Source organism: Silene latifolia, chromosome 9 (genome assembly GCF_048544455.1).
Source record: "Silene latifolia isolate original U9 population chromosome 9, ASM4854445v1, whole genome shotgun sequence".
Lineage (NCBI taxonomy): Eukaryota > Viridiplantae > Streptophyta > Magnoliopsida > Caryophyllales > Caryophyllaceae > Silene > Silene latifolia.
In genome coordinates this window covers 195,361,707-195,650,064 of record NC_133534.1, presented here as the reverse complement: position 1 = coordinate 195,650,064, position 288,358 = coordinate 195,361,707, and the positions used below count along the sequence as shown (strand labels likewise).

At 38.9% G+C, this 288,358-nt stretch overlaps 2 long non-coding RNA genes across 2 annotated transcripts; both read right to left on the bottom strand.

Annotated features, from left to right (window-relative positions):
• Positions 1 to 38,999: 38,999 nt before the first annotated feature.
• On the bottom strand, positions 39,000 to 39,631 carry LOC141598435 (uncharacterized). The gene is made up of 3 exons (XR_012523508.1): positions 39,549 to 39,631; positions 39,160 to 39,452; positions 39,000 to 39,066 (listed from the first exon to the last, which is right to left on the bottom strand). It is a non-coding gene; the product is annotated as an uncharacterized LOC141598435 (long non-coding RNA).
• A 76,614-nt stretch (positions 39,632 to 116,245) lies between these two features.
• LOC141598434 (uncharacterized) lies at positions 116,246 to 116,886 on the bottom strand. Its single transcript, XR_012523507.1, has 2 exons — positions 116,826 to 116,886; positions 116,246 to 116,412 (listed from the first exon to the last, which is right to left on the bottom strand). It is a non-coding gene; the product is annotated as an uncharacterized LOC141598434 (long non-coding RNA).
• Between the last annotated feature and the right edge of the window lie 171,472 nt (positions 116,887 to 288,358).

The window sequence follows — 288,358 nt, the reverse complement described above, 5'->3', positions numbered from 1 at the left end:
GGCTGCTTGGCGGGATATTCACAGGGCTTCGATTAGGTCGAACCTGTGTCTGATCCGTACCATGTTGGATCGGTACTAGGATACGACGTCGTCGGTCCACATGGAGTTCGGGGAGGTTGACGTGACTTTAGATGATTTTTCCATGATATCGGGCCTCTCCTGTGGCCAGACGTCTGTTGAGTTCTCGGAGAAAACAACGAGAGTGTCTTCCCCCGCGGTTTATCGTTTGATTGGCAGTGTTTTGCCCAAGCCTTCCGACATCACTCGATACTTGATTGCGAGCTCGTATGTGAGGGACCACTTCAGAGGGAGAGTGGTGAGTTACTTTCCACCGCCGTTGGCGAGTCTGGAGGCGGAGGCTAGAGCTGACGCGCAGGAGGCGCGGTTGAGGTTGTGGTACTTCTTGGGTGCCACGTACTTTGGTGACAAGGGTGAGCGCCTGTCGACTAAGGTACTTCCTCTTCTTGCTGACCTCGACACTCTGGGTCAGTTTAACCGGGTTACGCTGGCCCTGGCGAGGTTCACCCGGTACTTGCATGCTACGGTGCGCGCGGAGGCAGTGGGGGATGGTAATGCCCCTGCTTTGGTTGGTCCCGGCCTCATCTTGGAGGTACGAGCGTTTTTGTAGTTTTTTGTCGAGTTTGATTTTGATTTTGATTTTGATTTTTGCAATTTTTGAAAAATTGGCTGATTTGTGTGTGTTGTGCTTGGTTACAGGCTTGGTTGTATGCTTACTTCATCCCTCTGCGTCCGGGGACCACTGGTGGTGTCCCTTCGACTTACCCAGCTGTGAGGGGCTGGACGGTGGCTCGGAAGAAGTCGACCAAGTCGACTTACGAGGACTGCAAGCATCGCGTGAATGCCCTTTGAGTTGCTGACGTAAGTTATGGTCTCTTACCCCCCTTTGTTTTGTAGAGACAGATAGAGATAGGATGACTAGGTAACTTAGAAAGCCCCTAGTTAGCTGATTGGCTTTTCCTTGCGTGTAGTTTGTTGGGTGGCCTTGGAAGCACTACACAGAGGTGTCGGCCGCCATCAGGGAGCGTTTGCGGCCTCGCAGCTCCCAGTGTTTGTACCTTGAGACGACGATCGAGCCGGTTTGGTACCTGGGCGAGCGCTTAGCTCATCAGTGCTTCACTGAGACTTTCGTGGTACTGCTCAACCCGCCTAGGGTGTTGTTCCAGGAGTCGACCCCCGACGAGGTTGAGGAGCACCTTCACAGTCAGGGTGGTGAGGAGCTTTTGCTGCGGGGGGCCGACTACGAAACCTTCCGGTGTCGAGGCTTGCCTGGTACCCGATCGAGGTATGTTTTATCTGTTTTTTTTTGTTTTCATTGCCTCTTTTTGATAGGAGGGTTTGTTACCTTCGATGTGGGCCCAAATTGTAGGGGGTCAATGCGTTGATGAGGACCCTACCCCCAGTTTTCCCGGCAGAAACCACCTTTCAGGGGCCAGGGGGCGAGGAGTTGCAGTTGCACCTGGCAGAGCCTGCGGTCGTTGAGGTGACCGATGCTGGCATGGAGTGGAGGTTGACCGTTCTGAGGGTGAGTTCCTGGTTTGAAAACTCTTCCTCATTTATGTTTTGCCTTGCATTGTATTGAAGGACCTTCTTGTTTGTAGGTGTCGACCGCTAGTCATCAGGCTTTGTGGCGGATGGCTAACCGGTGGTGGGCACTTGCTGGTGACATGGCTGCGAGGGAGGCTCGGCTTGCTCAGGTAGTTTTTGTATTGTTGTTTTTGTGTATTTTTGTGTTGCATTTCACATTTTTAGATCACAATGATCTGTATTGTGTTTTGCAGGGTGCTGCGGATCCGGCGGAGCTTGCTCGGGTCCGTGCTGAGTTGGATGCAGCTAGGTCGACGATCGAGGCCCAGGGGTTGGGGATCACCAGTCGAGACCAGAAGTTTAGGCATCGTGAGGACGGGTTGCGGAGCCGAGATGCAGAGATTGCCTCTCTCAGGGCTCAGTTAGTTCCGGCGGAGCAGCTTCGCGTCACGATGGAGTATGAGACGTTGGAGAGTTCCCCGGAGAGGGAGCCTATGCAGATGGTGGTGTCTGCTTTGCCCGCGATTCTTGGTGAGACCGAGACTGGTCCGATGGGAAGCGGTGAGTAGTTGTAGTTGTTGGTCCGTGTCTTGGACTCTTCTTCGTACATATTTACATTTTGCGTGAGGCGGTTTGTATATATGTGTTTTTGGATTGTGGTTTATTTGTGATTTTTGGCTTTTTTGTGTTGTGTTTCGGAGAAGCGCTGTTGGTTGTTAGTTCCCTTCTTGCTTTGCACTAGTTCCTGTATTATTAGTGTAGAAAGCAGGCAACAGGTAGCACGTATGCAGAAACGTAAACAGGTAAAACGGCGTTTGATTGAAAACGAAATTAACCACGATGACTCGAAGTTAAAATTGAAATTTGAAATGATATTTTGATAATTCAGCGACAAGTCGTCACGCTTGGGCTCCTCAAAAGGAATGATTTGAAAATTGAACAATTAACTCGTGTCTTGAACTAAATTGTATCGAAATTGTTGAAATTAATTTGTGACTCGAAAAATTCAAACTCGAACCGTCAGGGGTGAATTTAAATTAAATTTTTGCGAGTACATTTGGTTTTTGATTTTTGTCAGATCAAGACTCGAATTTGTGAGAGCTTGAAATTTTGAAGAAAACTGACGTCGTGTTATCAATTTTCGATTTTTGTGGAAAAAAGCGAAAAAAATTACGATATTTCGACTGACATGGAGACGATCCGTCGCGGATCGGGGCGACTAGCCCTTCCCCCTTTTTTAAAAAAGGAGAAAAACCCGTATGTTTAAAGCTGCGTCATAGAAACCGTGTCGGATTTCGTAAAACGCGAAAACAAGGAAATGTGAGTATGAGAAAACACAAAACATCTTGGATAGGCCCGACGAGGCGCAAGCCCTACGGAGGGAGGTTTGAGGTGTCAGGAAGAAATACAATGTGAAAGGGACAATTCAAGGTGGGGATCCTGAGAATAGCCCCAAAGAGGCGCTGATTGTTTTGTATAAATAGGGATGTTTGTGCTTCATTGTTTCATCATCCGAAACACGAAAAACATCTCTACAAAAATCTTTCTTCTTCTTCCACAAAATTATTCATGGATGCTTTTGAAAATGTGTGGCGTCAATGGTGTCGGGATTTGTCGCCTCTCGAGAAGTATCAAATCGTTTGTATGGGAGTTGATCAATTGTTGGTGCTTCGTCAAGTCAAGGTTCAATCCTCATTTCTTGAAGCATGTTCTCGGTTTTGGGATTCAAAACATCATGTTTTTGTTTTCCCGAAAGGCGAAATTTGTCCCCTTGCCGAAGAAGTAGGAACCATTGGTGGATGGCCGGGTTGTGTTCTGGTGCTTCCTCCGACTCGGTTGTGTTATAAGGAGAAATTCCGTTCGATGTTTGGCTTGTCAACAAGTCAAGTCAACTTTCTCCTTGCTCCTCATGGTGTGGATATGTTGGCTCTTATCAACATTTTCTCAAACCGGTTGGATGCCTATGTCTCGGAGGTGGCTAGGAGAAGGGCTCTTACCTTTTTCCTTGTCCATGCATACCTCTTTGTTGATGCTTTGAATAAGGAGGTGCCAAAATGCTATGGTAGCATGACCCTTGTGCACGTACTCGAGCAAATGGAGCATGGTAGAGATCCATCATGGTTGGTGCTTGACGAGATCATCCAAGCCTTGGAAAAGAAGGGCTCTTGTGGAGAAGCTCCCTCATTCGGATCTCCAAGGATCCTCCAAGTGTGTCTATTAGAGAGGCTAAGGTATGTAGAGCCTCCGGTTGATTCTTCTTCTTATTCCTGCCGTCACCTTACTATGAGGAGGAATTTGTACTCGGATAGCTTCGCATCCACCGAGGCTTATTGGGCCGCAAGATTGGCTGAGGAGGGTGGTCCTCACGTCCATTCGGTGGTGCCATGGTGGAACTTGAGGTCCTTCACGGGGTTGCCCGCTTCGGGTGTTAGTCCTCATACTTTGATGGTGGTGGGCTTGAAGGTTTCTTCCTTTATCTATCCCAAAAGGCTCATGAGGCAAATGGGGAGTTAACAAAAGGTGCCTGCTCAAGATACCCTTTTCCAAGAGAATATTTTTCGAAACTCCGAGCTTGTGGAGGTTTTCGAAAGATGGTGGGCCACTCGGCCGCTCTGGGAGGTACCAAACCCCGTCGCCACGACATGGGTGACTCCCGCCTATGTCAAGTGGTCCTGAGCTGAAACCTTGGAGGAAAGGTCCAAATCTCGTAAGGACGAGGTTGTTGACTTGAAGTATCGAGAGGTTGCCAAGGCCAACCGTGCCTTCTTTGAGGAATATGTTGATGGAGCTAGCCCGGATGAGATGAGGCCACCAAAGAGGAGAAGCTCGGGTCCTAAAGATGTAGAGGGCCGTGTATGGGCTCGTTTTCGACCGAGCATGGGGTCTTGCAAGAGACCGGAAGCCGTCGTCGTTCTAGATCCGTTGAGGATCCGTTCCGAAGGGGAAGTCCATGCTAGGCGGGCCAACAAGAAAAACAAGGGGAAGATGTACCCCGAGGGAAAAGACAAGGGTAGAATGGAAGAATGAAGACCTCCATTACCCACTTTATTATTATGTTGTTTTAGTGTTGTGAGTTTTTATTATGTTGTACTAGCTATGTTTTGTGTGTTTTGTGCTAATTTTATTATGTAAGGTATCTTAGTTGACACCTTAGCTTTGACAAGTTGTAGACTTGCCGAGCTTTATTTGTTGTTGAATTTGTATTCCTTCTCATTATTAATTAAATAAGAGGATTGCTCGTGTCAAAATTGTGAACGTTTGTTTCTTCCATCCATTTTGTAAAGGCAATTCGGCTTGAATTATCCTAAACATTTGCACTTGGGAAATGGGATTCTTGTGGGAAGGGAGAAAGGCTTCTTTCTTTGCATTTTTGTGGGAAAGGGAATGTTTTTCCCTTTCTCTTTTTTTGAGCTGATGTGGGTGATGTTTTTTGTATGTGAGTAAACATAAGGGAATGTTTTTTTTTTTTTTTTTGGGGATGTTTTTTTTTTCGATTATGGGGATGGTTGTATCCTTCTTGTGTAAGAAAGGACTGCCTACGTATCCACCTAAAAAGGTGAAATCTAACCATGATCCTAGTTCGAAATGTTTTGTAAATGTTGATTGGGTTTTGTGGTTGTATCCCTCTCGTATAAGAAGTACTGCCTACGTATCAACATGAGGAGGTGAAATCAAACCATGATCGTAGTTGGGGGGGGGGGGGGGGTTGTTTTGATGCAAATGGATGTTGCCTTTGATAGATCAAAGGGCATTCGAGACGGGCAAGGTGCCGCAACTTAGATTCGATAAAACATGCAATTTCAAATCAGAACGCGTTGAGGAACTTGACTGGAAAGGGTTAAGGTAGTCGCTAGCTGTAAAACTAGGGTGAGGTTGCTGGTTTTTAAGGTTCAAGGGTAGTATTTCTTTAGTAGGTCTAGGTTGGTTGGGTTTGTAAAATCCTCCCCGTCTAGGTCACTTAGTCTCACTGTGCCCCCCGAAAGTATTTTCTTGACCAGGTATTGCCCGGCCCAGTTAGGTTTGAATTTCCCCCTCAGATTGACTGGCAACGGTGCTTGAACCGACTTGAGGACCAAGTCGCCTTCCTTGATGTTCCTGGGTTTAACCTTCTTGTTGAATGCCCGTTTTATACGCCGTTGGTATAGCTGGACGTTGTGTAGGGCGCTGAGTCGCTGCTCGTCTAGAAGGGTGAGCTGTTCAAACCTTCGACGAGCCCATTCCGCCTCAGGAACTTGACTCTCCAGTAGGATGCGTAGAGTTGGGACCTCTAACTCTACCGGCAGAACCGCCTCCATACCGTATGCTAGGTAGAAGGGGGTAGCGCCTGTCAGTGTTCGGATGGAGGTTCGGTATCCCCATAATGCGAATGGGTGTAAACTCTGTCAATCGCGGTAGTTGTCTTGCATCTTCTTCATAATGGTGACAAGAGTTTTGTTTGCTGTCTCCACCGCTCCGTTGGTTTGGGGACGGTAGGGGGATGATCGATGTCGTTTGATCTTGTATTTGTCCAACAAGTCTTGTGTTTCCGCCCGGAAGTGAGAGCCTTGATCGCTGATGATTTCATGGGGTAACCCATATCGACAGATGATGTTGTCCTGGATGAACTTGGTCACTTGTTTGGCGGTCAAGATTGCATAGGACTGTGCTTCCACCCATTTGGTGAAATAGTCAATGGTGACGAGGACGAAGCAATGCCCTTTAGTGCCTATCGGGTTGACTTTCCCGATGATGTCGATGCCCCAGGTCGAGAAAGGCCAGGGTGATGTCATGGTGTATAAAAGGGATGGTGGTATGTGTTGTATGTTGGCGAAGATTTGGCAATTGTGGCAATGTTTGACGTAGTTACGGCAATCGGCTTCCATGGTGGTCCAGTAGTAGCCTAACCGTATGATTTTTCGGGTAAGCATCATCGCGCTCATGTGAGGGCCACATTCTCCGTCGTGAACATCTCCCATGACCTTCTTGGCTTTGTGATGGTCAATGCAAAGGAGGAGAATCCCTTGGGGTGTTCTTTTGTATAATTGGTCTTGGTTTATCATGAATTGTGATGTAAGTAAACAGATGGCTCTTTGTCCTCTTGGATCAGAGTTAGGAGGGAATTCGTTTTTGGTTTTGTAGTTGAGGATGGCTTGGTACCAAGGTTCATCATGGTTTTCCTCGTCGCTGTTGATGGCACAGATGTGAGCTGGCTCGCTCCTTCTCTCGACACATAGGGACATTGATGTGATGTCGTCAGGTATGTTGACGAGCGCGACAAGTTTTGCTAGGGCATCAGTAAATTGATTTTCTTCTCGCGGCAAGTGGAAGTAATCGACCTGTTCGAAGAACTCGGCCTCTTGATTGATTTTCGCCCGGTAGGGAGCTAAGCTGTCACTTCGGATTTTCCATGATCCGGACACCTGATTGATGATGAGTGAGGAATCGCCGTTGAACCTCAGTCTCTTGATGCCAAGTGTGATGGCTGCTTGTAGGCCGAGGAGGCATGCTTCATATTCGGCGGCATTGTTGGTGACGACGAAGTCTAGTTTGACCGAGATCGGAACATGTTCTCCCTTTAGTAATATTAGAAGGATTCCTACCCCGAAGCCTCTAAAATTAGATGCACCATCGAAGTATAGGCCCCATGCGTCGGGGTCGGCACAAAGGATGTCTTCGACAGGAAGGGACCATGTGTCGGTCGTTGGATCTTCATTGACGGGATTTTCTGCCAGGAAATCGGCGACTGCCCTTCCTTTGATAACCTTGAGGGGTATAAACTTGAGGTCAAACTCTGATAGCATGAGTGTCCATCTAAACAGTCTTCCGTTTAGTACGGGTTTCTCGAAGATGTATTTGACCGGGTCCATCTTGGAATAGAGGTGGACCGTGTAGCTGAGCATGTAGTGCCGCAACTTCTTTGTTGACCATACTAGGGCAAGTCATGTCTTTTCCAGTTGGGTGTACCTTGTCTCATACTCAATGAACTTTTTGCTGATGTAGTAGATGGCTCGTTCTTCGCCGTTGACTGTTTGTGCTAGCATAGCTCCCATGGCTGTGTCGGTGACAGCCAGGTATAAATATAAGGGAATCCCTTGTTGAGGTGGCATGAGAACATGAGGTTTGGATAGGATTTCCTTTATCCTGTAGAAGGCCTTTTGACAACAGTCGTCCCAATCGGTGTGATCGAAGGCGCGGAGGTTCTTGAAGATTGGTTCACAAATCATGGTGAGCTTGGTTATGAGGCGGCTGATGTACTGAACCTGACCGAGATATCCACGAATCTCCTTCTCATTCTTAGGCCGGGGCATTTCTTGAAGGGCTTTGATTTTGGTTGGATCAATCTCAATGCCCCTTTTGCTGATGACATGTCCCAAGAGCTTTCCGGAGGTGACTCCGAATGCAAATTTCTGAGGATTTAATCTCATGTTATATTTCCGCAGACGAGCGAAGAATTTCCGGAGGGCGTTGATGTGGCCGTCTCGTACTTTTGATTTGACGATCATATCATCGACATATACCTCTACCTCCTTGTGCATCATATCATGTAGGAGAGTGGTAGCGGTTCTTTGATAGGTTGCTCCGGCATTGATGAGACCGAAGGGCATGATCGTGTAGTAGTATGTACCCCACTGTGTAGTGAATGCAGTCTTGTACATGTCTTCCTCTGCCATTTTGATATGGTTGTACCCAGCATACCCGTCTATGAATGATAGGAGAGCATGCTCGGCGGTATTGTCCACCAGGATATCAACATGCCGCAAAGGGAAGTCATCCTTTAGACTTGCATCGTTAGATCCCTGAAGTCGACGCAAACTCGAATCCTTCCATCTTTCTTAGGTACAGGCACGATGTTGGCTACCCAGTCCGAGTACTTGGACACTTTGATGAACCCGGCCTTGAACTGTTTATCCACTTCTTTCTTGATTTCCAAAGCCCATTCAAGGCGCATTCGGTGCAGTTTTTGTTTTACGGGTTTAGCTATGGGCTTAATGGGTATCCTGTGCTCTGCCATTTCCCTGTCGATCCCGGGCATATCTTTGTAGGACTAGGCGAATGTGTCCTTGTATTCGTGTAAGAGGTCAATAAACTGTTGTCTTTCCGAGGGGTCAAGGGTTGTCCCTATCCTAAGTTCTTGAGGTTTGTTGTCGGTTCCTACGTTAATAGGTTCGGTCTTCTCAATGATAGGGGTTCTGGTTTCCCGTTTGTCAAGTTCTTTGGCTAGGTGAGGTGGGTAGTCACTCAAGTCAAATTCCTCATAGTCATTCAGAATTGCATTGCAGTTAAATTGAGACGAGTCATAAGCAAACTTAGGGTTCATTAAGTTGACTCGAGTGAAAAGCTCGGAGAGGACAGACATCTCATGGTCGGTCGGGCGACACGACGAGGAGATGGCCCCTGGAACAGGATCCAGGTTGTCACCTTCCGTGGGAGGGGGGATAACCCTAGTTGACTCAGCCTCTGAGGCAGCCACAAGTTTGTGATAAAACAGTGGGAAGGGGACCTTGACTGGGACATCAGGAGTGCTAGGAGCTAAGGCAGACTCTGACTCAGACTCAGACTCAGACTCAGATTCTTCTTCACTTCCCTCTTTGAACATAGGGCCTTCTCCAGTTGTAATCTCGAGAATGCGGCCTTGGCAATCGGTCCACTTGACAGTTTTCCTCCAGCCTTGGGTAGCTTTCTCTGGGTCAGTATCAGAGATTAGGGCGGTGGGGTCAAACTGGTTGTCCTTCAGAGCAATGTTGATGATGTCCTCATAGACGAGATGCTTGATGTTATCCTCTCCGAAAAGGAGAGTGACAGCTTGTCCGTCGAGGCATGGGGACGACTTGGGCTCGGCTGATGCAACTTGGTTGTTGTCGGGGATGAAGTAGCAGTCTTGGAAGACTTCTACACCCGGGTACCTGACCTTGGCCATAGAGTCATAGATCGGCTCAGGAAAGCCGTGGTAGAGCTCAGACTCTCCCTTGGGGACAAAGTATCCATTGAGGGTCAAATAATAGGGACGGAGGATAACTCCGTGCTTCTTGCTCTTCCGAATTAAGAGGTTCATCTCCTGGATATCTTCATCAGTAGGTTCATAGCCCAGCCCGAAGGGAATGTTGGGGACCTTAGCCTGTTTCAAGGGAGCTAAGGTGCTCTTCAACGGATTGAGAGGTAGACCCGGGAAATAACCCCGGCGCATCAGAATGCAGTTGAGCGTGAGGTTGGCAAATGGGTCACAATCAAAGGGTGTTGATTCATCAGTTAGGGCATTCACAGCTTGGAAACCCCACATCTCATTGTCGTCCTCCTCAATGGCTTGGGAGGCGATTCCCTTTCTCATGATGGTCTTGATCGGGGAAGCGGGAATTGTGATCGTCTTCCCGTTCAAGGGGGCCCTGATTTTCTGATGAAGGGTTGTGGTAACCGCTTTGACGGCGTGGAGCCAAGGACGTCCCAGAAGCATGTTGAAGGAGGCGTCGATGTCGACTACCTGAAAACTGGTTTGCCTTTCCAGTGGTCCGGTTGCAACGGTTAGAGTGATAAGCCCTGCGACCTTACGCCGAGTGCCGTCATAAGCGCGTACTCCTTGATTGGGACCAAATCAGCTTCTTTAATTCCCAGTTTATGAGCTGTTTTGAGGGGAATGGCATTAACCGCGGGTCCGTCATCCACAAGAACCATATGCACATTCTTTTTTAGGCACTGCACGGTAATGTATAGGGCCAGGTTATGGTTGGCTCCGAAGGGAGGGATATCCTCATCAGAGAAGATGACCGGGTTTTTCAGGTCGGGGATATCCCTTGTCATTAATACCACCACTTCTTCAGGAGAGGAGGTGGAGGGAACAGTCAGTTTTCCCAAGGCTTGTAGTAGAGCTTGCCAATGCTCGAAGGATGTAGCAATCAATGCCAAATTGAAATTTTGGCTTTTTCTTTCTACAGTTGTTTGAGGATTAAATTCTCGGGAGCCTTTGGTTGAGTGTCCATGTTGGGGACAACCTGGTCATTCGTTGTTGGAACGATTGTCAAATTGTTCGGGTTTTGATAGGGGCGTCCGGGCCGGGTAAGATGACCGATCTCCTTTGCCTGTTTCTCTTTTCCTGGGACTATATAGACGTCCTCAGCATCATCTCTCCAGATACCATTGACTTCGGGATCTCGAGGGTACCTTGGAGGGGTATTCCTCGGTAGGCAGTTTTTGTGAGGAAAATTTTTGTGAGGGTAATTTTTGTGAGGTTGATTATTGTGGGGGTGATTATTGTGGGGTGTGTGCCAGAATGGCCATGGGAGCAATCCTTCCTGGTGAGGGTAGTTTTGGGCGTTTGGGGTGTTGGGAAATGTGTCCTCGACAATAGTGCGATCACATGATTTAATATCATAAATAAATCTCATATAAAGAATACGTGAGGGATGATTTATTATATAATCAACTGATCGTCATTAATCGGTAATGATTGGCTGACTAGAGTTTGACATTACTGTCGTGTGACGGCGGTGGTCAGTTGATCCCTTAAGGTCATACCTAAAGGACAGTTCCCTTAATGGATAAATTGGTTTATTGTATGCTGATACAAGGTAATCAATTCCTTAAAAATGAACAATTTACTTGTGAGAGAGAATATTGATATCTTATTGTAATGGGATTAAATAAGATTTATTTTAGTAATAAAAATGCTTTGTTACTAAAATTGATTATTGCTTGAGAAACAATAGAGATAAGAATGAATGGTTAATTATAATTACAAGATGTTGTGAATTATAATTATATGACCCATTTTATTTATATGATCAAGTATCATTAGTCAATTTGTTGTATGTAATTTAATTAATTTGTAAAATGATATTTATGTGATAAATATGCATTAAAATTAACTAATAACATGTAACATACTACATGTGACATATTGTGTGACAATTGACAAAATAAAATGGTAGTCCATTTTATAGTATATGGACCGAAATGGAGGGAGTGTAAGTGGGTGTGATTATTTTATTATATGTGATAAAATATAAACAATTGCACCTAACCAAATATAGCTTACACTACCTACATTTTGATAAGTGAAAAAGCATAATGTAGATTCCATTTTGGCTATTTCTTTTGGCCTCCCACCGGTTGCATGCTTAAGATGTGAGAACTTTTTGTTCTCCTTTCACTTGTTCATTCATTCACTAATTATCTACATGCAAAACTCTCATCCTTCTCTCTAGTTTTCTCTAACAAGTTTTATGAGATTCACAAGCATTTGTTCATCCATTCTAATATCACAATAACATTACTAGTGTAGTAATAATAATAATATTAGAATCATTTTAAGGGTACTAGTATAATAATCTAGTTAATTAGTATACTAGTTTAAGGGTAAGTCTTGGGTGCAATCTAATGAGGATTTTTATACTTGGGATCTTGGAGGATCATCCATCACATTAAGCTCAAGAACAAGTGAAGGAAGGTGACCTTACTTGTGCCCTATATTTCGAACCATATAGCAATGTAAGGGACATTGTTTTTCTTATAAATCTTTCATTTTGTTATGCATGCACTAGATCTAAAGAACATATAATTAACAAGTTAATTTGTTCACTATTAGAGGAGTCTAATAATAGGTATATGAACCTAACAAGTGGTATCAGAGCATAAGGATGTTGCATGCATAATCGGTTATTGTTTTTCCGAGTTAAAAGGTTAACATATAAAACCAAAAATTTGTGATTTATAAGTATAAGCAACGAAATCATCATGCATGTTATATATTATGGTCCTAAAATATTTTTAGGTCATTTTTATGATTTATGGAAATTTATTGCTCATTTTAATGATTTTTAGTGATTTTATTACATTTTTATGATTAAAATGAACTTTTATTCACTAAAATTGGTTAAACTTACTTTCTGACCTTGAAAATTTTATATGACCTCACATGCATATTTTGCAAATTGTGTGTAAAATCTCGTATAAATTGGATTATTATTGCATGATTTATGATTTTTATGAGATAAAAATGGATTAAAAGAGGCAAAATGGTTAAAAATAGTTAAATTTCGAATTGAGCCATGAAACTTTAATATGTTGTCAAATGCATAATTTAAAAAGTCTATGTAAATTTGGAGATTAAAAGATCTCTTTTAGCATGATTTATAGATTTTTAGAGTAAAAATGGCATAAATAGTGACTATTTTAGCATAATTAGCTAAAACGATTTGCATAGCTTGAGAAAATTATTTTAGGTTGTATTAATATCCCATTTATCATATCTAAGGTTGTAAAAATTATTGGAGTAATTTTTGGATACTTTAAATATTTTATGAGATAAAACCGATAAAATGCAACTATATTTTCTCAAAATTAATTCAAAAATTTTAATCATGATTTTTGACATTATGAGTGTCATGGAATTATTCCAGGATGTTCAAAAGTTTAAAACTCAAATTTTAAAAATTTTATAATTTAATTTGGATTTATTTCATACATATTATGATTTTGAGGTCAAAAAATGAGCATAAAATTAAATCAAGTTGAATTATTGTCAAAAATTTAGTGATGACTAATTTATGAGTCCTAAAAAGTGTTAGGATAATTAACTTGAGCTTAGATGTGATTTAAGTGTTAATTAGTGATTTTAAAAGGTTATTATCACGCATTTCCATAAAACCGGGTTATATGTACGACATAAGTTAAATAGGGCGATTTGGCACATCATTTGGCATGATAGGTACATATTATAATGCTGCATATTTCAATTGTTGAATGTCTTTTATTTATATAATTTTGAATTATGTAATTTTATCTTAGTATGACCTTAGTTTTAATCGATATTACCCGTAATGAAAGGGAATATTGATTCGGTTGTAATTTAATGTGATCTCGTATCACTTTTATTTTTATTTTATTAGTTTTTACATTTTACAAATGTATAATAGGAATAGCTTTGTTTTTTTATTATTATTTGTAATTATGGAGCATCTTCAAAGACGGTGCTATTCGGAAAGGTGATCCGACAAAGACAGTGTCTTGGGAGGCAAGCCACTTGAAGATTCAAGGGACCAAAGGAGTTGGTTTCCGAATATGTAATAGATTATTTGATTTTTTATTTTTTAGGAAGGCCATACTAGGAATTTTTTTATTTATTGCTTAGCATTTCTTTTAATATGTTGCATGCATTGCCAAATCGCCACAACAACACATGCATTTCATATCGAGTCATCGACCGTGGCAATTATAATTATCGTAGGTCACCGCTTTAGTTCACTTAAAACGTGATAGATAATAAATTGACAATACCTCTCACATACAATAATTGAGATATAGCCTTACCAAGTAGTAGAAACCATGAATCCCAATTTCATAAGGGAGTTAATCCGGCTTCACCGTAATACAAACCTTGTTACGTTGGGTAAGTGGGTAATAAAATGTTATTACATCGAAATTTGGATTGAGCTCAACGGAAGTATTCGTGACCGTAGTTGATGCGTGTCATTTATATGATGTTTTACATCTCTTTTTACACGCATTTCAGAGCTCATTTGTTTAGTTTATGCTACATTTCTCCCTATTTCCGTCTACTTCCGTATTTTGTACTTTATTGCAGAAATGTGAAGAATCCGACGGGAAATCAAGCCAAATCTGTCCCCGGGTAATCTGCATTGCAAATGACGTAAAGGAATTACTTAAGGAACGAGCTTGGTGCGCAATCCAAGGCCCAAAAGACAAGTCCACGTATTTTAAGAAGTCAATTAGCAGCTCAATCCGTCGATCGACTACCACCTTCAGTCGATCGACCAACGCTCGGTTCCGCCATTATTCTTTGAGGAGTAGTCGATCGACCAGCATTATCAGTCGATCGACCAGATTTCTATTCCAGACGGGAATTAAAAGATTGAGAAACTTGAAGCCCGTGAAGTTTAGGTTTAGGAAATAAGATGTTGCGTTGATTGCTATATAACGTAACATCAAACCATCAGTTTATCAATCGAAGTTTAGGAGAATTTACTTAAGTTTTATCATCAGTAACTTTCAGTTTGAGTTTGCGAATTAGGGTTGGGAATATTGTGTGCATCGGAATTTTATTCTTATTCTTAATCGTTCCGCTGAGTCTCGGTATTACTCTGCCCTATTTCTATTTCAATTTACTTTCAGTTCATCTTTATTGCTTTCGTAGAGATAGATTTGCTAGTTAGTTTCCCTAAAGCCGCAATTATCATCTTATGCAATTTCCTTATATCGTTAATTCAAGCATGAATCCGTTAGTTAATCTTATTGTTAAAGTTATTGTTTTTACCCTTGCCATGAGTAGCTAAGTAGCTAGTGCTAGGATGTAGGCGATTTATGGCTAGGCGGCATTAGATTGAACACGGACTGAACCCGCGTGTCAGTCGATCGACTGACATTGTTGGTCGATCGACTGACCTTGTAAGGTTATCCTTCGTTTTAATTGTTTTTAAACTTGTATTTAACAAATCGAATGCATGCGACCAGTTAGATACCTATTTTGTGACCGACCCATTAGATCGAAAGATAGGGAAGGTTATTTGACCGTCAATTAATTCGACTAAACTGTGCTAAGATCGAAAGATAGGTATAGTTTAGACCATTAGTCACTTTTCAGGACGAAAGTTAGTATTAGTGACATTAGGGACCTATAGCTAGATCGAGAGATGCTATTTGTTAGGAGTGGACCGAGAGGAGCTCTTATTTCCCGCCTTACCTGTGTTTGATTCAGACCGACTTAGTTTGCTGCCGCCGAAGCTATGATGACCCGACCATCCTAGTACCCTTCTTTTATCTGTTTAAATCGTATTTTTAGTTTATTTTCTTTTTATTGTCATTAGCTATAGACCAATTCAAATCAACCCCCATAATAGTTACCTCAGACTGAACATAAATCAACTAAAGTTTACAACTGCCTCCTTGTGGTTCGACCCTGTTACCACTAGCCTAGGTTAGTCTTAATAGGAGATTATAAATTTATCTTTGGTACTCACAACGACGGGTATCAGTAGTCGCATGTGTTCCGGGCTAATGATGAAAATTAGAGTAATTTTTATCGACCGAGAGTTCTAAAAGTAGAATCGATTAAAGAGTTAATCCACCGAGTTATATTAATAAGGGATGATTCGGCTCACCGTACCCATATTATTATGAATTTGGATCTCGGAATCATTTATGTTAGTTGGGTGGAGGTCACTACATAGATGCTTAAATACTTGTATTACAATATACGAGTACTATAAAACGATAGATGTTTAATTAATTCCTTCATTTCCTATTTTGTAGTCAAGTTTGTTTATCAACCGCAATGGCAACTCCAATCACGTCCGTATCCACTAGTTCCACCACGCTTACCAATGTGTCATGGCTCCTATCCTTCATGGATCGATGTAAGTTAGAAAAGAATGGGTCCAATTTTGCCGATTGGGACGCGCAACTTCGCTTGGCCGCGGAGGGTGACGACAAGCTTCGTTACGTTACCGAGGCATCTCCCACCGAACCTAATGCTAGGTCCACCGTCGCCGCTAGGTTAGCCTATGAGGTTTACCAAAAGGAGTCGGCCGCGATCAAAAATGTGTTTATCTTTGCTATGGAGGCCGAACTCCAACGAAGTGCTATAAAGATTAGCACCGCTCATGAGATCTACATGAAGCTTGTGAACATGTTTTCACGAGCTCCCAGGGTCATACAATATAAGGCGGCCTCCGCATTCTTTGATCTTAACATCAAGGAGGGCCAAAAAGTGAGCCCTCATGTGCTCAAGTTGATGGAGCATATTGAGATCTTGAAAATGCATAAGGTGGAAATTCCCGATGAACTCGTAATTTATCGAATTCTTCATTCCCTCAACAAAATCAAAGCATATGTTCAATTCCGGGTGAATTTTAATATGCAAGATAAGAAAGTTTCCCTTGATGAGTTGCACAAAATGCTTGTGCAAGCCGAAAGGGACATGGGGCTAAGTGTTAGCACCACCAAAGATGTGCTCAATGTCAATCATAAGAGCAAGGGAACCTTCAAGAAAGGCGGAAAAAAGGAAAAGAAGCGAACTCCCAACAGGAACAAAGCTAAGACTTATGAAGCAAGCTCCTCCAAGCCCAAGTACAGTGCCCCCACCGGGGACAAGTGCCACTATTGTTGTGGTGTTGGGCATTGGAAGAGAAACTGTTCCAAATACCTTGGCGACATTAAAGCTGAAAGGTTATTCCAGTAGGTATATAACTATCCCTATCTTTTATGTTTCAATCTCAACTTTGGTATGTTGATACAAGTTGTGATGATTACCCTTTTTATTGTAAATAGGGCCTCCTAGCAAGGACAAAGTGTAATACCCCGTATTTTGATAATATTTTGTGTGAATAATTTATGTAATTCAAATAGTTAATTAATGGCATTTCTAATAATAGTTGCAGATAAGACGTTAATTAAATCATAAAATGAGTAAGCAAGTCGGTAATTGGGCTTAGCTAATAATAGGACCTTGGGCCGTGTGCTATAATTGTAGGGATAGATTTTAATGGCTTAGTACGAGTAGTAGTCGGGAATTATTTCGGGATTTAATAATAATATTAATAAGGAGAATAATAAAATAAGTAAAGGTAATATTAATTATAATATTGATAATCCTAGTAATATTAGTAATAAATTAGTAAAGGGAGTATATGGTTATCCTAGTTATGAAAAGACTAAAATATAATATGTAATAGTAATAATAGTTGTAGTAGTTGAAATAATAATAATATAATAATAATAATAATAATAATAATAATAATAATAATAATAATAATAAAGAGAGAAACTTTCCTAAAATAATACTACCTTATTACTATATATATCATGGTAGCATATTCATAAATCACTTATTCACTTTTACAACATCACATAAAAGTTAGGGAGGGATAGCGAGAATAAGAAGGAAGATAAAAAAGGAAAAGGGAATTTGGTAGTAATCAATTTGGAGATTTTAGCATCTGCTTCCATTGGATTGAATCTTTTATTTTGTAAGTTCATCTATAATCTTTCAAAGTTTTAATTTTTAATCCTTATAAGCATGTTTTAAATTTTAGTTCATCACCTAATCATGTCTAGATTAAATATAATCATCTATAGTTAAGTTTGTGACAATTTTGTTAAAGAATAACGTTACGGCAATTCTGTAAATTTGTAAGTTGTCTTAAACGAAGTATCAGATCATCTTAAATTCGTTGTCTTCGAAAACGTAAAGAATAGACTTAGGTTATTTTCAAGCCTAGTTGATGCCTGTAAAATCTCGTAGTAAATGAACGTGTATATTTTCCATAATAAATTCTTTATGAACATGTCGACTGAGAATCCGCGAATGAACTATAAGTCTAAAGTTTATTTTGTAAACCTAATTTATAAATTGAAATTGAGTTAGGTATTTTTCATACATTAAAATTGGAGAGTCTAGATGATTTTAGGCTTTTGTTTCACGTGAAAAGAATTTGGTAAACATATTTTAGAAGTTAATACTTTTTATGCGACGAAATTCGTCAGTATTTATGATTCCTTCAAGAAAACCCTGATAAGTCCAGAATTTGAAGAATGTATATTTCACAAGAACTGTAGATATGTGTCTTAGGGTTCCAACCCCATTGGTCTTGCATCGTTTGTATTTTTAGTGAATTAATTATGAATTTTATAGCGAGACTGAACTGTGTTGTAAAACGGTAGAATTAGAGATTTAACATTGAAGATTTCAAAAGGATTAGGATGTGATTGACTTAGGATAAGTGCATGATTAGTTGGTTGGTTATGTTGTAATTGTACATAATTATGTTATGTAGGTTATGGATTTGTAAAGGATCGATTTGATTGTTTGTGTGACTTGAAGATTTGCTATCAGGTAGGAAACTACTTAATCTTGTCTTATTTCTGTTATTATTAAAGATGGATTAAATGTATAAGGCGGTGGATAGGTGAATGTTGTGTTTAACTATTACATCGATCTTTTATTATCTTTCTGGATTTTCTGCCTTATGTCATTATTATTGATTGTTGTTGGAGTTTGGAGATGAGTTTTGTGTGTATCCAGACTGTGTGTCTGAGGCGGGACTGTGTGTCCTGGAGTATGACTGTGTGTCTAGAAGAGGAGTATGACTGTGTGTCTAGAAGTGGGTGTGTGCGGTGGTGGGAAGTGGAGTATGACTGTGTGTCTAGAAGTGACTCTGTGCGGTGGTGTGGAGTGAACGAGAATGTGGTGTTAGAGTTTATTTGTGTATCAATGATATTGCAGGTTGCTTTATTCTCATTCATTGTTTAGTTTCCTACTCAACCATTGGTTGACGTGTTCTCTTCTGTGTTAAAATAAAATTGATGCCTACTTTAATTGATGGCGTCCTGTGGTGAACCATTTAATATTTCCGGTTAAATGGGGAGTAGATTTAAATAGCAGGTTTTGAGTTAGCTGGATATGGGGAGCTTGGGCGTGTGAGCTTTCGGACCTGCAGGAGTCTAGATCACAAATGTAGTTATATCACTCATTTAATTTCCGCTGCGAGTTGTATTTATTTTTATATTAAGTTTTAGTTGGTTAATTTGTAATAAACATGTAATCATTAAAGTTTTTAATTTAAAGTACTTTGGTGAGTTGGTCTTTGTTATTCACTACCTCGGGAAACCGAGATGGTAACAGTCCTATTTATTTGGGAATGTCTAGCTAAAGGCTCCTAACTAAATGGGAGTGTTACACAAAGGCAAGGAGAAGCAAGCCTAGAGGATCATGTGGGAAGCTAGAGTAGCCGACCGTGGTGATGGATCAATGGAAGCTTGGCTTTAATTTGCTTTGTCTTTAATTTTATGATGTATTTGAAGTTTTTAGACTATTTTGATTTCCTTGTGTGACTTGGAAATTGGTTTGTAATCCTTTAAAAAATTGTTGTGCTTTGGATATTTGTGGTTTGGTTTTCAACCCAAATCACTTGTTTTATTACTTGTTTTATTACTTGTTCTAAAATCATCATCATATACTACTTGCATAGTGAAACATTAGATTAACAACTTAAATTGATCAAATAGACGATTATGATGATTGAATCATTATATGTCCATAAGCCATGAATTTGATTCTCCTTATGTCATTATTACTAAAAGTAACAACTTACTTATGTAAGGTCAACTATAAAGTTGTAATAAGCTTTTGAACTCATCAAGTAGGGAATTTACGATACCATATGGACACATTATTCTAAACGGATGGTCAACCAGGAGATACCTAGAATAGAGAGTCTATTAAACAGATGACATGGATAAGACTCGTATATTATCAAGCTGCCATGTTAGGATGCCCTTTTGAAAGCTAATACATAGTCTAGGTAAACTCCTAAATACTCCGTTAAATATATATGTTTGTGACTCACAAAACTATCTCTCAAGAAGATAGATGTATTTCTGAGAGATAGAGTGGTAGTAGATTGAATCGTCACAAACATCTCTTATAGTTGAAATGTTACTTTGTGAAAGTAATGGAATTATAGAGTGGGAGTGTAGTTGAACTATAGTCTATGAAGATAGAATGGGAGCATAGTTAAGTGGGAGTTTATCGCACATGTCTTATTGTTTAAAAATATTACTTTGTGAAAGTGATAGTATCATGACCTTGTTACATACGAGCCGAAGCATTACAATCCGAAAATTGTTACTCAAGAGTAGATTTACTTTAAGGCGAGGGTCTCCTCAAAAGTAAATAGAGCTTTAAAGTACGTAAATGCATAAGATTTACATAAAGATGTTGATCAAGATAAATTGTGTTAGGAATTGCCGCATTTCATTCTAATGAAAAATGGCAAATTAAATTCGCTTTTCTAAAATGGTAATTTAGAGAAGGAAGTGTTTGAAACACAAAACCTTAGATAAAGATTTAAGTGTCCTAACATCTTATGCGTAGATTTCTTAAGTGAACCTAGGATGGTCTTAAGCAAGGATTAAAGGATTAGACTTTTCATGTGATAATAGTGAATGGTTTCATTCACATGATTGAAGAATCATGATTATACATGAAGTTAAGTGGGAGCTAGAATCATTTTCTCCATGTCTTATATGTTGATCACATATTACTTATTAAGAATAATGTACCAATGCTCTCTTCTGGCAAGAGTGATTGGAAGACTTGGAAAGGGATGCAAAGTCTTCTAGATTTTTAAATCTATGTAAGAGAATATTGGCGTAGAGTTGAGAGTCTTATGACGATAAGATCTTTCATATCTGTTGTACATCAACAAGGTCAAATAGGTTATTCATGTTTATAGAAGTGGCAATACTATGATGGAGTCATAGTCATTCACTAAACCTATTAAGTTGTTGATCACATAAAATCGATTGCTAATGTTTCCGCCATTAGAACGATCATGTATGCCAACACACGCACGTGCTGTGATGAACCATATGCTAGAAGCATGATAAGTCAATAACAAGTTAATTCATAAGATGGTCTTGTGAAAGTCTTAAAAAACAATTGAAGACTTGTTCATATGTTTGGATAACAACCTAAGTTAAGTGCTGTAGGGTTGCACAAACTTTAGTTTCCAAAAGGGATTTGTTGAAATCCTAAGCTGCTTTATTGACTAAGGAGTAAGAAACTAAGAAAAGTATTTTAGTTTCGTGCATTGCAAATACTACAAAAGGAATCTAAGTAAATAGTGATAAAATAGTTAATGAAGGGATTAAGGGTGAATTCCTCTACAAATGATTTTGTCACAAGTTATGCGATAACAGTGGGAGCATCTTTCAAGTTAAAGAGCCCAAGTCTAGTAAGTAGTCTAGACATATACCTGGATAAATTCATCTCATTAGAGATGACATTGAATGGAAGGAAATAGCAATTAATAATGTTAGAATATATGGATATCGGGTATATCCACTTTCCAAGCTTTTATTGCATCTAAACTAGTGTTAATAATACACTAAAGATTATAAGATATGAAGTAGTGATAGTGTATTGACTATTCATATGCGATAATCACATTTATCGTTTGAGTATTATTAAACTCACCCGCTACCTTGTCGTATCCGAATGGATTGTAGAGACAAATTGAACCCCATTAAAGTGAACTGGATTGACATGGTATTCGCTCCTAGTTACTTATATGAGGTGACGTCTCGAAGTGACTAGAGTGTGATGCGATTGATGGCAAGTTCAAGTGCCATAGAGTCATATGGGATGACTAGTCGATCACATAGGCAGACTGTATGGGACACTCTGTCAGGCAGTGACCGCTTATAGAGTTCTGGTAATTCATAAAGCCTGGTAGTGGCAAGAGCTACTATAGTATTCTTATGAGTCAATTCTTTTGACTAGAGACTATTCACCCAAGTTGGCACAACTTCTGATTAGCTTTGATTTATACTCTACGATTTCGTAAATGAGGTCAAACTGGGTATATTTTGGGTTATGATGGACTGCGGCTGAACGAAGGGAATAGGGCGATAGAAATTGTCCACCCCTTGTCAGGGTTGTTTGAAATCTCAAGGCCACTCGAGGAGTAGTTAACAGGAAATGCGTGGCCACGCTCGGAAGGTATCTATGATAGATAATTACGGTCAGACAGTTAATCTCCAAATCGAGAAAACCACTTAAGATATGATCAAATGTAAGTACGACCTGCAAGACACCTTGCATTGAGTGGGAGATTATAATAGGACAAGAGAATTAATGACGCACATTTGTCTCGGACAAGTGGGAGATTGTTGGGAAATGTGTCCTCGACAATAGTGCTATCACATGATTTAATATCATAATTAAATCTCATATAAAGAATACGTGAGGGATGATTTATTATATAATCAACTGATCGTCATTAATCGGTAATGATTGGCTGACTAGAGTTTGACATTACTGTCGTGTGATGGTGGTGGTCAGTTGATCCCTTAAGGTCACACCTAAAGGAAAATTCCCTTAATGGATAAATTGGTTAATTGTATGATGATACAAGGTAATCAATTACTTAAAAGTGAACAATTTACTTATGAGAGAGAATATTGATATCTTATTGTAATGGGATTAAACAAGATTTATTTTAGTAATAAAAATGCTTTGTTACTAAAATTGATTATTGTTTAAGAAACAATAGAGATAAGAATGAATGGTTAATTATAATTACAAGATGTTGTGAATTATAATTATATGACCCATTTTATTTATATGATCAAGTATCATTAGTCAATTTGTTGTATGTAATTTAATTAATTTGTAAAATGATATTTATGTGATAAATATGCATTAAAATTAATTAATAACATGTAACATACTACATGTGACATATTGTGTGACAATTGACAAATTGACAAAATAAAATGGTAGTCCATTTTATAGTATATGGACCGAAATGGTGGGAGTGTAAGTGGGTGTGATTATTTTATTATATGTGATAAAATATAAACAATTGCACCTAGCCTAATATAACTTACACTACCTACATTTTGATAAGTGAAAAAGCATAAAGTAGATTCCATTTTGGCTCTTTCTTTTGGCCTCCCACCGGTTGCATGCTTAAGATGTGAGAACTTTTTGTTCTCATTTGACTTGTTCATTCATTCACTAATTATCTACATGCAAAACTCTCATCCTTCTCTCTAGTTTTCTCTAACAAGTTTTATGAGATTCACAAGCATTTGTTCATCCATTCTAATATCACAATAACATTACTAGTGTAGTAATAATAATAATATTAGAATGATTTTAAGGGTACTAGTATAATAATCTAGTTAATTAGTATACTAGTTTATGGGTAAGTCTTGGGTGCAAGCTAAGGAGGATTTCTATACTTGGGATCTTGGAGGATCATCTATCACATTAAGCTCAAGAACAAGTGAAGGAAGGTGACCTTACTTGTGCCCTATATTTCGAACCATATAGCAATGTAAGGGACATTGTTTTTTTTATAAATCTTTCATTTTGTTATGCATGCACTAGATCTGAAGAACATATAATTAACAAGTTAATTTGTTCACTATTAGAGGAGTCTAATAATAGGTATATGAACCTAACATGGGGGACCCTCCCTCGGGCGCGGTGTTGGAGGATTGAAAATCAATCGTCGGTAGGCATCGTCAAGTCGAGCAATTCTTTCGGAGAGACTGGCTATAGCCTCCTCAACTTGTTGGAACATGGCAAGCATGGTGGCGGCACGGAACACAAACACCCCGTTCGAGGCATCCTTCTCCAGGGCATTCACCTCGTCATCGATTGGTAAGATGAGGTGTGAGCAGTCCAAGGTCGGCTCATCATCGAAGATAGCATGGATTCCCAGAGGGTTTGTTTTGTTGTTTCGTTTAGTCGGTGGTGGCAAAGGCAATTCCCCTTTCTCGATCATGTCCTGAATGACGTGTTTGAGCTTGAAACAGGTTTCCGTGTCATGACCTTTCCCTTGGTGGTATTAGCAGTAGGCATTAGGGTTCCAGAAGCGGGATTTCTTAACATCAGACGGATCCGGGGTGGGTCCGATTGGTTGTAATTTCCCTTGGTCCATCAGCCTTTTCAGGGCGCTTGCATAAGTTGACCCAATATTGGTGAACACTCCTTGAGGGCGCTCAGCTCTTTTTGTGGTTGGCTCGAGGAGGTTGACCTCATCAATTTTGTTTGTCTGACCGTAAGGTCGAGATCCGGTTGACGTGGATCCCTGGTAGCCTCTACCGGGTGTTTTGGCCAGGACACCCTTTCGGAGGTCGTCTTCAATGCGTGTTCCGAGGATTTGTAGATCCTGGAATGTCTTGATGTTTTGGTATCTCAATAAGTTGGCATATACCGGGTGGAGATTGTTAACAAAAGTTTCCACCAAATTTGACTCACTCGGCTTGCTGACCAACTGAGTGCTTACTCTCCTCCAACGGGTAAAGAATTCGGCGAATCCCTCCTTATCATTTTGAGTTAGGACCTCGAGAGTATGGGTATTGGCTTGGATTTCGACATTGTCGGCATATTGCTTAGAAAATTCAACTACAACCTCATCCCAGGTGGTGAGATTCTTCGGGTCAAGGGAGTAGTACCATTGGCGAGGGATCGGTTCCAAGGATGATAGAAAGATCCGGGTGAAGAGTTTCTGTTTGACCCCTTTTATGGCCATGTAGTCCTTGAAGGTTCGGATGTGGTTGAGTGGGTCCTCCACTCCTTTGAATTTGGGCACATAAGTCAAGGTAAAGTTGTCGGGTAGTTTATCCCCAACGGGTTCGAATCTCCGATTGTTCTCAAGGTGGATGTTGTTACCCCGGGCTAGGAGTTGTTCTTCCGGGAGCTTGAGCCTTTTCTCAGTTTCAGTCAAGGGCGGAGGGTTGTGTTCTTCAGTCTCCTTGTTTTCCAAGGTGTTGATACGGGTCTCAACACGGTCCAGGGTGACCGTAAGAGCAGTGAGTAGGCTGGCTAGCTGAGCAGTTGTGACATCTCTGTTGTCATTGCTGTTGGACGAAGTTGAAGACGGGGCCATGGTTCTGAGGCAGAAAAACGGCTCACATTACAACTCAATCCGACACGGTTCGAAGACTGAACGCAGAAAACACAAAAGACAGAACAAAGATCAGACTCAACAAGACGAGGGTGGCCGTGTGAGGTTCCTTGGTGCTGACTCGATTTATAACGTGACGGTGTTGACCGGACTTTGAATCGCATCCAACATAATGGCGTGACGCCATTGGACGCGTCTCATGGTGAGACAACTCATAAGTAAAGACCCATAAGTACGTTTATGGACTGAAGTTTTCGAAAATAGAGATTTTCATAAAGATTCGTTTATCGCTTTATGGACGGCTTCTGAAGATAGGGATCTCCGCAAGTTGGTCAGTTGAAAGGGTTGTCTTGAGTTTGTTTGCAGTAGACGGTTTGAGTTTGAGTCGACTCGGAAAACAATGTACTGTTTCCTAAGACAGTTTTTGAAATTCAAAACTGTATGTTTTGAAATTCGAGTTTTGAAATGTTTGAAAAGGTATCGGGGACGGTGCATGGTCCTCGGGATCTCGAAAGTGTCTCGAGAAAAGGGTGTGTACTTTTCTCGGTTTTTGAAAGAGCGATTGTCGGCGTGAGGCTGATTAAATCCGTGTCTTGATGCGGCGATTATTACGGCGTAAAAAGGTGTTTTGAAATGTTTGTAGAAAACCGGGTTTGAAAGTCATCACTACGACGGCCTAGAAAGGCGTGTTGAGATGGTTCTAAAAAATCGGGTTTGAAAATCATCATTACGACGGCCTAGAAAGGCGTGTTTAAATGGTTATAATAACTGGGTTTGAAAATTGTCATTACGACGGCCTAGAAAAGCGTGTTGAAATGGTTGTAAAAAACCAAGTTTGAAAATTGTCATTACGACAGCCTAGAAAGGCGTGTTGAAATGGTTGTAGAAAACCGAGTTTGAAAATCATCATTACGACGGCCTAGAAAGGCGTGTTGAAAAGCAACGGTCGACAAAAGACTGAGTTTTAAAATGGCCATTATAACTGCGCAAAAGGGTTTTTTTGAAAGTTTGAAAATGACACGGAAGGACTTATGATCACATAACACATAAGCACTCACAGTTTCATTATATTATGCATAATGCTGACACGGGTTTTGGCTTAAAATGGTGGGTTATACACCAAGCAATCAAACCCCGATTTGCGAGAGGGATACCAATCCAAAAAAAATGTGTAAGGAGGATGCCCTAGCCTCGTGCTCGAAGGTGATGAAAGCTCTTTGACGAAACAGAAATGTGTAACGTCAATGGTATGCTTGACTCAATCGGGATTTGAAACGCGGGGATGAGAAAACTCACACCGACGAGACGAGCCAATTGGTCGAAAAAGATTAGGTTATAGGCCCGGACAAGGAACCCGACCGTGACCGTAATATCAATTAATGGATTTCAACCAAGATCTCGTTCGAGTCTCACCATCTTAGGATCACAAAGACACAAGTGTCCTAGTCATCCCAGCGGAGTCGCCAATTTGTGGACATGGCCCACCTACACCCCAGCCGATATGTGGACATACAACGGTCTTTTGAAAGCCACGCTCGGCGGCGTAAGGAATGCTTTCGACCGGATTGCTTTAGATCGGTCGGTTTCGTCTCCGTAAGGGTCTCGAAACGATTAGAGATGTTCAGAGTCGCCACCAAGCATTTGTGGGTTGCTTGGAACCCATTCGAATCCACTTTATACCTCGGTTAAACGAAGCAAAAAGCAGGGTTTGACATAGGTACTAAAGATAAGGAATCGTCCCTCTTTAGCATCCTATCTCTAGAATGACTCTCGTACGCTCTGGATAAGGTCGTCCACTATCCAAAGTTTCTGAGTAAGAGCTGAAGGTACGTATTGGGAAGCCCTTTAATCAGACACCCAATCCCGCCCGCGGTAGCGGCCTCTACTGATCGATATTGATTGGTTGAATGCAAAAATTGATAAAACGGTTTAAATGCATGAATACGCATCCACTAGTTTAAACCTAACATGTGAGCTTTCTACGTCAGTTGATTTAATCCAAGTATCAAGTATAAGATGTCAAGTTGGATTTATGGTTGATTTGCATACAAGACGGAAATTATACATCCATTTACCGAGTTAGGTTTATGGTGCGTAACGTTGTCCATTTATCTTAGTAAGGCATTTTGCAAATATGGTTTTTGAATGAGGAAATTAGTCATTTGATCCGTCCTATATTCGGGTTAACTGAAGTCGGGATCATCCTAGATAGGTGCTGGAATGGGAACACACCCTGCATCAGGCTGCCAGAAGAGGCGCGAGCCTATTGGCGATGCAAGAGGGTTGCCCCTGGTTTGAAAATAGAAAAAGGAGTGGCCTGTTTAGGCACGGGTCAATCAACGTTGGAAGACGTGTTCTGACCATTGGAAAAGTTTGTAAATCGTGTTGAAAAATTGGTATTTGAACCCGTTTTGGTTTGAAAAGGCCGTTTAGGCCGCTTTTGTGTTGATGTGAAGAACGAGACTTCAATACTCGTCATTGTTTTGACAATATTCGATGTCGGGTTCGATTTTGTAAGCTTGACGTGAATAGTTTTGAAAAATAATTATGAACTAATTGTTTTAAGTTCATTTGAATATAATTAGTCAATGTTCATCATCGTACTCGGGTTAAAATCCGACATGGTATATGGAACCAAGGATGACTTTGTATTGGTGACTAATACATTTGTTTTAAAAATGTAAAAAAATGATGAAGGGCTTTAAAATACCCTTATTAAATGTAAATAAATGAAATAAGAGGTTTTAAATATCTTTTATGATGTAATTAACCAAATATTATCATCGAAAAAACGGATTAAACCGTCATGGTATTAGGAACTAAGGGTGAAAAATGTTTTATGGTTAAAAATTGTAAAAAATGGTTTAAAAATACTTGAAATGGTAAAAACCGATTACAAATATTAAAAGAAAAATAAAGGAGATGAAGAGACCAAACACGGTTTGGACTTAAGGCTGGGTAAGGTCCTTTAGGCGCGAGCCTATCTGCTACGTAAGTAGCTTCTGCCTCAACCAAAAGTCCGGTTTTGGCTCATTCTTCCCATGTTTTGGACCATGTTATACATGATTTAGCATGTTATAGTCATGAAACATATGAAAACATAATAAGAGAAGATTTTTACACCCTCATACTTACATGCTTCGCTTATGGCGAGAAATCGACGTAAGTGTATCAACTCGTTTGGTCGGAAAACTCGGTTTAAAACCGTTTTGGTAAGTAAAAGAGTGTTTTATTAAGTTTAGTGATGGTGTAGTGGTCGAGATGGTCGGTCAAGTGATGTAATACACGATGACGGCACCAAACAAAGTGTAAGGCTTGTGTTTACGATCGGTAAGTCGTAAACACGTGTCGGATTGTGACTTAGGAAGTCGAGTCTAGAATTTTAAGGGAGAAAAGAGGGGGCGGAGCTCGCGTAACTCGCAAATGGTGGCATTTGAGGGGTATTTATAGGAGAATGAGTGGTTGTGTGAGTTTTGAGCGACGTGGCCACCTGGGCTGCTCAAAGAGGGGCGAGCCATGTCGCACGTCTTCGAGGTGTCTTGTCACTATCACACGAATGCAATCATGATTTGTTTTATCCTAGGATTTGGATGAACATGTTTGGTACTTGACTATGTAAGATTCCGGGAAATATTAACATAGAAGCATTTGAATGGTTTGTTTTTTGTATTTGACTCGGTTTGACTCGTTGTTGGAGTCGGGATTTGAATTTTGAGTCGGTTTTTGGTCCGGTGTCAGTTTTGACTCTAGTTAGTGTCATTGCGACCCCGTCGTCATGCATTAAACACTCCAGGTACTTTTGAAAAGTTTTGAACAGTTTTATTTTTAAAATCGGTTTAAGTTTTCCGACGTAAAGTTGTACACAAACCGTCGATCTAACGCTGCGATTCGTAAGCATGTTGTAGTCCGATAATCATCGGGTGTTTGTTGGAGTCTCAGCAGATACTGGGTATCTACACTTATATATACTTATCAAGCTTCCCAAATATATGTTCTCACAAAGTTTTCCTAAAATGCAACTACATGCCATGATGCAACTAACATATATACAATCTAATGCAAATGGTTCTATCAACTAGTATGCCATATGAACTAAATGCAACTCCTAACAACACATTGGTTTGTACCGCATCAACCAAAATAAAGCCACATTGTTATTAACATATAAAAGAAGGAAGGAGATTCGGAAAGATCATACCATGCGGTCTTATATTTCCTTCATACCTCGAATGTGGAGTAGTGGATCCAATGTGATAAGAGTGACAAACAAACACAAATATATACAATATATACAACTCTACACTACAAAGGAATGAACATGTTTTTGGATTTTTAAGAAAGTTTTAAATTTTTATGAATTTTTCAAGATTTTTTAAATTTTTATCATTTTTTGAATGCAAGGTTAAGTTAGAATTTCCCATACCCACACTAGTATGGGCATTGTCCTCAATGGCCAATAAGATAGAAAATTATGCAATGCAATCTATATGAATATGCATGATTTCTAAACTAGTATGCAAACTATATGACATATATAACAAGTGATGCAATCTAATCTATCCTATATGATGCATGCTTTCGATTGGTCGGAGAGATAATTTTAATTAACTCGCATCCCTTGTGAGTGAACTTCCCCAAACCGAACAAGGCACTATTTTTAGTGAAAAAAGAGGGGGAGTTCATGCACAAGGCAAGAATGCAATGCATGAATTCTAATTGTCATTTTGGATTTTGAAAATGGGAACAAAATATGAGACACCTCAATGGAACCGAGGTGGGAGTCTTTTGAATGGTGCTAGGACACAAAATTATCAAGAGCCAAAAATGACTCTACAAATGATCAAGATAAAGACTAAAAACATGATATAAAGACAAACCTAAATGAGGTGTAGTAAACTCATAATGGAATAGGTTGAATTCAAGTAATCAACCCCGCACTTGTGGTATCCTCCAATTAGCCTTGTCAACCCTGAATTGTCGCTCATTGCGACATCATCATCACCGGCCTCATCACCGTCATCATCATCATCGGAATTATCATCACCATCAACCCCCATTGGACCGGAGGATTCACCAACTTCTTCGTCATCGGAACTTGAACCTTGCTCTTCTTCTTGGCATGAACCAATACCTTCCCCGTCTTCATCAACAATAACCTCCTTTCCATTAGCCACCTGACTATCCTTTTCGGCATCTTGAGAAGTACTAGGGAAGAACACTTCCTTATCCGCCCAACTAGGCAAAGGACATGAAGTTTCAAGAAGTCCTTGCCTAGCTAGATGTAGAAGTGGCGGAAATTGGGCTTGATAATCATTCACCCGGTCATCATAAGCTTCTCTATACATTTGTTGCATTAATTTGGTCATCATTGCCTACCACATCATTTAATCCACTTGGTTTAAACTCTTGGTAGGCAAAAGGATAGGGTGGAGTCACAATGGTAGAGGAGGAGGGCTTTGCAATTGGATCCCTTTGTTGCTTGATTATTGCCTCAGCTTCTTTGGAGATGGGAATGAGGTAGTTTGGTCTACGGGCGGAGATACGGCAAATCTTGGTGGGCAAGACAATGGACTTGGCTTCCTTGATGAGACATTCATATTTGTGGTCAAGATTGTCATTTTTGACCCAATGAAACTTGTTGATCAAAGTACTCATATCAAGAAGGTAGCTTCCCTTAACCGGTTTGTAGGTGTTATCCTTGTTGAACTCTGGGTTAAAGTGTTTAGCTAACCTTGTTACCAAGCCCCCGTTTACAATAAAGGCCGCTCCCTCTTTCCCATTATCAATCTTTAGCCACCGGTCAATCAATAATTGAAGAATGTTGTATTTTCGGGTGGACTTTCCATTAATATTCAATAACGACTCGAGGTAGACAAAGTCGAGTTCGGTGAAGTGGTTGGTGCCTTTCCTAGCAATTAAAGCATTGGCCACAAATTTGTGCCAAGTTCTTATGCCCCGATGGTGAACATATAAAGCATGACACTCCCGGAGGAATCAAATTTACGACCGGTTATAGCCTTCCATAGGGGTTCGGTATCATACTTCAAAGGATTTTTTTTCAAAAAGATCATATTGCACAAGACCAAACACTTTACCAAACTCACTCTTAGACATTCTTCTACTCTTGTTCTCAAGTCGGAACTCAACATAACTTCGAGTCTCTATCTTCTATGCACTCAAGGACCTTATGAACTCCATGGTCAATGAGGGGTAAGTCAATTCATCCATATCAAAGAGGGTTGTCAACACCATGGAAGTAACACCCCCATACACCAAGTGCCTTACCAGGACCACTTAAGGTATAGAAGTGCTACCATCTCGGTTAACCGAGGCAATGATAATCAAATAGACAATAACGAAACGTACTTAAATAATAATGTTTAAAGCGATACAACCAAAATCAAAAACTGATAAAAGAAATACAAAGGTTCCCAAACTGTCAAACGACTAAACAAAAATAAGAGAATGTTCGACACAACGGAAGACTTCTAAAACAACATCGTGATGACTCAACCCAGCTATCCCATGAGCATCGACTCATACCTGCTCAATAACTGCTCACCATCCTCGAATGGATCACCACAATTTTTAAAACATTTAAACGGGGTCAGTACTTATTACATAAAACAAACAGCTGCAAATAAACAATACTCTAAATAACTCAAGCAGCACAACGCAATCACCACAACTCCATCTCATCTCCACACACCTGCCTACACTGAACTGTGTAGTCCTGCCAGAGTACCCATCGCAACAAGTACTCCACACTGCCAGTGGGAGACCGCAGCCGTTCCCACCTAAGCCCCGCTCATCTCATCTGAGTGATAAACCCATGTTCATTAATGTGCACATCCCTTCTGTGGCGGGTTCCATAGAAGGCGAATCAAGGGAGTAAAGCCACTCCCGCAAGTGACTCCACTCAGCCAGCGACGCACCCCGAAGATCACAGACAGATATTAAACAATCACCTTACACAATCAACAATTACCAAAAACCAATTCCAATACGATGATTAATCAATCAACAGCAACAATCACCAACCACACTATGTAACTAATACTGAGTAGGGAAACCCTACCTGGAATAGCAATCACCACAGACGAACTAGCAGCTAATCAAAATCTCTCCTCTACGAATCCTCCTCCTATAACATACACACATACAATTACCACCAATACTACACAAAACACCCCAAACCCCCAACATTACCCAATTAGGGCTTTAATGAAACTCAACCAAACTCTATAAAAATTATATGAGGAACTTACCCTTGACACGATGATCACAAGGGCGTAAAGAACAAGATGATCCGACAAACCTAGCCTTGGGATTTTCCAATAACGCGAGAAATGCGAACAACGTAACTTCTAATCTCTTTGAAAGGTTTAAGAATGTTGAAAAAGTGTTTAAGAAATAATGACGAAAGCTTTTATATTAATCTCGCGTTATTAAGAAAACCCGTCCAAACAAACCCGTAAAACACACTTACTCGATCGAGTAAGTGACTTACTCGATCGAGTGCCCCTTACTCGATCGAGTCCCCAACTTACTCGATCGAGTACCCTACAGGCAGACTACTATTTTGCGTAAAACGCTACTTACTCAACAGAGTAAGTCCCACTCGATAGAGTACCCATAGACATAGAAAACCGTAGTATTACAGTCTTCCCTCCTTAAAAAGAAATTCGTCCCCGAAGTTCAACCCATAGACGACAACAAAACACACTATCACCACCCCGATACAATAACATAACCACAACTCAAAACAAAACTCAAAACACACCTCCCAAAACAACACTCAAACTTACTCAAGACAATAACTAACTGTGCTAAAACAAACATAAAACATATAAAAACTCTATCCGACCATCTCCTACCCCCCTAAAAGAAACATGGTTACGTCCTCGTAACCACACATACCTGATCGAAAAGAGACGGATACCGCTTCCTCATGGCCTCCTCCGCCTCCCAAGTAGCCTCCTCAACCTCATGGTTAGGCCAAAGAACCTTAAGCACCACTGTTTCCCCATGTCTAGACGATCAAGAATCTGTTTCGGCACCTCAAGATAAGACAAGGACTCATCCAACTCGATGTTCTCTACATCTAACACATGTGAAGGATCACTCACATACTTCCGCAGCTGAGACACATGAAACACATTATGCACTCTATCCAAAGCAGCTGGTAAAGCTAACCGGTAAGCAACCTCACCCACACGATCCAAAATCTCATAAGGGCCGATAAACTTCTGGCTCAACTTTCCTTTCTTACCAAATCTCATGACCCCACGCATAGGAGACACTTTCAACAGAACCTTGTCCCCTACCTGAAACTCTATGTCACGATGATGTAAATCTGCATAACTCCTTTGTCGATCCTGAGCCGCGTTCATCTTTTGTCTAATCAGCTTAACCTGTTCAACCATCTCCTGTACCATCTGTGGTCCGAAAACAACGGCCTCAGCTCTATCATCCCAGCAAATCGGACTACTACATCTCCTTCCATCCAAAGCCTCAAACGGTGCCATACCAATACTCGTGTGATAGTTGTTGTTATAAGAAAACTTAATCAGGTCCAACCTCTCCTCCCAACTACCACCGAAATCCATAACACAAGCTCGCAACATATCCTCTAAAGTCTTGATGGTCCTCTCTGTCTGGCCATCTGTCGCAGGATAAAATGCAGTACTCATCGTCAAAGTAGTTCCCACCAACTCCTGCAACTCTTTTCAAAATCGTGATATGAACCTCGCATCTCTATTTGACACTATATCCTTAGGCACCCCATGCAAACGAATTACATGCTTCCTATAAGCCAAAGCTAACTGTATCTTGGTCCAAGTATCTTTCATCGGCACAAAGTGAGCTGACTTGGTCACCCGATCCACTATAACCCATATCATGTTGTTACCCTGTTGACTCCGCGGTAAACCCACTATAAAATCCATAGAAATGGACTCCCACTTCCACTCAGGTACCACAAGGGACTGAATCTTACCTTATGGTCGTCGCTGCTCCCCTTTAACTCTCTGACATGTCAAACAACGAGCCACAAACTCAGCTGTTTCCTTCTTCATCCCAGGCCACCAGAAAGTCTTCTTCAAATCTATATATAACTTGTCACCGCCTGGATGTACCAAATATGGTGGGCAATGAGCCTCTGTCATGATCATCTTCCTCAATTCCTCATCATTAGGAACACACCATCTCCCATCAGATCTCACACTGCCATCTGTATGAATAGAGAATCTAGACACCGTCCCTTTCTTTACTCCAGCTCTCTACTCATTAATTTTAGGATCCAAATCCTATTTCCTGCGAATATCATCATAAAAATATGGCTCCACTGTCAAGTCCCCTCTAGCATCCCCTTTCTGTATCATATGTATCTCCATATTCCCCACCTCATCTCTCAACCTCATCAAAGACATAGCTGTGCAAAGAGAATGCACACTCTTCCTGCTCAACGCATCTGCAACCACATTAGCCTTCCCTTAATGGTATATAATATCCATGTCATAATCCCCAATCAGCTCCATCCACCTCCTCTGCCTCATGTTCAACTCCTTTTGAGTGAAGATGTACTTGAGACTCTTCTGATCTGAAAACACCTTAAAAGTCGCCCCATAAAGATAGTGCCTCCAAATCTTGAGAGCAAACACAACAGCATCCAACTCAAAATCATGTGTCGGATAGTTCTCCTCATAAGGCTTTAATTGCCTAGAAGCATAGGCAATCACTTTCCCGTTCTGCATCAACACACATCCCAACCCATTCTTTGAGGCATCTATATATACCTCAAAGTTCTCACTCCCTTCAGGTAATGCTAAGATTGGCGCTGTGGTCAAACGCTCCTTTAATGTTTGGAACGCCGTCTCACAACTTTCATCCCAACGAAACCTGTTCTCTTTCCTCATCAAAGCTTATGTCATAGGTCTGGCTATCTTGCAAAAGTCTTTCACGAACCGTCGATAGTACGCTGCCAAACCCAAGAAACTCCTGATCTCTGCCACATTCTTTTGTGCTTCCCACCGAGTAACTGCCTCTATCTTTGCAGGATCCATAGCCGCACCCTTCTTTGAAATCACATGCCCCAAAAAAGCAACTTCCTCTAACCAGAACTCACACTTAGACAGTTTCGCATACAGCTGATTTTCTCGCAAAGTCTGCAACAATATCCTCAAATGCTCCTCATGCTCCTCCTTAGTCTTAGAGTAGACTAAGATATCATCGATAAAGACCACTAAAAATGTAACACCCCCATACCCCAAGTGCCTTACCAGGACCACTCAGGTATGAAGATATTACCATCTCGGTTACCCGAGGCAATGATAATCAAATAAACAATAAAGAAACAACGTTTAAATAGAAATACTTAGTGAAGGGTTACAATTCAAGAAACCAAAACCAAAAGTATAATACATGATCTCAAACTAACTGTTTACTGTTCTAACTGAAATGTAAAGAAACTACTAAGCTACAGCGGAAGACTTCTATCATATCGTGGCAATCCCAGCTATCCCAGTACCCATCTCATACCTGCTCAATATCTGCTCACCATCCCCGAATAGATCACCGCAGGTTTACAAAACAACAACCGGGGTCGGTACTAATCACACAACTCAATATATATCAACAATAAGATAAACAGACACTTAACTCACACACACACAACCACACCAATTCCAACAATCTCAATCACCGATCGTCCACTGGACCACCCCCGCCAGATGGGGGACCGCTGCCGTACCCACCAAATCCCCGCTCCTCATAATGAGCGATAACCCTGTCCATTAATGTGCACATCCCTTCTGTGGAGGGTTCCACAGAAGGAGAAACTAGGGCGTGAAGCCACTCCCGCAAGTGACCCCACTCAGCCGAGGGCACGCCTCGAGAAACATAGACAACCAATCACAATCACAATCACAGACGTCACAATACAATTACTATAGCAAACAATCAATCTTAACACATCAACAATCATCCCATTATGGGACTAATACTGAGTAGGAAATCCTACCTGGAAAGCACACTATCAGACGGTCTCTACAGCTGTATCAAAATGCTTCCTCTACGAAACCTCCTCCTTTCATACAACATACAAATGCTACCAAATCACATACTACTCAAAAACCCCCAAACCCCTATATTAGGGTTTAACCAAAACAAAGGAAAGACAACAAAAAGGGTACATAGATCTTACCCTCGACGCAAGGATCTCAACGGTATAACCAACGATGAAAACCGACCTTCCAAACTCCGGGATTTGCTAACGATGCAATTAGGATTAAGAACGTACTTGCTTTCTCTCTTTAACAGTAAATTAGGTTTTGCAAAAGTGTTTAGAATAATGACGACGAAGGTTATATATCTTAATCGCATAATTAACAAAACTCGAGAAAAACTCCCCGTAAACCGGCTACTCGATCGAGTACCCAAGGTACTCGATCGAGTACCCCCTTACTCGATCGAGTATCCTAGTTACTCGATCGAGTACCCAACAGGTCAGAAACTATTCTAAAACGCAACTCACCCTTACTCGAAAGAGTAAGGCCTACTCGATAGAGTACCCGAAGACTCATAAATACGGAGTATTACAGTCTTCCCTCCTTAAAAAGAACTTCATCCCCGAAGTTCAAACCACTACTAAACAAAGGTACTCCCCCAACGCTTCCGACTCACTACCAAAACAAAACTCAACATAAAACATGTTACTAACCCAACTCATCCCGACAAACATACCGACACAACATACAAAAAGGGTATAAAACGGTTAAAAACTCTTTGCGATCATCTCCTACCCCCTTAAAAGAAACAAGGTTATGTCCTCGTAACCACACATACCTGATCAAACAGAAAAGGGTATCGCTCTTTCATAGCTTCCTCTGGCTCCCATGTAGCTTCCTCAGTCTCGTGGTTAGACCAAAGGATCTTAAGCAAAACTGTCTCACCACTCCTAGTCTTCCTAACCTTTCGGTCAAGAATCTGCTTAGGCACCTCAAGATATGATAAGGACTCATCGAGCTCTAAGTTCTCTGCCTCTAACACATGTGACGGGTCACTCACATACTTCCGCAGCTGCGATACATGAAACACATTATGCACTCTCTCTAACGCAGCTGGTAAAGCCAGACGATACGCAACTTCCCCAACTCGCTCTAAGATCTCATAAGGCCCTATAAACTTCTGACTTAGCTTGCCTTTCTTCCCAAATCTCATAATCCCATGCATAGGAGACACTTTCAAAAGAACCTTGTCCGCAACCTGAAACTCTATATCTCAGCGGTGTAGATCTGCATAGCTCACTACTACAGATACAGCCTTTAACAACGGGTAAAAACCGTTGTAAAATAAAAAAGCGGACGTTGTTAAAGCGGCCGTTGTAGAAGGTATTTACAACGGTTTGCTTATTTAGTGAAACCGTTGTCTAAAGTATTCACCACGGTTAAAAGCCGTTGTTGTTGGGTGTTCTCCGTTGTGGAAAGTGTTTTAAAATTTTGGAGGGAATAAAATAACAACGGTTGTCGTATGTATAACCGTTGTTGTAACTTTCCCTCCAAAATTATGAAGTCTTTTGACAACGGGTTTATGTTACATACTCGTTGTTGAAATTATTAGTAACAACGGTTCTTTGTTTAATACCCGTTGTTGTAATTTTACCTCCAAAATTGTGAATACTTTTAACAACGGTTCTTTGATTAAAACCTGTTGTTGAATATTATGCGCGGGTATTTGTAAATGTCATTCACAACGGTGTTAGTTTTATTAACCGTTGTGAAAGGTATTCACAACGGTTTTTTTTAGTAACCGTTTTTATTACGTACACCTAATGTTCTGAAAAATTAAATTTGTTTCATGCCATTCAAAACCTGCATATATCAAAAGACCATATATACAAAGACCAAAGATAAATCATAGTGGGTTCATCGAACTCAATAGATTCAATTCAACCACATACAACAGCAGCATCATATATATATATATATATATATATAATTACAAGGAGTTGAATTTACATGAACTAATTAATCATTCCCTAACTTCAACAAAAAAATTTCTATCTATATATATTCTAAGACGTAGTTGCCCCACATGTCTCTTACCTCGTCTATATCTATACTTGAGTATTGCTCAATCTGTTGTGACTGGTTGATTACATACTCATGAAAAAACAAAGAGAATACATTATGGTATATATAGCAACAAGCAAGACAACATTAGCAACATCATGGTATATATAACAAAGAATTGCAAGACAACATTAGCTCTAATTTAAAAAAAGTAATAAACACATGTTTAAATTATTACTAACCCTTTCTGGAATAACGAGATATCTTCGCCTAATAATCTCCAACATGAACCAACAAGCGTAGTATCCACATTGTATGCTATCCGGCTGGCGAGGGCCTATTATTACATAAAAAAAACAGACGAGAGAAGGCTCACATCTGAATCTTGAACTTTAGGTATTGTATTAGTATTAAACACAGATTTTGCACTTAATGTTATTGTATTTGAGCACGTACCCCGTTATCGAAAAAAAATCGGGGCCAACATCGAATCGTTCGTGGGTTGATCCTCCTCGTTTGCTCTTTTCTTCTTAAAGGCCCTTTTTTTAAAAAATAAAAAAGGAGGCAGAAACTAATTTTTTTAGGGGCAAAAAATATGAACGAGCTTTTTTCTATAAATAAAAATTGAAAATGTTATTATAAATAAATCAGTATTATAAACTTACATTTTAATCAAGTGCTTAAAAGTCTCGCTTGGTTGATTATGTAAAGAGTCCAACCGAAAACTTTTTCTTTGTTTCGGCATGATGGTCGCTAGCACCCAATGAGTCCTACATCAAGAGACATCATCATTATTAACAAGTACATATATTAGTTATGAAAATGCAATTGTAGGGGAAACGTAATATTAATTTGTTTATTACCCTTTTTCATTATAAACGCCAAAAATCAGCTTCTTGGTTGTCGCCAATTGCTGAGCAATATAATCTACCCGTTGTTCGAACGAGAAATCCGCAATAAATAAAGATAAAACATAGGGGCACAAGAATCCGTATTGATCAGATGGAATATTCTTCTCGGGGATCACTCTGGTTTGCAATATCCTACATTATTACGGTATTAATTCCGGTATTTAAAACACTATCTACCTAGTAGTCAAAATATTAGACTATGAAATTATTTATTAAGAAACTTACTTCATCCAAACAAATATGTGTTGGACATCAATCTGGTCTAGTCCAGCCCATACGGCTAGCAGATCCCATGATATGCATGCTTGGCGCTCAGCCCCTAGAATATCCTCCTCGAGCGGAATAATTATCAGTTGCTCGGAGGCTATGCGATGGCCAGCCTCCTCATACAGTCTCATCATCGTCCCCGTTCTTACTTTTTGCATGTAATCCTTCCCTTTATATTTTGTGGAGTTTATACTCCTAACTTTCACGGCCGGGAAAGAATGAGTCTTTGATGTGGTGCTACTACCACCAGCCTACACATGTAGTATAGATAATTAAAATAATAAAAAATCCAAAGGTAACATATCCTAGTTGGAGTAATAAAAATAAAAGCGTACTTAATTAAATACCTCGTCAACCTGCTCTTTCAATGATGAGGTAGTAGTAGCAGGTAAGACTGGGGACTTAGGCTTATCAGTCTTTTTTGTCCCCTACACAAAATTACCATGCTTTTTATAAATACAGATAAAATATAAATAAAGGGGCGAAGTTAATTTTTAAAAAAATGGAGAAGTTAATTAAATACATACCTCATCAAGTTGTTGTGAAGTCGAGGTTGTTGGCATGTCTGTGGACTTAGGCTTATCCGCCAAAGCCGCCTTTTTTGTTCCCTACAAAAAAAAAATAACATATAAATTTAACATATAAAAACATTCAACAATTAAAAATGTAACACATATATATATATATATATATATATATATATAAAGGTATTTCTTCTAACCCCAACTGCTTTCCGCTTTTGCTCAAAGGAGGCGGCGGAGATATCTTCGCCAAGTAGATGTGAGTATCGGCCATTGGATGAAACTTCCAAGCGCATCTCCCGTAATGGTAATGTCGTCACGAATCGGGACAGTAATGGAAATTTTTCATGGCCTGGATTGACCGTAGTTATCTCTACTATTCTATGATTCGGCAAAAGTTTTTCGCCATGAACTACGATTTCATTCTTTGCTGCAGATTTGTTTTCTACGAGACCCGGCCAACACGCACGGGTGGCTTTTCGATTCTATTAGGGTCGGCAAGAATAATCGGCCTCTTGTTTACGGCCTGAAGAATATACACATACATACATTATTATTATATCTTTGCAAAAACGCTTCAAATTCAAAAGATTTTGCAACAACGCTTTCGTCTCAGGGCCGATTTTTGCACAAACTTCAGCATTCATATAAATTTAACTAATTAAACACTTCATGCATACCTTACGAAAACAGGAACCGACTTGAAGGGGATGTATGTTGTTTTCCATCACCGTCTTCTCATCAAGTTGCATCTCCTTTTCAGACCCATTATTTACCTAATAAAATTAACCAATTCAATGGCACCATGTCGAAGTTGGCGGTGAACACACCCCCGATCTTACCCAAAAAAAAAACAAAAAAGAAAAATAAGGAAGTATATTAGGTACCTGATCGGCTTTAGTTGTTACAACTTCAGAAGCATTATTAGGTACCCGATCTTTCTGAATCTCGTTGACCGATACTTCCTTCTCATGTATTGCCAAGGTAGTAGCGGCCTCTTCACCAATCTGTTGTACCTTATTATTATTACCCCCTTTAGAAATGACATCCTCCATCATCTTCACTTCTTCTTCTAAAGCTTACCTCCAAAGATTCAGCTTTAGTACTACGGATGCCATTAATCAAGTCGCTTGCCAAGAATGTAATGTGTCAGCAATTTTTATCCCAACAATAACATGTGAATTGAACTTAAATGAAAATAATAGAATAAATGTTACCATGTCGGCGTTCTCGGACTTAGTCTTCCTTTTCTTCTTTATCTCGGCGCTTTTTCCCATAATATTTCGTTACTCCAACCTGTAACGGACGCCCCTCAAACGACCTGGATGTTCGGGTCGGCCGATCGCTCTAGCAAGAACGTCATTACGACCATTGGGAGTGAATTTCCCTTCTTCTACCTCTTTCAATACGTTATCCTATAATATATTAAATAAACTTCAAATTATATTTGTGACTAAAATAATAAAGTTAGTAATGAACTCGTCTTAATAAAATAATGCTTACTATGTTGGCCAAAACTTCCACATCGTATTTGTCATGCGACGACCGGGATCCTTTAGGCGTGTGCCCATGTTTATAAGTTACATGCCGATCCACCTCTTTCACTCCCTTTGCCACCTACACATTAACATGGTAACATTTATACACGTAAATGTGTATCAATGCAAGTCCAAGTGTGATTAAAAAAATAAAGTCTCACAGGGCAATAATGCATGCTACTTACGAGGTCCTCTTCTATCTTTCTCAGAATCCGCCTCGAGAACCATAGAATTTCCCCTTCTTGCATGAAATGTTAGCACGATTTCTTTTGCTAACGGCCTTCAAATAATTATATAAAAGCGCAAGTAGATGAGATAATAAAAACATTATATAAAGGACTCATTAATTAAAAAAATGATAGGTAAATCGTTAAAAGGCGAGGATATTTAACCTGAAACTTCTCAGTAGTTCTCATCTTTTTGAAAAGATCCCATTCTTCCTGCTTGATGGTGGGACACTTGTTTTCCGGTGGGCTCTTACGCATCTCCCCGTTGCCTTGTCCACATACAACCAATCCCTAGCAACGCCACACTTCCACCGCCTATGGACCTCAAACGCCTTATGCATTAAATACTCATCATGACTTTCATCGGGTATAATAAAGCCTTCCTTTATACGAGCCAAGTATAACTCCGCCAATTTTGGATTCAAACTTTTAACATCCTCTAAATGGATAGGCACAAACTGTCTTGTGCAAGCACCAATCCAACCGGAGAAAAGACCCGCATTTGGACCAAAAGAGGGAAACCCTTCTCACTCCATGTTATTTCGAACACTGCTTTTTTAGCGGCTATAGCTGCAAGGACTTTCTTGCACTTCGTAGCACCCCTCTCACCAGGCTTATTATCACCAGGCTCATTATTCTTTTGACTTCTTTTACGTTTTTCACCCATGATAATCCTAAAAACCAAATATGAATGATATAGCTGGATATGAACAACTTAACAACGTACATGCAGAGTATTATCTAAAACCCTAAACCCTAATAGGAATGAAAACTTAAAACAACAGATTGAGCTTCTAAAATCCTAAACCCCGATAAGAGGAGTAAAGTAGATGATGCGGGATGATAAAGATAACAAAGAAGACGAAAAACAAACAAATGCATGAAAAAAGAAACAAGATGATCGTCTTAAAACCCTAATGACGAAACACAAAATTAAAGTGAACATACCTGTTGATGATGATGATAAAGAGAACGAGCGGGATGATAAGGGAAGGCAACGGAATCAAGGGCGTCGGAATCGGGCGGCGGCGGCGACGAGAATGTAAAAAGCGAGGAAGAGAGAAGGATTAACACAGGATACCAACGGTTGGAGTAATAATGTTGTGTGTGTTAGTTTGTGTATGGCATCTTTGGATGGGTTTCTATATTAGTTTTTTATTAAGACAAACTATTAACAACGGGTGCTCAAAGAAGAACCGTTGTTATATGTTAATAACAACGGGTCAATAAAAGTCAACCGTTGTCAAAAGTTTATTACAACGGGTAACATATACCCGTTGTAATATATTTTCACCAAATTTGCGCCAAAATGAAATATGTCAAAAAAATAATTGACAACGGGTAGAGGTACTACACCCGTTGTTAAAAGTATTAACAACGGGTAATTTAAATATAACCGTTGTTATTGTTGAACCTCTTTTTTTTAAAAATTATCAGTAATTCCATTACAGGTCCAAACTGTAACAATACATTATTCAAAGAATTTCAACACCAAAGATCCACATCTAATAATAAGATCAAGAAAATAAGACAAGTTACACCAAAGATGCATGCATATATCGTATGTGTCCGATGAACTATCTCGGGATCGGGGACGTTTCTTGGATGTCATAGTTTCTTCGTTAACCCAAATACCTTCACCATGGTCATCACGCATATAGATGCTTTCAGTGTCCTCATGATCGGTGTCAACATCGTCGAAATAAGATACGGTGATAGACGATCCATTCCCTCAAAAACGACATCCTGATCATCATCATCATCATTATCGGATGGACTACTCCTTCTTTTTCTTATAGACAGTACAACAGACCACTTCTTATCCATAGGATCGGTGACATAGAACACTTGTTTAGCTTGGGATGCCATTATGAAAGGATCATCCTTATTATTGCCAACCTTACCCAGATTGGCCAACGTAAATCCCATCTTATCCTTTCGGACACAATGGATGTTGTTATCAACCCAATTACATCGAAACAAAGGCATTGTGAAATCAATGTAATCTAGTACCAATATTTCTTGAATAACACCATAATAAAGGCATTTTCCCCAAATAGGCTTTTTATCTTTTGAAGTAGCAAAGTGCATTGCCTCAAATTCAGAACTCACACCACTATTTTGCATTGTGCTCACCTCATCTTGCTCGCGGGTGTAAAAAGTATATCCATTAATGGCAAATCTGTTGTAAAAGGTGACCCTGGCATTTGGACCTAAACCAAGACGTAGTAACCTAGGAGAGATGTCATCACCAGTTTGATCGATAATCGTAAGACAATATTCCTAAACCACTCCGGAAACGTCTTCGTATGCTCGTTCGCAATCCACTTCTCGGTCTTGTTTTGGTGATCGTATTTGAGCTCATCTTTGTGTTGTTGAATATAAGGTTGCACCTCATCTTCGTTGTTTAGCACATACATGTGTGCTAAATGCAACATTTCACGTGTCACAATTTTTTCAACCCGGCCCCTAATACCTTTTCCGGTCATCCAGTCACTATGACGATTCTTAGGAACGCCAATCAACTCCTTCGGGGAGAGATGAGCGTAACAATATGAAAGAGCTTCGTCTAAAATAGCGCGTTCAGCAATACAACCTTCTGGACGATACCGATTAGATGTATAGTCCTTGTAGACTTTCATCAATCTTTCGAAAGGATACTGGTATCTCAAGTACACGGGCCCAAGGTACAAAATCTCCCTAACCAAGTGAATGGTCGGATGAATCATGATAGTGAAGAAAGAGGGTGGAAAATACATTTCCAACTGACAAAGAGAGGTTACAACGAGGTCCTGCAATGAATCCGCGTCATCGGGATCGATGACTTTCTCGCATATGGACTGGAAGAAGAGACAGAATCTAGTTATAGCATATCTTACCTTTTCAGGTAAAATGGAACGAATAGCCACCAGTAGTAATTGTTGCATCAAAGTGTGACAATCATGTGACTTTAACCCGGTGAGTTTTAGGTCTTGCATCGACACTAGGCTTTTGATGTTCGACGAATAACCATGTGGCACTTTAATTCCATTCAAGCATGCACAGAACTCTTTTCTCTCATTCCGTGAAAGGGTAAAAGCTGTTGGCGGTAAAAATGTACGATTACCTCTCTTCTGTGGTGCCAACTCTAGCCTAATACCCATCATTTTCATATCTTCCCTAGCTGCTGGGCGTTATCCTTTGTTTTACCAGGAACATTCGAAGGGTATTGATAATATTATCACAGGACATTTTTCTCAATGTGCATGAAATCGAGGCAATGCGACCTCCAGTCGGCCAATATGGAAGTTTATCAAAAAATATGGATCTTTTCTTATACCCACGAGTAGACAATTTAGAGCCGCTCTTCTTCCCATAATCTATCTCAATATGCTTTACTTTCCGATAAACTTCATGCCCACTCAAAATTCTAGGAGGTTGACGAAGTTCTTGTCTTCCATTGAATGCTTTCTGCATCTTGCGATAACAATGGTCATGAGACAAGAACCTCCTATTTCCCATATACACATACTTACGAGAAGACTTCAAGTATTCGGACTCGATATCCTCCCCACACAATGGACAAGCCTCTTTCCCATGAACTGTGTGCCCGAAAGGTCGCCATAAGCCGGATAGTCGGTTATTGTACACAATAACATCGCTCTCAAATTGAAAGTTTCGTTCTTATATGCATCAAATACTTCTATCCCACTATCCCACAACAATCGCAAATCATCTAGAAGAGGTTCCAAATATACATCTATATCATTTCCGGGTTGTTTAGGGCCGGAAATTAACAACGACAACATCAAATACTTTCTTTTCATGCACACATATGGAGGTAAGTTATAAATAGCCAACACTACTGGCCAAGTACTATGTTGGCTACTCATGTTTCCGTGTGGGTTCATTCCATCGGTGGACAGCGCTAGACGTAAGTTTCTAGGTTCATTGCCGAACTCGGGATACTTAGCGTCGAACGATTTCCATTGCTTACCATCTGCCAGGTGTCTTAGCTTTCCATCATTTATTCTTCCTGTTTCATGCCAAGTTAACATTTTTGCATCATCGGGATTCGCATAAATCCTTATGACTCTTGGTATCAATGGAAAATACCACAACACCTTAGCCGGGATCCCTTCCTTATCCTTATAACGCCACTCCAAACATTTAGGGCAATTGGTTAAGTTTTGATATAATTTCCGATACAATATGCAATCATTTGGACATGCATGTATTTTCTCATATTTCATACCCACTCCTCTTATTAGTTTTTTCGCCTCATATGTCTTAACAGGTAGAACATTACCATCCGGAAGCAACTCCTTTATCAAGGCTAAAAAACTAGTGAAACACGTGTCACTCACCCCATTTGCCCCCTTGATATTATACAACTTCACCACAGCAGACATTTTTGTGAACTTACAACCAGGATAAAGAGGTGCTTCAGACTCACACAACTTCTCATACATGTTGTTAATAAGGTCATCCCAATTACTAGTGTCATCACCTACATCTTCAAAAGCAATGGAATCATCATCATTCTCTTCATTATCTATAGACCCAACATTCAACTTCTCTACTTCCAACTCTTCCAACTCAAAAACTCGGCAAACTCAGGATCATCAGTTAGCCTTTCGTGTACCTCAACATCATCTTCTTCAGAGTTATTCTCTTCCTCTAATGATTCCCCATGAAAAATCCAAAGTGTATAGGATCGACTAAATCTCCACTTTTCTAGGTGTATTTTAACGTCCGGAAAAGCCATATAGCTAATATTACCGCATCTTTCACAAGGACATGCAATACTAGAAGAACCTTTCAAATTGTTCTAAACGAATTCATAAAATTCAGCTAAACCATCCTTGTAGGTGCGGTCACTCATATTTGCATCAATCATCCAAGTTCGAGTCATTATTCTACATTCGTAATAATAGGCAACTAATTCAGAAAATACAATAATAGGCAAACAAATAAACGAAATAAGCGTTGCTAAGAAACATTTATATACCTGATTGATAAACACGCGCGATGAGGGAGAGAAGACGTGACAACAGTGACGGAGATGAAGACAGAGAGACGATCAGGGAGGAATGGAGGATGATATAGTAGCAGTATTAGCTTGTGTTTGTGTTTGTAGCGTATAGCAGAATAAAGCAATATGTTGTTCTTAAGATTTTCATAATATTAATAACAACGGTTATTGAGACTACAACCGTTGTTAAAACGTATTAAAAACGGGTTCTAATATAACCGTTGTGATTACTTTTCACTAATTTGGCGCCAAACCATTAACAACGGTTAAAATTTAACCGTTGTTATTAGTTTTTTTATTAACAACGGTTGTTTAAGTATGACCCGTTGTTAAAAGAAATAACAACGGTTAACAACGCATAACCGTTGTCATTAAGTTTGGTAAAATTCGCGGAAAAAATTCTACAACGTGTTTTGATGATTTTCGTGAATAAGCGTTGTTAAAGGGCCGTTGTGGTTGCCTGTTTTTGTAGTAGTGGCTCTTTTGCCTATCCTGAGCTGCTCTCATCTGTTCCCTGATTATCTTAATATGTTCAACCATCTCATGTACCATCTCTGGTCCTAAAACCACTGCCTCAGCACTATCGTCCCAACAAATTGGACTCCTACATCTTCTCCCATACAAAGCCTCAAACGGTGCCATACCAATACTAGTGTGATAGCTGTTATTGTATGAAAATTCTATCAAGTACAACCTCTGTTCCCAGCTACCACCAAAATCCATCACACAAGCTCGCAACATATCCTCAAGAGTCTTGATTGTTCTCTCAGTCTGTCCGTCTGTCGCAGGATGAAATGTTGTACTCATCTTCAAAGTTGTTCCCAACGATTCCTGCAACTCTTTCCAAAACCTTGATATAAATCTCGCATCTCTGTCAGACACTATGTCCTTAGGGACTCCATGTAACTTAAGCACGTTCTTTCGATAGGCCATAGCCAATTGTGCTTTAGTCCATATATCTTTCATTGGAATAAAGTGAGCTGACTTGGTCAGTCGATCCACTATTACCCAAATCATGTTGTTACCTTGTTGACTCTTTGGCAAACCCACGATAAAATCCATGAACATGGATTCCCACTTCCACTCAGGCACCGTTAAAGACTGAATCTTACCTTGTGGTCGTCGCTGTTCCCCTTTAACTCTCTGGCATGTCAAACAACGGGACACAAACTCAGCTGTCTCTTTCTTCATCCCAGGCCACCAAAACGTGTTCTTTAAATCCTTGTACAATTTGTCTCCACCTGGATGAACTGAATAAGGTGTGCAATGTGCCTCTGTCATGATAGTCTTTTTCAACTCCTCATCGTTAGGAACACACCACCTACCATCAAACCTCAAACTACCATCTGTATGAATAGAGAATCGAGACACTGTCCCTTTTTCTACTCCAGCTCTCCACTCAATCATCTTAGGATCCAACGCCTGCTTACCTCGAATGTCATCATAAAACTCAAGCTGCACTGTCATATCGCCCATGGCATCTCCTTTCTGCATCATATGTATCCCAAACCTCGCTACCTCATCTCTCAGTCTCATCAAAGATATAGCTGTACACAGAGAATGTACACTCTTCCTACTCAAAGCATCAGCAACAACATTGGCCTTCCTTTTATGGTAGATAATTTCCATGTCATAATCGCCAATCAGCTCCATTCACCTCCTCTGTCTCATGTTCAACTCCTTTTGAGTGAAAATATACTTGAGACTCTTGTGATCAGAAAATACATTAAAGATTGCTCCATAAAGGTAATGTCTCCAAATCTTGAGAGCAAACACCACTGCACCCAACTCCAGATCATGAGTAGGGTAGTTCTCCTCATAAGGCTTCAATTGCCTAGAAGCATAGGCAATCACTTTACCGTTCTGCATCAACACACATCCCAACCCATTCTTTGAGGCATCTGTATAAACCTCAAAGTTCTCGATTCCTTCAGGCAATGCTAAGACAGGAGCTGTGGTCAAACGCTCCTTTAATGCTTGGAACGCCGTCTCACAACTCTCATCCCAACGAAACCTGTTCTCTTTGCTCATCAACGCTGTCATGGGTTTAGCTATCTTGGAGAAATCTTTCACGAACCGTCTGTAGTATCCAGCTAAACCCAAGAAACTTCTGATCTCAGCAACATTCTTTGGTGCTTCCCACTTTGTCACTGCTTCTATCTTTGCCGGATCCACAGCTACTCCATCTTTAGAGATCACATGCCCCAGAAAAACAACTTTCTCTAACCAGAACTCACACTTGGATAGCTTAGCATACAACTCATGCTCCCTCAAAGTTTGCAACACGATCCTCAGATGCTCCTCATGCTCCTCTTAAGTCTTAGAGTAGACTAGGATGTCATCGATAAACACCACTACAAACTTGTCCAAAAACTGTCTAAATATCCTATTCATCAAATCCATAAACACTGCCGGTGCATTAGACAACCCAAACGGCATCACCACGTACTCATAATGACCATACCTCGACGTGAAAGCTGTCTTTGGTATGTCCACCTCTCTAATCTTCACCTGATGGTACCCCGACCTCAAATCAATCTTAGAAAAGACTGATGCACCACTCAACTGATCAAACAAGTCATCTATCCTTGGCAAAGGATACTTATTCTTCACCGTCACTCGGTTCAACTCTCTATAGTCTATACACAACCTCAGACTCCCATCTTTCTTCTTCACAAAAAGAACTGGTGCTCCCTACGGCGATACACTAGGTCTAATGTACCCCTTCTCTATCAAATCATCCAACTGCTTCCTAAGCTCCTCCATCTCCTTAGGACCCATACGGTACGGTGCCTTAGAGATTGGCCCCATCCCTGGTTTCAACTCTACTGTGAAATCTATCTCTTTTCCCGGCGGCAACCCCGGAATCTCCTCTGGAAACACATCCTCAAACTCTCCCACCACTGGTATCTGATCAACTGTCGGACCCTCTATCCGGTCATCTCTCACATGGCACAATATCAATTAAGGACATCCCTTTCTCAGATATGACTTCAAAGTAACAGCTGCAATCAACTTAACTTTGGGTTTGACTAGAAACCCACGATAAGACACACTAACGCCCTTAGGACCTCTTAAAGACACTTTCTTTTGATGACAAATATCTTAGCTTTATACTTTGCCAGCCAATCCATCCCAACTATCATCTCAAAACCGTCAAAAGGAAACTCTAGCAAGTCTACAGGGAAATCAACTTGCCCAACTATCATAGGTACATCCCTATATAACCTCCCACAAGATACAGACTCACCCGAAGGTATAAAAACTTTCTCACTGACAGACTCATACACCCTTAAACCCAACCGTTTAACATGACTCGAAGATACAAACGACTGAGAAGCCCTTGAATCAAACAAAACAAAGGTATGAATACCATTAACAAGAAAAGTACCGATGATAACGTGTGCATCCTCCTCAGCTGCTTTCTTCTCCATCATGAATAACTTTCCACTCGGTCTTCCGTCCACCTCCCCGGACAAGATCTTGGGCGATGTGGTCGGCTTAGCACCCGACCCTTGATTGTTGTTGTTGTTCGTTGGTGGTTTCGGATAAGAATTACCGCCGTTGCGGTTGCCTCCACTCTGTAACTCGACTTCCCGGTTTGGCCATGACCCAGCCGGTCTATTGCTCGCATAGCTCTGTGCAGGTCTCTGGAAGGTTCCTGGTGCACTTGTGCACTCATGTCTCTTGTAGCCTACACCACCGCAGCTATAGCAGGTCACTCCCCAACTACCACTAACACTTCCACGACCACGCCCATAGGAAGCCCCAAAGATCAACCCCCGACCCGGAAGAAAACCCCTTAGACCGATTGTGGTTGCCTTTCTTGTGATTAGATTGGCCACCACCCTCGCTCTCAGACTTCATTTTCTCACCACCTGACCTCTCCTGAGCCATCTCCACGAACCTCTCAGCTCTTCCAGCCCTCTCATAAGCTTCCTTAACATCAGTAAGGACTCCCACGGGTAACTTATCCATAATCTTAGGGGTCAACCCCCTCTCAAACCTCAACGCCAAATTCTCCTCACTCAAACCCATATCCTCAGCATACCTAGACTTGTCATTGAACCGCCCGTAGTACTCGGCCACGACATCTCGGCGGTCATCTTAAAACTCAAAACTCTTCCCTCAACTTACTCCTCACATGCTCCGGTACAAACTCTTTTCTCATAGCTCTACGAAACTCTTCCCAAGGTATAGCAGGTAAACCTTGGTTCACATACAACTCCTTAGCACTCACTTTCACCGTATCCCACCACTTACCAGCTGCCTCCCTCAAATAGAATGCAGCCTGTTCCACTCTTATCTCATCAGGACTGTGAACCAAATCTAATATGTTCTCCATCTCTCTAAGCCAGCTATCAAGAAGGTTAGGCTCCCCAACCCCCTTGTACTCTTTCGGGTTAAACTTCGCTATATAGAGGCTGATTTTAGAGTGAGCAACCTCTTTCTCCTTATCCTTATCCTTATCTTTCCCCACAGTCTTTAAAGCCTCAGTAAGAGCATCCTGATGCTCCAACATCTTAACGATGTCATCTATGTTCATAAGCTCAGCTCTTACATACAAAGCAGTCTTCTTGGGCGGCATCTTGAAACTATATGAGAAAAGGGTGGATATAAACATACGCGCTAAAACCTCAAAACACAAAAACAAGCTGCCCAGGCCCTACTCGATCGAGTTCCAAAACACACTCGATCGAGTAACAGGCTACTCGATCGAGTGCCCTAACATCAGACCCCAAACAGACCTTCTGATCTCTGACATATTCGACCGAGTAGCTAGATCGAGTGACCCCCTACTCGATCGAGTGCCCGAGGTACTCGATCGAGTGCCCAAAAACACGATTCTGGACTCAAAATCGTCAAAAACCCACCCAATCAAGTTAGTCCCACTCGATCGAGTCATGCTAACTCAGAAACGCTACCCGCATGCTATATCATATTCTAAGATGCTAAAAACTTTATAAAACCAACATTATATCATAACTAAGCATATAATGCTACGCATCTTTTCATACGATCTACGAAATCATTATATCATGTTATTAAATGCCACATTGTAAACACCCAACATGTTTTCATTCCAACATCAATTCTACATATACCATCAACCTTTCTTTCACATTCTCAACTTCCTACCGCAAACACCCAACGGTTACACACACTTCATCACATACACACACAAGCTAACCAAACAACGCATACGACCTTGACATACACCTCCCATGTGACCGGTTCAAAATTGTAGGGCGAGTTCGCGACATCAGGACGTCTCCCAAGCCTTTGCATTAGCTCCTACAACCTTTACCCCGGGTTCATTTTAATTGACTCCCTATGTTCATTAGGTTCATTGGTTACAGGTTTCAGAATCGTCGCTCTGATACCATTTGTAACACCTCCATACCCCAAGTGCCTTACCAGGACCACTCAGGTATGAAGATATTACCATCTCGGTTACCCGAGGCAATGATAATCAAATAAACAATAAAGAAACAACGTTTAAATAGAAATACTTAGTGAAGGGTTACAATTCTCGAAACCAAAACCAAAAGTATAATACATGTTCTCAAACTGACTTCTTTACTGTTCTAACTGAAATGTAAAGAAACTACTAAGCTACAAATGAAGACTTCTATCATCATATCGTGGCAATCCCAAACTTATCCCAAGTACTCATCTCATACCTGCTCAATATCTCACTCACCATCACCGAATGGATCACCGCAAGTTTACAAAACAACAACCGGGGTCAATACTAATCACACAACTCAATATATATCAACAATAAGATAAACAGACACTTAACTCATCACACACACAACCACACCAATTCCAACAATCTCAATCACCGATCCGTCCACTGGACTGTCCCCGCCATGGGGGACCGCAGCCGTACCCACCAAATCCCCGCTCCTCATAATGAGCGATAACCCCGTCCATTAATGTGCACATCCCTTCGTGGCGGGTTCCACGAAAGAAGAAACTAGGGCGTGAAACCACTCCCGCAAGTGACCCCACTCAGCCGAGGGCACGCCTCGAGAAACATAGACAACCAATCACAATCACAATCACAGCCGTCACAATACAATTACTATAGCAAACAATCAATCTCAACACATCAACAATCATCCCATTATGGGACTAATACTGAGTAGGAAATCCTACATGGAAAGCACAGTATCAGACGGTCTCTACAGCTGTATCAAAAAGCTTCCTCTACGAAACCTCCTCCTATCATACAACATACAAATGCTACCAAATCACATACTACTCAAAAACCCCCAAATCCCTATATTAGGGTTTAACCAAAACAAAGGAAAGACAACAAAAAGGGTACATAGATCTTACCCTCGACGCAAGGATCTCAACGGTATAACCAACGATGAAAACCGACCTTCCAAACTCCGGGATTTGCTAACGATGCGATTAGGATTAAGAACGTACTTGCTTTCTCTCTTTAACAGTAAATTAGGTTTTTCAAAAGTGTTTAGAATAATGACGACGAAGGTTATATATCTTAATCGCATAATTAACAAAACCCTAGAAAAACTCCCCGTAAACCGGCTACTCGATCGAGTACCCAAGGTACTCGATCGAGTACCCCCTTACTCGATCGAGTATCCTAGTTACTCGATCGAGTACCCAACAGGTCAGAAACTATTCTAAAACGTAACTCACCCTTACTCGACAGCGTAAGGCCTACTCGATAGAGTACCCGAAGACTCATAAATACGAAGTATTACAAAAAACCTATCCAAAAACTGACTGAAGACCCGATTCATCAAATTTATAAACACTGCAGGTGCATTAGACAACCCAAACGGCATCACAACATACTCATAGTGACCATACCTCGATATAAAAGTTGTCTTCGGTATGTCCTCATCTCGAATCTTCACCTGATGATAACCCGACCTCAAATTGATCTTAGAAAAGACCGCTGCACCGTTTAATTGATCAAACAAATCATCTATCCTCGGTAAAGGATACTTGTTCTTCACTGTAATTCTGTTCAGCTCTATAATCGATGCATAACCTCAAACTCCCATCTTTCTTTTTCACAAACAAGACTGGTGCTCCTCACGGTGATACTCTAGGTCTAATGTATCCCTTTTCAATCAAATAATCTAGCTGTTTCTTCAGCTCCTCCAACTCCTTAGGACCCATACGGTACGGTGCCTTAGAGATTGGCCCCGTCCCCAATTTTAGCTCAACACTGAAATCTATCTCCGTCTTCCGTGGCAAACCAGGTATCTCATCTGGAAAAACATCTGAGAACTCTCCCACCACTGGTATCTACTCAACTGTCAGACTCTCCATACTATGGTCTCTCACATGGCATAAGATCAACGAACATCCCTTCCTCAGATAAGACTTCAAGGTCACTGCTGTAATCAAATTGACTTTGGGTTTGACAACAAACCCCACGATAAGACACACTAATCCCCTTAGGACCTCTCAAAGAAACCCTCTTTTGATGACAGTCTATCTTAGCCTTATACATACCCAGCCAGTCTATACCCACTATCATCTCAAAACCATCTAAGGGTAACTCTAACAAGTCCACTGGTAGGTCAACCTGCCCAACTATCATAGACACACCTCTATACAACCTCCCACAAGATACAGACTCACCCGACGGTATAAAAAATTCCTCTTTTATAGACTCATACTCACTCAAACCCAAAAGCTTAGCATAACTCGATGATACAAACGACTGTGACGCTCCCGAATCAAACAAAACAAAGGTAAAGACTTCATTAACAAGAAAAGTACCCATGATCACATAAGCATCATCCTCAGCTGCTTTCTTCTCCATCATGAACAGCTTACCACTGGTCTTCTGTCCATCTCCCTGGACAGTACTAGCTGAAGTAGACGGCTTAACAGCCGATCCCTGATTGTTGTTGTTCGTCGCCGATCACTGATATGAATTACCGCCATTGCGGTTAGCCCCACCACTATTGTTACTCTGACCGTCCCGATTATTCCACGACCCAGCCGACCTGTTACTAGCATAACTCTGAGATAGACCCAGAGAGAAACTCCCCCGTGATGGTCTCTGGAAACCCCCGTTCACAGCACTGGTACACTCATGCCTCTTGTGGCCCACACCGCCATAGCTAAAGCAAGATAAACCCCAACTGCTGCTACCACCACCACGGCCACGCCCGTAAGAAGCTCCACCGCTAAACCCCGACCCCGAAGAGTAAGCTCTCACCTGGTTATGGCCGCCCCTCTTGTAACTAGACTAGCCAGCACCCTTACTCTCAGCCTTCCTCTTCTCATAAGCTCTCTCTCTCTGTTATCCTTAGTTATCTCCAGCAACCTCTCAGCTCTCCTGGCACGCTCATACACCTCCTTAACATCTGTAAGGACCCCCTACCGACAACTTCTCCATGATCTTGGGTGTCAACCCTTTCTCAAATCTCAATGCCAAGTTCTCTTGGCTCAGCCCCATATCCTCTGCGTACCTAGATTTCTCGTTGAACTTATGATAGTACTCACCAACTGTCATATCAGAAGTTCTCTTGAAATCATCAAACTCCTTTCTCAGCTTGCTACGCACGTGCTCCGGCACAAACTCTCGCCTCATAGCCCTCTTAAACTCATCCCATGGTATAGTAGTTAACCCTTGTTTCACATATAAGTCCAGAGCACTCATCCTAACTTTATCCCATCACTCTCCAGCTGCTTCCGTCAAGTAGAACGCAGCATGTTCCACTCGAAGTTCCTCTGGGCAATGAACCAAATTGAGTATGTTCTCCATCTCTCTATGCCAATTATCCAGCAGAATTAGCGCACCCGTGCCCATATACTCTTTTGAATTAAACCTCGCTATATGTATACTTATCTTGGCATGACTTGCTCCCGCCTCTTTATCCTTCCAGAATTTCTTTAAAGCCTCTGTCAAAGCATCTTGGTGCTCCAGCATCATAACAATCTCATCCACACTCATGTTTTCAGCCCTGACATACAACGCGGTTCTCTTTGGCGGCATCTTGAAACTATATAAGAAAAGCTAAACATGAACACACATCCTATATCTCAAAACACGAAAACAACCTGTACAACATCTACTCGATCGAGTTCTAAAACCTACTCGATGGAGTTGAGGCCACTCGATCGAGTTACCCACTTACTCGATCGAGTGCCTCGGATCCAGAACCTGATCAGAAAGCAACCAAAAACAAACTCGATCGAGCCACCTACTTACTCGATCGAGTGCTCAAACAGGCTCGATCGAGTGCCCAAAAACAGGCTACTGCCCAGAAATAAAAAACATCCCACTCGATCGAGTTACACCCACTTGATCGAGTCTCTCACCTACTCGATTGAGTGCCCCCCACTCGATCGAGTCATGCTGACTCGTACACTACCCGCATGTTCAAATCAACGCTTCCAGCCATCTATACTCTTATGCAAAACGACAAACATATATGATATCTATATATATACTGTTAGGTTCATATACCTCTTATAAGACATTTCTAATTGTGAACTAATTAACATTTTAATGTGAGTTCATTAAGATATAGTGCATGCATAACTAAATAAGATATAAGGAGAGAATAATATTCATTACTTTGAATATGGCCCGAAATAAGGGCACAAATAAGGTCACCTTCCTTATTTGTTCTTGAGCTTAAATGTAATGGATGATCCTCCAAAATCCCAAATATAGAGATTCTCCTCTTGTTGCACCCAAAACAAAACCCTTAAACTAATATATTAACTAACTAGATTAATATACTAGTGACCCTTAAAATGATTCTAATAATATCTTTATTACTACACTAGTAATCTTATATGTTGAAATTAGAATTTTAGATGAACAATTTTTAAAGTTTCTAAAACTAATTTTAGAGAGATGTAAGTGAGAAGGTAGAAAAATGAATATGTTCAAGAATGAAAAATATAGAGAACAATTCTCTATTAGAGAAGGAGGGGGAGCCGGTTGAGAAGGAGGTGGAAGGCCAATGCATGGCCTTCACTCTTTTTACTTTTTCTCTTATCCAAAAACTAGGTGTGTAAGACTATAATATAGAGTGATTATTATGTTTGCCATACAATATAAACAAACACAAATAAACCCAGTTCCTCTACAAAAACCGGTGCTCCTCTATAAAATGGACTTCCATTTTATTTTGTCAATTTGTCATTTGTCACACAATATGTCACATGTAGTATGTGACATGTTATTAATTAATTTAATGCATATTTATCAAATAAACATCATTATATATATGTATATAAATTAATCAAATTACATATAACAAATTGTCTAGTAATTCACAATTACATGTTATAAAATGGGACATGTTAATATAATTCACAACATTTTGTAATTATATTTAACCATTCATTCTTATCTTAATTTTTTCATAAACAATAATCAATTTTAGTAATGAAATATTTTAATTACTAAAATAAATCTTATTTAATCAATTTACAATAAGATATAAATATTCTCACTAACAAAACAATTGTTCAAATTTAAGGAATTGATCAACTTGTATCGATATACAATTAATCAACTTATCTATTAAGGGAGTTGTCCTATTAGTGTGACCTTAAGGGATCAGCTGACCACCACCGTCAAACGACAGTAATGTCAAACTCTAGTTAGCCAATCATTACTGATTAATATTGATCAGTTGACTTATAATTGAATCATCCCTTACGTATTCTTAATTTGAGTTTTAATCATGTGATCGTACTATTGTTGAGGACACATACTCCAACAATCTCCCACTTGTCCGAGACAAGTGTGCGTCACCAATTCTCTTGCCCTATTACAATCTCCCACTCAATGCAAGGTGTATTGCAGGTCGTACTTGGATTTGATCATATATTGAGTGGTTTCCTCGATCTGGAAAGTAACCGTCTGACCGGAATTATCTACCGTAGATAACTTCTGAGCGTTGCCACGCATTTTCAGTTCACTACTCCTCGAGTGGCCCTGAGATTTCAAACAACCCTGACAAGGATGTGGACAATTTCTATCGCACTATTCCCTTCGTATAGCCACAGTTCATCATAACCCAAAATATACTCATTTGACTTCAGTTACGACAGTCGTAGAGTATAAATCAAAGCCATTCAGAAATTTGTGCCAACTTGGGCGAATAGACTCTAATCAAAAGAATTGACTCATAAGAATACTATAGTAGCTCTTGCCACGACTAGCCTTTATGAATTTCAAGAACTCTATAAGCGGTCACTGCCCGATAGAGTGTCTCATACAGTCTGTCTATGTGATCGACTAGTCATCCCATATGATCCTATGGCACTTGAACTTGCCATCAATCGAATCACACTCTAGTTAGTTCGAGACGTCACCTCCTATACACTAAAAGAGGCCGTCAGAAAACACGGGTTACTATGTCAAACCAGTTCACTTCAATGGGATTCAATATTGTCTCAACAACCCATTTGTATATAACATAGTCATGGATGAGTTTAAAGAAACTCGAACGATAAATGCGATTATCATATATGAATAATCAATACCTTATTACTACTTCATATCTTATAATCTATAATGTACATTTTACACTAGTTAAATTGCAATAAAAGCTTGGTAGTGGATATAGTATGTATCCATACATTCCAACTTTATGAATTGCTATTTCCTTCTATTCAATGTTATTTTCTAATGACATGAATTTATCTAAGTAGATGTCCAGTCTTCTTACTAGACTTAGGCTCTTATACTTTCAATATGCTCCCACTGTTATCGTATAACTTGTGATAAAGTCTATGGTAGAGGGATCTACTCTTAGTCCCTTTGTTGACCATCTTATCATAAGGTACTTAGATTCTGTTTGTAGAACTTGCAATGGTTGAAACTAAAACATTTCTCTAGTCTCTTACTCTTAAGTCAATAAAATCAGCCTAGGATTTCGATAAATCCTTATAGGTTTGGAAACTAGAGTTTGTGTAACCCTTCAATACACAACTTAGTATATCATCCAAACATAAGAACGAATTCTCAATTCTCCTCAAGAATCTTAAAGGATGTTCTTTATGGCTTTCAAAAGACCTTTATTCGCTTGTTATTGACTTATTGTGCTCCAAGCATATGATTCATCGCGGCGTGTGCATTTAATGGCATACATGATCATTCTAATGGCGGAAACATTAGCAATCGATTTTATGTGATCAACAACTTATTTAGTTCTAGTGAATGACTATGACTCTATCATAGTAATTCCACTTTTATCAATATGAATAACCTACTCAACCTTGTTGATGTTTAAGATATGAAAGATCTCATCATCATAAGGCTCTCGACTCTATGCCAATATTCTCTCAAATTTAACACACAGATACGAAAATCTAGAATACATTACACCTTTTCCTAGTCTCCCAATTACTATTTCACAGAGGAGAGCATTGGTACATTATTCTCAATGAGTAATATGTTATCAACATATAAGACATAGGAAAAATAATTCTGGCTCCCACTTATCTTCATGTATAAACATGATTCTTAAACAATGTGAATAAAACCATTCTCAATTATCACATGAACGAAAAGTATGATTATAATAATCTTTTGATGCTTGCTTAAGACCATTCTAGGATCGCTTAAGTATACTTTGGATAATATGTTAGGATTCTTAGATCTTTATCTAAGGTTTTGTGTTCCGTACACATTCTTCTCTAAATTCCCATTTTAAAAAAGCGAATTTTTAATATCATTTGCCATTCATCATCAAAATGAAACGTGGCAATTCCTAACATGATTTATCTTGATTAACATCTTCATGTCAATCTATGCTTTTAGGTACTCTAAAGCTCTATTTACTTTAAGGAGACCATCGCCTTAAAGTAAAGCTACTCTTGAGATTGTAATGCTATGACTATTATGCAACAAAGTCGATTTGGGACTACTCGCAATTGATCATTCAATAGGTCATAATTCCATTACTTTCGAAAAGTAATATATTAACAATAAGACATGTGTACTTTAATCCCACTCTATCTCAATAGATTATAGTTCCATTACTTTGGAAAAGTAACACATTAACTATCAGACATGTTTGTGACGATCTACACCGACTCTATATCTTAGAAATACTTCTATCTTCTTAAGAGATAGCTTTTGTGAGCTACAAACATATATGGTGAATTAATACAACATGCATCTAGACTGACGTGTTAGCACATAAATAGACCAGCTCTATTATGGCAGCTAGATTCATGTAAAAAGCGAGTTTGATCCATGTCATTTGTTAAATAGACTTGCTATTTTAGGTATCTCCAGGTTGAATTTTCAGTTTTAAGATAATGTGTCCGTTTTGGATTGCAAATCCCCAAAAGTGAGTTCGACAACTCAACCCAACTCATATTATTTTGATCTTATAGGTAGTGACACAAGGTCATAATCCATAAGTGAGAATCAAATTCATTACTTAGATATTCGCCACCACAATTGGATTATAATGCTTTAATTTTCTTGTTCAATTGGTTCTCTACTTTCTTTTGAAATTCTTTGAATTTTTGAAAAGCTTCACTTTTATGTTTGATTAAGTAAACATAACCATATCTACTTAAGTCATCAATAAAAGTGACGAAGTAGTCATAATTTCCCCTTACGGTGATGCTCATTGGACCACATATATCGGTATACATTGGTCCTAATAAATCACTTGCTTGTGTCCCTTTACCACTAAAGGGAACACAAATTATTTTGCGAAGGAAACAAGATTCGCATATTCCATATGATTGAAAATGAAATGGTCCAATAAATCCAGTCGACAATGGCCTTTTAATGCGTTTCTCATTTATGTGACTTAATCAAAAAAGCCAAATGTATGAATCATTTGGGTCACTTATTATGAGTCTTTTGGATTATAGCTTATAGATATCGTTAGTTGAGTTGGAAGTGTCTAAAACATAAATACCATTTATAGAAGTGTCTTGGCTCACGGCCAAGTCATTTTCAACAAAATACAACGATTGTTTTTTATGGAAAAAGAAAAATCCTTCCATGTCTAACATAGAAATGGAAATAATGTTTTTAAGATAAAGAGGGTACATAATAACAATTATGTAAATGCAACTTAAAATCACTTAGCTAAGGCAATCATATAGATTCCCTTTGAAATGGCAGCTACTCTAGATCCATTTGCTAATCGGAGATCCACGTCACCCTTGCTAAGTGCTTCCACATTACTTAACCCCGACTCGAGTGACAAGTCCAGCTTTGATATCTGCCAAATACTTGGGGCAATTTCGCTTCCAATGGCCCATGACATTACAATAATGACATTCATCGTAGGATTGGGCACCCTTCTTGGTTTTGGTTGTGGTAGTCTCACTGACCACTTCCAATCCATAATCGGGTTTGGGTTTCTTACCCTTATTTGCCTTTCCTTTAATAATACCATTACTCCTTTCAGTTGCAAGGACATTCTTGCTGGAACTCCCACTCAATATAATATTTCTCCTTGCTTCTACAAACAAGGATGACATGGAATTTGTGAGATTCTCCTCATAAGATGCTCTTACCAAAGAGGTGGGCATGAATATGGGAGTCGAAGGTGTGGAAGTGGTAAGGTAGCAAAGATTTCCATCCGCACCGATGCCAAAGCGTAGTCCTCTAGTCGTATCATTGTCATACAAGGAGCATTTTTCATTGAATGATTGGAGCATGAATTAATGGTGATCGGTGTAAGAGTATTAGATGAATCCATTGCGGACAAATAACTACAAAAACGAAGATAAAGCAAAACATTAACATTTATCGTTATAATACTTGAAAATACAAGTATAGCATTTATATAGTTACCTCTACCCAACTATAATAAATGATTCCGAGATCCATCTTTATATAAATGTACGGGGAAACCGATATATCCCATACTTATACAAATTTGGTGAATTAACTCTTTAATTGATTGTACTTTAGAACTCTCGGTCGATGTTTTTCATAAAACCCATCTCTAGCCCCGGAACATAAGACTAGTCATAATATCCCGTTGAGACCAACCAAATTTCGCGTGTAATAACGTTTTATTACTCCACTTACCCAATGATAGATGAAGGCACCTCGGGAAAACCGAACCTACCCCAAATGTAACGGGGAGTCATGGGTCCTACTATTTGGTAAGGCTAATCTCAATTATAAAATTAGTGAGAGGTCATGTCAATTTATTGTCTATCAATTTTAAGTGAGCTAAAAGGTCGAATTATCGATAATTTTAATTGACATGGTCGAAAACTCGATATGATATGCATATGTTGTTATGGCGCTTTGGCAATGCATGCAACATATTAAATGAAATGCAAAGCAAATAATAAATTCCTAGTATGGTCATCCTAAAATAGAAAATCAAATAAGCTATTACAAATTCAGAAACCAACTCCTTTGGTCCCTTGAATCTTCAAGTGGCACGCCTCCCTAGAACATCGTCTTTATCGGAAGGCCTTTCCGAATGGCACCGTCTTGAAGGAACTCCGGGGTTACAAATAATAATAAAAATACAAAGCTATTCCTATTATACATTTGTAATATGAAAAACTAGTAAAAATAAAAGTGATACGAGATCACACTAAATTACAACCGAATCAATATCCCCTTACATTACGGGTAATATCGATTAAAACTAAGGCCATACTAAGATAAAATTACATAATTCAAAATTACATAAATAAAATATAACATTCAACAATGAAATATGCAGCATTATAATATGTGTCTATCATGCCAAAAGTGTGCCAAATCGCCCTATTTAACTTATATCGAATATATAACCCGGTTTTATGGAAATGCACGATTGTAACTTATTAAAATCGCTAAATAATACTAAAATCTAAATTTAGTCCAAGTTAATTATCCTAACACTCTTAGGACTCAAAACTTAGTCAATACTCAATTTTTGACAATAATTCAACTTGATATAATTTCATGCTCATTTTGACCCTAAAATCATAACTATTATGTAATAAATCCAATTTTAAATTACAATAAATTCAAAATTTGAATTTTAAATTTTTGAATATTCTGGAATATATCCATGACACTCATAATGTCAAAAATCTTGGTTAAATTTTTTGAATTTATTTCGAGAAAATGTAGTTGCGATTTATCGGTTTTATCAAATAAAACATCTAAAGTATACAAAAATTAATCTAATCAATTTTACAACTTTAAATCTGATAAGTGGGATATTAATTCAACCTAAAAAAAATTTCTTATGCCATGTAATTTGTTTTAGCTATTTATGCTAAATTAGTCACTATTTATGTTATTTTTACTCTAAAAATTCATAAATCATGCAAAACGAATTACGTTCATCTCATATTTTACACACCGTGAGTAAAATATGCATGTGACAACATATTAAAATTTCATGGCCTGTTTCGAAGTTTAACTATATTTAACCATTTTACCTCCATTTAATTCCTTTTTATTTCATAAAAACCATAAATCATGCAAAATAAATCAAATTTATACGAAATTTTGCTTACAATAATTAAAACATACATGTGAGGTCATATAAATATTTCAAGGTCAGAGACTATATTTAACTATTTTTAGTATTTTAAATACCATTTTAGTCATTAAAATTTAATAAAATAACTAAAAATCATTATAATGAACAATAAAATACCATAAATCATCAAAATGACCTAAATACATTTTAGGACCAGAATATACAACGTGCATTATGATTTCGTTGCTTTATCTCATAAATCACAAATTTTTAGTTTTAATTAAGTTACTAATAACTCGAAAAAACTATAAATCGATTATGCATGCAACATCCTATACTCTGATACCAATTGTTAGGTTCATATACCTCTTATAAGACCTTTCTCACTGTGAACTAATTAATATTTTAATGTGAGTTCATTAAGATCTAGTCCATGCATAACTAAATAATATATAAGGAGAAAACAATATTCCATACTTTGAATATGGTCCGAAATAAGGGCACAAATAAGGTCACCTTCCTTATTTGTTCTTGAGCTTAAATGTAATGGATGATCCTCCAAAATCCCAAATATAGAGATTCTCCTCTTGTTGCACCCAAAACAAAACCCTTAAACTAATATATTAACTAACTAGATTAATATATTAATGACCCTTAAAATGATTCTAATAATATATTTTTTACTACACTAGTAATCTTATATGTTGAAATTAGAATTTTAGATGAACAATTTTTAAAGTTTCTAAAACTAATTTTAGAGATATTTAAGTGAGAAGGTAGAAAAATGAATATGTTCAAGAATGAAAAATATAGAGAACAATTCTCTATTAGAGAAGGAGGGGGGCCGGTTGAGAAGGAGGTGGAAGGCCAATGCATGGCCTTCACTCTTTTTACTTTTTCTCTTATAAAAAAACTAGGTGTGTAAGACTATAATATAGAGTGATTATTATGTTTGCCATACAATATAAACAAACACAAATAAACCCATTTCCTCTAGAAAAACCGGTGCTCCTCTATAAAATGAACTTCCATTTTATTTTGTCAATTTGTCATTTGTCACACCATATGTCACATGTAGTATGTGACATGTTATTGATTAATTTAATGCATATTTATCAAATAAACATCATTATATATATATTAATCAAATTACATATAACAAATAATTCACAATTACATGTCATAAAATGGGACATGTTAATATAATTCACAACATTTTGTAATTATATTTAACCATTCATTCTTATCTCAATTGTTTCATAAACATAATCAATTTTAGTAATGAAATCTTTTAATTACTAAAATAAATCTTATTTAATCAAATTACAATAAGATATAAATATTCTCACTAACAAAACAATTGTTCAATTTTAAGGAATTGATCAAGTTGTATCGATATGCAATTAATCAACTTATCTATTAAGGGAATTGTCCTATAGGTGTGACCTTAAGGGATCAACTGAACACCACCGTCAAACGACAGTAATGTCAAACCTTAGTTAGCCAATCATTACTGATTAATGTTGATTAGTTGACTTATAATTGAATCATCCCTTACGTATTCTTAATTTGAGAATTAAACATGTGATCGCACTATTGTCGAGGACACAAACTCCAACATATACAAGCAACGATAACTTCCCTTCCATGTTTCTAATAAGCCACGTTATAAATCAGCCATCATGCAATTCATGTATTCAATCAACGACATGTATACTCATATCATCATCATCTTTCACCACACATCTCATATCCTCCACATGCATGCATCCACCAATTCAAACGACATATTACTATATAGATACACAACACACAAGATAAACACATAGCGATCCTGATACACACCCCATAGTGACCGGTTCAAAGTTGTAGGGTGAGATCGTGACTTTAGGACGTTTCCCATGTCTTTGCATTAGCTCTTAGCAACTCCTACCCGGGTTCATTTTAGTTTGACTCCCTATGTTCATTAGGTTCATTAGCTATAGGTTTCAAGATCGTCGCTCTGATACCACTTTGTAACACCACCATACACCAAGTGCCTTACCAGGACCACTTAAGGTATAGAAGTGCTACCATCTCGGTTACCCAAGGCAATGATAATCAAATAGACAATAACAAAACGTACTTTAATAATAATGTTTAAAGCGATACAACCAAAATCCAAAACTTATAAAAGAAATACAAAGGTTACTGTCAAACGACTAAACAAAAATAAGAGAATGTTCGACACAACGGAAGACTTCTAAAACAGCATCGTGATGACTCAACCCAGCTATCCCATGCGCATCGACTCATACCTGCTCAATAACTTCTCACCATCCCCGAATGGATCACCACAGTTTTTAAAACATTTAAACGGGGTCAGTACTGATTATATAAAACAAACAGCTTCAAATAAACAATACTACAAACAACTCAATCAGCACAACTCCATCCTCATCTCCACACACCTGAACACACACTGAAGTGTGTAGTCCTGCCAGAGTACCCATCACAACAAGTACTCCACACCGCCAGTGGGGGACCGTAGTCGTTCCCACCTAAGCCCCGCTCATCTCATCCGAGCGATAAACCCATGTTCATTAATGTGCACATCCCTTCTGTGGCGGGTTCCACAGAAGGCGAATCAAGGGCGTGAAGCCACTCCCGCAAGTGACTCCAGTTAGCCAGGGACGCACCCCAAAGATTACAGACAGATATACAACAATCACCTTACACAATCAACAATTACCAAAAACCAATTCCAATACGATAATTAATCAATCAACAACAACAATCACCAACCACACTATGTAACCAATACTGAGTAGGGAAAACCCTACCTGGAATAGCAATCACCACAGACAAACTAGCAGCTAATCAGAATCTCTCCTCTACGAATCCTCCTCCTATAACATACACACATACAATTACCACCAATACTACACAAAACACCCAAAACCCCCAACATTACCCAATTAGGATTTTAATGAAACTCAACCAAACGCTATAAAAATTATACGAGGAACTTACCCTTGACACGATGATCACAACGGCGTAAAGAACGAGATGATCCGACAAACCTAGCCTTGGGATTTGCCAATAACGCGAGAGATGCGAACAACGTAACTTCTAATTTCTTTGAAAGGTTTCAGAATGCTGAAAAAGTGTTTAAGAAATAATGACGAAAGCTTTTATATTAATCTCGCGTTATTAACAAAACCCGTCCAAACAAACCCGTAAAACACACTTACTCGATCGAGTAAGTGACTTACTCGATCGAGTGCCCTATACTCGTTCGAGTCCCCAACTTACTCGATAGAGTACCCTACAGGTAGACTACTATTTTGCGTAAAAACCTACTTACTCGACAGAGTAAGTCCCACTCGATAGAGTACCCATAGACATAGAAAATCGTAGTATTACAATGGACTCGAAAAATGCTTTAGTTTGCTCAAGGACACCCAATTTTTGCAAAGTATCATGGCAAATAAACTTGGTAGTTACACCTTTCTTCTTGGCAAGGAAAGGAATGTAATCCTATGTTTGTCGGATAAGAAAGTTACCTCCTGAAAGTTTGGAAATGGTTCTACAACCGGAGTAGATGTGGTAGCTTCCTCAATGGGATTGACGGTTTCTTGGACTTCCTCTCTTGGTTAAATACTACCAAAGCCTTAGATGCTAGATGAGCTTATTGCCTCTTTGACAAATTTGGAGTTTTGGGTGCCTTAATTCCGCCTTTAGTCCTTGTCATTGTATGCTCCTTATCAAATTGGTATCAACAAACCGAGATGTTTCTTGAATGCTCCTTGCTTCTTCAAACTTCAATCAATTTGGGATTTTCGAAATTTTGCCTCAAACCCTAGAAAATTGATGTTTAAAGGGTCTTTTGTTGATGAAGGAGTGATTTAATATTGTTTTTAGCAAGTTTTGTTTTGATTGTGGTGAATTTCGTTGAGAAATTGGTGTTTTTGGATGAGGGGATTGAAGGTTGAAGTGAGGCAAAATGTATGTGTTTGTGTTTTGAAAGATGAAAATGAATTGGGAAGAAGGAGGAGTCCTGTGTTTTGCTTATATATCAGGTATGGGATGCTCGGATCAGAGTCGGGACACGCGGATCTTCTTATAGGGTTTTCAGAAATAGCAAAGCAGTTCTGGGATGCGCGGATTGAGCTCAGCTCGAGCGGATTTCTGCTGAGACGCTCGGATTAAGTCTGGGACGTGAAGATTTTTCTTCAGCAAAATTTCATAAGTTTGAAGCTTCCCAGGACCCGCGGCTCGATAGTAGGACGAGCGTCCTGATGTTTGAGGACGAGCGTCCTAAGCTTGTCTCGTGCAGATTTTCTTACAGGACTTTCTCCCATTATTTGAAGCTTCCCAGCTCCCACGTCCCGATAGTAGGACGCGCGAATTGAGACTGGAGACGCTCGGATTGCTCTCAACTCCCACGAGCTCAGGTCTTCTCGTGGGGATTCCTCTTCCCGTGTCATTCCTTCTTCCTTTTCTTGTTAAATGTTGTGGGTTGCACTACAAAGGCTTGGTTAGCCTAGGCATTTACCATCCCCACACTTGATCAAACACTACACATTAAAACACGTTAAAATACCTCCCTCACTTGGTCTCATGTCAAAAATCTTGTAATAAAGCACAAAAATGCAAATCCAAAAATGACAAAGATGCAATAAAGGAAATAAAATGCTAGTTAGGGGGTTAGAATATTTACAAATGATGGTTTAGGGAGGACTCCGCCAAACTCTCCTTCTTGTGAGAGGTATCAAGGGGGCAAAGCCAAGGTGTTGTTGATGTTGCTCAACGCCTTGTAGAAGTAGTCGAAGGCTTGCTCATTTTCATGATAAAGATCTTGCATAGATCTTTATGCATCGTTTTCTTCATTGTTGTAGTCCGAGTCAAAGTGATGACAAGGATCAATAAAGCCTTGGTCCAAGGTCATAGCATTTCCAATATAAGGATTGACCAATCCTTCAAATTCATCGTCCCATAGACCATAAACTTCGCTTGCTTGTTCCCCAATGATGTCATGAGTTGACAAGAGCAACTCTCCTTTCTTATTATCATGGCCAATGAGGCCTTCTTCTTCATTACTTGTCATGATGGGTGAGCTATTCAAGCTCTCATTATTGTTGAAAATTCCATGCTCTCTAAATAGAGCTACTTGAAGATCATCCACTTTCTCCTTCCATATGGGTGATGCTTATTTACCATGGCTTGATCTTTGCTTAGAGATTATAACTTCTTCCTATCACTTTCTCGGCTATAGTGATCAACCATGAAGCATGGCTCATGTAATTTGGGAGCTCTCATTGTTTTTTCAAGATTGAAAGTAATTGTCTCATCCCCTACTTCAAGTGTGAACTCTTCATGTTTCACATCGATTACCGCTCCGGCGGTATGCAAGAAAGGTCTTCCTAAGATGATAGGAATGTTGGAATCCTCCTCCATGTTTACAATGACAAAGTCTACCTGGATGAAGAATTTGCAAATTCTTATGGGCACATCCTCCCATACCCCTAAAGGTATATTTGTTGATCGATCCGCCATTTGAAGAGTAATGTTGGTGCATTTGAGCTCTCCTATTCCTAGCCTCTTACATACCGAGTATGGCATGACGCTTACACTTGCTCCAAGATCACATAATGCTTTATTGATTATAGTGTCACCAATGGTACATGGAATAGAAAAACTTCCCGGATCTTTGAGCTTTGGAGGGGAACTCCCTTGAAGAATAGCACTACTCACTTTGGTAAAGGCAATAGTCTCCAACTTTCGGATGGATTTATTCTTGGTAAGAATATCCTTCATGTACTTTGCATAAGCTGGAACATGATTGATCGACTCCGTGAATGGGATTGAGACTTCTATGTTCTTCACAATTTCCAAGAACTTTCCAAGTTGCTCATCAAGCTTAGGCTTAACTTGACGACTTGGGAATGGAAATCTAATCACAATAGGCTCCTTATCATCATTCTTAGCCTTTCCTTCATTCTTCTTCTTTGAAAGTTCGTTGGTAGTGGGTTCTTCTTCCTTAGAGTTCTCCATAACTCCTTGCTTGCTACTAGCATCCAAAATATCTTCATCAATTGGCCTCTTCGGCCCCTCATATCTTGTACCGCTCCTCAAATGGATGGCACTAACCGTCTCATGTCTTGTGGGCGGGTTACCTTGAGGAGGTAATTGCCTCTTTTGTCTTTGGGAGCTAGAAGATACTGTTAGAAATCTATATCTCATTACTTAACATATTCATATATGTGATGATTTAATTTAGTCATAAAATTAAACATTGATCTTATGCATGCAAACAATAATAAAAAGGAAGAAATTATCAATCCTTACATTGATATTTCGGATTTTTGGGCACAAGTGAGTTCTCCTACTCACTTGTTCTTGAGCTCTCCAAATGTTGGATGAACAAGGATTCAAGTGTAGAATCCCTCCCAAGGATTAATACCCAAAGTAATCTCTTAATAAAATTAATATTATTATTACTAGAACAATATTAATTTAAATAAAATTGACCAAAATATTATTTTTGTTCTCTTAATTTTCGGCTAAGAGAAGGGAGAAAAAGGAAGAATTTTATCTCTCTAAAACTCTTATTTTTTAGATGTGTGAATGAATGAATGAATACCCTAATATTTTTGGTAGTGTATAAGGTAAAAATTAAAGAGAAAAACCTATAGTTTTCTCTTCAAAAAACTGGGTAGGAGGGGGAGTTCTTAGGGCTAATGCATGAGCAAGGTGCTCCTCACAAGAGGCACTAGGTTTGCATGGCTACGTTTAGGCAAATATGATTATGTTTACCACTTAGTTAATAACATAATAATTTCCTAAAACACCCCACTAATTCGGTCCATTTAGAGATAAAATGGATTCCATTTTATCTTTGTCAATTTGTCAATTTGTCACATGTCACAAGTCATGTAAAATTGTTATGTATTTTTAACATATTAAAAATCAACGCATTAATAAAAGTACGTCATATACAAAATTGACTTAGTAATTCATAATTACTTGTACCAAAATATTTTACCAATTATAAATCACAACATCTTGTATTTATAATAAATTATTCATTCAAATGCAATTGTTTCCTTAAACAATAATTTCATCTAAGTAATAAAACAATTCAATCACTTAGACCGTATCTTATTTAATCAAATTATAATGAGATACGTAAATATTACTTCCAAAATCGTCCGTCAATTTTAAGTAATTTAATCAACCCGTATCGTCATACGATCAATTAAATAATCAATTAAGAGTGTTACCCTTTAGGTATGACCTAAGGGGATCAACTGATCACCACCGTTGCACGACAAATGTCAAACTCTAGTCAGCCAATCATTACCGATATGTGTGGACCAGTTTAAAGTAAAATATTACATCCCAATTGTATTCTTTAGAATGAGACTTAAACATGTGATCATCATGATCAACAGTTGTGATCGCATCATTGTCGGAGGACACATATTCCAACAATCTCCCACTTGTCCTTGACAAGTGTGCGTCACCAATTCTCTTGTCCTATTACTCTCTCCCACTCAATGCATGGTGTCTTTCAGGTCGTACTTGCAAGTGATCATATCGAGAGTGGTTTCCTCGATCGGGAGAATAACTGATTGACCGGATTTATCTACCATAGATATCTTCCGAGCGTGGCCACGCATTTCCAGTTCATTACTCCTCGAGTGGCCCTGAGATATTGTTATAACCCTGACTAGGGGTGGACAATTCCTATCGCACTCATTCCCTTCGACTAGCCACAACCATCATAACACAAAATATGCCCATTTGACCCCATTTACAAAGGTCGTAGTAACACAAATCAAAGTTAATTTGAAACAGTGCCATCTTAGGCGAATAGTCTTTAGTCAAAAGAATCGACTCATTAGAATACTATAGTAGCTCTCACCACGACCAGGCTATATAAATTTGCCAGAACTCTATAAGCGGTCATAAGGCCCGCCAAAGTGTTCCAAATAGTCTGCCTATGTGATCGACTAGTCATTCTCATATGACTCCATGGCACTTGAACTTGCCATCAATCGCATCACATTCTAGTCACTTCGAGACGTCACCCCATGTAAGTAACTATGGGCGAATACAATGCTAATCCGTGTTCACTTTAACGGGGCTCAATTGTCTCTACAACCCATTTGGATGTAGCAAAGTATAAGGTGATTTAATAATAACTCAAACGACAAATGTCGACATCACATTTGGGTAGTCAATACCGTATTACAACCTTGTGATGCATATCGTAAGTGTATTAACACTAGTCGATTGCAATAGAAGTTTTAACATACCATTTGTCCATGTGTTCCAACTTCATTTATCGCATTCTCCTTTACATTCATGTTATCTCTCATAGAATGAACCTTACCAAGTACACATACAGGTTCCCAACCTCGGTTTGGGTTCTTTATCTTGAAAGAACTTCCTGGTTGTTTATCACACAACCAATGAATTTTTGTGGTGGATGATTTGACTTGCACTGTTCAAGTACTCCACCCACTCATAATGCACTAGGTATATGTTTTGTAGAGTCTTGTAACAATTGTCAAGATGATTAGCCTAGCACTTCTCACAAGTCCTAGCATATTAGAAAATATTAGTTTTGAGTAACTTCTTACTACAACTAAGTATCTTTCCAAACTTCTCATTTCTCCTTTTAGCTTGAAAAGCTCAGGATTTTCATAAATCCTTACGTGTGTTCAAACTTTAATATGTGCAACCTCTTGACACACAACAGAGTGTTCTATCCAACACTGAAATCGCTCATCGGTTCTCCTCGAGAATTCATGACGATTCTTCTATGGCTCGCCAATGAATCATCGTGCTCTTATGCATATGATTCATTATTGGACATGTGCATGATTATTCTAATGGCGGAAACATTAGTAACTTTTTAATCATGTCATCAACCATTCTTAGGTTCAATGAATGACCATGACTGCTTATGGTAATTCCATTTTCATCGATATGAATAACCTACGTTTCTGGTTAATTTGATGTGTATATCTCAATACCTATCCAACATCTCATGATGTGATTGGATTCATCATAGTCCATTCTCATCCAGAATTGAAAAGTAAAATACTTCTTTGTGAAAGAAGGTATTAGCTCGTCATTCTCAATGAGTAATGAGTTATAAACTTTTACAATATGATTGCTCCCACTAAATTCCATGTCTTCACATGATAATTTCCAACTCCCACTTAATTCTACATGTTTCGCAATTGACTAATCAATCGAAACATTTCAAGAATTGAAATATATTTTGCTTTGCCAAGTTATTAAGATAAAACCATATATGTTCCCATCATATCATTTCAAAATACCTATTTTGAAGAGGTTTCATCTTAACCTTATGGAAAGAGATTTTATTCTCTAACTCATTCATTTTATAATGATGCGTAGCAATGTCATTATTTCAAAATACCCTTCTCGGAAGGAGGTTTAACCATTTCATTTTCATAAGGAGATTAAGTAATGACATTAGCAAGGTTAATACTTAACTTCGCTATTGAGGATATCGGCATATCATCCTTTGCAACTTTTAGTCATAAATCTCATTTATTTTCGAGGATGCAACTTTGATTCATTTAGGCTCTTAAGTAAACATCAATATTTAAACTATTGGTCAAATGTTGTTCATAAACTAGTCAAAACTCTTGTTAAGACTTTACATTAGTCATTCTTATTCCAAAATTTCTTTTGGTCTCCTCGTGTAGTTATCTTGAGAACATATTCTTTTGATTACTTCACTTGGTCTCTTTTGACATGTAGATTTCATCTATTCAAGACCATAGATCTCATCTATTCGAGTACACTATATAAATAGGTATACCTTTATTCAAATCATTCTCCCTTGCGTAGATCTCATTTACACAAGTACACAAATTTTTCTTGGTGTTCTTTGTGTCTTCATTTTTCTCCCACTCTATCTTTAGAATAAATACACTAGAGATTCAAAGATAGTTTATGAGACACAAATAATGATTTTGAAGTATAAGGAGGACTATCTCATAGGTTGACTAATTGTTTTAAATTTGATAAGTAGTGTACTTGGTGATTGACATTCCTTTAAGAGAGTTCATCAACTCAATATCACTTTATACCTGATCATACACAAGCCTTAAGCTTGTGGACATATAATGAATCCTATCATTATAGTTGTCTATTAGATCACTTTAAGTGAATGATCATATGTTTCTATGAGCAAGCGGATAAAGACGAATTTTAGAACAAGGATAAAATACGATAAAACGGGTGACTTGGGTTGCAAACCAAGCCACCATTATCCAAAATACAACCATTATCCAAAATACACTTCCATGTCGAACACGGAAATCAAAAGGTCTAAAATCCGAAACATAAATTAAAATAAGACAATAAAAAGCCAAGCTTCATGGAAGCTACTCCTAGCTTCTTGATGGTTTCTCAAGCTTGCTTTTCTTTTCCCTTGTCCTTGCTTGGTGGAGGCCCTATTTACAATAAAAGGGGATACGTTATCACAACTTTGTATCACAATACCATAGTTGAATTTGAAACATAAAAGAAAGGATAGTCATTTACCTACTGGAGTGATCTTTCCAACTTTAATGTCACCAAGATATTTGGAACAATTTCTTTTCCAATGTCCAACACCATTACAATAATGGCATTTATCAAGAGGACTCTTCTTGATTTTGGAAGTGCTAGCTTCATAAGTCGTAGCTTTGGTGAAAGTGGGAGCTTACTTCTTACCCTTCTTCCCATTCTTCTTGAACTTCCCCTTACTTTCGGTGCTTATGTTAAGCACATCCTTAGGTGGGTTAACATTTAACCCCATGTCTCTTTTGGCTTGCACAAGTAACTTGTGCAACTCTTCAAGAGACACGTCCTTGTCTTGCATGTTAAAATTCACCCGGAATTGAACATACGCTTTGACTTTGGATAAGGAGTGTAGAATCCTATCTACAATGAGTTCTTTGGGGATTTCAACCTTTTGAATCTTCAAAGTCTCGACTAGCTCCATTAATTTGAGCACGTGAGGGCTAACCTTTTGGCCCTCTTTGAAGTCGAGATCAAAGAATGCCACGGCCGCCTCATATTGGACGATCCGCGGAGTTTGTGAAAACATTGTCACGAGCTTGGAATAGATTTCATTAGCGGTGCCCATCTTAAAGGCTCTCCTTTGGGGATCCGCCTCCATCGCAAAGATCAACACATTTTTCATTGCGGCGGACTCCTTGTGGTAAGCCTCATATGCTTCCCTAGTAGCGGCGGTCGACCTAGTATTAGGTTCGGGTGGAGAGGCCTCGGTGAGGTAACGAAGCTTGTCGTCACCTTGGGCGGCTAATTTGAGTTGGGCATCCCAATCGGAGAAATTGAACCCATTCTTTTCAAGTTTACAACGATCCATGAAGGATCGGAGCCATGAAGTATTAGTGAGAGGTGTGGCGTTGGTGTTTGGAGTGGCCATTTGTTATGAGAAATAAAAGCGGTCTACAAAGCAAAATAGAAGGAATAAAACATATGTCGTTTTTATAATAATAAAACTCGTAAAAGTTAATTTAAACAAGTTTTATGGCATTTATCTAGTGACCTCTACCCAACTTGATAAATGATTCCAAGACCCAAATTCATATTAATTTAGGCATCGGTAATGCCAAAAAACAACCCTTATCAATATAACTCGGTGGATTAACCTTTTAATCGATTCTACTTTTAGAACTCTTGGTCGATAAATTTACATTAAAATTTATCTTTAGCCCGAAACACATCCGGCAACCGTCGAGAATACTTTCGTTGAGTTCAACCCAAATTTCGAATAAATGTGTCCATGATCCAAATTTACATCAACTTGGGCATCGGTAAAGCCGAAAACAATCCTCATCTTTATAAACTCGGTGGGTAGACATTTATCACCCACTTCCCCTACGTAACAAGGTTTGTACCCCGGTAAAGCCGAGTGCACTCCCTCACGAAATAGGTTTTCATGGTTTCTACTTTTTGGTAAGGCCATGTCTCCATTGATTATTTTAGCGAGAGGTCATGTCAATTTATTATCTATCACGTTTTAAGTGAACTAAAGCGGTGAACTACGATAATTATAATTGACACGGTCGATAAACTCGATTAAAAAGACAATGCATGTTTTAGTTATGGCGATTTAGCGATGCATGCAACATATAAATAAAATGCAAAGCATAAAATAAATCCTAGTATGGCCTTCCTAAAATAGAAAATCTAATTAACTATTACATATTCGGAAACCAACTTCATTGGTCCCTTGAAATTCGGTTTTGGCACGCATCTTGAGGTAATACCGTCTTTATGTATCGCCTTCTTGAGTGACACCGTCTTCAAGGAACTCCGGAATAAATAAATTACATAACAAATTACATAATTTCCTACTATACATTTGTAATAAAAATTAAATAAATCTTTTAAATTACAAAACGGTGATACGAGATCACAATAAATTACAACCGAATCGATATTCTCATAGATTTCGGGTAATACCAATTAAAAACTAAGGCCATACTAAGTAAAAATTACATAATTCAAAAATTACATAAAATAAAATTATGACAAACATAAATAAAATGCAACATTATAATATGTATGAGCATGCCCAATTTTATGCTAAATCGCCTTTCAGGAGCCAATATCATATATTAATCGGTTTTTACGGATTTGCGTGATTCAACCTTTTAAAAATCACAATAAATTACATAAAATCATATTTATGCACAAGTTAATTACCCTAACCAACTTAGGACTCAAAATTAGTCTACACTAACCATTTGACTATAATTAACTTATATTTCTTAAAAATTTTCATTAAAGGACTCAAAATTACAATAAAATGCCATAAACTCCAAATAAATCATAAAAATTTCAAATAAATTTGAAATTTGAAATTTAAACTCATGAACATTCTGGAAAAATACCATGACACTCATAATATTCAAAAACATAGGTTAACATTTTGAAAAATTATCGGAAAAACTATGTTGCGGTTTATCGGATTTATCAATTATAATCATAAAAACATGAGAAAAATTATATTCATCAACTTTTCAATTTTAGATCTGAAAAAGATAATAAAATGCAACATGTGACGTTTTTCCTTAGTCATGAAGTATGTTTTAGCAATTATTCACTAATTAAGTCACTATTTATGTTATTTTTCATCAAAAATTCATAAATCATGCATAAAGACTTCATTATAGCCTATTATTTTACAAACATCTTGTAAAAGTGCATGTGACAACATACTAAATTTATATGACCAGATTCGAAATATTTCTCATATTAACCTATTTTTCATTTAAATTCGATTTTTTTCATGAAAAATCCATATTTCGAGCATAAAAACTCCAAAATTTCTGAAAATTTATAGGTAATCTAAAAAGAATATATGTGAAAACATATCCAAAAACCACTGGAAAATTCCAAGTTTAGCTAATTTTAGTCTGAAAATGACATTTTTTATCATAAAATCACCTTTTTAATGCCATTATTATATAAAATGAACAATAAAAATCCATAAATTAACCAAAATATCCTAAATACATTTTAGGATCAGAAACTTTAACATACATAATTCATTTCGTGATATATCATAATAACACAAATTTACAAGTTTTATATGTTAATCGTATAACTCGGAAAAACTATAACCGATTTGCATGCAAACAACCTAAGGCTCTGATACCACTTGTTAGAAATCTATATCTCATTACTTAACATATCCATATATGTGATGATTTAATTTAGTCATAAAATTAAACATTGATCTTATGCATGCAAACAATAATAAAAAGGAAGAAATCATCAATCCTTACATTGATATTTCGGATTTTTGGGCACAAGTGAGTTCTCCTACTCACTTGTTCTTGAGCTCTCCAAATTTTGGATGAACAAGGATTCAAGTGTAGAATCCCTCCCAAGGATTAATACCCATGGTAATCTCTTAATAAAATTAATATTATTATTACTAGAACAATATTAATTTAAATAAAATTGACCAAAATATTATTTTTGTTCTCTTAATTTTCGGCTAAGAGAAAGGAGAAAAGGAAGAATTTTATCTCTCTAAAACTCTTATTTTTTAGATGTGTGAATGAATGAATGAATACCCTAATATTTTTGGTAGTGTATAAGGTAAAAATTAAAGAGAAAAACCTATAGTTTTCTCTTCAAAAAACTGGGTAGGAGGGGGAGTTCTTAGGGCTAATGCATGAGCAAGGTGCTCCTCACAAGAGGCACTAGGTTTGCATGGCTAGGTTTAGGCAAATATGATTATGTTTACCACTTAGTTAATAACATAATAATTTCCTAAAACACCCCACTAATTCGGTCCATTTAGAGATAAAATGGATTCCATTTTATCTTTGTCAATTTGTCAATTTGTCACATGTCACAAGTCATGTAAAATTGTTATGTATTTTTAACATATTAAAAATTAACGCATTAATAAAAGTACGTCATATACAAAATTGACTTAGTAATTCATAATTACTTGTACCAAAATATTTTACCAATTATAAATCACAACATCTTGTATTTATAATAAATTATTCATTCAAATGCAATTGTTTCCTTAAACAATAATTTCATCTAAGTAATAAAACAATTCGATCACTTAGACCGTATCTTATTTAATCAAATTATAATGAGATACGTAAATATTACTTCCAAAATCGTCCGTCAATTTTAAGTAATTTAATCAACCCGTATCGTCATACGATCAATTAAATAATCAATTAAGAGTGTTACCCTTTAGGTATGACCTAAGGGGATCAACTGATCACCACCGTCGCACGACAGTAATGTCACACTCTAGTCAGCCAATCATTACCGATATGTGTGGACCAGTTGACAGTAAAATATTACTTCCCAATTGTATTCTTTAGAATGAGACTTAAACATGTGATCATCATGATCAACAGTTGTGATCGCATCATTGTCGGAGGACACATATTCCAACAGATACTAATTGGGTCATTTGAGTCTCTAACATTTTGGTGTGGTCAAGTATGTTGTTGATCGTGATTTCTTTAGCTTGGCTATCTTTTTGCATTTGGGTGAAGAATTCTTGTTGGTTCTTTTGCATTTGGAGGACCGCTTTTTGAACATCAAAGCTTTAGTCATTGGATTGGTTATAGGAAGGTTGATTTTGATATCCTTGGCTTTGGTTGAAAAAGGGTCTTTGAGCTTGCTTTCTCATTGGATGTGGAGTGTATGTTGGTCGAGGATTTTGAACATTTTGGCTTTTGCATGAGAGATTTGGATGGAATTTGGTATTCTCGTTACAGTAGTTGGAATAAGGGGTACCACTCTTGTATGCTTGGAAAGCATTTACTTGTTCATTTGTTCCCCTACATTCGTTTTGATCATGTCCCAAGGTTCCACAACTTTCACATACTCCATTTGGGGTTGAGGATGATGCCACCATAGTATTAACATGTTGTTTGCGTGATTTGGAAGCTTCATCAAGCTTAGCCATGGCCTTCTCAAACTTCAAGTTGATGGTGTTGATATGAGCACTTAGTTTAGCACCCAATTGAGTGATGGAATCTACCTCATGCTTTCCTCCTCTAGTGGCCTTTCGAAGCCTACTATATTGGGAATTATGAACCGCCATCTCTTCGATTTTGGCCCATGTTTAGTTGTCATCAACTTCGGTAAACCTCCCATTGGATCCCATATTAAGCACATTGCGTGAGTTTTTATATAAGCCGTTCCAAAATTGTTGCACAAGGAACCACTCACTAAGTCTGTGGTGTGGGCAAGAACGACAAGTGTCCTTAAATCTCTCCCATGATTCATATAATGATTCCTCATCCCTTTGCTTGAACCTGGTGATTTGGGCTCTCTACATATTTGTCTTCTCTGGAGGATAAAATTTCTTGTAGAAGGCAAGTGCTAACTTTTTCCATGAATGAATACCAAGGGTAGCCTTGTCTAGGCTTTTCAACCATTGCTTTACGGTACCGATCAAGAAAAAAGGAAACAATACCCATCGGATTTGGTCTTGGGTAACTCCGGTTTGAGAAATTGTATTACAATAATCGGAAAAAGTCCCCATATGTTAATGAGGATATTCACTAGGCATCCCTCCAAATTGACTTCTCTCAACTAATTGTATAAATGTGGATTTTGCAATGAAATTACTGGTCAAATGTTGTAGTGTAGGAGTACCATTTGATAGGTTCTCCTCGGTTGGCACGGAAAGTGATGAAAATTAAGGAATTGTAGGTTGATTTTGTGGTTGGTTTGGAATTGAGTTATCCTCTCCTTCTCTTGCAAAATGATTGATAAACTTAATGTTATTTGGTTGAATGTCCACAATTTGTCCAATACCTACGACCCTTGAAGTACCTCTAGCAACTCTTCTATTGTTGGTTAAGGTCCTTTCAATCTCGAAATCAATAGGTAATAAATTACCTTGTGATCTCCTAGTCATGCAAAATATCAAACAACTAGAAAACAATTAGAACAACCTTGAGGAGATTGACTTCCCCAAGGTAAAGAAAGACACAACTAAAGACAATTAATGAAAATCAAATCAATTGAACATCGTCCCTGGCAACGACGCCATTTTTGGTGTTGATATTTATCATGTTATGCTCGTCGTCAAAGCTATCAACCAAAACAATATTTATATCTCTACAAACTACTCTTTAGTGGAGTGGTAAGTAAAGGTCGGATCCCAAGGGACGAGTCTTAATTTAGGATTTCAATTGCAAGTAGTTTATGTCTTAGGGTGTCACAAATTTGGGTTGAGATGAAATGTAATCTAAACTAATGAACAAGGTGAATGTAAATTAATGAAAACAAATTAAAGCAATAAAAGGGGTTTGTAAACAATTGATTAAAGGCACTAGGGTGTCATGGGTTCATAAGGGAATCATGGAAATAGATCATACAAACATGTTCTCAAATAGATACAAGCAACTTATTGTTGTGATGGAATCGAGTTAGTGTATATCTTACAATTCCTAGGAAGATTTAGCTCCCGGAGCCGAGTCGATCAAGACTTTACAACACCTACAAGTCGACTTAGTCTCTTCCTATTCAACTCTATGCATGGTCTAACAAGGCTCGAGTTGGTTTATATCTTACAAGCTTCATTGAAAATATAAGAGATGGGTAAAAAATGCAAGGTTTCATAGTTTAGCATTTCATCAAACATAACATGTGCATAGGTTGAAATCACAACAAGCAAGCAACTAATTATGAAAGCATATTAAATTAAGCATAGACCAATTCCCATGATTACTTCCCCAAATTCCCCATTAACCCTAGCTAAAGGACTACTCACTCATGATCAAGTTTAACATGTTAATAAGGTTGTCAATCATACTAACAAAGCAAAACATGATGAACAATTGATGTGATTAACAATAATTAAGCAAAAGTAAAAAGGGATTATACCTACTTGAGATGATCCAAATAATAAAGCAAAGAATAATAGAAGTAAACTTGATGATTGATGGAAGGTTGTCAATCCTCCAATAAACCCCAAATAGTCTTCTAATTACCCGACTAAAATTAAGAACAATTGAGAGATTAAGGAAAGATTAAGATGTGATTAATATTGAAATGTATATTACAACTTTGATTAAGACTAAATTAAGAGATTGATTGTGATAAGATGATAATCTAGCTAGTACAATATGGTATTTATACTAAAATTAAGTACAAGGATTAGGGTTACTAAAGGCTTAAATGATGATTAAGACGCTAAGAGAAGCTTGATAATTTGAAACTCTTGAGGGACATGCGCGGATTGAGTAGCAACTCCTCAGGGACACGCGCGGATTCGCATGAAGCATGCCTGGTCCTGTGAGATGATCCGCCCGGGCTGGCTATCGGGACCCTCGGATCCTGGCTCTGGGACACTCGTCCTGAGATCAGGACGCTCGGATCCTGGGACAGGGTTCTTCTCTTGTTCTTGGCTCCCTAACAATCCGTGGGGACTATCCTAGGGATGCACGAATCTTTCATCATTGCCCATTTCAATTGATTTATTTGTTTAGGCTTCTAGTGTTGGTCTCCTCTTCGATGCTTGGTCATTAGATGCGATCCATTTAGCTCCATTTTGCTCCATAAATGCAAGGCTAGAAATCCTCTCCTACCAAGGACACAAAACCTCAAAGAATATGCAAAATGGGGAACTGAAGATTAGAAATGACCGTAATATATGCTAGAAAGCATGGGAACGAGGTTAATTCGGGGACTAAATGTGCTCAAATATGAGTCACATCATTTTTATTGGTTATTCCGACCATAGTAAGGCCTATAAAGTTTACAATAAACGAACCATGTTAATTGAACAAAGTGTCCATATCATATTTGATGAATTTAGCATTCTTGGACAGGTACAAAATGAGGGTGAAGATGATGAATTTGAGATAGGTCTCGTAAGAAAAGACTTTGTGTTTGAGGATGAGGACGCCCCAAACAATGACGTTATGCAACAGTCACAAAGACTGTTACCTTCTGATGGAAGCAATAACTCGAGGGAACAGACAGCGACACCTTTGCCCCTGATTCCACCCCCCTTTCAGCAACGGTTCCAATGACTGTTGATACGTGAATTTTATATAGTCTTTTTAAGCCTATTTATGCACGTATTTTTATGCTATCCTCGTAGTTTTATGCTACGAAATGCCCCGAATATTCTACTTTGGTTTGTTATGGTTTATTTGCAGGAATGGACCTGAAAGTGGTGGAATCAAGCCTTTTATCGTCCATTTTGAATGCGTTTGGAAGATGAGTGGATTTGGAGCGGGAATCATGTTGTTATGGGATGCGTGAAGTCATTTTGGAAGCTAAATCACCAAGTCAAGGCTGCAACTAATGACATAATGAGCTGGTTGAGTCAAAGTTGCTCGATCGAAGGCTTTATTAGTCGATCGAGCACTTTTGGAGGATGAATATACTCGATCGAGTACTTTATGCATTCGATCGAGATGAGCTTTTTAATGGTTCTTCGATCGAGTGGTTTATCTACTCGATCGACTGGTTTTTGCTTGTTTTTGTTCGATCGAGTATTTCTAAACAGTTCGATCGAGTAATTATCTAATGGGCTCGGGCTTCTTTAGTTTAATTTCATTTTCTAGGTTAAATAATTGTCTTTCCTATAAACAGGAAAGACGACATGAGATTTAATTATCACTTTATAATATACTTTTCCTTTGTCTACTGTTGAACGTGGCTTTCTCTCTCTTTTCCGGATCTTATTTAGTAATTCTATCTCTTCTCTCTTTAATTTTCAATGTTCTTTATTTCTCTATCTTTTGTTTTTGTTATGTTTATTCATAGCTACATTCTCTTATGTTAGGATTAGGGGAACCATGGTAGTAGACTAACGATGTTACAGATAGACTAGACGATTTATTTGTGAGAATCTGTCACCATAGCAATATAACTGTAATATGTTTAGTTGAATGCATGCTTCTAAATAACTTTAATTTGGTTAACTTTGTTCATGGATCCAAAGATTGGAATGAACAGACCGGCTATGAACAGTAGACTACCTAATGAGGGCGAAAGTTAAGTTAGTAATAGTTTAGGGTGGATAGCGGACCGGAAGGACCTTTCCCTTGCCCTTCTCACAGTAGACTGTCTAGGCTATTTATAACTGGGTTAGTAAACTGCCATGGTGAAACGAAATCCTGACATACCTCTCTTTATCTGATCTCATCTTAGCTTTTGTTGCTTTATTTCTCTTACCCTATAATCTTTAGTAGTTTTAGAAATCAAATTCAAAACCCTCAATTGTGACCATAGACAGACTAGAATTAACAAGTAGATAATGACCGCCTCCCTGTGGAGATCGACCCTACTTACCGCTGACTTCTGTTAGTAGTACTTAGGTATCTATTCCTTGAGGCAGTTCTTATCTTTTTCCTTGATTGTTGTTTTGATAGGCCCTACAGGTCCTACCTAGACAGTTCTAGATAAAAGATCGGCAAAAGGAAGGCTTGAGTACCTTTGTCCTCCACCTATGTTCCACTCTATGGCGTAGCAGGTGGTTTACTGTAAGAGATGTGGTGCCGCTGGGCACAATGCCACTGTTTGTTTGACAGGGAACGATGAAGTTTGCCCGTTTAAGCAGCGTAGACAAGCAAGTCAACCTTTTGCAATTGTACCGCCACATCTGCTTTATCAACGGGGCTATCAAAAGCCTCCATTCATTTGGCCACCGCAACAACAAGCTCCTCCTCCTGATAGACAGAAAGAAGAGATTGCGAACTGAAATCTTTGATCAAGACACTTGTAATTAAAATGCAAAAGTATGATAGATATACGTACGCTCAAATCGATGAGCTTGAGTCTCAAATTTCTCAGTTAGCCGCTGAGACGACCTTTAGGCACGTAGAGAGTGGTCTTACCCATGAAGGACCCGAGTTGCCTATCGACGCTGATGATTTGTATGACTCGGAATGCGATTATCTATCTGAAAGTGAAGCAAGCTACGAAGATTTTTGCATTGCACTAGAACAATCACTCGATTGAGCTAGTAATAGTGTTCGATCGAGTGAAATATCTGAGGAAGTGTTCGATCGAACAGGAAATTTCACTCGATCGAACAGCAACTATACGGAAGATCTCGATCGAGCATGTTCTTGTGTTCGATCGAGTAAAAATCAAGAGGAAAGCTCTCGATCGGGTTCTGTCTTTACTCGATCGACTACTTTGGCCATAGAGAGCATTGATTTGTCACTTGGGTCCGTTTTGGATAGCGATTTTGATGAAGACAATGGTTACGGTTAATCTACCCTTTTCAAAGCCGAGTTGGATGCTTTAGAGGCTGCGATTTACGGGATAGTACCCACAAAGGAAGGGAATGAGAAGACAGTTGAGTCAGTGATTGTTCCTAGCATGGAAGAGGTAATATATTCTTTTATCATTGATTCCGACATTGAGAGCGACCAACCTGAGGTAGTTAACGATAATTTCATTATTGTTAGTATTAATAGTACGCTATCTTATTTGACTCATGTTTTTTCTTTTGATGCTCTACCCCCTCCCAGATGGACAAATAATCTAACAAATTTTCACCATACTTGTCATCAGAAATTCGTTAAACTGAAACGATGCCTTAGCTTATTTTTAAATGCTCCCAAGCTCTCAAATTTTCCACTGACGGATAATTTGAGCTTTTATATTCCGCCCGTAGCTGAAGGGCAGGATTACTTTGTGAATAAATTTGGGAGCTGTCATAGGAAATTCGTTAAGCTCAAATGGTTACATGTTTTAATTTCCTATTTTATTTTTATATTATAGTGCTACTTACATTTATGTGTAGCACATACATAATTATTTGATCGATTGCTACGCGCCTTGAGTTGTTTTGACTGGGCTCAATTGGATTTGCTACTGAAAGAAAAGAAGCTCGAGCTGGGACCTGTCTGAAACTAGCGCTACCCGGGAGGCAACCCGGAGTTTTTTTTATTTTTACTTGTCTTTTCAAACATTTTAGCTTTGTGTGTAATAATTGGTTTTTTTTAAACCATAAAATGGAACAGTTAAGCTAGTTAAGCTTGTTTTGTTAGTTTCGCGGACTGTTTATTGCATCTTACAGGAATCTATTATGGATGGCTCGATCGAGTACTTTATATACTCGATCGAACCCTTTTGTTGATGATTTCACTCGATCAAGCAAAGCTTCTTGTCGATCGAGTGCCTACCAAAGAGGATCTTTCGGTCGAGAGCCCTACTTCCTTTTCCTCGATCGACAGCTTATGCAATCTAATGTACTCGATCGAGTACCATTGCGTGAATTTGGCTGATTTACTTCCTGTGACGCTGCTACGGAGCTGTTAGCGAACTCACATGTTCATGGTCAGTTTGGGGAGGTCCCTCCTTTACGTTGTCCTGTGAGTTTTCCGCATCTTCAATCTCTCTCCTTTTTAGTTTGCATTTCCTTTCCTTAATTTTGAGTACAATGAGGGCATTGTTCGGTTTGGTTTGGGGAGGTTATGCATCCATATCTGTGTCTGCATTTATGTTTTTATTGCATTACTGTTATCACCTTTAATTTACGTATGCATTGTTGTTTATTTTAAAAAAAAAAATCAAAATCTCATAAAAAATAAAAATTCCATAAAATTTCAAAAATTCCACGTTTCTTTTTAGCATATAACTTGTCATTTTTACTTGAGCCTTGCATCTAATTGACAGTTATTAGTTTAGTCATGCGCATATCTACGAGTTAATGTCAAAATATAGCTGACTGGGTAGACTTGACCTGATAAATTGGCAACATACTTTACAATTTCTGAGTTTTAGAGCCATATAACTGGTGACATTCATGACCAGTTCATTAGGAATTGAGAGTAGTACTCCTTGCATAACATGTTTATCACTTTTGCACATTTATGAAATTCAATTGCTTGTCAATTGCATACATTCGGGTTTGTGGTCGGTGTCACATGCAGGGAGGTGCTTGCAAATTTTCCCTTTTTTTCATTTTCACCAATTTAGCTCCACTTTAGCCAAATATAGCCTTTTGACCCATTAGCTACACCCAAAATTTAGGCTGCCTTGTCAAGCTAGTTTAGTGTGACTTTTGTGGTATATTCGTCCTTGTTGCGAGTTTGGCCTGTTTTCATCTGTTTGGAGTTGGTCGAAACGAAAAAGAATGAGGAAAAGAAAAGAAATAAAAAAAAATGATGCAAAAAGAAAATGAAAAGGAGACGTGGAAAAATAAAAGAAAACGAAAAAAAAGAAAAAATGATGAAAAAACGGGAAACAGAAGAAGGAAGAAAGAAACAAAAAGATAAAGTTGAGTTGTTTGAAAAATAAAGAGACCGACTGTGTTTATTTCTACCTCGTGACGGTCTCACTCCTCTGTTTTATTCATATCTTTTTGAGGAGATAGTGTATTGGGTGGTGAGATATGTGCCAAAGAAGGGCACTTGAGCTTTACTCTCTAGTCAGTTAAGATTCAGATGATTTTTTATGGTCCTGTTTAGGAGCTATCTTGACGCTTTACCTTCACATTCCCATAATTTGTTTTGCCTTTCTTACGTGAACCTCACTTTCCCATATTATTCGTAATCCCTCGGCTGTGACGGACATTGTTGGTTGGAGTGTGTGCATAGTACTTGAATCGTCAATCATTTTTGTTGTATGCATGTTATGTAGGTTGCAGTATAGGTGAGTGACTGTATTCTCTTTCTCTCTTACACTCATATTCATCCTTATCTTCATGAGAGAAGAGTGACCCGTGAGAGTCCGATTTTGACGGTCTTGCAAGGTCGATAGGTCAGCTTTATTATAAACATCTTACAACTCGTTTGCATTTATCTGTTTTACTATAAGTGTTAGTTCGCTTGCATTAAATCGGTTTAAGTGGGCAATTTTAGCTAGATCTGAGTTTTTAATTCCGTTCCATTAGTTTGAATTTAGTTTACTCGAGGACGAGTAAAGGTTCGGTTTGGGGAGATTTGATACGTGCATTTCATATAGTCTTTTTAAGCCTCTTTATGCACGTATTTTTATGCTATCCTCGTAGTTTTATGCTACAAAATGCCCCGAATATTCTACTTTGGTTTGTTTTGGTTTATTTGCAGGAATGAACCTGAAAGTGGTGGAATCAAGGCTTTTATCGTCCATTTTGCATGCGTTTGGAAGATGAGTGGATTTGGAGCGGGAATCCTGTTGTTATGGGATGCGTGAAGTCATTTCGGAAGCTAAATCACCAAGTCAAGGCTGAAACTAACGACATAATGAGCTGGTTGAGTCAAAGTTGCTCGATCGAAGGCTTTATTAATCGATCGAGCACTTTTGGAGGATGAGAAGACTCGATCGATTACTTTATGTGTTCGATCGAGATGCGCTTTTTAATGGTTCCTCGATCGAGTGGTTTATCTACTCGATCGAGTGGTTTATCTACTCGATCGACTGGTTTTTGCTTGTTTTTGTTCGATCGAGTAATTATCTAATGGGCTCGGGCTTCTTTAGTTTAATTTCGTTTTCTAGGTTAAATAATTGTCTTTCCTATAAATAGGAAAGACGACTTGAGATTTAATTATCACTTCATAATATACTTTTCCTTTGTCTACTGCTGAAAGTGGTTTTCTCTCTCTTTTCCGGATCTTATTTAGTAATTCTCTCTCTTCTCTCTTTAATTTGCAATGTTCTTTATTTCTCCATCTTTTGTTTTTGTTATGTTTATTCATAGCTAAATTCGCTTATGTTAGGATTAGGGGAACCATGGTAGTAGAATAACGATGTTACAGATAGACTAGACAATTTATTTGTGAGAATCTGTCACCATAGCAATTTAACTGTAATAGGTTTAGTTGAATGCATGCTTCTAAATAACTTTAATTTGGTTAACTTTGTTCCTGGATTGAAAGATTGGAATGAACAAACCTGCTATGAACAGTAGACTACCTAATGAGGGCGAAAGTTAAGTTAGTCGTAGTTTAGGGTGGATAGCGGACCGGAAGGACCTTTCCCTTGCCCTTCTCACAGTAGACTGTCTAGGCTATTTATAAGTGGGTTAGTAAACTGCCATGGTGAACCGAAATCTTGACATACCTCTCTTTATCTGATCTCATCTTAGCTTTTCTTGCTTTATTTCCTATTACCCTATAATCTTTAGTAGTTTTAGAAATCAAATTCAAAACCCCTAAATGTGACCGTAGACAGACTAGAATTGACAAGTAGATAGTGACCGCCTCCCTGTGGAGATCGACCCTACTTACCGCTGACTTCTGTTAGTAGTACTTAGGTATTTATTTTTGGTACTGAAACAACGGTATCAACTGTTGCATCCACTTCCAGAACAGTAACGGTCCCAAACACTGTTACCTCAGAAGAATCCTCAAACACTAATCTAGAGCCATCCTCTAATCAACAGACAACAGTCACGGAGACTGTTACCTCTGAAGGGGAACAAAAGACCTTTCTTCCTAGAAAATGGAGCCATCCTCTAATCTAACAAGTGACTTGAACTCCGGAGTTAAAACAAGGGCCTCTCTCAACAATTTTGCATCTATTAATGAGTTTTGTGCCTATAGCGCATTTCTCTCTCAAATTGAGCCGGCCAACATAACAATTGCATTAACTGATGCCGATTGGATGCTAGCTATGCAGGATGAGCTCAATCAATTCAAGAGAAATAAGGTATGGTACCTTGTCCCTAGACCATCTAATCGTACCGTCATTGGTACTAGATGGGTCTTTCGCAATAAGCTTGATGATTCCGGTGAAATCGTAAGGAATAAAGCTAGACTAGTGGTGCAAGGTTACAACCAACAGGAGGGACTTGATTACGATGAAACCCATGCACCGGTAGCTAGGCTTGAGGCCATACGATTATTGATAGCTTTTGCGGCTCACAAAGGAATTAAGATTTTCCAAATGGATGTCAAAACCGCTTTCTTAAATGGATATTTGGTAGAGGATGTCTTTGTAGAGCAACCTCCGGGCTTTTTAGACAATGATTTTCCTAAACATGTTTTCCAATTAGACAAAGCTCTTTATGGTTTAAAACAAGCACGTAGGTGTTGGTATGATAGATTGTCTAAATTTCTCATTGAAAATGGTTTTAGAAGAGCTTTCATAGATAAAACATTGTTTTTGAAGCAACAGTCCAGTGGACTGTTGGTTGTCCAAGTATATGTTGACGACATTATATTTGGAGAAAAAAATGAGATACTTTATACTTATTTTTCGGAACTAATGAAATCGGAATTCGAAACGAGTATGATGGGTGAGCTAGGATTTTTAATTGGGCTCCAAATCAAGCAATCCAAAGATGGAATCATGATCCATCAACAAAAGTACATTAAAGCGATGCTTAAGATATTTGGGATGACTAATTGCAACCCTCCCTCCACACCTATGGTATCCAAGTCCAAATTGGACAAATATGAGAAAGGTAAGAGCATTAGTGAAAAGGTGTATCGAGGTATGATTGGATCGCTTCTCTATTTGACCTCAAGTCGTCCCGACATTCGTTTTAATGTTTGTTTGTGTGCTAGATTCCAATCAGCTCCGAAAGAATCTCACTTTAAAGCAGTTAAACGTATTCTTTGATATTTGATTGGAACACAAGATCTTTATTTATGGTACCCCTTACATTGTCCTCTTGAACTTATAGGATATTCCGACGCGGACTTTGCGGGTTGTAGTGTTCACCGAAAGAGTAAATCCGGGATTGCAACGTTCTTGGGTCAGTGCTTAGTCTCATGGGGCTCTAAGAAACAAAACACGATTGCTCTTTCAACGGCCTAAAGTGAATACTTTAGTGCCGCTCATTGTTGCTCACAACTTCTTTGGGTAAAACAACAACTTCTCGATTTTGGTATTATTTATGACTCCGTTCCCATTTTATGTGATAATACGAGTGCGATAAATATATCAAAAAATCATATTCAACATTCTAAGACCAAACATATTGAAATTCGCCACCATTTTATTCGTGATCACGTAGAAAAAGGACATGTTGAACTTATTTTTTGCAAAACCGAAGATCAAATTGCCGACATATTTACTAAACCACTTGCAAGAGAATAATTTGAAAAACTTAGGTTACAAATTGGCTTAATTAATTGCATGTAATTTTTATATGAATTAAACTAATCCCTCACATGATTGACTAAAACGGATTTGCTATCCTTTATTCTAGTTTATTCATTCCGTGTTATGTCCTTAATCGATAAATCGTCTTTGCCTTAATGATCACTCAACCGGACGTCTATACTTACATTTAATGGTCACCCACCATATTGATTAAAGCTACCAACCGACTAAATTCAATCAACCTAACCCACTCACTTAAGCCAACTACCTTACATTATTCCAACCACTACCCTACAAACCCTCAAAATTATTCCACTCAAATCCTAAACAATACCCAACAACCGTCTCTTTCACGGCCCATCACCTTCCCCCTTTTCATCTACCTAACCCTTGTTTTACCATTGTCAAACGTCACTCAACACAAAACTTCCGTCCACATCACCAACCATGTCCCAACACTCATCTTCCCAGGATACCCTATCTGACCCCACATCCAAACCAAAAGGATTTTATGCTTTCCCTATCAACCCCTTGCCAGAAATCGTCCATGAACCACAACCTTTACAAATCATTCCAAACACGAATCCAACCTCCTCCTTGACAAGGAAACAGACCAGATCTGGGTCAAAGAAACCCTCCTCCGCCTCTAGTGCCTCGTCAGAACCCATCCACATTGATGATGATGAGGCCACCCAAGATACGGGAGGATCTAAAGTTTCTCGAAAATCGCCTCTCAAAAAGGGAAAGACCACATCCAAGTTACCCGACATTGTTGAAGAGGAGGATGTGTTTGATGGAAATGAGAAAGAGGAGGATGATGGTGTTGAAAAATCCAAAGGAGACGGCTAAAATCCGTCTCATGCATCTGAAAAATCAATCTCTGGTGACCGTTCTCCTCAAAAAGAAATCGAAAATATCAACAAAGACAAAGAGGAGGAAACGGTCGAAAAACCCCACTTCTGGCCCCACAACTGCCCTCTTGCCACCAACGTCACCCACACCACCGCCACCACCACCCACCCACATATTCCACTGTCGCCACACCACCGTCCACTTCTCCCTTTCTTCTCCTTTCTTCTTTCTTCTCCTAGATCCGCGACACCGTCCGGGAACCCCTACCACGGCCAACCTACTACCACCACGACAAAAACTATGAAACTCACCACCACAAATAAAAGAGATTTGAAATAATTAAAAAAGAAACCAAAAAAAAAATCGAAATTGTTGTATTTTTTTTGCGGTATTGCTGCCGATTGTCGGGGAAGGAGAACACGGGATCCGGTGTTGCTGAGGTTTTTTGGGAGGTCGTCGAGTTCGGGGTTGTTGCATGTGGTTGTCAAGGTCATTGATAGTGTGGTTTGGTGAGGCGGGCTTAGTGAGGCGATCTGGAAAAAAAAAACGAGATCTGAAAAATCTCACTATAAAAAAAACGAGCATGGTGGTGGCCGGAGGTTCGTCGGCGTCAAATTGGTCAGAAGAAGGCGGTGGTTTTTATGTGGTAGTTGTTGGTCATTTGCGTGGTGGCGGTGAGGTGTCGTGGTGTTTCGTTTTTTTTTCAGATCTTGTTTTCGAATTTTTTTTTCTTTGTAAAATTCTTTTTAAAATGATGATGAGGATGAATGCTAGTATTGAACTTAATGCATGACACATCCGATTATTTATTTTATTTTAAAAGGTGGCTTTTTTTTGCTATTTTCTCTTTTTTTTGTTATTTACTTGTTTTTTGTTAAATTTTCAGATCCCTGTCTTTTTTGTTAAATTCCTTTTAAAATGATGATCAGAATGAATGTTGTGTGGTGTTGTCGACTAAAGTTATACTCTTTACTACTAAAGTTATACTATTTACGACTAAAGTTACACTATTTACGACTAAAGTTATACTTTTTACAACTAAAGTTATACTATTTATGACGAAAGTTACACCCTTAAAAAAAGTTTTTTTGATTTTTCAGATTTGTTTTTTAGTTAAATTTTTTAATCTCGTATAGTTTAGATTCGTTATCTAGAGATCAAGTTGGTTTTATTGGTTAAAAACACACTTTAATCTCCTATTGTTTTTTCATATTTACTAAAGTTATACCCTACAAATATTAAAGTTATACTATTTAGCACAAAAGTTATTTCATTATGAGCTAAAGTTATACTCATAATATATAAAAGTTACAGATCTATTTTATACTACTCAATTTGTTATACTATAAAAGTTATACTATCATTTTGAATTTTTCAGATCTACTTTTGAAATTTTAGTAACAAATTTTTTTTTCATTGTTATTTTTTTTTGGTGAATCATGACATTTTAAGATCTTTTTCTTATTTTCTTTTCATATCTTAGTTTATTTATATATATATATATATATAATTTGTTGATTTAATCTTAAAATTTATTAAATATGAAGTACTAAAAAAATGTCTATTATGCACAACTTTAGTGGCATTATTTGCAACTTCAATGCCCATTATGCGCAACTTCAGTGACATTATGTGCAACTTAAATGGCAATATGTGCAACTTCAATCTCGTCTTATTATTGTGTTGCTTTCAAATATGAATTTAAATCTGAACTTCAGTGACACAATTTTGTACTAAAGTTACACAATTTTGGACTAAAGTTATACAATTTTGGACTAAAGTTATACAATTTTGGACAAAGGTTATACAAAATTGACTAAAAATACAATAGGACTAAATTATATAAACTTGACTTAAAATTAAATAAATTCCATTAATTTATCAAAAAAGAATTAAAGTTGCATAAATTTGGCAAAAGTTATACTTGTAAAACACAAAAGTTATACTCTAAAAATATTGAAATGTCGTAAACTTGTCGTAAAAATACAAAAAGTCAAAAAAATATCCATCAAAATCCCTTTTTAGTATAAAGTTACACTATTTTGGATTAAAGTTATACTTGTAAAACAGTGAAGTTATACTCAAAAAAATACTGAAATATCGTAAATTTGTCTTAAAATTACAAAAAATAAAAAATATTCGTCAAAATCACATTTTAGTATAAAGTTATACTATTTTGGATTAAAGTTATACTCATATAACACAGAAATTATACTCAAAAAAATACTGAAATGTCGTAAATTTGTCTTAAAATTACAAAAAGTAAAAAATAGTCGTCAAAATCACATTTTAGTATAAAGTTATACTATTTTGGATTAAAGTTATACTCGTATAACACAGAAGTTATACTCAAAAAAATACTGAAATGTCGTAAATTTGTCTTAAAATTACACAAAGTAAAAAATATTCATCAAAATCACATTTTAGTATAAAGTTATACTATTTTGGATTAAAGTTATACTCAAAAAAATACTGAAATGTCGTAAATTTGTCTTAAAATTAGAAAAAGTAAAAATTATTCGTCAAAATCACATTTTAGTATAAAATTATACTATTTTGGATTAAAGTTATACACGTATAACACAGAAGTTATACTTGTAAAAGTGTCATAAACTTTGTAAAAGTTAAAAATATCAGAAGAACAAAGATTAGTTTTAAGTGAGTGGGATAATAGATTAGTGCATGTTTAATTAAGTCTAGAGAGAGAAAATGCAATTAATTAGTGTTAAGTGTGGTTTTTGTGTTTCAATCTCAACCCTGCATCTCCACGATCCAATGGCATAGATAAGGACTTATGGACTCAATTCTTTAGGTGGACTTACTAGAACTGCTCTCTCTCTCTCTCTCTCTCTCTCTCTCTCTCTCTATATATATATATATATATATATATATATATATATATATATATATATATATATATATATATATTTAGTTGTGTGAGTTTCGTTGAGGTCGAGTTTAGAACCCGAGTCAATGCAAGTTTATTATTTAATTATGCGATGATTGACTAATAAAATTCTACTCCCTCCTATTCTAAATAACTATCCCTATTTCCTTTTTCGTCTATTCACAATATTCTCCCTATTTCCTTATTTGGCAAACTTTTATACTTATTTTAATCACCCCACTCCACAACAATACCCCACAATACTCATACTTTATCTTATTTTAATCACATTACCCCACAACAATACTTATTTTAATCCCCTTACGCCACAACAATACTTATTTTAATCACACAATACCTTCCCTCTCTCCAATCTACTACCTAACTACAATACTTTACCATATAATACTCCCCTCCCTTAATTCCCGTGCCCTCCATGAAAGGGGAGGGTTATTAAGAATAGGACGGAGTATATCTTGTTGTAATGTGATTAAATAAGATTTAATTCAATAATTAAGAGTTAATTTATTAAATTAGTCGAGGTATTGTATTTTTCCGAGGTAGAGGTAATTGGTTATTATATTTACAAAGAAATTGTAAACTAATTTAATTGGGCATTGTAGAACCCATCATATGTTGATATAATGGTAAAATATCACTTAATAAATAAGTGTACATTGCTTATTAATTTGTATCATATAATTGTTGTATGATCATATTAATACTTAATTATACAAGATAATTAAGCATACAATTTAAAGGCATTTGTGAGACAAATACGAAAAATCGAAACGGACCTATTTTTCTTGTAGTAGCCGGTTTTATATGGACTAGGGACAATGATGATTGTTCTTCTCTATATACACACTCTACTATGTGACAATGACATGTCCTACAACCTTTAATCAAATTGCTTTCCACTACACTCTACCTAATATACATAAGATTAAAATAAAAAGCAAAAGATACCCATTGTGGGTGGGTGGAGCCGGTTTTGGCACTACAAAAATAAGACATTAGTTGTCTTATTTTGCGACTTGCTTTTGATTCTTATTTTTCCTCCATCTTCTCTATAAAACTCACATGGAAACTAATATTTATCGTATATTACTAGAGCAGTAATATTATTAATATTAGTAAGGTCAAGATCTCTTCTAGTTATCTAGTTAATAAAAGTTGAGTATTTGGGTGAAGTCTTGGGTGTAACTAAGAGGAGTGTCTCTATGCTTGAGACTTGAAGATCTTGGAGGATCATCCCAAATTAATTAAGCTCAAGAATAATTGAAGGTATGAGACCTTATTTGTGCCCAAAATTCAAACCATTTACATTGTAAGGAAACTCGATTTTCTTCCTTATTTCATTATTTTGTTATGCATGCACTAGATCCACATAAATATAAATTATGGGTAATTTATAAAATGGATTAGATGAGTCTAATAGGGGTATATGAACCCAACAATTGGCATCAAGAGCTTTGGTGTTGCATGCATAATCGGTTTGGTTTTTCCGAGTTAAATATAACTTAATTAAAAGTAGATATTTTGTGATTTATAAGGATAAAGCCACGAAAATTTTGCATGTTATACATTTCGGTTCTAAAATAGTTTAGGTCATATTGATGACTTATGGATGATTATTGCTTATTTTAATGTTTTTTAGTGAAATAATTACATTTTATTGAGTAAGATGAACTTTTATTTACTAAAAATAGTTAAACTTCACTAATGGACGTGATTTTTTAGTATGACCTCACATGCATATTTTGCATATTGTATGTAAAATTTTGGATCATTGTGATTAGTTTTGCATGTTTTATAAATTTTATGTGATAAAAATGGTATAAATGGAGGTTAAATGACTAAAAATAGTTATACTTTGAAATAGGCCATGAAATTTTGATATGATGTCACATGCATATTTTATAGATCGTATGTAAAATTTAAGATAAATGTGATTTATTATGCACGATTTATAATTTTAATGGTTAAAATGATATAAATAGTGATTATTTTTAGCAAAAATAGCTAAAATGAATTTTATGGCATGAATTTTTTTCCTAATGTTTTATATATGATATGAACATCATATCTAAAGTTGCATGATTAATTTTGATTTATTTGGTATGTTTATTGATTTTTATGTGATAAAATCGATAAAAGGGCAACTTTATTAGCCATAAAAATTAATTCAAAATTTTTGGTTTAAATTTTGCCATTTCCAGTTTCTGGAAATTTTTAAGAATGTTCAAAATTTTGCTTTTGATTTTTTCATAATTTTTATGTTTAATTTGGAATTAAATGGTAAAAGTTATGATTTATACGATTTATTAATGAAGTAAATTATAATTATTTTGTGGACAAATTTTATTGAATATTTGGAATCTTGATGAAAATCCAGTATTTGCAAAAATGTTATTTCGAAATTTTTCAATTTTATGATTTATTGGGAATTATTTTATAATTGTTATGATTAAGAGAAGTTTAATAAGCAATAATAGAAAACCAAGTTGAATTATTGTCAAAAATTGAGTGAAGACTAATTTTTGAGTCCTAAGAAGGTTAGGATAATTAACTTGGGCTTAAATTTGATTTAAGTATTGATTGGTTATTTTAATAAGTTATTATCCTGCGTTTCCATTAAACCGGATTATATACGATATAAGGTTTATGTAGGGCAATTTGGCACATTAATTTGGCATGTTAATCACATATAATAATGCTGCATTTTTATTGATGAACGTCATAATTTATTTACGTAATTTTGAATTATGTAATTTATCTTAGTATGGTCTTAGTTTTAATCGATATTACCCGTAATGTAAGGGGATATTGATTCGGTTGTAATTTAATGTGATCTCGTATCACTTTTATTTTACTAGTTTTTTTATATTACAAATGTATAATAGGAATAGCTAGGTATTTTATTATTATTTGTAATTCCGGAGTTCCTTCAAGACGGTGCCAATCGGAAAGGCGTTCCAATAAAGACGAAGTCCTTGGGAAGCGTGCCGTTTGAAGTTCAAGGGACCAATGGAGTTCGTTTCCGAATTTGTAATAGATTATTTGATTTTCTATTTTAGGAAGGTCATACTAGGAAATTTATTTATTGCTTATGCATTTTCATTATATGTTGCATGCATTACCAAATCGCCATAAACAACACATGCATATCATATCGAGTATTCGACCGTGTCAATTATAATTATCGTTAGTTCAACAATTTAGTTCACTTAAATTTGATAGATAATAAATTGACTCGACGTCACACAATTTAAAAGATTGAGACTTAGCCTTACCGAATAGTAGGAACTCATGAATCCCAATTTCATATAGGTACAATACGGTACTGAAACATTATACTGGGGTGCTTTCAATTGACGTTGGGTAAGTGGGGTAATAAATAGTTATTACACTTCGAAAATTTGGTTGATCTCAACGAAAGTATTTGCGACCGTAGCCGCAATAGGTTCGGGCTAAAGATGAACTTAACGTAAATTCATCGACCGAGAATTCTAATTGTAGAATCGGTTAAGAGGGTTAATCCACCAAGTTATATTAGTAAAGGTGTAGAGGGCCCGTTGGCTCACATCCAAGTTAATATGAATTTTGGATCTCGGAATCATTTATATAATTGGGTGGAGGTCATTATATAAATGCTAAAACATGCTAAAATGTTTTAAATATAACGATGAATGTTTACTTTTCCCACTATTTCGTTGTTTTAATGTTGTTCTATTTCATTACTCCTACTCATATGCGATATCATTCTATTGTAACACGAGTCTCCGCTAAACCATTATTGCTAACGATAAGGAATCTCTTTTTAAAAAAGAACCGTATCATAGGTTGTGGACTAGCTCCATAGGAATCGTTCTATTCCATAGAACGCAGTAGGAATTGTCCTATGCAAATACAATATTAACATCTTAAATTACTTTGATGTGGGTGATGTCGTCGGGTCTCCCAATCAAACACATTTATAATTCTTAACAAACAACTAGTTAGTGGTAAGTCGAGGTCGATCCATGGGACGGTGTGCTTTGGGTTCTAACTCTATCTATCTCAATTTATGCTGTGTCACAATTTGTTTGGGTTTGTAGTTGTGTCCTAGACTAATGCAAGCAATAAAGTAAAGCAAACAATGAACTAAGAGATGTAAACAAATGACTTAAAAGCACTAGGATGTCATGGGGTCATAGGGGATTCATGGTATTGATCATACAAACATGTTTACCAAGTTGTAAGCAATTAATGTTGTGGAGGAACCGAGTTAGTTTATATCTTACGGTTCATAGGAAGAGTTGGGTCCCGGAGCCGAATCGATTAGATTGTACAACACCTACAAGTCGACTTACTTTCCTTCTATTCAACTTCTATGCATGGTCTAACAAGACTCGAGTTGGTTTATATCTTACAAGTCAAGTTGAGTGATACTGTCGTTTCGTACCAAAAATAAAATACCTAAGTACAACTAACAGAAGTCAGCGGTAAGTAGGGTCGATCTCCACATGGAGGCGGTGTACTATCTACTTGTCTATTTATCTGTCTAATGTCACAATGCTGGGGGTTTTGATTGATTTAACTAAACTAGAGATTAAGGCAAGGGAAATGAATAAGAGAATTAACAGTAAGAGAAGGAAGTATGCTAAGAGTCGGTCCACCGTGGCAGCTATCAGATCTTATACTATCGGGAATACTAATGCGATTAGACTATTGATAAGAAGAGCTATGGTCATCACCTTTCGGTCCTTAAACCGCCCTAGAGCGTAAACAGCTTAACTTTCGCCCTCACTGCAATACCCTATTGTAATTAAGCAAGCCTTCCCTTCCAATCTTTCGATCTAGGTCGGGGTTAACTAAATTTATGGTCTCCTGCATGCATTCATTCGACCGGATAACAATTAAATTGCCTAATACAATTCCTATCGCAAGACTAATCTATATAAGTCAGTTAAAACATTGCTACCACGGCTTCCCTAATCCTAACATACTACGGGGAATTAGCTACTCATAATAAAATAAGCAATGACAATAATTAAAAAAGAAATAAGCATTAAAAGAGAATAAGGGAAGAAATTACTGAATTAAGTGATCCGGAAAAGAAAGAGCAAAGTAACAGTGTAAAAGTGACAGAGTATTAAGAGTAATTAGAGAGGAGAAGCCCCCAAATTATGTCGACCTCCTATCCTATTTATAAGAAAAATAGGATTATTAACCTAATTGCGGAAAATAAAGCTTAAAAGCCCAGCCCGTCAAGGATTGTTGCTCGATCGAGCACTTAAGGCTCTCGATCGATTGACATTCCTTAGCATTCCTCTCGATCGAATAGAAATAGTTCTCGATCGAGCACTTCTCAGCGCGTAATTCCTGCTTCGCGCACTGAACTTCAAACGGCTGCCATTCCTTCGTTACTTGGACAAATAGGGCGTGGTTGGTGGCGTTGGAAAGCTAAGAGGATAAGCTTTCACCTCCAACTAGAATAACCTTAATAGCTGTTGTAGAACTCTAGATATGGCTCTTACAAGCAGGAACTAGCAAATTGAAGCACTCTCTTGGCTCGCCTAACTTCCTTACTCCATTGCGCATCTCAAAATAGCTTCATTCCCGCTCCAAATTCACTCTTCCTCCAAATTCATGCTAAAAAGATGGTAAAAGGCTTGATTTCACTACTTTTGGGTTCATTCCTGCAAATAAGACAAAACAAACCAAAGTAGCATATTCGGGGCATTTCGTAGCATAAAACCACGATAAAAGCATAGAAATACGTGCATAAAGTAGGCTAATAAGACTATATAAAATGCACGTATCAAATCTCCCCAAACCAAACCTTTACTCGCCCCCGAGTAAACTAAAATGCAACTAAAGGAACGGAAAAACATAACTCAGAGCTAGCTACAAATGCCCACTTAAGCCAATTTAATGCAAGCAAACTAACGCCTATAGCAACTAGTCAAATGCAAACGAGTTATAAGATGTTTATAATAAAGCTGAACCGTCGACCTTGCAAGACCTTTAATGATGGACTCTCACGGGTCACTCTTTTCTCATGAAGCAAAGGGTAAGCATATGAATGTAAGGGAGAAAAGAAGTATAGTCGCTCACCTAGACTACGACCCACATAAACATGCATGCAACTAATATGATAGACAATTCTAGCTACCGTACATACATTCCAACCAAACAAGGTCCTGTCACAGCCGAGGGCTTACAAAAATAAGGTAAAGTGAGGCAATGGGTAGGAAAAGGCAAAACATTTATGGGAATGTGGAGGTATAGGTGATCAAGCTAGTACCTAAACAGAACCATATGAGACATATCCATTTCCAACTCAATTATGAAATAAGCACATGCCCTTCATTTGGCATAAAATCTCACCAAACCCAGCTGAACATACTCCTCAAATAATGTAAGATAGATCATAGGAGCAGAAACCGTCAACCAAACAACATTTTTTTCGGAATTTTTTTTTTTCTTTCTTTATTTTTTTCGGTTTCTTCTTCTTTTTCTTCGAATTTTCTTTTTTTTTTTCAACTTCTTTTTTTTTCTTTTTCACTTTTATCTTCTTTTTTCACGTCTTTTTTCATCATCCTCCTTTTATTCATAAATTACCAACTCCGAATCAATAGCATACGCGCCAACATTTGATACTATAGACAATATACCGCAGAACGATCTAAACTAGCTTGACAAGGCAGGCTAAATTTGGAATGTAGCTAAAGGTCAACAGGCAAATTTGGCTAATGTGGAGTTTATGGGTAAAAATGAAAGAAAAGGGAAATGTAAGCACCTCCCTGCATGTGACACCAACCACTAACCCGAATGTATGACGGCAAAAAGCAATTGAATTTCATATACGTGCAAATTGATGATACATGTTATGCAAGGAGTAACTACTCACAATCCTACATGAAACTGGTCATAAATGACACCAGTTTATACGGCTCTAAATCTTAGAATTTATAAGTAGGTTGCCAAAATTTCAGGTCAAGTCTATATGTTCAGCCAAATTTAACATTAACTCGTAGATATGCAAAAGACAAAGCTAACAGATAACAGTTAAATGCAAGGCTTAAGCAAAAAGGCAGTTGCAGTGCAATTTCATCATGGAAATCTACCGTTCCGACTCAACCTATATGCAAAAATAAACGTGAAATTTTTTAAATTTTAACAATTTTTTCAATTTTTATGGAATTTTAAATTTGTATGAAATAAATAACAATGTAAACAGAAAATTAAACGTGATAACAGAAATGCAAATAAAAACAATATGCAGACACAGATATGGATGCATAACCTCCCCAAACCAAACCGTACAATGCCCCCATTGTACCAAAACATGGAAAGGAAATGCAAACTGAAAGGAGAAAGAGAGTAAATACGGAAAACTCACAAGATACGCGAAATAAGGGACCTCCCCAAACCGACCATGAAATGGGAGGTTGCTAAGGGCCCGGAAAACCGTCTCAGGAAGCTAATCCAAGTCAATAGCACTCGATAGCAGTCGTATAGTGGCTGATCGAGTAACATGGGCGCTCAAAACTGCTCGATCGAGAAGAAAGTAAGTCGATCGAGTGGTTTCTCATCTTGCAGGTGGTCGATCGAGTAGGTATTTCACTCGATCGAGTGAATCCATCAGCTAAAGTGCTCGATCGAGTAGAAAAACTACTCGATCGAGTAATTTCCAGCGTGTTCCTGCAAAATGCAAATGAAAACAGCCCACAAACTAACAAGACAAGCGTACTGAGATAGTCTATGGTATAAAACCATTTATTACAACTGAAATTGAATAAAAGCAAAATAAAATCACCGGGTTGCCTCCCGGGTAGCGCTAGCTTCAGTCAGGTCCCAGCTCGACCTTCTTTTCTTTGAGCCTCTATAATCAGCTACAATCAAAACAGCTCAAAGCGCGCAGCATGAGATCATACATCTGCGCATGTGCTACACAAAAGAGTAAGTAGCACCAAAGTGGAATAAAGAAGTAGGAAATAAAAGTATGTAAACATTTAAGTCTAACAAATTTCTTATGACCGCTCCTAAATTTATCCACAAAATATAGGAGCGCGGGAGCAATTGTCAATATATTATGGTCCAAATTCAGATTAGCAGTTTTGACATGACAAATACGGTGAAAGGCAGTTAAATTATACGTCCACATGGGAGGGGGTATAGCATTATAAGAATTAGCACGAGGCAAACGAGGCAATATACTTTTAAAACAAACAATAATAAAATTATCGTTTACTACCTCAGGTTGGTTGCTCTCAACGAAGGAATCACTGACAAAGGAATGTAATACCTCATCCGTGCTAGGAGCAAATACCGACTCAGCTACTTCTTTATCAACCTCCTCGATGGATTTCATCCCGTAACTCTCAGCCTCAAGTGCATCTAACTCGGCTTTGAATAAGGGGGACTCACCGTATCCGTTATTATCATCAAAATTATCGTCTAAAACGACCCCAAGTAACGCATCAATGCTCCCAATGGCCAAGTCAGCCGATCGAGTAGGATAGTCACTCGATCGACCAACTTCCTCCTGAATTCCACTCGATCGAGCAGCAATTTCTCTCGATCGAGCTGTTTCTCCTGGAAAATCACTCGATCGACTAGTATTAGTCACTCGATCGAGTGATTCCTCCCGTCTGGGCTGAAATCTTCGCGTGGGACAGTGAAATATGATAGGAACTCGTCATCCGAGTCATAGAGGTCATCCTCGGATTGGGCAACACGGTTTTCTCGGGGAGAAACCGCTCTCAAAGAAGGTATACCTCTTCTTCTTGCATCTCAGCTGCTAACTGAGCTACTACAGACTCGAGCTCACGGAATCGAGCGTCCATATTTTTGCTTCTCTCTTGCATTTGTGATACAAGCGTCACCACTGAATATGTCCACTCCGCGATCTCTTCTAGCTCCATCTCAGCTGCTATCTGAGCAACTACAGACTCGAGCTCAAGGAATTGAGCGTGGAATTGTCTATTAAAATCTTGCTGAGCTTGCACTTGAGATGCAAGTGTCTCCAAATAAGATTTCAGCTCCGCAATTTCTTCTTCTTGTATATCTGGAGGGTCTTGTTGCGGTGGCCATTGATAGGGTGGATGTGGCGGCACAACTACAATGCATTGTGCTCAAGCAGACCACATCCCCACAGCAGATCATCACCTACATTCCCATATAATGGGACATCGGTGATGGGTCAAAGGTACTCAAGCCTTCCCTTTGATTGTCTTTCACCTAGAACTGTCTAGGTAGTACCCGTAAGGCCTATCAAAACAAAGACTCAAGGAAAAAGATCGGACGGCCTCAAGGGAAAAATCCCCTGAGGCTAAAAACAGATAAAATTTAAACAAATAAATAAATAGATTACCTCCCCGGCAACGGCGCCAAAATTTGATACTGTCGTTTCGTACCAAAAATAAATACCTAAGTACAACTAACAGAAGTCAGCGGTAAGTAGGGTCGATCTCCACAGGGAGGCGGTATACTATCTATTTGTCTATTTATCTGTCTAATGTCACAATGCAGGGGGTTTGATTGAATTAACTAACTAAGACTAAGGCGTGAGGGAAAAGAATTAACAGTAAGAGAAGGAAGTATGCTAAGAGTCGGTCCACCGTGGCAGCTATCAGATCTTATACTATCGGGAATACTAAGGCGATTAGACTATTGATAAGAAGAGCTATGGTCGTCACCTTTCGGTCCTTAAACCGCCCTAGAGCGTAAAACGACTTAACTTTCGCCCTCACTGCAATACCCTATTGTAATTAAGCAAGCCTTCCCTTCCAATCTTTCGATCTAGGTCGGGGTTAACTAAATTTATGGTCTCCTGCATGCATTCATTCGACCGGATAACAATTAAATTGCCTAATACAATTCCTATCGCAAGACTAATCTATATAAGTCAGTTAAAACATTGCTACCACGGCTTCCCTAATCCTAACATACTACGGGGAATTAGCTACTCATAATAAAATAAGCAATGACAATAATTAAAGAAGAAATAAGCATTAAAAGAGAATAAGGGAAGAAATTACTGAATTAAGTGATCCGGAAAAGAAAGAGCAAAGTAACAGTGTAAAAGTGACAGAGTATTAAGAGTAATTAGAGTGGAGAAGCCCCCTCATTATGTCGACCTCCTATCCTATTTATAAGAAAAATAGGATTATTAACCTAATTGCGGAAAGTAAAGCTTAAAAGCCCAGCCCGTCAAGGATTGTTGCTCGATCGAGCACTTAAGGCTCTCGATCGAGTGATATTCCTTAGCATTCCTCTCGATCGAAGACTTCTTTCGCTTTAATCACTCGATCGAGAAGAAGTAGCTCTCGATCGAGCAAATGGGCTCTCGATCGAATAAAAATAGTTCTCGATCGAGCACTTCTCAGCGCGTAATTCCTGCTTCGCGCACTGAACTTCAAACGGCTGCCATTCCTTCGTTACTTGGACAAATAGGGCGTGGTTGATTGAGTTGGAAAGCTAAGAGGATAAGATTTCACCTCCAACTGGAATCACCTTAATAGCTATTGTAGAACTCGAGATATGTCTCTTACAAGCAGGAACTAGCAAATTGAAGCACTCTCTTGGCTCGCCTAACTTCCTTACTCCAATGCACATCTCAAAATAGCACTTTCCAAGCTCCGACTCAACTCATCTCCTAAATGCATGCGTAGGGACATGTTTTAGGCTTGATTCCGCATTTCTAAGCTCATTCCTGCAATTAATACAAGAACTTCCAAAGTATGCAATTCGGGGCATATTCGTAGCAAATAACTACTAAAAAGCATAGAAATACGTGCATAAAGTAGGCTAATAAGACTATATAAAATGCACGTATCAAATCTCCCCAAACCAAACCTTTACTCGTCCCCGAGTAAACTAAAATGCAACTAAAGGAACGGAAAAAGATAACTCAGAGCTAGCTACAAATGCCCACTTAAGCCAATTTAATGCAAGCAAACTAACACTTATAGCTAAACAGTCAAATGCAAACGAGTTATAGGATGTTTATAATAAAGCTGAACCGTCGACCTTGCAAGACCTTTAAAATCGGACTCTCACGGGTCACTCTTCTCTCATGAAGCAAAGGGTGAACAAATATATGTAAGAGAGAAAGAAAAAATAGCCGCTCACCTAAACTACGACCCACATAAACATGCATGCAACTAGTATGATAGACAATTCTAGCTACCAAACATACATTCCAACCAAACAAGGTCCTGTCACAGCCGAGGGCTTACAAAAATATGGTAAAGTGAGGCAATGGGTAAGAAAAGGCAAAACATTTATGGGAATGTGGAGGTATAGGTGATCAAGCTAGTACCTAAACAGAACCATATGACAACATCCATTTCAAACTCAATTATTGATTAAGCACAATGCCCTTCATTTGGCATAAAATCTCACCAAACCAAACTAGAAACACTCCTCAAATGATATAAGATAGAACATAGGAGCAGAAACCGTCAACCATTTTTTTCTCATTTTTCTTTTCTTTTTCTATTTTTTCTTCGGTTTCTTCTTCTTTTCTTTATTTATTTTCAACTTATTTTTTTCTTCGTTTTCTTTTTTTTTCTATTTCTTTTTCACGTTTTTTTTCTCATCAACCTCCTTTTCTTCATAAATTACCAACTCCAAATCAATATGATATGAGCCAAACTTGATACAATAGACAATATACCGCAAAACAATCTAAACTAGCTTGACAAGGCAGGCTAAATTTGGATGTAGCTAAGGGTCAACAGGCAAATTTGGCTAATGTGGAGTTTAATGGGTAAAAATGAAAGAAAGGGAAAATGTAAGCACCTCCCTGCATGTGACACCAACCACTAACCCGAATGTATGACGGCAAAAAGCAATTGAATTTCATATATGTGCAAATTGATGAACATGTTATGCAAGGAGTATACTACTCACAATCCTACATGAAACTGGTCATAAATGACACCAGTTTATAAGGCTCTAAATCTTAGAAATTATAGGATTCATAGGCTTAGCATTTTATCAAACATAACATGTGCATAAAGTTGTCATTACAACAAGCAAGCAATTTAATTATGAAAACATATTAGATTAAGCATTAACCATTCCCCATGTTGGTTTCTCCTAATTACCCACTAATCCTAGTTAAGAAACTACTCACTCATTATCAAGTTTAACATGCTAACAAGGTTGTCAATCATATTAACAAGGTAAAACATGATGAACAAGTAAGAAAGATTAACAATAATTAAAACAAGGATTAAGATAATTATACCTATGGAGATTCCAAAATAATAATGCAAATAATTATAGAAGGAACTTGATTAATTGATGAAGGGTTGTCAATCCTCCAATAATAACCCAATAATCTTCAATTACCCAAAATTAACAAACTTGAACAATAATTAAGGAGAGATTAATGTGAATTTTGTGGAAAGATTAAAGAGTAATCTATTCTGATCTATTCCTAATCTAATCTAAGAGGAATTTCTAATGTGGAGGCTCTATACTCTAAAAACTTCATCCCTTGATTATTTACAAGTGGGATATATATAGTAGAGCTTCATTAGGTTAACTAAGGCTAAATTAGTAATTACATTTTTGAGTTTTAAGCAGGGAAATGCTAGTCTTTTTAGAGAGATGAGCATCTCGGCTGAAGACGCCGCAATCCGTCCGTCCAGGAGGGGAATCCGCTCGGATTCTTACAGGGGTGGACATGCGTCTTTCTACAAATCCGCTTGGATTGTAGCAAAGGAATCCGAGCGTCTTTGAGACTTGGATGCTCGGATTGTCATCTTGGACGGCCGTCTTGTTCCTTTGGACGCTCGGATTCTGCGTCAGAATCCTTTTCTTTACTTTCTTCTTATTCTTGTAGGATTAGTCTTTAGTTCTCGCCTCCTCTTCATACTAGTCCATCAAATATCGTCAATAAGCTTCCAAATATGCACAAAAGACGGGAAATTCCGCCTAATTATCTTCTTTCCTACAAAACATATGAAATGCACTAGGAAAGCAAAATAGAAAGCATTTGACGGATAGAATGGCTATGGAATGTTATAATAGTGTGCAAAATAGGCTCAATTAAGGGACTAAATGTGCGCAAATAATGTTCACATCATCCTTACATACCCATGTATATGAAATCTCTTATGAAGAAGAATAAATAGTAGTAATTAGTCAAAATATATTTTGATAATTCTTCTATGCATCCATGGGTCAAAGTCTTATTGCTCAACCTAAACACTTGTCATCAAGCACATAAGTTGTTAAGAATATAACAATGTTAAATTGGTAAATTGATTTGTTAGAAATTTTGATTAACCAAATACCACAATAGAGTTGACCCTTGTGAAGGATTAACTAGGAATTTAAATGAAGATAAGTCTTCATCACGTAGAAATTCTTGAAGTCAGTGGGAGTAACAAGAAGTAAAGTACCTATCTTAATTGTTAAGGATAGAACTAGTCTCAAAAGAGAAAGTATTAGACACTAAAATAGAGACAAACTCCAAATAAGTAAAGATCTAGGAAGTTGGGCGTGTGACTCCAACATATTCCTTCCTGAATATCTATGACATTGACATTGCATTCTTGCCAATTACCATATCATGAGTATCTGATACAAATTTGTGGATTTCGTCATGATATTTGGCATTGTCGTGTGACGACTAGCAAGAATAAATTCAGAAATTTACATGAATGGAACTAGGGTAGTTGTCATTTTATCTATGTACATATAAGTGTTATAGTGTACTCATTTTAGTTTTGTATTTTGAAATGTACCTCAATAATTGTTATGATGCACACTAACTCTAAATAAGAATATAATTCAAGTTTTTGTAGAAAACGCAAAAGGGTTTCTCTATTATGCAATTAAAACAAGCGTTGTGCCATAACATACCACGATTAAGTTTATGGTGAGACCATACAAATCAAGGTAATTATATTCAAAATAGAAATAAAATGTCATATATACAAGACTCAAGTTGGTGACCCCAATCCTTTCTCAGTTCTCGATTGAAAATCAAATTTAGAAACTACTTTTGACTAGTCTCCCAAACCATTTGATTAGGAATCTTCTGGTGTATGCGAATCTACACTTTGATGTGCATGGTCGATTACAATTTCAATCAGAAAAGGTTATTACTTCTTCATCTCTTTTACCAACGAACTATGTAGATACTAGGTATCCACTTAATGAGGTAAGAAGAGAAATTTTTTGAATAAGTTCAATGAATGTTTAAAAGGTATCAAAACCTAAAGATTATAAAACCTAAGTATTAGTACTTTGTTAAAATGGGAAACTATAAAGTGATGACTTTTATCTGCACCAAAAAGAGTGTGATATGGTATCACAAGTTCACTTTCATTACGATATGATTGAATCTTTACATTATAGTTGGAGGTAATTTCTGTTATAAAATTTGTCTGGCATTTAAATTTTCCACTAAAATAAAACATGATTAAAGCAATCATCTACTTTTCATATGAGATATGGTTAGGCATAGTACCTAAATTATAGCTCGTTTCGATAGTAAACATGCGCTCTCTCTTCCTATATGATCACGAGAACAAAGGGTTTGTGGCTCGTGATGCTGTCTATTAAAGAAATGAGGAGTATTTCTTAAAGACAAAGTGGGAGAAAATGTTCAAGAGCCACAAACTGAGAATAAGACGTAGGAAGATGTTCCTTCTTGGTCAAAATCAGTAATTATTTCTTCGAAATCTAAAGTGGATAGGAGTCATGTTATTTTTGAAAGTAACAAGCCTGTAACTTATTAAGATGCTTTATCTAGTTTCAACTCCGCAAAAGTCCAAAATGAGCATAAACATGAAAATGTTTATTTAGCCTGGTTGGTTGGTGGCAAAGGGTTTTGCACGCAACAACAACGCTTCATTATAATTCGGATTTTATAGTTGGATATAAAAATCATCTTGTATGAGTTTTTAAAATCGCAACTATCCTAAGGAAGGAAGAAGTCTTAGGTAGAAGTAAAGGAGTTGAATTGTATGTTTTGATCATGTGATAAACTTTACTCGAATTGTCGAGTAGTTCTGCTTATACATGGAGTTTAGAGGGAGTAATATAGTGTTACTAGTCCTATGTGTAAGGGACATATTGATCATTTTGAATGATGGATGACTTAGGAGAAGAATAATACATCTCTAAGGTATCCAAACCTATAAAGATAGTTCTAAGAGGATAATAGCGTTTAATGAATATTCTTATAAGAAAATTGAAAAGTTCAAAAGTATTGAACATGTAGAAATTGAATCCATTTGCTTCTGCTGCGAGATTAATTCATTACGCTAAGATGTATCACCATTATTAAATTTCGTATACTGGGAGTATGACAAAAAGTTACAAATCGAATATTTGAGAGAAGTCTCTATATAGCCACATAGTTCATTAGTTAGTACTCAGGAAGTGCTAAAGATATGAAGCTAAGCATTTAGAATTGAGATGGATTTATGTGCAAGGAGTTACACAAAAACCATATTCTAAACACATAAGGATGGTTAGAGAACCATCTTGGCTATATTATTTAAGGAAGATATCTGCTAGAAACATCCTAGGCAGTTGAACAATGAGATATACTGTAACACCCCCATTTATTTAAGGGCCTGAACTAGGACTCCTCAGATAAAGAAGGGCGTTACCATCTCGGAAATCCGAGGCAGTAGATAACAAAGGGTAAGATAACAGTACTTTAAATTAAAAAGGTTATAATGTTTACAACGGAAATAACACATGTCTTAAATAAAAATAAAGTCTGACAACTAAACAAAATAAAGGTGAGCTAGCTCTAAGTCGTGTGATCCATGCTCTCTCCCCGCCACTCCCAATGTCTCAACAACCTCACAATCTGCTCCCATAAAAGGATCATCACAGGCATACACGAATACACAGGGTCAACCGCAAGGTTGAGTAGGTAATACGATATAATAAAGAATGCAATGCTATGCTCCTCCAATCAACTCCATCACACACATCCCCGGCACGCCCAGCCATACCGATCCCCAGACTATATATATCGACCGTAGTCGATCCGCCCGCTCGCAGCGGAGGACACCAGGGCAAGTCCTGCGCAGAACCCGCCCGGGCCTTAATCACAACAATCTCATCTCCTCCAACTCCAACTCCAATGCAAATGCAATGTATGAAATATATGAAACAAAAATGCTCAACAGGATAAATAAGATAGTCAGGTATATCATATAATTCCAAACATGTCAACTCTTTATAATCATAAAATTCAATCGTGTATTCCCTACCTCAAATAGCGGTGATAAGCTAACTGCAGATTCGTAAGTACTCCACCCGAAACTCGCCACCTAAACATATATATATATAACATAATTAATTCTCTTACTAATCCCGTTCCCATAATCAAAAGTTACTATAAGTAGAAACTTTCCCAATTTAGAAATTACTAAAAATATAAGTTACCCAAAATAGAAAGTTTCCTAAAATAACAAAGTTACTAAAAATAGTAACCTTCCCGAAATAGAATCCCGACTCAAAACTTAAATACATTATTCCGTCACCGCCACTTAATATTAACTCACTAATTAAACTAATACTGTAAATAATGGAAATATACATATTCCCGACTCATTAAAATAAAAATCGCAACAAAAGACCCAAAATACAAGAATCCAACCCGACTTCCAAACACCCCCTTTTTCAACCCGCCTCAACTCTCCCGTCAGCCACCAATCCTCACCGCCGACCACCAGGCCTGACACCAGGTCTGGCCTGGTCACCTCCCACCACCACCAACGTGGTCGACCCACGCCGGCGGTCCGAGCCACCACCACCAATACCCCCTGTTCACACCCAGCCGCCACCAAAACGCCATGAACAGCCCCCTTTTTAACCCGACAGCCACCACGACACTCCCCTGCCACCTTACCAACCACCACCATTGCCACCACCGTCGCACGGCGACTCTGACACACATGGCACCACCGATTCGACCTCCCCCGAGTCCACGGTGGTGCCACCCCTTTTCCTATGTCTGAAATGCTACCAAAAACACCCCACCGACCCCGACACCTAAACACCACCACTGCAACCACCACCAGCAACGACCACCACTCTAACCACCACCACCCGACTCGACTCCACACCAACAACACATCCCACCACCCCACGACCACCACAACAGTCCCTAAAAGACGCATAACTCAAAACAAAACAGTGTGACAGAAATGAAAACAGGGAACCTTACCTGTGACGGCCGTCGACCTGAGCTTTTCCGACCAGTACAACCACCCTCGACCCCTAGCAACGACTCCCCTGGACTCCTGGCAGTCCCTACTCCCTCCACACTCACCGGCGTGCTCTCTTTGGCCGTGTAAAAGGCTTGATCGTGAAAGGAAGAAGGGGTTGATGTTTGTGATGTCAAAATGACGGTAGGGAGGGGACTAGGGTTTTAAAGGTGTATTAGGGTTTGATTTTAGGGTTTGGTGAGGTAAAATGGTAGGTGGGTAAATGGGTAAAAGGTGGGTAAATGGGCTATGACCCCTCGACCCAAAAATGCCACTCAATTATAAACCCGACTCATCTCGCGATATAAATTAAACAATTATTTTTACGCTTTTACCATTACCTTTACGCTACCATTAAACAATAAAACTCGCCCAAACGATAATAAAATACGGGGTATTACAGTCTTCCCCCCTTACAAAGAACTTCGTCCCGAAGTTCGCCCCCATACCAAACATGTCATACGAAAATATAAAAGACATCTCGTATAACTAACACGGTCAAACACACTACTAGACTACATAAACACGAAATGTTACATTCTACCCTCCTAAAAAGAAAGTTACGTCCCGTAACTTACCTCAAGTGAACAGATGTGGATAGCTCTCTCTCATCGCGGCCTCGGTTTCCCAGGTAGCCTCCTCCGCTTTATGATTAGACCACAACACTTTCACTAAAGCAGTCTCTCCGTGCCTGGTCTTTCTAACCTTCCTGTCCAAGATCTCCTTAGGCGTCTCGATGTAAGTCAACTGCTCGTCCACCTCGACCACATCATCGCTCAAAATGTGCGAAGGGTCACTCATATATCTCCGCAACTGAGAAACATGGAAGACATTATGTACCCTGGCTAAAGCTGGTGGTAAAGCTAGCCGATATGCCACTTCCCCAACTCTATCCAAGATCTCGTATGGCCCAATAAACTTCTGACTCAACTTTCCCCGCTTCCCGAACCTCATCACTCCCTTCATCGGAGATACTCTAAGAAGTACTTTCTCCCCCACCTGGAAAGAAATGTCGCTTCTCCTAGCGTCAGCATAGCTCTTCTGCCGGTCCTGGGCAGCCCTCATCTTCTGTCGAATGATCTGCACCTGTTCAACCATCTCCTGAATCATCTCTGGTCCCAAAACTACCGCATCAGCTCGATCATCCCAACACACAGGACTCCTACACTTCCTGCCATACAGAGCCTCAAATGGAGCCATCCCAATACTAGCGTGGTAACTGTTGTTGTATGAAAACTCAATCAACCCCAGTCTATCCTCCCAAGACCCGCCGAACTCCAAAACACAAGCCCTCAACATGTCCTCGAGTGTCTGAATAGTCCTTTCTGTCTGACCATCTGTAGCTGGATGAAAAGCGGTGCTCATCTTTAACTGAGTACCCATTAGTGATCGTAACTCCTGCGCAATTTGGATAGAAACCCGGAGTCTCTATCGGAAATGATGTCCTTGGGTACACCATGCAGCTTCACCACATACTGTACATAAGCCTTGGCCAACTCAGCTTTACTCCAAGTATCCTTCATGGGGATAAAGTGAGCCGACTTGGTTAGCCTATCCACGATCACCCAAATCATATTGTTACCTTTCTGAGTTCGAGGCAACCCAACAATGAAATCCATGGAAATGCTTTCCCACTTCCACTCTGGCACATCTAGTGGTTGAACCTTCCCTTGCGGTCTCTTATGTTCACCCTTCACTCTCTGGCATGTCAAGCATCGAGCTACGAACTCAAAGAACTTCCCTCTTCATATTCGGCCACCAAAAGGTCTTCTTGAGGTCCTTGTATAACTTATCTCCCCAGGATGAACCGAGTATGGCGTGGCATGTGCCTCGCAATAATCTTCCTCTTCACCTCATCATTATCCGGAACACACCACCGTCCCCCAAACCTCGGACTACCATCGCATGGATAACAAACCTGGAATCAACCCCGCTTCCGCCTGTTCTACCGTGTCGCGCCACTTCGAATTCTAGCATCGGCTTTCTGTAACTCTCTGATCTCCTCATATAACTCCGGCTCAACGGTCAGGTCCCCAAGAATCTCTCCTCTCCGGATCATGTGAATTCCCATCTCCCGCAGCTCATTATGCAACCTCACCCTAGATCCGCACCGCTCAAAGCATGGATGGATTTCACGCTTAACGCATCCGCTATGACATTCGCTTTCCCTTCATGATAAAGTATCTCCATGTCATAGTCACCAATCAATTCGATCCATCTCCTCTGTCTCATGTTCAACTCCTTTTGTGTGTAAATATACTTTAAGCTCTTGTGATCGGAAAACACCTTGAAGGTAGCCCCATAAAGATAATGTCGCCATAGTTTGAGCGCAAACACCACTGCCCCCAACTCCAGATCATGAGTAGGGTAATTCTCCTCATAGGTCTTCAATTGTCGAGAAGCGTAAGCGATTACTTTCCCGTTTTGCATCAATACGCACCCCAGACCCTTCTTGGAAGCATCAGTATAAACCTCGAAATTATCATTCCCATCTGGTAGAGCAAGTATAGGAGCTGTAGTGAGACGTTCTTTGAGGGTTAGAAACGCCTCCTCACAACTCTCATCCCAAACAAACCTGTTCTCCTTCCGCATTAATGACGTCAATGGCTTTGCGATCTTTGAGAAGTCCTTGACAAATCTTCGATAATAACCTGCTAGCCCCAAGAAGCTTCGGATCTCACCCACATTCTTAGGACTCTGCCATCTCGTCACTGCCTCGATTTTACTAGGATCAACCGACACCCCTTCCTTGGAAATCACGTGTCCCGAGAAAAGCAACTTTCTTCAACCAACTCGCACTTGCTCGCCTTGGCATATAACTGGTTCTCCTCCAAAGTTTTCAAGACTAACCTTAGATGTTCCTCATGTTCTTCCTCATTCTTGGAGTACACCAGGATATCATCGATGAACACTACCACGAACTTGTCCGGATAAGGACCGAACACTTGATTCATCAAGTCCAACAACATCTGCGCGCATTAGTTAACCCAAATGGCATGACCACGAAGTCATAGTGCCCATACCTTGTTCTGAAAGCGGTCTTAGGTATATCCTCGTTCTTAATTCTCAACTCGGTGATAACTCGACCTCGAGATCGATCTTAGAGAAAACTCCGGCTCCACTCAATTGATCAAACAAATCATCGATCCTTGGCAAAGGATAACGGTTCTTGATGGTCACATTGTTCAACTCACGGTAATCCACGCAAAGTCTTAAGCTTCCATCTTTCTTCTTGACAAACAACACTGGTGCTCCCCAAGGTGAAACACTAGGCCGTATGTAACCTTTCTCTGCTAGCTCATCCAACTGCTTCTTTAGTTCCTCCATCTCCTTTGGTCCCATACGGTAAGGTGGTTTAGAAATCGGCCCTGTTCCCGCTTGGATCAATGGAAAAGTCCACCTCTCTCTTCGGTGGTAACCCTGGAATATCCTCCGGAAATACACTCTCGAACTCCCTCACCACTGGAATCTCAGACAACTCAGGGGTCTCCGCCCCATTATCCCACATCTGACACAAGATTAACTGATCCCCTTTCCTCAGACTCGACTTTAGGGTATTAACAGATATGAATTTGACTCTTGGCTTGACCACATACCCCTTATAAGACACCCTAGTTCCCTTAGGTCCCCTCAAAGAGATTTTCTTCTGATAGCAGTCGATAAAAGCCTTGTACTTCCCTAACCAGTCCATCCCCAGAATCACCTCAAAACCTCCCAAGGGAAACTCTATAAGGTCACCGTGAAACACAACCTCTCCGATCTGGATTGGTACCCCAGTGTAGACTCTATCACAAGACACCGACTCCCCCGAAGGTACCACTACCGAATCAACAATTCTATCATATGACTTAAGATTTAAGACTCGGCATGTTCCGCAGATATAAAAGAATGTGTAGCTCCTAATCAAACAACACAAAGGTGGGTTTAGAGTTAACAGAAAAGTACCGGTCCACAACATGTGCATCCTCCTTTGCTGCTTCCTTCCCCATGGCAAAGAGCTTGCCACTGGACTTAGCTCCAGATTGACTCGATGAAGCGGTATTGGGTTGCTTGTTCCCCTCATTCTGGTTCCTCTTGAAATTACCACCCCCGCTGGACTGGTTTTGCTGGCTACGGTTCTGGTAGTTGTTGTAGCTTCCTTGATAACTGTTACTTGCCCCAGATCGGGCACCTCCTCCATAGCCGAGTGTTAGGAGTACGGTAGGCTGCCGTATCCCGATCCCACCGTCCGAGACCCATCGAACCCGGATGTAGGTGTCCGGAAGCCCCCAGTTGGTTTCCTCGAACTTCGGCACTCAAACTTCCCGTGTCCCGCCTTCCCACACCCAAAACAAGTGATCCCGGACGCATTACCTCCAAGACTAGCACCTCTCTGAAACCGCCTCCGCTTTGGTTCCTCATCCCCCCCAGAGCACTATTGGTGGAGTATCCACCGAACTTGCCCGAATTTGGCTTCTTGGCCCCGTATTATCACCGACGTTTCGACTTCCTCTTCTCAGCTTTTCCTTTCTTATCCTCTTTGATCTGCTCGGAGAGCCTTTCAGCAGCACCAGCTCTCAGATAGATGTCCTGAACGGTGGTAGGTGGAGCTGCCGTGAGTCTCTTTTTGATATCCACCGTCAAACCCCTTTCAAACCTCATAGCCAGCATGGTCTCGTTCTTTGCAAATTCATCGATGTATGATGCCAACAGTCGGAACTTCCTATGGTATGTTTCCACTGTCATGTCCTCTGCCATCTTAAACGTATCAAACTCCTCCCTCAGCTTAGCTTTCCTGAACTCTGGCATGAACTGATCCGTTAATATCACTTGAAATTCTAACCAAGACACGTATCCTTCCTCAATGTCCCTAGCAACATGTCGAATCTCCGCCTTGTTCCTATTCCACCACTCCCCAGCTGTAGACCTGAGGTAGTGTGCAGCTTGGTCTACTTGCAGCTCTTCAGGACAAGCTATCAGCTCGAATAGGTTGGTGAACTCCCGACACCAATCTCCCAGCAAGTGAGGTTCCCCCTCTCCGGTGAAGATGGTAGGGTTATGCCTCGCCACTATTGTACTCATCTTAGCAGGGTCCATTCTTTTGGCCTTTAGGGCCTCATTCTCAGCCAGTAGCCGGTCTAACTCTTCCTGGGTGATGTTTACAGCCGTGTTCCTTCTTGGAGGCATGACTACAAGAGAATTTTAGGAATTAGCTGCAACACAAAACACTTTGGCAATTCTAGCCAATTCTTTTACTCTTATCTTACTTGTCTATCTAGCATGGCTTAGGGATCACATAACCGCATATCACTAGACATAGCCTTCTGACACAACTTTATAGATGTATAAGTATAAATCAACCTTAAAACATGCAAAGGATTATGCCACAACCTCCTACCAACTCCTTATGCAACAATTATCATATCAATCAGTTAATACTTAGGCAATAATATATGGAGTTATGCTCAATATCATGCAACTTCTCTACCCTTCCTCTCATATGCACTCAGGGTTCCCGGGTCAAACTGAGAGGGCCAATGGTTCGGTGTGAGGGGGCCCCTAACTCATCCCTTACCTTTAGTGTGCTCCTAACAGTTTTGTCCCGGGGTTCATTTTATTTAGACTCTTCCTATATTCATTGGATTCATTGGTTTAGGCCTGAAGATCGTTCGCTCTGATACCACTTTGTAACACCCCCATTTATTTAAGGGCCTGAACTAGGACTCCTCAGATAAAGAAGGGCGTTACCATCTCGGAAATCCGAGGCAGTAGATAACAAAGGGAAAGATAACAGTACTTTAAATTAAAAAGGTTATAATGTTTACAACGGAAATAACACATGTCTTAAATAAAAATAAAGTCTGACAACTAAACAAAATAAAGGTGAGCTAGCTCTAAGTCAGGTGATCCATGCTCTCTCCCTGCCAGCTCCCAATGTCTCAACAACCTGTCAATCTGCTCCCCATAAAAGGATCATCACAGGCATACACGAATACACAGGGTCAACCGCGAGGTTTAGTAGGTAATACGATATAATAAAGAATGCAATGCTATGCTCCTCCAATCAACTCCATCACACACATCCCCGGCACGCCCAGCCATACCGATCCCCGGTAGACTATATATATCGACCGTAGTCGATCTGCCCGCCGCATGCGGAGGACACCAGGGCAAGTCTGCGAGAACCCGCCTGGGCCTTAATCACAACAATCTCATCTCCTCCAACTCCAACTCCAATGCAAATGCAATGTATGAAATATATGAAACAAAAATGCTCAACAGGATAAATAAGATAGTCAGGTATGTCATATAATTCCAAACATGTCAACTCTTTATAATCATAAAATTCAATCAGTGTATTCCCCTACCTCAAATAGCGGTGATAAGCTAACTGCAGTTCAGAAGTACTCCACCCGAAACTCGCCACCTAAACATATATATATATAACATAATTAATTCTCTTACTAATCCCGTTCCCATAATCAAAAGTTACTATAAGTAGAAACTTTCCCAATTTAGAAATTACTAAAAATATAAGTTACCCAAAATAGAAAGTTTCCTAAAATAACAGGTTACTAAAAATAGTAACCTTCCCGAAATAGAATCCCGACTCAAAACTTAAATACATTATTCCGTCACCGCCACTTAATGTTAACTCACTAATTAAACTAATACTGTAAATAATGGAAATATACATATTCCCGACTCATTAAAATAAAAATCGCAACAAAAGACCCAAAATACAAGAATCCAACCCGACTTCCAAACACCCCCTTTTTCAACCCGCCTCAACTCTCCCGTCAGCCACCAATCCTCACCGCCGACCACCAGGCCTGACACCAGGTCTGGCCTGGTCACCTCCAACCACCACCAACATGGTCGACCCACGCCGGCGGTCCGAGCCACCACCACCAATACCCCCTGTTCACACCCAGCCGCCACCAAAACGCCATGAACAGCCCCCTTTTTAACCCGACAGCCACCACGACACTCCCCTGCCACCTTACCAACCACCACCATTGCCACCACCGTCGCACGGCGACTCTGACACACGTGGCACCACCGATTCGACCTCCCCCGAGTCCACGGTGGTGCCACCCCTTTTCCTATGTCTGAAATGCTACCAAAAATACCCCACCGACCCCGACACCTAAACACCACCACTGCAACCACCACCAGCAACGACCACCACTCTAACCACCACCACCCGACTCGACTCCACACCAACAACACATCCCACCACCCCACGACCACCACAACAGTCCTAAAAGACGCATAACTCAAAACAAAACAAAGTGTGACGAGAAATGAAAACAGGGAACCTTACCCGTGACGGCCGTCGACCCGAGCTTTTCCGACCAAGACAACCACCCTCGACCCCTAGCAACGACTCCCCGGACTCTGGCAGTCCCTACTCCCTCCACACTCACCGGCGTGCTCTCTTTGGCCGTGTAAAAGGCTTGATCGTGAAAGGAAGAAGGGGTTGATGTTTGTGATGTCAAAATGACGGTAGGGAGGGGACTAGGGTTTTAAAGGTGTATTAGGGTTTGATTTTAGGGTTTGGTGAGGTAAAATGGTAGGTGGGTAAATGGGTAAAAGGTGGGTAAATGGGCTATGACCCCTCGACCTAAAAATGCCACTCAATTATAAACCCGACTCATCTCGCGATATAAATTAAACAATTATTTTTACGCTTTTACCATTACCTTTACGCTACCATTAAATAATAAAACTCGCCCAAACGATAATAAAATACGGGGTATTACAGTCTTCCCCCCTTACAAAGAACTTCGTCCCGAAGTTCGCCCCCATACCAAACATGTCATACGAAAATATAAAAGACATCTCGTATAACTAACACGGTCAAACACACTACTAGACTACATAAACACGAAATGTTACATATACACAACGAAAATTGAGTACACTTGCAATAATGACATATGCAAGAAGGAAGGGATCATATAAGGATTCGGTTTTGAATTGGAGGAACAATGGTAGTTCGTTCCAATAACCGCAAGTCCTATCCCTACACACAGTGAGGACAGTGGGAGTTATTTAAGGCAAGAGAGCCTATATCTAGATTGGACCTAGACACGTACTTCAAAGTTTTTTATAATAAAGATTATACATAACAATGGGAAATAGTATATTGTAAGGTTAGGAAGAGTGCAAGGTGTTGCTGAGACTTACTAACCAAAGGCCTTTTTACAGGCTTAACATGATAAGTCATGTCCTTTCAATTGAGTTGAAATGTGCAATTATATACAAAATGGAATATGGATTATAGATTATGTAATAATTGATATTGTATCAATTTTACATATGTGATAATGCATTCATCGTTTGAGTTTTATTAAAAACTCTTTTATTGCTTTGTTATATCCAAATAGGTTGTATGGACAACGTTAAACCCTATTAAAGTAAATTGGATTAACATAGCATTGGCCCCTAATTGCTTATATGGGGTGATGTCTCGAAGTAACTAGAGTGTGATGCGATTGATGGCAAGTTCAAGTGTCATAGAGTCATATGTGATAACTAGTCGATCACATAGGCAGACTGTATGGGACACTCTGTCGGGCAGTGACCGTTTATAGAGTTCTGGTAATTTTTATAAAGCCTGGTCATGGCGAGAGCTACTATAGTATTCTTATGAGTCAATTCTTTGACTAGAGACTGTTCGCCTAAGTTGACACAGTTTCTGAATGACTTTTGATTTATACTCTATGATTTTCATAACTGAGGTCAAATGGGCATCTTTTGGGTCATGATGAGCTGTGGCTATATGAAGGGAATAGTGCGATAGGAATTGTCCATCCCCTTGTCAGGGTTATCTAAAATCTCAGGGCCACTCGAGGAGTAGTGAACTGAAAATGCGTGGCCATGCTCGGAAGGTATCTACGGGAAATGATTTCGGTCAGACAGTTACTCTCCAGATCGAGGAAACCACTCAAGATATGATCAAATGCAAGTACGACCTGCAAGACACCTTGCATTGAGTGGGAGATGATGTAATAGGACAAGAAAATTGGTGACGCACACTTGTCTCGGACAAGTGGGGGTTTGTTGGAGTATGTGTCCTAAACAATAGTGCGATCACATATTAAATCTCATAACAAAAATACAAAAGGGATGATTCAATTATATAGTCAACTGATCAACATTAATCGGTAACGATTAGCTGACTAGAGTTTGACGTTACTGTCGTTTGACGGTGGTGATCAGTTGATCCCTTGAGGTCACACCTAAAGGATGGAACCCAAATATTTCTACTCAAATGTATTTGATACGAGTTGATCAGTACCTGATATTTATATATGTATATTTAATATATATATATATATATATATATATATATATATATATATATATATATATATATATATATATACTCGGGATCCTATGAGAACCATTAAAATAATGAGAACCATGAGAACCACTCATAGCCTTTAGATCTAACTAAAATTTGACGATTGAGATTGTTGGTAATAATAAGTCCGGAAAATTCCAAACTCACTCACATTCACAATTCCTTTTTCTCTCTCTTCGACCGTCTTCTCCAATCATTCTCCGATCACCCTCTCCTTTCAACTCTTCTCAAACTGCTTCTCAAATTAGGGTTGAATTCATCGATCATCACCGTTTTCGCTCCTCCACCGCACATTTCTTCGGATTCAGGTAATGGCGATTATACTCCATATTTTCCCTAATTTGTTCATTCATGTAATTTTTCCTGAGATTCATCAATTTTTGTCCTGCAATTAAACCTAATTTTCATAAATTTTCTAATTCATTGTTCTTATGTGGCAAATTCTTATATTTGTAGTCTTATTGTTTAACCTATGTAGAATTTTAGTTTCAGTACAGTTAAGCAATAATCGAATTCTAATTTGTCATCTCGTTGTTACTTTTCATTTTCAATATACAAAAATGCTTCATTTTGCTTCGTCAATCATACAAATTATCAATCATACAGCTTGTCATGAGGTTTCGATTATTTCTGAATTTTTCTTTATGAAATTTCCAGGTAGCCACACAAAAAAGTGAATCTAGCAGAAATCACCTAGCAATACCCACCCCTTCTGGTATAGAACTTCTCATCACATTACGAATTCTTTCGATTATCTGTTTTATACATTTTTGTTTACAATTACTTAGTTGTATTGTTGCTGATGAGTTGTATGCTCGGTTTTACAAGCAAATCAGTTTTTTATTGGTGATTAGGAAATCAGTTTTACAATGATTTATAGTTCATTCCCTTGGAGATTCATTTCCAAGCTTCATTTCTTAAGAGTCTACTAATGAGCAATGTATGAGTTTTCCAATTTCTTGCAGTTGATTTCATAGTTTCTTCGGTAAATGTTGTTATGTGGTGTTTAATTTATGTAGCTGACTGATAGAGTTATGTGATCGGCTTATAAGTCTAGAGGCATTTCATTTCCAAAAATAATGCTTTTTCGTTGTGGTTTTCCAAAATGTGATTTGCTTGTGATTTCCCCTTAAATTATTGACTAAAAATATCTGCTTTAGATCAGGCAAGTCATAATTTGAGCCAATAAAAAACACTAGTTGTCTAAAGAAGCATAGGTATACTAGTATGTGCTCATTTTTGGCTGGTTATTCTAATAATCTAATTGCTCTTGTAGTTGCTCGAGAAGCTAGTACTCAGGAATAGAGCCATTAATAATTTCAGTTAAAGTTGTTAGTCTTGAGTGTATAATGATCATAGAATATTTCATTCGTTAAGTTGTTCGCCTCTTGAGTCAGGATAAAGTATCTCGTTGGTGAGCTGCTAGCTTGGTAGTTAAGTAGTTATCATTTTGCCTTGTTCGTGCTTCTTGCAGTCAGGTATCCATTATCTCTACGCGACCTTGAAAACGTGCACATTTAATGTATTTATCGTCTTTTTTATGTAACTACAAGTCATTTTAGTCTATCTACTACATATCCTTACTAATATGTGGGAAACATTCAGTGTACTTATGTCACTTTCCCCCATCATTTGTCCCAATAATAATGGTTAGGGTTTGGGGTGCAATAGACTTATCAATGCATGAAGTAGCCTTGTAGATGCATGAAAAAGCAATATATGTGCATCAAACAATGGTGTACATGCATGAAATAAGTGTGTTATATGGCCATGAAATAAGATTGTATGTGCATTAAATAAAGTTATATGTGCATTAAATAAGGTTATATGTGTATTAGAAAGTTCTCCAATTGAATTCCTGTTGGTTATGGACTTACCGTGGAGCCGCCTAATCCAAGCCTAAACTCTTTCCCGTCCTAAATAAGATTGTATGTGCATTAAATAAGGTTATGTGCATTAAATAAGGTTATATGTGAATGAAATAAAATTATATGTGCATGAAATAAGGTTCTATGTGCATAAAATAAGTTTCTATGTGCACTAAAAAGTTCTTCAATTGAATGATTTTTGTTTGAATTTCAATTGTTTTGGGGGATTGTTGAAATTATATGTGCATGAAATAAGGCTCTATGTGCATGAAATAAGGTTATGTGTGAATCAAATAATTCTTCGGGAGGCTATTAGCTCAATGGTAGAGCAATGTACAAATTTTGCACAAAGGTATGGGTTCGAGTCCCATATAGCCTATTAAAATCGCAAATCCAATTATAAGAATGTGTCATGATGCAAGCAATACTGTACAATTATTTAGGAGCCATAATCATATTCGGGTAATGGCGCGCAGACCATGAACGGGCTCAAGCGAGGAGCAAATTTTGCCCAAAGGTATGGATATCTAGAAGATGTTGTACTGGCAACAAAAACTGAATCAAGAGAACAGCTCAAGGAGTTCAAAGCGCAATACTCATACAAACATAACTATTCTATTGTGAAACTCTGCTTTCCATTACAGTAAGAATCTCTATCTACAGTAGTTTATTGTTATGTCAGTTTATGAGTTGTAACTCTGTCACGGGGAGAGCGAGAGATAGTAATCATGAGTAAGTGCATTAAAGTAATTAGGCTACATATCCTAGTTTATTAGTTTTTGTAGGCAACTTGCATTTGGACTTCTTAAACCTTAGTTAGAAATTAGAAGGGCAAATAGAAAATTTTCTCGACTACAAAAATAAAATAAAAGAAAGAATGGTATTTCATAGCCAATATGGGAGTCGAACCCATATTTTGTGAATTGCACAATGCTCTGCCATTTGCGCTAATTGGCTTTCAAAATAAGTAAAACGTAAATATTCATATGTTACGACAATGATGTCATGATGATATTAGAAACTGATAAGTTCCCTCACCTCTCTATGGAGAGGAACAATGTGAGAGAGCTAGTGTTGCTTTTTCTCAATGAACCTAAGTAGGTCTTATAAAGGCTTTGGAGTATAAATAAAAGGCATAATCAACCTGTACTTAAACAACTGGACTTTATATTTCTAAATCTCACCTTCAATTACCCCCCGTCTGCACTAGTGCGGAAGATATGGTGCTTTAAATTAGTATATCGGTGTTAGGATGTCAACGCAAATACAGTAAGATCCATGACAAGAAAAGTCATTTTTGCATACTTCACGTGATAGAAAATGAGCCTATGCAACAAAATTCTAATTGGATTCAAGATGAATCCACCGGCTTTTCTACCCGGACATAAAAGTATCTATCACAAACTAGAACAAGATTAATTCTAAACATAGGAGATTCAAGCTTGAAATTCAGTCTTATCTAAAAAACGCTTAAAAACTGTATTCATCTCTCGTCTCCTCGCTACCTAAGCTTCTTGGCTTCTTCATCAGCCTAGTTTCTTCTTTATACTTGAATGATTTTATTACCAAAGAAATAGACTATGTCAAGGTAAACGGAAAAAGGAAGTTTTGTATTCTATGTCATTATGTACTCACTCCGTGGGAGCTAATAATATGACTACCGCAGTACTGAACACTCGAACCACAAGCCAACCATAATGCCAGGTATATACACCAATTGAGGCCCTAAGGATAAATACACTGAATATACACAATTCAATGCCTTTGATAAGCATTTTAACAGATAAGCAAACCAGTTTAAGGACATTATAACAGTTAAATCGAATGCAATATTGTGGAAAAGGTATGACAGGGAACATGATGAAGGTATAGCCCTTACATGGATAATCCGCGATTGAAAATCTCATTAGCTGTTTTAGTCTTGTGTTTAGTTTCCAAATGCAAAGCATATGATATATAATATGTGGAATGAGACTGCCTTATCTTGTTGGCATCCAAAAATCTTTATATTAGTTCAGCATCGGCACAGCTTTAGGCCTGAAATAAAGTTACCATTGAAGATCAGTCCAACAAATTAGCACGGCCACAACTCCAAATAGTATGAGCAACCAAGCATAAACAAACTTACATATGCGAGCCAGACTTTAAGGTGCCGGAGATCTTCCTTATAGCGATCTTCATGCCAAAATGTACGAACGCATTGTTCATAAATAAGTATCAGGCCATGTACTCTGTTCCTCGCTGCTCTTCTCCGTTTCATGCAAAACCAGGCCATGGGCCACCACCACGTGCACCACCAGGCCACTGCCACAACCAGGTCAGGCCACCGTGCTCCACCATAGACCATTGGCACGAGCCCATCAATAAACGAGCTTGAAAACTCCGTCTAAACTTCAGCACAAAGACTGTCGCATTTAGCATGCTACTCGACTGTGGCAGGCTGCTTATGGCTACGCTTCATTGTTGCGCTTGTTCATCACGCAACACCATCACCACCCTGATCCTTTGTTTGGGGTAGCAGCAACCAGGCCGTGCCTATTTTGGGCTAGCTTTCGTCATCACTCGAGCTTGAAAATAATTCTCACAATAGCATGTAAAGCCGTCTTATAATAGCATAGAACATAGCTTGGGTCCGTCATCAAGTAAGCATTGTAACTCACCTTAAAGTTCAGCATATAACCCATCTTCATTTCAGCATAGAGAGCGGCTTCAAGTAGTATATAAATAGTTGAACTTTCAGCATTGAGCTCAACTTGAAATGAACTAAAAATCCGTCTGAAAGTGGCTTGCAATTTGGGCATTATTCTGTCTTTATAAAAGCATGGTTACTTGTCTTAATTCCAGCAATAAAATAGCCCCCATGGGTAATGGTCGCGCAAAAAATGGTAGAACTACATCGATTACGAATTTACTCACTAAGCACAATAAGAGTTTTTGGGAGACTCTGTCACTCCATATCAGATGAGTAGGCATACCGTTAAGCAAGTACATTATAAACACTCTTAATCAAATTTATTACTATAATACTATTGACACGCCTAAAATGTCGCACTAAAAGACGGCCAAATTAACAATTTATATACCACTAAACACACTAATTAGCACTAATTATAAACTAGTAAAATAGCAAGCAAGGGATCGAACCCAAGAGAAGATGGGTTTTGCAATAGTGAAATTAAAAGGGTAATTAGAATAATTAAGACAAAGTAACAACAACTATATAAAAAGGGGGGGGGGTGGGTTGAGTTTCAATTGTGACAAAAGCAAGGAAATTCAAACAAGAGTACAAAGCAAGCAATCAATCAAGAGTTTAAAAGATGGAAATTAATCAATTTGAGAAAGACTTAACCCGACCCAAAGTTTGGCACTTTAGTTGACAAAACCCTTCAATCAATCCTTCAATTATATATTATCACCCTATTGTGAAGATAAATCTTCTAAATCTCCTTAATAATGGCCAAATGACAAGGAAATCACACTTAATCAAATAACCCAACTTATCAATTCTACCAAGTAGAAATCACATACATTGGACAAATTAACAAGAAGATATGAGCACAAGAGATTCAATAGGGGTAATTAGACACAATGAAATCACAATTAATGCCTAATTACAAGTTAATCCTTTACTTTCTAATTAAGCCAAGAAGAAATCACATTCATTAGCATAATAACAAGGTGTTGCAAAGATGAGATTACAAGGAAATCACACTTAATAATCTCAACAACAATAAATTAAGGAACTTGATTAATTAAGCAACAAGGAAATCACACTTAATTACTCAATATAAACAAGGATTCCAAAATTCAAACAATAAACACAAAAGGATTAACAATGATAATTAAAATTAAAGAAGGATTAAAGGATCTTACAACCAAAGTTTAAGCCTTGAGTCGGATTAAGATAGGAGATTAGTTCTCCATAATTAGATCTAATACCCAATTCAAAAGATGAAAATATTCCCAAATTACAACCTTGATTAATTAAAGTGAACAAAAGATGCTTAACCTAATTGCAAACTTCCTCTTTATAACACCCAAAACCTAGTAATCAATGGGCTTAATAAAGGGGAAGGCCCGTAATACAAAACGGGAACAAAGCCATCAAACCCAGATTTTTCGCACCGTGCGAGTTCTAGGTCTGGAAAACTCGCACGGTGCGAGTTTGCTCCTGGAGTCCGCCTTTCTTTCGTGATTCCTTTGATCCTTTGGAAGGCTTTCTTGGTGCATTTCTTCAAGCTTGTTCTTGGCTCTTCCTTGGACATTTCTCTTGATTTTTCGGCTTCCTAATCTTCACTTGAACTTAGGCTAAATGGTGAAACATATGGAATTGGCTAAATAACGTCAAAAACGTCACAAACCGCTACCAAATGCTACCAAATGAGCTCAAAATGATGCCAAAATGTAGTAGAAATAGGAGCTCATCAAACACCCCACACTTAGCCCTTTGATCGTCCCGATCAAACTAGAATAAAACTAATCACCACCTAGGCCAAGAAGTATGGGCGCTCCTAATTTACCACTCTTCATCTCACTTCTTCCTTCTTATGCCATCCCTCTTCTAAGCACATGGTCACTCTTCTTCATAGCTTCAACAAGTGAGTAAGTGACCCAAAATCCACCAATATGAACCTCTCTTCTCTCACGCCCCCTCCTTATGTCATCCCTCAACTAAGATGGTCCTAAGTCCACCAATTCATCCATACATCCTTCCCAAAACTCAACACTTCCTCCTTATTACTCCCCCTTATCACTCCACTTGGTAATACAAGGCTACCATGGTCACTAAAGCCTCTCCTTTCAACCAATTTGGCAACCTCAAACACCTCCATTCTTGAACAATTCACACAACTCAACAACTCATCAATCAAAACACAACTTTCCAACAAAGTATAATACAAGTCAACACAATCCCATGCTTCAAGTATGCCAAGCACTAGTAACAAAGTAAACTTCCAAATCCCCCTCCTAGTCTTGGCATGTCACTATCCTACCCTTCCGGCCTTCTTTGACACCTCCACTTATGTCACCAACACCATGTAGGAAGTAGTAAAAATATGTAACAAGACTTGAGAGTTTCAATCATTTTTCATTTTGCCTAAATCTCTCATTTTGCCTAAGCCGCCCGCCCTTGCGGATTTTTGGTTTAGCATTTTCCTCACTTCTACTCTCGTGGCTCGCACTCATTTTTTCATTTTTCCCGGAGCGCCCTTTCGGGTTTTCACTCCGACCTCGGCCACTTTCCCATTTTTGCCTAGGATGCCCTTTCGGGTTTTCATCCTAGCCGGGTTTTTCTTTTTCTTTTCTTTTTCTCTTTTTTTTTCTCGTTTTTTTTTTTTTTTTTTTTTTTTGAAATGAAGTACAAAGCATTGAAATGAATATATAACAATATATACATGATACCAACTCATGCCCACCCCACACTTAAATCTTCACTTTGTCCCCAAAGTGTGAGGTGAACACCCTAAACTCACTCAAGAGTGTGAGCTTGAGGCACCCCCAAAGTACGGAGGTCCTCCTCTTCTTCTTGCTTCTCTTCTTCTTCTCATCCTAGCCCTTTCGGCTCTTGTTTCCTTAACCTTAGCCTCATTGTACCCTTCGTATTGGGTGGGGAATTGTTGCATGAATTGAGCATTCATCGCGGCCACCATATCAAAAGTTGCGTTTGAAATATAACGCATCTCTTCCAAGTCTTCTTGATAATGGTGGTAGCGGTTTTCGGTGATTCCCCACCGAGCATTCTCCGTAAGTTGCATTTGGGAGAGGGTAGATTCAATGTTTGAGACACCGTTGGTAATGTTGGTTTGCCATGTGTTGAAGGCCGGGTAGTCGAATTGAGGACCCGAAAAAGGATATTGTGGTTGTTGTTGTGGCATATGGGGAGGAGTGAAATGTGGCTCATCAAAGGGGGCATTAGGCATGGGTTCATCAAATGGTGCATCATTATGAGGTATGTCACCAAAAGTCAAAGCCCCCCCACTTGCGGTTGCTCTCCTCCCTCATCCTCTTCCGGCTCAACTACTTGGGCTCTATCAACCCAAAGGTACACAAAATCATCATCGGGGGGCATGTAGAAATCCTTTGCACTCCCCCAACCCAAGGGTGAGTCGGAGGGACGGGGTAAATACATATAATGCTTGGAGTTTTGCCCACCCATGCACCAAATGACCAAGGGGGCGGTCTTGTCAACCACCTCAAGCATTTTTGAGTGCTTCAAGTAATGGAGGTCTATGCGACCATTACCTTCAAGTTCGAAAGCATTCGGTGGAAATGGTACACCCGTCTTTTGCACAATTAATTCGATCATGCCCCCAATAAAAATGGTTCCTTTGGGGTTCTTTTGTAATTCAAGGCACCTACTCACAAATAAGTCCACCCAATCCGGCACTCCCCTCCCTTCCGGGGTCATTGACCAAAGACATTGAATTTGTTGGTATTGCATTTTGGTTGGTTCGGTCATGACCAAGAAATTTGTATTTATATGACGGCTTAGGAGGCGTAAGACCGGGTTGGGGATGGTGGTATTCTTTGAGTTCCCGTGACGTACATCACCCGTAATATCGTTCCAAAAAGCACTCATCAAAGGTTTATCAAGTTTTTCTTTGACGGGGGCTTTGGTGATATGGAGAGCTTCTCGAACCTCATCATAAGTCATGGTATGGACAAGGCGACAAGCCCGGAATTTGATCCCCGGGACCTTGTCCCTACCCACTTTCACTTTTTCCAACGACGAAAGAAATTCAAGAGTAACACCCCACCGGGTGTATGCGGCCATGTGAGTGTAGGCCTCAAGGCCAACCTTTTCCAATAACATTCGGGTCAAGTCAAGCATTCCCAATTTAGAGAGAATGTTTTGGTCCAAGAATTTGGTTTGCACAATAGTTGACACCGAAGCAAATTTCCTCCAATTTGAGAGGGTCGTGTCTCGGAGGCCCTCCTTACCCGAATACTCCTTTTCAACATACTCCGCGGCTCCCTTGGATCCTTTTGAGGAGGAAGCCGCAGTTTCTTTGCCCTTTCCCATTGTAGAACACTTAGAATTTCAGAAAAACATAAATTTTGAAGAAAGTTTTGGGTGAGGCAAATGATCAAACACCTAATATGCACTACAAAATTTGTTGTGCTAATTAGCTATTTGCTAGAGTAGAAACACCTCACTAGTTAAAGGGTTGTTTAGGAGCGATTTCAACACAATAAAACAACTAAATGTCGAATTTGAGGCACTCAAATTCGAAATCTAGCAAGAAATGAATGACAAGGAGAAGAATAAGGTGTTATACCTCCCTTTGATCCTTGTTTGTGTCGTTTGGTGAAGAATGCTACCCAAAACTGCTCAAATTCGTCCCTTTAATCCAACTTGCAACCCAAAATCTTCAATTTCTTCAATCACTTGCAAGCCCTAGCTCGAAATGTTAATGGTTGCCCGGATTTTCTGCAATTCACCTTACCCAAATTGATGTTGGGAGATAAAAGTTGATTAAACTTGAAGGTGAATGCTTGATTTGGTTGATTTGAGAAGGATTTTGATGGGTGGTTTTAGGGGTTTAGGGTTAGTGAGGAAGAAAGAGGTAGAATTAGGAGAATTAGGGAAGAATAATTGAGTGAGTCGTGTGAAATATTGAGCTGAAATAGAAATCTTCAAAAACTCGCACTGTGCAAGTTATGCTCCCAGGAAATTCGCACCGTGCGGTTTCTCTGCTGGAAGTGAGATTTTTGTTGATTAATGCTCCACTTTAGCCAATTCTTTTACCCATCATTCTTCCTTCTTTTCTTCACATATGCCCTTGAGTTGATATCCTAACACTAAAACACACATTAAAACATCCTAACATGCTAAAAACATTAATGAAATTGCAAATGATTTAATTTATTATGCAAGGAGTAAAGGATGTAAGGAATTTAAACATGCAAAATGCAATATAAACAATGCAATGCGGAATTTAAATATGCAAGGGAAAGAAATATGTACAAACTTTTGCCGTTTATTTAACGTCGATGGCTCGACAAAGTTTCACTTTCATCAATTTGAGTAGATTGGATCAACAAGATGAAGTGTTTCCACTTCACCCACTTCAATTCCTTCATGATAATGCTTAAGCCTTTGCCCATTCACTTTCAAGACTTTCCCGGTCTTCAAACACTTGATCTCTATTGCTCCATGTTGAAAAACTTTCACCACTTCATACGGTCCCATCCATCGAGACCTCAATTTCCCAGAGAAAAGTCTAAGCCTATTTTGAAAAAGTAAGACTTTCTCTCCCACTTGGAACACTCTTCTTGAAATCATATTATTATGCCATGCTCTTGTTCTTGCCTTGTAAATGGAAGCATTCTCATAAGCATCATTCCGGATTTCTTCCAACTCTTGTAGTTGAAGTTTCCTATGAAGACCCGCTTCATCCAATTGCAAGTTAAACGACTTGACCGCCCAATAGGCTCGATGCTCAACCTCCATGGGTAGATGACATGATTTCCCAAAAAGTAAGCGATAAGGTGACATCCCGATTGGAGTTTTGTAAGCCGTGCGATAGGCCCACAAGGCATCATCTAACCTCAAGCTCCAATCCTTGCGGTCGGGATTCACCGTCTTCTCAAGGATAGCCTTAATCTCCCTATTAGAAACCTCGGCTTGACCGTTGGTTTGAGGGTGATAGGCGGTTGAGACTTTATGAAGTACCCCATACTTTTTGAGAAGAGCTCCAATGGCTTTGTTGCAAAAGTGAGTGCCCCGGTCGCTTATCAAAGCTTTTGGAAAACCAAATCGAGAAAAGATGTTGGTTTTGATGAATTCTCCAACCACCTTTGCATCATCGGTCTTGGTGGCCTTAGCCTCCACCCACTTGGAGACATAGTCCACCGCCAAAAGTATATAAACATTCCCACAAGAGGCGGGAAATGGTCCCATGAAGTCAATACCCCACACATCAAATATTTCGCAATAGATCATGGGTGTTTGGGGCATTTCTCCTCTTTTTGAAATATTACCAACTCTTTGACATCTATCGCATGTCTTCACCATGGCATGAACATCACGGAAGAGTGTGGGCCAAAAGAAACCGCTTTCCAACACCTTTCTAGCCGTTTTCTTGGCTCCAAAATGACCCCCACAAGCATACTCGTGGCTAAACCGAAGAATTGACATGATTTCGGTGTCTGGCACACACCTTCTTATCACTTGATCGGCACAAAATTTCCACAAATACGGATCATCCCACACATAGTACTTGGAATCACTCTTGATTTTGTCTCTTTGATGTCGAGTCAAACCCGGTGGAAATTTGCCAAAGACCAAGTAATTCACGATATGTGCATACCAAGGTTCGGTAGACATCAAGGCAAGAAGGGCTTCATCCGGGAAGGTCTCCTTTATTGAACTTTGTGGTACCAAGGAGTCTTCTTGGATGATTCTACTAAGATGATCCGCCACCGTGTTGGTGGAGCCTTTCTTGTCCTTGAGTTGAACGTCAAACTCACTCAAGAGTAGTACCCATCTCATCAAACGGGGCTTGGATTCTTTCTTAGAGACAAGGTGCCTCAAAGCGGCATGATCCGTGAAGATGATGACCTTGGCTCCAAGAATACAAGATCGGAATTTCTCTAAGGCAAACACCACCGCAAGAAATTCTTTCTCGGTAGTTTTATAGTTCCTTTGAGCTTCATTCATCATTGTCGATGCATATTGAATAACATGAGGTGCTCTTCCCACCCTTTGGCCAAGTACCGCGCCAAGGGCATAATTGCTTGCATCCGACATTATCTCAAAAGGTTCATTCCAATTGGGAGGTTGAATTATAGGTGCCGAAATAAGCTTCTCCTTGAGCATATCAAAAGCTCCCTTGCATTCTTCACTCATGACAAATTCACAATCCTTTTGAAGTAGCTTGCATAGAGGAGCGGCAATCTTGGAGAAATCCTTAATGAAACGCCGGTAGAACCCGGCATGACCTAGGAAAGACCTCACTTCATGCACATTAGTAGGATAAGGCAAGGTGCGAATGGTATCGACCTTTGCCTTATCAACCTCAATTCCCCTAGAGGAAACAACATGTCCCAAGACTATTCCTTCATCAACCATGAAATGACATTTCTCATGGTTGAGAACGAGGTTGGTATCAATACATCTCTTCAAGACCCAAGTAAGATGACTCAAACAATCCTCAAAAGATTGACCATGGAGGGTGAAATCGTCCATGAATACCTCAATAAAGTCCTCAACATGATCCGAAAAGATACTCATCATACACCTTTGGAACGTCCCCGGAGCATTGCAAAGACCGAAGGGCATCTTTCTATAGGCAAACGTTCCAAAGGGGCATGTGAAAGTTGTTTTTGTTTGGTCCTTGGGTGCGATTGGGATTTAAAAATACCCCGAGTAGCCATCCAAAAAGCAATAAAAAGCCTTTCCCGCTAACCTCTCCAACATTTGATCCATGAAGGGAAGCGGGAAATGATCTTTTCGGGTCACGGCATTGAGCCTACGGTAGTCGATACATACCCTCCACCCATTTTGAACTCGGTTGGGGGTCCAAACACCTTCATGATTCTCGACTACCGTTAGCCCGGATTTCTTTGGGACAACTTGGGTTGGACTAACCCATTGACTATCGGAGATAGGATAGATCATACCTACATGAAGGAGTTTGAGTACCTCTTTCTTCACAACATCCATCATTGGAGGATTCAAACGCCTTTGTGGTTGTCGGACGGGCTTTGCTTCATCTTCAAGAGGAATTCGGTGCATGCATAAGGTGGGACTAATGCCTTTGATGTCGGCCATTGTCCACCCAATTGCTTCCTTGTGTTGCTTAAGAACCCGGATGAGAGCCTCTTCTTGCTCCTTAGTAAGCTTGCTTGAAATAACACCGGTAAAGTTTCTTCATTTCCTAGAAATGCATACTTCAAGTGGCTTGGTAAGGGCTTCAATTCAACAGTAGGAGGCTTGACAATAGAGGGAACAGGTTTCTCCTTTGGTAGCTCTTCTAACAATTTGGAAGAAAGGAAGAAAACTTGCTGGACAGGGGCAAACTCGCACCGTGCGAGTTTCCCATCCCCAGAACTCGCACGGTGCGAGTTCTCTGCTGCCTTCCGGATTTCTTCCTTTTCTTCCCATTCTTCCATTGGGGGATTTTCCTCTAGGTCCTTGATTGTTTCCTGCAAATCACAAGACAAAGCATACCCCGTATTCTCTCCAACCAATCCATTAGTCAAAACAACATTTAATGGATCAACTTTGTACAATTCATAAACGGTTTGCACATTTGGCTCAAAAATTTCAAGAAAACACAAAGATGAAGTCTCGGATGGGTATTTCATAGCCTCATGTATGCTATACTCAATCTTTTCCCCCTCAAATTCCATTGTGAAAAAGTAAGACTTTCTTTCCCACTTGCAACACTCTTCTTGAAATCATATTATCATGCCATGCTCTTGTTCTTGCCTTGTAAATGGAAGCATTCTCATAAGCATCATTCCGGATTTCTTCCAACTCTTGTAGTTGAAGTTTCCTATGAAGACCCGCTTCATCGAATTGCAAGTTAAACGACTTGACCGCCCAATAGGCTCGATGCTCAACCTCCACGGGTAGATGACATGATTTCCCAAAAAGTAAGCGGTAAGGTGACATCCCGATTAGAGTTTTGTAAGCCGTGCGATAGGCCCACAAGGCATCATCTAACCTCAAGCTCCAATCCTTGCGGTCGGGATTCACCGTCTTCTCAAGGATAGCCTTAATCTCCCTATTAGAAACCTCGGCTTGACCGTTGGTTTGAGAGTGATAGGCGGTTGAGACTTTATGAAGTACCCCATACTTTTTTATAAGAGCTCCAATGGCTTTGTTGCAAAAGTGAGTGCCCCGGTCGCTTATCAAAGCTTTTGGAAAACCAAATCGAGAAAAGATGTTGGTTTTGATGAATTCTCCAACCACCTTTGCATCATCGGTCTTGGTGGCCTTAGCCTCCACCCACTTGGAAACATAGTCCACCACCAAAAGTATATAAACATTCCCACAAGAGGCGGGAAATGGTCCCATGAAGTCAATACCCCACACATCAAATATTTCGCAATAGATCATGGGTGTTTGGGGCATTTCTCCTCTTTTTGAAATATTACCAACTCTTTGACATCTATCGCATGTCTTCACCATGGCATGAGCATCACGGAAGAGTGTGGGCCAAAAGAAACCGCTTTCCAACACCTTTCTAGCCGTTTTCTTGGCTCCAAAATGACCCCCACAAGCATACTCGTGGCTAAACCGAAGAATTGACATGATTTCGGTGTCCGGCACACACCTTCTTATCACTTGATCGGCACAAAATTTCCACAAATACGGATCATCCCACACATAGTACTTGGAATCACTCTTGATTTTGTCTCTTTGATGTCGAGTCAAACCCGGTGGAAATTTGCCCAAGACCAAGTAATTCACGATATGTGCATACCAAGATTCGGTAGACATCAAGGCAAGAAGGGCTTCATCCGGGAAGGTCTCCTTTATTGAACTTTGTGGTACCAAGGAGTCTTCTTGGATGATTCTACTAAGATGATCCGCCACCGTGTTGGTAGAGGCTTTCTTGTCCTTGAGTTGAACGTCAAACTCACTCAAGAGTAGTACCCATCTCATCAAACGGGGCTTGGATTCTTTCTTAGAGACAAGGTGCCTCAAAGCGGCATGATCCGTGAAGATGATGACCTTAGCTCCAAGAATATAAGATCGGAATTTCTCTAAGGCAAACACCACCGCAAGAAATTCTTTCTCGGTAGTTGTATAGTTCCTTTAAGCTTCATTCATCATTGTCGATGCATATTGAATAACATGTGGTGCTCTTCCCACCCTTTGGCCAAGTACCGCGCCAAGGGCATAATTGCTTGCATCCGACATTATCTCAAACGGTTCATTCCAATTGGGAGGTTGAATTATAGGTGCCGAAATAAGCTTCTCCTTGAGCATATCAAAAGCTCCCTTGCATTCTTCACTCATGACAAATTCACAATCCTTTTGAAATAGCTTGCATAGAGGAGCGGCAATCTTGGAGAAATCCTTAATGAAACGCCGGTAGAACCCGGCATGACCTAGGAAAGACCTCACTTCACGCACATTAGTAGGATAAGGCAAGGTGCGAATGGTATCGACCTTTGCCTTATCAACCTCAATTCCCCTAGAGGAAACAATATGTCCCAAGACTATTCCTTCATCAACCATGAAATGACATTTCTCATGGTTGAGAACGAGGTTGATATCAATACATCTCTTCAAGACCCAAGTAAGATGACTCAAACAATCCTCAAAAGATTGACCATGGATGGTGAAATCGTCCATGAATACCTCAATAAAGTCCTCAACATGATCCGAAAAGATACTCATCATACACCTTTGGAACGTCCCCGGAGCATTGCAAAGACCGAAGGGCATCTTTCTATAGGCAAACGTTCCAAAGGGGCATGTGAAGGTTGTTTTTGTTTGGTCCTCGGGTGCGATTGGGATTTGAAAATACCCCGAGTAGCCATCCAAAAAGAAATAAAAAGCCTTTCCCGCTAACCTCTCCAACATTTGATCCATGAAGGGAAGCGGGAAGTGATCTTTTCGGGTCACGGCATTGAGCCTACGGTAGTCGATACATACCCTCCACCCATTTTGAACTCGGGTAGGGGTCAAAACACCTTCATGATTCTCGACTACCGTTAGCCCGGATTTCTTTGGGACAACTTGGGTTGGACTAACCCATTGACTATCGGAGATAGGATAGATCATACCTACATGAAGGAGTTTGAGTACCTCTTTCTTCACAACATCCATCATTGGAGGATTCAAACGCCTTTGTGGTTGTCGGACGGGCTTTGCTTCATCTTCAAGAAGAATTCGGTGCATGCATAAGGTGGGACTAATGCCTTTGATGTTGGCCATTGTCCACCCAATTGCTTCCTTGTGTTGCTTAAGAACCCGGATGAGAGCCTCTTCTTGCTCCTTAGTAAGCTTGCTTGAAATAATCACCGGTAAAGTTTCTTCATTTCCTAGAAATGCATACTTCAAGTGGCTTGGTAAGGGCTTCAATTCAACAGTAGGAGGCTTGACAATAGAGGGAACAGGTTTCTCCTATGGTAGCTCTTCTAACAATTTGGAAGAAAGGAAGAAAAGTTGCTGGACAGGGGCAAACTCGCACCGTGCGAGTTTCCCATCCCCAGAACTCGCACGGTGCGAGTTCTCTGCTGCCTTCTGGATTTCTTCCTTTTCTTCCCATTCTTCCATTGGGGGATTTTCCTCTACGTCCTTGATTGTTTCCTGCAAATCACAAGACAAAGCATACCCCGTATCCTCTCCAACCAATCCATTAGTCAAAACAACATTTAATGGATCAACTTTGCACAATTCATACACGGTTTGCACAATTGGCTCAAAAATTTCAAGAAAACACAAAGATGAAGTCTCGGATGGGTATTTCATAGCCTCATGTATGCTATACTCAATCTTTTCCCCCTCAAATTCCATTGTGAGGCGTCCACTAGATACATCAATCTTGGTGTTAGAAGTTCTCATGAAAGGCCTTCCCAACAAAATGGGAGTGGAGCCTTTCTCGGGTTCCATTTCAATCACATAGAAGTCGGCGGGGAAAAGCATTCCCCCCACCTTCACCAAGACATCCTTCTCAACCCCTTTAGGATAGATATTGGACCTATCGGCCAAAGAAATGACCGTACGAGTCGGTTTCAAAGGTCCTAACTTACGTGACTCATAAAGGTAATTGGGCAAGACATTGATGGATGCACCTAAATCAAGCATAGCATGTTGACAATCCAAATCACCAATTTTACAAGGGATGGTGAACATGCCCGGGTCACTACATTTTTGTGGAAACCGTTTTTGAAACATTGCCGACACATGTTCACTAGCCCTTACCTTTTTCATGCTCTTTGCCTTGTTGGTGGCATTTTCCGCCAAGGCCGGAAAGGAGATACACAAGGGCACATGTGTGAGATCCGGGGCGGTATGTTCCTTAATAGTTCTACCACGTCGTGGGTTCTCTCTTTCACCATGCCCAAGTGGTTGTTCTTCCTCACGATCACCCATGATGATTTGAATGGGTATGGGTTGTTCAAAAGGGATGTTGTTATCTTCTCTTTGGTCTTGTTGAAAACCGGGATCAATTTCTTCAATAACCGGGTTGTCTCTTCTAATACCTCCTCCTATCCAAGCAAGTGATCTTTGAATCTCCGGATCGAAAGGAAAAAGTGGTTCTCTTGAATTCCTAGTATTGACCATAAACAATTCTACACAAGTGCACACAATCAAAAGGTTCACACAAGTAAAGAACAAGACACTATCAACAAGAAACAAAGACTAACTAACACAACTATCCTAAAAACACAAATAACAAACACTAGCAAAACCGTTACCTTCCCCGGCAACGGCGCTAAAATTTGACACGCCTAAAATGTCGCACTAAAAGACGGCCAAATTAACAATTTATATACCACTAAACACACTAATTAGCACTAATTATAAACTAGTAAAATAGCAAGCAATGGATCGAACCCAAGAGAAGATGGGTTTTGCAATAGTGAAATTAAAAGGGTAATTAGAATAATTAAGACAAAGTAACAACAATTATATAAAAAGGGGGGGGGGGGTTGGGTTGAGTTTCAATTGTGACAAAAGCAAGGAAATTCAAACAAGAGTGCAAAGCAAGCAATCAATCAAGAGTTTAAAAGATGGAAATTAATCAATTTGAGAAAGACTTAACCCGACCCAAAGTTTGGCACTTTAGTTGACAAAACCCTTCAATCAATCCTTCAATTATATATTATCACCCTATTGTGAAGATAAATCTTCTAAATCTCCTTAATAATGGCCAAATGACAAGGAAATCACACTTAATCAAATAACCCAACTTATCAATTCTACCAAGTAGAAATCACATACATTGGACAAATTAACAAGAAGATATGAGCACAAGAGATTCAATAGGGGTAATTAGACACAATGAAATCACAATTAATGCCTAATTATAAGTTAATCCTTTACTTTCTAATTAAGCCAAGAAGAAATCACATTCATTAGCATAATAACAAGGTGTTGCAAAGATGAAATTACATGGAAATCACACTTAATAATCTCAACAACAATAAATTAAGGAACTTGATTAATTAAGCAACAAGAAAATCACACTTAATTACTCAATATAAACAAGGATTCCAAAATTCAAACAATAAATACAAAAGGATTAACAATGATAATTAAAATTAAAGAAGGATTAAAGGATCTTACAACCAAAGTTTAAGCCTTGAGTCGGATTAAGATAGGAGATTAGTTCTCCATAATTAGATCTAATACCCAATTCAAAAGATGAAAATATTCCCAAATTACAACCTTGATTAATTAAAGTGAACAAAAGATGCTTAACCTAATTGCAAACTTCCTCTTTATAACACCCAAAACCTAGTAATCAATGGGCTTAATAAAGGGGAAGGCCCGTAATACAAAACGGGAACAAAGCCATCAAACCCATATTTTTCGCACCGTGCGAGTTCTAGGTCTGGAAAGCTCGCACGGTGCGAGTTTGCTCCTGGAGTCCGCCTTTCTTTCGTGATTCCTTTGATCCTTTGGAAGGCTTTCTTGGTGCATTTCTTCAAGCTTGTTCTTGGCTCTTCCTTGGACATTTCTCTTGATTTTTCGGCTTCCTAATCTTCACTTGAACTTAGGCTAAATGGTGAAACATATGGAATTGGCTAAATAACGTCAAAAACGTCACAAACCGCTACCAAATGCTACCAAATGAGCTCAAAATGATGCCAAAATGTAGTAGAAATAGGAGCTCATCAAACACCTCACACTTAGCCCTTTGATCGTCCCGAGCAAACTAGAATAAAACTAATCACCACCTAGGCCATGAAGTATGGGCGCTCGTAATTTACCACTCTTCATCTCACTTCTTCCTTCTTATGTCATCCCTCTTCTAAGCACATGGTCACTCTTCTTCATAGCTTCAACAAGTGAGTAAGTGACCCAAAATCCACCAATATGAACCTCTCTTCTCTCACGCCCCCTCCTTATGTCATCCCTCAACTAAGATGGTCCTAAGTCCACCAATTCATCCATACATCCTTCCCAAAACTCAACACTTCCTCCTTATTACTCGCCCTTATCACTCCACTTGGTAATACAAGGCTACCATGGTCACTAAAGCCTCTCCTTTCAACCAATTTGGCAACCTCAAACACCTCCATTCTTCAACAATTCACAACAACTCAACAACTCATCAATCAAAACACAACTTTCCAACAAAGTATAATACAAGTCAACACAATCCCATGCTTCAAGTATGCCAAGCACTAGTAACAAAGTAAGCTTCCAAATCCCCCTCCTAGTCTTGGCATGTCACTATCCTACCCTTCCGGCCTTCTTTGACACCTCCACTTATGTCACCTACACCATGTAGGAAGTAGTAAAAATATGTGACAAGACTTGAGAGTTTCAATCATTTTTCATTTTGCCTAAATCTCTCATTTTGCCTAAACCGCCCGCCCTTGCGGATTTTCGGTTTAGCATTTTCCTCACTTCTACTCTCGTGGCTCGCACTCATTTTTTCATTTTGCCCGGAGCGCCCTTTCGGGTTTTCACTCCGACCTCGGCCACTTTCCCATTTTTGCCTAGGATGCCCTTTCGGGTTTTCATCCTAGCCGGGTTTTTCTTTTTCTTTTCTTTTTCTCTTTTTTTTTTCTTTTTTTTTTTTTTTTTTTTGAAATGAAGTACAAAGCATGGAAATGAATATATAACAATATATACATGATACCAACTCATGCCCACCCCACACTTAAATCTTCACTTTGTCCCCAAAGTGTGAGGTGAACACCCTAAACTCACTCAAGAGTATGAGCATGAGGCACCCCCAAAGTCCGGAGGTCCTCCTCTTCTTCTTGCTTCTCTTCTTCTTCTCATCCTAGCCCTTTCGGCTCTTGTTTCCTCAACCTTAGCCTCATTGTACCCTTCGTATTGGGTGGGGAATTGTTGCATGAATTGAGCATTCATCGCGGCCACCATATCAAAAGTTGCGTTTGAAGTATAACGCATCTCTTCCAAGTCTTCTTGATAATGGTGGTAGCGGTTTTCGGTGATTCCCCACCGAGCATTCTCCGTTAGTTGCATTTGGGAGAGGGTAGATTCAATGTTTGAGACACGGTTGGTAATGTTGGTTTGCCATGTGTTGAAGGCCGGGTAGTCGAATTGAGGACCCGAAAAAGGATATTGTGGTTGTTGTTGTGGCATATGAGGAGGAGTGAAATGTGGCTCATCAAAGGGGGCATTAGGCATGGGTTCATCAAATGGTGCATCATTATGAGGTATGTCACCAAAAGTCAAAGCCCCCCCACTTGCGGTTGCTCTCCTCCCTCATCCTCTTCCGGCTCAACTACTTGGGCTCTATCAACCCAAAGGTACACAAAATCATCATCGGGGGGCATGTAGAAATCCTTTGCACTCCCCCAACCCAAGGGTGAGTCGGAGGGACGGGGTAAATACATATAATGCTTGGAGTTTTGCCCACCGATGCACCAAATGACCAAGGGGGCGGTCTTGTCAACCACCTCAAGCATTTTTGAGTGCTTCAAGTAATGGAGGTCTATGCGACCATTACCTTCAAGTTCGAAAGCATTCGGTGGAAATGGTACACCCGTCTTTTGCACAATTAATTCGATCATGCCCCCAATAAAAATGGTTCCTTTGGGGTTCTTTTGTAATTAAAGGCACCCACTCACAAATAAGTCCACCCAATCCGGCACTCCCCTCCCTTCCGGGGTCATTGACCAAAGACATTGAATTTGTTGGTATTGCATTTTGGTTGGTTCGGTCATGACCAAGAAATTTGTATTTATATGACGGCTTAGGAGGCGTAATACCGGGTTGGGGATGGTGGTATTCTTTGAGTTCCCGTGATGTACATCACCCGTAATATCGTTCCAAAAAGCACTCATCAAAGGTTTATCAAGTTTTTCTTTGACGGGGGCTTTGGTGATATGGAGAGCTTCTCGAACCTCATCATAAGTCATGGTATGGACAAGGCGACAAGCCCGGAATTTGATCCCCAGGACCTTGTCCCTACCCACTTTCACTTTTTCCAACGACGAAAGAAATTCAAGAGTAACACCCCTCCGGGTGTATGCGGCCATGTGAGTGTAGGCCTCAAGGCCAACCTTTTCCAATAACATTCGGGTCAAGTCAAGCATTCCCAATTTAGAGAGAATGTTTTGGTCCAAGAATTTGGTTTGCACAATAGTTGACACCGAAGCAAATTTCCTCCAATTTGAGAGGGCCGTGTCTCGGAGACCCTCCTTACCCGAATACTCCTTTTCAACATGCTCCGCGGCTCCCTTGGATCCTTTTGAGGAGGAAGCCGCAGTTTCTTTGCCCTTTCCCATTGTAGAACACTTAGAATTTCAGAAAAACATAAATTTTGAAGAAAGTTTTGGGTGAGGCAAATGATCAAACACCTAATATGCACTACAAAATTTGTTGTTCTAATTAGCTATTTGCTAGAGTAGAAACACCTCACTAGTTAAAGGGTTGTTTAGGAGTGATTTCAACACAATAAAACAACTAAATGTCGAATTTGAGGCACTCAAATTCGAAATCTAGCAAGAAATGAATGACAAGGAGAAGAATAAGGTGTTATACCTCCCTTTGATCCTTGTTTGTTTCGTTTGGTGAAGAATGCTACCCAAAACTGCTCAAATTCGTCCCTTTAATCCAACTTGCAACCCAAAATCTTCAATTTCTTCAATCACTTGCAAGCCCTAGCTCGAAATGTTGATGGTTGCCCGGATTTTCTGCAATTCACCTTACCCAAATTGATGTTGGGAGATAAAAGTTGATTAAACTTGAAGGTGAATGCTTGATTTGGTTGATTTGAGAAGGATTTTGATGGGTGGTTTTAGGGGTTTAGGGTTAGTGAGGAAGAAAGAGGTAGAATTAGGAGAATTGGGGAAGAACAATTGAGTGAGTCGTGTGAAATATTGAGCTGAAATAGAAATCTTCAAAAACTCGCACGGTGCGAGTTATGCTCCCAGGAAATTCGCACCGTGCGGTTTCTCTGCTGGAAGTGAGATTTTTGTTGATTAATGCTCCACTTTAGCCAATTCTTTTACCCATCATTCTTCCTTCTTTTCTTCACATATGCCCTTGAGTTGATATCCTAACACTAAAACACTCATTAAAACATCCTAACATGCTAAAAACATTAATGAAATTGCAAATGATTTAATTTATTATGCAAGGAGTAAAGGATGTAAGGAATTTAAACATGCAAAATGCAATATAAACAATGCAATGCGGAATTTAAATATGCAAGGGAAAGAAATATGTACAAACTTTTGCCATTTATTTAACGTCGATGGCTCGACAAAGTTTCACTTTCATCAATTTGAGTAGATTGGATCAACAAGATGGAGTGTTTCCACTTCACCCACTTCAATTCCTTCATGATAATGCTTAAGCCTTTGCCCATTCACTTTCAAGACTTTCCCGGTCTTCAAACACTTGATCTCTATTGCTCCATGTTGAAAAACTTTCACCACTTCATACGGTCCCATCCATCGAGACCTCAATTTCCCGGAGAAAAGTCTAAGCCTATTTTGAAAAAGTAAGACTTTCTCTCCCACTTGGAACACTCTTCTTGAAATCATATTAGTATACCATGCTCTTGTTCTTGCCTTGTAAATGGAAGCATTCTCATAAGCATCATTCCGGATTTCTTCCAACTCTTGTAGTTGAAGTTTCCTATGAAGACCCGCTTCATCCAATTGCAAGTTAAACGACTTGACCGCCCAATAGGCTCGATGCTCAACCTCCACGGGTAGATGCCATGATTTCCCAAAAATTAAGCGGTAAGGTGACATCCCGATTGGAGTTTTGTAAGCCGTGCGATAGGCCCACAAGGCATCATCTAACCTCAAGCTCCAATCCTTGCGGTCGGGATTCACCGTCTTCTCAAGGATAGCCTTAATCTCCCTATTAGAAACCTCGGCTTGACCGTTGGTTTGAGGGTGATAGGCGGTTGAGACTTTATGAAGTACCCCATACTTTTTTAGAAGAGCTCCAATGGCTTTGTTGCAAAAGTGAGTGCCCCGGTTGCTTATCAAAGCTTTTGGAAAACCAAATCGAGAAAAGATGTTGGTTTTGATGAATTCTCCAACCACCTTTGCATCATCGGTCTTGGTGGCCTTAGCCTCCACCCACTTGGAGACATAGTCCACCGCCAAAAGTATATAAACATTCCCACAAGAGGCGGGAAATGGTCCCATGAAGTCAATACCCCACACATCAAATATTTCGCAATAGATCATGGGTGTTTGGGGCATTTCTCCTCTTTTTGAAATATTACCAACTCTTTGACATCTATCGCATGTCTTCACCATGGCATGAGCATCACGGAAGAGTGTGGGCCAAAAGAAACCGCTTTCCAACACCTTTCTAGCCGTTTTCTTGGCTCCAAAATGACCCCCACAAGCATACTCGTGGCTAAACCGAAGAATCGACATGATTTCGGTGTCCGGCACACACCTTCTTATCACTTGATCGGCACAATATTTCCACAAATACGGATCATCCCACACATAGTACTTGGAATCACTCTTGATTTTGTCTCTTTGATGTCGAGTCAAACCCGGTGGAAATTTGCCCAAGACCAAGTAATTCACGATATGTGCATACTAAGGTTCGGTAGACATCAAGGCAAGAAGGGCTTCATCCGGGAAGGTCTCCTTTATTGAACTTTGTGGTACCAAGGAGTCTTCTTGGATGATTCTACTAAGATGATCCGCCACCGTGTTAGTGGAGCCTTTCTTGTCCTTGATTTGAACGTCAAACTCACTCAAGAGTAGTACCCATCTCATCAAACGGGGCTTGGATTCTTTCTTAGAGAAAAGGTGCCTCAAAGCGGCATGATCCGTGAAGATGATGACCTTGGCTCCAAGAATATAAGATCCGAATTTCTCTAAGGCAAACACCACCGCAAGAAATTATTTCTCGGTAGTTGTATAGTTCCTTTGAGCTTCATTCATCATTGTCGATGCATATTGAATAACATGAGGTGCTCTTCCCACCCTTTGGCCAAGTACCGCGCCAAGGGCATAATTGCTTGCATCCGACATTATCTCAAACGGTTCATTCCAATTGGGAGGTTGAATTATAGGTGCCGAAATAAGCTTCTCCTTGAGCATATCAAAAGCTCCCTTGCATTCTTCACTCATGACAAATTCACAATCCTTTTGAAGTAGCTTGCATAGAGGAGCGGCAATCTTGGAGAAATCCTTAATGAAACGCCGGTAGAACCCGGCATGACCTAGGAAAGACCTCACTTCACGCACATTAGTAGGACAAGGCAAGGTGCGAATGGTATCGACCTTTGCCTTATCAACCTCAATTCCCCTAGAGGAAACAACATGTCCCAAGACTATTCCTTCATCAACCATGAAATGACATTTCTCATGGTTGAGAACGAGGTTGGTATCAATACATCTCTTCAAGACCCAAGTAAGATGACTCAAACAATCCTCAAAAGATTGACCATGGACGGTGAAATCGTCCATGAATACCTCAATAAAGTCCTCAACATGATCCGAAAAGATACTCATCATACACCTTTGGAACGTCCCCGGAGCATTGCAAAGACCGAAGGGCATCTTTCTATAGGCAAACGTTCCAAAGGGGCATGTGAAGGTTGTTTTTGTTTGGTCCTCGGGTGCGATTGGGATTTGAAAATACCTCGAGTAGCCATCCAAAAAGCAATAAAAAGCCTTTCCCGCTAACCTCTCCAACATTTGATCCATGAAGGGAAGCGGGAAATGATCTTTTCGGGTCACGGCATTGAGCCTACGGTAGTCGATACATACCCTCCACCCATTTTGAACTCGGGTGGGGGTCAAAACACCTTCATGATTCTCGACTACCGTTAACCCGGATTTCTTTGGGACAACTTGGGTTGGACTAACCCATTGACTATCGGAGATAGGATAGATCATACCTACATGAAGGAGTTTGAGTACCTCTTTCTTCAAAACATCCATCATTGGAGGATTCAAACGCCTTTTGGTTGTCGGACGGGCTTTGCTTCATCTTCAAGAGGAATTTGGTGCATGCATAAGGTGGGACTAATGCCTTTGATGTCGGCCATTATCCACCCAATTGCTTCCTTGTGTTGCTTAAGAACCCGGATGAGAGCCTCTTCTTGCTCCTTAGTAAGCTTGCTTGAAATAATCACCGGTAAAGTTTCTTCATTTCCTAGAAATGCATAGTTCAAGTGGCTTGGTAAGGGCTTCAATTCAACAGTAGGAGGCTTGACAATAGAGGGAACAGGTTTCTCCTTTGGTAGCTCTTCTAACAATTTGGAAGAAAGGAAGAAAACTTGCTGGACAGGGGCAAACTCGCACCGTGCGAGTTTCCCATCCCCAGAACTCGCACGGTGCGAGTTCTCTGCTGCCTTCCGGATTTCTTCCTTTTCTTCCCATTCTTCCATTGGGGGATTTTCCTCTAGGTCCTTGATTGTTTCCTGCAAATCACAAGACAAAGCATACCCCGTATCCTCTCCAACCAATCCATTAGTCAAAACAACATTTAATGGATCAACTTTGCACAATTCATAAACGGTTTGCACATTTGGCTCAAAAATTTCAAGAAAACACAAAGATGATGTCTCGGATAGGTATTTCATAGCCTCATGTATGCTATACTCAATCTTTTCCCCCTCAAATTCCATTGTGAAAAAGTAAGACTTTCTCTCCCACTTGGAACACTCTTCTTGAAATCATATTATCATGCCATGCTCTTGTTCTTGCCTTGTAAATGGAAGCATTCTCATAAGCATCATTTCGGATTTCTTCCAACTCTTGTAGTTGAAGTTTCCTATGAAGACCCGCCTCATCCAATTGTAAGTTAAACGACTTGACCGCCCAATAGGCTCGATGCTCAACCTCCACGGATAGATGACATGATTTCCCAAAAAGTAAGCGGTAAGGTGACATCCCGATTGGAGTTTTGTAAGCCGTGCGATAGGCCCACAAGGCATCATCTAACCTCAAGCTCCAATCCTTGCGGTCGGGATTCACCGTCTTCTCAAGGATAGCCTTAATCTCCCTATTAGAAACCTCGGCTTGACCGTTGGTTTGAGGGTGATAGGCGGTTGAGACTTTATGAAGTACCCCATACTTTTTTAGAAGAGCTCCAATGGCTTTGTTGCAAAAGTGAGTGCCCCGGTCGCTTATCAAAGCTTTTGGAAAACCAAATCGAGAAAAGATGTTGGTTTTGATGAATTCTCCAACCACCTTTGCATCATCGGTCTTGGTGGCCTTAGCCTCCACCCACTTGGAGACATAGTCCACCGCCAAAAGTATATAAACATTCCCACAAGAGGCGGGAAATGGTCCCATGAAGTCAATACCCCACACATCAAATATTTCGCAATAGATCATGGGTGTTTGGGGCATTTCTCCTCTTTTTGAAATATTACCAACTCTTTGACATCTATAGCATGTCTTCACCATGGCATGAGCATCACGGAAGAGTGTGGGCCAAAAGAAACCGCTTTCCAACACCTTTCTAGCCGTTTTCTTGGCTCCAAAATGACCCCCACAAGCATACTCGTGGCTAAACCGAAGAATTGACATGATTTCGGTGTCCGGCACACACCTTCTTATCACTTGATCGGCACAAAATTTCCACAAATACGGATCATCCCACACATAGTACTTGGAATCACTCTTGATTTTGTCTCTTTGATGTCGAGTCAAACCCGGTGGAAATTTGCCCAAGACCAAGTAATTCACGATATGTGCATACCAAGGTTCGGTAGACATCAAGGCAAGAAGGGCTTCATCCGGGAAGGTCTCCTTTATTGAACTTTGTGGTACCAAGGAGTCTTCTTGGATGATTCTACTAAGATGATCCGCCACCGTGTTGGTAGAGGCTTTCTTGTCCTTGAGTTGAACGTCAAACTCACTCAAGAGTAGTACCCATCTCATCAAACGGGGCTTCGATTCTTTCTTAGAGACAAGGTGCCTCAAAGCGGCATGATCCGTGAAGATGATGACCTTAGCTCCAAGAATATAAGATCGGAATTTCTCTAAGGTAAACACCACCGCAAGAAATTCTTTCTCGGTAGTTGTATAGTTCCTTTAAGCTTCATTCATCATTGTCGATGCATATTGAATAACATGAGGTGCTCTTCCTACCCTTTGGCCAAGTACCGCGCCAAGGGCATAATTGCTTGCATCCGACATTATCTCAAACGGTTCATTCCAATTGGGAGGTTGAATTATAGGTGCCGAAATAAGCTTCTCCTTGAGCATATCAAAAGCTCCCTTGCATTCTTCACTCATGACAAATTCACAATCCTTTTGAAGTAGCTTGCATAGAGGAGCGGCAATCTTGGAGAAATCCTTAATGAAACGCCGGTAGAACCCGGCATGACCTAGGAAAGACCTCACTTCACGCACATTAGTAGGATAAGGCAAGGTGCGAATGGTATCGACCTTTGCCTTATCAACCTCAATTACCCTAGAGGAAACAACATGTCCCAAGACTATTCCTTCATCAACCATGAAATGACATTTCTCATGGTTGAGAACGAGGTTGGTATCAATACATCTCTTCAAGACATAAGTAAGATGACTCAAACAATCCTCAAAAGATTGACCATGGATGGTGAAATCGTCCCTGAATACCTCAATAAAGTCCTCAACATGATTGATACGTGCCTAATGTATAGTCTTTTTGGCCTATTTCAGCACGTATTTCTATGCATTTATATACTGTTTTTATAGTATTTTGCCCCGAATTGGCTACTTTGGTGTATTTTGTCCTTTTTGTAGGGATAATCGCGGAAGTAGCGGAACCATGCTCCATTTCGTCCTTTTTGCATGCATTTAGAGGAGACGGGATTGTCCCGGAGTGAGATGTTGCACTTAGAAGTGTCGTTGCACGCATTACGAGGCATTTGGGTGAAGACGTGAGCTGAATTGAAGACCCAAGTGGTCTATCGAGCTGATTGGTGGTCTATCGAGCAGTTTATAGGACCATCGAGTGGTCCCTAAGCTCCCCAAGGCTCGATCGAGCTATTCCTTACTCGATCGAGTAAGCTGCATTTGACCAAGTCCTCGATCGAGAACCCTGCTGGTCGATCGAGGAGTTTCTGCTAAGATCTTGGTCGATCGAGTGGTTTAACCCACTCGATCGAGAGGCTTCCGACTGTGGGCTTAATCAGTCTATGTTTTATTTCCGCATAAACACTTAGGGGTTTTGGCTATTTAACCTATGTTTTACTAGGTTATTAGGATTCTTTTTGGACTATCTTTTTTACTATCATTCACATTAGAACTCCTGCTACTTTCCTACGTTACTTTTTCTTCTTCTACTGTTTCTTGCATTTTGGGATTATTTCACTCGGACTCGGTTGTTCTTTACGCCGGAATCGCTTAGATTGTAATCTTCTCTCTTCCCTTAATAATAATTAACCTTCTTGTTGCTTTTAATTCTTGTTTTATGTTATCGTTCCTTTTTGCCCTAATTTCTATTAGCGAATTTTATTATTATTTCATTATGTCATCTGCTGGAAATTTATATGCTGTTAGATTAATTATGAGTATGAGTAGCTAAACCCCTTCATGTTGGGATTAGGGGATCTGCGGTAGAATAATGACAACGTAGTGAATGAATTAGACGAATTGATTAAAGAGACCCTGTCACTATAGCAATATAACTGTAATTCTCGACCTAGTTGAGTGCACGCTTCTATGTCACCCATTAATCTGGTTACAATTAATCCTGGATCGAAAGATTGGACTAAATAGGCCTGCTATAAACAGTAGACTACCCTAATGAGGACGAAAGTTAAGTTAATGGTATTTTAGGGTGGGAAGTGGACCGAAAGGACCTTCTAATATCCGTCTCGCATTAGTTCGTCTGAGTCATTTACTGCTAAGTTGTTGAGCTACCGTAGTGAACCGAATTCCCGACATGTCTCCCTCTTATTGATAGTTTTAATTCACCTTCTGCTTTACTGCTCTTGCTTTTTTTTCTTTCTTTCAACTCCGTAGTTAGAACCAAAAATTTAATCAACCCCAATTGTTACCATAGGATTAGAAATAGATAGCTGTAGTTGCATTACCTCCCTGAGGATTCGATACTCGACTGCCTCTACTACATTTTTAGTTGAGACCGTTAGGTTTTATTTTTGACAGGTACGCGACAGACGTGTCAATGATCCGAAAAGATACTCATCATACACCTTTGGAACGTCCCCGGAGCATTGCAAAAACCGAAGGGCGTCTTTCTATAGGCAAACGTTCCAAAGGGGCATGTGAAGGTTGTTTTTGTTTGGTCCTCGGGTGCGATTGGGATTTGAAAATACCCCGAGTAGCCATCCAAAAAGCAATAAAAAGCCTTTCCCGCTAACCTCTCCAACATTTGATCCATGAAGGGAAGCGGGAAATGATCTTTTCGGGTCACGGCATTGAGCGTACGGTAGTCGATACATACCCTCCACCCATTTTGAACTCGGGTAGGGGTCAAAACACCTTCATGATTCTCGACTACCGTTAGCCCGGATTTCTTTGGGACAACTTGGGTTGGACTAACCCATTGACTATCGGAGATAGGATAGATCATACCTACATGAAGGAGTTTGAGTACCTCTTTCTTCACAACATCCATCATTGGAGGATTCAAACGCCTTTGTGGTTGTCGGACGGGCTTTGCTTCATCTTCAAAAAGAATTCGGTGCATGCATAAGGTGGGACTAATGCCTTTGATGTTGGCCATTGTCCACCCAATTGCTTCCTTGTGTTGCTTAAGAACCCGGATGAGAGCCTCTTCTTGCTCCTTAGTAAGCTTGCTTGAAATAATCACCGGTAAAGTTTCTTCATTTCCTAGAAATGCATACTTCAAGTGGCTTGGTAAGGGCTTCAATTCAACAGTAGGAGGCTTGACATTAGAGGGAACAGGTTTCTCCTTTGGTAGCTCTTCTAACAATTTGGAAGAAAGGAAGAAAAGTTGCTGGACAGGGGCAAACTCGCACCGTGCGAGTTTCCCATCCCCAGAACTCGCACGGTGCGAGTTCTCTGCTGCCTTCTGGATTTCTTTCTTTTCTTCCCATTCTTCCATTGGGGGATTTTCCTCTAGGTCCTTGATTGTTTCCTGCAAATCACAAGACAAAGCATACCCCGTATCCTCTCCAACCAATCCATTAGTCAAAACAACATTTAATGGATCAACTTTGCACAATTCATACACGGTTTGCACAATTGGCTCAAAAATTTCAAGAAAACACAAAGATGAAGTCTCGGATGGGTATTTCATAGCCTCATGTATGCTATACTCAATCTTTTCCCCCTCAAATTCCATTGTGAGGCGTCCACTAGATACATCAATCTTGGTGTTAGAAGTTCTCATGAAAGGCCTTCCTTACAAAATGGGAGTGGAGCCTTTCTCGGGTTCCATTTCAATCACATAGAAGTCGGCGGGGAAAAGCATTCCCCCCACCTTCACCAAGACATCCTCCATAACCCCTTTAGGATAGATATTGGACCTATCGGCCAAAGAAATGACCGTACTAGTCGGTTTCAAAGGTCTTAACTTAAGTGACTCATAAAGGTAATTGGGCAAGACATTGATGGATGCATCTAAATCAAGCATAGCATGTTGACAATCCAAATCCCCAATTTTACAAGGGATGGTGAACATGCCCGGGTCACTACATTTTTGTGGCAACCGTTTTTGAAACATTGCCGACACATGTTCACTAGCCCTTACCTTTTTCATGCTCTTTGCCTTGTTGGTCCTCTTAGTAGTGCACAACTCTTTCAAAAATTTTGCATGCTTGGGTACACTACTAAGAAGATCAAGGAGAGGAATGTTTACCTCCACTTTACGAAAGATATCATAAAGGCTTGAAGTCTTCTTGTCAACTATCCTTGTATCATTCAAAGCACTTGGAAATGGAGCTTGTGGCTCATATTCCGGAAGCGGTTCATTCACCCTCACTTGTTGAGGTGTAGATGCTTCCCCTTGTTCCACTACCACTTCAATTTCATCTTCAATCACATCCTCCACTTCGTGAACAATAGGAAGTGGTCTTGTCTTCTTAGGAGCTTTGGGTGCCTCTTCCAACTCTCTACCATTTCTCAAAGAGACCGCTTTTTCTTGTTCCTTGTTGGGTGGAGGAATGGTGTGTGGAGACTCCCTCCTTGGTTGGGTTGAGAATTGAGTGTAGTGAGGATTTGACCAACTTGGGTCTCAAGGTTAACAAACCTAGAGTCGGTGAGTCGGTTTTGTTGGTACACGGCGGTTTGAAATTCCTTGGTTTGTTCTTGCATTGCCATTTGATTCATGGTAAGAGTTTTCATCATTTCTTCCAAGGAATTTTGTGATTGGTTTTGGTTTTTATTTGGCTTTTGAAATGAAAAGTTTGAAGCCCCTTTTTGATTTTGATTTTGGTTATGATTTTGGTTTTGGTTTTGGTTTCCACCCCACCCCATATTTGGATGAGATTTCCAACCTTCATTGTAAGTGTTAGAATAGGGGTCAAACTTCCTAAAGCCAATAGCCTTCACCGCTTCAATTGCCTCCTCCGTTTGCAAAGATGGACACCCATCGGTGGGATGAGTTGGGTCATTACAAAGACCACAAAATTTCACATGAGAAGAACTCCCACCTCCTTTTGTAAGTTCCTTGACCAAATTGGTAAGAAAATCAACTTTCTCCTCCATATGGTTGGATCTTTGCTTTGAAGAGAATGTTCCACTTGACTTCTTAATTCTCCTCCCAAAATTCCTAGAGCTTCCTACCAACCTTTCAATCAAATCATTTCCTTCTTGGACCGACATGTATTCAATTCCACCTTGGGTGGCGGCTTTAATCATCCTAGCATCATCCTCAAGTAAACCACCACAAAAGTTCAAGAGAAGGTCGTGGTCGGTATACCCATGGTATGGGCAACTAGCAAGAAGTTGTTTAAAACTCTCCCAATACTCATACAAGTTCTCCCCATCCATTTGTTCAACATTACTTATTTCTTTCTTCATAAGATGAAAGACTAGCGGGAAAATACTTTTCTAAGAAAGCCCTCTTCATTTGATTCCAAGTGGTGATGCTCCCGGTAGAGAGATAATAAAGCCAATCATTGGCCGCGTCCTTGAGTGAGAAAGGAAAGGCCGTTAGTTGAAGTTGCTCATCGGTAACCCCATTTGGTTTCATGCTTGAGCAAACAACATGAAATTTGTTGAGATGCTTGTTGGGATCTTCCGTGCTAAGTCCATGAAATTGGGGCAATTGGTGAATGAGCCCGGACTTAAACTCAAAGATGGCATTTTCCGCCAAGGCCGGAAAGGAGATACACAAGGTCACATGTGTGAGATCCGGGGCGGTAAGTTCCTTAATAGTTCTACCACGTCGTGGGTTCTCTCTTTCACCATGCCCAAGTGGTTGTTCTTCCTCACGATCACCCATGATGATTTGAATGGGTATGGGTTGTTCAAAAGGGATGTTGTTATCTTCTCTTTGGTCTTGTTGAAAACCGGGATCAATTTCTTCAATAACCGGGTTGTCTCTTCTAATACCTCCTCCTATCCAAGTAAGTGATCTTTGAATCTCCGGATCGAAAGGAAAAAGTGGTTCTCTTGAATTCCTAGTATTGACCATAAACAATTCTACACAAGTGCACACAATCAAAAGGTTCACACAAGTAAAGAACAAGACACTATCAACAAGAAACAAAGACTAACTAACACAACTATCCTAAAAACACAAATAACAAACACTAGCAAAACCGTTACCTTCCCCGGCAACGGCGCTAAAATTTGACACGCCTAAAATGTCGCACTAAAAGACGGCCAAATTAACAATTTATATACCACTAAACACACTAATTAGCACTAATTATAAACTAGTAAAATAGCAAGCAAGGGATCGAACCCAAGAGAAGATGGGTTTTGCAATAGTGAAATTAAAAGGGTAATTAGAATAATTAAGACAAAGTAACAACAATTATATAAAAAAAAAAGGGGGGGGGGGGGGGGTTGGGTTGAGTTTCAATTGTGACCAAAGCAAGGAAATTCAAACAAAAGTGCAAAGCAAGCAATCAATCAAGAGTTTAAAAGATGAAAATTAATCAATTTGAGAAAGACTTAACCCGACCCAAAGTTTGGCACTTTAGTTGACAAAACCCTTCAATCAATCCTTCAATTATATATTATCACCCTATTATGAAGATAAATCTTCTAAATCTCCTTAATAATGGTCAAATGACAAGGAAATCACACTTAATCAAATAACCCAACTTATCAATTCTACCAAGTAGCAATCACATACATTGGACAAATTAACAAGAAGATATGAGCACAAGAGATTCAATAGGGGTAATTAGACACAATGAAATCACAATTAATGCCTAATTACAAGTTAATCATTTACTTGCTAATTAAGCGAAGAAGAAATCACATTCATTAGCATAATAACAAGGTGTTGCAAAGATGAGATTACAAGGAAATCACAGTTAATAATCTCAACAACAATAAATTAAGGAACTTGATTAATTAAGCAACAAGGAAATCACGCTTAATTACTCAATATAAACAAGGATTCCAAAATTCAAACAATAAACACAAAAGGATTAACAATGATAATTAAAATTAAAGAAGGATTAAAGGATCTTACAACCAAAGTTTAAGCCTTGAGTCGGATTAAGATAGGAGATTAGTTCTCCATAATTAGATCTAATACCCAATTCAAAAGATGAAAATATTCCCAAATTACAACCTTGATTAATTATAAAGTGAACAAAAGATGCTTAACCTAATTGCAAACTTCCTCTTTATAACACCCAAAACCTAGTAATCAATGGGCTTAATAAAGGGGAAGGCCCGTAATACAAAACGGGAACAAAGCCATCAAACCTGCATTTTTCGCACCGTGCGAGTTAAGTTCTGGAAAACTCGCACGGTGCGAGTTTGCTCCTGGAGTCCGCCTTTCTTTCGTGATTCCTTTGATCCTTTGGAAGGCTTTCTTGGTGCATTTCTTCAAGCTTGTTCTTGGCTCTTCCTTGGACATTTCTCTTGATCTTTCGGCTTCCTAATCTTCACTTGAACTTAGGCTAAATGGTGAAACATATGGAATTGGCTAAATAACGTCAAAAACGTCACAAACCGCTACCAAATGCTACCAAATGAGCTCAAAATGATGCCAAAATGTAGTAGAAATAGGAGCTCGTCAACTATGCATATATAAATAAGCCTAGGTGCATAAAAATATTCAGTAGATGCATGAAAATAACCACTACATACACAAAAATAACAGATAAAATTCACCGTGAATAAAGCTTCAAGTCAAATATGCAACGTAGAAGCTTGATAATATTAAGGAAAACTAAACAAACTTGCTAAGAATCTAGGTCAAAATCATATTAAGACAGAATTAGAATTAATAACTACAAACAACAATTAACTACAAACAACAATGGAACAAGGCCTAATTTTCAGAATTTATTGTCTATAAACCCTAATTAACTACATATCAAGCAAGATAATTTAATATTGCATCAATTTAGGTTAAAAACAAAATCAATTAAAGAAATTTGGCATCAACTAATTGTTCTACTACAATGATACGAAGATGATATCTTTTAGCTTTTAGGTTACAAATAAAATGAATAGATCTGAACATGAACTTTACCTTTATTAACGATGGTGAAGGAGGGAAATTACGACGATCGGCGATGGAAAAGCTAAAGACGCGTAGTGACCGAGGAAAATGAAAAAGCCAGAGAGACAGATGAGAAAAGTGTGGTGATTTTTAATGACATAGATGATATAAAATTGTCGAAGAAAGCTGATTATGCAAACACGGGATTGATATCAGTTATTGGATCGTGTCTAAGCTAATCTAGTGGTCCTTATATGATAAGAGGTTCTCATGGTTCTCAATATATCATAGGTTCTCACTGGATCCCGACCTATATATATATATATATATATATATATATATATATATATATATATATATATATATATATATATATATATATATATATATATATATATATATATATATATATATATATATATATATATATATATATATATATATATATATATATATATATATATTTATATATATATATGTATATATATATATATGTATATGTATATGTATATATGTATATATATGTATATGTATATATATGTATATGTATGTATATGTATATATATGTATATGTATATATATTTAGTTGTGTGAGTTTCGTTGAGGTCGAGTTTAGAACCCGAGTCAATGCAAGTTTATTATTTAATAATGCGATGATTGACTAATAAAATTCTATATCTTATTGTAATGTGATTAAATAAGATTTAATTTAATAATTAATCGTTAATTTATTAAATTAGTCGAGGTATTGTACTTTTCAGAGGTAGAGGTAATTGGTTATTATATTTACAAAGAAATTGTAAATTAATTTAATTGGGCATTGTAGAACCCATTATATGTTGATATAATGGTAAAATATCACTTACTAAATAAGTGTACATTGCTTATTAATTTGTATCATATAATTGTTGTATAATCATATTAATACTTAATTATACAAGATAATTAAGCATACGATGTGACAATGACGGACCTATTTTGCATGTAGTAGCCGGTTTTATATGGACTAGGGACAATGATGATTGTTCTTCTCTATATACACACTCTACTATGTGACAATGACATGTCCTACAACCTTTAATCATATTTCTTTCCACTACACTCTACCTAATATATATAAGATTAAAATAAAAATCAAAAGATACCCATTGTGGGTGGGTGGAGCCGGTTTTGGCACTACAAAAGTAAGACATTAGTTGTCTTATTTTGTGACTTGCTTTTGCTCCTCATTTTTCCTCCATCTTCTCTCTAAAACTCACATTCAAACTAATATTTACCATATATTACTAGAGTAGTAACATTATTAATATTAGTAAGGTCAAGATCTCTTCTTGTTATCTAGTTAATAATAAGTTGAGTATTTGGGTGAAGTCTTGGGTGCAACTAAGAGGAGTGTCTCTATGCTTGAGACTTGAATATATTGGAGGATCATCCCAAATTAATTGAGCTCAAGAACAAGTGAAGGTAGGAGACCTTACTTGTGCCCAAAATTCGAACCATTTACAATGTAAGGAAACTCGATTTTCTTCCTTATTTCATTATTTTGTTATGCATGCACTAGATCCACATAAATATAAATTATGGGTAATTTATAAAATGGATTAGATGGGTCTAATTGGGGTATATGAACCCAACAATAGCAAGATTTCTATTGCCAGACATGGAATAGATAAATAAAGAACACAGAGTTTCAGGTCCTCTACATTTTGGAAGAAAAACGCCGACTAAGTGCACTCACATTGACTTAGCATGCATTGTTTGTTGTTCAATTTAAAATGTCTCAAATCAATTCTCGTTGTCAGAGGAAATGGGTAAAGGAAGAGATAGAATAGAATATGTGGATTGAAAATTGTACTTTTATTGCAATGATTAATGTGTTTATTTAACATAGATTCGAGAAGACATGACTCGTGGGACAGCCCCCAGGTTACCACTAGAAATGGAAATGGACACAAAGAAAGACACTAGAGTAATTGTGGGAAAGAAAGCCTAAGACTCGGACGCAGTCTTTGACTCGATCTTAGATCCAGACTCGTTGAACATTTACTTTTCCGGCAATTGGCTTTGGCATCTAGCTTTGAGCATTCATCCTTTTGAGTACCTCGTTCTCATTGTTTTGGATGATGGTTGGAGAACAGTCAAGAAAGGTTTCCTGACTAGTGGTATATCCATGGGGATTGCCTAGACTGCCTTGTGCGTTAAAAGTTGAGAGGGACAATTTCCCACTTTCAATCATATCTTGGATCATATGCTTCAAAAAAAAGCATTCTTCTGTATCATGTCCCCTACCACGATGATGTTGGCAATATGTACTACTTTTCCATCTAGGCAGTATATTTTCAGGGTCTGGAGTCGAACCGAGCATATGTAATTTGCCTTGTGATACTAGCATTTGTAACGTTGTTGCATAAGTAATGCCAAGGTTAGCAAATGCTCTGGGAGCCCGTTCCGGTCTTCTGGGTGGAGCTTCCACGAGTTTAGCCCTATCATACTTAATGTAAGTTTGAGCAAAGGTCGATACATGATACTCGCCGCTCTCGATATTATCCTAGATGACATTTTTTAGTTTGTAGTAACTCTCGGTATCATGCCCCCTTCCTCTATGGTATTGACAATACGAATTACCATCCGAAAATTAAGATTTCTTTTCTGGGTCTGGGGTTGGACCGATAGGTTGGAGAAGACCTAGGAAAGATAATTTGTTCAAGGCTAGGGCATAAGGTACGCCTATATTTGTGAATGACCTTGGAGAGTTGTTATGTTTCTTTAAAGAAGGCTCCATGAGGTTGCCTTTGTTGATTTTGATTCCTGGATGAGTGATGGCGTGCATTTTATATAGACTTATTATACCATATTTGCACGCATCTCTATGCATATTTAGTAGTGTTTAGCTACAAATGTCCCCCGAATTGTCTACTTTGGTTTCTCTTGTCTTATTTGCAGGAATGAACCAAAGAGAAGCGGAATAAAGCTTAATACATATCCTTACACATGCATTTAGGATATGACTTAAGTCGGAGCATGGAGCCTACGATTTTGAGATGCGCATAGAAGTAAGGAAGCTAGGCGAGCAAAGGAAGAGCTTCAAATTACCAGTGCCTACTTTGAAGGGCCATATCTCGAGTTCTACAACTGATTTTCAAGTTATTCTAACTGAATATGAAATGTCCTCTTATCTTTCCAACGCCACCGGAAACGCTCTGTTTTCCCAAGTAACGAAGAAATGGCGACCATTTGAAATTGAGTGCGCGAAGCAGGAATTGTGCGCTGGAAACCACTCGATCGAGTACTATATTGTTCGATCGAGTCCTTTTTCCCCTCGATCGAATGGTGCCTTTTTGATAGTGTTCAAACGAGTACCTAATGTCCTCAATCGAGAGGTTTTTTCTACGAGTTACTCGATCGAGGAGTTCTAAAGTCCTCGTTCGAGTACTTTTCTATGGACGTGGGATTTTTATCTTAATATCGAGTCTTAGGTTTAATAAATATCTTTCCTATAGGAAAGACGTCATTAGGTTTAGTATCTCCCTTTTCTCTCTCTTTTCTCTCTGATGTGACCAATATTTGAGCATATTTAGTCCCCGAATTAGCCTCGTTCCTATGCTTTTTAGTGCATAATTGGGTCATTTACTATCTTTAGTCCTTTGTTTTGCATATTCTTTGAGGTTTTTTTTCCTTGGTAGGAGAGGAGAGCAAACCTTGCATTTTCATGGCAAAATGGAGCTAAATTGTTCGAATCTAATGACCAAGCATCAAAGTGAAGACAAGACTAGAAGGCCTATGTAAATAATGTAGTATATTGGCAATGATGAAGAAGATCCTTGCATCTCCGACAAGATCCTTCAGGATTGTTGGAAGAAGAAAAGAAGAAAAGAGGAAGAAGCTTGCTGGACTACAATCCGCCCATCGCAGCCTCAGGACGCTCGTCCAAGACCTCTACAATCCGAGCGTCCCACCACCCTGTCCGCTCGTCCTGCACCACCACAATCCGCTCGTCCCGACCCCTTGGCCGCTCGGATTCCTGCCCAGTACAGCACGTCTCTTCCTTGTTCCACTCGGGATGCGCATATTTCTGAAAGATTAGCAAAAAGGAGACTAGCATCTTCCTTCGAGAGGACCATTTCCTCAACTTTTCTTAAGGGTCTTAATTGTCATTTAAGCCCTTAGTAACCCTAATTTATGTACCTAATCCTCACTATAAATACCCCATTGTACTAATTAGATTATCATCAATCCTTAATATTATTTATGTTCTTCCTAATCTCATTTTAATCTTGTAATAAACTTTTAATTAAGCATTAATACAAATCTCATTTCCTTAATTTCTCTATTGTTCATCATTTATTTTGGGTAATTGAAGATTATTTGGGTATTATTGGGAGATTGACAACCTTCCATCAATCATCAAGTACTTCTATTATTCTTTGCTTATTATTTTGGAATCATCATTAGGTATAATTCTCTAAACCCTTGTTTTAATTATTGTTAATTATTTTCATTCATTCATCATGTTTTGCTTTGTTAATATGTTTGGCAACCTTGTTAGCATGTTAAACTTGATAATGAGTGAGTAGTTTCCTTAGCTAGGGTTAATGGTGAATTAGGGGAAACCAACATGGGGGATGATTCATGCTTAATCTAATATGTTCACATAATTTATTTGCTTGCTTGTTGTGATCTCAACTTATGCACATGTTATGTTTGATGAAATTGTTAGAATTCATTAATCTCATAAGTATACATATTCATATATGTATTAATTTATTTAGTCATAAAATAAATACAAGATCTTATTCATGCAAAACATATAAATAAGTGTAGAGGAAAACCGGTTCCTTACATTAAATATTTCGGTTTATGGGCACAAGTAAGGTCTCCTACCTTCACTTGTTCTTGAGCTATGATGAGTAATAGGATGATCCTCCAAAGACTTCAAGTATAGAAGCCACTCCTCTTGATTCCACCCAAGATTATCCCTTATCTCTACTAAATAATATATGCTAGATATTTGTTTAGTAGTTTACCTTAAAATTTATTACTAATACTCATATATTACACTAATAATATTTGTAATATTTTATGAACAATTTGAATCAAAAATCTCATGTTTTGATGAAGAAAAAGATGAATATGTGAGAGAATAAAACTTTGCATGTCTTTTGAATGGACAAGCATAAAAGAGAATGAGTAGAGGAAAAATAAATCCTCTAAAAAATAGAGGAGGGTCACGGTTATGGGAGGTAGAGGACCAATATATGGTCCTTCCCTTTTTACTTTTGTTCTTATCTAAACCTTAAGCATGTAAGGCTAGGAAAGTAGTGTCATGATGGTGTTATTTTAGCTTATTAAAATAAACTACCACCATCCACTAAACCCTCTTTATTTCGGTCCATATTCATAAAATGGACTACAATTTTATTTTGTCAATTTGTCATTTGTCACACAATATGTCACATGTAGGATGTTACATGTTATTAATTAATTTTAATGCATATTTATCACATAAATATCATTTTATAAATTAATTAAATTTTATTCAACAAATTGACTAGTGATACTTGATCACATAAATAAAATTGGTCATTTAATTATAATTCACAACATCTTGTAATTATAATTAACCATTCATTCTTATCTTTATCGTTTCTCAAACAATAAGCAATTTTAGTAATAAAGCATTTTTATTACTAAAATAAATCTTATTTAATCCCATTACAATAAGATATCAATATTCTCTCTCACTAATTGAATTGTTCAATTTTAAGGAATTGATCAACTTGTATCGTCATACAATTAATCAACTTTACAGATAAGGGCATCATCCTTTAGGTGTGACCTTAAGGGATCAACTGACCACCACCGTCATACGACAGTAACGTCAAACTCTAGCAAGCCAATCGTTACCGATTAATGTTGATCAGTTGACTATATAATGAATCATCCCTTATGTATTCTTAAAAATGAGATTTAAACATGTGATCATCATGATCGACAATTGTGATCGCATTATTGTCGGGGACACTCCAACAATCTCCCACTTGTCTTCGACAAGTGTGCGTCACCAATTCTCTTGTCCTATTACTATCTCTCACTCAATGCAAGGTGTCTTTCAGGTCGTACTTGCAAGTGATCATATCGAGAGTGGTTTCCTCGATCTGAAAAATAACTGATTTGACCGGAATTATCTACCATAGATACCTTCCGAGCGTGACCACGCATTTCCAGTTCATTACTCCTCGAGTGGCCCTGAGATATTATTTTAACCCTGACAAGGGGGTGGACAATTCCTATCGCACTATTCCCTTCGACTAGCCGCATCCATCATAACCCAAAATATGCCCATTTGACTCCATTTACGAAGGTCGTAGTAACATAAATCAAAGTTAATCTGAAACTGTGCCACCTTAGGCGAACAGTCTTTAGTCAAAGAATTGACTCGTTAGAATACTATAGTAGCTCTCGCCACGACCAGGTTATATAAATTTGCCAGAACTCTATAAGCGGTCAGTGGGCCCGACAAAGTGTTCCTAACAGTCTGCCTATGTGATCGACTAGTCTTCTCATATGACTCTATGGCACTTGAACTTGCCATCAATCGCAACACACTCTAGTCACTTCGAGACGTCACCTCATACAAATGACTATGGGCAATACCATGTTAATCCGAGTTAACTTTAGCGGGGTTCAATATTGTCTCTACAACCCGTTTGGATGTAACAAAGTATAAGAGGAGTTTTTTTAGATTTAAAAACTCGAACGACAAATGTGATTATCTCATATGAATAGTCAATACCTGATTACTACTTCATATTTTTATAATCAATTTTCATCTTATATGTAGTTGTTCATCTCAATGTAATTGAAATGACATATGACATGACTCATCATGTTAAGCCTATGAGAAGGCTTTGGTTAGTAGGTTTTATCAACTTCTTGTACCTTACTCAACCTTACTACATACTCGTTTTCCTTTGTAATTGTTAGGCCCAAATAAGCCTGGTCTGACTGTAAATTAGCCTGGTCCTATTAGGCTGAATGAGGCAACCGAGGACCGGACAAATCTAACTACTATTTGGCAGACGAAGGGAACCACAAGATAAGCAAGCTACTAAATCCTAGAAGAAAAGCCTGATGGTAAGTGCAGAATAGCCTGGCAGGATACTTAAGTAGGCTGGATCAAGTTGAAGAGCAACAAGACGATTATATAAAGATAAATGCTCACATCCTATTCTCAAGGAAGACCAAGTCTAACTACAAGACTACCTCATTCCCATGAATCTAGACGTGTAAAAGGAGAAAAGCCAAAGATTAGTTAGGGAAGAACGAGTCAACCAGATTAATAGGAAATGTGCCCTATTAATCAGGCCAAAAAGTCCGACAATTAAGAAGAACGTTGAGATTACAACGTTAACATCTGAGGATCTATAAATAGCATGATCGAACAATTGTAAAGGACACATGATTATTCATGAATATTTTATAATTTATCTCTCACTATTTCCTGAATATTCAGTTATATACACAAATTTGTACTCTGCTTATCAAAGTAATACAAACAATATTCTTTATACTCAATTCTTCCTTGTTACTTACTTATATTATTATTCTAAACTTATTGAACTAGATACCCTAATTACTCAATAATCAGGCCGGATCCTTTCAGTGAGAATCCTGCTAAAACAAATGGCGCCCACCGTGGGGCATCTAGTTCATTAATCAAAAAATTCCTTTTGCCATTCTTCATTTAATATTCACATAAAAAAATGGTAGAACTCACCCAAGAACAACAATTGGCGGCTGCCTTGGCTAAGATCAAAGAGTTGGAGACAATTCAAGAAAAGGCAGCCCAAGCAGAAGTGAAATCGAGATCAAGGAATCGAGTCTAACTCGAAAAAGAAATTGGAAAATCAAAGGCTTGGCTCCAAGACCGATTCGAACCAGAACCCCATTCTCATCCATTATCAAAAATATTGACTTTTCCAATTTTGGAACTCCGAGAAGGATACCTCATCCGCACCCAAATCATTCCCAATGATGAAACAAACAAAATCAAGCAAAATAATGATGGCTATGCTTCAGGAAATTCAAAAACTCCACAACAAAATAGAAAATATACCGGAGTGCCGGACCACCTGTGGTCAAGTAGAAGTTGATGACCTCGCCGATTCACCATTTGTAGATGAAATTGCAAAAATTGATCTCCCCAAGAAATTTACCGTCCCATCCATGAGAACTTATGATGGGACCTCTGATTCACAAAATCACGTTGCCATATTCAAACAGAAGATGTTAGCTTCCTCAATACCCGGTGAACTCGGGCGGAGTCCGCATATGTAAAGGCTTTGGTACAACCCGACCGAGCAAAGATTACAATGGTTCATCAATCTCCCAAATGGAAGTATCAAGAATTTTGCGGAATTGGTCAATACCTTCAATCAACAATTCGCAAGCAAGCGGAGACATGGCCAAGAGACCCAAGAACTGCTTCGGGGGTAAAGCAACTTCCTGAAGAATCTCTCAAATAATTCCTGGCAAGATTTGTCAAAGAGAAGGTAGCCATTCCCGGTGCGATGAAGAGACAATGGTAGAAGCCTTCGAGCAAGGAATCCTGCTGACAGTGACATCTATGCGGACTTAGCCAAAAGCACTCGCCCAACCTTTGCCACTGTTCAATCCATCGCCTTAGAACATGTCAGATTGGAGGAAGATCTCAACTTCGGAACAAACTCGTCCGGAGGAAAGCAAGGCTATGGACACACTAACAGGAAAAGCTCCTACCAGAAAGGAGGCAACCCCAGATCAGCACCCTATTCCAGGCCTGAACGATTTGAAGTCAACATGGCACAAGAACACAAAGGTAACCTTTCTAGCCTACCAACTATTCCTGAATATAACTTTTGTATAAATACTGCAGGATTAATCAAACGTCTGGAAAGCTTGGGAGATACGGTCAGATGACCCAAAAAATCCGACAACCCCAGGAAAGATCCAACGAGATGGTGTGACTTCCACCAGGACATCGGGCACACCACAGAAGAATGCATCCAACTCAGGAAACAAGTGGCATACCTCCTAAAGAAAGGTTATCTGAAAGGCTTAATTCAGCAGCCAAAGAATAAAGATGAAGGGCAAAATAAGAGAGATTCAGGTAACGGCAGAGATCCTCCTCCTCCTCCCCCCATCTATGAAGTCAAGTTCATAAATGGAGGATCAGAAATTTGCGGCCTAACCAGCTCGGCTGCCAAAAGAATTAGGGTAGAATCATTCTCTCCCTTTCTTTCTTATACTGACCGAATTATGGAGTCAATTAGGAAAGAATAATATCTTTCCTAATCTCGTCCCAACTGACCGAAATAAGGAGTATATTCTCCTTATTTTTGGTCTTTCCAAAAATATATAAAATGTGTTGAATTGTCATCTAGTGAGGATTGAACCCATGACCTCTTGGTATGTGTACCCTCACTATTACCACTATGACACACTCATCTTGTTGATATTAAATATAACTTATTATATTTAATTACGAATTAACAGATTAATTCGTCCAAGCTAACATTACATATATTTAATTAAATATAACTTATTATATTTAATTTACGAATTGACAGTTAATTCGTCTCAACTAATATTATTTAATTTTCATTAAATAATTATCTCATCAACACATTGACTAACTTTTTAGTCATTTTGGGCATCAATATGATTATATTTCTATAACCACATTTCTCAAACACATCCTATAGGTGTGACCTTTAGGGACCAGTTGATCACCGCCATCTGTATGATAATAACGTCAAACATTCTAGCAAGCCAACCGTTATTAGGTAAACGTTAATCAACTGATTAAATATACGAAGTATACCCTTGTGAACCTGTAAGAGATTTACAAATGTTATCACACTAATTTGTGAAGGACTCAAGCTCCAACAAACTCCCACTTGTCCTCACAAGTGTATGTGCGATAACCGATTCTCATATCCTAAAATTTCTCCCACTCAATGTAAAACAATTTGCAAATCCGTATTCACAAAGGTCGTATTTTACAAGTGATCAATATCAAGAGTGGTTTCCCCGACTAGAGAGTAACTTAACTGATAAACGAATCAACATTCGAGCATGGCCATGCATTTCAGATACAACTCCTCGAGTGGCCCTGAGAAATAACTATACCTGATAAGGGTTAGATATTTTCCTCAACTCGAATCCTGCAGATGTAAGCACAGTATGAAATGACCCAGAAAAAATCTACTTAGCCTCCAGTTATGGCAGACCGTGAGAAAGAAACCAAAGTCACCCAAAAACTGCCTTAATCTCAAGAGACAGTCGATAGTCAAAAGAATCGACTCTAGGAACACAATGGATGTCCTATACACGACCTGGCACCGAATGTTTTTAAAAATTTAGGACTCCATTACGTTGTCACAAAAAGTTGTCCTACGAGGTATCGTTATAATCTCGCATCTGTAATCGATCAGTCAACCGTTTGACTTATGGCTCGTTGAACCCACCATCAATCGAATGCATAATATAATAGCCGGAGTTATCAGCTCACATTGGCGATTACGGACCAAAACAAATATAATGTAATTCAGTTCACTTTGTGGCGTTCAATGTTGTCAGTACAATCCATATGAAAAACAAAATATTATAATAAAACGATGAAGTTATAAATAGTATATGAAAAAGATAATGTATCAAATCCATAATCAAGTACTACAACTCAGGAACGCGTTTAATTCCCATGGAATTAACGTGCCCTACATGTTTATCATAATTCAACGGTTTAGTGAGAGGATCAGCGATGTTATCATCCGTCGCAATCTTGTCTATCACTATCTGCTCTTGCTCCACGTAATCACGGATCAGGTGAGCTTTCCGATGTACATGTCTAGATTTGTTGCTAGACTTTGGCTCCTTAGCCTGGAAGATGGCACCTCTATTGTCACAATAGATGGTGATCGGGTCATTCAAACTAGGAACTACTGTAAGTCCTTGTAAGAATTGACGCATCCATATCGCTTCCTTTGCTTTGCCTCCGAAGCGGCATAGTACTGATTCGATGAGTAGAATCTGCTACAACACTCTGTTTGGAACTCTTCCACCGACCGCAAAGACCATTAAGAGTGAAGACGAACCCGGACTGAGATTTTGAGTCATCTCGATCCGTTTGGAAGCTAGCATCTGCACAGAACCGATTGCGCATAGCTTAGTATCGCCTCCATAAGTCAATACCCAATCCTTAGTCCTCCGTAGGTACTTGAGGATGTTTTTAACAGCTATCCAATGTGTTTCACCTGGAGTCTTTTGGTACCGACTCGTCATACTCAATGCATATGCCACGTCTGGACGTGTGCATATCATGGCATACATGATCGATCCTATTGCGGATGCATAAGGAACACGACTCATGCGCTCAATCCCTTCAGGGCGTCGTGGGTGATCGAGACTTGCTCAACCGCATCCCGTCGTCATTGGAAGGTTTCCCTTCTTGGAGTTGGTCATTTTGAACTTCTCAAGAATCTTATCCAAATAAGAATCTTGACTAAGTGATAACGTCCGTCGTGATCTATCTCGGTAGATACGGAATCCCAAAATGCGCTGTGCCTTACCCAGATCTTTCATCTGGAAATGGTTCTTCAACCATTCTTTAACCGAAGATAGGAGAGGAATGTCATTCCCAATCAAGAGTATGTCATCGACATACAATATCAAGAAAACAATCTTGCTCCCACTCGACTTGATATATAAGCATGGTTCCTCGACCGATCGAGTGAAACCATACTCTTTTATCACCTGGTCGAAACGATGATTCCAACTCCGAGAAGCTTGCTTAAGTCCATAAATAGAACGCTTAAGCTTGCATACTTTCTTAGGATGTTTAGGATCTATGAAACCTTCGGGTTGCACCATGTACAACTCTTCCTCCAAATAACCGTTTAAGAAGGCGGTTTTCACATCCATTTGCCAAATTTCATAATCATGAAATGCGGATATCGCTAAGATTATCCAAATGGAATGTAGTATGACTACAGGTGCAAAAATCTCATCATAATGCAATCCGTGCACTTGAGTGAAACCTTTTGCCACAAGTCGTGCCTTATAGATATCTGGTTGCGCGTCTACAGAACGCTTTATTTTGTAAAGCCATTTGCACTGTAGAGGTTTTACCTTATTAGGTAAATCAACTAGATCCCATACGTTATTCTCATACAAGGAGTCTATCTCGGATTGCATGGCTTCAAGCCATAGCTTTGAGTCGGAACAGGCCATAGCACCTTTATAGGTTGCGGGTTCATTACTTTCCAGAAGTAAAACGTCATTCTCCTCGACCATACCAATGTATCTGTCCGGAGGATGAGAGTCTCTACCCGACCTCCTAGGTTCCTCAGGAATATTAACCGTATCATCAGTTGAAGGTACAGCTTCCTCCATCTGTTCCTCGGTTGTTGGTTCTGGAATCTCCGACAACTCGAAGGTTCTATTACTCGACTTGTTCTCGAGAAATTCTTTCTCTAAGAACGTCGCACTAGCCGCAACAAAAACTCGATGTTCGGTAGGCGAATAGAAGTAATGACCAAATGTTCCTTTTGGATAACCTATAAAGTATGTCTTGACCGATCGCGGACCGAGCTTATCCTCGTGTCTCCACTTGATATAAGCCTCGTAGCACCAAACCCGAATAAAGGACAAGTTGGGGACCGTTCCCCTCCACATTTCATATGGAGTCTTGTCGACAGCTTTAGACGGACTTCGGTTAAGTATAAGAGCGGCTGACAAAAGAGCATAATCCCATAATGAATCAGGCACTACCGTGTGACTCATCATGGAACGAACCATGTCAAGTAAGGCTCGATTTCTCCGTTCGGACACACCATTCAATTGAGGTGTTCCAGGTGGAGTTAACTGCAAAACGATTCCACAGTCTTTCAGGTGTTGATCAAACTCATTTGAAAGATATTCGCCACCCCGATCTGAACGGAGTACTTTAATCTTTCTACCCAGTTGGTTATGTACCCTATTCTGGTATTCCTTGAATTTCTCAAAGGACTCACTTTTATGCTTCATTCAGTAGACATATCCGTATCTACTCAAATCGTCCGTGAAAGTGATAAAATATCTATAGCCATCTCTAGCGGTAATTGACATAGGTCCACATACGTCCGTATGTATGAGTCCTAATAGGTCACTAGCGCGCATTCCAACACCTTTGAAGGAAATTCGAGTCATCTTGCCAATGAGACATGATTCACACGTGCCATATGTAGAAAAATCGAATGCGGGAATAGTCCCATTATCGACGAGTTTCTTCACGCGTTTCTCATTTATGTGTCCCATTCGACAATGCCATAGATAGGTTTGATCTTTATCACCAACCTTTAATTTCTTATTATTCATGTGTAATACTTCCGTGGTTTGATCTAAGATGTAAATTCCATTCATGCAAACTGCTTTGCCATAAATCATTTCATTAAAAGAGAAAATACAACTATTATCCTTTATTGAAAATGTAAAACCGTATTTAGCATGTATGAAAACAGAAATAATGTTCTTAGATAAACTGGGTACATAGTAACAGTTATTTAAAAATAACTCAAAACCACTAGGGAGTTGGATTACATATGTTCCCTTCGAGGCTGCAACAACTCGTGCTCCATTCCCGACTCGCAGGTCCACATCACCTTTTTCGAGAGGTATGATGTTCTTTAGGCCCTGCAAATGATTACACAGATGAGAACCACAACAAGTATCAAGTACCCAAGTTCCGAAACTTGCATGGTTAATCTCAATCATATGAATATAAGATGACATACCAAAAGGAACGACGCGGCTTGCCTTGATGTCCTCACGGTAGACGGGACAGTTCCTCCTCCAATGTCCAGTCTTGTGACAATGGTGGCACTCTATGTCACCGCCCTTGCTCTTTGCCTTACCCTGTGAGCCACTAGTCTCACCAGGCGCACTCTTACCGTTTCCTGGCTTCTTAAACTTTGGCTTACCTACAGCTAGGTCGCCATGAGCCTTGCCCTTACCTTTACCCTTGTTGTAAATCGTGAGAACATCCTGCTTCATGCTCCCACTCAATTTCATATCCTTCTCGGTCTGTACGAGAAGGGAGTGTAGCTCATGAGGACTCTTTTTCAAGTCATTCATGTAATAGTTCGCCCTGAAAAGGGTAAAACCATCATGAAGAGAATGAAGCATTCGGTCAATGACAATGCTCTCACTGATTTTACAATTCAGTGCCTCCAGCTTCTCGACATTCTCAATCATGTGAAGAATGTGTGGGCTAACCGGTTGGCCCTTCTGGAGTTTCGCATCAAAGAAGCGACAGGTATGCTCATATGTAACGATTCTCGGTGCTTTTGAGAACTCGTTAGTGAGCGTAGTGAAAATCTTGTTTGCACTTTGGGCAACGTCTCTGCAAATTGGTTTCCATTGCAAAGATGAGTACGTTCTTTATCGCACCCGCTTCCATAACGAAATCACTATAAGCGAGTGACTCGTTCACACCTGCATTGGGGCCTGAGTTGACCGGTATTGGCTCAGTTAAGTACTTGAGCTTACCGTCAGCAATGGCAGCATTCCGTAATGCCGCCTCCCAGTCTGCAAAGTTGGACCCGTCATTTTTCAGACGTGTGAACTGATTCATCTGGTCCATGAATATTTTCAGCCAGGACGCGCGATCAAGTGTGGCACTAGGCATTGGGATTGCGTTATTTCCAGCCATTTGTTGTAATAGTATTATCAAAAATAATCGTGTTCTACACTGCGAAAGAAGAATAAAAATAATAAGCATGTGCATCGTTTTGATTTGAAGTCTAATGAATTAATGTCATAACGCGAAGACTCAAAACATTTATACAATTGACCTCCCTCAAGAATTATATAAATGATCCCAAGACTCAATTCTTTGTAAATTGATAAGTTAACCTTTTAGCTAATTCTACCGTTAGAATTCTTGGTCGATAAATTTCTGTAAATTCTATCTTTACTCCATCATAATCACGAGAAACTCTTCGGACTATGATGTTGAGGTAAACTAAGTCAACACAACTACTTACCCAACGTAAAAGGGGTCATATTATGCCTACCGACGAAGAAGGGATTCATGTAGCGGGAGTGAGCTCCAATCTCCATATTTAGTCTTCTTTGAAATTACAATAATTAAGATTACATAATAAACCTATTTATTACAATCTAATTTCAAAACCCAAAACTAAAAATAAAGGAGATTCGAGATCTCATAATTACATAAAAAAATCATGTTTCCTTCATTACGAAAATATAATTTGACTAAGGTCATACTAAGTATTACAATTTACAACCGATTGCAAAAATAAATACGTAAATAAAATTCATTCATTCGATTCATTCAACAAAATTAAAATGCATCAACTAAAAATAAATTAAACATACATGACACAATTCCTTAATTATGTTGATTAATCTATCCAGACCACCTATTTAATTGATCAAATTAACTGACAATTCCTCAATAATCACTATAAATTTATTCTTAATTCACATTAAACTTGTAATATGAATTCAATCCGTCAAAATTTTAAACTGCTTTAAAATAATTAGGTATCTTATAATTATGAACCGCTTCACAATTATTAATTTGCCAAAACAAAATAAAAACAAGACTACTTTTTTATTGTCTCGGCAAAACCCAAAAAAAAAACAGAATTTTTTTTATACACCACATCGTGAATATAACAAAAAAACAGAATTTTTTTTTTTTTATCTTTTCTCGAAAACGAAAAAAAAAAAACAACCCGTAATCTTTTCTCGGTTTTTCAAAGAAAAACCGAATGGAAAAAAAAAGCAAATTTTGTTTTTTTAAAACTTACTTTCATCCGTGAACGATGAAACGAAACGGAAAAAAAAAAAAATTCCACGGCTCAAAAAACAATCCAGCCGATTACATTTTTTTCTCGCAAACCCTAATTATTGTTTATAAACAATTTTATGAAAATCATCAAAATTAAAATTCGTGGCCTTGGCTCTGATACCACTTGTGTGAAATAATCTGTATACTTCCCTTTATATTGAAGGATTATAACGAATTTAACAATGATGATCAATAGTCATAAACAAAATACATAAAAAAAGTATAAAGGATTCAGAATTAACCTTCGGTCCTAGCAAAATTGGCCTAAGAACAATATCAAAATTGATATTCGCCTATCAGTTGCACCCAAGACGATATGAGATATGTCCTATTGATTGTGCTAGAATCGATCTAAAATTTTCTGTAAAATTTAGTTGTTTTGTGTTTTTTTCCGATGGGAGAGAGAGGCTAGGTCAAGAAAAGAATTAGGGTAAAATCATTCTCTCCCTTTCTTTCTTATACTGACCGAATTATGGAGTCAATTAGGAAAGAATAATATCTTTCCTAATCTCGTCCCAACTGACCGAAATAAGGAGTATATTCTCCTTATTTTTGGTCTTTCCAAAAATATATAAAATGTGTTGAATTGTCATCTAGTGAGGAACGAACCCATGACCTCTTGGTATGTGTACCCTCACTATTACCACTATGACACACTCATCTTGTTGATATTAAATATAACTGATTATATTTAATTACGAATTAACAGATTAATTCGTCCAAGCTAACATTACATATATTTAATTAAATATAACTTATTATATTTAGTTTACGAATTGACAGTTAATTCGTCTCAACTAATATTATTTAATTTTCATTAAATAATTATCTCATCAACACATTGACTAACTTTTTAGTCATTTTGGGCATCAATATGATTATATTTCTATAACCACATTTCTCAAACACATCCTATAGGTGTGACCTTTAGGGACCAGTTGATCACTGCCATCTGTATGATAATAACGTCAAACTTTCTAGCAAGCCAACCGTTATTAGGTAAACGTTAATCAACTGATTAAATATACGAAGTATACCCTTGTGAACCTGTAAGAGATTTACAAATGTTATCACACTAATTTGTGGAGGACTCAAGCTCCAACATATCAGACCTACACCATGATAGCTTGGTAATTACAATGCAAATTGGCACAGCTAAGGTATCAAGAATCCTGATAGACGGGGGCAGCTCAATTAACTTAGTGATGCTTGACGTCCTCAAAGCTATGAGGATAGATGAAGATAAAATCATAAAAAAATCCAGTGTCCTGGTTGGATTTAGCGGAGAAACGAAGAACACCCTGGGAGAAATCAGCCTGCCAACTTATGTGGAAGGTGTGGCTTCCTATGAAAGATTCGGGGTAATGGATTGCCTATCCTCGTATAACGTAATCCTGGGCAGACCATGGATCCACAACGTCAAAGCAATCCCTTCAACATACCATCAATGTGTGAAAATACCAACCGAATGGGGGATAACCACCATCAGGGGAGAACAAAGGACGGCTTAGGAATGCTACACCCAGGCTTTGAAACCCTCAAAGTCAGGTAAGTCCCTTGCATAGCAATTAAAGTAACCTGTCAGGAAAGAATATATTGCACAGTCACAGATGGAAACAGGAGAGGTCATTCTAGACCCAGAATTCCCTGACAGGAAGGTACTTGTAGGGTCAGTTGCACCTGACTCGGTCAGACCCAATCTGGTCAGCTTTCTCAAAACTAAAATGTCTTGTTTTGCTTGGTCACATTTTGATATGGCTGGTATAGATGCTGATATTATAACCCATAAGTTAAATATTGACAAATCCTTTAAGCCTATACAGCAGAAAAGAAGAAAATTTGCTGCAGAGAGGCATGAAATCAACAACCAAGAAGTTGACAAGCTATTGGACATGGGAATGATCAGGGAAGTAATGTACTCTGACTGGCTTGCAAATGTAGTAGTCGTCCAAAAGAAAAACGGTAAAGGGAGAGTCTGTGTAGACTACACCGACCTAAACAAGGCCTGCCCCAAATATCCATTTCCCCTGCCACATATTGATGCAATGGTAGATGCCACTGCGGGCCACGAGATGCTAACATTCATGGATGCCTCCAGTGGATTCAACCTAATAAAGATGCACCCCGCGGATCAGGAAAGTACAACTTTCATCACTGAAAGAGGAATATACTGTTATACTGCTATGCCCTTTGGATTAAAAAATGCAGGTGCAACCTATCAAAGATTAGTCAACATGATGTTCAAAGATCAAATAAGAGATACCATGGAAGTCTACATAGACGATATGGTAGTCAAGTCAAAAAAGGCAGAAGACCACGTCAAAGACCTGGAAGTAGCCTTCCAAATACTGGAGAAATTTAATATGAAGCTCAATCCACAAAAGTGCCATTTTGGAGTCTCAGCAGGCAAATTCTTGGACTATATGGTGACAAAAAGAGGGATAGAAGCCAACCCTGAACAGATCAAAGCCATCCTGGAGCTAGAACCACCAAAGACAGTCAAAGACATACAAAAGCTGACAGGAAGAATAGCAGCCCTGAACAGATTCATTTCGAGATCGTCAGAAAGGTGCAAATCATTTTATAATCTGCTAAGGAAAAACAAAGACTTTCAATGGACCCCTGATCATCAGGCTGCCTTTGAAGATCTGAAAACATATTTATCCTCTCCTCCCTTGCTGGCAAAACCAGTCAAAGACGAACGCCTAACAAAGATACATCGATCACGGAATCTAAAACATGCGGCTGGTCAAAGAAGAGGACGGACAACAACACCCTGTCTACTACGTAAGTAAAAGTCTACTAGATCCAGAGATCAGGTATGGCCTACTTGAAAAATACGTTTTAGCTTTAATTATGAGTTGCACAAAATTAAGACCATACTTTGAAAGCCACCCTATAATAGTCAGAACCAATCTTCCTATCAAGTCTGTACTTAGGAAACCATAATTGTCCGGACGAATGTGCAAATGGTCAGTCCAGCTAAGCACATACAACATAACATTTGAACCAAGGACAGCAATTAAGTCACAAGCACTAGCAGACTTTGTGGCTGATTTTAGTCCAACCCTAGAACCCGACCTACTAAAAGAAGTAAATAGATTGACCAATGACCAAAGAGACCTAGAATGGACCCTATTTGTCGATGGTGCAGCCAACATGAAGGGCACAGGCCTAGGGGTAGTACTAAAATCACCACAGGGGGATAAGATAGTACAAGCTATAAGATGTGCATTTGAAGCTACCAACAATGAGGCAGAATATGAAGCCCTAATAGCCGGACTAAAGGTATGTATTGACCTCGGTGTACAAAACCTAAAGGTACGTACTGATTCCCTCCTTATTTCAAACCAAGTAAATGGAATATATACTGCAAGAGACTCAAAAATGATGCTTTACTTAGAAGTTGTCCAGAATTTGAAAGCAAAATTCCGCAATTTTAATATTCATCAAATTCCTAGGGACTTGAATACCCAGGCCAATTCCCTAGCCGGCCTAGGATCCAACTTCAGTCCCCCTGACTTTGACAAAATACCCATCGTACATTTATTAGAACCTGCAATAAACAAACAAGATGAAAGTTTCCCAATATATGTCGCCAATTCTTGGACAAAACCTTATTACGATTGGCTACAACAGGGAATCCTTCCCCTGAATAAGCAAGATGCCAGGGCACTCAAAATAAAAGCTGCTTCATATACTATTATTAACAACGTGCTTTTTAAGAAATCGCAGGCAGGACCGTACCTCATGTGCCTGGAACCACAAGAAGCTGGACAGATACTATCAGAAATCCATGGAGGATACTGTGGAAATCATAAGGGCGGAAGGAGCCTGGCGAGCAAGGTACTCAGAACAGGATATTATTGGCCCACTTTGAGGGCCGATTTCCTGGAATTCAGCTCTAAATGCAAAGCTTGCCAGATTCATGGACCATATATCCACCAGCCATCGGAGGAACTACATTCCATATCCGCACCCTGGCCATTTATGAAGTGGGGCATGGATATAGTAGGGAAACTACCTCAAGCACCCGGACAAAAAGTCTTTATGCTAGCAATGACTGACTACTTCTCCAAGTGGATAGAAGCTGATTCATACAGGCAAGTCAAAGAAAAGGATGTCATAGCATTCATCAAACACAACATCATATGTAGATATGGCATCCCCTCTGAAATAGTATGCGACAATGGCACGCAATTCAAGGGAAAAAGAACAGCCGCCTTCTATGCTCAATGGAACATCAACCTGGTAACCTCCACACCAGGATATCCAAAAGCTAACGGCCAGGCAGAATCTAGCAACAAAGTAATAATCAGTTGCATAAAGAAGAAGCTAGAAAAAAGGAAAGGTAGATGGGCTGAAGAGCTCCCCTTGGTCCTCTAGGCTGACAGAACCACGCCTAAAACATCCACAGGCCAAACCCCCTACTCCTTGGTCTATGGATGTGAAGCAGTAATCCCAGCTGAGGCCGACATTCCATCAGCCAGATGCAGCCTGAATACAATAACAAGCAATATACCTCTAATGGAGGACAACCTAGACTTGACGGAAGAACTAAGAGATGCACCAAGATTAGAATGGCAAAGATACCAAAGAAAGAGTTGCAAAAAGCTACAACAAGACCGTCAAAGCTAGAGTATTCAGGGTAGGAGACCTTGTTCTCAGAAAAGTTTTTCAAAACACAAAAGAGAAGAATGCTGGCAAATTGGCCCCAACCTAGGAAGGTCCCAACCTGATTGACTCAATAGTCGGCTATGGAGCTTATAGACTACAAACCCTGGACGGTGAAATGATCCCATGAGCTTGGAATATTGCACACTTAAAACTATTTCACATATAAAATATATCTCCCAGTCCAGGTATAAATTTCATCTTATCACTTCCTGCCTGACCTAATATGAAACAAAATGTATGATATTTGCCATTATATGAATAAATGCCTTATATAATTTCTTCCATTATGTGCCCAAGTACTTGTCAATATTCTCGTATTTCCCTTTACCGAGTAGAATCTTCAATATTTGTTTTACATACTGTACTTTACTTAAAACAAATTTTAAAAGATTGGGGGCCACCCCACTGATATCCAACAGATATCCAACTTTCAGTTGCAAAAACAGGCCTTAAAATATTGAGCTCAAACTTAATATACAAACCTGGAAAACCTTTTCCTGGCTTGTATAACATAAATGGGTCATAAGCCCTCCAGACAGGCAGGGGACATAAGCCCTCTAGACAGGCAACAACCCCACCTATAACACAAAGAACTTGCCAGATCCAGCGCAAAAAACTGGCCCGATCCAGTCGAATAACTGGCCAGATCCAGTGCACATCCAACACTACAAATGTACCTTATCAAAACACAAAAAGAAACCAACAAAGACCAAATATTCATTCAAAACTGAAGCAAAATATTCATCCAAAAAAGCTAGCTTTACCAGATACCTAATAAATATTCATTCCAGGAACATCCCCCCTAGATGAGCCAAAAAAAAACATAAATCTAAACAGGCTTTGAACCAGTAACCGACTCACAACCATCCACCATTTCCTGATCACCAGATTTCTCCTTGGAAGGAGGAGAATCCACCTCTTCTTCCTGACCCATATTGGCCAAATCAGGATACTGGGTGTCCAGAGTTGTCTCATCTCGATCTGGATCCCAATTAGCCAGGTCAGATTCCGGATCCCTCATAGCATCAACCCGGCCTTTCCCAAAGAAATACTGAGCAGCATCAGCGAGCCGCGCCTCTACTAGCTCCTTTTCAGCACCAAGCTCTTCATTTTTCCTCAGCTGATCCTGCATTGCCTGCTTCTCGGCAGCCAGCTCTTCCTTGACAGTCTTCAACTCTTCCCTTACGGCCTCCAACTCTTGCCAGACAACCTTCTCAGCGTTTTTTGCAGCCACCTCACAAACCAAAGCAGCCCTGGATGCCTCTCTAGCTGACCCCAGCTGAGATTGAAGTACTACCTCATTTCCCATGGATATGTGCAGCTCACGGTTAACTTTATCTAATTTCTCTTCCAAGCCAGAAATCCTAGCCTGGGCATCCCTGAGTTGACAAGCAGTAACAAACCCAGCGTCCAATCCCTACAGAAAAACAAAAGTCAATCATCCAAACACAAAGCAACACAAAGAACACATAATAACTGAAAAGTCCTTTTGCAACTAACCTCCTTAGCTTGGGAAACAAAGGCAGCAGCCTTTGTCACAAGAGAAGACAAGATAGAAACCACTTTAGTAGAAGACTCATCATCAGATAAAAGTTGGCTGCTCATACCAGCAGAGAAATCATCTATCTGCGCCCGGGCAGCATCTATATCATCAATCCGAGCAGACGCACTTCTGATTGGCTGAGCCTGAATAGGCTCTTTCTCTCTCCCTTCTTCTTCAGGAATAACAGCTTCCCTCCTCCTTTTGGAAGCCTGAACGACCTCTGGTGATACTAGCCTGGGCGGTTCCTAGGGAGGCTGGACATCAGAAACCAAAACATCAAGCGTCTTGTCACTCCCACTAGCCTCCTGGCTCTTGGACTGTTCAGCAATCCTAGCAACCCCACCTTTCAAGTCTTTGGCAGTAAAGCTGGCCAACCTAGCAGAAGACCTGAATACTGAATATATAAAGAATATACATAAAATCAGAATAAAAGCGATAAGAAGACAACAATCGACATAGAGACATATAGAAGACATACAGGAAAGAGCAGTAGAGCTAGGCTTGCCTTTGGGTACTTTAACCACACTCAGCTTAGTCTTCATATACCGGGGCAATAAATCCCTGCCCAGACTAGCAGGCCAAGCCCTCTCTTCCTCAGGAATAGAAAGAAAAGCCTCTATCCTTGAAACAGCCTCCTCGTCAAGAGGGTCGAAGTTCCAATCAGGAGCTACAAATATTACCAAAAATGCACAGGTGAAACTTAAATATCCTAATTTCGTATAATATAAATTGCAAATTAAGAGTACAGGAAACCTACCACTCTCCAAAGGAGGATATCTCAAATATCAAAGCCTGACCCCAGACTTTCAGTCCGGATAAACAGGAAAGTCTTTGCCCAGCTTTTATCATCTCCGAGTCCAGTTAGTGATTAATGGAGACATTTTCGACTTAATTCTCAAATTGAAACGACCAGTAGAAGGATTTTTCATATGATATACTGCCTTTATATCATTAATAGTAATTACAAGTTTATGCTTGGCACATAAATTTTCAATAGAATTGATAAGTTTTCAAACCATTGGCATGATTTGGAAAGGTGATACTTCCATAGCACGAATAGTATCAATCATTAAAGGAGTAAAAGGTAACTTACAACCTGCTTTGAACGCCCATTCATAAAAACAGAACCAACCAGGTGACACCCAATTAGCTCTGACTAGACAAAACTCAGGAATCCAAACCTCAGTCGAATCAGGAATTAATTTTTTCTCCCTTAAAACCCTATCATAGTTCGTTTTCAATAAGTTTTCTTCAGGGAAATAAGGATCCAGAGTTTGAAGAGCAGAAAAAATAGAATCTTGATATTTAAAAGCTATAGCACGAGCAGGAGGATCAATTTCAACCACCTCCTCCTCATGGACGTCTTTGGGTTCAGGCTCAGCAGCAGCCTTCTGGGAAGCAGGACGCTTTTTGGCTCCCATATCCTTTATTGTTTTGTTTATCGTAAGAAATTTTATTTAATGAGAAATTATAAGTTAGAAAACTGGAGTTCCTAGGAAATGGGGGAGAATTTTAGAGAAGATTTAGCAAGGAAAGTGGAAGAAATTTGGTGGAAAATAAACTCATCACAAATACCATATTTATAGAAGAGGAATAACGGTGCAAAAACCCTAGAAAACGCAAAACTGTCAGCATGTTAGCCGTTGCAGTCTTTAACGGTCACTAGAAGTCTAAGAGTCCTTGAATAAATGTGATTCTTTTTATTGTATAGCCCAGTAAATTGACATCTCACCCCTGGCCTGATCCAGCACGAGTAAAATGTCAAGGGGCAATTTTTACGCCCAAATTAGCCTGGTCTGACTGTAATTTAGCCTGGTCCTATTAGGCTGAATGAGGCAACCGAGGACCGGACAAATCTAACTACTATTTGGCAGACGAAGGGAACCACAAGATAAGCAAGCTACTATATCCTAGAAGAAAAGCCTGATGGTAAGTGCAGAATAGCCTGGCAGGATACTTAAGTAAGCTGGATCAAGTTGAAGAGCAACAAGACGGATATATAAAGATAAATGCTCACATCCTATTCTCAAGGAAGACCAAGTCTAACTACAAGACTACCTCATTCCCATGAATCTAGACGTGTAAAAGGAGAAAAGCCAAAGTTTAGTTAGGGAAGAACGAGTCAACCGGATTAATAGGAAATGTGCCCTATTAATCAGGCAACAACTCCGACAATTAAGAAGAACGTTGAGATTACAACGTTAACATCTGAGGATCTATAAATAGCATGATCGAAAAATTGTAAAGGACACATGATTATTCATGAATATTTTATAATTTATCTCTCACTATTTCCTGAATATTCAGTTATATACACAAATTTGTACTCAGCTTATCAAAGTAATACAAACAATATTCTTTATACTCAATTCTTCCTTGTTACTTACTTATATTATTATTCTAAACTTATTGAACTAGATACCCTAATTACTCAATAATCAGGCCGGATCCTTTCAGTGAGAATCCTGCTAAAACAGTAATGTATACATTTGCATTACAAAACTTTCTGAGTACGTGTATAGATCCAATCTAGACATAAGCTCTCTAGCTTTAGAATAGCTCCCAGTGTTTTCACAGTGTGCGGGATCCATCCTCTTGCACATCTCATGATTGCAAGTGTACTCAATTTCCGTTGTAAGCATCTCTCATTGTTCTTTATTGCCTAGAACAATTCTAGCAAATCCATTTCTTAAATAACATAGCCACAATGGTTCCTTAACCATCTTTAGGTGTTTCGAATACGGTTTTTGTCCGAAACCTTATACAATCTCAACAGTCATTAGTGTAAGCCCTTACACAAATTTGTGAATTGCAAAAACACTTAACTTTGCATCTTTAATGCTTCTTCAGGCAATTAAGAATAATCAATATGGCTATTTGGTAACTATTACTTAAATTCGATTTGAAACAATTCATCATACTCAAAGTATATGAACTGTTATACATCATTACTCATTTAATTGATCCGGCAGCGGAAGCAAATGGAATCAATCAAATATGTTCAACTTGATTGAACTAGTCATGAATCTTATCAACATAAGACTTCTTATTTGACGCTAATATCATGTGGATTTATCTCCATAAATCTGGATATTAAAGATGTATTATATATCTCCAAGTCTTAAATCATTCCCAATGATCAATATGTCATCCACATATAAGACTAATTAAAATTTCCGTAACTCCCACTAAACTTCATGTATAAACACAACTTCTCAATCTATCGAGAAAAGTTTTATAACATGATGAAAATGTTGACTTCAACTCATTGATGTCCTACCTAAGACAATCTCTTAAGTTATACATTATTTTAGGATTGCAAGAATCTACAAAACTCATAACATGTATTGAATACATTCCTTCTAATTGAAGAAGTGGGTTTTAGATTCACTCGCTATATATCATCATAATGAAACACAATCCCTAAGAAGATCCAAATAGACTTAAGCATTTCAACTAGTGCAAAACCCTTTGCTACCAATCAAGCTTTGATATCTAATAATTCACTTGGAATTTATTTCGGATTTTCATGGCTCTAAGCCTTGAATTGAGTTGTGACTTAAACACTCTCATGTAAGTCATATGTTCATTACTTTCCAGAAGTCATTAACTTGAATCAAACATTCTTTGTAAGTTTCAAGCTCTTTACTTTCTAAAAGTAACACTAATTCATCATCTTCAACAAGTGATGACTTTAACCTCCTAGGTTTTGAAGAAACAACGTCTTACACAAAACGTCTCATGTAGCCAAGAAAGACCAGTTTCTTGCGACATAACATTCTTTGTGGCTCTTGAATAATTTCTCCCACTCTATCTTCTAGAAATAAACTTGTATTCTAGAAAGACAGCTTCACGAGCCACAAACCTGTTGTACTCGTGATTATAGTAAGGAAAAATGAGCATTTGTTTCTTTTGAAAAATTACAAACATGGTACCCTACCATTTTATATCTCATATGATTCGTTTTAGATTTAGTGGAAAAATAATTTAGACAAAATGATAAAATCCCCAAAAGGATCAAGTAACTCAAAGTAACTTGATTGAAGTCCAAACCATATCGAATAGCGTTTGATTTCTTTATCCAACCACACATTATCTCATAATGCGTGCTAAGAGAGATTAATTTGTGATACTATATCACATTTCCTTTGGCTTATATCAAAGTCTTCACTTTGATAATCCCATCACGACTAAATCGTGATTCTTTGAACTATTTGAACTCCTTCAAAGATTTCTCTATTTACCTTATTAAGTGAACACATTAGCGTCAACTTAAATCGTTGGTAAAAGAAAATGATCAACCTATTTTGGATCAATGATTTACAACCTCGATCTCCTTTTCAACCAAAAGACACGAGACATCTTGCTTTGAATACAAGATACGCTTATACCATAAGATTAACAATCTAATGGTTTCAAGAGTACTCGATAACTCTTTGCGTTCATCATTCCAGAATTTAAGGTTTAATCTTGGGTTTCCAATTTGAGTCTTGCATCATCTACATGATGTATCATTCTAGTTTGGTTTAGAATATATTCACCTTGATAATGGGCTAGCCATACATCAAATCATGGTATATAGGGTCACAAAAGTGAAACCTCTTTTGTATCTTAACAAGTTTATATTCTTATTTAGAGTTTATTCACTTAATAGTCATAAGTAAGGTATAAATATAAACCCAAAACTAGATTGAGTACACAATGACTCTATCTCTCGACATCATTGTTGCTAGTCGTCATATTCTAATCATCCTATGTATCAAATACAATGATGAAAACCACCATCGGTTTCTAATATTGACGAAGTAGTATTAGCAAAATTAATGTCAATCGAATAAACATTTAAAGAAGAAGGTCCCATTAGTGTTGGAATATGTGTCCTCCGACAATAATGCGATCACGACTGTTGATCATAATGATCACATGTTTAAGTCTCATTAAAATGAATACAATTGGGAAGTAATATTGTTACTGTCAACTGGTCAACATATATCGGTAATGATTGGTGACTAGAGTTTGACATTACTTGTCGTGTGACGGTGATGATCGATTGACCCCTAGGTCATACCTAAAGGGCAACACTCTTAATTGATTATTTAATTAATCGTATAATGTTACGAGTTAATTAAATTACTTGAAAATTGACGGACGATTTTGGAAGTAAAATTTACGTATCATATTGAAATGTGATTAAATAAGATACGGTCTGAGTAATTGAATTGTATCATTACTCGGATGAAATAATTGTTTAAAGAAACAATCGGAATTGAATGAATTATTATAAATACAATCTGTTGTGATTTATAAATTGGTAAAATATTTTTGGCACAAGTAATTATGAAATTACTAAGTCAATTTTTGTATGTGACGTATTTTATTAATACGTTGATTTTTAATATGTTGAAAATACATAACAAATATATGTGACATGTGACATGTAACATATAGACAATTGACAAAAATAATATGGGATCCATATTATGTAAAGTGCCGAAAATTGGAGGAGTTTTTAGCTACATATTGTGTTTATTTTATAATTAGTAAACATAATGATTGCTAAAAAGAATAGGCTTGCAAGCCTAGTGTGCATTGTTAAGACAAACAAGGGCATGCATTGGGTGGGTGTTCTTCCCTCCTCTTCTCCTCCTACCCGGTTTTCCAAGAGGGCAAGGCAAGGGTTTGTCTTATATTTTTCTACATACACTACTTTGATGAGTGTAGTGTATCATTCTATTATTCCATCATCCAAAATATAAGTTCTAGTGAGAAGAAAAATTCTCCTCTTCCTCTCTCATAAAACTGAAATATATAAGAGTTTTATAAATATTTTTGGTTCAATTTTCTACTAAAATTAATATTATACTAGTACTTATAATATTAATTAGATTAAGTGTTAAGCCTTGGGTATAAAGCTTGGGGAGAGATCTTATACTTAGATCTTGTTCATCCATAAGGAAAAGCTCAAGATCAAAAGAGAAAGGTGATCTCTTTTGTGCCCTAATAACCGAAATTCACTATGTAAGGACATGATTTCTCCTCTATTTATATTATTGTTTGCATGCATAAAATCCGTTTTAATTTTATGACAAATTAATTATGACATATTTGAATATGTTAGTATGTATATGAATCTACGTTTCCTTCAATCGGTATCAAGAGCCACTGTTGTTTGCATGCAAATTGGTTAAAAGTTTTTCCGAGTTATATGAATAACAAATAAAACTTGTAAAATTTGTGTTATTATGATATATCACGAAATTATTAAATGCATGTTAATATTTCTGGTCCTAAAATGTTTTAGGATATTTTGGTTAATTTTTCAGATTTTTATTGTTCATATTTTACAATAATGGCATTTAAACGTGATTTTATGAGTAAAAATGTCATTTTTGGTCGAAAATTAGCTGTACTTCGAATTTTAAGTTGATTTTTGGATATGTTTTCACATATATTATTTTGAGATAACCTGTAAATTTTCATAATTTTTGGACTTGTTATGCTCGAAAAATGAATTTTTCATTATTAAATTCGGATTTAAGTGAAAAATAGGTTAATATGAGTTAAATTTTGAATCTGGTCATAGAAAATTAATATGTTGTCACATGCAATTTTACAAGATGTGTGTAAAATAATTGGCTATAAAGAAGTCTTTTTGCATGATTTATGAATTTTTGAAGAAAAATAGCATAAATAGTGACATTATTAGTGGAAAATTAATAAAACATAATCTATGACTTAGGAAAAACGTCTAATGTTGCATTTTATTATATTTTTCAGATCTAAAATTGAAAAGTTAATGAAAATAATTTTTCCATGTTTTTATGTCTATTTTATTAAAATCGATAAACCGCAACATTGTTTTTCCGGAAAAATTTCGAAATTTTTAACCTAAGATTTTGAACATTATGAGTGTCATGGAATTTTTCCAGAATTTTCATGAGTTTAAATTTCAAATTTTGAATTTATTTGAAATTTTGTGAATTATTTGAAGTTTAATAGCTTATTTTGTAATTTTTGGTCCATTTATGAACAATTTTATAAGATATGGGTTAATTATGGTCAAATTATTAGTGAAGACTATATTTTGAGTCCTAAGAGGTTAGGGTAATTAACTTATGCATAAATATGAGTTTATGTAATTTTTGTGATTATAAAACGTTGAAATCACGCAAATCCGTAAAAACCGAGTAATATATGATATTGGCTATTTAAAGGCGATTTAGCATAAAATTTGAGCATGTTCATACATATTATAATGCTGCATTTTCTTTATGATTGTCATAATTTTAATTTATATAATTTTTGAATTATGTAATTTTACTTAGTATGGCCTTAGATTTTAATTGGTATTTCCCGAAATGTATGGGAATATCGATTCGGTTGTAATTTTTATTGTGATCTCGTATCACCGTTTTGTAATTTAATAGATTTATTTTATTTTAGTTACAAATGTATAATAGGAAATTATGTAATTTATTATGTAATTTTATTCATTCCGGAGTTCCAAAAGACGGATTACTTCAAGAATGGCGATACATAAAGACGGTGTTACCTCGAGATGCGTGTCACAACCGAAGTTCAAGGGACCAATGGAGTTGGTTTCCGAATATGTAATAGATTAATAGTTTTTCTATTTTAGGAAAGGCCATACTAGGATTTATTTATCTTTATGCTTGCATTTTATTTTATGTCACATGCATCGCTAAATCGCCATAACTAAACATGCATTGTCTTTTTATCGAGTTTATCGACCGTGTCAATTAGAATTATCGTAGTTCACCGCTTTAGTTCACTTAAAACGTGATAGATAATAAATTGACATGACCTCTCGCTAAAACTATCAATTGAGACATAGCCTTACCAAATAGTAGAAACCATGAAAACCTATTTCGCGAGGGAGTGCGCTCGGCCCCACCGGGTACAAACCTTGTTACGTAGGGGAAGTGGGTGATGAATGTTAATCCACCGAATTCATGTTGATGAGGGATGTATCCGCCCCACCGTGCCCAAGTTAATGTGGGTTTGGATCATGGACACATTTATTCGAAATTTGGATTGAACTCAACAAAAGTATTTGATAAGGGATGTATCGGGCCCACCGTGCCCTTGTCGATGTGTTTTGGGCTATAGATAATTATTAATGTAATATTATCGACCAAGAGTTCTAAAAGTAGAATCGATTAAACGTTAATCCACCGAGTTATATTGATAAAGGATGTATCGGCCCCACCGTGCCTAAGTCGATATGAATTTGGGTCTTGGAATCATTTATCTAGTTGGGTAGAGGTCACTAGAAAAATGCGTAAAACTTGTTTAAATCATACATTTTTACGAGTATAATTAAAACGAAATTTGTTTTACTCCTTATATTTTGTTTTGTAGACCACTTCTTTTTCATAACAAATGGCAACATCAACACCAACTCCTAATGCTACACCACTCGCTACTTCATCTTGGCTCCGATCCTTTATGGATCGATGTAAACTTGAAAAGAATGGGTCAAATTTCTCCGAATGGGATGCCCAACTCAAATTAGCCGCCGAAGGTGACGACAAGCTTCGTTACCTTACCGAGGCCTCTCCACCCGAACCCTCCACTAGGTCCACCGCGGCCACGAGGGAAGCCTATGAGACTTACCAAAAGGAGTCCGCCGCAATGAAAAATGTCTTAATATTTGCGATGGAGGCGGAACTCCAAAGGAGAGCCTTTAAAATGGGCAATGCTAATGAGATTTACTCCAAACTTGTGACCATGTTTTCACAAACTCCGCGGATCGTCCAATATGAGGCGGCCGCGGCATTCTTTGATCTCGACTTCAAAGAGGGCCAAAAGGTTAGCCCTCATGTGCTCAAACTCATGGAGCTTGTCGAGACCTTGAAGATTCAAAAGGTTGAAATCCCCAAAGAACTCATCATAGATAGGATTCTACACTCCTTGTCTAAGGTCAAGGCATATGTGCAATTCCAGGTGAATTTCAATATGCAAGACAAGGATGTGTCTCTTGAGGAGTTGCACAAGTTACTTGTGCAAGCCGAGAGGGACATGGGGTTAAATGTGAACCCCCACAAGGATGTGCTTAATATTAGCGCAAAGAGTAAGGGGAAGTTCAAGAAGAGTGGAAGAAAGGGTAAAAAGCAAGCTCCCACATTCACCAAAGCTAAGTCTTGTGAAGCTAGTACCTCCAAAGTCAAGAAGGGTCCTCTTGATAAATGCCATTATTGTAATGGCATGGGACATTGGAAAAGAAATTGTTCCAAATACCTTGGTGATATCAAAGCTGGAAAGATCACTCCAGTAGGTAAATGACTAACCTTCTTTTATGTTTCTAATACAACTATGGTAATGTGATCCCTTTTTATTGTAAATAGGGCCTCCACCAAGCAAAGACAAGGGAAAAGAAAAACAAGCATGAGAAACCATGGAGAAGCTAAGGATAGCTTTTATGGAGCTTTGTTTTTCATTGTCTTATTTTAAGTAATGTTTTGGATTTTTAGAACTTTAAGTTTCCATGTTTGACATGGAAAAGTATTTTGGATAATGGTTTGTATTTTGGATGATGGTGACTTGGTTTGCAACCCAAGTCACCCGTTTTATCATTTATCCTTTTTAATGTTCTAAAATTCATCTTTAAATGCTTGCGTTTTGAAACATAAGATCATTCACTTAAAGTGATCTAATAGACAAATATAATGACGGGTTTCATTATATGTCCACATGCTTAAGGCATGTGTATGATCATTTATAAAGTGATTTTGAGTCTATGAACTCTCTTAAAGGAATGTCAATCACCAAGAACTCATATGAAATCAATAACAATTAGTCTATCTATGAGATAGTTCTCCTTGTACTTCAACATCATTAATTTGTGTCTCATATGCTATCTTTGAATCTCTAGTGTATTTATTCTAAAGATAGAGTGGGAGAAAAATGAGGACACAACACACAAGGCAAGATAAAATTGTGTACTTGTGTAAATGAAGTGTAAATGAAGATCTACGCAAGAGAAAATGATTTGAATGAAGGTATATCTATTTACATAGTATACCGAATAGATGAGATCTATGGTCTCAAGTTAGTTCTATATGACTAAAGAGACCAAGTGTAGTAATCATAAGAGTATATTCTCAAGATAACTACACGAGGAGACCAAAAGAAGTTTTGGATGAAAATGACTAATGCAAAGTCTTAAGAATTTTGACCAAATAGTTTCAATCATGAGTTTTACTTAAGAGCCTAAATGAATCAAAGTAACATACTAGTTATGATCAAAACCAAGTTACAAAAATTGATATTCCGATATCTTCTATAGCCAACGTTTTAACCATACAAATGTCATTGCTTAACCTCCCCATGAAATGGTTAAATCTCCTTCCAAAAGGATATTTGCGAGGGACGTATTCTAAATATTATTTGTATTTGAATAATGACATTGCTACACATCATTATGATATGAGTGTGTTAGAGATTTAAAATCTCTTTCCGTAAGGTTGAGATAAGACCACTTCAAAATAGGCATTTTGAAAGGATATGATGGGAACATATATGGTTTTATCCTAGTAACTTGGCAAAGCAATTTATATTTATATTCTTGACAAATTTCGATTGAGAAGTCAATTTTGAAATATGTTGAATTGAGTGGGAGTTAGGAAATTCTCATGTGAAGACATGGAATTTAGTGGGAGCTATCATCCTTAAATGTATAAAAGTCATTACTCATTAAAGAATGACGAGCCAATACCTTCTTTCATAAAGAAGCTTTTGAGTTTTCAATTCTGGATGAAAATGGACAATGATGAATCCAATTACATCATGGGATGTTGGATTAGTATTAAAGAGATACACATCGTATCAACATATACATAGGTTATTCATATGAATGAAAATGGGATTACCATTAGCGATCATGGTAGTTCATTGAACACGAGAACGGTTGATCTCATGATTATTAGTGACTAATGTTTCCGCCATTAGAATAATCATATACATGTCCAATTATGAATCATATGCATAAGAGCATGATGATTGGTTTGTGAGCCATAACAAGAAACGTCATGAATTCTCAAGTAGAATCCAATGAGCGATTTCAATGCTTGACGGAATGTTCCATTATGTGATAAGAGGTTGCACATTTTGTAGAAGATCCGAGCACATATAAGGATTTATGAGAATCCCAAATCTTTCAAACTTGAAAAGAGAAATGAGAAGTTTTGGAAAGATGGTTGGTTGAATAAGAAGTTATTCAAAGATAATCTTTCCTAGTTAAGCTAGGACTTGTGAGAAGTACTAAGCTAATAATCTTGTCAACTATTACAAGATTCTACAAAACATATACCTAGTGCATTGTGTGTGGATGGAATACTTGATCGGTACAAGTTGTATTATTCATCGCAAATTCGTTCGTTATGAGATGATCGATAAGAAAGTTCTTTCAAGTTAAAGAACCAAAACCAAGGTCGAGAACCTTGATGTGTACTTGGTAAAATTCATGGCATGAGAACATGAATGTGAAGGAAATTGCAAGTGTAAGAAGTTTGAACACATGGACACATGAGATGTTAAACTTCTATTGCAATCAATAAAGTGTTTACACTTATGATAAACATCACAAGGTTGTAATATGATATTGACTACCCAAGTGTGATGTCGACATTTGTCGTTTGAGTTATTATTAACTCACTTTGTACATTGTTATATCCAAACGGGTTGTAGAGACAATTGAACCCCGTTAAAGTGAACATGGATTAACATTGTTTTTGCCCATAGTTACTTATATGAGGTGACGTCTCGAAGTGACTAGAGTGTGATGCGATTGATGGCAAGTTCAAGTGCCATAGAGTCATATGAGATGACTAGTCGATCACATAGGCAGATTGTTAGGAACTTTCTGTCGGGCCTTATGACCGCTTAAAGAGTTCTGGCAAATTTATATAGCCTGGTCGTTGCGAGAGCTACTATAGTATTCAAAATGAGTCGATTTTTTTGACTAAAGGCTATTCACCTAAGATGGCACATTTTCATATTAACTTTGATTTGTGTTACTACGACCTTCGTAAATGGGGTCAAATGGGCATATTTTGGGTTATGATGGCTGTGGCTAGTCGAAGGGAATGAGTGCAATAGGAATTGTCCACCCCTAGTCGGGGTTATAACAATATCTCGGGGCCACTCGAGGAGTAATGAATCGAAATGCGTGGCCACGCTCGGAAGGTATCCGAGTGGATAAATCCGGTCAATCGCTATTCTCCGGATCGAGGAAACCACTCTCGATATGATCACTTGCAAGTACGACCTGAAAGACACCTTGCATTGAGTGGGAGATAGTAATAGGACAAGAGAATTGGTGACGCACACTTGTCGAGGACAAGTGGGAGATTGTTGGAATATGTGTCCTCCGACAATAATGCGATCACGATCATGATCATAATGATCACATGTTTAAGTCTCATTAAAATGAATACAATTGGGAAGTAATATTGTTATTCACAACAATCGTCAACATATATCGGTAATGATTGGTCGACTGAGTTTGACATTACTTGTCGTGTGACGACGTGATGATCGTTGACCCCCTAGGTCATACCTAAAGGGCAACACTCTTAATTGATTATTTAATTAATCGTATAATGTTACGAGTTAATTAAATTACTTGAAAATTGACGGACGATTTTGGAAGTAAAATTTACGTATCATATTGAAATGTGATTAAATAAGATACGGTCTGAGTAATTGAATTGTATCATTACTCGGATGAAATAATTGTTTAAAGAAACAATCGGAATTGAATGAATTATTATAAATACAATCTGTTGTGATTTATAAATTGGTAAAATATTTTTGGCACAAGTAATTATGAAATTACTAAGTCAATTTTTGTATGTGACGTATTTTATTAATACGTTGATTTTTAATATGTTGAAAATACATAACAAATATATGTGACATGTGACATGTAACATATAGACAATTGACAAAAATAATATGGGGTCCATATTATGTAAAGTGCCGAAAATTGGAGGAGTTTTTAGCTACATATTGTGTTTATTTTATAATTAGTAAACATAATGATTGCTAAAAAGAATAGGCTTGCAAGCCTAGTGTGCATTGTTAAGACAAACAAGGGCATGCATTGGGTGGGTGTTCTTCCCTCCTCTTCTCCTCCTACCCGGTTTTCCAAGAGGGCAAGGCAAGGGTTTGTCTTATATTTTTCTACATACACTACTTTGATGAGTGTATTGTATCATTCTATTATTCCATTATCCAAAATATAAGTTCTAGTGAGAAGAAAAATTCTCCTCTTCCTCTCTCATAAAACCGAAATATATAAGAGTTTTATAAATATTTTTGGTTCAATTTTCTACTAAAATTAATATTATACTAGTACTTATAATATTAATTAGATTAAGTGTTAAGCCTTGGGTATAAAGCTTGGGGAGAGATCTTATACTTAGATCTTGTTCATCCATAAGGAAAAGCTCAAGATCAAAAGAGAAAGGTGATCTCTTTTGTGCCCTAATAACCGAAATTCACTATGTAAGGACATGATTTCTCCTCTATTTATATTATTGTTTGCATGCATAAAATCCGTTTTAATTTTATGACAAATTAATTATGACATATTTGAATATGTTAGTATGTATATGAATCTACATTTCCTTCAATTAGATGTCCCACAACTAACTTGTTGATTCTTCAATAATTTGGGGTAGTTTCCTTTCTAGCGTCCAACAATTAAGACAATGGAAACTTTATTGGTCGTGATTGATAGGTTTAGTATCGTTATTCTCAATAACTTTACTTTTAACATTACCTTGTATCAATTCTATTCTAATTTTACTTCTTTGAACCTCGTCCTTTTCTTAATGGTTAAGAGAATGCTCCCACTCATTTCAATGAGTCTTTGCTTAGAGAAGCAAAATTGAATTTCATGAAGACTACTCTTCAATTCATTTGTTTAGTCTTAAAACTTTCATTGAAGTGGTTGTGGTATTTTGTTCAATTTTGATTTCCAACAAATCTAGTTACCAAAATGATGTAACGTTTCAAAGTACTTAACTCAATTAAGCTTATGAGAAACAATTCATTGTAAGTAGATATGTTAGTCAAGAATCAAAAACCCTTTTGATCCTGAATGACTTTTATCTATACTCTTCACAAGTGATCCTTCCAATGGATAATACGAGGTTTTTAGAAGAAAATTCAAATTTTGTCTTTAGTTACGATGTTTTAATGGAGATTTGAACTAAAATCGAAATGATATCGTATATAATTTGAGGTAAAGAATTAGAACAATATGATTAACGGAATAATGAAAACAAAACATTTATAGTTATAATAATACTTGTAAATAATTTAACAAGTAAAGCATTTACATAGTGACCTCTACCCGACTATGATAAATGATTCCAAGATCCAAATTCATATTAACTTGGGCACGGTGTAGCCGATTCATCCCTTATCAATATAAGTCGGTGGATTAACTCTTTAATCGATTCTACTTTTAGAACTCTTGGTCGATAAAATTACATTAATATTTATCTTTAGCCCAAAACACATCCGGCTATGGTCGAGAATACTTTTGTTGAGTTTAACCAAAATTTCGAATAAATGTGTCCATGATCCAAATTCATATCAACTTGGGCACGGTGTAGCCGATTCATCCCTCATCAATATGAATTCGGTGGATAGACATTTATCACCCACTTCCCCTACGTAACAAGGTTTGTACCCCGGTGTGGCCGAGCGCACTCCCTCACGAAATAGGTTTTCATGGTTTCTACTTTTTGGTAAGGCTAAGTCTCAATTGTTTGTTTTAGCGAGAGGTCATGTCAACTTATTATCTATCACATTTTAAGTGAACTAAAGCGGTGAACTACGATAATTATAATTGACACGGTCGATAAACTCGATTTAAAATGCATGTTTAGTTATGGTGATTTAGCATTGCATGCAACATATAAATAAAATGCAAAGCATAAAAATAAAATCCTGGTATGGCCTTCCTAAAATAGTAATTCTAATAAACTATTACAAATTCGGAAACCAACTCCTTTGGTCCCTTGAACTTCGGTCTTGGCACGCACTTCAAGGAAACACATTCTTGATGGACCGTCTTCTCGAATGGCACCGTCTTCAAGGAACTCCGGAACAATTAAATTACAAAATAAATTACATAATTTCATATTATACATTTGTAATTAAAAATAAATCTATTAAATTACAAAACGGTGATACGAGATCACAATAATTACAACTGAATCGATATTCCCATACATTCCGGGTAATACCAATTAAAACTAAGGCCATACTAAGTAAAATTACATAATTCAAAAATTACACTAAATTAAAATATGACAATCATAAATAAAATTCAGCATTATAATATATATGAACATGCTAGATGTTATGCTAAATCGCCTTTTAAGAGCCAATATCGTATATTTATCGGTTTTCATGAATTTGCGTGATTATAACTTGTTAAAATCACAGTAATTATATAAATTCATATTTATGTACAAGTTAATTACCCTAACCATCTTAGGACTCAAAAATTAGTCTCCACTAACATTTTGACAATAATTAAATTTGATTTCTTAATATTGTTCATAAATGGACCCAAAAATACAAAATTATGCTATAAACTTCAAATTAAATTATAAAAATTTCAGATAATTTCAAAATTTGAAATTTAAACTCATGAACATTCTAGAAAAATACCATGATACTCATAATGTTCAAAACTTAGGTTAAAAATTTCGAAAATTTATCGAGAAAAACAATGTTGCGGTTTATCGGTTTTAACAATTATGACCATAAAAATATGAGAAAAAATATTTTCATCAATTTTTCACTTTTTGATCTGAAATATATGATAAAATGAAACATGTGACGTTTTTTTCTTTAGTCATGAAGTATGTTTTAGCATTATAACTAATTATAGTCACTATTTATGTGATTTTTCATCAAAAATTCATAAATCATGCAAAATGACTTCACTATAGCCAAATATTTTATAAACATCTTGTAAAATTGTATGTGACAACATACTAAATTTTCATGACCATATTCGAAATATAACTCATATTAACCTATTTACTCATTTAAATACGATTTTAACTTATAAAATTCATATTTCGAGCAAAACAACTTATTTTAACATGAAAATTTACAGGCCTTCAGTAGATAATATATGTGAAAACATATCCAAAAACAACTGAAAAATTCAAAGTTTAGCTATTTTTCGTCCAAAAATGACATTTTTCGTCCAAAAATGACATTTTTCTCGTAAAAATCATATTTTAATGCCAATAATATATAAAATGAACAATAAAAATCCATAAATCGTCCCATATGACCTAAAATCAATTTAGGACCAGAAAATTTTAACATGAAAAATTACTTCGTGATTTATCTTCATAAATCCTAAATTTCAAGTTTTATTCGTTAATCGTATTATCTCGGAAAAATAATCCCGATCTTGCATGCAACAACCATAATGCTCTGATACCACTTGTTAGAATTCATTAATCTCATAAGTATACATATTCATATATGTATTAATTTATTTAGTCATAAAATAAATACAAGATTTTATGCATGCAAAACATATAAATAAGTGTAGAGGGAAACCGGTTCCTTACATTGAATATTTCGGTTTATGGGCACAAGTAAGGTCTCCTACCTTCACTTGTTCTTGAGCTATGATGAGTAATAGGATGATCCTCCAAAGACTTCAAGTATAGAAGCCACTCCTCTTGATTGCACTCAAGATTATCCCTTATCTCTACTAAATAATATATACTAGATATTTGTTTAGTAGTTTACCTTAAAATTTATTACTAATACTCATATATTACACTAATAATATTAGTAATCTTTTATGAACAATTTGAATCAAAAATCTCATGTTTTGATGAAGAAAAAGATGAATATGTGAGAGAAGAAAACTTTGCATGTCTTTTGAATGGACAAGCATAAAAGAGAATGAGTAGAGGAAAAATAAATCCTCTAAAAAATAGAGGAGGGTCACGGTTATGGGAGGTAAAGGACCAATATATGGTCCTTCCCTTTTTACTTTTGTTCTTATCTAAACCTTAGGCATGTAAGGCTAGGTAAGTAGTGTCATGATGGTGTTATTTTAACTTATTAATATAAACTACCACCATCCACTAAACCCTCTTTATTTCGGTCCATATTCATAAAATGGACTACAATTTTATTTTGTCAATTTGTCATTTGTCACACAATATGTCACATGTAGGATGTTACATGTTATTAATTAATTTTAATGCATATTTATCACATAAATATCATTTTATAAATTAATTAAATTTTATTCAACAAATTGACTAGTGATACTTGATCACATAAATAAAATTGGTCATTTAATTATAATTCACAACATCTTGTAATTATAATTAACCATTCATTCTTATCTTTATCGTTTCTCAAACAATAAGCAATTTTAGTAATAAAGCATTTTTATTACTAAAATAAATCTTATTTAATCCCATTACAATAAGATATCAATATTCTCTCTCACTAATTGAATTGTTCAATTTTAAGGAATTGATCAACTTGTATCGTCATACAATTAATCAACTTTACAGATAAGGGCATCATCCTTTAGGTGTGACCTTAAGGGATCAACTGACCACCACCGTCATACGACAGTAACGTCAAACTCTAGCAAGCCAATCGTTACCGATTAATGTTGATCAGTTGACTATATAATGAATCATCCCTTATGTATTCTTAAAAATGAGATTTAAACATGTGATCATCATGATCGACAATTGTGATCGCATTATTGTCGGAGACACTTCAACAGAAATGCGAGCCTATGAATCCTTGCATTTTTTTACCCATCACTTACCTTTTCAATGAGACTTGTAAGACATAAACCAACTCGAGTCTCATTAGACCATGCATATAGTTGAGTAGGGAGGATTAAGTCGACTTGTAGGTGTTGTACAATCTAATCGCTTCGGCTCCGGGACCCAAAACTTCCTAGGATTGTAAGATATAAACCAACTCGATCTTATCACAACAATAATTGCTTGCTTATAATTTGAGAATATGTTTGTATGATCAATTCCCGTGAATCCCCTATGAACCCATGACATCCTAGTCTTTTAATCAATTGTTTACATCTCATTTTAATCATCTTTCTTGTTTATTTATATTGTTATTTAGTTTAGTGATCTTCTTATCTCAACCCAAATTTTGACACCCTTAGACACCACTACTTGCAATCAAAAATCCTACATCAATACCCGTCCCTTGGGATCCGACCTTTACTTACCTCTTTACTAATAGAAGAGTAGTTTGTGAAGTTATAAATATTGTTTTGGTCTAGGTGCTCCTAACGACAAGTAACCGAAAACGATAGTCCGACCAAAAATGGCACCGTTGCCGGGGACGGTGTTAACTTGGTTTGATTTTCTTTGATTGTTCTTAGTAGTGTCTTTCTTTGCCTTGGGGAAGTAAAACTCCTCAAGGTTTGTTCTAATTAATTATTTTCGAGTTGTTCGATATTTTGCGAGATGGATCTTATAGATTGTTTTGTTGAAGACCACTTGAGTATACCCTTCTTCAAAGACCCCTTGCAAGCATTGGATGCCTTAGAAGCAAGTGAGGCCAAAAATATGCATTGGGAATTGGAGGTAGATATTCTTGAGGCCGATCTAGCCAACAAAGAACTCACTCATCAGCGATCCGAATTAGTACATAACATTCTTGTGGAAGCATATAAACCCGTGGAACCAGAGCAAGCAATTGAAGATGACATCGTACAAACCGAAGAGCAAGAAGGATTTGTCATGGAATTTAAGTATGATGAGATCTGTGAGCTCGAAGAACAAGTTGAATACACCATGAGAATGGAATGTCTAATGGAGATGGAGCAAGTTCTTAATGAACCTTCAATGGAGGAAAGTGAGGTACCAGTTCAAACTTTAAAACCCCTTCCCCCAAATTTTAAATATGCTTATCTTGATAAATCTAAGACCAAACCCGTGATTGTTAATGACAAACTTGATGAGAACCAATTGGGAAAATTGCTTGATGTGTTGAAACAACATGAAAAGGCTATAGGTTATAGTCTAGATGACCTTAAGGGGATAAGTCCCAATTTTTGCATGCATAGAATTCATCTAGAAGAAGACCATAGACCTACCATCCAATCCCAAAGGAGACTAAACCCCCACATGCAAGAAGTTGTTAACAGAGAGTTATGAAATTACTTGATGCGGGAATCATATACCCCATATCGGACTCTTTGTGGGTTAGCCCCGTTCAAGTGGTACCTAAGAAAGGAGGTACCAAGGTAGTAACAAATGATAAGAATGAGCTAATACCCACAAGGAAAAGCACCGGTTGGCGTATGTGTATTGACTATCGAAAATTGAATTCCGCAACAAGAAAGGATCACTTCCCCCTACCATTCATTGACCAAATGCTTGAGAGGTTAGCCTCTAACAAGTTCTTTTGCTACCTTGACGGGTATTCGCGATTCTTTAAAATCCCCATACACCCGGATGACCAACACAAGACCACCTTCACATGCCCTTATGGTACTTATGCTTATAGGAGAATGCCTTTTGGCTTGTGTAATGCCCGCACTACTTTCCAAAGATGCATGATGAGTGTCTTCTCCGATTACCTATAGACCATAATGGAAGTTTTTATGGATGATTTTAGCGTTTATGGGAAAGACTTTGACCCTTAGTTGCATAACTTTTCTCTTGTATTGCAAAAATGTGAAGATGTTAGTCTCGTTTTGAATTGGGAAAAGTGTCACTTTATGGTAAATGAAGGAATTGTTTTGGGTCATTTAATCTTGGAAAAGGGCATCGAGGTCGATAAAGCTATGGTTGAGGTGATAGAGAAACTCCCACCTCCCGTGAATGTTAGAGGGGTGAGAAGTTTTCTCGGTCACGCGGGTTTCTATCGCCGTTTTATAAAAGATTTCTGAAAAATCGCGAAACCCCTCACTCAAATATTACTTAAATATGCCCAATTCCATTTCACTAATGAGTGTGTTGAACCCTTTAATATAATTAAGGAAGCACTAATCTCGGCACCAATGATTCAACCACCAATTTGGGGGCTACCATTCGAGATTATGTGTGATGCTAGTAAGTACGCCGTTGGAGCAGTTCTTAGCCAATGGGTATGTGACACCCTTATATATAGCGCTAAATAAATACGTAAATTCTACAGAAAAACTGACAGAATATGTTTGTAATTGGTTCAACTAGACCAAAACCTGTAATTTTTAAAACTTTCCTAAACCATTCACAAACATCTCCAACTTAGGAGTGCCCAAAACCTACAAAAGCTAATAAACTAATTTACATAACTATGCTAAAGACAAGGAATTATAGTGATACAACCCAAAGAAAAAGAGGGAGACATATGTCCCTTCAAAATATATACACAACCAAAAGTTAAAAGGTTTACTACAAAAATAGCCAAACTAGGTCCAAGGTTCTTTTGCTCACTAGCTCGTCTGTGTACCCCAACTAATCATCTTCAACCTGTCAATCGCATTTTATACAAACACGAAAGCCACAATTCAGTGGGGAGTAACTTCGAGTCCTCCCAGCCACGAAATGTCATATTTAATGGAACATGTAAACAATATGATAAACAATTTAATTATCAAGTATTCTAACCTATGACCCCTAAACTGACCAAATTAAACTATCATGTGAAACATATAACAAATAGTAATCCAAACTTTATCAATTTTAACCGGCTTACATCTCACCTATTACAATTCATAAAATCACCATACAAGAAAGGGCAATATATCAAAGACAGGCATAAGTTCTTAGTACGGTCAATAGTCACTCTGTAACTCGAGTCTATACCACGAGGTAGGGAAGGTAATCGAACCGGTATCTTGGCTCAGAGATTCTATCAAAACATGGCCAAGACACAACACAACCCTAGCCTAAAATATGCGCAGACCTAGACATGCGGATACACACCACCGCACCCAAGACCCACAATTTTTTCTAAAACAAAGTGAGTACCCTAAGGAGTCCACCAAAGGGTTGGCTAGTACTTAAGCTGACCACTTACAATCAAAATAAGTAACGAGGTCATGCCCCAACTTGGATATAAACCCACCAAGTCAGGAACACAGAGGCTATTAAGCAGTGAACATACACTCGTCAAAGACTATAAAGACCTATCTATGAAAAACACAACAACCTGCAAAAAGTATTTAATACCAATACCATTTCTAGCAATATTAACAATATTAAAGGTTTCAGGGAATCTAGGGCCGTTTCTACAATATAAGAAACTATTAAATTCAACCAAAACACATGTGAACTAAAACTTAATAAATGGCCTAAAACAAGAATAAGGCCAATTACCCATTTTTCACATTAACTTTCATCCAACCGAATTTTTACCCGCAACCCCAGTCCTGCGACAGGTACGGGTTAAATTGCGGCTGACCAATCACACAATTGACTGACATCGAATCAGTCAAAGGGACTAAGGCTCAGTTTTCGGCACAATCATCAAAACATTACAATTATCACTAAAAAAATTCATTTTGAGCCTAACACCCCGTAATTTCGGACCGTTAATATATTTCGAAAGTAATTTATTAATCAAGTAAAATTGATATTAATGTATTTGAAGTAATAATAATTCAAAGAAATATAATTTTATTATATTTTGAAGAAAAGTATTTATTTTGATAGTTTCGAAATGTTTAAAAATAATTTTAACCGTGTAAAAACTTTTTATTTCGAAATAAGGGCATATCGGGGAAAAATGACAACTCTATTGAAAATTGGGCAAACGATTTTGGAAATGGGTCATATGAATACTCAATTTTCTTGTAATCTCGTGTTTAAGAACTTTGGTCTTGTCGGAATTTACATTTGACAAACGGTTTTAATTATTATCGAAACGAGCCAAAACCGACTCGTAAAATCCCGACTAAAACCCGCTCCCTTCCTTTCCTCCTTTCCTTTCCCGCGGCACACCCCCTTCCCCTTCCTTTCTTTCTGATTTTTCTGTCCAACTACACCTTCCTTAACATTCTTAAACATTCCAAAACAAAACACCATTAAAACTTAAGATTTCAAGCTAGTTTTCGCCATAACTTCCTCATTTCTTGTCGGATTTTCACAAAATTTATATTTCCGGAATCCTCTCTTCGAGATCTACAACCTAGTATGTTTTAATTTCAGTTTTCATTAAGTTGTTTTAAGACGATTTTGGGCAAATTTCGGTTTTTTATACTTATTATTGTGTTTTTATTGTTTATTTAGGTGAAGATTTGGAAGACGAGTTTGGGGACTCGTATATTGTTGAAGATAGTGGCTAGTGTATATTAGGGTTTGGTATTCAAGGTGTTAATTGCTCATTTTCTAGCTTAAGGTAACATATTTCGAGTTACTCGACGAATAATCGTCACATTTTTTTTGCTTTTTGTATGTTTTTGTGATTTTTATTTGAGTAATTTGTTTCACATGATAAAATGGGTTGCATGCATGTCTTTTGTTAGTTTAAATTCTCATAATAGTATAGAAATGGAATGGGAACGATTAAGTAATGCTTAAAACGGAGTTAAAATGAACAAAAACGGAAAAATGGAGGAGTGGGGGTGGCGGCCAGCAGGCCCGGCAGGCCCACGGCTGGCCCGGGTCAGCCCGTTGCTTGTTTCGCGGTTTTTCATGCTTTGTTCATCATTTTAGGTTCATTAATGTTATAGTTAGAATAAGTATCATATGGTTAAACCTTTGAAATGAATAATGTTAGTAGTAAAGATAATGAGGTTGGTAAAATTATGCTCATATTGATAGTTATCCACATGTTAGGATAGATTATAAAATGAAATTGTAATGAATAGGCTCAAAATGAAATTGTAATGAATAGGCTCGATCGAGTGTCCGGTTTTACGGGGGATTTTCTCGGGTTTTGTTAATTATGCGATTTAGGTATTTAAGTATCGTCGTCACTGTTTTAAATCACTTTTACAAAACCTAAATTTCTGTTTAAGAGAGAAAGCAAGCAAGTTCTTCATTCTAATCGCATAATTAGCAATCCCCGGAGTTTGGAAGGTCAGTTCTTGGCATGGATTATATCGTTGAGTTCCTTGCGTCAAGGGTAAGATCCATGTACCCTTTTTATTGTTTTTCCCTTATTTTGGTTAAACCCTAATTTAGAGATTGGGGGTTTTTTATGTGTAGTATGTGATGTGTAGCCTTTATGTGTTATATGATAGGAGGAGGGTTCGTAGAAGAGGCTTTTTGATACAAATTTGTGATACCGTCTGATCATTGTGCTTTCTTTCGGTAGGATTTCCTACTCGGTATTAGTCCCATAATGGGGTATGGGTGATGTCTTTGTATTTAGTTGTTTGATATAATGATTGTATTGTGTTTGTGGTTGTGATCGTTGTTGATGGTTCTCGAGATGCGTTCTCGGTGAGTGGGGGGGTCGCTTGGGAGTGGCCTCACGCCCTAGTTTCGCCCTCCGTGGAACCCGCCACGGGAGGGGATGTGCACATTAATGGACAGGGTTATCGCTCGGTATGATGAGCGGGGCTTAGGTGGGAACGGCTGCGTCCCCCATCGGCGGTAGTCCAAAGGGACGATCGGTGATTGAGATTGTTGGGATTGGTGTGGATGTGTGTGTGTGTGACGGTTAAGCCGTCTGTTTATCTTATTGTTGATATATTGAATTGTGTGATTAGTACGACCCGTTTAAATGTTTTAAAAACGTGGTGATCCATTCGGGGTGGTGAGCGCTATTGAGCGGTATGTATGATATGACGCGTATGGGATAGCCGGGATGAGTCATCACGTGGCGCTAGAAGTCTTCACGTGTCGACGTCTTATAGCTTTGATAGTTTTAGCAGTAGACCGTCTGGGAATGTTGTATTTCAGTTTATTAGTTTTGGTTTTGATCATGTAATCACTTAAACTATTTACTTTTAAATATGTTTCTTTATTGTCTTATGAATATCATTGCCTCGGGTAACCGAGATGGTGACATCCTTATACCTGAGTGGTCCTGGTAAGGCACTTGGAGTATGGGGGTGTTACAAATGGTATCAGAGCGATGATCCTGAAACCTGTAACCAATAAATCCAATGAATATAGGGAGTCAATTAAAATGAACCCGGGGTAAAGGTTGTAGGAGCTAATGCAAAGACTTGGGAGACGTCCTAAAGTCGCGAACTCGCCCTACAATTTTGAACCGGTCACCATGGGATATGTGTCTGGATCGTTATGTGTTTATTGTGTGCTGTGTGTATCTATGTAGTAGTATGTTGTATGAATTGATGGATGCATGCATGTGGAGGATGGGGGATCTGAATTGAAAGATGATGATGACGTGAATTGTATGTTGGTTGATTGTAAAGCATGAAAGTATAATGATCGATACATGTAATTTGGCAAGTTAGATAAGCTATGTGCATGATGAATGTTGTTGCTTGGCTTTTGAAAATAGTAACATATGATTATGAATACTGGTTTTATGAGTTTTGGACATGTTTTGTTTGCTTGGTTGTTGTTTAAGTTGTTTGGAAGTAAAATCAAGTAGTTGTGTTTTTCGATTATAAAGAGGTTGTCTTTAAACTGTTATAACTTGAGATGCATAAATGATTTTGATGTGATTCCAATTGGAGGTGATAGCTTGTTCTTTTACGATTCTAACGATAGGTCGCACGCCCAAAACGACCAAGAAATGAGTGAGTTATGACTGTTTTACGAAAATTGGACAGTGCTGAGAATTGGGGTACTCGATCGAGTAAGGGGCACTCGATCGAGTACGTTAGTTACTCGATCGAGTAGCCCTGGTGATTTGTTTTACGTGCTTCTGATCTTGACCTACTCGATCGAGTAAGTCCCTTACTCGATCGAGTGGCCTGTACTCGATCTAGTGACCCCTATTTTGGGTCATATGCTTATCTTTTGACTTCGTTGCATATTATGTTTAATTCAACGGCGTTATTTTACTTCTTTATGCATTGTTTTACATGTATGTTGGTCTTGACGCATAAGTTACCCAATCTTGTGGTGTAAAGAGTGGCACCTTTTGGTGAGCATGAGTTTGGTGGGAGGAGATGAGCTATATGTGGTTGTGATAGATAGTGGAAAAAGAAAAGAAAGATCGTTAGGGCTTAATTGAGACATAGAGCATGTTTTGTGAGATGAGATGAGCGATATGTTTGTATGTTGAGTAATGTAAAAGTAAATGAATGTGGGCAAGGGATGATGTGAGTTTATGGAACATGAGAATGAAAAGATTGAAATGAGGGACGCAAATGATTGCAGCTTGAGATGTGTAAAGAATTATGGAGGGAGATGGTTAGGAGTCGTGTAGGTTATAGATATATGTAGTGAAAGTTCGTTTTAAAGGGGGTTGAGAAAAGTGGTAAACAGTGAACTTAATGGAGACATGTTGCGAGGTGGATTTGTAGACAGTGAGTGAGTTTGGGAGATTTGGTTTATTAAGAGGTGAAACTGCGTGTGATTTCTTTGGGCATTTAACGGCATGAAATAAAGTTGTTTAAACAGTGAACGTTGATTTTATGGATAGGTTAGTGACAAGTGTGAGCGATAACATAATAAGAGAAGATCCGTGGTAAGAAAGAGTGAGATGATATCGACATGAAATAATGGGATTTGAGCTTTGGCGGAATGAGAAGGTAACCGGAGCACTAAAGAGTTAGGTAGAAGTGATAAGGAGTTGAATGGTTAATTGATTTTGTAGATGTAAAGGAAAAGAATGAGGGGAATAAAACTAAGAAAATGTTGACCGGAGTTATGTGATATAGAGGTAAGGAGTCGTCGAGATGTGTGCTACCAATCATGAGGATGTTAGTTAATGGTTATAGAGGAGTTTTGGGACAACATGATTAGTAATGGGTTTCGAGGAATTAAGGGAAGTAAGAAGTTGGTAGAATATTTGCACGATACGAGATTTTTTGGCGGAGAGTTAGATGATGATACAATTAAGGATAGTATTGGGAAGAATGTTGAGGTAATTTTGTTGATGGATTCGATGTTTGTTATTTGGGATGTAACCCAAAGATAGGAAAGAAATCGTGATGTTTAGAGATGAGTGTAAGAGGTTTGATGTTCGGACAGTGGTAGTGTTATCGTTTGTGACTTGTGGTTAAGGGTGATGGTATATTAGAAAGGTAACAATTCTAAAGAGGTTGATTTTATAGAGACCAGATGGATATGTATGGTTGTGAGAGGGTATAAGATGTGGTTAGATGGGGCGGATGCTAATAGTTGAATAGTAATGGTATGGTTATACTTGGCAGGAAGTGATGGTTGTGCGAATGGGGGAAAAGGTTATGAGGGGCATATGAGTTAAGCTCGGGCGGCAGGTAACCTATGTTGAGTGGTAACTTACGTGATCAGGATTGACTGGTTGGATGTGATTATGGGTCTATGTCATATATATAAATGTTTGTGTGAGGTTGTGACCTCACAAGAAATGGTATGGGGTGATAATTATAAGTTGTTATCTGAATTTTCTGTAATACATGTTGGATACGAGAACGTAATGGAATGATGTTTAAAAAGGTAATAATTTGACTGTTTTGGGATGACTATTTATGCCTGTCTATATTCATGGTACAAATCAATCTGTGATATGGTAAGGGGATGATATTCACGAGGTTATTATCTGTTTAATTCATAAAATATGTGGTGTTATGATTTAGTAAAGTGGATTTGAGTAAGTTTTTCTTGTCTGAGAAATTATTCTAAGTCAGTATTTATGGGAGTTGTATGCAGTCGTGATGACTATCGATGTGGTTGTGGTGCCTCGGGTGGTGATCCGGGCACGATATTTAGTGTTGTGATGCGGGTATTTTCGCATCTGCGGTGTGTGGTCTGGTGGCGGGTGTTGTGATGCCGTCACCGGTTGTGGTGGAGTAGGCGGGATAATTATGATTCGAGTTTCAAAGTACATAGCGATTATACATAGATTGTTGTTTTGTTTGATATTGTTCCCTATGAGTTTCGGTTTGTGTAGATAGACAGTTGTCTTGTTTATTGATGTTTTCTTTACCTGGTTAAGTTGGGAATGAGGGTAGAGTATGATATACATAGAGTTGTATATGTTTTCGTTGTTGTCATAGTATAATGACATTCTGTTAATGAGACACGGTTGTGAGAGGTTGTTACAATAATTATGATCTTCTTCTAGTTAAGGTTTCAATAGACATGGTAATGGCAAGTGAGTTGTAGAACATGTGTGGTAATGACCCGAAAGATGCAGGTGGTTCATAATCTTTTGTTGAGACAGTGAGTGTAGGGTATTGGGTATTAGTGTCATGTTAAGTTGTGTATGAGTTTTGCGGTAATGGAAGAAAGAACTTGAGGATCTAGTGTGCGTGTACGTAACGATTGTGGATCGTGAGTTATGCTTTTGGGAGATAAGTGCCTTACATAAGAGAGGTATGTTGTTTTGCAGATATAATGGAGAGTTAGTATGGTGATTTTGCTACGAGTTTTATGGTATAGGTTAGGTGGTATGCCAAATGAGTTGAGTTATGAGAAATGTTTAAGTAATAGAGCCTTGGATATATGCATGGCAGTGTTTAGATTATAGGTGGTTATCTTTGACATGTGGTGGTGATGAGGATAATGAGCCGATATAGCTAGGATTTAGTATTAGTGAGTTACGAGGACGTAACATTTGTCTTAAGAGGAGTAGGATGCGATAAAAGAGAGTTTCATGGTGGTGCATGTTGTAATATAATTGGAAGTAGAGTGCTAGCGTAGCGTGAAGGAGGGATTTGTTTTGTGGATGATACTTATAAAAGGCCATGGCCGTGCTTGTAGTAGTGTGATGCTTCAGAGTGTGAGAATATTTTACATAGTGTTGACAGTTGGAGGATGATGTTATGAGCCTGAGTAAACTTCGAGGACGAAGTTCCTTTTAAGGGTGGTAGAATGTAACATTCCGTTTGATGTCTATGAGTGTCTCGATATGGGATTTGGTAGTGGATGATATATTACGGAGCTAGCAGCGTTAAAGGATGGTAGTTGGTAGTGTATGGAGTTAGTGTTGAGAGAGATATAATGGAGTTGATACGATATTGTGAGCCATGTTGTGGAGGTAGGAATAGTTAGTGGAGTTGGTGTTACGAGTTCATGTTTGGGTTGGAGTTTTGTTTTGAGTTCTTAGTCACATTGTTGAGTCTTGATCGAGTTAGTAGGTTTGTTTTTGAGTATGGGTTGAACTTCGGGGACGAAGTTCTTTTTAAGGAGGGAAGACTGTAATACTCCGTATTTATATGTCTTGGGGTACTCTATCGAGTAGCCCTTACTCTGTCGAGTAAGGGCAAGTTGCGAAATAAAATAGTTTCTGACCTGTTGGGTACTCGATCGAGTAGCTGGGGTACTCGATCGAGTAAGGGGGGTACTCGATCGAGTACCTTGGGTACTCGATCGAGTGTCCGGTTTTACGGGGGATTTTCTCGGGTTTTGTTAATTATGCGATTCCGGTATTTAAGTATCGTCGTCACTGTTTTAAATCACTTTTACAAAACCTAAATTTCTGTTTAAGAGAGAAAGCAAGCAAGTTCATCATTCTAATCGCATAATTAGCAATCCCCGGAGTTTGGAAGGTCAGTTCTTGGCATGGATTATATCGTTGAGTTCCTTGCGTCAAGGGTAAGATCCATGTACCCTTTTTATTGTTTTTCCCTTATTTTGGTTAAACCCTAATTTAGAGATTGGGGGTTTTTTATGTGTAGTATGTGATGTGTAGCCTTTATGTGTTATATGATAGGAGGAGGGTTCGTAGAAGAGGCTTTTTGATACAAATTGATACTGATACCGTCGATCATTTGTGCTTTCCAGGTAGGATTTCCTACTCAGTATTAGTCCCATAATGGGGTATGGGTGATGTGCTGTATTTAGTTGTTTGATATAATGATTGTACTGTGTTTGTGGTTGTGATCGTTGTTGATGGTTCTCGAGATGCGTTCTCGGCTGAGTGGGGTCGCTTGCGGGAGTGGCCTCACGCCCTAGTTTCGCCCTCCGTGGAACCCGCCACGGGAGGGGATGTGCACATTAATGGACAGGGTTATCGCTCGGTATGATGAGCGGGGCTTAGGTGGGAACGGCTGCGGTCCCCCACTGGCAGGGCTGGTCCAGTGGACAGTCGGTGATTGAGATTGTTGGGATTGGTGTGGATGTGTGTGTGTGTGACGGTTAAGCTGTCTGTTTATCTTATTGTTGATATATTGAATTGTGTGATTAGTACTGACCCCGTTTAAATGTTTTAAAAACTGTGGTGATCCATTCGGGGGTGGTGAGCAGTTATTGAGCAGGTATGATATGACGCGTATGGGATAGCTGGGATGAGTCATCACGTGGCAGTTAGAAGTCTTCCATTGTCGACGGTGTCTTATAGCTTTGATAGTTTTAGCAGTAGACCGTCTGGGAAGGTTGTATTTCAGTTTATTAGTTTTGGTTTTGATCATGTAATCACTTAAACTATTTACTTTTAAATATGTTTCTTTATTGTCTTATGATAATCATTGCCTCGGGTAACCGAGATGGTGACATCCTTATACCTGAGTGGTCCTGGTAAGGCACTTGGAGTATGGGGGTGTTACAGTCCTCCCTAAACCACCACTTGTAAATATACTAACCCCTTTAACTTGTATCTTTAACTTTATTGCATTTTTAATCATAAACATGATTCTTGCCATGAGAGTAAGTGAGGGAGGGTCACTAATCATTTTGATGAATGAAGGAACTAGAATTCAAGTGTGGGAAAACGTTTCTACCGGAGTGAAGGAAAAGCAAGATCAATCCGAGCGTCCCGAGGGTAAATCCTCTCGTCCAGGCAAGAAATCTGAACGTCCCACTAGCAAGCCGCTCGTCCTATGAGAGCTGACAAGCAGCTGTTTTGTTCTGATCCAAGATCTGAGCGTCCTCAGCGACAATCCGCTCGTCTGGGTCTGGACGGTCGTCTCATCAAGGAATTCGCTCGTCCCGATAGTGACAATTTCTGGCATTTCTCCCTGGAAGAGAATCCGAGCGTCCTCTTTGGAATCCGCTCATCCCACTACAGCAAGACGCTCATCCCGACTAGCATACGCTCGTCCTGGCTACTTCAGAAACTGGGATCTGTCCTGGATAACAATCCGAGCGTCCTGCAACGAATCCGCTCGTCCCAATAATCAAAAATTCGAGCGTCCCGAGGGTTAATCCGCTTGTCTCCTTGCGTCTTATTTTCCAGATTTTCGCCAATTAAAAACCTCCTCACCACACAATTTGTGACACCTCATCCTTCCTTCCACTCATAATATAACCCCCCCCCCCTCCCTTATGACCCAAATCATATCTCAAGCACTTCAATCCCAAGTTTAATGAAATCAATGAATATGCTCCACTTCCGGGAAATACAAGAATCAACGAAGATCTAATTCTTATTCAACACCATTGGATAACCCATGAGGGTTATGAGAAGAGGATTAAATGGATCACCAAGGGGAGCAATCCCATTTACTTACCAATGAATGGTTTGCCAAGAATTTCACCAAGAAGAGGTCCTCTTTCTCCAGTCCCATCTTATCTCTTCCCCACAAACTCAAATCAAGCCAATCAAGCACCACCCCCAACACAACAACGACATGAGCAACCAAGAAATGAAGATGAGAAGATTGTGATACCACCTTACCCTTTCCAATACCAACCCTATAACCACCCAAATCCCTTCATCCTTCCTAGGGATGATTTCGTGACGGGGATCCTTCAAGATTTGCACCTCCGTCAATTCGAGGCCAATGTGGATAATTACTATGCCTTGTATCCGCAATTTCATCAAATGGCTCGACAAGGGATTATTAGTGAAGAGGGAATGCTTCCCTCTTGGGCTCAAGTGAATATTCTCTTCCCAAACTCGGCAAGGGCTAATGAGGGAGCGCATGGTCAAGAGGGTGAAGAAAGTGACAAGTCAAATGGTGGATATATGGTGGAGCTTAATAGTGAGGGTGATGAATTCATGGACTTCAATGGAAGCGATGCATCAAAAGGAGCTTGGGATAGCGACTTGGAAGGGGATGATGGCGATCTTTAAAGAACGCCTCATGGCTAGATGGAGCTGGCAAGAGGCACCCATCAAGGCTCAAGTGAAGTTTCTTTTATTCCCTTTCTTTTGATTTTTCATGAACAAAATTTCGTGTTTTAATAACTTGTTGTATAGTATTTGTTTCACGTTTATGGAGTCCTAGCAACATTGGAGGACTAACACCTTGGCTTCATTGAGGTGTTCATATTTATTGTTCCCAACTTTCAAAATCCAAAATGACAAATTTTAGTTTCATGCGTTGCATTTTTTATGCATGAACTCCCCCAATTTTTGACATTAGAAATAGTGTTTATTTTGGTTTGGGGAAGTTTATGCATATGCATTGGGTGCTAATCTAAATTATGCTCTACACCATAACAAAAACCATACATCATATAGCATAGCTTAGTTTGTATTCACTCTTGTTTATATATCATTTGCATTTAGCTTAGAAATCATGCATATTCATGTAAATTGCATAATTTCCTATCGTATTGGCCATTGAGGACAATGCCCATACTAGTGTGGGGATGGGAAATTCTAACTTGACTTTTAAAAGAAAATCCAAAAAAAAATTAAAAAATCCAAAAACAAGTTCATTTCCTTTGTAGTGTAGTCTTGTATATATTGTTTGTATATATTGTGTTTGTTCATCCTTGTTCACATTAATTGACTACGCCACATCCGAGACATGAGGATATAGAAGACCGCATGGTATGTTCTTTCCAATCTCCTTTTTCCTCTTTATATTAATGATTATGTGGCTTTATTTTGATTGATGCGGTATAAACAATGTGAATTTAGGATTGCATTTAGATTATTTGGCATATTAGTTGGTAGAAGCATATGCATTAGGATGTATAAATGTTAGTTGCATCATGGCATGTAGTTTGTATGTTAGAAAAATTTTGTGAAAGCATCTATTTGGGAAACTTGACAAGTGTATATAAGGCCCTTGTAGATACTCTTTCTTCTTAAGACTTTGCTTGTTAGAATACTTGTAAAACACCCTAGGATGTGTCATACTAGTATCCTTTGACCCATGGATTAACGCCTAGTCAAGAGTACCTTGTGGTGTGATACCTCCTTGGCTACCATTTATTCCAAGGTGACCCTTGAAACCATGCAACCATCCATCATCCATGTTCTACCACATTTGTCATCAAACGGAATGGGCATAAAAATTGTTCAAAATTTGAGTTCAAGAAATGAAATGAAAAGTCAAAAAGTTTGCAAACTGCATCAAATCAAAAGAGGAGCAAAAATAGACTCCTAATGCTTCAAATATAAGCACCCTAACTACAAATGGGATGACTTTGAAAATGTTCAAAAGAAATGCAAAAAAGTTGAAATTGTCAAGTATTGAAATGCCAAACTTCAAAAGAAATGGCAAAAAGAAAGTGTTCTCAAATGTTATATGCCACTAGAAATTGGGGGGAAAAATAACAACAAAAGTAAACTCCCAAATGAAACTCAAATATTATTGATCCCTTTTCCATCGTATCCATTTTTGTGCATGGTAGAGAGGGGATGACCCTTCTTCTAGTCTAGGCAAGAAGGGGAATTCCGCGATCCTCCAGTGTTTCTAACACCATAGGGAGTCTACTCTTGACGAAATCATTTAACGATTGAGTACAAAGTTACCCTAGCTTGACACAACTTGGAGGTGATTTATTGGTATCCTTCTAGGCTTAGTAGTTTGAAGAAACCATATCTACGAAGGAGTGTGTACCCTTGAATTGCTTCCCCTTTAGATAATTTACGCCACTTAGATGCGGAAAGTGGCTATTCTTTTGTAGATGCATCCATTACTTGATTTTGTCTTCTTTAATGCTTGGATGTGTCGCCATTTTGGCAAGCCTCACCTTGCCTTGCAAGAAGGCATCCTACCTCATGGTTATCTTATTGTGAGTTGAAGGGGCGGAGTGAGACCCGCTAATTGTCTCATATCGGTTATATTAGTAGGTTAGTTTAAATAAGGGTCCTAGTTTTGTCACCTCTTTACTCGGGACGAGCAAAGGTTCGGTTTGGGGATATTTGATTTGACCAATATTTGAGCATATTTAGTCCCCGAATTTGCCTCGTTCCTATGCTTTTTAGTGCATAATTGGGTCATTTACTATCTTTAGTCCTTTGTTTTTCATATTCTTTGAGGTTTTGTTTCCTTGGTAGGAGAGGAGTGCAAACCTTGCATTTTCATGGCAAAATGGAGCTAAATTGATCGAATCTAATGACCAAGCATCAAAGTGAAGACAAGACTAGAAGGCCTATAAATAATGTAGTAGATGGGCAATGATGAAGAAGATCCTTGCATCTCCGACAAGATCCTTGAGGATTGTTAGAAGAAGAAAAGAAGAAAAAAGGAAGAAGCTTGCTGGACTACAATCCGCCCGTCGCAGCCTCGGGACGCTCGTCCAAGACCTCTACAATCCGAGCATCCCACCACCCTGTCCGCTCGTCCTGCACCACCACAATCCGCTCGTCCGGACTCCTTGGCCGCTCGGATTCCTGCCCAGTACAACACGTCTCTTCCTTGTTCCACTCGGGATGCGCATATTTCTGAAAGACTAGCAAAAAGAAGACTAGCATTTTCCTTCGAGAGGAGCATTTCGTCAACTTTTCTTAAGGGTTTTAATTGTCATTTAAGCCCTTAGTAACCCTAATTTATGTACCTAATCCTCACTATAAATACCCCATTGTACTAATTAGATTATCATCAATCCTTAATATTATTTATGTTCTTCCTAATCTCATTTTAATCTTGTAATCAACTTTTAATTAATCATTAATACAAATCTCATTTCCTTAATTTCTCTATTGTTCATCATTTATTTTGGGTAATTGAAGATTATTTGGGTATTATTGGGAGATTGACAACCTTCCATCAATCATCAAGTATTTGTATTATTCTTTGATTATTATTTAGGAATCATCATTAGGAATAATTCTCTTAACCCTTGTTTTAATTATTGTTAATCATTTCCATTCATTCATCATGTTTTGCTTTGTTAATATGTTTAACAACCTTGTTAGCATGTTAAACTTGATAATGAGTGAGTAGTTCCTTAGCTAGGGTTAATAGGGAATTAGGGGAAACCAACATGGGGGATGATTCATGCTTAATCAAATATGTTCACATAATTTATTTGCTTGCTTGTTGTGATCTCAACTTATGCACATGTTATGTTTGAAGAAATGCGAGCCTATGAATCCTTGCATTTTTTACCCATCACTTACCTTTTCAATGAGACTTGTAAGACATAAACCAACTCGAGTCTCATTAGACCATGCATATAGTTGAGTTAGGAGGATTAAGTCGACTTGTAGGTGTTGTACAATTTAATCGATTCGACTCCGGGACCCAAACCTTCCTAGGATTGTAAGATATAAACCAACTCGATCCTATCACAACAATAATTGTTTGCTTATAATTTGAGAATATGTTTGTATGATCAATTCCCATGAATCCCCTATGAACCCATGACACCCTAGTGCTTTTAATCAATTGTTTACATCTCATTTTAATCATCTTGCTTGTTTATTTACATTGTTATTTAGTTTAGTGATCTTCTTATCTCAACCCAAATTGTGACACCCTTAGACACCACTACTTGCAATCGAAAATCCTACATCAATACCCGTCCCTTGGGATCTGACCTTTACTTACCTATTTACTAATAGAAGAGTAGTTTGTGAAGTTATAAATATTGTTTTGGTCTAGGTGCTCCTAACGACAAGTAACCGAAAATGATAGTCCGACCACTCTCTCCTTTTGGACCCTCTTTCAGACGATTGTTCTGCTCTCCTTTTCCGGATCTTAATTTGTAATTCTCTCTTTACTCTTTTCCATCTGCGATATTTATTATTTCTTCATCTTTTGTTCTTCTTATGTTTATGCATAGCTAATCCCCTAATGCTAGGATTAGGGGAGTCATGGTAGTATAGCAATGATGCGATAGTTGGTTTAGGAGGTTTAATGTGAGAATTGTTTCATTAACAATTTATATATAATCGTTTAGTTGAATGCATGCAACTGAATTAGTTAATCTGGTTAAGTTCAAACCTAGATCAGAAGATTGGAATGAATAGACCTGTTATGAGCAATAGACTATACTAGTGAGGGTGGAAGCCAAGCTAGTTGTATTTCAGGGCGGATAGCGGACCGGAAGGACTTTTCCTTTACCCTTCTCACATCAGACCGACTGACCTATCTTTAGCTGATTTGTGTAATACCATGATAACCCGACATCTTGGCATCTCTCTCTTTATTTTCTCTATACCCTTCCTTTTATTAGTTTAGTTCAAATACTCAAACCCCCATATTGTGACCTTAGACAGACTGACTTAACGACTAGATAGTGACCGCCTCCCTGTGGATACGATACCCAACTTACCTCTGCTGCATCAGTAGAGCCAGTTGGTTTTATTTTTGATAAGGTTGCGACAGCCGTGTCAATTTTTTGAGCCGTTGCCGGGGAGGCAACTATTTTATTTACTTATTTCTTTTTGTCTGTCTTTAGCCTCAAGGAATTTATTCCTTAAGGCAGTTCTTATATTTTTCCTTTAGTGTTATTTTGATAGGTCCTACAGGTCCTACCTAGGCAGATCTAGGTAAAAGATCATGAAAGGGAAGGCTTCAGTACCTTTGATCTTCCACCTATGTTCCATCCTATGGAGCAACAGGTGGTGCATTGCGAGAGATGTGGTGCTGCTGGGCACAATGCTGGTATTTGCTTGACAGGGAACGATGAAGTCTATGCATATAGGCAGCGTAGACAAGCTAGTCAACCTTTTGCATATGTGCCGCCACATCCGCTTCAGAAATGAGGCTATCAAAAGCCTACATTCATTTGGCCACTGCAACAACAAGCTCCTCCTGATAAACAGAAAGAAGAGATTGCTGAATTAAAGTCTTTAGTGAAGCCACTTGCACATCAAGTGCAAGAAGATGATAGATCTATGGAAGCTCAAATCAAGGAACTTGAGTCTCCAATAGCTGATTTAGCTTTTAAGTCGAATTTTAGGCACTCAGAGAAGCAACAAGAGCTTGATCGAACTGGCTACAGTGCTCACTCAAATGAATTATCTGAGGAAGAGCTCGAACGAACAGATCTTTTTGTTCGATCGAGTAATATTCAGTAGAAAAGTTCTCGATCAAGTATCATTGTTGCTCGATCGAACATATTGGCCACAGAGAGCAATTATATGTCATCTGGGTTCCTTTCAGATGACGATTTTGATAAAGACAATGGATATGGTGAATCCCCCATTTGAAAAACCGAGCTGGACGCTCTAGAGGCTGCAATATACAGGATAGAACCCACAAAGGAGGGGAACGAGAAGGTAGTTGAGTCAGTGAATGTTCTTAGCACGGAAGAGGTAATATATTCTTTTATCAATGATTCCGACGTTAAGAGCGACTGACCTGAGGTAATTAGAGATAACTTTATGATTATTGCTATGACTAAAAGTAAATTACCTCAAATGACTTATGCTTTATGTTTCAATACTCCACCCTCTCCTGGTTGGGCAAAAAAGCTAATAATGTTTAACCATATTTGTCATCGAAATTTTTTTATGTGAACCCCCGCAATAATGCGGAAATATAACTTATAAATTCAAGCGGAAATTTGGAAGTTTTTGAAACTTTTAAAGTTTAAAGCGCGGGTTCATTAAAATCCAAAACACAAATAAAGAATGCGGAAATAAAGATTAAATTATACAAACGTGATAGTCAAGGTGAGGGAAAATATATCCCTCGAATGGCAAAATGATAAAAGATGAGTCTAAGCAATCCTACTAAACCGACTACTAGTCCAAGGTGCTCGCTAGCTCACACATGTCTTCACCCCATAGATGCACCACTAATACCTGTCATTCATGTATTCATGTAAACATGAATGCCACAGTTAGTGGGGAGTAACTCAAGGTTCTCCCAGCCACAAAATGTCAAAACGAACATAACAAAGAACATAAACACATAATCATATTTGATATGAGTGAATCGGATTATAACTAAACATGGGATCGTACGTGTTTAAACCAACAAGGATAAAAGAAATGGTGGAAAACAAGTAAGTAAGGCATAAGCAACAAAAAATAATTGGAATAGAAAGACAAGGAAGCAGACACGACCACTTAGCCACGAACACGTATTTCAAGGAGATATGACAAAAGTAACCATCCAAATAATGCAAGACATTTATCACTCTTAGACTATAATTTCCCCGGTTAAGACTACGATAATAATACGGTCCTAGTCTAAATCTGCAGATTCTAGGGTGTACATCCCGATTCGACGTGCGCCAGCACAGCACGCACCCAAGACTCGACTACTAAGGAGACCGAGTACCCCAATCGCCAGAACAGCATGAAAGTTGCGGAAAGACTAAGATAAGACTCACTTGCCAGAACAGCACAAGTGGCCAAAAACCATACCTCCCAGAACAGCACAGGTAGGCCAAAACCGTACTTGCCAGAATAGCACAAGCAGGACGAAAATGTATGTCAAGCATATACGATGGTATTATGGCATTTCTACAAGAATACGACTCTTACAAGTAATTATTTATAATAATAATATATTTCATACTTATAACATATAAAATAAACATTTCATTTCATACTTATACATACCGGTAAAATAAAATAAATAAAATATGACAAGTGGTAATGGATAATTTACGTCATGTGAAAATTTACAGAAAGCACACCAAAACCAATAAATGTGACAAGGTGAGCCCAACAAATGAAGTCAAAGGAGCCCAAGAAACACCACCTAATGAATCCGACAATTTAAGCCAAATTAGCCCAAAATTAAAAAGATGGTGAGCCCAAAATAAAGAGGATGGTGAGCCCAAAATTAAAACCAAAAGAATGAAATACCAAGCATGTATACTACTCATTTAGCATGCCAACCGACTACTACCCAAACCCAACGCTAATTATTATTATTATTATTATACCCGTCTCTCATCCTTCCTCTTTCTTCACTCTTCCTTTTTCGAATTCACCTGCAAACAACAACAAACACAGTAAACAACAAAAGCCAACACAGACCTTCATACACCATTAGCTGCCGACCACCAAACCACGCCGGCCGTTTAGAGCTCACGTCGCTGGTCTGGGTTGTGTTTGTTGGGCATTTCAGACGGCTGCCATCGTCATCGGGTTTTCGTGAGGGTGGGGTTGTCACTGTCGGGAGTTTTCTGTCATTTACTACGCCGGTAGTTCCCATTGCCACCGCCATTAGGCCACCATACCTCACGTCGCCGGTCTAAGGTGGTGGTTGACGGCTCTGCCATACGACCCACTGCTGGTAAGTGCCTGCGTTTTTGTTTTATGCATTTTCCTTTGTTTCGATTTCGATTACGTTTCTCTATTTTTCTTCCCGTGTTGCTGGTTCCTTTGGCTCTCTGATATCCGGTGTCCGGCCACCTCTGCCACCTCTGCTGCTGGTGGGTGAGTTGTGTGGGTGTTACGGTTATCGGGCTTGTGGAGTTTGGGTGCTTTGGCCGACAGCTTTTGTGTTAGTGTTCTCGTTTGGTTCTTGATCATCACCGGAGTGGGTGGTGCGTTGGTGGTCAGCTGGGTTACCATTTTAGCTGTTGGTAGCGGGTATATTTTGAGCTCTTAGCTGCTTGTACGTGAGCCTGTTTAGTGGTTTCCATTTGGGTGGTGGTTTTTGGTGGCTCTATAGTTCCCTGTGCAGGTGGGGGATGTGTTCCTTCATGCCCGAGCTTGTGCGGTACCATTGTCCTTTTTCGGGTCTTCATGGGTGTCGGGATGGTTTTGGTAAGGGCCTAACTAAGGCAGCTTGGCAGAAACATTTACAGGACCGACATTGTCATGATGGTGCGTTGGACCTTACGCGTCAGACTCTTTCTGATAGTTTGACTGTTTATTCCGATGCCGAGAGTTCTTTGAGACGGATGGGGCCTGGTTGTGTGGGGTGTGTTTTAAAACCCGTACTATTAGAGCTAGATGTCGGCATAGTCGGGGTGATTTTGTGATGCATCCGGAGTGTGTTGATGGCCTCTACACCTTCCATATTCATGGTATTCTGAGACCTTTGGCTCCTTCTACTTTGGTTTCTTCTGATGATAGTGTAGAGCTCGTTCAGTGGTCTATATCTTCGCTGCATCGTTTATTGTCTTTAGGCCTTCGCACCGTGAAATCTATTCCTCCTAAGTGTCGTCTTGGTTTTGCTCGGGCTTTGAAAGGGGCCTTGGATGAGGTGTTTGATTCCCCTAGTGATCTCTCCCGCTGGGTTCGTTTGCTTGTTCTACCACTTTGTTTGCTTAGGACTTTCGCTCCTCGGAGTAATCATGAGTGTCGGACTGCTATTCGCCGCCAGCATCAGGAGGAGAGTATTGTTAGGGCTATCCTTGCTTGGGGGCACCTGGGGAGGGTTTGCAGTTGTTGCAGAAGTGTTTTGATGAGGGTCCTTCTTCATTTACTGTGGATGAGGATCTGGATTTGAGTGAGCTTAACCTCCGCCAATGTCGGCGGAAGATTTCTGATGGCCATTATACTGCTGCTGTCCGGCTGCTTTCTTCCTCTGGGGTTGCCCCCTACTCCGATGCCACTCTTGTGGCCCTGCGTGAGAAGCATCATGTCGCCCCACCTCCTTCATTGCCTCCTCTGTCTGGGGATTATCATCCTCTGGTCGCTTCTTCGGCTATGGTCTTGGATATGATTCGGAGCTTCCCACGTGGTACTTCCTGTGGGAGGGATGGTTTTCGTGCCCAGCACCTTATGGATTGTTTGAGTGGCGTTGTTGTGGCTATCTCCGATGATTTGATCACTTCTATTACTAGGGTGGTTAATCTTTTTCTTGAGGGCAGGTGTCCTCTTCCTCTGGGTGAGTACATTGTCAGCGCCCCTCTCACGCCACTCGTTAAGCCGGGTGGTGGGGTTCGTCCTATTGCTGTTGGTACGGTCTGGAGACGGCTTGTCTCTAAGGTTGGTGCTTCTATGGTTGGTCCGCCTTTATCTTCTTATTTTGATGGGTTTCGGTTCGGGGTGGGTGTGTCCAGTGGAGGAGAGGCTATCTTGCATGCCTTGAACCGGCTCAATGAGGCTCGGGGGGCTCAGGTGGGGCTATCTATGTTGCTGGTTGATTTCCAGAATGCATTCAACCTTGTTGATCGTTCGACCATGCTTCAGGAGGTCCGCCTTATTGCTTGGCTCTCTCCCGTTGGGTGGAGTTTTGTTATTCCAGCCTGGCCCGCCTTTTTTATGGGGAGCACTGCTTGTGGTCTTGTCAGGGTGTTCAGCAGGGTGATCCGTTGGGCCCTTTGCTTTTCGCTTTCGTTTTTCATCCATTAGTTTGCAAGATCCGGGACACTTTTGACCTCACTTTACAGATGTGGTACTTAGATGATGGCACCATCGTGGGTGATACATTGGAGGTGGGGAAGGTCTTGGATTTGATTATGGTGGATGGCCCTCGTTTTGGATTGCAACATAATGTCTCCAAGACGGAGGTCTTTTGGCCTGTTGAGGATCCTCGGAGTCGACTTCCTGGGGTTTTCCCCCTTCTATTTCTCGGCCATTGCGTGGTGTTACAGTTTTGGGTGGAACTGTCAGTGCTTGTTCTGATTTTGGCAGTGGCGCCTTGCTACATTCCCTTTTCAGCTTGGTGGTCTTGGTGTCTATGCGGCGGGAGATGTTTTATTTTATGCTTTTATTGCGTCCCGTTTGCAGTCTGCTGGTTTGCAGGCTAAGCTCCTCGGCCCTTCTGGTATTGTAGCTGCTAGCCCTGCTTTTGATGATGCCGCACAGGTGTTTACTGTGACTACAAGATCTGGTATTTTAGGTAACCCTAGTGAAATTGCTGCCCCCAAACATATGAAGAAATTGGCAAATATTTATTTTGCGACGGTTGCTGCTGCCTCAGAGTCTGTTTTCTCTTTGACACCACGCCATCTTGCTTTATGGCAGTCTCAGCAGGGTTCTCACTCCTCTGATTGGTTACGTGCGGTTCCTATCTTGGGGTTGGGTCAGACTATGAACGGGAGGACTTACCGTAGTGTGCTGGGGTATCGTCTGGGTGTTCCGTTATTCACGGTATCTATGCCCTGTCCTGCTTGCTCCCGGGTTTTTGCTGAGGATGTTTTTGGGGACCACGCTGTTTCTTGTCTTTTTATCGTGGGCGTTAAACATCGGCATAACCTTGTCCGGACACTCTTTTCCACATCTGCTATAGATCTGGTATTACTGCGGGAAAGGAGGTTGATATCGGTTTGGTTGATGGACATGGTGGCTCTCTTCGTCCTGCGGATTTATTGCTTTATTCTTGGGACAGGGGGCGTGATGTGTGCGATGACTTGACAGGTTCTTCTCCTTTGACTCGATCGGGATGACGGATTTTGTGCCTGGCGGGTTGTCGCGATCTTTGCTCAAATGAAAGTGTGTTTAGTATGGGGATTTGTGCGCGGTAGCGAGTTATGGTTTCCTTCCTTTCTCTTTCTCTTCACTTGGGGAGCTGGGTTCGGATGTTGTTGCCTTGCTCAAGCGGATCCAGAAATTCTCGGTATCTCAGGATGCGGGGGCTCGGGTGGTCGCTTACATTTTTACTAGACTTAGCTTTGCTATTGCTAAGGGTGTGGGAGCCCAGATTGTCTCTCGGCTCCCCACTAATTTCATGTAAACTTTTATTTTTCTTTTAATGAAAGCTGCGCGCATCCTTCCATAATAATAATAGTAGTAGTAGTAGTAGTAGTAGTAGTAGTAGTAGTAGTAGTAGTAGTAGTAGTAGTAGTAGTAGTAGTAGTAGTAGTAGTAGTAGTAGTAGTAGTAGTAGTAGTAGTAGTAATAATAATAATAATAATAATAATAGTAATAGTAATAATAATAATAATAATAATAATAATAATAATAATAATAATAATAATAATAATAATAATAATAATAATAATAATAATAATAATAATAATAATAATAATAATAATAATAATAATAATAATAATAATAATATATAAATGTAGAGTGTGAGGTGAGTGGTATGAGTGTTGTCAAGATTTGATTGGTCCAAAATTAAACTAAGCTTTACAAGTAAGTTATGACGGTCTTATGCTAGACAGGAAAATGTCTCAAGTCCATATTAACTTAAGACGAAAAACTATTATTATTACTGTCACTGTTATTACCATCTGACTAAAATATATATATTCTTATATAAACAAGCTTATAAAAATGTAACCTTTATAAAAGTTATGTTTAAAACGAAATTAATTAAATTAAATAATTTAAAACATAAAATAAAGTAATTGAACGGTTAAATAAATTATAAATGTCAAAATGCGAAATTCACGGGTGTTACATGTTAGGCTGAGACGGTACCCTAGATTGCTTTTAAATGCTCCTGAGCTCTCTTATTTTCCACCTACGGTTAATTTGAGCTTTTATATTCCTTTTTGTAGTCAAGGGCGTAATTATTTTGTGGACAATTTTAGGAGCTGTCATAGGAAATTCGTTAGGCTTAAACGGTTATACATTTCAATTTCCTATGTTATTATATTATGGTGCTACTTACAGTTTTGTGTAGCGCATGCGCAGTTATTTGATCGGTTGTTGCGTGCTTTGAGCTGTTTTGACTGGGCTCAATTGGAATGGCTGTTGAAGAAATAAAAAGGTCAAGCTGGGACCTGGCTGAAACTAGCGCTGTCCTGGAGGCAACCCATAGTTTAAGCTTTTTAGTTGTTTTTCGAACATTTCAGTTTTCTTTGTGTGTGTAATAATTGGTTTTCAAACCATAGAATGACTTAACAATTTAGGCTTGGTTTTTGGTCGTAGTTGTGGTTGTTATTCGCGTCTTTTGGAGGCGTTTCACTGACTAGGAATTCGCGCAATAGGGACCTCTCGATCGAGCACTATTGTACTCGATCGAAGCTTGGCTTCCTCGATCGAGCACTCACAGAGACCGACCTTTCGATCGAGTAATTTCCCTTTCCTCGATCGACCACTTTTGCAGCTCCTGTTCCTCGATCGAGTACTTTATTCTTTCGATCAAGTAGGCTTGTTTGGATTCGCTTCCTGTGACACTTATGGACCTGTTTTGCGACCTCCCATGTTGCTGGCTGGTTTGGGAGGTCCCTACTTTGCGTATTTTTGTAAGTTTTCCGAGCCTATACTCTTCTCTTCTCATCTCTTCAGTTTGCATTTCCTTTCCCTATTTTTGGTACAATGAGGGCATTGTACCGTTTGGTTTGGGGAGGTTATGCATCCATATCTGTGTCTGCATTTATGTTTTTATTGCATTTCTGTTATCACGTTTAATTTCTGTATGCTTTGTTGTTTATTTTTATAATATTCAAAAATCTCATAAAAATTAGAAAAAATTTATAAAAATAAAAAAAATTCACGTTTATTTTAGCATATAGGTTGAGTCGGAATGGTGTATTTCGATGATGAAATTGCACTATAATTTGTCCTTTTGCTTAAGCCTTGCATAAATTAATATCTTTAGTTTTGTCTTCTGTATATCTACGAGTTAATGTTAAAATTTAGCTGAACAAATAGACTTGTGCTGAAAATTTTAGCAAACTACTTATAATTTCTAAGACTAAAGCTTAATAAACTGGAGTCATTTATGACCGGTTTCATGTAGGATTATGAGTAGTATACTCCTTGCATAACATGTTCATTAATTTGCACGTATATGAAATTCAATTGCTTTTTGCCTACATACATTCGGGTTAGTGGTTGGTGTCACATGCAGGGAGGTGCTTACATTCTCTTTCTTTCATTTTCACCCATTTACCTCCACATTAGCCAAATTTGCCTGTTGACCCTTAACTACATCCAGATTTAGCCTGCCTCGTCAAGCTAGTTAGTGTATGTTTTGCGGTATATAATTTATTGTGCTAAGTTTGGTTTGTATTGCATTACTTGGAGTTGGTAATTTATGAAAGAAAGAAGGGGGATGAGAAAAAAAAAAGTTGAAAAAGAAAAAAAAAAAAGAAAGAAAAAAAGAAAGAACGTGAAAAAGAAAGTAGAAAAAAGAAAAAGAAAAAAAGATTGAATAAAGTCCGTTTTACTCCTATGCGATCATTATATCTTTTGCGGAGTATGTTCGGTTTGGTGAGTTTGTATGTCGATTAAGGGCATTGTGCTTAGTTTTGATGGATTAAAAAATGGATATTTTCCATTTGGTTCTGTCTAGGTACTAGCTTGGCCGCCTATACCCTCACATTTCCAAAATGTTTTGCCTTTTCTTAAACATTGCCTCACTTTACCATATTTTTGTAAGCCCTCGGCTGTGATGGACCTTGGTTGGTTGGAATGTATGTATGGTAGCTAGAATTGTCTATCATATTAGCTGCAGGCATGTTTATGAGGGTCGTATTTTAAGTGAGCGGCTATTTTTCTTCCTCTCTTACATTCATATGCTTACCCTTTGCTTCATGAGAGAAGAGTGACCCGTGAGAGTCCATTTTTAAAGGTCTTGCAAGGTCGACAGTTCAGCTTATTTATAAACATCTTACAATTCGTTTGCATTTCACAGCTTCTGCTATAAGTGTTAGTTTGCTTGCATTAAATTGGTTTAAGTGGGCATTTGTAGCTGGCTTTGAGTTCTTATTTCGTTCCATTAGTTAGTTGCATACAATTTGCTTGGGGACAAGCAAAGGTTTAGTTTAGAGAGGTTTGATGCGTTCATTTTATATAGACTTATTGTACCATATTTGCACGCATTTCTATGCATATTTAGTAGTGTTTAGCTACAAATGTCCCCCGAATTGTCTACTTTGGTTTCTCTTGTCTTATTTGCCGGAATGAACCAAAGAGAAGCGAAATCAAGCTTAATACATATCCTTACGCATGTATTTAGGAGATGACTTGAGTCGGAGCTTGGAGCCTACTATTTTGAGATGCGCATAGAAGTAAGGAAGCTAGGTGAGCAAAGGAAGAGCTTCAAATTACTAGTGCCTACATTGAAGAGATATATCTCGAGTTATACAATATATTTTCAAGTGATTCCAATTGGGGATGAAAGCTTGTCCTCTTTGCTTTCCAACGCCATCGGAAACGCTCTGTTTTCCCAAGTAACGAAGAAATGACAGCCATTTGAAATTCATTGCGTGAAGCGGGAATTGTGCGCTGGAAACCACTCGATCGAGTACTATATTGTTCGATCGAGTCATTTTTCCCCTCGATCGAATGGTGCCTTTGTGATAGTGTTCGATCGAGTACCTAATGTCCTCGATCAAGAAGTTTTTGCTAAGAGTTACTCGATCGAGGAGTTCTAAAGTCCTAGATCGAGTACTTTTTTATGGACATGGGATTTTTATCTTAATATCTTGTCTTAGGTTTAATAAATATCTTTCCTATAAATAGGAAAGACGTCATTAGGTTAAGTATCTCCCTTTTCTCTCTCTTTTATCTCTCCTTTTGGACCCTCTTTCAGACGATTGTTCTGCTCTCCTTTTCCGGATCTTAATTTGTAATTCTCTCTTTACTCTTTTCCATCTGCGATGTTTATTATTTCTTCATCTTTTGTTCTTGTTATGGTTATACATAGCTAATCCCATAATGCTAGGATTAGGGTAGTCATAGTAGTATAGAAATTATGCGACAGTTGGTTTAGGAGGTTTAATGTGAGAATTGTTTCATTAACAATTTAAATATAATCGTTTAGTTGAATGCATGCAACTGAATTAGTTAATCTGGTTAAGTTCAGACCTAGATCGGAAGATTGGAATGAATAGACCTGTTATGAGCAATAGACTATACTAGTGAGGATGGAAGTTAAGCTAGTTATATTTTAGGGCAGATAGCGGAACGGAAGGACCTTTTCTTTACCCTTCTCACATCAGACCGACTAACCTACCTTTAGCTGATTTGTGTAATACCATGATAACCCGACATCCTGGCATCTCTCTCTTTATTTTCTCTCTACCCTTGCTTTTATTAGTTTAGGTCAAATACTCAAACCTCCATCTTGTGACCTTAGACAGACTGACTTAACGAGTAAATAGTGACCGCCTCTCTGTGGATACGATACCCGACTTACCTCTGCTGCATTAGTAGAGCCAGTTGGTTTTATTTTTGAGAGGGTTGCGACAGTCGTGTCAATGAGAATAACTAGGAATATGTGGCTCACTTGTTGCTTTCTCTTTAGGATTGTCAGGTTGAGGGTTTGTCTGGACACTTTTCATCTTAAGAGGTTGGGCCTCAAGCTTCTTACCCATTTCAGCAAACTGGTTCTCCATATTGGAAAGCCAAGAGTTTAGGTTATCAATGGCTCCCTCTAACTTGGAAAATTTATGTTGAATTCAATGGAAAGCATGAGCATTCAACTTTGTATATCGTCTTTCTCAAGTACGTTGATCTCTCCGTCGTCAGGAGGATCGAGGATATGAGAATAGTCTAGGGATGATTATTCGTCATGTTTAGTATTTCTAGACCCAAAACGGTCGATGCTCTCGAATTGCTCGACAAAAGGCTGCACTGGAAGCTTGCCCTCTTCGATCATATCTTGGATGGTGTGTTTCAAGAGAAAACACTCTTCAATATCATGACCTCTACCTTGGTGATATAGGCAGTACTTGTTGCCTTTCCAAAAGTTCACCTGCTTCTCTAAAGGTGGATCCGAAGTCGGACCTATCGGATATAGCTTGCCTTGGGCTGATAATCTTTACAGAGCATCGCCTCCCAGGTTTCCTTTCGGCTGTTTTCGGCTTTCTAGGTCGACAGTTATTGCAAGATGTATGCTTTGGATGGCCTTGACTAATGATTTCTCGAGGTGGCGTCTTCTTTTTCACCATCCCATTTTCAAGGGTGAGGACACGAATGCTCAAATTTTCAACTGTAGCTTGAGGGCCTAATTTCATGGCATAAACGTCTTGGAGAGGTATGGTGATTGTGGCTTGAGCTACTTCGTGACTTTGCTGACTAACGGAACTTGTTGGATTCCTACTTGATAGAAATGACGCGCATTACAACTCGATTCGACATGGGATCACACATACTAAGGCGACAAGCAACGAACACAGGAAGGGACAAGTATGAGGACACGACGCGGATACTAGATTTGATTGTGAGTTCTTGAAATGTCGTGATTGACTTTTCGTGTTTAAGTTCACGGTGCTTGAATTTGATATTAGACTCGAGTGTTGACTTTGACGGAGTGACACTTACATGGTTGACCTTATTGACGAGATTGATGATTCGTATTCGGGACGTGTCATTAGGAAGGTTTTGAAAAGGCGGTTTTGAAAGAAAATGGATTTGAAAGGTGAGTTCCATTAAGTCTTTTGTGTACGACTCGGGCACGTGTGATTTGAGGTGTTGGAAATGTTTAGATCCTAACCGAATTGGGGTAGGGGGTCCAAAATGACGGCGTAACGCCTTAAGACTTCACTTGAATTTGAAAAGACTCAAAATGTAAGGGAATACGGGTTTATAACTCGACAGAGTTCCGACTAGAAAATAGTCGGTTTGAATTTTGACTCTGACTTAGCCCAATTGAATTTACATATTTACATTTACATGGTTTGAAAATATTTGACTTTTTTTTTGGTTTTTTTATTTTCTTTTTGAACTTTTTTGATTTTTTGATTTTGTTTTGAGAATTTACAAAGGATTTTATTATGGAAAATTTAAAATTGACTTTGTGGGATCCCTGAAATAATCTCCTTTTTGAAAATATAAGTAAATATGGTGGAGTCGCCAGTAGGTTTTATAAAAAACATAAAAAAACAAGTTTGACAGAAAAGACCCCTCTTGATCCCTGGTATGGGGACTGATCCGTCACTCCGGTCTGAACCAAAGATTGCGGATTCGGGGGTAAAGGTACGATCAGGGAAGGTGTTAGGCACCCGGATCGCCCATCAAACTAACGGCCTCTACTATTTATTTATAATATTATATATTTGACGAATCTAACAATGAAAAAGGTTAATTATACAATTTTATACATAAGACGATATAAATCTGAGACAAGGACAAATAAACTTGGTTAGTAAATACAATAAAATAGAGAAAATGAATAAAAGACAAAAGAAAAGAATTAAAGAAAAAGAAAGAGTAAAGAAAAAAAAACGTATTTGATGTCGGTACCCTTAGGCCTATCTGGATGTTTGACTATTAATGAATTTCGACTTTAACGTTAATTATTGGCTCTTATGCGTTTATATTGAGCTGGGATGATTTATGTGAATGGTTTAAATTGAAACTGGGATTATATATTTGAGACGGTAATTTGTATAAGAGTATGGAATTTGTGGGATCTGGTCGTGTGTATATGTTAGAATCTCGGCCTTCTGTGTGTTTCCATCTGTTCTTCCTCTGTATATTTTTGTGTGTCCCCTGTTTTGGTGTGTTTGCATGGTATTTATAGTATTGTGCTATTTGGGATATACGAGGAATTGGTGTTTGGGAAAGATAAATTTCCAGCTTGGCAAAATCAATCTTGTTCACATTAGTTACGATGCAATATGCTTGTCCATGAGATCTAGCAATTATTTATTTTAATTTCCTAATCCAATAAGAAACATTGATAAGGAATTGTGCTTTCCTTCTTTACGTCTTTAGCTAGAAAGCCGGCCTTACTAGACTCCTTGTGATCAAAGTACTCCATATTTTATTCCACTTCCGCATCCCAATTAACTTTCACTTGTCGTTTTGTTTGGTAAGTTGCCAAACTACGTGACAATATCGGCCATGTGATTGTAATATGGGCTTTAGTTATATTTGAATAAGGCTATCAAGTAATCAAATGGCTGCTGGATCGAATGGAATATGGTGACGTTAATATGGGTGTTGGCCCATTTTCAATTAGATATTTCTTTAAGTCATTTATTATCTATGGTTTTGTGCCGTTAATGTATTAAAGTGGGCTAAATAGGAATAAGGGCTTAGGGTGGTTTTATGTCATTTTGAGTAATTTATGGGAAAATAAGCGTAAAGAGCCATCAATTATAACATTGTCAATTTTCATTTAGTCATTAAATTTTAGCCTCATCATCGGGTACCCTTAAGGCTAAGTAGACATTTTGAGGTGTCTACAGAAGCCCCCACTTTGACCGAGTCTGAGTAAGACGAAGGTCAAAGTAGTCCGGTCGGGACAGCTAAAGGATAAGAAACGTACCTGGGCCTCTTATTTTACCTGTCTGGAGTAGCTGGAAACTGGAACTGGCTTAGAAAAACTTTGTTTTACTAATCCGGAATGAAGCTGGAACTGGGGCATCAACGAAACTTGGTTTCGTTGGTTTGAAACTGGCATAGTGAAACTTTGTTTCACTGGTCTGGAACTGGCATAGCCAAACTTTGTTCAGCTGGTCTGGAACTGGCATGACAAAACTTTGTTTTGTCAAACTAGAATGGAGTTGGTAAAACTTTGTTTCACCAATCTGGCATGGCATGGCAAAACTTTGTTTCGCCGGTCTGGAATCTGGTAAAGCAAAACTTTGTTTTGCTGGTGGTCTGGAATCTGGTATAGCTAAACTTTGTTTGGCTTAAGGGTGAACCTGCAAAATTTGATTTCACAAGCTCGATTGCGTGTCAGGGCCCGCCGACCGAGGATTCAAAATTTTATTTTGAAAATGGATTAGAATGTAAAATTTGATTTTACAAACTAGGATTTGCACAATTTTATTTCGCAACAGGTTAAGTTCAGAAAATTTTATTTTAAGAACTCAAATGCATGTCAGGGCCTGCCGACCAAGGAATTCAAAATTTTATTTTGAAAAAAGATGGATAAGATCGTAAAATTTTATTTTACAAACTTTGATGCGTGTCAGGACCCGCCGACCGATAAGTTTGAAAATTGCAAAATTTTATCTCGCAAAAAGGGCAAGTTCAGAAAATTTTATTTTAAAAACTCAATGCATGTTAGGACCTGCCGACCAAAGGATGAATTTCAAAATTTTATTTCGAAATAGATAGGTTTGAAAATCGCAAAATTTCATTTCACGAAATGGGCTGGAAAATTGCAAAATTTTATTTCGCAGAAAGACTGATTGAAAATTTTTGATTGGCTTTGAAACTGGCAAAATTTTATTTTACGAGGAGATGAGACTTTTTGAGAAGCCCCCACTTTGGATGAAACTGGAAGATGAACGATAAAGTAATTGACTGGAGATCTAGAATAGTTAGTGACAAATATATGACATCTAAAATGCAAATGCATGTCCTAAATATAATGCATGTATGAATGCAAAATGTTGTTTTGGAAAACATTTGAATTTATATTCTTTTTTGAAAAGATTTTGAAAAAGATGGGGTCTGACCCAAATGTGATCCAAGTAGAAAGACTTGACACTGTTACTTTAAAAGCAACTTCTAACAATTTCTCTGGTATGGAGAATAATTGTATCATTTTTATTTGACATGTGAATTTGAGTTATTTTTTAATGAGTTTTGCCCTCTTTAAAGTAAAAAGCTCTACTAATTAAGCAAAACTAATAGCATAGAAACAAAATACTTATGTGACCGTACAAAATTAGTGTACATCCCCCGAATTCTTAGATGCTGAACGAGGGTGATAAATGGAATGGAGTAGAAGGTTCTATGGTGTTAGAAGACACTGGAGATCTGTGTGCCTCTCTCACTCACCTAAATGAATGAAAGGATCGTCCCAAGAGGAATGGAGATAATGTAACTGTGGATTAACTCATCTGAGAAAGGGAAAAAAAGACTACTCTGCAATTTTTATTTGCATCTTGACTGGAATTGTGTTGTCTTGTGAAATTTTGAAAGCTTTGAGACTTTTGATATTATATCCATTTGAGATCATAATTTTTTGCCTTTGACTTTTGAGACTTTTGTCACTGGAGTTGTATCTATTAGAGATCATATTTTATTCTTTGTGTTCCGGGTGTAATTCCAGAGCAGTTATAAGTTACCACCCGTGCTTGTAGAATAACGTCTTTGGTTGAATCCTCCTTGCGGTCTCCTGAAATGATGAACAAACTGAGGGCTCGGCTTTGGGCCGAGCGAACTCACTCCGACGCTCAAGTCAGTAACTTAGAGAGGTAAGTTGTTGTTACTTGGCAAAGTACGTATTGTAGAGAGATAGGGAAGATATTACCAGGTGAATAGTGATTCTTAGGTTAAATTGTGGATCCTTTCCTCAATGAGAGTTGAGGAGTATTTATAGACTTTCACCTTTTGTCACGTAGTGGCCAAGTGGCTAGCAGGTGGAAAGACTGATCTACCCTCGGCCGAGGGACCCATGGTAGGCCGGCGGGCCCTGTTGACTCGCCGCCGAGGGGTCTTGGATATGAGTTCGCGGATGTGTGCCCCGGCTGGCTAGTTGCCCCGGCCGGGACCCAAGAGACAGGCCGACAGAGTGCGTCGGTAAGGCTGTCTAAGTCGTTGACTTGCTTGTGAATATCTCTGACATTGCTCAGTATATTGACTTGGTCAGCGGTGCAGAATATGCCCCATCAATTTGCCCCCAGCGTAGTCTATGCCGTGGTATGGGCTCCGATGTATGTTGAGCGTATATTCTGCGTAAGTAATTTGCAAAAATTTTATGCATCGGCTTCTTCTACCTCGGCCTGGTTCTGATTAGGCCGTACCATATCCCCCCTCCACATGGATGTGTAATGGACATCCGATGTGGAAAAGAGAGAGACGTTGGCCGAGACCAGGGTTGAGAGTGGACCGTTTGGCAAGTAGATACCAAGGAGCGTGTTGAAGAAGATACGTCGATTGGCATTCTGTCAAAGAGCGTGTCCCACCCGCCGCTGTAAACATGTTAGCGTATCGGTCGTTGTGGCCCCGCTGCTTCCCGGCCTTGGCCGAGGGAGTCGGGGTTACGGCGCGACAGCGTTCGTATCTATAGACCATTATTGATTGCGTCCTCGTTCACGCTCGGTCTTAATTCGCCGAGGTGTCAGATTTGCGTCTCAACGGTACTTATACATTCTTAAGCTCGGTCTTAATTAGCCGAGGGCAAGTCGTGGTTCCCTCGTCACTCTCGGTCTTAGTTAGCCGCGGTGATCGAGTTTACGTTCTGACTGCCGTTGTAAATATCTAGGCATATCGGCTCGTTCCCCCGTCACTCCCGGCTTTGGCCGAGGTGATCGAGGTTTTGCTCGATTGCATCTTTCGGCTCGTTCCCCGTCACTCCGGCTTTGGCCGAGGTGATCGAGGTGTTGGCTCGATTGCATCTTTCGGCTCGTTCCCCCGTCACTCCCGGCTTTGGCCGAGGTGATCGAGGTTTTGGCTCGATTGCATCTTTCGGCTCGTTCCCCCGTCACTTCCGACTTTGGCCGAGGTGATCGAGGTTTTGGCTCGATTGCATCTTTCGGCTCGTTCCCCCGTCACTCCCGGCTTTGGCCGAGGTGATCGAGGTTTTGGCTCGATTGCATATACTTTGTTCCTGGGCCTCAGCTACATACTTGCTGAGGCTCCCCTTCCGGATCAGTTCTTCGATGGCATTCTTCAGATGCCGGCAGTTATCAGTTAAGTGACCGGTGTGGCCGTGGTACTCACAGTACTGGCTCGTGTCACCGTTACTCCTCGGCCTGGAGGTCTTTCCCACTTCTGACCCTCGCTCTTGCTCAGGGCGAAGACCTCGGCAGCAGAGACTCGAAGGCCTCAGCATGGTCGCTTGGCATGTGACCATACCGACATGTGAGACTCGAGGGCCTCGGCATGGTCGCTTGGGTCACCTTCTCCTAGTGCTCCGTTCAAATTTCTCGGAGTCACATTTTGGGCCCTGGTCTCCTGGACGGTTTCCGCCGCTCTTGTCGGCGTGACAGTGTGAGCCGGCGTACTACCAATTAGGTCCAGGAGCACCTTCAGCTTTGCTGCATCAACCACATGCCCCATGATGGTGACCTGTCGGCGACGGTGTGTCTGGTATTATTGGCATCCCGTACTCGGTTGAATTACTTGGCCTAGGAGGGTTGCACAACTCCGTTTGTGGATGGTATCATCTTGGTAGAATTCGGTTTAAATCGATTCGAATACCTCTTGTTGTTTCGACATCTTCTTAGCTTTTTGGGTGGGTTTTTGTTTTGTTTGTTTTTTTTTTGTTTGGGAATGAATGTGTCTAGCTTCTAGTATCTTTCCCCACAGACGGCGCCAATTGTTCCGGGTGTAATTCCAGAGCAGTTATAAGTTAGCACCCGTGCTTGTAGAATAACGTCTTTGGTTGAATCCTCCTTGCGGTCTCCTGAAATGATGAACAAACTGAGGGCTCGGCTTTGGGCCGAGCGAACTCACTCCGACGCTCAAGTCAGTAACTTAGAGAGGTAAGTTGTTGTTACTTGGCAAAGTACGTATTGTAGAGAGATAGGGAAGATATTACCAGGTGAATAGTGATTCTTAGGTTAAATTGTGGATCCTTTCCTCAATAAGAGTTGAGGAGTATTTATAGACTTTCACCTTTTGTCACGTAGTGGCCAAGTGGCCAAGTGGCTAGCAGGTGGAAAGACTGATCTACCCTCGGCCGAGGGACCCATGGTAGGCCGGCGGGCCCTGTTGACTCGCCGCCGAGGGGTCTTGGATATGAGTTCGCGGATGTGTGTCCCTTTACTGCTAGTTGCCCCGCCGGGACCCAAGAGACAGGCCGACAGAGTGCGTCGGTAAGGCTGTCTAAGTCGTTGACTTGCTTGTGGATATCTCTGACCTTGCTCAGTATATTGACTTGGTCAGCGGTGCAGAATATGCCCCATCACTTTGAATATTTGAGAGTCTTGAAACTTGATATGGATATATTTGAGCTTGCATAGGTACTTAGACTCACATCTTAAGTTCATTTTAAGGGCGTGGTCACCTCTCTTGTTTTAATAGCACGGAGTGCGCGCTCCCGTGTCTTATTTGGTAAGTTAGGACACGGGTGTACTGATAATCTGGTTTAAATATGTTCGAGCTAGTTTTCTAGCATATGGAAATGAATGATAATATTTGGATAATTGATCGATCATATGAGGTTGTGCTCATTTAGTAGTCATTTGAGATATGAGAAGTTATGAATCTGGTAGAAAGCAAGATGTGCTCATTTGGGAAATCATTCGAAACATGGAAAATTGACGAATCTGCTAGATAGAGAGTTGTGCTCATTTAGATTGGTAGTCATTTGACGAATCGGGTAGAAAGATGTAGTCTCCAAACCTAGAGGTTACCTAGAGACACGGCGATCAAGGAATTATCACACCACAGGAGATGGAAAAGATGGTCAAATGCACGCCCTCGTTCAGGCTAACTCTAAGAGGTCGATTGATCTACACTAAAGAGATACGCCCTAAAGTATTTCAAGTCTATTCTACTAGTTAAGGGTAAGAAGTAGAACAAGTGACTAATAAAAATGACATATGCTCGTATTTATTTATTTATGTAACTCAAAAAGGACTAGGATGGTCCTATTACTATCAAATGTATTTTATGTGAGCAAATATTTAATGATGTGTGATTGATTGTCAAATAATGAATTGTCATCTACATCTTGTACGTGTGAACTTAAGTCTGGGTTGAAACAATTGAGTGTGATGCGGTCCATCCGTATAGCATTGGCACTTGCTAAATTTCATGTCTTATTAGGGCAAAAAAGATGGTAGAGTAACAACTCTTCTATGCGACTCAGTCGTCAATTACTTAGTTACAGGTGCTTAGCTTGCTACTCTAAGTGAATTCAGAGACACGCGAGTCTCTTTTTTTTTTTAACTGATGTGAGTTAATTATTTATCAAGTCAAAGACATGATGTCTAAGGTGATATATAAAGACTTCTATAATGGATCACAAATGAGTTTTTTTTTTTTTATGAAATCAAAGAGAGAAAAGAAACGTTTTTTTTTTTTGCTAAATAAAATAAAACAAAAATTAATAGTTAAACTTAGACCCCTATCTTTATTTAGTAAAGAAAGAACTTTTTTTTTTTCCAAATAAGAAGATGATATGCACTATGCTTATTTAGTAATGCAAACTTTTTACATGTGTATGATGAATGCTTCTAATCTTTTATGCCTACTGGAGGTATGAGACCATTTAGGGGGTGTTTGGTTGGAGCTTTTGGAATGGATTGGAATGGATTCAAGTCATTCCAATGTTTGGTTGGAGCATTTTGGAATGGAGTTAGATACCTGATGGATTCTAACTCAATTCCAACCCTTTGGAATCTCATACCCATGTTTCTCCCCAAGGTTCCAACTCCATTCTACCCAACACATTATTATTCTCATTCCCGGATTGAACCAAACAACTTTAAACATGTATAGGGTTCTAACTCCATACCTCTTTGGAGTTAGAATCCATTCCATTTCATACCTAATGTTTGAACCAAACGCTCCCTTAGTATCTAAATGCTTATATACAGAGGTTAGATGCAGACATTTGACTAATTTATTAATTTAAGTATTTGACGCAGTGCACAATGTCTATTACTCATCTTCTACTAGTTATATAACACACGTCTGGCTGTGCAACTTATTCTACTTTTTTTGTTTTTTTTTTATTTAATGGATGTTCAAACAAAAAATCATATATATCAAAAATTAAAGGCAAACACGCATCAGAATATGACCTATGCAAAGGATCTACGGGATCTATGGTTAGGTTTGTTGGTAGGAAATTGGGTACTCACAACATTAAAATACCCGAGGGTATCTCTCGCTTTTGTGCTCCCCAAAGTCGTATGGACCAGGACGAGTTGCCAAAACGCGACGTCATGAGGTGGAAAATATGTGTAAGGCCTAGTCGGTCGAATGGACCTTCTAAGTATACAACATACTTTACCGAGGGTAAATTAGGGTAGCTTAAAATAGCATAATATTGACTTACGGAGAGTCTATGCCTTTTTTATACATCCGAGACAATATATCACAATAGATAAAAAGAAATACAAGAAAACAAAGCTAAAAGAAAAAATAAAGAAAGAAATAAGAATCACGGTGCAATGCTTATTCATAACAAACACATTATATTTCTTTGACGCAATGACACTTGTGCACCTGCAAAAGATTAGAAGTTAATAACCAAATTCATACGGCTACACAAATTGTACTGTCAATGGACCGCCTGCAATCTGATAACCAATTAAGCAATTTTCAATTCCGGTCAAATTTTGTAAATAGAAAAAACGCTCAGAGTGCTCAAATTTTTTGACAAAAAGTATGCAATTTTGCTCGAGAACCAAATACTCAGAAAACAAGTTAATTTCGTCAAATATACAAAATTATAAACAAATTTCAAGTCTTACCCTCTTAGAAAAGTCCCCAGCGGAGTCGTCACTGTGGGATCCCTGAAAAAATGGTGGAGTCGCCAGTAGGTTTTATAAAAAACATACAAAAACAAGTTTGACGGAAAAGACCCCTCTTGATCCCTGGTATGGGGACTGATCCGTCACTCCGGTCTGAACCAAAGATTGCGGATTCGGGGGTAAAGGTACGATCAGGGAAGATGTTAGGCACCCGGATCGCCCATCAAACTGACGGCCTCTACTATTTATTTATAATATTATATATTTGACGAATCTAACAATGAAAAAGGTTAATTATACAATTTTATACATAAGACGATATAAATCTGAGATAAGGACAAATAAACTTGGTTAGTAAATACAATAAAATAGAGAAAATGAATAAAAGGCAAAAGAAAATAATTAAAGAAAGAGTAAGAGTAAGGAAAAAAAACTTATTTGATGTCGGTACCCTCAGGCCTATCTGGATGTTTGACTATTAATGAATTTCGACTTTAACGTTAATTATTGGCTCTTATGCGCTTATATTGAGCTGGGATGATTTATGTGAATGGTTTGAATTGAAACTGGGATTATATATTTGAGACGGTAATTTGTATAAGAGTATGGAATTTGTGGGATCTGGTCGTGTGTATATGTTAGAATCTCGACCTTCTGTGTGTTTTCGTCTGTTCTTCCTCTGTATATTTTTGTGTGTCCCCTGTTTTGGTGTGTTTGCATGGTATTTATAGTATTGTGCTATTTGGGATATACGAGGAATTGGTGTTTGGGAAAGATAAATTTCCAGCTTGGCAAAATCAATCTTGTTCACATTAGTTACGATGCAATATGCTTGTCTATGAGATCTAGCAATTATTTATTTTAATTTCCTAATCCAATAAGAAACATTGATAACGAATTGTGCTTTCCTTCTTTACGTCTTTAGCTAGAAAGCCGGCCTTACTAGACTCCTTGTGATCAAAGTACGAATTGTTTTCTAAAATAGGGCTATGTAACAAAGTATTTAACGGAATTGGGTTATTTTGAAAGTAATTACCAAAAATGGGTTCACGTAGACTCGGTTTTGCCGAACCTGTGACTTGATTAAGGTCGCTTGGCCGGAAAGCGACTTGAGTTCTGGTCGTCCAGCCGCTGAGCGACTATAGCAGACACCAAAAAAAAAAAAAAAATTAAAATCATCTATGTCGAACCGTAGACCTTCTGGCTATGTCTAGCATAGTCTGCACTGCAAATCTACCACCAGAGTAAGAAAATTTCTATATGTAAATGTAGCGTGAAAACATTAAATGAGTTAATTGTTATTCGCTGCATTTTTATAACTACTATTAAATGTGGGAGTATATTAAATATCACAATAGTATCTCTGGCCTTCTGGATAGAGTATGCACAACATAGATTAGAAATCTCTGGTTCGACCCCTCCTAACATCTTTTTTTTTTTTTTTTTTTTGCGTCGTCTATAGTCGCTCACCTGGTGGACGACCGAAACTCAAGTCGCTTTCTGGCCGAGCGACCTTAATCCAAGTCACAGCTTTGCTAAAACCGAGCCTACGTGGACCCATTTTGGGTAATAACTTTCAAAATAAACTCAATCCATTAAATACTTTGTTAAATAACCCCATTTTAGAAAAAAAAATCTCAAAGTACTCCATATTTTATTCCACTTCCGCATCCCAATTAACTTTCACTTGTCGTTTTGTTTGGTAAGTTGCCAAAACTACGTGACAATATCGGCCATGTGATTGTAATATGGGCTTTAGTTATATTTGAATAAGGCTATCAAGTAATCAAATGGCTGCTGGATCGAATGGAATATGGTGACGTTAATATGGGTGTTGGCCCATTTTCAATTAGATATTTCTTTAAGTCATTTATTATCTACGGTTTTGTGCCGTTAATGTATTAAAGTGGGCTAAATAGGAATAAGGGCTTAGGGTGGTTTTATGCCATTTTGAGTAATTTATGGGAAAATAAGCGTAAAGAGCCGTCAATTATAACATTGTCAATTTTCATTTAGTCATTTAATTTTAGCCTCATCATCGGGTACCCTTAAGGCTAAGTAGACATTTTGAGGTGTCTACAGACTTGAACTTTGAAAATGGAATTTTACAGAAAGTGATTTTTTAAAGGAAATGGATTTTACATTTACATAAAATTGGATATTATTTAATTTACAAAATGGATTTTTAAAAAGGTTTTTTTTGCTTTGTTGGAAAATTGAATTTTGAAAATCAGAAAATTCGGCATTATTTGGTTTACAAATGTGATATTTGAAAGGTTTGAAAATGAATTTTATTTACCCAAAAATTTTGACATTATTTTGTTTATAAATGAGGAATTTAGACACGTGATTGATTTGGAAAATACACACAATGTACACATACAAACAGGCATTATAATAGTATGCTGAGTACATTTAAAAGGTTTTGGTTTAAAAGGGTGGGTTGCCACACCAAGCTATCATACCATGGTCTGTGGAGAGGTTCGTGCCAAACATTAGTTGGGTCAGTTCCTAGTCCATTCGCACGAGTAGTGAAAGCTCTTGATACAAATATGAGTAAGCATCGTGGTATGGTTGACGTCAATCGCTATCCATCTTTGGATGCAAATAGGAACTTGCACCGTCCAGATGGGAGGATTGGTCGAATTGGTTGGGTTAAGCCTAGGAAGGCTAGCTAAAACGACCTAAGAAGGTCGAGTAATGGAAACTGACAATTGTCTCATATAAACTATTCCCTAACCTTGTTCAAGTTTCACCCTAGGTAACACTAGACTTAGTTTAAGTTTATTATCCCCAGCGGAGTCGCCAAACTGTGGACACAACCACCCGCGCCGCGCGCACCCCCGCGTTGGTTTCGAGGCGGCGACACTTCTCCCACGGAACTCCGGCGCGAGGCCGAGGCACGTCATAGGCCGTTAGCGATTTGAAAGGCATTGAAACCGGTGAAAGGTTTGACAAGCCTGCATTTGTGGAGTCGCCACCAATTTTTATGGAAAATTGGAACCGTTCGAATACTTCATGTCATATCAAGACGCAAAGTAGTGACATGAACACTAAGAAATTCGTTACCCTTAGCATTCTATGTTTAGAATGACTCTCGTTATGCCAATGAACACGGATGTTCACGGAGATCTTGAGTAAGGGGTGAGGGTACGTATTAGGAAGCTCGTTTATTTGAACACCTAATCTTGCCCGCCTCTACTAATGATCAGGGAAGTTATTTATACTCGATATGTTGTCAATTTTTATGCATGCAATGCAACATCCATGTATTAATCCTAGCATGTGAATTTAGACTATGTCAGTGGACAAACAATTTAGCACTCAATTAAGTCGAAGTTAGAATATTTAGATTGATTACATGTGAATGCCAAGTAAATAAAATACAAGATAATATACATAATATTACAAAGAAATAAGAAATAATTTATAGTGGATATTTGAATTTGCATCATATACACGCCCAAAAGAGTTTAGGAAAGAAATAAAAAAGATAAAAGAAAAAGAAATAAGGAAATTAAAAGAAAATAGGAAATTGAAAGAAATAAGGAAATTAAAAGAAATAAGAAAATTGGAAAAATAAGGAAATTGGAAAAAAAAAAGAAATTGGAAAAAAAAAGCAAATTGAAAAAAGCAAATTAAATGAAATAGGAAATAAAATAAATTAGGTAAATAAAAATAAAGAAATAAAAAAAATAGAAAATATGGAAACTAAGAATTATATGTAAAATATGTCGAATTATGGTGATAATATGAATAATAGTCGGTTAGAAACCTAATTAGAAAGCCTACGTCAAAACGAGAAAGAGTTCAGAGGCAGAAACCAACCCAAAATAGACGCGGCAACAATTGCGTCCTCTGGAAGGGGCACATCACTTGTTGCGACTGTTCTTGAGTTGGGTTCTGACTGTGAAAGTCAGACCCGCGGCTTAGTTATTGTTTGTTGGTTAATTTACATGGATTATTGATGTATGACTCGAATAAAAGTGTTTTAGCATGTTTATGTATACAAAAGAGGAATTCTAAAGACTCGATATGGAAGAACCGAACATATAAAATCCAGGTTTGAATAAGATGACGAAAACCCGCAAATATTGAATTATAAGGGATTTAAGTCGAAAAATATTGAAAAGGATTTTATGAAATAAACTGGAAAAGATGAATGTTCGAAAGAAATAAGAAATAAAGAACAAGAAAAAACCTTCAAACGAAGCAACGAAGAAACACGAGGAAGAAGAAGAAGAGCAACAACGGCTAAGTAGCCTCTGGAATAGGTGCAGCAAGTGCTGCGATTGTTCCAGAAGGCGCAACAGTTGTTGCGTTTCTTCTCGATAGTGTCTCTCTGCCGTTCCGTCAAAAGGGTTTTAAAACTTTGTTTTTGAAGACGGTTTTGAGCATGCTTATGACATAAATTCTTACATAAATTTAATACAGAAATAAAACAAGATTAAATATGGGATTTTACACCTTCAGACTTACATGTTAGCGTCACGAGATTTAACCAAATCGGTTTTTAGTAGTAACTCGACTCGATCTATGCTAATATGAAAGTGCCCTTGAGAAAGGATTTTAAAAGATTGATTTATTGATTGTGTAGTGGTCAAATTGGTCGGTCATGCAAACGTGACTGGTACCCAGAAGGATCTGAGCTTACGTGGTTGATTGATCAAGCACGTAGGCGTCAAAAAGCAAGAGCGCGGTCTTAGAATGCAAAGGGAAAAGAGAAAGGCGGACACTCGCGTGAAAAAGATGTGAGGCAAAGGCCTCTATTTATACTAATCACACGAAGGACTTATGGTAAAAGACCTAGAAGAGTCACGGCGAAAATAGGAAAGAAATAAGCCGACTTTGATTTTTGGCGCTGAGAGACGCCCGGGAAGAGGCGTAGCAGATGATGCTCCTCTTCATAGACGCGCAGCAAGTGCTGGTCCTCTTCCCCAGCCCGTAAATCGTTGTTTTAGCACGTCTAGGTTTCGTGAAGGGCAAGACTTATATTTTAATATATATTTTATGTTTTTGACACAAATTCCATGATATCAAAAGTATCTCCCGACGTTTTCTGGAATATTCCGTCTTGGGACGAGACGTTTTCCGAATTTTAGGACGATTTTGCCCCTGGAATCCAAATTGACTCCAATTACTGCCAAAACGGCCGTAATGACGCCTAGATGAAAACCATGAGGTTAACACAAGTGTATGAGTTACCGTTTATTAACCGATTTATGAAACGTTATAAAATCGCGACATATGCTAAGCACGCGGCCCAATCATCACTGGGTGTTTGGTGGGAGGTGCAGAAACGAGGTGTCTATAGGGGTTTGCTGCTATGAAATTGACTTATTCTGCCAGGCTTGCTCTTGTAAACTCAGTTTTGACTTCACTGTACACTTACTGGGCTACTATTTTTGTTATTCCTAAGGGAGTGTTGAGGAGAATTGATGCACTGTGCATAAATTACCTTTGGGATGGATCCATTGAATACCTTAGATCCCCATTGGTGAGTTGGGAAAAGATTTGTATGCCAAAATGTGAAGGGGGTTTGGGTATAAGGGACAACTATGCCTGGAATTTAGCTGTAATTTGCAAGCTGTCCTACTGGATTTATAATAACCCTGATAGCTTGTGGGTTAAATGGGTGCACCATGTTTATATGAAAGGTGTGCCTTGGTCAAGTAATTCACCTAAATCTGATACTTCATGGAGTTGGAAGGTCATCTCTAGAGCTCGAAATAAGTTTGCGGGAGGTTTTTCTGGTGCTGGTCAGTGGCTACCTGATCCTTCAGGGTACTCTGCTACCAGTGGCTATCAATGGATCAGAAAGACACAGCCTGTAGTTACCTGGGAGAAGATAATCTGGAATTCTTGGTGCATTCCAAAGCATAACTTCATTAACTGGTTGATTGCTCGGGGTGCACTACTGCTCAAAGATATACTGATGTAGATCGGGGTTACTGCTGATCCTGCTAGCTGCATTTGTGGCACAGGTTTTGAGTCTCATAGTCATTTGTTTAGCTAGTGCCTCTACACTAAGAAGTTAGTTCATTTTATGGGTTGTAAACTGAATATCAGACTGCCTGATACCAATTTGCTTTTTTGGATTCAGTCCAAACCGTGGGCACAAGTGAAAAATAGGGTACTTATTGATTGGATTCAAGCCTTATATTATGCCATATGGCATCAGAGGAACAAAGCTAGGCTTGATATATTCTTGAACAACCTGAAGTAGTCATTTGACAGATTGGTAGCATGCTTAAATATCGTTCTATGTTTTGGCTAAAATGTATTAAGAAGAGTAGTGATGAAGTATGGATTAAGTCAATTATATATTGATTGGCGAGTCTATGTTTCATGAAATGTACCTTATTTGGTAGTTTGTAATAGTTTATTTATGAGCTTAACCGAATTTCTAACCTTTCACCAAAAAAAAAAATACGCATGAACCTATCTATATTGTTATTAGCTCACACAATTATCCATTAACTTACCGAATAGTTAATTAATCTTCCAAATAATTCATAAAACTTTAGTTATCATTTCATGCTTTATTAAAGAGGTATCAAAGGTAATATGTGGTTTGTTAAAGGTAGTTTCTAAGAATTCCCATAAAAGAAGAGGATAAGATGTATAATATATGAGATTTGTGGTTAAATAAGGGTCGTTGGAGAGGTAACGTGTGAACGAAAAGTTGAAGGAGGTCATTACAAAGACTAAGTATAGAGTTTAGGGGTACAATGTAGAATTTTAAAAAGGCAGAGGTACAACTTAGAAAACCAAAAAGTTCGGGGGTACAACATAGAATTTCCCTTTTTTAATGTCATTAACATTCATGTGACCTAATCGACTACGCGAAATATTAATATACTTAGCAATATAAGCAGAAGTAGATGCAATATTATTATAAACTGAATTAGTGTTAAAAAAAAACCCAGACAGATAACCCTTGCCCAAAAATTCTCGATTACACGACACTACAATCTTGTCAGCCTTAAAAACAAGTTTCAAACCAGCTTTGTTCAATAAGGCACCAAACACGACGTTTCGACGCAATGAGGGCACATATAAAACATTGTTTAGAGCAACTGTTTTCCCCGAGGTAAGTTGGAGAAAGATCTTGCCTTTTCCTGTGATCATTGCGGATGAAGAATTACCCATATAGACGCATTCCCCATCAGCTAACTCCACTAACTCAACAAAAAGCCCCTTATCAGCACAAAGGTGTCTAGAAGCACCGATATCCAAGACCCATTCAGCAACACTACCAATCAAATTACCCTCGACAACCAAAGCAGCAATGATAACATCAGTGACAACAACATTAGCCTCAGCAGTTTTCTTTTGACTGTATTGGTAGGCTTTATGACCCGCTTTTCCACAAACATAGCATATAATATGACCCGTTGGTTTCTGGATCTTAGCAACTGGTTTAGTGAATTTCCTTGGATCATTTTTCTTACCATGACCTTGGTTCTTTAACTGACCACTTTTGGCCATGTCCTTACCTTTATCCTTAAACTTCTCAGCATTAGAAGGGCCATTAGACTCAACCACATTAACTTTAACAACACCAGCTGCAGAATTCACAGATTGACTAACAGGTTTATCTTTGAGGCGATTTACCTCCTCGGTGCTCATGTTTCCTACATGTTCTTGGAGGGACAGTTCCTTTTTCTTATGCTTAAGATGGTTTCTAATTTTCTATATTCAGACCAGGAAGGGGGAAACGCTCTAACAGTACATTGGCCAGAAAAATATCATCTAATTTTTTACCTGCGTCAACAGCCCCACGTTTTGATTCTAAAGACTCATATATCACTTTAGCCGGTTTGATTGGAGCAAACAAATAGAATAGAGTATTAGTCATGTTGTTCAATAAATGGCATCTAGCAGTTTTATAGTCCTTTTCAAACTTTTTGACTTCCTCTTCGTTAGACTTAACCGCAGTGGGCTTAGGTGGGTCGCTAAACAGCACATAATCGACCTCTAACTATTAAAAAAACATCAACAATTTTTGGGACCAACGTTTGTAGTTATTACCATCTAACTGATCTAGTTTAGACGAATCAAGATTGATTTTCGACATTACAGACATTGTTACAACAACAAATAGTTTTCAAATTGTTATCTCAAAATGCAGTAACAAAGAAAAGAGAAGAGAACAATACAACCTAATTTGCAGCGACGCGGTAGGAAAGCTTCTGCCTTGAAAACTATTTCGGCTCGACTGTGGTGACGATCAGCAAATGTGTAATACTACGATTTTATGAGCCTCTGGGTACTCTATCGAGTGGGCCTTACTCTGTCGAGTAAGGGTGTTTTGGTTTTTAGAAAAGTATTCTGCCTGTAGGGTACTCGATCGAGCATCCTGGGTACTCGATCGAGTACGTGGCACTCGATCGAGTACTTCAGCTACTCGATCGAGTAGCTCGGTTTACGGGGGATGTTTTGTTGGGTTTTGTTAATAACACGGATTAGTATTTAAATCGTTCCGTCATCTTCATAATACACTTTTACAAACCTAACTACATTGAAAAGAGATTTAAGTTACGTTCTTCGCATTCATCCGTGTTATTGACAAATCCTGGAGCTTGAGAGGTCGGATTTCATCGTTCTTTACATATTTGTGATCCGTGCGTCGAGGGTAAGATCTACGTACCCATTTTATATTATTTAATCAAGTTTATTTAAACCCTAATTTGGAGGATTGGGAATTTGTGTTAGTTTTTGTATGGTTAGTGATTATGTGATGATATGTTAGGAGGAGGATTCGTAGAGGAGGCTTTTTGATACAGCTGTTGAGATCGTCTGCGTGTGTTGCATTCCAGGTAGGGTTTCCCTACTCCGTATTAGTCACATAATGTGTTGGTTGTTGGTTGTGATTGTTGTATAATATCGTATTTGTATTGTGACGGTTGTTGGAATTGGTTACTGTTGATATTTGTAATTGTTTGTATCTGTTTGTGGTATTCGGGGTGCGTCCCTGGCTGAGTGGGGTCACTTGCGGGAGTGGATTCACGCCCATTATTCGCCTTCTGTGGAACCCGCCACAGAAGGGATGTGCACATTAATGGATTTGGGTTATTCGCTCTATGGTATGAGCGGGGCTTAGGTCGGTCCCTCACTGGCGGAGTGGAGTAACCTGTTGCGAGGGGTACTCTGGCAGGACTATACACTTTAGTGTGTAGTCAGTGATGAGGAGTAATTATGGAGTTTGGGTTATGTGACGATTTAGATGTGTTGGTTTCTGTCTTATAATGATTATATATATGATTGTGTGATTAGTACTGACCCCGTCTTTGTTTTGAAAAACTGTGGTGATCCATGCGGGGATGGGGAGCAGTTGTTGAGCAGGTATGAGTCGAGACATATGGGCTAGCTGGGATGAGTCACCACGAGATGATAGAGTCTTCCGCTGTAGCTTGATAGTTTGTCAGACATTTTATTTAATTGTTTAGACAGTTGGTTTAAGAACATGTAACCGTATTTTATCAGTTGGTTTTGGATTGTATTCACTAAACTTTATGCTATTTAAATGTTGTTTCTTTATTGTCTTTTGATTATCATTGCCTCGGGAAACCGAGATGGTGACATCTTTATACCTGAGTGGTCCTGGTAAGGCACTTGGAGTATAGGGGTGTCACAAATTGGTATCAGAGAGACGATCCTGAAACCTGTAACTAATGAATTTAATGAATATAGGGAGTCAATTAAAATGAACCCGGGGTAAAAGTTGTAGGAGCTAATGCAAAGGCTTGGGAGACGTCCTAAAGTCGCGAACTCGCCCTGCAATTTTGAACCGGTCACAAGGGGGGTATGTGTCAAGGTCGTATGTGTTGTCTGTTGATTCAAATGTGTGCATAACGGTGTGTGTTGTAAACTGATGGATGTTGGAAGTGGAGGATTGAAAGTATGGTTAAAAGAGAAGAGATGTGTTTTATATGTGAATTGAATGAAAGGCATATTGGTTGTTTATAACGTGGCATTTTGATAACATGAGTAGAATTGTTCGTTGATTGTGTATAGATTCACTAGAAAACATGAGTAATTGTGATAGTATTGAAAGTGTGGTAATATATGTAAGATTGGGAAGAGAGATAACATACGGGTAGAATTCACGAGTCTGCATGACTCGATCGAGTGGGGGGCACTCGATCGAGTGGATAGTTGACGTTTTATGGTCAGAACCGTGTTTTGGGTTACTTGATCGAGTACATAGGGGCACTCGATCGAGTATAGGGCACTCGATTGAGTGGCTTGTCAGCTCGGTCGAGTATGTTAGAGATCAGAAGGTCTGTTTGGGGTCTGGAGTCGGGGCACTCGTTCGAGTATGGTGGGCACTCGATCGAGTAGCCTCAACTCGATCGATTAGGTTTTGGCACTCGATCGAGTGGGTTCTGGGCAGGCTGTTTTCGTGTTTTGGGTTATAGTATGTATGTTTATATCTACCTTTTCTTATATAGTTTCAAGATGCCGCCAAAGAAAACCGCTTTGTATGCGAGAGCTGAGAGCATGAACGTTGACGATATAGTTAAGATGTTGGAGCATCAAGATGCTCTTACGGAGGCCCTAAAGAGAGTGGGGAAAAATAAGGAGGTTGATCACTCTAAGATCAGTCTCTATATAGCGAGGTTTAACCCTAAAGAGTATAAGGGAACCAGAGAGCCAATTCTTCTTGACAATTGGCATCGTGAGATGGAGAATATTCTGGATCTGGTACATTGTCCGGATGAGAAGAGGGTAGAACAAGCTGCGTTCTACTTGAGGGAGGCAGCAGGAGAGTGGTGGGATAAGGTGAAAGTGAGTGCTAAAGAGATGTATGAGAAGCAGGGGCTGCCTGTTATCCCTTGGGAAGAGTTTAGGAAAGCTATGAAGAGGGAGTTCGTGCCGGAGCATGTGAGGAGTAAGTTAAGGAAGGAGTTTGATGGGTTCAAGATGACCTCTGATATGTCTGTGGCTGAGTACTACAAGCAGTTTAATGAGAAGTCTAGATATGCTGAGGATATGGGATTGAGTGAGGAGAACCTAGCTCTGAGGTTCGAGAAGGGGTTGACCCCCAAGATAATGGATAAGTTACCCGTGGGAGTCCTTACTGATGTTAAGGAAGCTTATGAGAGGGCTGGGAGAGCTGAGAGGTTGGTAGAGATGGCCCGAGAGAGAGGTGCTGAGAAAAGAAAGGTTGAGAGTGAGGGTGGTGGCCAATCTAGCTACTAGAAGGGCAACCACACTCAGGCTAGAGTATATTCTTCTTGTTCAGGGTTTAGTGCTGGGGCTTCATACGGGCGTGGCCGTGGTAGTAGTGGTGGTACTTGGGGTGTGACCTGCTTTAACTATGGCGGTGTAGGCCACAAGAGGCATGAGTGCACCAGTGCGGCGAACGGGGGTTACCAGAGGTCGGGACATGGGAGTTTTTCTCAGGGTCCGGCACAGAGTTTTGCGAGCAACAGACCGGCTGGGTCATGGAACAACCGGGGAGGTCAGAGCAACAACGGGGGAGCTAACCGCAATAGCGGTAATTCTTATCAGAAGCCAGCTACGAACACCAACAACAACCAGGGGTCGGGTGCTAAGCCAACTACCTCTGCCAGTACTGTCCAAGGAGGTGGGCAGAAGACCAGTGGAAAGCTATTTATGATGGAGAAACAAGCAGCTGAGGACAACGTACATGTTATCACTGGTACCTTTCTTGTTAATGGTGTTTACATCTTTGTTTTGTTTGATTCAGGGCCGTCGCAGCCGTTTGTATCTTCGAGTCATGTTAAACAGTTGGGTTTGAGAGAGTATGAGTCTGTAAGTGAGCAAGTTTTTATACCTTCGGGAGAGTCTGTAACATGTGGTAGGTTGTTTAGGGATGTATCTATGATAGTTGGGTAAGTTGATCTACCTGTAGACTTGCTAGAGTTTCCTTTAAACGGTTTTAAAATGATAGTCGGGATGGATTGGTTAGGGAAGTACAAAGCAAAGATAGACTGTCATCAAAAGAAAGTGTCTTTGAGAGGTCCTAAGGGCATTAGTGTGTCTTATCGTGGGTTTGTTCTCAAACCCAAAGTTAAGTTGATTGCACCTGTGACTTTGAAGTCCTATCTGAGGAAGGGGTGTCCGTTGATCTTGTGCCATGTGAGAGATGACCGGATAGAGAGTCCGACAGTTGATCAGATACCAGTGGTGGGGGAGTTTTCAGATGTCTTTCCAGAGGAGATTCCAGGGTTGCCGCCGAAGAGGGAGATAGATTTCACAGTTGAGCTGAAACCGGGGACGGGGCCAATCTCTAAGGCACCGTACCGGATGGGTCCTAAGTGTAACAACCCCATACTCCAAGTGCCTTACCAGGACCACTCAGGTATGAAGATATTACCATCTCGGTTACCCGAGGCATGATATTCATAAGACAATAACGAAACAACTTAAATAATATAACTTTAGTGAAAAGTACAACTGAAACCAAATCCCAAAATACGGGTACAAGTTCTTAAAACCAACTGTCTACTGAAATACTGAAATGTCATAAAACTAAAAGACTACAAAAAGACTTATATCGTCGACGGTGGCACCTCCCAGCTATCCCAGTACTCAACTCAAACCAGCTCAATTACTGCTCACCATCCCCGAATGGATCAACGCAGGTTTACAAAGCAACAACCGGGGTCAGTACTAATCACACAACGCAATATATCAACAATAAGATAAACAGACATCTTAACCGTCACACACACACAATCACACCAATCCCAACAATCTCAATCACCGACTGTCCACTGGACCAGCCCTGCCAGTGGGGGACCGCAGCCGTACCCACCAAATCCCCGCTCCTCATAATGAGCGATAACCCTGTCCATTAATGTGCACATCCCCTTCCGTGGCGGGTTCCACGAAGGGCGAAACTAGGGCGTGAAGCCACTCCCGCAAGTGACCCCACTCAGCCGAGGACACGCCTCGAGAACCAGAGACAAACAATCACAATCAACAAACCGTGACAATACAATTACTATATTATTAAATCAACCACAACACATCAACAATCATCCCATTATGGGACTAATACTGAGTAGGAAATCCTACCCGAAAGCACAACTATCGACGGTCTCTACAAATTTGTATCAAAAAGCTTCTTCTACGAAACCTCCTCCTATCATACAACATACAAATGCTACCAAATCACAAACTACTCAAAAACCCCCAAATCCCTAGATTAAGGTTTAACCAACTTAAAGGAAAGACAACAAAAAGGGTACATAGATCTTACCCTTGACGCAAGGATCTCAACGGTATAACAAACGATGAAAACCGACCTTCCAAACTCCGGGATTTGCTAACAATGCGATTAAGATGATGAACGTACTTGCTTTCTCTCTTTGACAGTAAATTAGGTTTTGCAAAAGTGTTTAGCATGATGACGGAAAAGGTTATAAATCGTAATCGCATAATTAACAAAACTCGAGAAAAACTCCCCGTAAACCGGCTACTCGATCGAGTACCCAAGGTACTCGATCGAGTACCCTCTTACTCGATCGAGTACCCAACAGTCAGAAACTATTTTAAGACGCAACTCACCCTTACTCGACAGAGTAAGGCCTACTCGATAGAGTACCCAAAGACTCATAAATACGGAGTATTACAGTCTTCCCTCCTTAAAAAGAACTTCGTCCCCGAAGTTCAAACCACTACTAAACAAAGGTACTCCCTCAACACTTCCGACTCAACAACCAAAACAAAACTCAACATAAAATATGTTACTAACCCAACTTATCCCGACAAACATACCGACACAACATACAAAAAGGGTATAAAACTCTTAAAACTCTTCGCGATCATCTCCTGCCCCCCTAAAAGAAACAAGGTTACGTCCCCGTAACCATACATACCTGATAAAAAAGAAAAGGGTAACGCTCTTTCATAACTTCCTCTAGCTCCCATGTAGCTTCCTCAGTCTCGTGGTTAGACCAACGGATCTTAAGCAAAACTGTCTCACCACTCCTAGTCTTCCTAACCTTTCGGTCAAGAATCTGCTTAAGCACCTCAAGATATGATAAGGACTCATCTAGCTCTAAGTTCTCTGCCTCTAACACATGTGACGGGTCACTCACATACTTCCACAGCTGCGATACATGAAACGCATTATGCACTCTCTCTAGCGCAGCTGGTAAAGCCAGACGATATGCAACTTCCCCAACTCGCTCTAAGATCTCATAAGGCCCGATAAACTTCTGACTTAGCTTGCCTTTCTTCCCAAATCTCATAACCCCGCGCATAGGAGACACTTTCAAAAGAACTTTGTCCCCAACTTGAAACTCTATGTCCCGGCGATGTAGATCTGCATAACTCTTTTGCCTATCCTGAGCTGCCCTCATCCGTTCCCTGATCATCTTAATCTGTTCCACCATCTCATGCACCATCTCTGGTCCTAAAACCACTGCCTCAGCACTATCGTCCTAACAAATCGGACTCCTATATCTCCTCCCATACAAAGCCTCAAACGGTGCCATACCAATACTAGTGTGATAGCTGTTATTATAAGAAAATTCTATCAAGTCCAACCTTTATTCCCAGCTACCACCAAAGTCCATCACACAAGCTCGCAACATATCCTCAAGAGTCTTGATTGTTCTCTCGATCTGTCTGTCTGTCAGTCAGGATGAAATGTTGTACTCATCTTCAAAGTTGTTCCCAACGATTCCTGCAACTCTTTCCAAAACCTTGATATAAATCTCGTATCTCTGCCAGACACTATGTCCTTAGGGACTCCATGTAACTTAAGCACGTTCTTTCGATAGGCCATAGCCAATTGTGCTTTAGTCCATGTATCTTTCATTGGAACAAAGTGAGCTGACTTGGTCAGTCGATCCACTATTACCCAAATCATGTTGTTACCTTGTTGACTCTTTGGCAAACCCACGATAAAATCCATGGAAATGGATTCCCACTTCCACTCAGGTACCGTTAAAGTCTGAATCTTACCTTGTGGTCGTCGCTGTTCCCCCTTAACTCTCTGGCATGTCAAACAACGGGCCACAAACTAAGCTGTCTCTTTCTTCATTCCAGGCCACCAAAACGTATTCTTTAAATCCTTATACAACTTATCTCCACCTGGATGAACTGAATATGGTGTGCAATGTACCTCTGTCATGATAGTCTTTTTCAACTCCTCATCATTAGGAACACACCACCTACCATCAAACCTTAAACTACCATCTGTGTGAATGGAGAATCGAGACACTGTCCCCTTCTCTACTCCAGCTCTCCACTCCACTATCTTAGGATCCAACACCTTCTTACCTCGAATGTCATCATAAAACTCAAGCTGCACTGTCAGATCACCCATGACATCTCCTTTCTGCATCATATGTATCCCAAACCTCGCTACCTCATCTCTCAGCCTCATCAAAGATAGAGCTGTACACAAAGAATGTACACTCTTCCTACTCAAAGCATCAGCAACTACATTGGCCTTCCCTTCATGGTAGATAATTTCCATGTCATAATCGCCAATCAGCTCCATCCACCTCCTCTGTCTCATGTTCAACTCCTTTTGAGTAAAAATATACTTGAGACTCTTGTGATCAGAAAATACCTTAAAGATTGCTCCATAAAGGTAATGTCTCCATATCTTGAGAGCAAACACCACTGCACCCAACTCCAGATCATGAGTAGGGTAGTTCTCCTCATAAGGCTTCAATTGCCTAGAAGCATAGGCAATCACTTTACCGTTCTACATCAACACACATCCCAACCCATTCTTTGAGGCATCTGTTTAAACCTCAAAGTTCTCGATCCCTTCAGGCAATGCTAAGATAAGAGTTGTGGTCAAACGCTCCTTTAATGTTTGGAACGCCGTCTCACAACTCTCATCCCAACGAAACCTATTCTCTTTCCTCATCAAAGCTGTCATAGGTCTAGCTATCTTGGAGAAATCTTTCACGAACCGTCTGTAGTACCCAGCTAAACCCAGAAAACTCTTGATCTCAGGAACATTCTTTGGTGCTTCCCACTTTGTCACTGCCTCAATCTTCGCCGGATCCACACTACTCCCTCCTTAGAGATCACATTGCCCCAAAAAGCAACTTTCTCTAACCAGAACTCACACTTGGACAGCTTAGCATACAACTCATGCTCCCTCAAAGTTTGCAACACGATCCTCAGATGCTCCTCATGCTCCTCCTTAGTCTTAGAGTAGCCTAAGATGTCATCGATAAATACCACCACAAACTTGTCCAAAAACTGTCTGAAGATTCTGTTCATCAAATCCATAAACACAAAATGGTGCATTAGATAACCCAAACGGCATCACTACATACTCATAATGGCCATACCTCGACGTGAAAGCTGTCTTTGGTATGTCCACTTCTCTAATCTTCACCTGATGGTACCCCGACCTCAAATCAATCTTGGAAAAGACTGATGCACCACTCAACTGATCAAACAGGTCATCTATCCTTGGCAAAGAATACTTGTTCTTCACCATCACTCGGTTCAGCTCCCTGTAATCTATGCACAACCTCAAACTCCCATCCTTCTTCTTCACGAAAAGAACTGGTGCTCCCCACGGCGATACACTAGATCTAATGTATCCGTTCTCTATCAGATCATCCAACTGTTTCCTAAGCTCCTCCATCTCCTTAGGACCCATACGGTACGGTGCTTTAGAGATTGGCCCCGTCCCTGGTTTCAACTCTACTGTGAAATCTATCTCTCTTCTCGGCGGCAACCCCGGAATCTCCTCTGGAAACACATCCTCAAACTCTCCCACCACTGGTATCTGATCAACTGTCGGACCCTCTATCTGGTCATCTCTCACATGGCACAATATCAAATTACATCCCTTCCTCAGATATGACTTCAAAGTGACAGATGCAATCAACTTAACTTTGGGTTTGACTAGAAACCCACGATAAGACACACTAACACCCTTAGGACCTCTTAAAGACACTTTCTTTTGATTACAGTCTATCATAGCTTTATACTTTCCCAGCCAATCCATCCCAACTATCATCTCAAAACCGTCAAAAGGAAACTCTAGCAAGTCTACAGGGAAATCAACTTGCCCAACTATCATAGGTACATCCCTATATAACCTCCCACAAGATACGGACTCACCCGAAGGTATAAAAACTTGCTCACTTACAGACTCATATACCCTCAAACCCAACCTTTTAACATGACTCGAAGATACAAACGACTGAGAAGCCCCCGAATCAAACAAAACAAAGGTATGAATACTATTAACAAGAAAAGTACCGGTGATAACGTGTGCATCCTCCTTAGCTGCTTTCTTCTCCATCATGAATAACTTTCCACTGGTCTTCTGTCCACCTCCCTGGACAGTACTGGCTGATGTGGTTGGCTTAGCACCCGACCCTTGATTGTTGTTGTTGTTCGTCGATGGTTTCTGATAAGAATTACCGCCGTTGCGGTTACCTCCACTCCGATAGCTCTGACTTCCCCGGTTTGGCCATGACCTAGCCGGTCTATTGCTCGCATAGCTCTGCGCAGGTCTCTGTAAAGTTCCCGGTGCACTTGTGCACTCATGTCTCTTGTGGCCTACACCACCACAGCTATAGCAGGTCACTCCCCAACTACCACTAACACTTCCACGACCACGCCCAAAGGAAGCTCCAGCACTGAACCCTGACCCAGAAGAAAACCCTTTAGACTGATTGTGGTTGCCTTTCTTGTGATTAGATTGGCCACCACCCTCGCTCTCAGACTTCCTTTTCTCACCACCTGACCTCTCCTGAGCCATCTCCACCAACCTCTCGCTCTCCCCACTCTCTCATAAGCTTCCTTAACATCGCAAGGACTCCCACGGGTAACTTATCCATAATCTTAGGGGTCAACCCCCTCTCAAACCTCAGCACCAAATTCTCCTCACTCAAACCCATATCCTCAGCATACCTAGACTTGTTATTAAACTCCCTGTAGTACTCGGCCACAGACATCTCAGCGGTCATCTTAAAACTGTCAAACTCTTCCCTCAACTTACTCCTCACATGCTCCGGTACAAACTCTTTTCTCATAGCCCTACAAAACTCTTCCCAAGGTATAGCAGGTAAACCTTGGTTCACATACAACTCCTTAGCACTCACTTTCACCGTATCCCACCACTTACCAGTTGCCTCCCTCAGATAGAACGCAGCCTGTTCCACTCTCATCTCATCAGGACAGTGAACCAAATCTAATATGTTCTCCATCTCTCTAAGCCAGCTATCAAGAAGGTTCGGCTCCCCAACTCCCTTGTACTCTTTCGGGTTAAACCTAGCTATATAGAGGCTGATTTTAGAGTGATCAACCTCTTTCTCCTTATCCTTATCCTTATCTTTCTCCACGGTCTTTAAAGCCTCAGTAAGAGCATCCTGATGCTCCAACATCTTAATGATGTCATCTATGTTCATAAGCTCAGCTCTCGCATACAACGCATTCTTCTTGGGCGGCATCTTGAAACTATAACAGAAAAAGGGGTGGATATAAACATACGCGCCAAAACCTCAAAACAAGAAAACAAGCTGCCCGGACCCTACTCGATCGAGTTCCCAAACATACTCGATCGAGTAACAGGCTACTCGATCGAGTGCCCACTATACTCGATCGAGTGCCCCAACATCAGACCCCAAACAGACCTTCTGATCTCTAACATACTCGACCGAGTAGGGTCCGGGCAGCTAGGCTACTCGATCGAGTGACCCCCAACTCGATCGAGTGCCCGAGGTACTCGATCGAGTGCCCAAAAACACGATTCTGGACTCAAAATCGTCAAAAACCCACCCGATCAAGTCAGTCCCACTAAATCGAGTCATGCTAACTCAGAAACGCTACCCGCATGCTATATCATATGCTAACATGCTAAAAACTTTATAAAACCAACATTATATCATAACTAAGCATATAATGCTACGCATCTTTTCATACGATCTACGAAATCATTATATCATGTTATTAAACGCCACATTGTAAACATCCAACATGTTTCTCATTCCAACAACAGTTCTACATACATCATCAACATTTCTTTCACATTCTCAACTTCCTACTGCAAACATCCAACGGTTACACACACTTCATCACATTCACACACAACCTAACCAAACAACGCATACGACCTTGACATACACCCCCATGTGACCGGTTCAAAATTGTAGGGCGAGTTCGCGACTTCAGGACGTCTCCCAAGCCTTTGCATTAGCTCCTACAACCTTTACCCCGGGTTCATTTTAATTGACTCCCTATGTTCATTAGGTTCTTTGGTTACAGGTTTCAGGATCGTCGCTCTGATACCATTTGTAACACCCCCATACTCCAAGTGCCTTACCAGGACCACTCAGGTATGAAGATATTACCATCTCGGTTACCCGAGGCATGATATTCATAAGACAATAACGAAACAACTTAAATAATATAACTTTAGTGAAAAGTACAACTGAAACCAAATCCCAAAATACGGGTACAAGTTCTTAAAACCAACTGTCTCTTGAAATACGAAATGTCATAAAACTAAACGACTACAAATGGAAGACTTCTATCGTCGACGATGGCACCTCCCACTATCCCAAAGACTCAACTCAAACCTGCTCAATTACTGCTCACCATCCCCAAATGGATCAACGCAGGTTTACAAAACAACAACCGGGGTCAGTACTAATCACACAACGCAATATATCAACAATAAGATAAACAGACAGCTTAACCGTCACACACACACAATCACACCAATCCCAACAATCTCAATCACCGACTGTCCACTGGACCAGCCCTGCCAGTGGGGGACCGCAGCCGTACCCACCAAATCCCCGCTCCTCATAATGAGCGATAACCCTGTCCATTAATGTGCACATCCCCTTCCGTGGCGGGTTCCACGAAGGGCGAAACTAGGGCGTGAAGCCACTCCCGCAAGTGACCCCACTCAGCCGAGGACACGCCTCGAGAACCAGAGATAAACAATCATAATCAACAAACCGTCACAATACAATTACTGTATTATTAAATCAACCACAACACATCAACAATCATCCTATTATGGGACTAATACTGACTAGGAAATCCTACCTGGAAAGCACAACTATCAGACGGTCTCTACAGCTGTATCAAAAAGCTTCTTCTACGAAACCTCCTCCTATCATACAACATACAAATGCTACCAAATCACAAACTACTCAAAAATCCCCAAATCCCTAGATTAGGGTTTAACCAACTTAAAGGAAAGACAACAAAAAGGGTACATAGATCTTACCCTTGACGCAAGGATCTCAACGGTATAACAAACGATGAAAACCGACCTTCCAAACTCCGGGATTTGCTAACAATGCGATTAAGATGATGAACGTACTAGCTCTCTCTCTTTAATAGTAAATTAGGTTTTGCAAAAGTGTTTAGCATGATGACGGAAAAGGTTATAAATCTTAATCGCATAATTAACAAAACCCAAGAAAAACTCCCCGTAAACCGGCTACTCGATCGAGTACCCAAGGTACTCGATCGAGTACCCCCTTACTCGACCGGGTATCCTAGTTACTCGATCGAGTACCCAACAGGTCAGAAACTATTTTAAGACACAACTCACCCTTACTCGACAGAGTAAGGCCTACTCGATAGAGTACCCAAAGACTCATAAATACGGAGTATTACACTAAGGAGTTGGAGGAGCTCAGAAAACAGTTAGATGATCTGATAGATAAGGGATACATTAGACCTAGTGTATCACCGTGGGGAGCACCAGTTCTTTTTGTGAAAAAGAAAGATGGGAGTTTGAGGTTGTGCATAGATTACAGGGAGCTGAACCGAGTAACGGTAAAGAACAAGTATCCTTTTCCAAGGATAGATGACCTGTTTGATCAGTTGAGTGGTGCCGCAGTCTTTTCCAAGATTGATTTGAGGTCGGGGTACCATCAGGTGAAGATTAGAGAGGTGGACATACGAAAGACAGCTTTCACGTTGAGGTATGGCCATTATGAGTATGTGGTGATGCCTTTTGGCTTATCTAATGCACCGGATGTGTTTATGGATTTGATGAACAGAGTTTTCAGTCAGTTTCTGGACAAGTTTGTGGTGCTTTTCATCGATGACATCTTAGTCTACTCCTAGACTAAGGAGGAAGATGAGGAACATCTGAGGATTGTGTTGTAGACCTTGAGCGAGCATGAGTTGTATGCTAAGCTGTCCAAGTGTGAGTTCTAGTTAGAGAAAGTTGCTTTTCTGGGGCATGTGATCTCTAAGGATGGGGTAGTTGTGGATCCGGCAAAGATTGAGGCAGTTACCAAGTGGGAAGCACCGAAGAATGTAGCTGAGATCCGGAGTTTCTTGGGTTTAGCTAGATACTACAGACGGTTCGAGAAGGATTTCTCCAAGATTGCTAGACCTTTGACGGCTTTGATGAGGAAAGAGAACATGTTTCGTTGGGATGAGAGTTGTGAGACGGCGTTCCAAACATTAAAGGAGCGTTTGACCACTGCTCCTATCTTAGCATTGCCCGAAGGGAGTGAGAACTTTGAGGTTTATACAGATGACTCGAAGAATGGGTTGGGGTGTGTGTTGATGTAGAACGGTAAAGTCATTGCCTATGCTTCTAGGCAATTGAAGCCTTATAAGGAGAATTATCCTACACACGATCTAGAGTTGGGTGCAGTGGTGTTTGCTCTCAAGATTTGGAGACATTACCTTTATGGGGCGACCTTTAAGGTATTCTCACATCACAAGAGTCTCAAGTACATCTTCACTCAAAAGGAGTTGAACATGAGACAGAGGAGGTGGATGAAGTTGATTGGCGATTATGACATGGATATTATCTACCATGAAGGGAAAGCCAATGTAGTTGCAGATGCTTTGAGCAGGAAGAGTGTACATTCCTTGTGCACAGCTATATCTTTGATGAGGTTGAGAGATGAGGTTGGGAGGTTTGGGATACATATGATGCAGAGAGGAGATGCCTTGGGAGATTTGACAGTGCAGCCTGATCTACATGACGATATTCGAGGTAAACAAGTGTTGGATCCTAAGATGGTAGAGTGGAGAGCTGGAGTAGAGAAAGGGACAGTGTCTAGATTCTCTATTTATACAGACGGTAGTTTGAGGTTTGATGGGAGGTGGTGTGTCCCTAATGATGAGGAGCTGAAGAAGACAATCATGACAGAGGCACATTGTACACCATATTCGGTACATCCAGGTGGTGACAAGCTGTACAAGGACTTAAAGCAGACGTTCTGGTGGCCTGGGATGAAGAAAGAAACAGCTGAGTTTGTGGCCCGTTGTTTGACATGTCAGAGAGTTAAAGGGGAACAGCGACGACCACAAGGTAAGATTCAGTCTCTTGAGGTACCTGAGTAGAAGTGGGAATCCATCTCTATGGATTTTATTGTGGGTTTGCCAAAGAGTCAGCATAGTAACAACATGATATGGGTTATAGTGGATCGACTGACCAAGTCAGCTCATTTTGTGCCAATGAAAGATACATGGACTCAGGCACAATTAGCTATGGCTTATCGGAAGCATGTGTTAAGGTTACATGGGGTGCCTAAAGACATAGTATCTGACAGAGATGCGATGTTTATCTCAAGGTTTTGGAAAGAGTTGCAGGAATCTTTGGGAACGACATTGAAGATTAGTACAACATTTCATCCTGCAACAGACGGACAGACCGAGAGAACAATCAAGACTCTTAAGTATATGTTACGAGCTTGTGTGATGGATTTTGGTGGTAGCTGGGAACAGAGGTTGGATTTGATTGAGTTTTCTTACAACAACAGCTATCACACTAGTATTGGCATGGCACCATTTGAGGCCTTATATGGGAGGAGATGTATGAGTCCGATTTGTAGGGACGACAGTGCAGAGGCAATGGTTTTAGGACCAGAGATGGTACATAAGATGGTTGAGCAGATAAAGATGATCAGGGAAAGGATGAGAGCAGCTCAGGATAGGCAAAATAGTTATGCAGATCTACATCGCCGGGATATCGAGTTTCAGGTTGGGGACAAGGTTCTTCTGAAGGTGTCTCCTATGCGTGGGGTTATGAGATTTGGGAAGAGAGGCAAGCTGAGTCAGAAGTTCATAGGGCCATATGAGATCCTAAACCGGGTTGGAGAGGTTGCTTATCGTTTGGCTTTACCGTCTTCTTTGGATAGGGTACATAACGTGTTTCATGTATCTCAGCTGCGCAAGTATGTGAGTGATCCGTCACATGTGTTAGAGGCAGAGAGCATAGAGCTAGATGAATCCTTGTCTTATCTTATGGTGCCTAAGCAGATTCTTGACCGGAAGGTTAGGAAGACTAGGAGTGGTGAGACAGTTTTGCTTAAGATCCTTTGGTCTAATCATGAGGTAGAGGAAGCTACATGGGAGGCAGAAGAGGCCATGAGAGAGCGTTACCCTTTCCGTTTTTATCGGGTATGTATGGTTACGGGGACGTAACCTTGTTTCTTTTAGAGGGGTAGGAGATGATCGCAAAGAGTTTTTACACCCTTTTTGTGTTGTGTCGGTATGTTTTGTAGTGGTTTGAGTCGGGTTGAGTTTGGTTTGAGTCGGGTTGCATTTGGCTGGTAGCATGTTTTTATGTTGAGTTTTGTTTTGGTTGTTGTGTCGGGAGTGTGGTGGTATGTTTTGTTTTGTTGTGGTTTGAACTTCGGGGACGAAGTTCTTTTTAAGGAGGGAAGACTGTAATACTACGGTTTTATGAGCCTCTGGGTACTCTATCGAGTGGGCCTTACTCTGTCGAGTAAGGGTGTTTTGGTTTTTAGAAATGTATTCTGCCTGTAGGGTACTCGATCGAGCATCCTGGGTACTCGATCGAGTATGTGGCACTCGATCGAGTACGTCAGCTATTCGATCGAGTAGCTCGGTTTACGGGGGATGTTTTGTCGGGTTTTGTTAATAACACGGATTAGTATTTAAATCGTTCCGTCATCTTCATAATACACTTTTACAAACCTAACTACATTGAAAAGAGATTTAAGTTACGTTCTTCGCATTCATCCGTGTTATTGACAAATCCCGGTGCTTGAGAGGTCGGATTTCATCGTTCTTTACATATTTGTGATCCTTGCGTCGAGGGTAAGATCTACATACCGATTTTATATTATTTAATCAAGTTTGTTTAAACCCTAATTTGGGGGATTGGGGATTTGTGTTAGTTTTTGTATGGTTAGTGATTATGTGATGATATGTTAGGAGGAGGATTCGTAGAGGAGGCTTTTTGATACAGCTGTTGAGATCGTCTGTGTATGTTGCATTCCAGGTAGGGTTTCCCTACTCAGTATTAATCACATAATGTGTTGGTTGTTGGTTGTGATTGTTGTATAATATCGTATTCGTATTGTGACGGTTGTTGGAATTGGTTACTGTTGATAGTTGTAATTGTTTGTATCTGTCTGTGGTATTCGCGGTGCATCCCTGGCTGAGTGGGGTCACTTGCGGGAGTGGCTTCACGCCCATTATTCGCCTTCTCCGTGGAATCCGCCACGAAGGGATGTGCACATTAATGGATTTGGGTTATTCGCTCTATGGTATGAGCGGGGTTTAGGTGGGAACGGCAGTGCGGTCCCCCATCGGCGGAGTGGAGTAACTTTGTTGCGACGGGTACTGGCGGGACTACACACTTTAGTGTGTAGTCAGTGATGAGGAGTAATTATGGAGTTTGGGTTATGTGACGGTTTAGATGTGTTGGTTTCTGTCTTATAGTGATTATATATATGATTGTGTGATTAGTACTGACCCCGTCTTTGTTTTGAAAAACTGTGGTGATCCATGCGGGGATGGTGAGCAGTTGTTGGGCAGGTATGAGTCGAGACATATGGGCTAGCTGGGATGAGTCACCACCAGATGATAGAGTCTTCCGCTGTAGCTTGATAGTTTGTCAGACATTTTATTTAGTTGTTTAGACAGTTGGTTTAAGAACATGTAACCATATTTTATCAGTTGGTTTTGGATTGTATTCACTAAACTTTATACTATTTAAATGTTGTTTCTTTATTGTCTTTTGATTATCATTGCCTCGGGAAACCGAGATGGTGACATCTTTATACCTGAGTGGTCCTGGTAAGGCACTTGGAGTATGGGGGTGTCACAAAATGCCATTAGCTTCCCGAGGTTTGACACTGCAGCACCTAGACTCGCCCACTCGAGTTCAGGTGCTTTGGAACGACAATAAACTTTTACCCATAAATGTATAAGAGAAAAAGAGAGGAAAATGTTTTTGATTGATGTGTGTTTGATGTATAGGGGAAGGTTCTATTTATAATAAAATGAGAGCAGTTAGAGGAATCAAAACAGGCTCCTAAAACATAGCATTGGAGGCTGGAAGTGGGGAGAGATAAATTCTCACCTAGTAACAGTTATATTTACTGACTGACTTGCACATGCGAAAATGAACATGGGAAGTTCAATCAACGTATAACAAAAAACGAACCATACCCAAAAAGGTAGGCACAACCGGCTGCAAGCGATTGCAGAATCCCAAATCACGAATCCAGATCCGGGTCGGGCTCGGGGCACTGGTGCTAACTGAATTAAGCACCTCACAACTCGCAAGCCTCTACAATTGGCTCCCTCAACCCACTAGTGATAAGATAAGGTGTGAAGGGTTATACTCTCTATGTCCCTTGACTCCCTTCACATGTGAATAACTTACATTTGCTTTATTTTATGAGACTGGGATGGAAAGAGTATAAACCCATAAAACTCATATTATTCCACCAATGTGGGACAATTGGAAAGAAAAAGGACTTAGACAACAAGCCCCTATTTCTATAAATTAAATTACGAAAAATATGGTCAAACTGTTCCAAAATGGGTCTCAATCCCAAACAAATTAATGAAATGGGTTAAGTTTGAAAATATTTACCCAAAATGGATAAACGTCATCACCGAGGCTAGGCGCGGATTCAAGTCGTTCTCCCGCTAAGCGATCATACCCAAAGTGTCACTTTAGTCCATCCAAACCTTGCCTTTGTGATTTTGAGTAAAGTCGCTCAGCAGGAGAGCGTTTTGAGGTCATGTAGTCGTCCGGCTCGGCGATTTCAATGGCCATTTGACAAATGAAGGGGAGTTTTGGTGTGAGTATGTCAGCGAAGCAAGTCGCTTAGCGGGACAGCGTTTTGACTTCCAGTCGTCTACCGAGTGAGCGACTTGACCTCTTCACCTAGCTTCGCAAAACCAATCATACGTGGACCCCTTTTCGGTAAATATTTTGAAACTTAACCTATTTCGTTAATTAGGGCTTGATTGGGATGAGAGTAATGATTAAGGGAGTAATAGAGCTAAAATGAACTAAAAAATGGAAGGAAAAGATGTGGGTTGGAGATAGAAATGGATAGAAATTGGAAAATATAGTGTAATAGTTCTTCCATTAAGGGAGTAATTGTTATCTACCTCTCCCTCCAAGTAATAATTACCTCCATATAGAGGTAATAATTCCTCCCTCACCTCCTCTTCCACCCTCCACAACCACCACAAAGCACCAATCTCCTCTCATTTCTTCTTATTTTAGCTCTCATTACTCCTTAATAATTACTCTCATCTCAAGCAAGCCTTAGTTTGTTAGAGAAACCCATTTCAAAAAAAAAATTCAAGGAATGGAGTAATAAATGTTTTATACCTACAAAAAAAGGCCTTCATTGAGTCGACTGTGTCTCACACAACCGCATAATCGTGTTCTTTAACGGGTTTCCATCGTAAATCACCCTGCTTTGGCGTCATTGCAAAAACAAAGAATTGCAATAGAGATGGTGTAAGAAGATTTGCGACGAATTTAATGTAATTGGTGACGACTCGCAGGCTGGTCCATGTCAACTTCATTGGTCTTTATTATGCAGTTAAAATCTGTGGCAATGTTCCGTTGCAAAACCATTAATTTATGCGCTGTATTACTAACAGCACAAATTCACATTATTTTATTCACGAGTGGCACAATATTGGGTAACACACATTACCTGGTTCACTGGTTGCCCCAGTAGATATATAGGGAAATATGTAGGGTTTTGTCCTATTGGTAATCTGTACATAAAAATGGGAGTGCTAATAACTACTCTACCTTTTTTAGTCAATTATTTACCCTTTTTATTTTTACAAAAAATTACTCCCTCTTATTCTCTAACTTCTTTCACATTTTCTAAAACAACAAATTCACTAAAATCTTCCACTTTTCTTATTTGTCTATAATTTGTGGTTCTTATAGCTTGTGACCCCACTTTTTCTCCCTTATTTTTATTTTCCTTCATTTTCATCAACATATTTCACTCCTCTTAAAAACACACAAATGTAGAAGAAGATAAAGAATACTCTAATAAGGAGTACTCCCTCCATTCAACTCCACTTTACAAGTTTCTTTTATTACGTTTGCCAACGCAGCTTTTACACGATAAATATCATTAGCTGCGTATTTGCAAAAATTATAAAAGTTAGATATTTTTAATTTACTTTTAAAGACGAATCAAATAAGATCCCACATGAATATATTTTTACTTATGTATCGAGAAAAAATTAAAGTTGAATGTCCGCTTATGAATAGTGCGTAAAATAGAAAGTTGCAAAGTGGAGTTGAATGGAAGGAGTATCAATTAAGAGTAAATAAATGATCAAGATTGTATGGGTAATACGGAGTAATTGTTTTAGTCAACCAGACAAACATATTCGGACAGTAAATGTTACTCACATTCTCACGTATTCACCAAGCACTGTATGGTAATACGTGTTAGGTTATATTCGATTTCGATGTTTACAAACTCTAACATGGTCTTGCAAAAATTTCGCTGAGTCACATGTGGGTAGTAGTAAATAACTTCGTGTCAACGAGACAAGCATGTCTGAAACACTGAACAGTTAGCATTTTGCCATTTACCAATATGCAAATTCTCCGGACTAGGGGTGCTAACGAGCCGAGACAGCTCGCGAGCTACTCGAGATCGGCTCGGTCAAAGCTCGGTCAAAGCTCGGCTCGTGCGAGCTCGACTCGGGCTTGGGCTCGGCTCGAGAGCTTAACGAGTCAAGCCGAGCAAAGGCTGGCTCGACTCGAAAAGCTCGCGAGCAGCTCGAATTTGTGCGATTACATAAGATATTGCTCATATTTTGTAAAAATATTTTATCATGAGTATATTTTTGTATCACACATAACAAATGTCTCGCTGATTTGCGAAATATTTTTACATATAATTTTCGAGCCTTGTTATTAAAAATATTGAAAGAAAAAAAATAAAAAATAAACAGTTTTATATAGGCTCGATTTGGGCTCGAGTTTGGCTCGAGCTCGCGTTAAAGCTCGCAAGCTTTATAACGAGCACGTTTTTTTGAAGCTCGGGTAAGCTCGAGATCGGCTCGAGTTCGAGTTTTGGTTCTTGAGCACAAGCCGAGCAAGGCCAAGCTCGGGCTCGGCTCGGCTCGTTAGCACCCCTACTCCGGACGGGTATTATTCCGTCACAAACACTGTTCACATTTGCGACGGGTCAAATATGACCATTTTTTAATAAAATGTGACCACTTTTTGATAAAATGACATTTTATGAACAATACTTGAGTGGTTACATTTTATCAAAAAGTGGTCACATTTGACCGTCGCAAATTGTGACCGTCGCAAATCAATAATAATAACATACATCACCCTTATATTAAAAGAATATGAGTTTCTTAAAAATTTTCCGCCTAAATGATTTGTTATAAATATTATTCATTATAAATTACTTCTTTTAATTTCTTATTATCTTCTCTCTTTTCTTTTTAACACTAGTTTGATTATCTTTTCTCTTTCCTTTTTTGGTAAATTTTATTCATTTTTTATTATTTTCTCTCTTATAAAAAATCAACACTTACCACTACTTTATTCATTCTATATTATTTTCTCTCTATTATAAATTATACTCCCTCATATTCCGAATAAGTGTCCCATTTGGACAATGACACGAAAATTAAGGAATATAGTTAAAATAATGAAAATTATTGTATAGGGTAAGAATATATATGAGTTAAATAATGAAAATTATTGTATATGGGTAAGAATATATGAGTTAAATAATGAAAAGTATTGAATATGATGGGTTATGGGTGGTTGGGGTGGTAAATAAAGAAAAGAGCTAAGGGTAGGAAAGTAAAAAACCATGTCCAAATATGGCAAATGGGACAGTTATGTGAATAGACGGAAATGACAAATGGGACAGTTATTTAGAAAAGGAGGGAATATAACTTACACTATTATATTCATTCTTTCCATTTCTTATTTTTTGTGCCCAAAATAAAGGGGAAGATAATAAGAACTTTGAAGGAATAATATATCTACAACTGAGGCAATTATTCTATGCAATATAATTTTATTGCGTTTAAAAAGGGTAATATATATTGAAACGATTTTTTAATTTTGTTACATAAATAAATTGCACAAATTATAGGTACGATGTGATAGAAATATTTCATTATTATTATTTTTTAAACTAAACATGTTGGCCACAAATATTTTTTTAGCAAATACGTTCTAATTAATTTTATTATTCATTCTTTTGAAACAAATGTTTTACAAGTTGAGAGTATTCGTAGATTTTTTTTTGTTTTTTTGTTTTTTTACTTATAAAAGAAAAAAAAACTTACGAATAATATACTTTTCTTACCGTTTAACTTAATATCTATCTCTGCTCCATACTATGTGAATATTTAAGCTTTGGTTAATTTTTAAAATTTTTTAATTAACCATATTGTCCATATACATAAATATATTTATTACTCCCTCCGTACCATACAAATGGTAACGTAGTAAAAAATGGGGTTTTTAAGAAAAGAGGGTAAAAGAAGGGGTAAAGAGGGAAGAAAATAGGTGGGGTATGTAATTGTGGATTTAATTGTGAGTTGATAGGTGGAGTATGTAGTGACATTTTATGTAAATATCAAATGAGTATAAGGATAATTTGGTAATGTTGTGGGCCAAATAAGGAATGTTACCATTGGTGTGGTACGACCGTATTAAGTAAGTGTTACCATTGGTCTGATACGGAGGGAGTACAACAAATATCCTTCCATTTTTCAACTTTTCATAAACACTCCTGCTCGAGCTACTCGGCTAACTCTGGTTTTTTGAAGAAGCAATTCATTTGAAAAGAAAAACCGACACTCGATCTATGATGTAAAATATTTTTTTATTCTTTATCTGGTTGTATTTTCAATGTCATTCCTTCACGTTTATATTATACCTTCAGTGAACATAATGATAAAATAATAATATTTTTTAAAATAAAATGAATCTTATCCGGAGTATAAGTGTTGAACCTCCTCTTTTCTTCTTTTTAATAATATATTTCTTAATTAAATTTTAAATGGAGTTATTAGGGGTCGTTTGGTTGCCACTTAGAAAATATAGGCATTGGAAAATCCATGATTTTGAGAAACATGAGTTGTTTGGTTGCCATAAATTTTAGAAAATGTAGGAATTAAAACTTCCCAGGAAAACATAGGCATTGGAAAACATAGGCATTGGAAAATCCATGATTTTGAGAAACATGAGTTGTTTGGTTGCCATAAATTTTAGAAAATGTAGGAATTAAAACTTCCCATGAACTTTCAATGCCTACATGATGTGAGAAATTGCTTACCTACTCCCCCGTGGTCATTGGAAGTTTCTGTGGACTTTAATTCCTACATGAGCAACCAAACACTTTTCCGAAATTCACCTGAATTGGATGAGAGAACTTAATTCCCATGAATTGTATTTTCTTAGGAAAATTAAGTTCATTGATCAACTAAACAACCCCTTATAGTGGTAAAATTTTTAAATTCTCTAATATCTCTATCTAAAATAAATTTCATAATTAAATTTCAAATGAGTTATTATTGTGGTAAAATCGTTAAATTCTCAAATATCTTTATCTAAAAAATTACGCATTTGCGCGAGATCTATACTAGTTCCCGAACAAGTTGGTTTTACATTAGATATAACGCAAATTCTACGCTGAGACGACGAGGATACAAAAGATTCACATACACTGAATTTAATGCCTGCTAAGTGACAACAGCAACAATTTTTTTCCTTTTATGATTTTTGTACTAAAATAATATTCTCTCTTTCACGTGTAATTCTCTCTACCACTTTTTACATCAAAATATTTATTTCTTTTTCCTATGTCGTCTTATTTTTTACACCACTTCAATTTATAAAGTTACTCACTAATACGGAGTAATAAATTGATACCAATTTTAACAATTACAGTACTTCCCATGTAATGTTACCCTTTTACATTCTGTGATAAATTATTTAACTGTTTTTCGGGTAAAAATTTATCTAGTAGAGATTTTATGCGCGGGTTAAATTGGCCTAACTACTAATCGATGATTATGCATGGATATGTGTCAAGAATAAGATTAAGCATATCTCTTGGTTATCTTGTGAATATTATTGTGATATGTAATTCTGTTAGTTTAGGATATGAAAGATTGTATGATAACTAATAGGAGAAAGTTTAGGACATAGTTTAGGTAAGTAGATAATGAGGAGATTCCATTGTATAGTATTTAACCTAGCTTGCATTACGTTGGAAATCAATGAACTATCATCATTCATAAGCATATTAGTTTTCACATGGTATCTCGAGCCAAAAAAGATCCACAAAATTATTCCGAAAAATTAAACACAATCATATTACAGAATGACTGGTGATAAGTTGAAAGGAGGAGGGATTGGTCCAAAGACAATTCCCATGGCGTCTCCATTGTACCTTCATCCATCCGACAGCCCGAGTTTGAACGTCACTCAAATAATCTTTGACGGGACAAACTACGATACGTGGGCTGAGGCTGTGAAGAACGGATTGGATGCGAAGAATAAGTTGGGATTTATTGAGGGGACGGTAAAGAAACCATCAAGCAGCGGAGACGAGGACGATTTAGAAGCGGTAGCATGGCGTCAATGCAACGCAATGTTACGAGCATGGCTTTGAAATGTGATAGATCCGAAATTACATCCGAGTATCACATTTACTCAACCAATTAACGAATCCTGGGAAGAGTTAAGGGGCGATACTCGGCTGTGAATGCTCCCAGGGTTCATCAACTCAAAGGTGAGTTAAATGAATGCAAACAAGGTAAGGAGACGGTAGTCGAGTATTATACTAGACTAAAAATCATTTGGGACGAATTAGCCAAATACAGTAAAATAAAGGACTGTAACTCCGGAGCAGCGGCATCCATAGCAAAAAAGGAAAAGGAAGAAGAAAAGGTGCACCAATTTCTGATGGGGCTTGATGCAAAATTATATGGCCAAATCAGAACACATTTGCTCATGGAAGAGCCAATTGCTCAATTAAATCGAGTCTATGCTTTGGTATTAAGGGAAGAGCGTCATGCGTCTCTTACCCAGGTAAAAGAGGAACGATTCGACGCTGCAATGGCTATGAGGAACAACGGTGGAAAAGAAATAGGAAAGTATCTGAGAGATGATGAAGAAGAATCTGACAGACCGCCACCACCATGATGCACATACTGCGGGAAGTATTATCATACGGAAGACAACTGTTATGAGAAGCATGGCTATGAAGAGGTTAAGGCACGAGAACGTGGACGAGGCAGGAGAGGCCATGGCAATGGTAGTCGTGGCAGAGGAAGAGGCCGTGGACATCACCAAGCAAATGCCGTGACAGGGACTGCTAAAACAGAGGATCAAGGGAACTTAAATATTCCATTCACGGCTGAAGAAATCGACAGATTGAAGATTTTAGTAGAAACCAGTCCTGATGGCAATGATAAGGTTCAAGGTACGAAATTAACTAAAAACTTTGAATGATTAATCGATAGTGGAGCATCTCATCATATGACAGGACACCGAGAATGTTTGAAAAACGTTTGGGAAGAAGATTATTCCACGGTCAGTCTACCTGATGGTAGGCGTGTCGAGGCCACAGTCCATGGCGAAGCTCGATTGAGTAGAAATTTTGTATTGAAAGATGTGTTTTTTGTGACCTCACTCACTTGTGATCTCATTTCAGTCCAACAATTAATCCATGAAAACAATTGTCTAATAACTTTTTATCCGGATTATTGTGAAATGCAGGACCGGAGTACGAAGACGATGATTGGACGAGGTGAGCATAGAAGAAGGGTGTATTATTATCAGCCGGGAAAAGAGGAGTTTGCTGGAAGCTTCATGGCAGATAAAGAAAGCAAGTTGTGGCATCGAAGGGTAGGACATCCTTCGAAGAACATTTTTTCGCATTTTTCGAATTTAGTTGGACGAAATTTATTTTGGAATTCTGATGATTTGTGCGATTCTTGTTGTCGGGCAAAACAATCCCGAACCTCTTTCAAAATTAATAATAGTAGGTGTGATGTCTTATTTGGCCTTATTCATTGTGACCTTTGGGGACCTTACAAAGAACCTAGTTTGACTCGCGCGCACTATTTTCTCACCATAGTCGATGACCATAGTCGGGGAGTATGGGTCTATTTAATGAAGGAAAAGAGTGAAGCGGGGGAATATATGAAATTTTTTTGCCAAATGGTGAAAAATCAATTCGAAACAAGTGTGAAAATAATACAAAGTGATAATGGGACGAAGTTACTAGCTGGGTCAATGCAGAATTATTATGAGGAAAATATTATTTCGCACTAGTAACGTAGGTACACCCCAACAAAATGGAAGGGTCGAGAGAAAACATCGACACATACTAGAGAAGACAAGGGCTTTGCGTTTTGAAGGAAATTTACCCTTGCAATTTTTGGGAGAATGTATTACTACTGCTGCGTATTTAATAAACCGAACACCCACTCCTTTGCTAAATGGAAAAACCACATATGAAGTTATATATAAAAAATGACCTAACCTCGACAATCTACGAGTCTTAGGATGTTTATGTTATGTGCATAATAAGGATCGAACCCATGACAAATTCAGTGAAAGAGGCATACGGTGTGTGTTTATCGGGTATCCACATAGCAAAAAAGGGTGGAAGGTTTATGATTTACGAGAAAGACGAGTTTTTGTTTCCCGTGATGTTAAATTTTATGAAAATGTATATCCTTATCAAGTCTCCACAAAGGAACTCTCACCACAGCTTGAACCCAAATTAAATAAAAATAATGACCAGCCACATGATCACAACAGTGACACGGGACCAGGTCCTGTTGTGAGGGGGAGTGTCGAATCAGAAAGTGGGGAGTCAAGTGAGGATGAGAGGTCCGAATCTGAGACATAAGCTGTCAGTGAGGAACGAGAGGGCGAGGTTCCGGCATCCAGTGCACAAACCGAGGAACAGGTGATGGGTCGAGGAGCAAGAGAAAGATTTGAGCTCGCATGGAAGAAGGACTATTATTGTAAATCCACAAGAATAATTACCCCGAATTCTAATGCTCATTTCGCTCCATCAAAGTCTTCCCGGTCAGGTACTCGCTACCCTCTAGATAATTATGTTACAGATAATTGTTTTTCTATGACTCACAAAGCTTGTTTAGCTGCCATTGTTAAAAAAAGGAGCCGATTAACTATCAAGAAGCAGCGAAAGATGAGAGGTGGAGAGAAGCAATGAGTAAGGAAGTCGAGGCATTGAAGAAGAATGAAACTTGGAATATTGTGACATTACCAGAGGGAAAGAAACCCATAGGATGCAAATGGGTGTAAAAAATTAAATACAAAGCTGATGGTAGTGTTGAACGATATAAAGCTCGGTTGGTAGCACAAGATTTCACACAAATAGAAGGAGTTGATTTTCATGAAACTTATGCACCAGTGGCAAAGATGACGAGTGTGAGACGCATGTTAGCCGTGGCAGTATCGAAGGGTTGGTGTATTGAGCAATTGGATGTGAACAACGCCTTCTTACACAGAGATCTCGAAGAAGAAGTATATATGAGAATTCCCCAAGGATTCGAAAAAGGAGAAGAAAGAAAGGTATGCAAATTACTTAAATCAATTTACGGTTTAAAACAAGCTTTACGTAATTGGTTTGCAAAATTAGCATCCTCGTTAAAGAATTATGTGTTCACACAATCTATGGCGGACTATTCTCTATTTAATTCAAATCGAGATGGCATATTCATTGGAGTACTTGTTTACGTCGATGATATGATAGTTGTGAGTAACAATAAAGAAGCGTGTAAACAATTTAAAATCTTTTTGAATAAGAGTTTTGGAATTAAGGATTTGGGAAAGTTAAAATAATTTCTAGGCATTGAAGTGGCTCATGGCCAGGAGGGTTTGTTTTTGAATCAAAGAAAGTATGCATTGATCATAATAGAAGAGACGGGAATAAAAGGAGCAAAGACGGTATACACACCCATTAGATAACGACACAATTTATCTTTAGCTAAAGGTTATGTTTTGAAAGACATTATGAAATATCGTCGTCTAGTTGGAAAATTGGTGTATCTGACCATCACGAGACCAGATTTGGTATACACGATGCATGTGCTTTCGCAATTTGTCAATGAGCCAAGGAAAGAGCATTGGGAAGCAGCTTTAAGAGTCGTGATGTATATAAAACGAAATCCCAGCAAAGGGATAACGATGAAGAAAGGGACGGATATGCGACTTAAGGGCTACTGTGATTCCGACTATGCGAGTTGTCTATTAACGCGAAGGTCGATAAGTGGTTATTTCGTTTCATTAGGGCAGTCACCCATATCATGGAGGGCAAAGAAACAAGTTACGTGGCTAAATCCACAGCGGAGGCGGAGTATAGGGCCATGGCAGCTGCAACGAGTGAGTTGATATGGGTTAAATCGTTTCTTGCTTCTTTAGGAGTGTTTCATGTCAATGAGATGGATTTGTATTGTGACAAGCAAGCTACAATTCACATAGCGAAAAATCCCGTGTTCCACGATAGAACGAAACACATAGAGGTTGATTGTCATTTCATTCGACAACACATTGTTTCGAAGGAAATTAGGACATCACACGTGAGAAGAAAAGAACAGATTGCAGACTTATTCACGAAGGCACTCGGAGGGGAGATATTCGATCATCTACAATACAAGTTGGGTCTTGGTGTTCCTAGAGCTCCAACTTGAGGGGGAGTGTCAAGAATAAGATTAAGCATATCTCTTGGTTATCTTGTGAATATTATTGTGATATGTAATTCTGTTAGTTTAGGATATGAAAGATTGTATGATAACTAATAGGAGATAGTTTAGGAGATAGTTAAGGTAAGTAGATAATGAGGAGATTGCATTGTATAGTATTTAACCTAGCTTGCATTACGTTGGAAATCAATGAACTATCATCATTCATAAGCATATTACTTTTCACAATATGTGAGTTTGAGCGTGAATTAATAAACGACGAGAGAGATTGACACTAGTGATTTAGTGACGCAAAAAAACCCACTATGGGAAACAACCGCGGAGGAAATCAGAATCTCACAAATAGTCCACTAGAATCAAGGGGTTGGGATGAGTACAATGTATTTGATGAACGGCTAAACATAAGTATTATGCTGAAGGCGGGGTTTCTGTGACACACCATGAGATTATGAGATTAAATTTTCCCCATATCGGAAAAAAAAAGAAATTTCCGATATATTTATAAAGTATTTCATCCACTACTTAGTAACAATGTAACACACCCAGACACCAAGGTGCCTTACCAAGACCATCCTAGCACTTAAAGATGCTACCATCTCGGTTACCCGAGGTATAGTAATCAAAGGAGACCATAAAGAAACGTACTTTAAGCTGGAAAGTTTAATGTACGTACAACAAAATCAAACTGAAAGTAAAATAAAACTGTCTCAAAACTGATATCCAACTAAAGCAAAACTGTCATGACAACACAGCGGAAGACTAAAGACTTGGACTTGTGTAGATACCTGTATCTGTCGATATTGGAATTTATAGAGAACCCGCCAACCACCCGATGACGATAGGACACATGTATTCTCAAAATTACGAGCTCGTGATACGGATATGTCACATGGATTTCAAGCAAGTTACATCGACGGTTTCTGTTAATTTAAATGGTTATTTAAATTGACATTCTGATTTGTTTTGAAATAAATGGTTTTTGTTTCTTTACATTTTGGTTTTGAAAATTTATGAAATAAAAGTTTTTATTTCATTTATTTAAGATTTAATGATTTTTTGAATTAAATGTAATTTATTTCATTCGATTTGAATGTAATTCGAGTCGGGAGTTTTTATTTACGATTTATCGGTTATAAATTGTTTTTAAAAGCTTTTATTTGATTTTTGGTTTAAAAATCAAGTTTGTTTATTTTGATTTTTCGGTTTAAAAAGATCAAATGTGATTTTTTGTGACGTTTTTTATTTATCGTTTTATATAATTCGAAAGTTCGAGTTTTAAAAGCGGTTTTAGATCCCGTTTTCGAAGTGTTTTAAGAAGCGATTTTTGATGTGATTTGGGCCGAGTTTTGGCACGAGTTTCAAGGCAACCTTTGACCCAATCCCTTCTCCCATTGTCCAATGTTCGAACCCCACCATAGCCCAGCCAAAACCCTTCTTTTCTTCTCCCAAACCCACGCACAAACAGCCCCCATACACCAACCCGCGTGCTCTATTTTTCGAGCCCAAACCCACACCAATTCCTCTCTTATTTGACCCAAATCCTTAACTCTTACCTAGTCCATATATCTAACCTTAAACATGGTCCATAATCCATCCAAACCAACCCCAAAACCGTGCCCAACGAACTCAAAGAAACCCAACCCGAGCCTTACTCGTGCTCTGTTTTTGCGTGAGCTTTGGAGCTCGTTTCTTGAGCGCCAAGCTCTTCCATAGCCTTGACCATCAAGTAAGAGATGCCTTATATATCTATACTTACCATTTCTAGCCAAAGAGATCAAAAAAAGATAGAGAAATCGTTGCAAAAGATCACTTTCCAAAACCGAGTTCTTGCAACTTTCCTAATCTTCAACCCGTATTTGAACTCTATACCTAGCTATATAAGCTTCGTTTGCCTCATTTGAAAGGAGGGACATAAAATTGATATATTACAGATCACAAAGAACATAAGTTATAGCCTCAAGCATTGATAAAAACTCAAGGAAGATCTTCATCTTCTTCCTTGAGCACGAACCCAGAAAACAGAGCACATCCCGTGTACCCTTCGAAAATTGCCCCGAAACCACCTCAAATCTCTATTAAAATTCACCAAATCTTACATACACAATCTAGGTAGTTCCCTTGATTGATTCGTGTCCTCTTACAACAGCATAGGTAATGTTTTGAGTATTAATTTGCTCGATTCTTTACCCTTGCTCGCGTTTCTGTTAGCCCTTGTTCATTGTTGTTTTTAACCGTTTTAAAAGCAATTTAGGTCTTGTTTTTTGCTAAAGTAAAAACTTTGCTCTTCAGAGATTCCAAAACATGTTCCGGTTTGAAAAAGTGTTGAGTATTGAAGTCGTGGTGATCGTTTCAAAATCGCTGCGCAAGTTCGGGAAAACACGTGAAACGTGTTTGTTTATTTCAAAGTTTGATTTCGATTATTGATTTGTAAACCGTCATAGACGTAACAAGAAGCTTGCATCCGAGATACATGTAAGCCGAGGGTGCCAAAAATCACTCCTTTCCTCTCTTAAAGTTATTTACTTTCATTAATTATCGTTTTATCGTATTAATTATGTTTAATTTGCGATAATAATTCTGTTGATAATTATGGAGGAGGATGCGACAATTAAGTATTATGATGAATGCCGATGGATGGTGTAGATACCCGTATCCGTCGATATTGGAATTTATAGAGAACCCGACAAACACCCGATGATGATAGGACACATGTATTCTTTAGTTGTCATTGTCTTTATTTGGGTTCGTTTTACGATGTAGAATGGGCGTCGTCGATGAAGTATTTTATTAATTTAAATGATATTTAAATTAATGTTTTTCTTAAGTGAGTTCATTTTATTAATTTAAATGATATTTAAAATTAAAGCTTTTTTAAGGTAAATTCAATTTATTTTATTTTATTTTGAATTTATTTTCCCAAGTTTATTTTATTAAAAATAAAATAAATATTTGATTTGAAAAATCATTTTGTGAGTATATTTGGTTTGAAAAATCATTTATTTTAATGTGTTAATTGATTTGAAAAATCGATTTAAAAATCGAAAAAACTCGTTTCAAACACGTGTTTTGGAGCTCGATTATAGCTCGATTTTTGAGCCCGTTTTCTTTACGAGTTGGCACGAATCTCGAGTACACTAACCAACCTAAGCCTCTACCCATCCAACCCCATTTCGAACCCCATAACCATGGCCCAAATCCCATCCCAAATCACCCCCAACAGCCCGCACAAAAACACGAAGCAGCCCCCCTGTTTTGCAGCTCAAACCCGAGTCCAAAACCCGCTCCAAACACCACCAAAACCCGTGCCCATTAACCCTAACCCATACCCTAATATCCTACCCATATTACCTTACCTTAATCACCAAGAAAACCCCCCATACGAACCCTAGAAACCCCCCCAAAAGCTGCTGGACAGCAGCTATGCTCAGCCGAGCCCGTCTGCCTCTCCTCCCTTTTAACCAACTTTAACTCCTTATAAATACCCACCCTTCACCATACATTCATTCCTCTAAGTTCTACATACATCCTACCTTCACTCACAAGCTTTAAACCTCAGAAACAAACCCTAATTGCCTCTCAAAAACCCTCCCCAAAACCGACATCCAAACTGAAACAGTTTGTGTGTCCTCTTCGAAAAACAATTCGTTCCTCCTTCAAACCTCCATCAAAACTCGAGTTTCTTGTTCCTAATTAACCATATAACATCCATCTACACATTAGACAAAGATTTACGAGCCAAATTGCCCTTGAGAGTACACGAAATCCCTCGAAAAACAGAGTGTTATACACTCTGTTTTCGCGGTTTGTTCCTGTCTGTCCAGTTCTGTTTCTGCTCGTTTTTCGTGCCCAATAACTCAAAACGGGCAGGGATTGTTTTAAGATCTCTGTTCTCCTCTCTTTCTAGTTTTCAAAACATCTTTTAAATTGAATTTTCGTCGTAAAAAGAGAGAGAAATCGCTGTTTGAAAGTTGCTGTCCAGATTCGATAAAAACGTGTTGTTTGCTTTGTTTCATCGTCGACGACGGCCTCTCGAGATAAAATCTACCATCGATTACGACCCAAAACGGTGTCAACGATACATGTAGGTTGAGGGTGCATCAAATCCTCCTCTTTCTCCCTTTTATTTCGTTTTTTTATGTTTGTTTTTTATAGTTCGTTTTTGTTTGTTTATCGTTTTTGTTTATCGTTTGTTATAATTAACTATGAAACTAGTTTAGTCCGAGTATGAGTTAAAGTACCACCATGAACACCCGCGTTGACTTGAGATGGGAAAGAAACCGCTACATCAGTCGGTCGTACACCCCCGTCTCATTTACATATCCTCGTGTTCAAGGTAGGGCATTAATAAAACGAGTTATAACTTCGCTCTTCGCTTTTGACCCCTCTTTTGTTTCGTGTGATTCGACCCACCTTAGGACCCGTCACATGTTAGTTTGACCTCTGATTGTTAACATATAACTTATTTAGACGACATTCGATCATTTAAATAACCTAATTAGACATGTTAGGGTGTTTCGACATAGCTTTTAAAATCAATCGACAATTCTGTAACTTAATGAACGCATCTCTCTCTTTCACCTAATTTCTTGCTAGTATAAGAGTGCGTGACTAGCACCTTCTTATTAACACTCGACGAGTTAAACTAATTAGCGAACTTGACCTAATTTGACTCCCTTTTAGGCCGTGTAGAATACACCTTTGCGCGACATCATCTCAATCGATCAACGTTGCTTCTAACTCGTTTTCTAACTTGTTTCCTATCCCGTTTTGCAATCATCTATCTAACCTAATGAATCTAACCTAAGAATTAGGGTAGGCTAGAACGTGTAGGCCGTGTTTGGCCGTGTCCTTGTGGTCCTTTTCTCGTTGTTTTCCTATCTTTATCTCGTTATTTCGTATCTTGTAATTACTTTGTTTGTCGAGTCATGTTTGGTAGTTTGTTTGTAATTAGTTTACTTTTATCGAGTCAAAACCTCTTCTAAAAACCTTAGTCTTGTTTGGTTAGATGGTTGTGCCCCAATGCAAGTAAGAGCGTAGTAAATCGCATGTTGTTTAAAGCAACATGGCCCGATTTATGCTAATGCATGCTTTGGTGTGTGACCCAATGTCTAATTCGATAAGATTAAGTGAAATCACACATTACGAGGAGTGACCCAAGGCCGTGAGTCATGTAGGCCGTGAGCCACCCCTTTGTGCACACTTTCCTAGACCGAATTGGCCATGTGTCGTGTACAGTGTTGTATGTAGCAATTGTATTTAGATCGAGTTGTATCTTTAATTTATTGTTGTGTCGGCATGAAATGCCTGGTTTGTAATAGGTAGATCCCACGGCTCCCCCATTCCCCCTTAAGCCTTGTTTGCTTTGTTTGTATGTTGTTAGATTAATCAACCCACATGCTAAATTACAACTTTGACAAAGTTAGTTTAGTTGCATCTAAAACGACATAGAAATTGTTGTCACATGTTAGGGTTAAAACGATGTTTGCATTTCATATATCATAGTAGCTATGACCTTGTTTGAAATCCATACTTGACTTAGTAGAGGCCGTTATTGACGGGCGGGGTTGGGTGTCCTTATGGGCTTCCCAACACGTACCCTCACCCCTTACTCAAGATCTATGGTTTGTGAATCCGTCTAAATACCATTTGATTACGAGAGTCATTCAAATCGAGTGATATAGGGTACAAGTCTTTATCTTTAATCACTCGTAGTCGATTGGCTTTATGCTTTTCGATGAAAGGTGTAAAGTTGACTTGAACGGTTCCAAGTTCCCAAAAAACTTGGTGGCGACTCTAATATGTCTTAATTCGATTCGAAAGAACCTCGAGTCGATTATGCCTAGGTTGGATCCCGCGGACGCAGTTTCCGAGGGCCTTGTCCACAGTTTGGCGACTCTGCTGGGGAAAAGAGGACTAGTTACACTTTGTTTCTAGGGTCTTTTTCTCCGAGGTGAAACTTGAAAAGAAAGTGTTGGAAAGTAAAACATTACTCATAGTGCTACGATTCATGCATAAACCCTTAAGGATTTTCCCGGGCCGTCCCAGCGTTTCTTTGTGATGCGTGGGGGGCGACGTCCCACTATGCTAGGAAGCTGCACATTGCTCGCGTCCACTTCACCTCGCGTAGTTCTTGATGGTGGGGACACTCTTCTAGGTACTTTACCTTAAGGCCCTTGCTCTATAAGACCGCAAAAGGATGGAGGGCATAGACCTTCTTGTAGAAGACTTGCCGAGACTTAGAGATGTCTAGGAGCATACATCATTATAACATGAGAATGACAATGTGCAAGGTGTTTTTTCCCGAGTCTTTTCAAAATTTCCATGTCAATTTCAAAACCGAACTTTTGAACAACTTACTTTCAAATAACGTGATTTTCAAAACGCGGAATGCTGCCCAAATAGGACTAGAATTTTCGGCCAAAATAAGCTTTTATAGCCGGCATGCTGCCCATTTCAAATCTCATTTTCAAATCGATCCTTCGTTTTTTTCAAATTCAATCCAAAATATTTCTCGAACCTCAACCAAGCATGAAATGCGTCGAGTCGTGTTCGGGTCATGGCCGTGTTAGGCCGGGTGTGTTTCGTTCTAAGAGTCTAGAACACGACCTTGTTGGGTCACCCAACTCACCTCTTGGGCCTTGAGTCATGTTGGTCGACCATTTGGTCTAGGATAGCCCACAGAAACGCCCAAGCTAGGCCATTTTAGGCGTTTCACCCGAACCTATGGGCTATGTTAGTCCAGTCACGGGTTTAGTCACACCGAGTCCAGTTTAGAATCGAGCTATGACAGTTTGAGTCATGTCGTTTTGTCGAGTCTAAAATGAACCAAGGTCTAAATCCAACCGTGAGTCGAACCTTTGGTTAGTCAGTCTCAAGTCGAGTCTTTGTTTGAGTCAAGTTGGGGTCGTGTCCTTAAGTGTGCAGGGGCTCTTACTTTAAATATTGACTCAGTACGGGGTTTTCTTGTAGAAAGGCCGCCAAAAACCCGACGTCAAGCAATGGAAGATGTTGTTAACAAGCTCACTGAGGCCGTGAACCTCATGATGACCCGAATGGATGAAATCGAATCTAAGCTGAGTGAAGATTCCCCTCCATCTACCCCACCTCTGACTGATCTAGAGAAACGGTTCAAATTCATTGAAGACCGTCTGAAACTCTCCCAGGGGAAGAACATCCACTACGAAAATGCTAGGGCCTATGCCCCAGTTCAAGATAAGTTGCCCACAAACATGGTACTCACTGATATCCCAAAGTTTAAGGGCACGAAAAACCAGGTCCACCATGTTAAGGCCTATAAGGGGTACTTAGCACTGAAGGGAGTACCTGCTGACATGCTCTCTGAAATTTTCGCTCAATCTCTGGATGAACACCCGAAGGCGTGGTTCTATAATCTGGACCTTAAGAACTTCCCCACTTTCGAAGATATTACGGTGGAGTTCTGTAAGCACTATGCTGATAATGTCGAGATTCAAACCAACATAAGAACGTTGGAGGTGATGACACAGAAAGACAAAGAAGGCTTTACTGAATTCCTTGCAAGATGGCGCGCTGAAAGCGTGAAGTTAGCCAAGAAGCCTGACGAAGTTGAAATGGTAGATAAGTTCGTAAAGAATCTACGACCTATTTACCGCAATGCTCTGAAATACCAGAATTTTGGCTCTTTCAAAGAATTGATAAGAATCGGGATAAAGGTAGAAGATGATGTCAGAATGGCAGAGGCTGAAAAGCCGAAAGGGTACCAAGGGGCCTCATCGTCTAAGGCCAAGGCCCCAGCAACGACCCATATTGATGAAGCCATCAATCTCTTAGAAGGGCAATCAAGGAAACCGCAGCGCCAAGCTCCGAGGGCATTCACCGATATCGGATGCACTTATACATACGCTCTCCAAAGGCTCATAGCCCAAGGAAAGCTGAAGCCTATTGGTCCAACTCCGGACCCACCCGCTGAGCAACAAGGTAAATGGTATAAACCAAATGCCTATTGTGCCTTTCATCAAGGGAAAGGCCATGATACTTGAAAGGTGCTATCGATCAAGCACGAAATCAAGACATGATCGAGAATGGAACACTCCCGATCCCAACTGTTAAACCCAATAACATCACCAATCCATTTGGCGATCACACTAACTTTGTTTCTGTCGAAGACAATGTCGATTATTCCCATCTTATCCGCCCATGTCACTTGAAAGGGGTGTTTATCGGGAAAATATTTGTGGATTGCTGTGAATTCTTGCCAAACCCGAAGAATGAAATTCAAATCGGGAGTCTCGCTCTAGAATGTACTACTCTCATTAACGAAGTTAATAAAAGACAATTCGATTCACCAACCTTCATCACTGGTGTAGATCCTCAGAGGACTACCTCGGGATGGAGGCAGACCATCAAAGGGATCAAGGACCAGAGCCGAGCATCTAAGCTGACAGCTGAACAAGGGAAAGCTCAGAACTAGATTTGAAAATTATGAGTCGGATCTGTTTTCTTATCTTAGTCGAGTCGAGTCTAGAACTTTCTTTTCTTGAAGTTGAGTCGTTTGTTCCACGATGACCTAGGGTGTGTCCTAGGAATCGTTCCTTTGAGTCTGTTAAGCAATTGTCATTCCAATAAAAGTTACAGTTTCGTTTCCAAATATGTCTTGTTTCCCATCCTCAATCATTCTGAAATATGATAAAATGCACAACACACTCAAAGGCATCCCTGGGGTAAAAATATGTCCCGTTTCAAAATGTAAGGTACACTAGGATCCCGTGTTTGATTCATTTACCTATTCCATGTCTGGCGGTAGAAAACCTCCATCAAAACCATGTTTGTGACAAGCTTTTAGATGATTCTATGACAAACCCGGACTAGCTCCTTGTTTCCCCTATCGATGATGGAAGGCAAGCCTTTTCCCCAACAAAATCATCCCATCTCGAAGAGAGAAGATATCAACCCGTTCTAACAAGGAATTGTTAGTTCCTACCCAAATTAGTTGGCGAAGCCAGTTTTCAAGGTGTATCCATTTATGACTAAGAGAATGAATAGAAGATCATTTTCAAAGAGAAAAAAGATGAAAAAGAATGAAAAAATGAAAAAAAAGAAAAATGAAAAAAAACATGAAAGAAAAGGAAAAAAAGAAAAAAAGATGTTGAAGTCATTGCAGAACGCTTTTGGTTGAATGTCGAAGTTACGAAAGCCAGAAGTCAAGTCAAGTACCCATAGTTGAAGTTCAATGGGAGAAGCCCAAAAGATTAAGTAGTAACCTCTTTACCCTCTAAGTCCTCCCTGAGACAGTTACAAAGGGATAGTCGGGAATTTTGAGAATTATTCCGCTTGTGTTGTTACACCCAGCCTTTAGGGTCCAGACATGGAAACTTGAACCCACATCATTTTTCAACCCATTTGCACTCGTGGTTCATCAAACCCGAGACGCCATTTCCGACCACGTTATAAGCCATAGCCCTTGGCCTTAACACCACAAAACGAACCTTCAGAATGATGGTTTACCTTGCGAACCTATTTTTACCAAGCTCCACATCCCAAAAAACCAAAGCCTTTTGTACCAACCCTAGACACGGGAATTAACGGTACCTTACAGGCTAGAATGGGATACGACATGATACCTTAGGTGAAACCTTTGAGTGTGTACACACAATCAAAATGCCATGTTTATGCACCTTGATCGAACTACGTCGGATTTGATTTCGCTCCACGCGAATACGTAGGCAGTCCTTCAGAATAAGGGATTCAATCCACTCATCAACCAAGTTGTCATCTTGTCGGTTTATTACGGGTCTTAACCAAGTCCAAATGAAGCCACCTTTGTTTGAGTCAGTCTTAGCACTCGATGTAGGCTAGGATAAGGATGTGGTTTCAGATGAGTAGTGTCAAGTCTCGGAATGAGCTTTATCTAACGGTTTAGGCAAAGATGCAGAGTCACATAGATGTGGGTTTGTGTTGGGAACAGAAAATATGAAAAACCCGCTGAAAAGAAAGAAGGCGTGGAAGAAAAAATAGTAAAAGCCCGCTGAAAAGAAAGAAGGCGGTGGCAAGAAATGATGAAACTCGCTGAAAAGAAAGGAGGCGAGGGGAAGAGTGACAGAATGTTCCCAACAAAAGTCATGTGTGATGTGTAAGTGTTCTCATAAGATCAGTCTGTGTTTATTTTCGGGCGAAGCCAACGTTGTTGCTCTGTGATTTTAATCCACCTTGTCAATGCCAAGTGATCTTGATTCCCATGTGCCCTCGGGAGCACGCCCATGCCATATGATATCCCTGTCTCAAGTCCGATGGCCTTGTGATTCCCGTTTGCCATCTTTTGGCGCCAGAATGGCCAATTTACATTTCTACCCCCAACAAGTCAATAATTGAATTAAAACTCGTGCACACTTACGGTTTTATTTTCCTTTTTTGTTTTACGGTAGCGGGCTACGCCCATGTTGTTTACGGGTCATACAGAGTGTCTGAGTCGTATTTCATGCTCACCCATCAAGGTTCGATTTCAAAAAAAATTTCAAAATTTAAAATTCCAAAAACGTTTTGCGAATTATGGATAGATGATCCAAGTAGTGGAATCTTTTCGGGTCGATGACCTCAATCTTGCGAAATTCAAAATTTCAAATTCGATTTTTAAGGGTCGATGGCCCAACATACCAAGTGATGTCAAATTTAAACTTCGGGTCGATGGCCCAATTATTCAAAATTTTCAAATTCAATTTTCGGGTCGATGACCCAATCTTTCAAATGATCCAATTTTAAGATCGATGATCCAAATGTGCATATGTGATGATTATTGCTTGTACATTTTCTGTGTTTCAAATATAGCAGGATATGCTTCAACTGGGGGCTCTAAAGTCTTCGACTTTAGGGCCATCGCAAACTGGGCGCTCTAAAGTCTTCGACTTTAGAGCCATTGGAAACTGGGGGGCTCTGAAGCCGTTGGCTTCAGAGACCATTATCAAGATGAAAAGGATGACATCCACTCAGAATTCGATTCAATACAAGAGTAGGAAATGGAGGAATTCCTTAGCTGAAAGCAAATGATGAAAGCGGCGGCAACCTCCTCGGAAAGTCCCGTCCCATTTGGACACCTGCCAGCGGATGATAAATTTTGGGCAAATGTCAGCAGATGATGAATTTCGGACAAGTACCAGCCGATGATAAACTTTGGGCATGTGTCAGCAGTGGCCGAACTACGACGCGGGTTTGATTCCGTCAGAAACGGATACGTAGGCGCCTAAGGATAAGGCTCAATCCACCATATATGCAATTTATGATACAACAGAAGCAAGAGTCAATCCCCAACGAAGTTTCAGGTATGATCTCTTCTTATGGCTGGCGAGCTTATATACGCAAGTCTAATGGACTATAAACGACCCGAAGAATCCTCAGGTCGAAAGGGACCTGGGGTATACTTTGACTTTCGCCTTGTCCAAGCCTCAGTCAAAGTGGGGGCTCTGTAGATACCCGTATCCGTCGATATTGGAATTTATAGAGAACCCGACAAACACCCGATGATGATAGGACACATGTATTCTTTAGTTGTCATTGTCTTTATTTGGGTTCGTTTTACGATGTAGAATGGGCGTCGTCGATGAAGTATTTTATTAATTTAAATGATATTTAAATTAATGTTTTTTTTAAGTGAGTTCATTTTATTAATTTAAATGATATTTAAAATTAAAGCTTTTTTAAGGTAAATTCAATTTATTTTATTTTATTTTGAATTTATTTTCCCAAGTTTATTTTATTAAAAATAAAATAAATATTTGATTTGAAAAATCATTTTGTGAGTATATTTGGTTTGAAAAATCATTTATTTTAATGTGTTAATTGATTTGAAAAATCGATTTAAAAATCGAAAAAACTCCTTTCAAACACGTGTTTTGGAGCTCGATTATAGCTCGGTTTTTGAGCCCGTTTTCTTTACGAGTTGGCACGAATGTCGAGTACACTAACCAACCTAAACCTCTACCCATCCAACCCCAGTTCGAACCCCATAACCATGGCCCAAATCCCATCCCAAATCACCCCCAACAGCCCGCACAAAAACACGAAGCAGCCCCCCTGTTTTGCAGCTCAAACCCGAGTCCAAAACCCGCTCCAAACACCACCAAAACCCGTGCCCATTAACCCTAACCCATACCCTAATATCCTACCCATATTACCTTACCTTAATCACCAAGAAAACCCCCCATACGAACCCTAGAAACCCCCCCAAAAGCTGCTGGACAGCAGCTATGCTCAGCCGAGCCCGTCTGCCTCTCCTCCCTTTTAACCTACTTTAACTCCTTATAAATACCCACCCTTCACCATAAATTCATTCCTCTAAGTTCTACATACATCTTACCTTCACTCACAAGCTTTAAACCTCAGAAACAAACCCTAATTGCCTCTCAAAAACCCTCCCCAAAACCGACATCCAAACTGAAACAGTTTGTGTGTCCTCTTCGAAAAACAATTCGTTCCTCCTTCAAACCTCCATCAAAACTCGAGTTTATTATTCCTAATTAACCATATAACATCCATCTACACATTAGACAAAGATTTACGAGCCAAATTGCCCTTGAGAGTACACGAAATCCCTCGAAAAACAGAGTGTTATACACTCTGTTTTCGCGGTTTGTTCCTGTCTGTCCAGTTCTGTTTGTACTCGTTTTTCGTGCCCAATAACTCAAAACGAGCAGGGATTGTTTTAAGATCTCTGTTCTACTCTCTTTCTAGTTTTCAAAACATCTTTTAAATCGAATTTTCGTCGTGAAACGAGAGAGAAATCGCTGTTTGAAAGTTGCTGTCCAGATTCGATAAAAACGTGTTGTTTGCTTTGTTTCTTCGTCGACGTCGGCCTCTCGAGATAAAATCTACCATCGATTACGACCCAAGACGGTGTCAACGATACATGTAGGTTGAGGGTGCATCAAATCCTCCTCTTTCTCCCTTTTATTTCGTTTTTTTATGTTTGTTTTTTATAGTTCGTTTTTGTTTGTTTATCGTTTGTTATAATTAACTATGAAACTAGTTTAGTCCGAGTATGAGTTAAAGTACAACCATGAACACCCGCGTTGACTTGAGATGGGAAAGAAACCGCTACATCAGTCGGTCGTACACCCCCGTCTCATTTACATATCCTCGTGTTCAAGGTAGGGCATTAATAAAACGAGTTCTAACTTCGCTCTTCGCTTTTGACCCCTCTTTTGTTTTGTGTGATTCGACCCACCTTAGGACCCGTCACATGTTAGTTTGACCTCTGATTGTTAACATATAACTTATTTAGACGACATTCGATCATTTAAATAACCTAATTAGACATGTTAGGGTGCTTCGACATAGCTTTTAAAATCAATCGACAATTCTGTAACTTAATGAACGCATCTCTCTCTTTCACCTAATTTCTCGCTAGTATAAGAGTGCGTGACTAGCACCTTCTTATTAACACTCGACGAGTTAAACTAATTAGCGAACTTGACCTAATTTGACCCCCTTTTAGGCCGTGTAGAATACACCTTTGCGCGACATCATCTCAATCGATCAACGTTGCTTCTAACTCGTTTTCTAACTTGTTTCCTATCCCGTTTTGCAATCACCTATCTAACCTAATGAATCTAACCTAAGAATTAGGGTAGGCTAGAACGTGTAGGCCGTGTTTGGCCGTGTCCTTGTGGTCCTTTTCTCGTTGTTTTCCTATCTTTATCTCGTTATTTCGTATCTTGTAATTACTTTGTTTGTCGAGTCATGTTTGGTAGTTTGTTTGTAATTAGTTTACTTTTATCGAGTCAAAACCTCTTCTAAAAACCTTAGTCTTGTTTGGTTAGATGGTTGTGCCCCAATGCAAGTAAGAGCGTAGTAAATCGCATGTTGTTTAAAGCAACATGGCCCGATTTATGCTAATGCATGCTTTGGTGTGTGACCCAATGTCTAATTCGATAAGATTAAGTGAAAGCACACATTACGAGGAGTGACCCAAGGCCGTGGGTCATGTAGGCCGTGAGCCACCCCTTTGTGCACACTTTCCTAGGCCGAATTGGCCATGTGTCGTGTACAGTGTTGTATGTAGCAATTGTATTTAGATCGAGTTGTATCTTTAATTTATTGTTGTGTCGGCATGAAATGCCTGGTTTGTAATAGGTAGATCCCACGGCTCCCCCATTCCCCCTTAAGCCTTGTTTGCTTTGTTTGTATGTTGTTAGATTAATCAACCCACATGCTAAATTACAACTTTGACAAAGTTAGTTTAGTTGAATCTAAAACGACATAGAAATTGTTGTCACATGTTAGGGTTAAAATGATGTTTGCATTTCATATATCGTAGTAGCTATGACCTTGTTTGAAATCCATACTTGACTTAGTAGAGGCCGTTATTGACGGGCGGGGTTGGGTGTCCTTATGGGCTTCCCAACACGTACCCTCACCCCTTACTCAAGATCTATGGTTTGTGGATCCGTCTAAATACCATTGGATTACGAGAGTCATTCAAATCGAGTGATATAGGGTACAAGTCTTTATCTTTAATCACTCGTAGTCGATTGGCTTTATGCTTTTCGATGAAAGGTGTAAAGTTGACTTGAACGGTTCCAAGTTCCCAAAAAACTTGGTGGCGACTCTAATATGTCTTAATTCGATTCGAAATAACCTCGAGTCGATTATGCCTAGTGTGGATCCCGCGGACGCAGTTCCCGAGGGCCTTGTCCACAGATGGCCTATTTGTTGTGTGGATTTTTTTTTGTAGGATTAGACAGTTTTTATTGTTATATGAATTGTCTTTCACATGATTATAGTTAATTATGCTAGATTTACTCGTATGCTCAAATCTATGCTTAATTTGATATTTATGCTCTTAATCTGAAATTATAACATGCTTTTTATGTTTAATTAGTATGTTTAATTATTAAAGTTTGCATCTTTGAATTAATTTGTTAATTTATACTTAATTAGATTAAATAATGAAATTGTTTGATTTAATTCACATGGTAGCACGATTTATGGGATGTACGAACATGAACATGATATTTGTTTGTTTAAATTAGATTATGCCTATTTGTATGATTTAATTTAGTTGTTTATTCACATGTTAGTTTAATTAATTAGGTTTAATTAATTAGGATTGTATGAAATCGCATGAATTAGAATTGTTTGTGTCGACTTATTTGTCAAGCATGTATGCCGTGTGTTTACCATGTATGGCTCGAATTTCTATGTTAAGAATTAGTCTTTTTTATGTATGATTAGTAAGATTCGCATAATTAGATAAGCATGTTTAGGGTTAATTGTTTTAATTAAGAATTGATTGAAACCGTTAGCATGTTTGTTCAATTATCGTCATGTTTGTTTTCTTTGTCGATTGATGTCGTGTATGATGTCCTTAGGCATGGTTTTCTAGGCTGTTTTAGACTAAGAATTAGTCCTCTAATTTGTCATATTCATATGCCAATCATTTGTGAAACAATTGTTTGATTTAGATGCATGTTTGCTTCTTTTCATTTGCATATGATTATGTTATCACTTGTCACATGTTTGCAACCCGACTTGACTTAGAATAGGTCGTGTATGCGACCGTAGTAGGCCATGTTGGCCGTGTAAGGTGTTCGGCCAAGAGGCCTTGTTTCGATTTGTTTAGGTGTTTGTTTATGCCTTGTTTGTTTACGGTTTTATTGCAATTGTTATTGTTATCTAACCCATGTTTGTTGCAGCGTCGCTAGAGTAAGAATGAATTTCTTTCTCTTATCTTTGTTTGTTTATTTATGCTAGAATAGCTAAATGGACTCACATGTTTAAATCACTTGACGAAGTTATGTGCATTTAAACCACTAGAATTGCTTCCACATGTTAGGGTTTAAAATAAATGGATGCATATGACAAATACTAGTTCGATTAATATTGGCATTGTTTAATATTAGTAGCGGCCGTTGTTTACAACGGGCGGGGTTGGGTGTTTGAACGAGCTTCCCAACACCTAATTTCACACGAATCCATTTTCTGTAAAACGGTTTCCAAATTTCCTTAAATTTGGTGGCGACTCTTTGTGTTTGATAAACCCCCGTGGATACATCAAATTCCCACATCCACATTTTGGCGACTCCGCTGGGGATAGTGTAACTTGAAAAGTTAAATAATGGCCAATCAATTGAATTAGTATTTGTCAACATATTTCATGCATAAACCCAATTGAGACTTTAGGTTCGGGCCATCTCCCCCTTGGGTCGATTTCAAGGTAAAGAGATGACGTCCACTATGCCTGGTTTAAGTACCAAGGCGGTCTTCACTGAATCTTTGAGTACTTGTTCTACTATATGCTACGGGGTTATGGGGTGCTTGGCTTATTATATGAAGTGGGATCATTGGCATAGACCCAATTTAGAAGACCGACCGAGACTTAGTTGAGTCTAGGACTCATGTTCAACCTATTTTTTTCCGAAAAATAGTCCATGTTTTAAAACCTGAACTTTTGAACTTACATCTTTTGAAAAAAGAATGTTTTAAAGTCGGAATGCTGCCAAATTAGGATTAGAATTTTGACCAAAATAAGCCTTTTATAGCCGGCATGCTGCCCATTTAAAAGATCATTTTAATTCAATCCTCTTCGATTTTGAAATTCAAGTGAACCATGTTCCGAACCTAACCCAAACCTAGAATAGAGTTGGAGTCAGTCAGGTGAGGTCTAGCCTAGTTAGGCTTGTGGTTGTCTATGTTTAGTCATGTCTAGCCTTGTCTAGGGTTCAAGTGAACCATGTCTTGTCTAGAACACGACCCAGTGGGGTCACCCAAGCTCACTCTTCGGTCCCAGTCATGCTTGTCGACCAGTTGGTCCGAGTCAAAGCACAAAAAACATCCCATGTAGACAACACTAGGCGTTTTGCACAGCCTATGGACCATGTTTGGTTCAATCACGGGTTAGTCACACCGAGTCGATGTCAAGTCTAAGTCATGAAGTTGGTTTGAGTCGAGTCATAGTCCTTGTTAGGTCTAAGACACCCTTTTTACGTGAGACCCCTTCGTAAGTTAGCCACTTAGTCCATTTCCCAGGTCTAAGTATGTTATAGAGTCATGTTTGAGTCAACGGTCAAGTCTGTGAGTCAACTCCTTAACGGTGCAAGTGGTTTTGGTTCAAGTATTGATTAGTTCGGGGATTTTTCTTGTAGAAAGGCCACCTCTGACTAGAAAGAAAGCAATGGAAGCTCTAGTGACTAAGATGAATGATACTTTGGAACAAGTGATGGCTCATTTGACCGTTATTGAAACTAAGCTCGTCGTGGAAGAACTAGTGACCCCTCCACCTACTAAATTCGAGAAAAGGCTTAAGTTGGTTGAAGACCAGACGAAGATCTCACGAGGAGAGAACATCCACTACGAGAATGCTAAGGTCTATGCTTCATGAAATAAAAGTAGATCTATATACATAAACATACTCATATATGTTATAAATTAATTTGTCATAAAATTAAATATGGATTTTATGCATGCAAACAAAAGAGCAAAATAGAGGAGAAATCATGTTCTTACAATGAATATTTCGGTTTTATGGGCACAAAAGAAATCTCCTTTTCTTTTGTTCTTGTGCTTTCCTATGATGGAAGAACCAAGATCCAATTGTAGGATCTCTCCTTAGGATTAATACCCAAAGCTTACCCTTAATTTAATTAATATTACATGAACTAGTACAATATTAATTAGAAGAAAATTGAACCAAAATATTATGTAACACTTTTAATATTTCGGTTTTATGAAGGAAGAAGAAGAGAGCTTTTTATCTCTCTAGAAAATCTTATTTTGGATTAGTTGTAGAATGAATAATCTCTCAATTACAATTTTGAGTATATGGTAAAAAGGAGAGGAAAAACCAATTGGTTTTTCCCTCTAGAAAACCGGGTGGGAGAGAGGCAAAGGGGAGCCAATGCATGCAAAAATTGTTCTTCACAATAAACAATAGAGTTGCATGGCTAGAGACAAGGGTAATCATCATGCCCTCCACTAATTATAATCAACATATAATTAGCTTAAAACTCCTCTAATTTTCGGCACACTTGATAATATGGAATCCATATTATTTTTGTCAATTTTCAATATGTCACATGTCATATGTAACATAAATTTGTTATGTAATTTTTAACATATTAAAAATCAACGTATTAATAAAAATACGTCATATACAAAAATCGACTTAGTAATTCATAATTACTTGTACCAAAATATTTTACCGTTTATAAATCACAACAGTTTGTATTTATAATAATTCATTCAATTTAATTGTTTCTATAAACAATAATTTCATCCGAGTAATTATACAATTTGATTACTCAGACCGTATCTCATTTAATCACATTCCAATTTGATACGTAAATTTTACTTCCAAAATCGTCCGTCAATTTTCAAGTAGTTTAATTAACTCGTAACATTATACGATTAATTAAATAATCAATTAAGAGTGTTGCCCTATAGGTATGACCTAGGGGGTCAACTGATCACCACCGTCGCACGACAGTAATGTCAAACTCTAGTCAGCCAATCATTACCGATATATGTTGACCAGTTGACAGTAACTATATTACTTCCCAATTGTATTCTTTATAATGAGATTTAAACATGTGATCATCATGATCAACAGTCGTGATCGCATAATTGTCGGAGGACACATATTCCAACAATCTCCCACTTGTCCTCGACAAGTGTGCGTCACCAATTCTCTTGTCCTATTACTATCTCCCACTCAATGCAAGGTGTCTTTCAGGTCGTACTTGCAAGTGATCATATCGAGAGTGGTTTCCTCGATCTGGAGAATAACTGATTGACCGGATTTATCTATCATAGATACATTCCGAGCGTGGCCACGCATTTCCAGTTCATTACTCCTTGAGTGACCCAGAGATATTGTTATAACCCTGACTAGGGGTGGACAATTTCTATCGCACTCATTCCCTTCGACTAGCCACAACCATCATAACCCAAAATATGCCCATTTGACCCCATTTACGAAGGTCGTAGTAACACAAATCAAAGTTAATCTGAAACTGTGTCACCTTAGGCGAATAGTCTTTAGTCAAAAGAATCGACTCATTTGAATACTATAGTAGCTCTCGCCACGACCAGGCTATATAAATTGTCAGAACTCTATAAGCGGTCATAAGGCCCGACAAAATGTTCCTAACAGTCTGCCTATGTGATCGACTAGTCATCTCACATGACTCTATGGCACTTGAACTTGCCATCAATCGCATCACACTCTAGTCACTTCGAGACGTCACCTCATGCAAGTAACTATCGGCAAATACAACGTTAATCCATGTTCACTTTAACGGAGTTCAATTGTCTCCACAACCCGCTTGGATATAACAATGTACAAGGTGAGTTAATAATAACTCAAACGACAAATGTCGACATCACACTCGGGTAGTCAATATCATATTACAACCTTGTGATGTATATCGTTAATGTAAACACTTATTGATTGCAATAGAAGTTTAACATCCCATGTGTCCATGTGTTCAAACTTCTTACACTTGCATTTTCCTTTACATTCATGTTCTCTCTCATAGCATGAACTTTACCAAGTACACATCAAGGTTCCCGACCTCGGTTTTGGTTCTTTATCTTGAAAGAACTTCCTTATCGATTATCACATAACGACCGAATTTGTGATGAATGATATAACTTGTACTGATCAAGTACCCCATCCACACACAATGCACTAGGTATATGTTTTGTAGAGTCTTGCAACA